This window comes from Zeugodacus cucurbitae, chromosome 4 (assembly GCF_028554725.1).
Source record: "Zeugodacus cucurbitae isolate PBARC_wt_2022May chromosome 4, idZeuCucr1.2, whole genome shotgun sequence".
Taxonomy (NCBI): domain Eukaryota; kingdom Metazoa; phylum Arthropoda; class Insecta; order Diptera; family Tephritidae; genus Zeugodacus; species Zeugodacus cucurbitae.
Window position 1 is genome coordinate 49,754,082 of NC_071669.1, and position 240,787 is coordinate 49,994,868.

At 35.3% G+C, this 240,787-nt stretch overlaps 17 protein-coding genes and 1 long non-coding RNA gene across 30 annotated transcripts; 10 read left to right on the plus strand and 8 right to left on the minus strand.

Annotated features, from left to right (window-relative positions):
- The first annotated feature begins 9,427 nt into the window (after nt 1-9,427).
- Nucleotides 9,428-10,771, plus strand: LOC105210505 (uncharacterized). The gene is made up of 4 exons (XM_011181515.3): nt 9,428-9,617; nt 9,683-10,090; nt 10,150-10,319; nt 10,382-10,771. The coding sequence occupies exons 1-4, from the start codon at nt 9,594-9,596 to the stop codon at nt 10,554-10,556; spliced, it is 777 nt and encodes a 258-aa protein (XP_011179817.1). The 5' UTR covers nt 9,428-9,593; the 3' UTR covers nt 10,557-10,771.
- A 65-nt stretch (nt 10,772-10,836) lies between these two features.
- Nucleotides 10,837-13,025, minus strand: LOC105210504 (uncharacterized). Its single transcript, XM_011181514.3, has 4 exons — nt 12,648-13,025; nt 11,679-11,790; nt 11,149-11,608; nt 10,837-11,093 (listed from the first exon to the last, which is right to left on the minus strand). The coding sequence occupies exons 1-4, from the start codon at nt 12,690-12,692 to the stop codon at nt 10,982-10,984; spliced, it is 729 nt and encodes a 242-aa protein (XP_011179816.1). The 5' UTR covers nt 12,693-13,025; the 3' UTR covers nt 10,837-10,981.
- Nucleotides 13,026-14,306: 1,281 nt separating this feature from the next.
- LOC105210503 (mucin-2) lies at nt 14,307-15,620 on the minus strand. Its single transcript, XM_011181513.2, has 4 exons — nt 15,506-15,620; nt 15,321-15,438; nt 14,606-15,254; nt 14,307-14,536 (listed from the first exon to the last, which is right to left on the minus strand). The coding sequence occupies exons 1-4, from the start codon at nt 15,518-15,520 to the stop codon at nt 14,407-14,409; spliced, it is 912 nt and encodes a 303-aa protein (XP_011179815.1). The 5' UTR covers nt 15,521-15,620; the 3' UTR covers nt 14,307-14,406.
- Nucleotides 15,621-19,698: 4,078 nt separating this feature from the next.
- LOC105210502 (salivary glue protein Sgs-3) lies at nt 19,699-21,243 on the minus strand. Its single transcript, XM_011181512.3, has 4 exons — nt 21,084-21,243; nt 20,877-21,000; nt 20,038-20,812; nt 19,699-19,957 (listed from the first exon to the last, which is right to left on the minus strand). The coding sequence occupies exons 1-4, from the start codon at nt 21,096-21,098 to the stop codon at nt 19,825-19,827; spliced, it is 1,047 nt and encodes a 348-aa protein (XP_011179814.1). The 5' UTR covers nt 21,099-21,243; the 3' UTR covers nt 19,699-19,824.
- A 1,035-nt stretch (nt 21,244-22,278) lies between these two features.
- LOC105210501 (uncharacterized) lies at nt 22,279-23,049 on the plus strand. Its single transcript, XM_011181510.3, has 2 exons — nt 22,279-22,439; nt 22,531-23,049. The coding sequence occupies exons 1-2, from the start codon at nt 22,410-22,412 to the stop codon at nt 22,960-22,962; spliced, it is 462 nt and encodes a 153-aa protein (XP_011179812.1). The 5' UTR covers nt 22,279-22,409; the 3' UTR covers nt 22,963-23,049.
- Nucleotides 23,050-26,669: 3,620 nt separating this feature from the next.
- LOC105210500 (uncharacterized) lies at nt 26,670-27,401 on the plus strand. Its single transcript, XM_011181509.3, has 2 exons — nt 26,670-26,831; nt 26,909-27,401. The coding sequence occupies exons 1-2, from the start codon at nt 26,754-26,756 to the stop codon at nt 27,317-27,319; spliced, it is 489 nt and encodes a 162-aa protein (XP_011179811.1). The 5' UTR covers nt 26,670-26,753; the 3' UTR covers nt 27,320-27,401.
- LOC128921597 (uncharacterized) lies at nt 27,335-28,905 on the minus strand. The gene is made up of 2 exons (XR_008471029.1): nt 28,617-28,905; nt 27,335-28,550 (listed from the first exon to the last, which is right to left on the minus strand). It is a non-coding gene; the product is annotated as an uncharacterized LOC128921597 (long non-coding RNA).
- A 2,488-nt stretch (nt 28,906-31,393) lies between these two features.
- On the plus strand, nt 31,394-34,689 carry LOC105210499 (uncharacterized). Its single transcript, XM_011181508.3, has 7 exons — nt 31,394-32,107; nt 33,239-33,391; nt 33,475-33,610; nt 33,687-33,814; nt 33,876-34,163; nt 34,222-34,449; nt 34,511-34,689. The coding sequence occupies exons 1-7, from the start codon at nt 31,930-31,932 to the stop codon at nt 34,627-34,629; spliced, it is 1,230 nt and encodes a 409-aa protein (XP_011179810.1). The 5' UTR covers nt 31,394-31,929; the 3' UTR covers nt 34,630-34,689.
- A 2,408-nt stretch (nt 34,690-37,097) lies between these two features.
- On the minus strand, nt 37,098-160,173 carry LOC105210497 (FH1/FH2 domain-containing protein 3). 8 transcript variants are annotated; one of them, XM_011181502.3, is made up of 23 exons: nt 159,717-160,116; nt 145,069-145,122; nt 140,024-144,261; nt 139,817-139,883; nt 67,089-67,198; nt 58,567-58,625; nt 56,635-56,819; nt 56,171-56,394; nt 53,834-54,055; nt 53,516-53,772; nt 53,320-53,457; nt 51,643-52,878; nt 51,110-51,314; nt 44,282-44,687; nt 43,869-44,015; nt 41,635-41,850; nt 41,216-41,338; nt 40,982-41,137; nt 40,554-40,873; nt 40,250-40,489; nt 39,952-40,184; nt 39,110-39,203; nt 37,098-37,519 (listed from the first exon to the last, which is right to left on the minus strand). In XM_011181502.3, the coding sequence occupies exons 1-22, from the start codon at nt 159,738-159,740 to the stop codon at nt 39,148-39,150; spliced, it is 8,916 nt and encodes a 2,971-aa protein (XP_011179804.2). In that variant the 5' UTR covers nt 159,741-160,116; the 3' UTR covers nt 37,098-37,519; nt 39,110-39,147. The 8 variants fall into 8 exon arrangements, with proteins under 8 accessions (XP_011179804.2, XP_011179803.2, XP_011179806.2 ...); XM_011181501.3 differs by lacking the exon at nt 39,110-39,203 and having other exon boundaries at nt 159,717-160,120; XM_011181503.3 differs by lacking the exon at nt 37,098-37,519 and having other exon boundaries at nt 39,151-39,828; nt 41,635-41,852; nt 43,868-44,015; nt 159,717-160,173.
- LOC105210494 (acyl-CoA-binding protein-like) lies at nt 45,679-46,233 on the plus strand. Its single transcript, XM_011181496.3, has 2 exons — nt 45,679-45,839; nt 45,902-46,233. The coding sequence occupies exons 1-2, from the start codon at nt 45,834-45,836 to the stop codon at nt 46,145-46,147; spliced, it is 252 nt and encodes an 83-aa protein (XP_011179798.1). The 5' UTR covers nt 45,679-45,833; the 3' UTR covers nt 46,148-46,233.
- LOC105210495 (acyl-CoA-binding protein-like) lies at nt 48,588-49,648 on the plus strand. 2 transcript variants are annotated; one of them, XR_008471121.1, is made up of 3 exons: nt 48,588-48,724; nt 48,847-49,148; nt 49,215-49,648. XR_008471121.1 is itself a non-coding variant. In XM_011181497.3 (2 exons), exons 1-2 carry the CDS (start codon nt 48,719-48,721, stop codon nt 49,090-49,092), a joined length of 252 nt encoding a protein of 83 aa, XP_011179799.1. In that variant the 5' UTR covers nt 48,588-48,718; the 3' UTR covers nt 49,093-49,181. The 2 variants fall into 2 exon arrangements, 1 of the variants encoding a protein (XP_011179799.1); XM_011181497.3 differs by lacking the exon at nt 49,215-49,648 and having other exon boundaries at nt 48,847-49,181.
- LOC105210496 (acyl-CoA-binding protein homolog) lies at nt 50,015-50,666 on the plus strand. Its single transcript, XM_029039166.2, has 3 exons — nt 50,015-50,152; nt 50,256-50,274; nt 50,351-50,666. Exons 2-3 carry the CDS (start codon nt 50,269-50,271, stop codon nt 50,594-50,596), a joined length of 252 nt encoding a protein of 83 aa, XP_028894999.1. The 5' UTR covers nt 50,015-50,152; nt 50,256-50,268; the 3' UTR covers nt 50,597-50,666.
- On the plus strand, nt 95,431-96,695 carry LOC114803743 (enoyl-[acyl-carrier-protein] reductase, mitochondrial). Its single transcript, XM_029039165.2, has one exon. The coding sequence runs from the start codon at nt 95,547-95,549 to the stop codon at nt 96,645-96,647; it is 1,101 nt and encodes a 366-aa protein (XP_028894998.1). The 5' UTR covers nt 95,431-95,546; the 3' UTR covers nt 96,648-96,695.
- Nucleotides 160,174-164,684: 4,511 nt separating the features above from the next.
- Nucleotides 164,685-174,842, plus strand: LOC114803742 (uncharacterized). 2 transcript variants are annotated; one of them, XM_054229226.1, is made up of 3 exons: nt 164,685-164,796; nt 167,622-167,694; nt 174,382-174,842. In XM_054229226.1, the coding sequence occupies exon 3, from the start codon at nt 174,437-174,439 to the stop codon at nt 174,692-174,694; it is 258 nt and encodes an 85-aa protein (XP_054085201.1). In that variant the 5' UTR covers nt 164,685-164,796; nt 167,622-167,694; nt 174,382-174,436; the 3' UTR covers nt 174,695-174,842. The 2 variants fall into 2 exon arrangements, with proteins under 2 accessions (XP_054085201.1, XP_028894996.1); XM_029039163.2 differs by lacking the exons at nt 164,685-164,796; nt 167,622-167,694 and adding an exon at nt 173,576-173,737 and having other exon boundaries at nt 174,382-174,841.
- Nucleotides 174,843-197,667: 22,825 nt separating this feature from the next.
- On the plus strand, nt 197,668-222,285 carry Prm_3 (paramyosin, long form). 3 transcript variants are annotated; one of them, XM_011181490.3, is made up of 11 exons: nt 197,668-198,157; nt 199,171-199,227; nt 207,242-207,328; nt 207,424-207,590; nt 210,573-211,444; nt 211,521-211,648; nt 211,717-211,829; nt 220,147-220,666; nt 220,740-220,835; nt 220,901-221,182; nt 221,811-222,285. In XM_011181490.3, exons 1-11 carry the CDS (start codon nt 198,035-198,037, stop codon nt 222,003-222,005), a joined length of 2,640 nt encoding a protein of 879 aa, XP_011179792.2. In that variant the 5' UTR covers nt 197,668-198,034; the 3' UTR covers nt 222,006-222,285. The 3 variants fall into 3 exon arrangements, with proteins under 3 accessions (XP_011179792.2, XP_054084613.1, XP_011179793.1); XM_054228638.1 differs by lacking the exons at nt 197,668-198,157; nt 199,171-199,227 and adding an exon at nt 206,902-206,943; XM_011181491.3 differs by lacking the exons at nt 197,668-198,157; nt 199,171-199,227; nt 207,242-207,328; ... (2 more) ...; nt 211,521-211,648; nt 211,717-211,829 and adding exons at nt 213,124-213,277; nt 213,341-213,465; nt 213,747-215,282.
- A 4,300-nt stretch (nt 222,286-226,585) lies between these two features.
- On the minus strand, nt 226,586-227,352 carry LOC105210487 (chorion protein S16). Its single transcript, XM_011181487.3, has 2 exons — nt 226,892-227,352; nt 226,586-226,753 (listed from the first exon to the last, which is right to left on the minus strand). Exons 1-2 carry the CDS (start codon nt 227,247-227,249, stop codon nt 226,683-226,685), a joined length of 429 nt encoding a protein of 142 aa, XP_011179789.1. The 5' UTR covers nt 227,250-227,352; the 3' UTR covers nt 226,586-226,682.
- A 1,941-nt stretch (nt 227,353-229,293) lies between these two features.
- Nucleotides 229,294-238,063, minus strand: LOC105210515 (cuticle protein 16.5). 2 transcript variants are annotated; one of them, XM_029039176.2, is made up of 3 exons: nt 237,698-238,063; nt 236,927-237,611; nt 229,294-229,894 (listed from the first exon to the last, which is right to left on the minus strand). In XM_029039176.2, exons 1-3 carry the CDS (start codon nt 237,710-237,712, stop codon nt 229,476-229,478), a joined length of 1,119 nt encoding a protein of 372 aa, XP_028895009.2. In that variant the 5' UTR covers nt 237,713-238,063; the 3' UTR covers nt 229,294-229,475. The 2 variants fall into 2 exon arrangements, with proteins under 2 accessions (XP_028895009.2, XP_028895008.2); XM_029039175.2 differs by lacking the exons at nt 236,927-237,611; nt 237,698-238,063 and adding an exon at nt 230,401-230,560 and having other exon boundaries at nt 229,294-230,279.
- On the minus strand, nt 233,535-234,304 carry LOC105210488 (uncharacterized). The gene is made up of 2 exons (XM_011181488.3): nt 234,144-234,304; nt 233,535-234,065 (listed from the first exon to the last, which is right to left on the minus strand). Exons 1-2 carry the CDS (start codon nt 234,156-234,158, stop codon nt 233,613-233,615), a joined length of 468 nt encoding a protein of 155 aa, XP_011179790.2. The 5' UTR covers nt 234,159-234,304; the 3' UTR covers nt 233,535-233,612.
- Nucleotides 238,064-240,787: the final 2,724 nt, after the last annotated feature.

A 240,787-nucleotide genomic window follows, 5' to 3' on the forward strand; every position in this document is an offset into this window, starting at 1 on the left:
ATACTATAGAATTAAGTATGACTCATGAAGATGAAAAATAAGCTAATTTACCAGTTACTTTTCTAAATAGACATTTATGTTAAATTTTTTGAAGAAGGTTCGACTTTGTGACTCTCACGCACTAACTTAACAACCTAGTTTCTTTAACATTACATTGCAGTCTCAAAAATGTCAGTTATTGTCAGGAATGTAGAATTCACTACTGTCCGAGTCACTGACTTACCAAACTCTCTTCACACATCATGGCGGACCCACAATGAAATGACGCAAAGCTCAGAGTGTCACACATTTTGATTACTTTAATTAAAATTTGTCCTACATTATAAATGAATTAAATACAATATCACAAGTATTGAGCTCGAGTCGTAAAATTAAATGTTCACTTTCTGGTAATTAGAGCAGCTCCTTGCCAACTGCAGACCATTTTGTGCTCAAATTTATTTGAAGTGTAACTGACAATGGTAATAAAAGCAACAACAACATGCAACAAACATATACAGGGGCAATATTGTAGGGGAAGAAAGAGGGGATTGCATATAGTTTTCTTGTTATTGTTTTTTCCTTCGTAACTATGATGCTGTTTCAACTAACTGTGCAAACAACTGTTGTTGTTGCAGGACAAAGATTGTTTGTTTGGGTTGCTGATGTTTGCTGTAGCAACTCATATATACAGTCGGGAGAGGTAGAAGTCGCAAATAGTCTGCCATCAATGGCCTAAAAATGCACTTGCAACATTGCCTTATACGGTGCTTGCCCAGTTGGTAGCATATGAAGGAGGCCGCGCTGTTGTTGTTATTATTGTGGTTTCGATTTGACCCACAGGCAATTGTAATACAACAACAACAAGCAGAACGAAAAACTGTCAACGACCGTTATATAACAAAGCTGGAAGTAAATGCGGCAAGCGGAAAACGGCACATGTGCCCACATATTGCGACAGATTTCTCGGCTGTCGTTTATAGTTCTTTTGGTCAACTCAAACACACATACGCATGTATTTGAAAGTTGTAGTTCCAGTGTATAAGTGTGTTTGGCCATTGTTGCAAAGTAAACAAACGTCGGGCAGGCGTCACTTTAATGGGGTTGCAATAACAAAGGCAATACGAAAGTCGACAGAGAACATGCAACCATGTGTCCAACAGTTGCCACACTCACACATACACATACACAAATTCGCATTCATAGCGTAGCTGTGACAATAACTGCCGGCCGCTCACTGAAATATCGCTTTGTGTTGTTCGTGCCAAAAGTCTGCAGAAAGCGGTGAGCTCATTTAAATATGAGCATTCCCGAAAGCCTGCTCCTTGCAGCTTCCACATATATATGTGCGTATGTGTGCTCTTCTTATTGCACCCATTTCGGCGGCACATGTGGAAATAAATGCGAAGCATGCGATTTTAAGCCTCAAGTGCCGCAAAAAAGCAAAACAGAGCAACATGAAAATAACAACAATAACAATAACATTGCAACTGCATTTCGTATTTTCATATTAATCACTACGCAACAGCATTTCGGTCGGCATTAAGTGTCAGCGCAAGTCAGTAATGCCACACAGATTATTTAAATGAATAAATATTCATGCCACACGAACTTCAACTTGCCACTGACTGACACTAGCGGAATATTGAAAATTCTCATACAGATACGTATTTGTATATATGTGTGCGTGCACCGACTTGCTCTGTGTAAAGTGGCAGTAAGTGGCTGTGGCAAGTGGCAACTGAGTTCAAGTAAACATAATTGACACTTTGTCACTGCCATACTTCCGGAATTATCTCTTTCAGACGCTCCTCTTTTCGCAAAACTATGTATGTATGTGCTATGTTGTACTATGCGCGTCAGCTGTTCTTGATGATATTAAGCATAATTAATGAATCCATCAACATTATTACCATTTAATTTTGCACTTTACAAATAAAATGACAAAAATGCAAAGTTTAAATTTTATGCTTATTTATGTGTATCCCTGAATGTGTGTGGACTTTAACTGCGCTCTGGCTACCGCACATTGGCCTCATTACATGCTGATGCGCTCAATGTGAATAGGCTCTACATGTATGTGTCGTTCGTGATCTGTGGTCGTTCGATCTGTGGTTGTGGTGGCACGAGCCTATGTGTAACACTGTGAGATTTTCTTTGAGCTTGTGAATGAATTGAAAGGATATTAGGTTTCTAAAAGATGACTTGACAAATAAAAATCGGTTAGGTTAGACAAGAATCGATCTCTCTTCATACCGCCTCAAAGGTAGTATATTTGAAATGGAAATCTTACCCCAAAAAACTTTAACCTATTTTTCTATGGAGAGGATAAGAAAATAGGGGACTTTCTAACCTTTTATTCGGTAGGAGACTTCAAATAAAAATATCTCATCTCCGGACTCTCTATTTTCATCAGATGTTCAAGGAGAGACTCCTCAATTACATTTTAACTCCAGACTTTCCTTATCAAGGAGTTTTAAAGACAGGGAAACACTATTTCTGGATTATTTAATATTTCCCCCCGATTTCAACGTTTAAAATAAAGGGAATTTTATGCAAGCTAGTAACTAGATAAGCTCCGTTTTTCAGCTACTAAAATACTCAACTGATAAATAAAAGTGTATAAAAATGAGACTTACCAGAAATCGACTCACATTTCTATCAGTGTAACATCTGTGGGTTAATGGAATTGTGCCAAATAGCTGCCTTTCAAAATGCTTGACTAACTAACTGCCTGACAGACGAGCACATTTCTCTGCGAGCTGGCAACGGCAAGCAGCAACCCCTCGGTCAGTGCAGTACGAATATAAGTTGTAAGTTGCATATAGTATGAGCAAGCAAACCAAGAGTGAAGAGAATGCAGTGGCACTCGAGAGCAATATGTAACTGAGGACTTCATGAAGTGTACGGAACGTGCAGAAATATATGAATAAAATATATGTTGAAATGTTAAGCATAATGAAAGACAAACAGCAAAGCAAAGCTGCTGAGAGGAAGAGGAGAAGAAAACTAGGCTTAAGGTGGGGATTGAGAGATTATTAATATATGTAAACATGTATGTGTGCTTGTACAATTACAGTTTATGCTTTGTGCTACTGACACAATTCGAGCTTGTTGCAACTCAAAAGCTGCATTATCCGCCCCCAAGTTACAATATGCATATTTAAATAAATATTTTCCACACTTTCATCCATCAACAGCGACACCACAGTTAAAATAACGAATTACATATGTATATGTAGTATACACGAATAACAAAAACAACAACAATTTTCATTTGAGCGCTTAAAAATACAAAAATTAAGAAAAATATGTTGGAATGTGCAGATATGTGTATGCATGTGTACAAGTATTAAGGAATGGGCATCGAAATTAAAGCAATAAGTTAATATGTAGTATATGTACGTGTTGTGGTGGTGCCAAATGCGTGGGGGAGGAAAATGAAAGGTAAAGTTGTAAAATATGCGCACATGATGAATGGAAAATAATGCATAATTTCACTCAGTCGGTGCAGATATTTCAAGATTAAATAAGGCATCACAACACTGTAGATAAATACATAAGTATTCAAATACATACTTATACAAATATACGTATAGTGATGTGCTTGTTTTGAAGCCAGTGCGTGACTATGATTAATATCCAACATATCAACGAAAAGTCACAGCGACAGCGGCAGCCAAAGCAACATGTTTGCAGGGAATCCCTGTTAAGCGCTCAAACTCACACACTCACCTACTTGAATGCATATGTACATGCACACAGGCTGGCTTAAGCCGCGTATTATTACAAGCAGCAGCTACTCATGTATGATTATGCCAGCGCTTAAGTGCAAAGAATCAAGTGCTAACATTCGTTAGTTATGTATTTGGATGGAACGATCACTTTGAGGCACACTCAAAACCGTATACATACTCTTTCACTGTATATATTGACTATATGTACGTATATATGACCGCACAAATGGAGTGAAGTGGTTGGCTTGTAAGCAGAAGCATAAGCAGGAAATGCGCGCTTACACAGACTGGCTGTTACACTGCGAGTTGTTGTTGTTGTTGTTCTTGTTGTATGCATATATATATACAATATTCATTGAAAACATTTCGCTATGCAATCTAATGGCAACAGAAGAATATTGTAAAAACAACTCAGTCGTTACACGAGGAAGAGGAAGAAAGCATACCTAAGGGTTTGTTATAAAATGAGAAGTTAAGAAATGGAGCATGAATATAAGGTGCATATTTATTAGCACATTAATAATATCACTTTAATGGAGAGTCCTTTCATTTTCAACAATTGATTTGTTTTAATTAATATAAACCGATACCGGGATACCGATTTTCAGGTTTACAACTTCAGGATCCAGACTCATTTTTAAATATAATTAAATTTCTACTTCACTTAAAGATCAATTTGATTAGGTTTTAACTAGTGAATTACTATATCTGGTATAACACGTATACATTTTTGTATGGAAATCTAAATGAGAATTCACTTCAAGGATCTCCGAAACCCCAGGGTATTCACTAAGTTGATATTATTGCCTTCTAGTAACACATTGCAATCTTTAACTCACATTCGACTAAAAATTAACTGACTGCGAAAGCTTTTGCATATCATATACTTAAAATCATCTATACGTATATACTGACAGTAAACTTACACTTCTGACCAGGTGCCAGGTGCAAATATCTCATAATGACACGAATGACACCAAAGTGCAGGTCATAGCACATCAAGGAGCAAAATAGCACCAGAATACGCTTACTCATACTAAAAGGCAAGCGACAACTAAGAGTTGCAGAGGGGTTCTTTAAACGGCGGCGTATGCAGGGGAGAAGAATGACTACTAGACAGTTTACAAACTAAATATGTGTGCATCTATGTGCATATGTATTTATGTTTGTGTGTATGCGTTTGACTAATCAGTAAGTCAGTGGGTGAAATTCTCTCGCCATTTGAGTAAACCACGGCGGAAGCTCTAATAAATGTTGAATGGTGACGCAGGAATTGTGTGTGCGGGTGCTTGTGAGTATACATGCAAATAACTTAGCGTCTGTGTTTGTTGTCGGATTTTTGCATAAGAGCAGCCACTTGCAGTTTGTGCCATGAATGGATTTGTTTGCCACATAATTCTCCTTTGACACACAATTTCGCATATGTTTCGCTGTGGCTGGGAGTATTCGCTATATCATTGCATATTTGCAATGCAGGTTAGTTAAACAGTGTATAAACCTTATAAAATGTGAAGACAACTAAACACAGTGCTTGAGAGCGTGTTGCCAATGAGCCTGAAAGCCATATGAGAAGGCCAAAGTCAAGTGGCACAACGCTAGAGCAGAGATATATATGTGCTCAGATGTGGTAGTATTCCGTAAAAAGGAAATAAAAATAAATTAAGAACAGATAAAATACAAACAGTAGCGGTAGGTGCAACAAGAAAAGGTGACAAGTCAAATGCGAAAGTCGCAACATAAGACACTTCTAAAGACTTTTAATGCAAAAGTAAAATCACGAAGAATCAAGCAGATAACTCATACGACATGTTGGCCCTCTTTGCTCTCTTTAACTTTTTAAAATTTTGGCGAGTGTATGTATCTGTATATAATATATGTATATGAAATAAACCATAAACCACAGTCATCATAAAGCGGATTAAAATCCTCAAAGTTTTTAAGCACTTCTGCTTTTGCTTCTCGCTTTTAGTCACTGCTGGGCAAATGATTACATTGAGAGAGAGCAAGTGTGTTAGCTCGTGTGTGTGAGTTTTAAAGTTTTTGGCAAATTGATCATAATAAAATCAATGGCATTTGCGCGCAGACTGACTGACCGCAGATGGCAGATTAAAATTCATGGCTAACTAACTTTATGAGCAAAGTGTACTTTTGCCAACAACCACATTTAAGGCAAATTACGTAAACTTCAAATGAGTATGCAAAATGCCCTAAATAGTTGAAATTTTTACACCAAAATGCAACTCTGATTTTTGACCGCATGAGTTCTGGTGCTAAAAAATTCCATAATTTTGCTCCGCTAAAATTGCGCTCAGTGGCTTTTGTGTGCTTTCCTCAGGCTTTGGCTGACCTGTGTTAATCTTAAAAGTCTCCAACAATGTCTAGTCTCCCGCTTTTGATGGCCCATCAAGATTGCAGCCACAGCCTAAGCTAAGCGACAATTTTACGATGCAAAAATACTTAATCATATGACTATATACATAATATGTATATGTGCATGGGTTTGTGTGTATATTTTGGTATGTGGCATGGCACGTTTTTTTATGACGAAATGCCAAATGTTTATTCATTAATGCTGACACAGTTGTGGATTCATACAAAAATTGTGTTACTACAACAATAAAAAATAACAAAAACAACAAGAGTAATTTAATAGGAATTAACAACACTATTAAATAGCAGTAAATTTGCGAAAATTAATAAAAATGTGAGCGACAACAAAGTAACAGTAAAATAGAAATAGAGATAAAATGAGATAAAGTGCTTAAATGGCAACACACATACAAATATATATGTGTATATATGTATAGTTGCAATGGCATAACTTAAATAATTGCGACTTTTCAGATACATTTATATGTATGTGTGCGCGTGTGTTGGTTATGTTTAGTGCCATCCCAGTAAAAAATCTTTGGATTAATACCAAAATCGAGTAAAGAAGGAGTACTGATTTGTTCATCCATTTCGAGCATTCTATGAGCAATAAAAGCATTTTCGTTAGTTTTTACAAAAATCGTTTGTTTCCTCGCTTTTTGATACATTTTGGAGAAATAAATGAGCTTTATAAGAATAGAGGATAAAGCGTAAAGGCTGATCATAACTGTTAATTATTGTGAAATTCTTTTTTTGTTCTATAAAAGCGTATTTTGTCAATTTAAATTAGTTTGAATTTTGCAATCGACGCGTCAACGTGAATAAAGTGTCGCGAATATTTGTATAAAATTGTTATACGGGTGAAAAGTGATAAATTATAGTATAAATATAAGTAATTATTTATAAAAAATTTGTTTATATTTATTCTCAAGACGATTAGTTCAAAAATAAATTCAAAAATAGTCTACTATATTGGTCCATTAAAGCCTCCAGACATGAAAGCTAATAAAAAACAAAAACTATTGTTTTTCGGTAAGATCTGATTTTTTTTTATTTCGTTTAAGTAACTAATATATGTTATTTATATTTTTTCATACTTTCCAGAATCCGTTAAAGAAAACTTTACATCATGTGGGGACTTTACAATCGAAACCGAAAGACCTATTCAGTAAATTCTACTCCAACTTTCAATTCAACGTAAATATTAAAATTACCTCTACCATTTACCAACTATTAACATTATTTTGAATTATTATAACTAATTTTGTTAAGTGATATATATATCTTATATCTTAAAAATAAAAAAAATTAATAAAAAATTTTCAATAATTTACAACACTGTTTATATTTTTGTGTGTCGGATTTCTGCACTTTTTGGAGACAAAAAAGATTACTCCCTCTGCTCTCGTTTCAGAGGTCAAAAAGAGCTTAGAGAATGCTCTGTTTGGCCTCCATTAGGAGTTCAAAAGGAGTGATCCCTCGTAAGGACATACTATGTTAAAAAGGAGTAATAAATGCATGGACCTCGGAACATTGTGGAGTAATCCATTACTCACAAAGGAGCGTTCTAAGATTATTTGATAATCTTTGTTTTAACCAAACATAATGAAATATGGAAATTGAATCCGTGGAAGCTTTTTTAAAGCGCTAAGGTTAATTTTTTCTGTAACGAATAATTTAATTGAGCTTCCGTAGTGCCCTTTTGGCTGTCCGAACACAATCAACTTTGTAAATACTGTTAATCTGGCAATCTAACGATGCACAGCGACTTGTCAATTGACCAATCTTGCAAGCAACGATCAAAGAAGTGCACGCACACACTCACACTCAATGAAAATGAAAAGGTGGAAGTGACACCTTTAAAGAAGTCCAATAGCAACTAGTCGACAATTCTGTCAGCGCGCGAACAAAGCAACTCTGTTGCTTCCACATACGTTGTTGCGTCGAAATACTAATTGCTCCACGTTCTGTAAAAAAGATGTGTCAGCAACAATCAGGTCATGCTTCAAAGAGCGCCTCGGCAAGAGCAAAAACAACAAAACTCAACTGAAATTCAACTTTCCCTACGCTGTGTTTAGCGTCTGCCACGAGTTTACCACGCTAAAGACTAAAAACTTTTAATTGTCCTTAATTTATTTAAATATTTAGCTAATTTGAAGGTTTCACAGCTACAACCCCAATAGCACCAACAATAAACACTACTTCAAAACGTACTATGAGCAGTTGATTAAGTGCGACAGTGGGTAAATTAGTGAGTTGCGGCTGGAGCCGCCGTTGCAGAGAAGAAGGAAGAAGCCAAAAAGGATGAGTCGGAGTCGGAAGAAGACGACGATATGGGTTTCGGTCTCTTTGACTAAACAGCTCAACCTAGCAATGAATACGTTGATGAAGGGCAATAAATATACTTTTTTTAGTTTTGGTATTAAGAGATTGTGGAAGAGAACCTCAAACCTTGTTGAGCGGCGAATCGAACGAGCAACTAGAATAGGCTGGTATAATGGTGGAGAATCTAATAAACATCTCTAAATCATCCTGTAATCTTTGTAGCTTTTTGTTTTTGGAGATTTGTTGACTAGAAAGCAATGCTTAAACATAGCGAGTTGATAAGTGGCGACGAGTTTGTAACTGTTACGTTACTATTACTGCTTCCTGCAAGGCATTTATCACTCTTATAATAGGAAGATAATTCAGAATAATGAATAAACTGTATTGGTGCTTTCATATATCAACCAGCTACTCTGAGGGTGTTGAAGAATAAAAAAAAATGACAAATGGGGTCAGTATTTCCTCTAGCCCCCATATACCTTATACACGGATTTTGAAACTTCCGGTGGACTTTGTACCACATATATCGGTTAATATGTGAGATAACTTGGATATACTGAGGGTTGGTGTTGAAAATTGTTGAAATCGGTTCAGGTTACCCCAGCCCCCATTTACTATATATAATGAGTTTCGTTATTCGATTGAATTTATTTCTTACTCATCCACATAATTTATTCTCATCATTATTTATTCATCATCGTGAATGCACAAATATTTTCCGTATAGTCACATTTCTTTATAAACAACAATATTAATTTTACTTTGAATCTAAAGAAGATATTAAAGCACATGTTTACAGACGCTATGGCCTTGTTGAGACAACACATGCCTGATTGTACAATTAAATGAAACATACAGATATATAAATATTTACCCAGAATAATATAACAATATGGAGACAAATTAACTAACACTTTATAGATTATGAACTCGGACACACTAAGTAGCATCTCTAATTGTCCTGATAAGATAGCACAGAACTGATGGCAAACGATTTAAAATGAGGCACCGGGAACTGAATTCCAGTTGCATTGCGTTTGTCAGCGGATTAGCATAACGGAAGTTCTTTACAGAAAGATATAGATTTAAAATAAATAAAATAAAGTTAATGAATAAAAAAATAGTAATAAATTGTTAAAAAAGTCGTTTTGAAATTTGAAACTGTTGAAACAGTATTTCAATATGTTCAAATTCATTTCGCAAAGTGTAAGCAAGTCTTCATTGTTTTCGAGGTCTTTCGTATACTCCCAACTTCACTTATTTGCATTCAGTGTCACCCCACCATAATTCTCCTGCTTCTACTATCCAAATCGTCAAATTACGCCTCTGCTGTCTGCAATGCTTGTTCGGAAACTACAAATTTAGCCTGCGTATCGGAGACGCAGTTCCAAGTGTGCGTTGATAGCATACCAACTGGAACGGCGACTACTTGTCCAAGCGGATACATTTGTTCGACCAATTCTACCAGTATTTGTGAGCCGGATAATGATTCGAATATAATGGCCGATTGCACCGAATGCAATACCTGTGATGAGAGCAAAACCTTCGCCTGCACTGGAGTACGCACATACGCACTATGTCTGGGCACAACAACCGTTAGCGATTTGGGTGGCACCTGTGCGCCTTATCACGTGTGTAGCATCGACTATGAATATATATGCGGCAATGCAACCTTGGGCGTGAGTATAGGAGAAGTTGGTGTCATAATAATTATTAAACTTGCAATTTATCTCAAAAGATTGAACCCACATGTCCCACAGCTGATGAGATAGCCACCACAACGGTTGCAACTACCTCTACGACTAGTTCAAATTCGGAAATTGTAACGGATCCAGTTGCTTATTGTCAAAACATACAAATAAATGGTCGCTTTCCAGTCGGCAATGATCTTACAACAACATGTAAACAGTGAGTGGATTTTAATACATTTATTTTTGAGTACTTATAGGGTAATCTTCCCTCCACTTTAGGTATGTCTACTGTTTCATAAATGCAAACGTTTGGAGTGGCGCGCTCTACTACTGCCCTGGTGCTACTTATTTTGACAGTTCTTCACGCTATTGCACACCAAATGTACCGGCACGTTGCGTAACTTCTACGCAATCATTGTATTTGAAGTCTTTCGAACTCAGTTTCGACGACTAACTAAGCTACAAGAGGAGTGAGTGATCTATTTTCAATTTTGAGAGGCTATAAAGTTGAGCAGTTGGAGAGAGTTTTTGAAGTTGAGAGAGACAACAAACTCTGTACTCTCACAGAATGAGATCATACACATTTGTTAGTTTAGAATTTTTTATCTTAAGTACCAGGTTATGCATTTAAATAAATAAGAACAAGGCAAAATAGCGCCTTGGAGGATATGTGAACATTTTTTTACATATATTTGGTTCGATTGCTGTCAAAGAAGTTTGGTTGTTGGATAAGCAACATCGCATATTTCATATACGGTATACCTTCTCTTCTGGAAGACATTTAGAGAGAGAAAGGAATAATGGAAGTTTACGTATATTTCAGAACATAAAATATAAATTCCACCAAAATTGTTCAGTTGTTTATAATTAAAAATTTATTCAAATACAGTAGGCTGGCTTATTAATAGTGCAAGCTTTATTTTCCATACTAAAGTATGTGTTCGGAGCGCACGAATACTCAGTACCACGTTTATTGCGACAGTGTATATACCTGAAAGAAAACAACAAATTAATTTCCGATATCATTTAATTATAACGAAACTAACCTCTTGCAATACGGATCATGTGGCATGGTCGGGTATAGACCAGTTCGCGTTTGCTGAGCACAAACCTCATTAGGTGTCAATGGATATGTTGGAGTTGTAGGCAGTGAAGTGGGTGGACTTGCTGTTGTCGGCTCAGTAGAAGGATCGATCACATCACAGGTTACAGTATGCGGTCCAGCAGCACTAACACAAATCGCATCACTTGTGGCGTCACAAACAAATCCACTGGGACAAATACCCACTTGACCGGTGGGATGTAAGGCGCCATAACACATTTGGAATGTGGTGCGACTCAGACAAGCGAAGAGTGCATTACGTTGAGCCGTACATTGTCGACAAAGCGATGTGGAGCCACAACTGGGAGCACGCGTTGCACTCGCTTGTAGACAGATGGCGTTGAATTCTGTGCACTCGAAGCCCTCCTTGCAATGATACAGTACATCCATATTGGGATTATTGTCTGTTGAAGTGAGAAATTTGGTTTTTTTTACCATTGGTGATAACATTTGGTTGCAAAAGATTAGAATTACCACCAAAGCAAAGATAGAACGATGTTGAATTGATGCAGGCAACTTGATTATCCTGGCAGACATTGCACACTGCAGTTGTTGAGTCAATGGATAAGTAAATGCAGATCGCTACCTGTAAATAAACGGGAGTTAAAAAATGGTAAATGAAGACGTTAGACCAATGTATATTTATAAAAATAAAACGACCTTCTAACAAAATATGAAACTACAAACATCGGGGAATTACTTGAAAAGGTACTCCGTCGATTAGAGAGGGCTACATGTACAAAACTACAAGTAGGACATTAGTACACATAAAGATCGGAAAGCAACATCAAACTAAAGGTTTTCTAACTTGTTAGGCTGATGATTGAAGTCTGTTTAATGAAACCAACTAACAATAAAGGCAAACCCCCCCAAGGAGCACCTGAAATACAAAGTAGACTTCGACTATGTAACTCATTAGAGGATTTCGGTTTAAATTAAATTAGACTCTCGATTGACTCGAATTTTAAATATTCGAATAAATAGTTTCGAAAAATTCTATTGAGCTGAATATCCATTGGCCGATATATGTAGGTAATAGAGAGTCTGTTACCATTATCCTAGATCTCAACCAGACCAAGATTCGTACAACCACAGAGAAAAAACAATTTATCAAGCCACTATAGATTCTATATAAATCGAAAATCTTCAAGCTTGAAGGTTTGAATCAATTAATTCGACAGATTAGTTACGAAGTAATAAAAAAATTTTAATTTTTCGTAAATGCTGTCCATGTGCCTCTCATATGGATTTCATTCATTCATTTGTTTTCACATATAGGATATGAAATGTCATCAAATCACCATAGAGATGTCATTAAAAACACGATCTTTAAAGCACTGTTTCAATGTTTGTAGATATATTTCGGGAATATTTATATATATATATGTATATTATATTTTTTAATGATAAAGTCCATCGCATAATTAATTATATTCTACATACTTGCAAACTAAAAAAGAGCAATTTCTTTAAGCCGCACAACGCCATTTTGCTTCACTCTCAATATAATACACTATTTTGAATACCACTCAAAAAGCTCCACGAGTTTCACAAATACACTTTTGGCACTTTGGACAGTCTCAAAAGAAATTAGTCCTTAGATTTCATCTAGTTTTCTTTTTTGTCGATCTTTGTACACCTTTTCTCCGCCAACACAGCACAACAACTATTGGCGCAATGAACTTTGGATTTGCTTTTAAGTGGCCCTCTAAATTCTATGTATTAATTTGAAGATAATTTCTCTCCGGTTCGTACATAATATTTTTGTCCATTTCCTCTTGTCGGCGATTGTGACTTCATAACTATTTTTCGTGCTAATTGGCTTGTTGATGTTTCTAATTTAACTTCTGAATGCATAAAGTTTACGAGTAAATAGAATTTAGATTAAGAGACTTACCATAAATATTTATAAATTACGTGCCGGTAGTTGAGTGAGTTGGTGCGTGGCTATTAAACGGTTGGGAGTGGGTTCGAGAGTCATTGCGATTAGTTTTTTGTTTTTATGACCGATCTCCTCCCATTTTAATCATAAAATAAGAGAGTTACAAAAGAACGTGCAGTCCTCATAATATTTCTATGATGATATTGCATGACATCTCTGATTAAGACGTGCATGCTTCGAAGATCTAATATATTTATTATGATATTGGGGTTGCTAGTAAAACTATGAGCTCTTAGATAATTTATATAAATAAATACGGGTACTTCTAACGCCGCTCTCGCTTAAAACATAGCATACTCAGCCCATGTGTAATATTATGCCTAAAATCATAGTCTACAAATAAAAAAAAAGTGTTTACATACTTATGTAGGTGTTAACTGTACATATGTTTACCTTAACATGTTTATCTAACGTTTTAAATTTTTAAGCGTGTGAAATTAAAGAGAAGATAACTCTCCGCTACTGTTGTTGAAATTAAGATAAAATTCAAGTATTATCTGTTTGTTTGGGAAGATAATTTGGAAATAGCTTACTTACTAAACATTATGAAGTAATCTTAGCTTATTCAGCTTGTGCAAATAAGAAGTGAATTCGTAGAATTGTGAGCGGCACTTAAGCCTTATAGGTTTGTTTGTTTGATCGAGCGACATCAGATCATCAATATCGCTGATTTTATCTTCTACTTTATTAATGATTCACAATTCAGTTCTATGCTTGTTTCTGATTTCAATGGTACATATATAAAAATTTAAAAAAGGGACTATAATAGTTTCTCTCTAATTACCACTGCTATAATATATGAGCTTTAAGGATTTCAATCTCTGGTCGCTGGGTACAAGTATCATATGATTTCACAAATATGTTTTAGATGGGCTTGGAAACATGGAAAATCGAATATAATTCTTTTAATTATTGGGTGCTTCAGATGATGAGGATCTAGAATGAGAGTTTTTAATTGGTATTTATTGGTTATAGGAATGAGCTAAACGTTACAGTTCAAGATCGTTTGACTTAACTGGCCCTAATATTTAAAATAGTTTATGAGTAATTATGGTAAATTTAGACTCGGGTGCGTATCAAAATATCTACTCAAAATCACTATATATTCTCCCGTAGACCAGCTGCAGATCTGGATCGAGAAGTAATACTTTTGAATCAAATGATCATGAAATGAATTCAATCTTTACTTCTACTTTTTACCACTTGAAAAGTACAGTTAACAATTTATTTCAAAAATTCCATATTTCAAAAGTTTTTATTTCAAACACAGCCATTTGGTTTAGGAACTTGACAAATTCTTGATTGTGGATTGAAAAATAGTTTACCAGGACACCGCATTAAGCGCCCAACGAGACCCAAACCACCACCGGAACCTGTACAATACAAGTATCTGAAATGAAAAGGTGATAAATAACTATATGTATAGAATATGCACCGTTATGAGTGTAATTGTGCTCACCTAGTACAACTGCTGTCAGCTGGGTTGGGATAACGGCCAACATATCTTTGACTCGAGCAATAATCCACTGGTGATGGCCTTGTCGTGGGTGCTACACTTGTGGGTGAATTTGTAGAAACTTGCGCTGTCGACGGAGAAGTAGACGTGGTTGTTGTGGACGGGGGTGTGGGTTGTATAATTACAGTTGTGCTGACTGCAGGTAATAGCGGAGTGGGTTGTATAATTACAGTTGTGGTGACTGCAGGTAATGGCGGAGTGGGTTGTATAATTACAGTTGTTATGGCTGACTCACTTTTTGGTGGCACATCTACAGCCACATTTACATCACACATATCATCTGTATCTATTAGACATTCACTCACACATGGCACTCTACCGGCATGCGCCACCGATGTGCGACATATTTGACCAGCGCGACAGGTCCCGCGTACATTGGTCAGCACATTTCCCATGCACATAGTGAATGAGGTTCGGCTGGTGCAGGTGAAGCCACCATTCATGACATCAGCACACTGACCGCATTGCTTGGTGTTGCCACAGGCAGCCTGTATGCTGGGATTACTGTCGGGATCCATACAAACTTGCCCCAGTGTGGTGCAGACCTCATCCTCATTCGGGCAGCTGAATTCCTCGTTAATGTTTGGCAGCCCTGTCGGTTGTGATTGATCATAAAAGCGAAATATTTTTTATTAAGCTTTTATAATTTGGTACTTACCACCGAAACACAGGTGAAATGTGTTGTTGCTGGCGCAGGCAACGCCATTGCTATTGCAAATGTGACAAATCGCGCCGCTTTGGTGCAGTGTCAGTAAGAAAATATATACACCGAAAAGCTGGTTGTAAGTAAATTGTATTTGTAAATTAATTTATATAATAAAAACTCGAAAAATAATATTTTACCGCTATTTTACACATGTTACTCTCGTATATATTTATCACAACTAATGCTTTCGTTAAACTTGTGAGGGCTGACTAACTGTTTTCTGCTAGATGTTACTTGTTTTATGAATACAATGTGCATTTAACCCTTGCACTACCACTGTAGCATATCGCCATTTCAGTCTTCCTTTGGCTAGCGACTTTCTCCGTACATCACGGGATTTAGCCGGAAACTGATAAGTTGTAGATATCGTATATTTTGAAATTAAAATGGTTAACTTCGACCGTGAAGTACTATAACAAATTTTATATAAAAAATGTGTAGATTTGTATGTTTATGAAGGAAATAACTTTTATTGTGGTCGTTATAGGGTTAGGTTAAGCTATGAAATATATTTGTGCGATCAAGTGAAATGAAGATAAGTTGTCGTAGTTCAATGTCAGCTAAGATAAAGTGTAGGAGTCCAAGATTTCGGACTGTTATCATATGTTTTGTGGAGATTATATTATTTTTTGGACAATTCAACATGTTATTAATACAATATTCCTCGACGAATTTAATTTCAAATATGCATTAATTATACAATAATAAATGTGGAAAACGTGGAAAATCTTTAAAACCAGTTTGTCTGGTTCTTTACAATATGAAAATAGAAATCTCTTTTGTAGTAGTGAACAAAACAGGAAACTAAATTTGAAAGAGAACTTTTTAGAAAAAGCTCTCAGTTAAGCTCTGGTCCACTCCTCTGTTTAATAATAACTCTTTTTTCAACAAAATTTAAAGTTTTAAGTCAAGTAACTATGATGTACTTTTCCGTTTTTTTTTCAGAATACTAAACCATATAACTGTCTTTGACCTTGGAGAGTGGCAAATAGCATATTTATATAGACTAGCATATTTAAATAATGATGAATGATAATATATAAGGTTGTCCAATATCTCCCTTCCGTCTTTTTATACTCTCGCAACCTGTTGCACAGAGTATCATAGTTTTGTTCACATAACGGTTGTTTGTGTCACCAAGAAATATAAGAGTTAGATATGGGGTTATATATACATAAATGATCAGGATGACGAGTAGATTTGAAATCCGGATGTCTGTCCGTCCGTCTGTCCGTCTGTCCGTCTGTCCGTGCAAGCGATAACTTGAGTAAAAATTAAGATATCTTAAGGAAACTTGGAACACATGTTCCTTGGCACCCTGAGGAGGTTGCTTTCGAAAATGGGCAAAATCGGTCCACTGCCACGCCCACAAAATGGAGGAAACCGAAAACCTATACAGTGTCATAACTAAGCCATAAATAAAGTTATGAAAATGAAATTTGGAACATAGGATCCCATTAGGGAGGGGCACATTTGGATGTAATTTTTTTGGAAAAGTGGGCGTGACCCCGCCCCCAAATAGGTTTTTTGTATATAACTCGCAAACCAATAAAGCTATATAAGCCCAACTTTCTGCAGTCGTTTCTTTTAGCCATTTCCTTATACAGTCCAAAAATGAAAGAAATCGGATAATAACCACGCCCACCTCCCATACAAAGGTTAGGTTGAAAATTACTAAAAGTGGGTTAACTCCCTAACGAAAAACGTCAGAAACACCAAATTTTACATAAGAAAAGGCAGAAGAAAGCTGCACTGAGATTTTTTTACAAAATGGAAAATGGGTGTGGCGTCGCCCACTTATGGGTCAAAAACCATATCTCAAGAACTATTCGACCGATTTCAATGAAATTCGGTACATAACTCTTTCTTGACACCCTGATGACACGGGTGGAATATGGGCGAAATCGGTTCACAACTACGTCTACTTCCCATATAACCCAATTTTGAATTCCATCTGATTCGTTCACTTTATAATGTATTCATAAGGAACCAATGAAGCTAGCGGAATAAAACTTTACACAAATACTGTATTTGAGCTGTGACATCACTTGTGGAAAAATTGTCAAAATCGAACCATGACTTTTCAAGGCCCCTGATATCAAACATGAAGAACTCAGTGCCTAAGGTTAATTTTTCACCGAAAATATAGGTAAATCCCTCAGATATTTTAATGTAATTCATTCCCTCTGAATTTTTTTCTTATAACAGTTTCTCTCTGTACCTGAAATGGTAAAAATTGGGTCATAACTTCCCCCAGATCCCATATACCTAATTATAAGTAATATTAAATTAAGTGAGCGTATAGTCTTCGATACGTTGTATCTTGGTGGTGAAAACGAGTGAAATTGGTTTAGGAATTACCTCAGTCCCCATATACTATTTATGATGATTTTCGTTATTCTATTGAACTTTATGCCGAATATATGGGTCGAATTGTGTTGTCTTTATAAAATTACATCAATAAATTGCGAGAGTATAAAATGTTCGGTTACACCCGAACTTAGCCCTTCCTTACTTGTTGTCTTTTGAATTTCGCGGCTATGTATAAAGCGCTACAGAGCTCGTATCTGGCATTACTACGAGTATACACTTTGAAAGGTCTTGACATAACCTACAAAACGACGCTATGCATGATTAGTTGGATATTGGGTTCAACAATTATAGACGTGTTAACATGGAGTTCACTAATGCCGAAATTCGCGCTATTTTAAAGTTTTCCTTCGTTAAAGACAAATCGCTTGAGATTAGTGGTGTTTTGGGGGATAGTACTCTATCACTTCGAACTGCGGAGGAATTTTTTTCGACGATTCAGAGCTGGTGAAAACAACACCATGGATAAGCCAGCCGGCGAAAGACCTGTGACGACGAATACCGATCAAATCGAGGTCGACCGGTATGTGGCATCTCGTGACATCGCCCAGGAGATGGGAGTTAGTCACCAAACCATTTTAACCATCTGACGAAAAATAACCTTCTGGACCGAATCAACACCTGCGATATGCTACTGAAATTGAACGAACTCGTCCAATTTTTAAAACGGATGGTGACTGGTGACGAAAAATGGATCACATACGACAATATCAAACGAAAACGGTCGTGGTCGAAGGCCGGTGAAACGTTCCAAACAGTGGACATGCCGGGATTGACAGCCAGGAAGGTTTTGCTGTGTGATTGGTGGGATTAGAAAGGAATCTAGGAATCTACTATGAGCTGCTCCCATATGGCCAGATGCCTAATTCTACCATCTATTGCGAACAACTGGACCGTTTGGGGCAGGCGATCGACCATAAGCGTCCAAAATTGGCCAACAGGAAGGGTGTAGTGTTCCACCAGGACAACGCACTTCCACACACTTCGTTAATGATTCGTCAGAAGCTACGGAAGCTCGGATGGGAGGTTTTATCGCATCCACCATATAGCCCGGACATAGCGCCAAGTGACTACAACCTGCTCCTGTCCATGGCGAACGCTCTTTGTGGAGTAAGAGTTGAAGAGGCTTGTGAAAAGTGGCTGTCCGAGTTCTTCACAAATAAGGAGGGGGCTTCTACAAGGGTGTATTATGAAGTTGCCGTCTAGATGGAAACAAATTATCGAACGAAACAGCGCATATTGAAACTAAATCCGATCATTGTAACACTTTTTATAAAGCATTGAATAAGGAGCAACAACCTAATATATTCCTTGAAGTATTCACATCATCTGTTGTATTCAATACACCTGTATAACTTAGTTGCCGCTTTCACTTTTAAATTTTTAGGCATATTACTAGTAGAGCTCAAACATCGCGGTAGTGGGTAGCCGTAGTCAATTAATTATGCTAATTCTAATGATATAGGACTCTTTTAGAATGCTAGTATGAAGATGGAGTCCATATCACGTCTAGATTATACTTCCATCCAACTTATAAACCTCTGGTGTGTGATTTTGTATTTGTAAGCTAGAGAAAGACCACTCTTGTGTTAGCATATATACTAATGAAGATTATATAGTAAAGAGACGACATTTTCGTTATTGTGAGTTTTAACTGTGTATGAACCAGTTTAGACCTTATGGAAGCCAATGTAAGCATACTTTTCCAACGTAAATAGTCTTAAAAAAAGGCACTCCAGATAGTGTTATACTACGAAAGAAAATGTCTAATTAATTTTAGGTTTACAAAAAGCTTTCCCTCACTGAACCACGAAAAGTAATAAATAATGTCTCATTAAGAAACTTCCTCAAGGTACTTATCCATCCAGTAGCAAACACCAAGAAGCCACTTCTGCTTAAAGGCTTATCTGGTTGTTAGAAACTAAAATTTATATAATTTTCCTACAATGAAACCATAAAATTCCAGTTATTAACAGCAATTAAACCAAATTTCAATAATTTGTCTTTATTTTCAATCGATACACTGTTTTATTCAATAATCTCTAATTTAACTATTTCTACATCCAGACCCAGCAATCTGAGAAGGTTATTGTGTGCAACCAGCCGGCAGAGCATCTTGACAATTATTTATACTTTGATTGAAGAATCTTGTACCAGGACAAGTCATCGGACGTCCAACTAATTTACGAGTTGTACGGTCCATACGACAGTAGACATAACTGAAAGTATATTCAAATACACAAAATATTATCATAATTTGCATATGCAAATGGTTAAATAAATCAGTTAATACACTTACGTTCGACAAGTGGCGTCATTTGGATTACGGTAACGACCTACTAAAGTTTGTCCGGCACACACAGTATCTTCCACACTTAAAGTCGTTCCTGTACTTGAAGAGGAACTACTCTCGGTTGTTGGGCTTTCAGTTGTGGGAGACTCAGTTGTTGGTGACTCTGTTGTGGGTGACTCAGTTGTGGGTGACTCTGTTGTGGGAGACTCTGTTGTTGATGACTCTGTTGTGGGTGACTCAGTTGTGGGTGACTCTGTTGTGGGAGACTCTGTTGTGGGTGACTCAGTTGTGGATGACTCTGTTGTGGGAGACTCTGTTGTGGGCGACTCAGTTGTTGGCGACTCAGTTGTGGGTGACTCAGTTGTGGGTGACTCTGTTGTGGGTGACTCTGTTGTGGGTGACTCTGTTGTGGGTGACTCCGTTATAGGCGTGACAGTAGGAGTATTCGGAGATTCAATATCACATATATCTTGAATATTACTCAAACATTGGTTGGCGCAGGGATTTACACCAATATTTGCACGGGAAGTTAAGCACACTTCATTGCTGGGACAGGTGCCACTTACACTTGATGGCTGTTCACCTTGGCACATGACAAACGTAGTATGGCTGGTGCAAGCGTAACCGCCATTGGGAACACCAACGCATTGTCCACATTGTTCCGTATTGCCACAATCGGCTTGAACGGTTGAACTGGCCGCAGGATCGGCACAAATCAGACCCAATCTGGTGCAAACATCACCGATAGTCGGGCAGGAATATATGGTTCCCTGTGGAATGCCTGCGGAAAGTTAAGTTATTTGCGTTTTCAAACCATATTTTTTTCTAAAATGTCGTTCAATTACCACCAAAGCATAACTGGAAAGTGATATTTGAAACGCATGCTGCGCCGTTATTTTCGTTGCAGACATTGCAATCGCCGTTGCAAAGTCGCGCAGTCAGCAAAATAGCGAGTATTACGGTGGTGAACTGTGTGGGCAAATAGTAAAATGGGTAAAAATTATTATTTTTTCTTCAAAATTTTCCTTATAAAATTAGTATCGTCTTCTTACACTTATTTTCCACATTTTGCTATTTCTTGCTCTAGCAAATTTCTCTAGCAAATCTTGTATCTCGTGTGGCGTTATGTTTTACAACTAAACTCTTTATAACGGTTGCTGTAGATTTTATATTTTTCCGGTTGTTGTGATCTCAGAAGTCACAGATAATTTATATTCTGTCACTTTGCGAATTAGATTACACTTAAATACATATGGATGCATATTTGCGCAGATTAAATCATACGAAAATGTGGGGCTTATTAGACAACTTCAAGGAAACTGTACATATGTATGTATAAACAAACGAGGCGCGTTTAACGGTAGAAGGTTAATTGTAGTAATGCAACAATGTTAAAAATATGAATTTTTAAGAAAAATCTTCAAAATTTATGACAAGACGATAATTAGTTTCCCTTTCCATACTTCTGTTGTAAACCAAAATCGGAAAGACCTCCCGAAAATGTGATTATCAAATCTCTCTTTCCAGGCACAGGTTGATAAATGCTTGAAGTATCAAGACGGTGGAGAAAATTGAGAGCTTTGTTGTACATTATTACGTTTTATTAGAAGAAAATTCTTTGGGATTTAGGTTAGGTTAGGTTAGGTTTGTAGGCAGATCTCTGCAAGAAACAGAAGATCTCACTTAGACAGCTTAGTCTGTCCATTGTGATACCATTAAAACTCCCTGTGGATCAAAGACCCTTAAGATTCAGCAAAACCGTTTGGAATCTGTTACAAATTTCTTAAGGCCGCTAATGCCGATTCAGCCAATTCGCTAAGATCGCCAAAAAGGACCTTCCGAGGTGTTTCAACCTCAGTTTGGCAAAATGGCAATGGCAATGGAGAAAGAAATGCTTAGATGATTCCACCTCGCCTTCCTCCATACAGCTTTTGGGATTTACTATGACAAAATTAAATGTATATGACCTGAAAGTAGACATCTTCGATAATCAAAGCATATCGCCTGAGTTATATCAAGATTAAGAAGTAGCCAGTAAAGAGAGAATTGTAACAATTTTTAAAGAAACCCAAAGAAATCAGTAGAGTTAATAAAAGTAAATGATAAGTTAATTTTTTTCTAACTTGGTACAGGTTGAGATTCAGATCAAAACGGTATCTTACGACGCAGGCGCTTACTGCATCACAGCTATCTCAGACATATAAAATTTATATAATTGTGTGCGTATTATCTAATTTATATGATATTATTTACACTGTCTACCGTTATCAATCGTCAACTGCGCTTGACTACCGAAGAGCGATATAAAAAGCTGGCTGTGCTATTAAAACAAATTTAGTCTCTATTGGGCGATAAAAACAAACGGTATTATAGTTAAAATGAAGTACAACACACAAATTGCTATTTCGGTAAGCAAATTGACGACTACTTTTTACAACTGAAAAATAAATAATTCAATATTTATATAATATAAACATATTGTAATTCTTTTGGATACAGTTGCTACTCATAGCAACAGTCGGCTTGTGGGTACAACCGACGACAGCGACGTGTGGCGTCTGCGGTACAAATGGCATTGCCTGCATCAGCGAGTCGGAATTCTATATTTGTTTCAACAATCAACCCGATAAAAGCACCAAACACGCATGTCCCGACGGTGGCACATGCACCAGCCTGATGATGAAATGTTCGGATGCCGCTAATGCTCCAGCCGATTGTCCGGCTCTCACTTGTGGATGTACTGTGGACAGCGGCATGTTCGCCTGCACCAGTCGCACCACTTTTGCTCAATGCAATGACGACGAGGTCGTCACAAGGGGCACGTGTCCCACGGGCTTAGTGTGCGCAGCACAGCGAGGAGGTGAAATTTGTGTCGATGAATGCTTATTGGATGGTAAAATAGACTGTGATAGCGAAGCTATTGTAGGTTAAATGCTTAATTTTGGGTGTTGAGATTTGCTTATAATTGTCTAGGTTTAAATTGTTTGTTTTATCAATAAAGAGAAAAAGTAAAATATACACACATATGTATATAATATAATTTTAATATGGACTAAACTACTACAAATGGTGGCCGCTCATAAATTGTCTCATCTTAGAGAGAGAAAGATAAAAAACTCTGTTTACACAATGCAAATTGAAATTAAATTAGAAATTGATTGTGTTAACCTGAAGTTGTCGATCGGTAACTTTAGTCTTGTCGGCCTGCTCGCACAAAAATATTGGTTGTCAAATGGGAAATATTTGCTTTTTTGCTCTTTATTCAATGCTTTATAAAAAGTGTTACAGTGGTAGGATTTAGTTCAAATATGCGCCGTTTCGTTCGATAATATGTTTCCATCAAGACGGCAACTTCATAATACTCCCCTCGTAGAAGCCCCATCCTTATTTGTGAAGGACTCGGACTGCCACTTTTCACAAGCCTCTTTTGAATTCAACGTTCCTCGCTGCTTCAAGCGCTCCAGTTGTTCCCAGTAGATGGTAGTATTAAGCGTCTGGCCATATGGGAGCAGCTCATATCCCCTTCCAATCCCACCACACAACAAAACCTTCCGGCCGTCAATCCCGGCTTGGCCGCTGTTTGGGACGATTCACCGTCCTTCGACCACGACCGTTTTCGCTTGATATTGTAGTATGTGATCCATTTTTCGACGTTGATTCGGTCCAGAAGTTTTTTTGCGTCTTATTATGCGGCACCCAAACATCAAGCTTTTTCGTGTATCCAGCCTTCTGCAAATGGCTTAAAATTGTTTGGTGACTAACTCCCATCACCTGGACGATGTCACGAGATGCCACATGCCGGTCTAACTCGAACTCTAGTAGTAATAAAACATCCGGTCATAAAACAATCACTTGTGGTACACGAGTCTTCCATGCTCTCGCGTCAATCTTATGCTCTTTTACTCAAATCTGATTAACTTTAATATACATTAAAGGAACAAATCCATAAATTATCTGCTAGCATTAACTTATCTGACCTTCTGAAAAATTCCTTGAAATCATGAACAAATTATTATCCTACTTACCTTCACGAGAGTTTATTAAACCAGCTCGCTAGTTTATGTACTACTGTGGCTTTTTGGTAATGAAAGATGGGACTGATAACCTTGGTAGTGATACATATGGAAAGCGTGTCTGAAAACATATTTGTATATCTGTCCACATATACTTATACCAACATTCAAAAACAATTCTTTGAAACCTTCAACTACGCATCTCTCGCTTTCGCGTCTAACATGGTTGTATTTGATATGATTTAGAAAGATAAATATTTTGTGTTTACTTTTTATTTAGTTTTGATTTAAGAAGCTTATGAGAACCTTGAAAACTTTTGCAAATGAGATAGGATAACTCATTTTCGCAAACCAAATATTTATGCTAAAAAATACACGAAAACATATCTGTTGAAAAAAGTCAGACTTAGAAAAATCTATTTGAATTTATATAAAAACTGCTGAATAATTACATTGAGGTTAAAGGCGAAGGATATGTTTTAAATGTATATAGATATTTATATTTTAATTTAATTAGTGCAATCAATTTGTCATTTTGTATGCCCCCTACAATCCATAAAATCCATGGTACCATAAAACTTAAAGCATTTCAAGAACAAAAAAAATTAAGTTTGATTATTAAGTTTGTATTTATAACTGGTGACTACTTGAGAGATATTTTTTATAGATCGATAAAAGGTATTTAGATAGTCTGACTTGTCTTGACTTGAAGATTGTAGACAGCTATATCGGATTGTAAGCAAAACCCGAAGCTGAGTAGTGGAACAAAGAACGCTCTCAAGAACAAGAGTTCTGATTTTAAGAACACTTTGACATTTCAGTTATTGCTTTTCATGTAGATTTAGATCTAGATCCATAATATAAATTTTGAATATTACCGAATATTACCAAGATCCAACTAACGGTCAACTAACCCGAACACGATTTGAATTTAACTAAAAGATCAAGATTTATTAGCCCTCTCAGTTAATTCCAGGAAAATACACTGCAGTAAGGTAGTTAAATGGAACGTGTTCCGGTAGTCCTCCTGTTAATATATGTATATTTGAAATAGGATTGCCACCTATCGACCTAACTAAAAGTAAAAACCTAACTGAAAGTATTTGAAAGCTTGTTTAAATATCCAAGTGCAGAAATTACAAATATATGATGTTAAAAAACCTTACACAAGTTTTGCGGTAACTAAAACAGATATTTTAATTTAAAGTTGCTATAGGTGGCAACTTTAAAAAAGTAAAACAATTTCAAAGTATGAGTCCAATTTGAGTTGTTTGATAAAGTCTTTCAGAATGTTCCATACTCCGCAACAAAGTTGCTAAGTGAGTATTTTAGTTTTTTCACATAACGGTTGTTAGTATGTCATAAATGTAAACGACTTAGATACATATATCAAAATGCTGAGGATGACGATACGAGTTGAAATCCAGATGACTCTCTGTCCGTCCGTCTTTCCGTGCAAAGGATAACTTGAGTTAAAATTAAGATATCTTGACGAAATTTAGTACACACGTTCCTTGGGACCGTGGGAGGATATAGCTATTAAAATGGGCGAAGTCATTGCTACGCCCACAAAATGGCGAAAAGCCAAAAAATATAAAGTATCTTAACTAAGCCATAAAAAAGTTATAACAGTTAAATTTGGTATAAAGGACCGCACTAAAAAGGAGCATATTATAATTATCGAAATCAGACTTTCAAGGCCCCGGATATCGAACATGAAGAACTCAATGCCTAAGGGTAAGTTTTCATGGAAAATATCGGTAAATCTCTCAGATATTTTAGTTTAATTCAGAGGGAATCTTTTTCTTCTAATAGTGTGTCTCTGTACCAAAAGTAGTTAAAATCGGGTCATAACTTCCCCTAGCTCCCATATACCTATAATAATTATAGGTTTTTCAAAAATAAGATGAGCTAAATATCTTATAAATCGGTTAATATGTGAAATATCTTTAGTCTTGGATATAGTGTACCTTGGTGGTGCAAATGAGTGAAATCGGTTCAGGAATTACCTCAGTCCCCACACTCACATATATGATGATTTTCGTTAATCTTGTGGACTTTATGCCGAACATATGAGTTAAATTGTATATTATATTATTAAAACTATATCAATAAATTGCGAGAGTATAAATTTTTCGGTTGTACCCGGACTTAGGCTTTCATTACTTGTTTAATATATGTGTTTAGTAAATAAGCTCAAAAGTCTTGAAAGTATTGCAAAAAAAAATTTTAATAGAGCTTATACTCCACTTTCAACTTTCTGCTTGAATTGAATATAAATTATAGTTTATCTATTGACTTAACACGCAATTATTTTTGTAAACACAATAAACTTACTTTGTTGAGTCACATTTCGGTTGAAATCTATTAACGCTAAGGCAGAAACATGCTCCATACATGAAATGAATCTTATTTGAACTAAAAAACTTAGTTAATCCAATTAGCATAGTCAACTTATCTTATGGAGTTGACATTCGGTAGCTGTTTGGCATAAATCTTTTTAATCCCTATAATAAAATGATAAGCATGCACACGGATTCACTTGATACAAAATTCGCTTGATACAAAATATTTACAAAGTGTGTTTTCTTTTCTCATCAGTTAAAACAAATTATATCCAACAAGTGTAGTCTTATCATTAGCAACCTTCGCGTGGAATATATAGATATATCAAGAATGAGGCTGCTATAAAGCTAACGGCGAGGAAACATGGTTCAGTTGAATTTAGTTATTCCAAATAAGTACAACGGACACACAAAAATGCATTACACACAAGTTGTTCTAATGGTTAGTGGAATATATTTACTTTTTATTAATAAACTTTTTTAAATAATTTTTATTTTTTATATTTTTCTCCAACACAGAGTTGCCTGCTCGCAACAACCCTCCTATACACTCCCGTGTCGGCTAAGTGCAATACATGCAGCATCAATGGCATCGCATGTGTCAGTGAGAGCTCTTTCCTCATCTGCACCAAGGGTGTACCAGATGCATCACAGGTCTACCAATGTCCCGCAGGACATGTGTGCATCGCCAATAGCGTTGATAAGTGTGTGGCGGGCTCAAGATCGTCAGCAGATTGCGCAGCCGAACAAAATGCCTGTGGTGTCTGCAATGGCAACAAGCTCTTCACCTGTCTCACACCCACCACGTTTGCACAGTGTAACAGCACTTCATTGTTGCGAAGTGTCAGCGGCAATTGTCCTAGTGGCCTGACTTGTGATTCGTCGCGTCCGGAAATCTGTGTTGTTGGTGGCGCTGAGTGTTCGACATAAGTGATTTTGTTTAAATGTTTTATACGGTATATTGATTTAGACGTGTTAAATGTGGTAAATAAATTATGAAAATTTAACTGTGGCCGGAGTATCATATGTATTTTTAATAAAAAAAATCAAAAGTATGTGGTACTCAAGCACAAAAATTGCGATTAATTTTTAATTGAACCTCCAACGGCAGCACAGTCAAATGGCCCTCTTATACATATTTATATTATATACACACACCATTTAGATAATGTAAAAGGATGCCTCACAGACCTTTAGAACCTCTGATTCCATTAACTCTTTTCAATCCTTACATGAGATCTGGTAAATTATAGCTGTTTAGATATTAAACTTAAACAAGATTTTACGTAAAAACTTTTTGTCTGCTTATTTACGGATATAGTTTGATAGTATAATATAATTAAATTTACTTATTATGTACAAGTATATTTACTTGGTGTAGTCTAGGATTAATTTCAAATCATGTTGCTCATACGCCATAGTGCCTCTAAGCTAAATTCCAAGAATTGCTAAGGTCAATAGAACAGCTTTTAATGCGGCGGTCTGTCAGACTGTCGTCCATTATATTATATATTATCCTAGAGCATACTGAAATTATATAACATACGGGGAATGAACCATACATTTAAAGTAGATTTTTAAATAGAAAAAATGAAGCTCGTTGAAGCATATAATCGCCTACTTATTCATTCGAGGTCATTTGGATTAATAACAAGTAAGGGAAGGCTAAGTTCGGGTGCGACCGAACAATTTATACTCTCGCAATTTTATTAAGATTACATACAATTTGACCCATATATTCGGCATAAAGTCCAATAGAAAAACGAAAATCATAACATACATTCAGTCAACTAAGTATCCGGAAATTCTCATTTTAAATTTTCCCTCCGAATATTTCAAAATGTTTTTCCCCAGGTTGGCACAACGGTCAGCCACTATTCCGTCAATTTTTATAGCTATGTGTCGGCGTCATTACGTACAAGTCAACCTTTTGTGTGCGTTGCGATTTTTCAATGCCCTTCTTTGAACGATTTATACCAATCGTAGACTTGAGTTTTGACATGGTTGAATCACCAAATGTTTTTTTCAATATTTCCAACGTTTTGGCACAAGAAATTTCGTTTGAAACACAACAAATTTCACTTTCCATTTAGATAAATTTTTTCAATATATGAGATCAGATAATCGCTTGAAAATCATGACAGTGCTTTGCACTACGCAACTGTAATATATTTATTAATATAGTGCAAAGAGTTAATGCAAATTTGCTTCCAATTTGTGGACTTACCTACTGTTATCACCTTTTTTTTTGCTAATATGCGCTCGCATTATACAATTTTTCGAGTGACATTGACCCACATTTCAAATTGAGCAAAAAGTATTATTTTACGACAGACATTTTGTAATGTAAAGAAAAAAGTTGCATGAAAACGCACGTTTTATAACAAATTTAAATTAATTAACTGTCAGCAGTAGAGCTTAACTGCCATTCGGCCTGCTCGATTAAAATATAATATCGCAATAACGAAATTCACTCAATTATTATGGCCTGGTGCATAAATATCAAATGAGTATTTCAGCAAATATCGCGCTCATAACATTTATGGGAATTTAATCTACTGTCGTAATTCCCAGTTATGGGCGCAAAAAGCGCTTCGCCGAGCATTGAAATTGTGGGAATTGTTAAAGTGTTGTTGTCAAGCATCACATCGATTATTGCCACCAGGAAATGTTGTTGTGGCGGGTGTTGACAAAATGCCTGGCTTTAATCTGTGTAGATGACTGTTTTTGTTTTTCTCTTTGTGTGTACTGTTGTATAATGTGTTTGTATGCATGTTGGTGACACTGGCATTTCCACCGGAATTAAAGCGAAATGACATTGACAAATCTCGTACAAAGCGTAACGCGTGGTTATTTCATATCTACGTTAATCTAAGTACAACTGTTTTTTCAATGGTTCAACTGCTGAATTGAAAAAAAGAAACTATGGTTGCCAACTATTATATGTAAATAACTAAATACCGCTTAAATAACATGGCTTAAGAAAGATCTCGGTAAAAATACTTTTGGCGAACCAAGCGAACTGGCCTGAATGGAGAATACTCTCAAAGCGCTTTGGCGATATATAAAGGTATTCTTTTCCATCCATACTCAGCCTTTAGCTGTCCTAGTGGTACAATTATCGACAGGGTCAACATTAGATCCTAGCCTAACCTAAAAATTGGAGTATTAAAGTTAAGACTGTTAAAAACGGAACTTTTAGGAATTCTATAAAGATTGGTGGAGTTTGAATTAATTTGCTATAGAACGTAATCTGATTATAGACCAGCTTCCAAATTATTTTTATTCACAGTGGATAAGGAAGCGAAGCGTATGAGTCTGGTGGAGGACAAGACGTAATATCTCCTATCATCAAAAAAACAGTCAGCGCATTCGCGTCTTGGCTCCCACGTTGACAGTCATAACTTTGAAGTTGTAGATCATAACAGTGTCAGCCTGGAAATCCAACGCATAATCACTTTTGAGCCACTTTGGTGTGAGTAGGCAATTGAGAGAAAGGTTTTGAATAAGATTTGCAGTCCCTTAAGCATTGGCAACGGCGAATATCGCAGACGGTCGAATGATGAGCTGTATGTGTTATTCGACGACATAGACATAGTTCACCAAATAAAAAGACAGCGGCTATACTGACTAGGCAAGTTGTTCGAATGGAGGAAAGTGCTCCAGATCTGAAAGTGTTCGATGCAGTACCCGCCAGAGGAAGCCGAGGAAGAGAAAGACGTCCACTCCGTTGGAAGAACCAAGTTGAGGAGGTATTACCAATTAGCGCTAAACTGCCAAAAGGAGAAATGAGTGGCGCGCTGTTGTGGCCTCGCCTATAACCGTGTAAAAGGAGTGCGTCTAGAGTGATATGTTTATTGTTCGTTTTCATGGTCTGATTTTCTTTACTTTCTCGATTTAATTATTATATGTCCACTCCGATATCAGTTAATGGCTTATCGTCAATATCATAGTATATTAGCCGAGACATACATGTAGTAACAATACTATTGTTCATACTTCGTATGATGTGTGTCATCAAATACCAGCACTTTATACCTGAGACAGACATGTAGTATATATTGTAGTATGCTGCAGAAACCATGTGCATATCACCGGTGTTCCGAATTTTGTTCCATATACCACCAACGTGTATCTTACTCTTTTCTTATTGTTCATTACAATCACTACGATTCTATTATCAATAACGAAATTTGAATTACTATTAATTAATTAATACAAGAATATTAAGACTACATCGAATTTTGAATTTGTCTTTAGAATTTTGGACTGCTATATAGTTACAGACATCTATACTTCCAGTTGTTCCACCATACCGGTCAAAAGAGTGAGTTCGATGCATATTTGGCTGATTTGTAAATTTTTGTTTGTCAGAATTGTCAGCAACATTTCAAAGACATTTTTTTTTTGGGAATGTTTATTGGGAATTTTGTCGAAGTTAACCTCAAAAAGCTGAAAGGGTCACTGCCTCCCTAAATAAAAGCGTCAGCGGCAAATGACTATCAAAAAATTCTCATGCCCATACAATTTGTATGGCGCACACCGAAATAACGCAGCGGCACCGCTGAGCGGTTGAAAAACTCTATTTTAACAGAGCGTTCCGAAGTAAAGTTGGCTACGAAAAACAAAGTTTCTCTGTACAAAAAAATTTCACAACAACAATTCAAGTAAACATTTTGATATTTGACGGAATAATTTGTAGGTTATAATTTTATTCAACTAGTTGTAATTGGCTGGTTGGAAGATTTACTGTAAAATAGCGAATCTAAGACCGAATTTTCCTTGAATGAACGTTTTTATTAAAATAATTTTATAATAGTTTTTAGAACAAAAATGTGGAGTAAATATATGAGTATTGACTTGAAGCCCTTAACTTGTGAGGACTTTAGGACTCCATGCAAAAAATATCGGGAAATTATGTGCTGTGCTGCTAAAAGTGGGCAACCCTGCAAATAAAATATTCAACATATTAAAATATGCAACTGCGATAATAACAGTATATATGTATATGAACACATCAAATGTACAAGCATTCATACAAATGTACTAGTTTAAATACCGCTAGAGGTGTATGCCAATGCGACCGACTAATTGTAGCGCAACTAATTGTTTTACAACATCAACAACAAATTAGTTGGTAATTGTACAAGTTTACCAAGTGCTAAACTCTCTTTATGACACGCGCACACTGTACCAACAATTCTACATACGAGTATATGAAACTGCAGTCAACAACCGAGTGCCATCGCCGCATTCATCTGCGCATTGTCACCAAGTGTTGCGGCTAACACCCACCATCCACCATAATGAGATTGTTGCATAGATGGTGTCTATGCATGTAATTCATATAATCAGCAGCGTTGACGGTCATTAAACCATTTGTCTCACACGCTGTGACTGTGTTGACGCTGTCTGCCTCACGTTCATAAATTAAGGTAGTTGTGGCGCAGGCGCGTCAGTGCGATTTCATTTGCCTTGCCGAGTGGATTATTGCCAAAAATTAAAAGATTTCAAATATAATAAAAACAATTTCCAATAAAATGTGCGAACAACGACACAAACAGCCGCGGGGGTTTAATATAAGATGCGTCTTCAAATTCGCCTTGCTCACGTTTACTTTGACGCAAAATTGGTGTAAAGTCCAAGAAGGCAGTTCGTGGAAGGATATCATATTCGGTAGCAAGTGGAAGCCGTCGGTGGGCGTTCGTGACCCAAGATGTATGTTTATGTTATATATTTCAAAGATTTATTGAATTTTTAATAATGTTTATTGTAAACGAAGAACAAATTTATTTTTACCAAAAGTATTAGTGCTAGTGTCCATGCAAAATCACAAAAAACAAAAATAAATAAATAAAAACTATCGAGAGAAAAGCGCATTATTTTGTGAAGAACGACCTCTATGTGTAATACTCTTAAGCTAGTGCTGAAAATGTCTAATAATAAATGACTGCTTTGAAAATAGTATCTCTACAGATATATAAGTGTCATGCTTTGGAATCACCGAATATACTTCTATCAAAAATGGGTAAAGTGGTGAATATGTTTGGTATGCAATCAAACCCAGAGACCCAAGGCCTTACAAGACTACTATAGAAACTCACAAATTACTCGATCGATTTTAACTCAAGTTTATTCATGATGTTCTCTGTACTTCCTTTTGAATATGAGGACTTTAGGGCTCCATGCAAAAAATATCGGGAAATTGTCGTGAATTGTTAAGAAATTATGTGCTGTGCTGCCAAAAGTGGGTCCCAAATAAAATTTATTTTCTTATACGAGAGAATGTTATGCGAAATATATCTGTCTATATACATATAATATAATCTATCAACTGTTCTGTTCTTCTGTTCACATAAAGGTATGATATGGCTCAAATACAAACTCTATAATTGGACTATAACTTTTCAAGATCCTAGGGGTCATAAGTTATAAATTGTTAGCTTTATATAACTAAATAAATAAATTGCGAGAATATGAAATGAAATGAAAAGTACGAAATATTTGGATACACCCGAGTTTGGTCATACGGATCGGAATCGAATAATAATCGTACTAACCTCTTATACAGTTTAAGTCGAAATCGGACTTTATTTTTTTACCATAGAAACCTATATGAGGACCTTTGGTATTTGACCGAGTTTATACCGAAAATGTCGGTCAATTTGTGAGAAATATAAAACGCAAAATGAAATGAGCCCCTATATAGCCAATTTCTTGACTTCAAAATTTAGTCTAGATAATAGAACATGAGTTTACATTTTCTAATTAGTATTTGTCCGTGATTAATGTGGTTTCATTTATATATATTCAATTTATTTATGTTTACATTTTACTTCTATATTCTAGTTTTACCGATCTTTAGTGTGGTTCCCGTTGGCACTGGCACATGTACAGCATCATCTGGAGAGCAGGGCAACTGTATACCGAGTAAAGAGTGTCTCCTACGCGCTGGCATACCAGCTGGACCCTGTGCGGGCGGTTATGGATTGTGTTGTGTTTGTAAATAAAAATTATAGTACTATACTATATTTTCTATATTTAAAAAGCACTTTTTAAAATTATCCACATCACAAAATTTCCAGTTCTACAAACTTGTGGCGGTATTATACGCGAGAACTCCACATATTTTGTCAATCCCAACCATCCAGATGTCTACGATGGCACTGGCAGCTGTCAAGTCACGGTGCAGAAGTTACATCCCGACGTGTGTCAGTTGAGGTTAGGAATCTACAGCAGCAACAATCCGAAACACAAATCAAAAATCTTTCTTCTGTCTTCTACCTCCTCCTTACAGACTCGACTTGGATATGTTCTCCATTGCACCACCAGAAGCGCTGAACCATGTCTGCAATCAGGATCAGCTACTCGTATCCGGCGGCAGTCCGATACCAACAATATGTGGCAACTCCGCAGGCGATCACAGTAAGAAAACAAAAAGCGCTCTTGTTGGCATCAGGTGATAGTTCGTTCTCCCTTTACACAGTGTACATTGACGCCGGCTTGGGGCAAAGTAACGCCATCGTGCTCTCCGTCATAACGAGCGGCACTTTTTCACGTATCTGGCGCATACGAGTTACGCAAATACACTGCGGCAGTTTGAGTCGCGCCGATCATGGTTGTCTGCAGTATTTCACCGGCATCAGTGGGCGTGTACGCAGTTTCAATTACAACCCAGTTACAGGACGACAGCTCTCCAATCAGGACTACAGTGTTTGTATACGTACCGAGCGTAATTTCTGTAGCATACAGTATAATGCCTGTCCGGATACAGGTGAGTTCAGACTCTGAAACTGTTACCGTACTACTCTTCTATATAATATATTCTTTAGAAAACAACCGCTCGCGCTCTTTCACCATCTCCGGCAACTCCAACAATCCCACCGGTTCTATGGTGGGTGGCGGTACACAAGTGACACAGAATACGTGTATCAACGATTGGCTGCTCATCGGCTGCATGCGTTCGGTGGATCGCATTCCACCATTGGCCGCCTGTGAGGATCGCGTTTGTGGTGGCACATTCAGCGCGGAAGTGGGCACCATTCAACGCACCGTACAATGTAGGTCTTGAGTACACTTACTGTGTTTGAAATATTAATATAATATTGCATGAAATTATAGCGAGTGTGCGACCTTTTCGCCTGTACTTCCATACCGATGGAGTCGAAGCGCCTACCGATATTGATAATCGTGGCTTCTGTTTGGATTTCGTGCAGCAGCCGTGTACAAATGGTTTTTAAATAGTTTAAGTTGCAGTTATTTGTTAATTATGTCGTTTTTGTATTTTGAATAAATTAAAAACAAATTTGACTGTTTCTATATTAGTAAGATCAAAATTATTGCATATGATTTAGGTTATATCTTGTTAAAGAAGCCTATTCTGTTCTCTAACTTAATGTGAAGGTTCATTCAGAGAGTATGATTAGAATTGTAAGATGTGTAAGGTAAGAATTTTAGTATTCTATATTTTGGGATTTTCATATTTTTTGCTAGCTGAACCCCTGTTCCTTCATAATCTATCCATTAATCGAAAATTTCTATAAACAATTGAAGTCCAAGAAAAAGGACTAATAACGTAATTTAGTCGAAAGGAATTGTGCCTCAGAAACGCTCGACAAAAAAAAAAAAACAGAAATTCGACTTATTCGTCTGAAAAAGTAGTGTCTGCGGTCATGTGTTTCAAATTTAATTATTGACCATGTTCCCGTATTTAGATCAATCAAAACTTCATTAATAAATGATAATATTGTTGAGTTGTTTAGTCAAAGAGACCGAAACCCATGCATACGTATAGATGGTTTGGTTCATTCGGCCGAATAACATTAAAGAGATGATCAGATCTCTGAAACAAGCTTAAGAACGGTTTCTAACGGTTAGTTTCAAAGTGTTACCAACGGACCAACGTGTTACAATTGAGCCAGATTAATCAAGAGTTTTTCCAATAAATGCTTGTATATTGAAATATCTCACTTCCGTTTTTTTTTTTCTCTTTATTCAATGCTTTATAAAAAGTGTTACAGTTATCGGATTTAGTTCAAATAAGCGCCATTTCGTTCGATAATCTGTTTCCATCTAGACGGCAACTTCATAACACCGCACTCATTATTTGCGAAGAACTCAGACAGCCATTTTGCACAAGCCTCTTTTGAGTTCAACTTTACACCACCAAGGGCATTCGCCATGGACAAGTACAGGTGGTAATCACTTGGCGCTATGTCTGGGCTGTATGGTGGATGCGATAAAACCACCCATCGTGTAGCCATATAGGAACAGCTCATAGTGGATGATTCCCTTCCAGTCCCACCAAACACACAGCAAAGCCTTCCTGTCCGTCAATCCCGACTTAGCCACAGTTTGGGACGATTCACCGGCCTTCGACCATTTAGCATCAGCAGCGTTTTTTGCGTCAAATCATGCAGCACCCAAACATCAAGCTTTTTTGTGTATCCAGCCTTCTGCAGATGGTTTAAAATGGTTTGATGACTAACTCACATCTCCTGGGCGATGTCACGAGATGCCACATGCCGCTCTAACTCGATGTGTTCTATGATTTGATCGGTACTCGTCGTCCAGGTCTTCCGCCGGCTGGCTTATCCATTCCAAAACACGGAACGTTTCTCTAGCGAATTTGCCTTTAACGAAGGAAAACTTAAAAAAAGCGCGAATTTCGGCGTTAGTGAACTCCATGTTTACATGTCTATAACTGTTGAACACAACATCCAAACTAATCATGCACAGCGTCATTTTGTAGATTATGTCAAGACCTTTCAAAGATGTATAGTATTGTCAGATACGAGCTCTGTAGCGCCGCTTTATACATAGCCGTGAAATTCAAAAAAACAAAAATGCGCAACAATTTGACAACCTGTTATATATACATATAATATTTCCAAATAATGACTCCAAACTTTTTTATTTCAACAATTTCTTTGCGATATTTATTAGGATTTTTCACTTTTAAACTAAGTTATCGTTTACAGTTGCAGTATACTAAATATAAAATAATAAATTAAAAGCACATATTTTTTAAAATATTGTTTTTGAAACGTTTTCAATTCACATTGTTCAATAATAATTATATTAATAATAATAAATTTCTTGCTTTTATGCATTACTTATTTTAATATAATTTTTTACAATTTGTTTTTTAAATTTTTTCAGCAATTGTTTAATAATAATAATAATTTTTGTTAGACGTGACCAATAATGTATAATATAGTTTAATTGTATATAATTGTAGCGCTATAACAAGATTTTGAATACTTTATTTAACAATAAACAAAATAAAAAAAAGTTATAAAAATTTTTACAATGCAAAATATTAAAAATAACACTTCAAAAAAAGTAAATTTTGAAAAATTAAATTTAAGTTATCATAAAAGTGAAATAATAATTTTACAAAAACAAGAAGGAAATCATAATAGTTTTTTTTTGTTTACCATAAAAGTTATATAAACAAAAAATAATAATAATAAAATAACACTCTTCGCTTATTCGTTAGCATAATTATTTATTCTTCGCTTCTCATACCATTCAACTGAATTCGCTTGTCTGTTTTCTGCACTCTACACCGTGAGGGGTATATAATTTACACACAAGCGCTGCAGATCAACTCTTATTTACCAATCAATTAGCAATCCCATTGTAAGGGTCAATGCACTGTCTCCATTATCAAAGTGCAATGCGCTCACTTTCTACAGCACTCCACTCCAATATTTATATATTTGTACATATATGTAGTATATAGTGGAGCTTTCGGCTCTCACATTCGTTTCAACACTCTGTCGTCATTCTACACACTATCCAAGGCACTAGTTTCCCCTTTTCGAATTCAGCGGCGTCTTTGCTTTGCTCATAACTCAATGGTAACGCTTGAGATCGTCCAAAAATAAAATCAATAAGAAAATCATTTTCTGTTGTTTCTTTATCTGATTTATCATCTGCTTTTCACACGCTCTTCAGTCTGTTGCATAGTTTTACTTTTTTTCTCTATGACTCTCTACAACTAAGAAGTCTGTGGACGTTGACTACTACATATTGACTACTACTTAAAACGCTAATAGGTTTTGATTAAGGCCGCAACATGTTGTTTCTCCTCCTCTGTTAGGCCGTTCTTAAGCGTTCGACGCACTGCAAAGAGAGTAAACAAATAAGTATAAGCTTATCGGTGGATGATGCGATATGTATGAGCAGATGGGTAGGTTAATCCAGCAACACTTATATGAAACTTGTTAAATACTTTTAGCAAAATAATAGACGAACGCTTTTTATTTAATTTTAATCACACTTAAAAAAAGGGTTAGGTTAATATATGAGATCTACAATGTATAAGTAACTAGAAATATTATTAGTCATATTCAATTCGACACGTCTAAGGTCTTCTTATAAAAAATGATAATAATAATACAACGATGAGGTTGTCACGATGGATTTATTACTAGAAGGTATATGAATACATTTGTAAAGGAATATAATCGCCCGATATTCTAAATCTTATATAATTTATGCCAGTTTAAAACTGGCTAAATTTACAGGATGTACCCAATTGCCATGGTATTCAATATAAAATCTCTCGCCGAGTTGAATCATCTGAGGAACCTGATGACTGATCCATTAGATATCTAACGACGACATTTCGTTGATTTTAATACGTACATTCTTCTCAGACAGTTAAGCGAACGAAATTATCTAGATAAGAACCGAAGCATTATTCGTCAATCTTGGCAAACAACTTGGAAATTATATTGATTACTTGGTTATCCAAAAAAATATATTTTTGGTTTTACGTAATGGGTCTAAATGTTGCAATGAGTAGAAAAAGACGATATTCTTATTTTTGTTACCCAGGTGCATTTACAAGAACGGATGGATCTGGACAATTTTATGTATTATTTCAAGTGAACTTGTTTTACATGGTTGTTTACTTAGTACTCCGGCGTACTTCAAAATCGCCTGTACAAATTATGAAATGGAAATTATGAAATTATGTTTTCAAAAAATTGTTGACTAAACCAAAATCCACATATGAAACTTTTCAGGATATAACGCCACAAAGTGATATTGATAAATTAAAACCCCGTTTATGATGATGCTCGAGATCTTGGCGGTGGAACAACAGATTAGTTAATTTAATAAAGATGATATTCTAAAAGTGGTAACATAGATATTAACTTTAGATGCAAAAGGTCCTCGAACTCGTGGTTTGCGAAACATTTTACAGATTAGGGGTTCTACAAGTTTGCAGAAGGCTATGGGAGTATTCGAGAAAGTTTTTTAAGTCAGAAGTACACTAGAACTAAACCTTAAACAAGTCTAGAGCTTAAGACTATGTGATGTATTCATTTTTTGTATTCATGTTTTTCAGAAATTGTACGATATTTCATTTCTTTTTCGTTTTAAGTAAATCAAGCTTTAGTGTAACAATTAGTAATGTGTTGTTGTTTTATTCTCTCAAAAAATATATGAAAAATATATATATGCTAATGAATGTAGTTTTCTAAATCAGGTTTGGTTCTTTCAACAACAAAAAATGGAGTTAGTCACAAACAATTACTTTGTTTTTTTTTTCCTTTTATCTTTGTTTTTCATGCATTTTTTATGATTTTTAGTTGGTAACATTCAAAAACTTTCAAAATGCATTCCAAAAAACGTTCAAAAATCAAAATTCGCATTCAAAGTAGGCCCAACAGTATTGGCCAACAACAAAATAATAACACTAACCAATTAGGCCGTTATAACGGTGCTAACCCAGAGTCTTTCTATGGCGATGGTGCGCGTTCAACTGTGAATCCTTCACGCGTACGCGACCGCTTCACTGCAGCCAAACAAAGCGCGAAACGAACGTGTTTAGCGAGTTGGGTTTTGACGATTTTGGTCATTTTCAATTATTTTATGATTTATTTATTATATTTAAATATATTTTTTGTTTTTATTTTTTATGAGAAGTTAAGATGAGTTACAGTTTCATAACGATTTCCAATGGTAACCCAATTGTGAGTGTGTGAAGATATGTATTTTTTTTTATTTTTGTTGGACATATGAAATTAATAAAATAAAATAATACACATTTGCTTTAGATATAATTTGAGGAAGTGGGTTAAATTAATTTCTATTATATACTAAAAATATTTGTAGTTAATTAATAATAGTTTTGTATATTTACAAGAGAGTATAACTGTAGTTGTGTATGATGAATGTAATTACAAAAATTTTGAGTACTTTTTTACACCAGAAACCAAAGCCAAAAAACCGTTAGCGTAAAGTTAAAACAAAATTTTGAATTATATGGTGTGTTTAATATTATTTTTTGTAATTTTTTTTTTTAATATTTTTAATACATATACGGTGTCTGTTTGTATGTAAATGCGCTGGTGTGTTCGTTTGTGTGTTTGTAACTCGCTTATCGTGGTGTTTGCGCGTTTACATAGTCGATAGGTACGCTGGTGAAAAACGAATTGTGTGTTAAATTAATGAAACTACGTAAATTTCCAAATTCACCACACCTACTTTCACCACATTAACTACTAGATATATCTGAATAAAAAATCAAATCCTTAACTTACATGATTTGCGATCAGCATGGCGTGTGCGCTTCCGTTCGCGCGGCGTGGTACGTGTACCCGGCGCTTTGGTCGCTGTCTTTACCAACGATTCCAGTATCTCGTCATCGCCATCGGTGAAATTCTCCTCGCTCTGTCGTGTGATGGGCGAACGCAACTGTTCGGCGCGTCGACGACGCCATGTCAGCGTGCCATTGGCATCAGGCGTATCCGCGCTGGCTGTGCCGAGCAGTTCCCTATTTGGAAGAATAACATAATGTAGTTAAAATCTATAATATTTTACTCAAACTAATTTCAGTACTTCAACTCGGCATCAGCGCGATCTTCTTTGGTTTTGAATTTGGCCATATCTATAATGAGCTTGCCGCGCGTCTTATTGCGTTCACGATGATTCGCCTTCTTCTCCAGCTGTTGTTGTACGCGTTCGCGAGTCGTACGATATTCCAGCGCGAATTCCGACAAAATGCGACAGAATTCATTGGGCTTCGATTCGGAGACGGTGTGTTGTGGCGCGCCAAGCCACAGCAGGAATTTGCGGTATCTGCAATATAAAGTAATTAGTTCTCATTTCCTTCCATAGTTACACCTAATAAAACTCAACCCACCTGTTAATTACCCGTCGATGCACGATTTGCAGTATGATAATGCGCTCGGCGCAATCCGCTAGGAAATCCACCAACTTCTGCTTTAGCTGTGGTGGACAATCATGCTTGGCAATCAGCTTGAGCCGATCCCATGACGCCTTGCATTCAGTCTCCAATTGACTTAGATTGTGTGCCAAATCGGAAAAGTCCGCCTTGGAGGCGCGCGTTATTGGTCCGATTTCCGAGTATAGATCTGTCGTATCTGGCGACGACTCCATTACCATGTGGCACAAGTGATGTAGCAGCGAATGTTTGTGTACGGTATCTTTGACCTCAGGTACCTATGTAATGAAGATTTTGGAAATAATCAATGAAAATATACCATATATGTATATTCTAATCTTATAAACTATATTTAAATTATTTATGAAAATGGTCTGAGAACATACCTTTGACAAATACTCGATCTGGAAACCCTTGACTGGTGCACCGTTCAAAAATATTCCGACAGATAGGAGTGTCGACAGAATGCATTTGAAGGTGCGATTATTACGTAGGATTTCGATACCCTGTTTCAGATCCATCAATGGCTCCGCAATTTCTTTCTATAAGGAGAGAGTGCGAATAAATTATTATTAATATTTATTGGTATACTTTTCGCTGATCTTGGTTTATTTACTCACTTCGCTATTATCGAAATCCAAGCGGAATGCCCACAATTTTAAACGTGCTCCCAACTCGGAAATGGACGCCAATGTGAGTAGAAATTGTTCGGCGCTGCCTAAAGGCAGTTCGGGATTGGCCATCTAAAGGAAAATAAATAGAAATAAATAGAAATAAATATTAAGTGAATTTTGAGTTCAAAATATTTTTGGAACATTTATTATCTAACAGTGATATACAGGGTGCCATTTTTTAATATGTCAATTATGTAAAAAAAAAAAATTAAAAGAAAAATATTTTAATAAAAAAAGTTTAAAAAATCAGATTATCAGAGAAGTGTTAGCTGAACCAAAATACTTTAAACGAAGCACCCTGTATTTTTCATAATTTTTCAAAGATTTCTTTCACACATTTCTTCATGTGTATTAGCTTCCATTACCTGCGCCTCTTGTATTTTGCCGCGTTCCTCATCTGTTGGCAACATATTCAACAGCTTATCGATGCCCTCGCGCGTCACCACCGTCGCGTCCATTTTCAATATCGCCGCTTTGATAGCGCGCGGTGGTGGTAATTTGGTCATAGCAATATTGATTGCATTCGAACGTTTATGATCCAATACGATAATCTCTTTGCTTTTATTCAGTTCTTGTTGTTTCTGGAATATGTTATGCAATAAACGTTAGAAATGTTATTAAACCAAAATAAAATCAAAAATGACCGTGAATAGTGTAAACGTAAAATGAGATAATGAATGAGAATTGGGTGAACACAAGTTTTTTTTTAATTTATTTATTCATAATCATAAGTTAAAGACATTTGTGTTTTGAAAAACGAAAACGCTGTATACCAAACCATAATGTGTTGTTTTTGTGTTTGCAGCAAATGTTTTGAAAACAATGAGAATTATGTTGAAGCATTTGTGAAGAAAAATTAATGTGAAAAAATAGTATTTTTTATGTAAATCCCTCCACATAGAGGTATATGATTACCTACGGGTCTCTGATTTTGACTGACTCTGTGTACTTTTAAGGCAGATTTGAATTGATTACTTGATATTTGAAGAGGCTTTAAATTTTTATTTTTTCAAATACGTATAAGATCTCAGAATTTTGGAATACAACTGAATCTAGTGAGAGACCGACTTCTTGTTCGAAAACACTACATAAAAATTGCCTATTTTTTAAGGAAACAAGCCAAGAAATTTACAACCCGCAGAAAAATTCAGAGTTCAAAAGGTGGAATACCTTAAGCGTTCCTGAATCATTTCAGTTTTTTCAATAACAGTTTGAACATTCTAAATCTTGGATTTACTGTACTAGTTTTCGCACCAGAAATTTCAAAATTGATTTTGGAAAAACTGACTTAGTCACGAATAATAATATTTGATTTCAGAACGATTTAGAACCTTCTAAGCCTATATATAGATGAAATAATTCATATTGCCTATATTTTTATACCCGATACCCTATTCTGGAAACGAAGAATATACATCATTTCGATTCATTTCAACTTCCATATGAATTACCGTATCTAATCTCAGTTTACTAAACTAAATCACACAATCACACAATCACTTTGTAACAGGTATTTTAGACGAGTGTGAATGTGAGATTATATATTGCCTATATTTCTTTGAATATGTGTGTATATACTATATATTGAAGAACCATTTCCTCAATGTCTGATTAGTAACACTTGTAAAAGGGTGATAATCAGCAGTTTCCTGGGCAGAGAGCCTCAAGCAAAGGCTATAAATCACAGTTTTAATCGGTGATGTTTAATCAAGCATTGATAAATCGGTGCTGTATATATTATATGGATATCATAGATGATCTGAACATAAAACTGCAACATAAATATACTTATGATTAAGAAACCAAAATAACACCAGCAAGAAAAATAGAGAAATAAATAATATGTATTAGCCACATTTTGGTAGTTTAGTGACTGACATTGTGCGTTCGTTCAGCAAAGTGTATTTTGTGAAAATCAAACAAATATTTTTTGGCGCAACAAAAACTATTACATACAAACATATATAAGGCAGACAAGAAGTTGTGTAGTGTCTTGTGGAGAGTGAGGAGATATAGGCAATGCAGTCAATAATAAAAAGCCAACACCAAAACTAGCAGAAACAAGGACCAAAAGTTAGAAAAAAATCCTTTGCACTCACCTCCTATGATTTTTTGTTTAATTTTTTTTTTCATTATAATTTATTATTTTATGTAATTTTTTCATAATTTAATTTAGTTGCATTCATTTCAACACATTTTTTTCAACATATCAGTTACATATAGTTTGATCCATTAACAAATCCGTTGACATGTAGTAGAGTAGACACAAGTAGTTGTTGGGTAGCATGTAACATTGTATTGGTTTCAACATTTTTGTTTTTGTTCGTTCAAATTTGCAATTTCATTTCATTTCATTGCAAACAATTAAAACATAGAAAAGTAAACAGAAACAGAAAATTTGATTGTATTTGTTTATTCACACATAAAAGTTTTAAAAAAGATTTCAATACTTAAGAAAATATTTGTATAACCAATCACCAAATTCACCACAAAAAATATATTGAAATTGTTGCAAGAACAACTTCTACAATTTCCACCCAAAACAAGCTGTTAATCAATAGTCAAAAATCCCATTTTTTAATTGAAAACACACACTCACCTTAGTCATAAGATCTTTGGCTCTGGACTCGAAGAGATGCTCCAGCTTTTGTGTGTCCACATTCGAGGCTGGTAGCTCATCCCAAATGGTTTTGCCAATCACAACGGGTATCATATCCTCGCGCACTTCCTTCCAGAACAGTTTGACCTGGGTATAAAATATTTTTTTTTATTAAAGAATTTATATTTTTGAAACGATTTTAATAGCATTAAATATTATTAAATTATTTATTAAAATGAAATATTTAAAAAAATGCGCTCCTAAATGTAGGCAACATTTTCCTTTTTATAATTTATTCAATTGTCTACATTTAGGCTTTATTTATAGCATAGACACATACCATGCCGAAATTCTTTTAGCATAATCAGCTTTTAATACAGTCCTTTAAAATTACAATATTTGATCTCACTCACCGTTTTCTTATTCTTCCTAATGGTGTTCGTATTGCTCATATCGCCATTCATCGAACCATTCATGGAACTGTTGGCACTGTTCGTCATGCTGCCGTAGCCACTGTAGCTGAACAATGGTGGTGGCGCTATGCTACTCAGACTATTGGGCGGTGGACATACGATGTGTGCTGGTGGCATCATTGGTGGCGGTATGACACCACCGAATGGTGGTGGTGGCGGCGGTATCCCCACACCCAAGCCACGTGGTGCCAACATATCTTTCTCATCTTCCGAATTCAAATCGGTAAAGTCTAGATCACATAGATTCAGTGGGCGTACCATATTGCGTACGAGCTCCTCCCAGTGCAGCTCATTTTCGGATTTTTTCGGTTCCACCTTTTTGACGTCCTGATCCAAGCTGGATGAACTGGAAATCAAGTGAAAATACAATAAATATAAAAGTTGAGGTCTATATCCAGGAGGCTTAACAAAAATTTCAAAAACTAAACAGAATATTTGACGATCCCCTCCATATTTATGAGAAGTTTGTCAGCTAAAACCATTATCGGCTCTTATTTTTATAAAGAATGATGGTTTTTCAGTTATGATCTCAAAAATGTAGTTATCTATCATCGCTTGATAAATGATTAAACCTCCACCCTATATCTTCTATGAATAGGGCATGATATTTTCCATAAGTATCATACAAGAAGCTTAGAGAGACAAGTCCATGGTCTCAAGTATAGGTATTAGAAGCTGACATCATATTTTTTACTTATCTCTCTAAGTCTTTCTTCCCATTTTTCTTGCGCATCGAGGGCATTCAAAATAACAGTTATGATCTTTATAGTTCCACCTATATGTATAAAGTGCTCAAGCGTTTAATCCAAAATTATGATGAATAATATAGTTTTTGATCAAATCTTGGTTAGAGTATGTGCATGTGAGTTTGCAGGGAGTCGAAATTTGCCCCGAAGTTTATTTGTTTCTTATATTGTCGGCATTTCTTTGAAAATTAGTAAGTATAATACGATAATAAGCGTTTAATAACCAATTCAATATATCAGTTATCTTATAAGATTACAGAACGGCCAAGCAACCGTAAGATTTTCGAAGCCTTATCAACCCTAAATGTGACCAATTACGAAAACATATGTACAAATACACGCCAAAAGGGCAAATAGATTGAAACATTGTGTGCAGATTATCAGATCTATATATTCTCCATATATTGTTCTAGCAAATATATATATATATATACACCGGTCTATATACATACGAATATATGATAATAAACCGCATTATAGCAGCTAAGTATATACCAGTAGTAAAATATCATAAAACTTTCTAAGTAAACGAGCGATTATAGGTCACAAATTTTGCAACAGCACCTGAGCTACTCTGATAAAAGAATACTAAATTATTGCAAACCGATAAAATTTGCAAAAAAGAACAACTAAAGGTACCATGCACCAGGACTGGTATATAAATGCTTGCAATTAGCGAGTAGATGCAACAGTTTGTTTAACGTTCACCAACGTAGCGACACAAGAAGAACCTTTACTCTAGCAACATGGATGTGAGTAGCATTTAATACAACAAATTTCTTTTTATAAAATCTTATGTTCTCACATTTTACAGTTCAACACCGCCTGCGAAAAAGCCAAAGCTTTCACCAAGAAGCCAACCGATGCTGAATTCTTGGAATTCTACGGTCTCTTCAAGCAAGCCACCGTTGGTGATGTTAACATTCCAGCTCCCAGCGCCATTGACTTGAAGGCCAAGGCTAAATTCGACGCATGGAACAAGCACAAGGGTCTGTCCCAGGATGCCGCCAAGGCCGCCTACGTTGCCACTTATGAGAAATACGCACCCAAATACGCTTAAATTATATACGGTTTAGGCAAATCAAATTAGTTATTCTCTCTTTTTAATGGAATATGTTAAATAAATGAACTGCTAATTGAAACAAATTTGCACTGAATAGTTTTTGTTAAATTAAATGGTTAAATGATTATATAACACATAAAAAAGTTTCAAAAATAACTTATGGATTTAAGAATATGACTAATGAAGCTTTATGGATATTCTAAAGTAGGATAAAAATGCAGAGAAGGCAAAGGCAAATGTTTTTCTTCTTTAGGAGAGGGGGCAACGAAGGAAATACGATGGAATTTCCTAATAGCGAAAATCTCGATATTATCTCGATTATAATATTAGAAACCCAAAATTTACTTAGTTAAGGGCTTCACAATTCTACAATGATGAGCAGAATTTGATCGGAACAAAGTTCTTTTAAACATCAACTTTGAATATAAATATATATGTACTCGCCCACCAATTGGAATCGTTGATACAATGTAAATAGGCTAACTGATATGATGCACATTTTGACAGATCAACCAGCACAACCGTCTCACAAGATTGAAAAACCTTTTTTAGAGATGAATGCCTCGGTTGTAATTATAATATCCGTACAAATTTCGTAAATGAAGAAATTATTACTTATTTAAGGCTAGAAACACAGAATTTCTCTGGTTATTGCTTATCGCTCATTAATACAATATATGCATACATATACAGTGGAACTTCTCTAACTCGAATCACCATTATCCACAAAAAAACTTTAAATTAGAGAGACTTCGAGTTATAGAAATTTTCATTCAAACATAAAATTTTTTAAAATGATTTTTAAGATAGATTAACATGTATTCTATATACAATTTTGTTTGTAGCAGTTTGCTATTGTTTGGCTCTTGAGTTCTGTATCCCATGCCTCTGTTACATGATTTATGCAATCCATAAGTGTAATATCATATATTTTCGCCTCCATATTATATAGAGGGACCTTTTTTTATATTCTGCCTCGACGGTTAAAATTTAAATTTTGTATTATGCACTGTTCGAAAACTCCTATTTATGGAAGTAAATTTGTGTGAAATTAGACTTCTATTGCCAATCCATTATGTATTTTATGTATTTATGAAAGCAACGGTTTCATCTGATCTAGTTTAATAAGCTAAAAACATCTGCGAAATGACCACAACAAATTTGTTGGAATGTTATTTCGATAAGATGCCAGAGCTCTCAACGCTATGGATAAAACATGAAAAATATTTCTTTCGGATTTACATGCTTTACTACTTTTGCTGTCGACTGTAATATCAGCTACCCCTGTATTATATGATATCAACACGATTATATATGTCAAAGACGTTTACATAAATACATGTTGAATTTAGTAAAAACAATAATAAATATACAACAATATGTCTTTCAGTGAATATTACGGCGACTATAATTATCTTCAAACATGAAAATAATAAAAAAGACTTTATATATATATGTAGAATACTATTTACAATAATTTTGAATTCAGTATATAAAGGCCAATGAGAAATATTTAAAGCTCGCCATATTTCTGGCACATCATTAATAACAAGAAATTTCAAGAAACAAGAAAGAAATATAGTAAATGTTTCAATAAGTCCAAGTTGTTTTAGAGATGAAAAGTGTCAAAGAGATAATCTCATTCGACTCTAGACTATGATTTATGGTGATAGATAGTGTCGTTTAAATAGCAATAACTCATTATTTTCTGTTTAAGGCTTATTTGTAGGTGGGTAGGTGGATATAGTGGATGTTGGACAATGCACTTCGGCTTTTATGCAACCACTGGGATTGGAATCCCTTCACACTACCATGTCCTCTCTGAACCACTCTGTGACGTGTAGTGAATTAATATTTAAATGAGATATTTTGCCAGATTTTTTGCAGAGCCTTCAAAGGATCCCGATATTACGTAATATGTTTAACAATACTCAATGTAAATGATTTGTATATTGTTTATAACCAACCAGTAGGGCAGAAGTATGAAGTGATCTCGAATACAACTTCTATTAGACTTATCAGAAATATGTAGAAATTATTATACCCGATCATCTTTAATATCCATACAACTCAGGAAGAGAGCACTATTTCCAGCAACTAATTGCCAATGCAACAAAAAAATCTTGTCAATCCATTGTACTAACCAATAGATTTCTATGGATCATAAATACAATGAACAAATAAATCGGTTGTTTAATGTTTAGCAAATCAAATATGTTTTACTCAATCAAAAGTTTCCTATCAGGCTAGTAATTTATAAATACACCATATAAGTATTAATAGCGCGATAAGCCATATAAGACATAAATGCATAGGAAATTCCCTACAAATATCAGATTTTAAAAGCTAATCCGTTATACTGCACTAAAGAGCATAAATCAAAACCGATATAATATACGACACTAAACTCATTGCAATAATAAATAAATATGTCAATTTGATAAGATTTAGTTATATTCAAATAATAACGGTATAAACTATTAACAGTTAGCTAAGCTATCGATTATAAAAGGCCGGAGTCAAAAAATTGGGTCGTCAGTTAAACCTTAGCCGTCTACAAAGTCAATAATGGATGTAAGTCGAACAATTTTACGGAGTCTAATAGAGATAGCGCGATAAGGAGAACTGGATTTTTATTTAAAAACATTCATTTTATTATAACTAATGTATTAATTATTTAATTTCTTCATTAACAGTTCCACACTGCCTGCGAAAAAGCCAAAGCTTTCACCAAGAAGCCCTCGAACGCTGAATTCTTGGAATTCTACGGTCTCTTCAAGCAAGCCACCGTTGGTGATGTCAACATTCCAGCTCCCAGCGCCATTGACTTGACGGCCAAGGCTAAATTCGACGCATGGAACAAGCACAAGGGTTTGTCCCAGGATGCCGCCAAGGCCGCCTACATTGCCACCTATGAGAAATACGCACCCATCTATGCTTAAATTAAAAATTATGGAAATGTCATTTAGACAAGTACTGTTAACGTAAAAAGAATTAGGTAAAAATAAAATTATTTCAAGTTAAATTCAAATTTGTGAAGTGTCTTTAATTTTTGTTTGAGAAGTGCTCGAGAGCATTCACAAATATCTACCCTGTCGGCAACTTCATCTTGGGATGGGACAAAATATAAAATTCCACCTTTGGTAGAGATTGCTTTTGAGTGCCTAAAACCACTACTTGGCGGATATCAAACTAACCGGTCTGGAAATGAAGCTCTCTAACCGAAACCATAGATAATAGGTAAAACATATCCAAACAGAACAAGGAGTATTTAATTAGATTTGATTGCCCTTTGGTTGTTCTGGATTGAAGTTCTCTTATAGAAGTGAGTAGAAAGTGGGAAAATTATTGAAGTGATATTAAGATCTTAGCATGAACTTGTGCTTTTAAATATAGATCATAAGAGGCATGTCAACTAAGAACCAAAATTATGTATAAATGTCTCCGAAGGTTATAGGAATATTATAAAATAATAAAATAATTCTTATTAACATTCAAGAGGGGTTTTTATTTGAAGATACAATTAATATAAGTTAGTTAGCTAGTACCGCTAGTTTTGTACCTTTAACCCAACATATGAAAATTATATACTTATACGCCTTCTTTTACATTTGATTACTAATAATAGAATGCATTTAACAAACCGGCCGGTATTGCATAGGCGATAAGAAATATATAGAGCTACATGTTGAAGGACTTTGTATCACGGTTATAAAGCAATTAAATATGGTAAAATAAAATTAAAAAACAAAAACATGAAGTATATAGTTAACATTGGACTCTCTTGTTCGAAATAAGAAAAAACGAAAGTCAGGCAAGCAAAAAACAAATACGAAAGCAAGAACAAAAAAGTAAAGAGAGAGAGCCAGTGAACTTATCAATAAGTTCGAACATAGTAATCTTTATAACACTGATTATTCATAATTCATGAACATCGACTATAAAAGTGATTGGGATTCACGCAACCAATACTTATTAGTCGTATATATGCACTATTAAGAGGTGAGTGTTTTAACTGCTTGTCCACTTATTATCAAATATTTAATATAATATTAAATTTATTTTTTCTTTCTTTCATAATCTCACTTATTTCGTAAACGTACAGAGTTCCTTGCGCCATGGATGTGAGTATAATCATATTTAATTATTCCTTTATATAAATTGAAGTAAAATCTAAAAAAATATATATCTATCTTCCAGTTCAACACTGCCTGCGAAAAAGCTAAAGCCTTCACCAAGCGCCCCAGCGATCAAGAGTTCTTGGAATTCTACGGTCTCTTCAAGCAGTCCACTGTTGGTGATGTGAACGTTGAACGCCCTGGCGCATTGGACTTGAAGGGTAAGGCCAAATGGGATTCATGGAACCAACACAAGGGTCTGTCCAAGGAAGAGGCACAGAAGGCTTACATTGCCACCTATGAGAAATACGCACCTAAATATGCCTAAATCGAACAATTCAAGTGTAAATTATAAATTTTGAATAGAAAATGATATTGATGTGTGGAAAAGCTTAAAATATGTTTGTGGTATAATTTTGCATTAGGAAATGTGTATATGTAATTTGCTTCTAAATTTGCTGAGAACTTAAACACCCGTTTGGGTTTTACAAGCCCTACAAATTATATGGTGATCGACTTATGAATTAGTTCTAGGTTTGAACACTCATTAGAGATCATTCCTAGTCCTAGTTCATGGAACCTGACTAAATTTCTGGCTACGCGCCAAATTTTTAACTAATATCTTATATATGTCGTCTTCGATTCGCCGCTTTTCTGCTTTGAATTCGAATCTCCAAATAGTTTTCAAAGTTGCTCTCGAGAGGCAAGTTATTGATCAGATCGAAGTCCGGGTATATTCAGTTTGGCAGATCTGGCTATCGTGGGAAGAGGCTTAAAGCCACAGACTAATATTAATTATTGAAGGGCTAATCTTAATTGATGTAATGCAAATAAAACTTACCGCGACATTTCGCCTTTACTTTTACTCTTGGCAAGTCCCTCTTTGGCTTTAGATATGAGACCGGACATATCGCCAACAATGCGATTCTGCAATTTCTCCTCATGCGTCGGACTCATTGGCATATTGCTCAATTTCTGTGTGAGATCTTTCACAGTGTGATCACGTTTCAGCTGCTGCAAGAGCTTTCGGTCCTCATTATCGGATTCTAGGAGAAGGATTCCATACAAGATTTAGAAAATTTGTAGAAATAAATGAAAAAAGTTCCGAAGGGTAGAATCAAAATTAAAATGCATGATTCAGGATATTCAAAAACCATAATTCATAAAAAAAATTTTGAAATATTTCAGACTGACACAAAGCGGTTAGGTGAAGTGGAAGAAGACATCAAAAACCAAAACAGACAAAAAATTTTTATGAAAAAGTTCGTGGATAAAACGCATAAAGCTGCACTTCAGCACGTGAGAAACAATGAAATAACAGTAAACGTTTTCGGGTTGATGGGAGAGAAAGAGTCGGAGGGAGACGGCACTCACCTGTTATTGCTAATACATCACCCGAATTGAGAGAGTCCATATCGACGGGACGCATATCTAGAGTAGCGTCTGCTGGAGACTGCAGTCCGTATTGCGGTGGCGGCGGTGGTGGCGTCGGCATCATAAAGTAGTGACCCAATAAATCTGGTGGCGGCGGAGGTGGAGGAGGTGGAGGAGGTGCTGCACGCGTATTGAAGTTCGTGTGAGGCGCAATTAACGGTGATAACGGAGTTACGGGCGTGAAGTCTCTGGATAAAGGTGTTTGTGGTGTTGTTGGTGTTGTTGGTGTTGATAGGGACGAGAGTGTCTTGGTGGGTGTTGAAGGTGTATTTGTAGGTGTATGACTACTGTACTCCACGGTCATTGGTTCTTCGGGTAAGGTGTGAATTGGACTTGTCAGGGGTGTCGTATTATGTCTGAGATTGTATTCGTAGGTGTTTGGTGGCGTTTTTGGTGTGGATTGGGTGAAGTCGAAGCCATTTAGGGATTTCTTGGGGCTCAAGACAGCAGCCAGCACATTGTGTGCAGTTTGTATAGATGGACTTTGTATGGAGTTTTGATGTTGCAAAGTGGGCGTGACTGCTTGTTGTTGTTGTTGACATAGTTGTTGTTGTTGTTGCAATTGATTTTGATTCTTTGGTGTGCTCAGCTGATTGTAATAGCTATTCAACCGATTCGCATCATTTTCGAATTTCTTATACGCTATATTGTTGTTGTGATTGTTATCCAACTGATCGCCACCAACACGTTGTATATTCTTCATGATGCCGTTAATCACAGTCGCATTACGTTCCATTAGTAAATTCTTTTTGGTTAAAAATTCGGGGGCACCATGTAGTTTATTGTTGTTGTTGCTGTGCAACGGATTTGCGGTGATGTTGTTGTTGATGATCGAAATGGTGTTGCTGCCCAACAAATGTCTGGTGGGACTCAATAAACTGTTGCTATTGTTCGTGTTGTTGTTGATGTTGCACAAATTGTTGTTGTTATTATTGTTGTTGGTTGACGTAATAACACCCGGATTTGTATTGGAATTTGTATTGATGAGATTGATGTTGTTGTTAGTGGCATTGGCGGTGATGTTGCTGCTAGCAATGCTTGTGGTATGAATGTTGCTATTGTTGTTGTGATTTTTATTTTGATTCTGATTTATGCTAGCTTCATTGGTTAAGGTTAATGATTCTGGTGGACTATCGCCCATTTTTACCGTTGCTGGTATGGCGGTGACAATTTGCCCTACTCATTGGCACACAAATGACACGAGGCAGTGGTGACAATGAGCGGAATAATGAAAATGATGGAAGCGCATTTATGTATGGTTGTTGTTTTTTGTTTTTGTTGTGTATATATTTTTTTTTTTTGTTTTGCAATTTAAATTTTACATATCCAATATGGGCAGGCAGCGCATTTTTATTTTTATTATATAAGTCAGTAAGTATGGAGCAACACATTTGTTTGTTGTTGTTGTTAATCGAGACAGGTGTACAATTGGAAAGTTAGAAAAAAAATCAAATGTATAGTAAACCATTTAAATTATGTTAGTATACGGTAAAAATATACTAATAAAACCGCAAAAAAGCTTCGGTTTTCAAAAAATTGCATAAAAAACACTGACAAGAGCGTTAAAAAGCTCTCTTCAACATTTATCGCTCAACTCCAAACTAACGCTGTACTCACCGATTTCCTCGCGACGCTCTAAAGCGGCGAAAATACCATTCGCCACAGCCTCCTGCTGCTCCTTGAGAAAACTCTTGTGGCGCTCGGCGCGTTCACGTCGTCTACGCAAGCCGGGCGTTACGCCTACGCCGTCGCGCGCTGTAAGTTCATAATATTAATATCATTACATAACACTATTACTCCCATACAATCGTACCTTTATCACCATTGAAAACACCATTCACCGTAAACTCAGCGGAATTCGTCGAACCCGAGCTATCCTCGTCCAGCACACCGTGCGTCGGTGTCATTCTCTTTGGTGACGCTATCACTTTGCTGACATGCGGACTCGTGCCGGTGCTGTGGCGACGCGATTTGCGTCGCTCCGCTGTGTCGGTGCTTTGGCGATGTCGTTGCGTCTTGCGCAGCGAGTTCTCTGGCAAGCGTATGCCCTCCGCTTCGCCGTCCTCGAATCTGAAACATTAAAAATGTTAAAAAATTATGCAAAAGCACTAAGAACTTGTGGCATACTCACTTCAATACTGCCTCGTAAAGCTGCAATTGATCCAGCAGATCCAGATCAGTGCCTGGTTTTGACATATAGCGCTGTATCACCGATTCCATGCCTTGTTGTTCGAGCAAATCGCTTTCATCGTAAAAACTATCTTGATCATTTAGACCAGCTAAGGTTTTGTTGATCAACGATGTGGCATAGATGACTAGTTCGGCATCAGCGTTGTCATAGTCTTTTAGTAGTCTGTGGGAAAATAAATAAACAGTATTTTAATGTCAGAAAAATTATGTAAAAAAAAAAATTTACAACAAAAGTGCAATTCAAAGTTTAATTGCCTTTTCGAACTGGAGCTAATTGATCAATTAAATTTCCTTTACTCGATTAAAGCTCTTTTTTAGATCGATTTAGCATACAAAATAAAAATATAATTTTTTCCACATTATTTTTTTATAGAATTTTAATCGACTTGATCATCAAATGCAACGCTGCGACAAAGACGTTCTTTGTCTGCGATTGCCTGAATTTTTTTATAAAAAAAAGCTACAGTAGATGTCGCTGCTAAAAAATATTAATCAACTAATTAAACTTAACAAACTTCTTATGAAAAGCAAAAACAAAAATTTATAACAGCTGATTGATCAATTAATTTAGCTGTGCGAAAAAGCTATAAGGCGTTTAAGAATTGGGATTTTTGAAGTTATAAAACACAAAATAATTAAAAATCATTCAAATTAATAAATAAATAAATTTTACATATGCTTTAACTTAGAATATAGAATAAATATAATAATAAATAAAATAAAAATAATATAATAAATACCAAAATAATTAAAAATAAAAACAAATTATAAGAATATTATAAAATAATAAAAATTATTAATTACTAATCATGAAATCAATTTTAATTAACTAATGAGATTTAAATTATTTTCAAATGTTTAAAATTTATTTTATCGAACTAAATAATTATAATTTAAAAATAATATATACTTAATATTATTATGGAATTTTCAAAAAATATATATTTTTATTTAGTCACTACTTTGGAAAGTGATTATTTTGTCGTAAATATTGTCTTTAAAATATCGTGATCATTTTTTTTGTTAAATAGTTTGTGATATAATTCAAATCAAAATCATTTTTCATCCTATTTTCACCTAAAAAAATAATTTTGAGAATTTGATAAATCAGTTTCATACTAGCTTAAAATAGCCCAAAAATTTACTAGTTTGTATGAGAGCAAAATCTCTCGTTTAATTAAAAATAAATAAATAGGAAATAATAATATATTCAATATAAATTAAAGTAGTTAAATCTTTAAATTGGGAATTTTAGATTTTCTAATTTTTGTAGTGTTTGTTGAAGTCGTTTATAAAGAGTTAAGCAACAAACTTGATTAATTTTCCATATCTCTTTGGGATCAGCCTATAAGTATGCAACACCACAAGCTAGTGTAGTAAATGTTGCTAGACAGTGGTATTGTGGTGGGTTTCCAGCAACATGCGCATATTCATGCACACCAATGTATAAATGGCATTCGAAGGGGAAATGTTGCTAAGTGGTGAGTTTAAGTAGCACTTATCAATATGCAGATGTATATGAGTGTATAAACACCACGTTCATTGTTGTTTTATGAAGTAAAGCTAGGTACAAAAACAAATACTAGGCTACTATTAAAACGCGCACCGAAATCGCCAATAAAATTGTTAATCAGTATAACTTATTAAAATATCAATTTTGGTTTGAATGACTTTGCTGTTCACTTTATCTCGAATATATTGACTTTAATATTATACATATGCGTGTACATAATATGCGCTCTATTGATAATAAAAGCGTTCAAGAAAGTTATGTTTTATAAGAACTTATGCTCAGTGAGGCAAAGACGACGATTAGCCGTATATCCAGACGGGTGGCATTAAAATTTCGAGTAACAAAGTACTTAAATGATGCTTTTCTTTTGAATATTCGATGATAAATTACGGAATGTATTCCCAGATGGTTTCTTCGTATAGTTAAAAAATTTGTCATAGCACAAAAAAAATTGATTTCTTATAAAAACCTGCGGCTTGAAGTTTTAAACTTGGATTGGAACTTCTTTTCTCTGGAAACGATTTAATTTCAGTTGAAAGTCAAAACCTGTTTTTTATAATATTTTTGGTTAGAAACAGTTTCCGAGAAAAAAATTTCAAATTAAAAAAATTTAATTTACCAAAATTATCCGCAGATTATAAGTATTACCTTCCAAATACTTTTATAAATACATAGTATTCCCATTCAGCAAATAAGTTATATCCATACAAAAACATACTATGTACAATATGTATGTAAGTACAACTCTGTAAATATATACTTTACCTCATTAGATTCGACCATGGCAGTGTGCCTTGCGTCTTGTCCACCGCATGTATGGCATTCACCAGGACATAACAATTCGTTTCGGCGTATTCCACAAATACCAACAACAATTTGAGTGCCGTTTTCACCACAGAACGATAATTTGATGCGATCAACGAGTAGAGCCATTGCATTGTGGGCTCATGTTTCATCACGCCATTCATGCCGTCCACATAGAGCATCACCTGTTGTTGGCGAAAAACAAAGCCACAAGCAAACACAAGTATGTAAGTAAGTGTCTGTACACAATATGATAAGGTGTATGGCGAAAAAACCAGCAAATAAATGCGGTTAATTGGCAGCGTTGAGCAAATAAAATGTTGCATTTAGCCACAGCGCAAGCAACTTAAATGCCACAAAGTAAGCGAAATATGCGAAAATGAAAAGCCAAGTTTGTTTGTATGTGTGTGTGTGTCTTTACATACCTGACCCAAGGCACGCAAAATGTAATTTTGATAATTCTGATCGGCTCCATTACCAACACGCACGAGGCAGTTGAGTCCACCCAATGCCACGAAGGCATGCACCAGGTCTTTGTCCTCTTGAAAGACTTGCTTCAGTGAAAATAGTGCACGCCGCAATTCGCTGCCTTCGGAGGAGAGTAGTTTTTCTGTAAGGGAGAAGAGGAAATACAAGGAAAATTATAATAAAACTGTGTTAAAGGCAGTAAATAAGGAAAGTTATATAAGCAATTGGTTTACTGAAGAATGGGATTTCCACTATTTATTGAAAATAAATTTTGCATTAATTTCAATAAAGTTAATTTATTATTTTCATATTTATTTAAAGTGAAGTGAAGTTTCAATTTATTGAGGTTAGTTCAATTAAATAATATAACTGAATCCATTCAATTGAATTTTAATTTCATTTAATGCAGTTTAATCTAATTTATTTTATTTTATTGACTAAATTTATTTCAATTGAATTTATTTATATTAATTGAATCCATCTATTTTAATTTAATATAATTAAATTCATTTATTTATTTACACTAAATTATTTATTTATTTAATTTAGCTTTAATCTTAACTAAATTTCCAATATTAATTTTAATTTCATTAAAATTTAATTAAATACACTTTAATGTAACTAATTAAATCATTATTTTTTATTTTATTTTATTTTTATTTTATTTTATTTTATTTTATTTTATTTTATTTTATTTTATTTTATTTTATTTTATTTTATTTTATTTTATTTTATTTTATTTTATTTTATTTTATTTTATTTTATTTTATTTTATTTTATTTTATTTTATTTTATTTTATTTTATTTTATTTTATTTTATTTTATTTTATTTTATTTTATTTTATTTTATTTTATTTTATTTTATTTTATTTTATTTTATTTTATTTTATTTTATTTTATTTTATTTTATTTTATTTTATTTTATTTTATTTTATTTTATTTTATTTAATTTTATTTTATTTTATTTTATTTAATTTTATTTTATTTTATTTTATTTTATTTTATTTTATTTATTTTTATTTGATTTTATTTTATTTTATTTTATTTTATTTTATTTTATTTTATTTTATTTTATTTTATTTTATTTTAACTGTTAACTGTTGAGCAATTGTATATAGTTATATAATGAATAACAGCACTTTTTGTTCGCAATAAATAATTTAAATATTTTTATCCATTCATTGAATTTAATTTTTTTTGCTTTTCGCCGGAAATTTACTTACTTAACTCATTACCATGCGCAGCACGCTATTATTTTATTATCGAGATTACTGTATATTTTGTACGAGACAACTCTCCGTTGTGATTGTTATTGTTTTTGCTTATGGCCACCGCAACAAATCAAGGCCAAAAACAAGTGCGCTGTTGACAGATTTGTATTGTTTATATGGCAAGAAGGTGTCACACAGCGATCACAACACGACCATTAATCGACCAAAAAACAATACAAATAATAGACCACTTGCAGGCCTACACATATATATACATATATATGTAATTATAACGGTTTATATGCATATGCGCATACGTATATTGTCAATTAGTATGACTAAACTTTCGGTGGGCATGAATTGATTTGGTGAATGTGTGCGGCGATCCATGACTGACACGCTGTGTGTGGTGAGCGCTCACAGTTGAGGGACATGAACGTCCGCCAGCGCTGTTAATTGTTTTGCATTGATAGCAAATGAAACAAGCGCGAGTAAAAGCAATTGAAAGTGTTCACTTCGAAATGAGTGTGGGAATTTCAGCGTTCGGCGCAGTGAGTGACTGATGTTGTACTTTAGTGTTGTTGTTTGTTATAGTTACAATGAGCCCATATATACGTACATACATATATCGACATACAAAAATGCAAAAAGAATGCGAAATGTGTGTGTTTTACTTACCAATAATGGCGTGGACCCGCACGCTCAGCTGTGTTCGCACTACCAATGAGTTTTTGCGACTGCAAAGGAACGGGAGACAGGAGAATAGAGAGAGAAAAAAACGAAATTATTAATTAAAGTTGTAAGCAAATTAATAAAAATAAAAAAATGAAAATAAATTTTACTTAAACAACATAATTTTTTCTGTAAAAACAACAACAACAATACTTGTTGCCGCGAATTCGCAACAAATTTATAATTACAACAAATTACAACAACACTGCAATTATTACAAATTTACAGGTGTGTCTGCCCCAGCGACAAAAAAAATCCACAACTAATAATAGAAAATACAAAGTAACGCGCCTCTAACCAGCTTTACGGTAACAAATCAGCCAGCATAATAGTTAATTGGCAAACGCTATGCTCCTCTAACTTCCACCTCTTCTTCCCCGATTGTATGTGGTTCATTGACCATTTAAGAACATCGATTGCTGAATTATAATTCTATGCGGCTCTTACTCAGCGTTACGCTATGGCAAGGTGTTATGGGTGAATTGTTGTAAGAATTTATTAAAAATACGCGAATGGAAGAATGAAATCACTTGAATAAACATACGAATGTACTGGTGCTGAGTGCTAGGAGCCTTTGTTGTTTTTGCTGGCGCTCATACTTTTTATAGTATGTATGATAGCAGGCACTCGAGAAATGCAATAAAAAGTATGAGAGGTGGCTTACACAGTGTCGAGACGAGTGAAAATACTGTGAAAATGGTAAAAAGTTGATACTGGAACTTTTATTATACTATAGATCTGCGTATGAATATAGAGAAGAAGGGATGATATACGACAATACATTGTGATAGAAGTCATCCTTATTTGTGTAACACTAAACAGTTATCATATTCATGTCGATTGCAAAACCTAATCATGTCGGAAAAGCTCTCTCTTCCAAAAATAATTAAAAATTCTCTCCAAGAAATGTTATAATTATTTGTATACAATTTTGAAGATTTTGATCAAAAATATATTTTTAATTTCTATGAAAAAAAGCTCTCAAGTTTGGTCTGGCCAAATCATATAATCAGTCCTAGAAGGTAAGTCCTGTTATTTATCGGGAATAACTGTGCCAAAAAAATAAATTTATTTGTGTATTTGAGATCTTAGATATTTATAGTCGGTCTGATAACCGATCCAATAATTGTTACTATATTCCAACTACTAAATACTTCAGACCTAACAATTAGATATTTAGAGACTATTTAGATTTTTCCGACTATTAAGTTAAAGCTTCAAATAGTCGTTGAGCTATAATTCTTTTTAATGAAAATTACTTGAGTCTATAAAAAGTTTGATCACCCAAAGAGGGAAGTTATTTATTTGTAAATTAATTGTTTCTTTATTTCATTATTCCTTACATCACTAGTAATCTTAACTGATTATCCGCAAAATTTATTAGCTTTATTATCACTACAACGTCGTATTAATAAAACCTTATCGGTATAATGGTTAAATGAGAAGATGAGATCCTGACTCATTGCGTTCTTCTATCGTAGTAACCAATGTATGACACACATAGGCTTAAAAGAACATTTTTCCGAATTTTAATTTCAAAGAAAGAAAAAATATATGTAGGAAACCACTAATAAAAGTAGAATTTTTTAGAAGCTACCTTATACCCCTTCACTTTATTATAGTGGTCATGGAACCCTACCACTTACCAACGAGTAAAAAATTCGCTATAAAAGTAAGCTCTCAACTCTATGATTTTACTCTTCTACCAACCAATTCACCAATGTGATCAACATGCAACTCACTTTATATTCAACAATTTACTTAATGCCTTGGTTGCTGTGGCACGCCACCGTGTGTTGAATGCATTTCATTTCTTGTTGCAATTTGCATGGCGGCGACATCTAAATGCTGTCATTGTGGAATGCAGTAATTGCTTTGTAAGTATGTATATGTGTGTTGGTGTGTTTATAACAAGTTCAATGTTGAATGCTGTTGATCGCGAATCGCAAATCGCATTCCTCGACAAATGAGCAAATGGGCCTACCTTACCACCAACAGGTATTCTGCACTCGGCAAAGCTGTGGTATGATTGTTGCAAGTCAATACGTGGTTGCCTGCCTTAGCCCTTTTAAACTAATTTCCCACACTTTGGATGCCACTAGCATGTCATTATGTTGGCGATTTCTGTTTTAATTATTCAAGAAATTCTAATGGAGTTCTTGTAGCATATTTGTTTGTTAGATTATACTTCAGAGTACTTAGTTGAAGATCAGCGAAAGTAAAGTTGAAGAACTAATATTGATGTTTAAAAAAAATGTCTTTACTCCATATTCGGAGTTCTTTAATCTGGATTCACTAGCAGTCAGTATCACTTTATCATACTATATAGAAGTATCTTAATTTAGGAACACTGAGTCGGAACATTTGTTCCCACTCTTAGATCATAGAATTTATACTATGTGATGGATGATCTTAGTACCGAGTATAATATCACGGAGTAGTATCGATAGGACGCCAATTTAAGATATATTTAGAATAAGTTTTAAGAACTAGATCTAGACGTCTTCATATTATAGTTTACCAATCCAACTTTTCCGAGCTTATCCCTAGTATTAGTTTATTGAAAAAAAAAATATATATAAGAAGAAGAAAGGTCTAAAAACATTGTCTTCTGTAAACCGACTATCCAAGGTATAAACTTGACCTCCGCTGTACAATTAAGGTGTAGACTCTACAGTAAAGCTGAGTCGAGCTGAGACGAGGGTTACGCATAACTACATAAAGCCAATACTCTTCAAAAAGGAAGAGAAATCCGTGCCAACAGGTAATTTATTCCACTTGCGGACATTTTTACCAACTAATTATTAATATTTCCTCTCATTTTTTTGTTTTTTTTTTCGAATTGGTCATCCACTCAGCGGTTATTAAAAACCGATCGCTTTTCATGGCACTTTTAAGCGAACGCTTCCACCGCTGCGCATTTAACTGCAATAAATTAACAAGTGAAAGGCCAATAAGACACAACGGCATCGCGTCGCCTTACCGAAGTGGCGAATTTCGAATGGCCACATGCAACATACAGTCGCCACAGTTGACCACGACACAAAAAACACCCACATCACATATCAGTGTATGCAAGCATATATAAATGTGTGCAGCTTTCGCGGAGAGGCGAGCACGAGCGGTTTTGTGATTATTTTTGTCTGCTGTGCCGCTTGGATGTGCCCCAGAAACCCAGTGAAACCCAACAATGCGCCGTTGTGTTCAACGTCAATTGTCAACTGGCAACCGCAGCAATTCCCATTCAGTGATATCGAGTGGCAGGAACACACACACCACGCAGACACCGTTACATGTGTGTGCATGTCCAGGTAGACAGTTAGCCCAGTTGGACAGAGACTCTCCAACCAAGCAGCGCCTACACAGCGAGACCGTTACAACTTGTTTTTGTTGTAGACTGCGCAGTTATTGTGCTTTGTTGTTGTTATTGTTGTTGTATTTTATGTTTTTGCATTTTTTCGACTTGCAACATTGCGAAACCCGAAATGCGCGCTTCCTGCTGCAGCCCACCACATACACACATCGCGATGATATATGAGCACATGAAGCTCTGTCTCTTCAAACGCCCGCTGCAACCCGCGATCTCATGGAGTCTATGGACGTCCAAGTGCAGCAGCATAATGGGTTCAAGGTAAATTACATCCGTACGTCGTCCGTCCGCAGCCGTCTGGTCAGCGGTTGTGGCAAGTCGTCGTCGCTCGTCTGTGCGTCCATTCTTTTGTGTGGGCCTCTTTGTCCGGTTTTCGAAAGCAAAGAGAACGGAAAGTGAAATTTAGACATTCAAACGGTGCATCGCTATGCTACGGTCATTCAGCGCTTCCAAATGTGTGTGTATCCACGAATGTGTGCGTTCATATCTTTTATCGCCAACTTTCGTCGATTCTTCGCCATGCCTTAAAAGCCATCGAAACAAAGTAAACATTTTAAAGCATAAAATCGCGTGTAAGGTGGGGGAAAGTTCGATCTTTTACTATTATCTTTAGGATTGAGTACAGAAAAAAGAAGGAAGAAATTCAGGAAATTGTAATCCCAATTCCTGTATTTTGCTATCGCTTTACATGAAATTTAAGGGTCAGAACTAACGAACCCTTTTTTTAGAAATGAACTTTTCGTTCTATAAAACCGGGTGATGGGGTCATATGTAGAAGTTCACGTAAGTGAGGAAATTTTCTGATTGCAATTCACTTGGGAGTGGCCAGGACCGATTCTTTTGCATATGACTCAAGCAGCTCACTACTTCCAGTTTTAGACCAAGTATCCCCTGGATAGCCAACAGACATCCGTTTGGCGGCGAGCTAAAGTAAGAAGGCGAAGCCCTTTTATGCGGTTGTGCGTAGGGTTTGGGACCCGCCACATAAAAAAACCTCCCCGATGAAAGACCAAACAACACCAGCCTCGAATTCCAGCGCAGAATCACTCTTGCCAACCGGTGCTACTTTGGACTGAGTAGACAAATGAAAAGTAAAGTCCACTCTCGACGAACAAAAATCAAACTCAACAAGTCGACATGATTTATGGTCCTCTAAACATTGGCAACGGCGAATACCGCAGACGATGGAACGATGAGCTGTTGTACGAATGGATGAAAACACTCCAGCTCCGTAAGTGTTCGATGCAGTACCCGCTGGAGGAAGCAGCGGAAGAGGTCGACCTCCACTTCGTTGGAAAGACCAAGTGAAAAGTGACCAAGCGTCACATGGTGTTTCCAGTTGGCGCCAAAAAGCAAAAAGGAGGAATGAGTGGCGCGCTCTGGTGGATTGTGCTATAATCGCTTAAAGCGGTTCCAACGCCAAATATATATACATATGAATATATAACACCGAGAACTAGAGAAAAATCTAATTAAAATCATTTATTATTCTCAAATTTTTTTAAAATATGACTACATAACTCCATACATACATATGTATTTGGATTTTATGTTATAAGCATTATTGTCAAGACAAAACTATTTTACACTGTGTCACATATAATATGGGTATAAAAAAGTACTTACAATACCAGCAAGCTCATCAATAGCAGCGTTGAAATGTGCCAAAAAGCAACAAAAATTCAACAACAACTGCTACATGTAGATCTACTCTACGAAAGTATTGTAAGTACGAGCAATGACTTTCTTCAAATTAACCAAAGTAAAAAAACAAAGAAAATTAAATAACGCACACACACTCAAATAAACATTTGTCAGCTGAATAACTGCGCACATTCAGCGAAATACCTGCGAGCTATGGACAATAAATCTTATTTTATTTATTTTAATTTTATTTTTTATTTTCTATTTCTTACATTTCTTTGTTTTTGTTGCACACTTTCTAACAACTCGACTAGACGCATTGACGGTTTGTTTCATAGAAATCAACGCGTTAATCATAAAAATAATCAAACGCTGATAGTAAAAATGAGCAATGAGGAAGCGAGTGAAGTTTCGCACACGTTCTCTGTGTCCGATGTGTGTGTGTATGTGTGTGTAGCACAAAGTGGGCCAGGTCCATGGCATAATGCTCCACATATATACATACAGACATATGTACTCGAAAATGAAGTGCATTGAATCATTGCTATTTCGGTTTACAGCCGCCACGCCATGAAGTGCTGCTCTCCTCCCTCCCGAACCTAACTAACATTGTGCACATTGCTTGGCTTTCACGTCACTAAATAAATTTAGATTAGTGAAATATGAGTTGAATATGTATGTGTGTGTTTGTATGTATGTAAATATGATTAGATGGAGCTTTTTGCGCAGTTTGGCAAACAAAATTCTTATCAAGAGATAAACAAGCTACCGCGCACACACTTACATACATCTTCGCATTAGTTTACCTTAGCCACCGCAACAGTATTCAGTTCAGCTGCTGATTGATTGCGGTATGACTGTGCTGCTGACAATCAATGTGGCCTAACTGTCTAATGCCATTCATTCGATACTTAAATGTCAAGTGGCTTGCAGTTTCTAAGTAATTCGTGCAAACATTCATAAAATCATTTACACATACACACGTATATATTTATTGTTGCAGTTATTGGCCACACGCATGTGTATTTTTTTTTAGGAAAACAGTGAAATTCTGTTTCCAGGAAAGTGACTATGGTATTTTGCTGTCAGTTTGCGGTTTGTCATATGTATAATGTATGTATTCACTTCTAATTTGATTAGGCAGAAATAAAAGCATTTCCATTGTTTTCTTACTGATTACGGTATCACATCGTGAAGGTCAAATAATATGAATAATGGCAGCTCAGTACCCAAAGCACTCGTAAACCACCTACTATTAGTATCTGAAAGAAAATATTTAATATAAAGATATAATTTTATCTTACGGATTGATATTACCTACAGAATTGCTGACCTTATTCGAGTAGCTTGAACTTTACGTGGAACCCGGAGGATCAGGTTGGATTGAAATACTGAGGAATTAAACCCTCCGAGCACCTTTTCCATCTTTAAATCCATCTTATGAATTCTGCCCGCTAGGAACGATCAAAAGAGAGCTCAACATTCAATTGGAACAATTAGCAGAGAACAGATGGAAGAATACAACAAAATATAAAATAGCTAAACAGATATGGCCAAAATATGATAAGACTAGATCTGCGGTATTATTAAATAGGTCAAGGAAAAAAATTTTCAGACTTACAGCTACTCTAACAGGTCATTGGCGATTTGGAGAACATGCAATGAAAATGGGCATACCCTATAATAACATTTGTCGAGGCTGTGAACTGGAGGGAAATAAGGAAACAATTTTCAATTTTCTCTGTGAATGTCCAGCCCTATCGCAGATCCGATACAGGACACTTGGAAGCCATCAGGCATCAAGCCTTGAATGGCATATCGGATATAAGTAGCTTGATCGAAAACACAAAGTAATTTAAACGGAAAGATGAAACGGGATAACAGTAAATTACAAGGTCAGCGAATAGTGTATCAAAATGGCACATCTAGTGCTAATTGGGCCATAAAATGATATGGCAGCACTCCTACCTACCTACCAGCCATTCACAGGCGACTCAAAACTTGTAGGATGAGATGAAGACTCATACTACCCAGACAATTATATTTCTACTCTTTTGTCTAACTAAACATGCATTTCAAAATATATGCTTTCCCCTCAATTAGAACATGTTCCAGCGACGAATTATTTAAAAATTTCTTGAGAACAACTATATAGAATCATGATATAACTAGGGAACAATTTCAGAAAAAATTAATTGATCAATTAAATTAAAAATAATCAAAACTGTAAAAGGTTTAAATATTTTCTTCAAATAATTTAGTAAAATGTGCAGTATATATCTTTAGTAATTGATTCTATAATTTAAAGAGTTTCCTATAAGAGAGACAAATTCTCCGTGGTCTAGAAATCTTAAAGAATTATCTTAATTAAACGGAATTGCGATTTACCAAAAATTAATTCAACTTAACTGACTGACCAGTCGGATGCAACGACAGCAAAAATAATTTATATTTTTTTATGAAATCTGTAACAAAAATCCTAAATTAATGCCAAAAGGACATGGGAAGCCAGGGCGTATACGTCACATTTGCTCACTCGGTGCTAACGAGTTCGAATCATTTGTTTAACATGTAGGATTCAGAACTTCAAATATCTAGTAGGGATTGTATAATTAATTATTTGCTGTATACGTGTATGTGGTCCAAAACTGAAATCCTAATACTTCCACGGCTATATATGGACTCCCAACACACTACAACACTACGGAAATTTTAACTCCTTGTATATTTTTTGCCGCATTGGCCCTTAAGGAGTTAAGCAAAATCTAAAAATTCAAATAAAAACTTAATTGAATACCTACGGTATGCATTTATATGCCCCTATGCATAACTTCAAATATATTAGAATGCAACACTGCTTAGTTTGTTGGCGCATAATAATATTAAGCATTCATGCGGCATTGTTTACCAAGAACACAACAACAACAAATATAATACAGTATAATACACTCCTCCGCACACACAATCAAACCGGCTAATGAGTAATACGAGCGCATATTCTTAATTAAGCAATTCCAATTGAGAATATTATTCATAACTTCAGTGAACAGAGTTGTTGTTATTGCAACGCTAGAAATTCACAAATGACTTAACTTCGCAGAAATGGTGTAGGTGTGAAATCTGCAAAGCTCAGATTACATAACAACGCCTACATTTAGTCTACATGAACGCCAGCAAGAATGCTCATTTGCAACATGCTGAGTTGAATATAATATTTACAACAATTTACAATAACAATAAAAACGAATAAAATTTTGTATACTGAAATGAAAATTCTTAAGTTTCTACTTTGCCACTTAAGTGCTGGTAAATGCACGCTGTTGTGAGCTTTGCTACGATTATTATTGTTATTATTCTTGTTGTTGTTGTTTTTTTTATGTTCTTGCTGTTTTTATTGTTGTTTATTACTTATTTTATTACACATTAAGTTGTTATGCCATGCCAGCGCACTCACCTAGAATTAAGACCTTCAATTTCTTCCGCTTGCTCAGCCAATGAGGACTCCAAGTCCAGATAGGCGCCATAATCACCATCTTTGTACACCTGTATGGCAGCATCGTCAATCTGTAAGCAAAGAGTGTGTAAGATATTGAACGATTAGTGTCAGGAATGCACATTTGTGGAGCAAATAAAATAACGAAAGCTACTAAAGTGCGAGTAGAAGCAAGAAAATCGAGTCTAAATGTATATATTCGTATATAAGTTACAGCGGTGGAACGCTAATTAGTGACGTCTTAAATTAAAATTTGATAGAGGGATATAGATGTAAAACTTGGAAGGTATAAAGGTGTTCCTGTAAACAGCTGAGTCGAGTTCATGAGATGTGGCATAAGACGCTTACACTGCTTCTTTATTCTTGGATATTCAAAATCGATATCATAATTGTTTAATAGCTTATCATAGCCGTCTTCGATTCGTCACTTTTCTGTTGGTTATATTAAACAGGAAACAAGGTACTCGTATTCAATTGAATTCACAACAAGAAACACACTAAATTGTAGAACTGTTTTCCGTTTTAGAGATATATTGAATTATACCAGTATGTTAATTTTATACCAGTTCGATTCGACATTTTCTCAATTTTAGAGAAATTACGATATTTGAGTATTATTTCTTGTTCTAGATCTGCAAAATGCCTTAAAAAACTATTACATTTCTGAAATATTAGATTGACAAATATCTCTCTATCGCCTTTTTGACTTTTGAATTTCGAGCCTATGTATAAATCGCTACAGAGCTCGTATCTGACAATACTATACATCTTTGAAAGGTCCTGAATCTACAAAACGACGCTATGCATGATTAGTTTGGATATTGCGTTCAACAGTTATAGACGTGTAAACATAGAATTCACTAACGCCGAAATTCGCGCTATTTTAAAGTTTTCCTTCGTTAAAGGCAAATTCGCTAGAGAAACGTTCCGTGAGATTAATGGTGTTTTTGGGGATGGTACTCTACCACTTCGAACAGCGGAGGAATGATTTCGACGATTCAGAGCAGGTGAAAACGACACCATAGATAAGCCAGCCTGCGGAAGACCTGAGACAACGAATACCGATCAAATCATGGAAAACATCGAGTTAGACCGGCATGTGGCATCTCTCATCATCGCCTAGGAGATGCGAGTTAGTCATCAAACCCTTTTAAACCATCTGAATCGACCAGAAGCATCCAAAAAGTGTTCCACCAGGTCAACGCCAGACCACACACTTCGTTGATGACTCGTCGGAAGCTCGGATGGGAGGTTTTATCGCATCCACCATATAGCCCAGACATAGCACCTAGTGACTACCACCTGTTCCTGTCCATGGCGAACGCCCTTGGTGGTGTAAAGTTGAACTCAAAAGAGGCTTGTGAAAAGTGGCTGTCCGAGTTCTTCTCAAATAAGAAGGGGGCTTCTAAGCGGGGGATATTATGAAGTTGCCGTCTAAATGGAAACGGCGCATATTTGAACTAAATCCGATCCGACTTTTTATAAAGCGTTGAATAAAGAGCAAAAAAGCGGAAGGGATATATTTGCCAACCTAATATTTCTGAAACCTAAATTATGACAATGAAATAGATCCAACTAGGTCATATAGAAGAGATTTATGAACTGGCCTAAAATCAAATCGGGTTTATTACGCCAAAATATAGTAGCCCAAAGCTGTCATAAACACTGAAATTTTGAGTTTTTTTTATAACGGCACCACTCGAAACTTAATAAGTAAGTATAAAAGTTGTTAGATTTCAAATAAAGCCTTAGTTCCATAAACATCAAAGAGTGGAAACATTTTCACTAACAGGATTTATTAACAAATGCAAGCGCTTCCAATAAGCTGTCCACGTCTGTAACTTCAAGCACTTTTCCCCTTCTCAATGGCGTTGTTGTGCTAATTACATCGATTCATATGAAAGTAAGTGAGTTATAGACTGACTGGTTTTATGCTTATGATTTCAGTTTAATGCAGCGCTGCACACAAACGAACACACATACGGGCAAACATCAATATGAGCGTGTCCTTTATATCACGATTATTGGTCAATGCTGTTGCTGCTGCCGGCAATGCCATTCACATGCTCATTAAGTAAAAGTGGCGCAAGTGCCAATGCCCGCAACTAGCGTAAGTTGGTAGCGACAATAACAACAACAACAAGCAGTAATTTTAGCTGGCACAGCTGGCAGCAGCAAAAGCATTTCATTGCATCGTTGCTTTGCGTTTAGTCCATTGTGTTTTATGGAATGTCTGCAGCGTCATGCTGAGATGGATGCCGGCGCGCTGAATGCGTTCCGACCGACGAGGTGGCTACTGCGATGAGTTGAATTGGTTGGCTGTGCACGCATTTTGTAAATCATGTCTGCGGCTGCATGCACCACTCGTCAGGCACTTTTCTATGGCGGAGCTTTGTGCAAGCGGCAGCTGTTTGGTGCTGTCGATCAGGTTTGGCGCAGCGTTTTGTTGGTGCAATGTGCAGTGCAACCACTTGTTTTGTTGTTGATGATGCTTAATGATGATGGGTCACCTACTTTTCTCCTCAAACACTGCTGAGATGTGGACATTGCCGGCATACTTAGCTATGTATGTATGTATGTTTGTATGTGTTTGCTGCGTTCCATCGTGCATTGCATTTTTAATTGAAGACATCAATTAATTGTTGGAGAAATGAAAATCGCTGACACGATTCTTCTCCTTTTCATCAGCGCCTGCCAAACTCCCCTTTGGCAGTCTAAAGACTCTACGTAAGTCGAGCTTGGCATTTTAGCTGTATGTTTGTATGTATATATATATGCAACTTTGCTCTTGCAACAAAATATTCTTGCTGCACCTTTCCATTTTATGCGCTTATAGTGATGTATGTATGTAACAACTTTTTTGTATTTAGAATTGACTTTACTTTATTGATGCGATTGCATTCAAGTGTTGCCAGCTGTTAAAACTAATGCTAATTGCCGCATTTTTGTCTGTTTGCCATGCCACACAGTCACCTGCACACACACACACGTACATTCACATGTAGGCGTTGTGTGCCACAACATTTGGCGCTTCGTTGCAAGCATTCACAACGTCTCTTCGACAACACTAATGTGAGAAAATTCTAACCATTAAGTGTTTTCACGCTGCATACTTCTTAGTGCATACATTATTAGATATATTTTATGATATATACACATATGTACATATATATGAGTATATAGACACATATGAGTATCCGCAACGAAACGATTTTGTACTACAAAAGTAGCATGTGAAAAATCCTTAATGATTTGTTTAAGTTGGCGTTGCAATGAGTGTAAAAATCTATATCTAAATGTTGCACAGTGTTGGTCAGCACCTAGTTGAAAGGTGTTAATGTGCTTTAATGAGGCGATAACATATGTATATAGTACCAAAAAAAACACAACAACAATATTAAATAAATTAACAAAAAGTAGCTTGAAGGTCACAAACTTTATGATTTTACTCAAAGAAAACATAATTGGTAGTATTTTAGGGATTTGATAATTAAATACATAATTATTATAATTTTTTTTTTAATTGTTATTAATTAAAAAAATATTTTTAAATTTTTTTATATCTTTTTCATTTAAAAATAAAATATATTTTTTAGTTTCACATATTATTTTAATTTTTCATCATCATTTATATATGTATTTATATATGTATTTTCTTCTTGTATTTAGTAGATTCATATTCTTTTTAAACCAATTAAATCAATTTATTATAAATTAAAAATTACTGAATCAACACAAAATGAATCTATGTTAAATGAGTGCATAAATTGTAAAATACATGACCCTTAACCCTTTCAATACTGGCCGAACTCATATGTCCCACAGAGTGTTTTCATTTAACTAATTTTAACATGTATAAATCATAACTAAATATAAAAGATTCAACAAAAATTCCAAATATTTTTAGTTTGATTTCTTATCTTTATGCTATTGGTCTACAACTTTGCTTCCGCCGTTTTTTTGTAAATTTAATTTTTTTATACTCTCGCAACAAAGTTACTAGCAACAAAGTTGCTAAGAGAGTATTACAGTTTTGTTCACATAACGGTTGTCCGTCCGTCCGTCCGTCTGTGCAAGCTGTAACTTGAGTAAAAATTAAGATATCTTGATGAAACTTGGCGCACTTATTTCTTGGCACCATAGGAAGGTTGCTTTCGAAAATGAGCAAAATCGGACCACTGCCACGCCCACAAAATGGCGAAAACCGAAAACACATAAAGTGCCATAACTAAGCCATAAATAAAGCAATGGAAATAAAATTTGGTATGAAGGATCGCACTATGAAGAGGCATATTTGGATGTATATTTTATGGGGATGTGGGCGTGGCCCCGCCTCCTACTAAGTTTTTTGTGCATATCTCGCAAACCAATAGAGCTATATAAACCAAACTTTCTGCAGTCGTTTTTTTAGCCACTTCCTAATACAGTCAAAAAATGAAATAAATCGGATCATAACCACGCCCACCTCCCATACAAAAGTTAGGTTGAAAATTACTAAAAGTGGGTTAACTCACTAATGAAAAACGTCAGAAACACTAAATTTCTCATAAGAAATGGCAGATGAAAGCTTCACTCAGATTTTTTTTACAAAATGGAAAATGGGCGTGGCGTCGCCCACTTATGGGTCAAAAACCATATCTCAAGAACTATTGGACCGATTTCAATGAAACTTGGTTTGTAATAGTTTCCTTACATCCCAATGATATGTTGTGAAAATTGGCCAAATCGCTTCACAACCACGCCTACTTCCCATATACCAGAACTTTGAAGACGATCTGAATAGTTTACTTTACAATATATAAAGTAAGCACTAGTGAAGATATCGGTGCAGAACTTTGCACAAATACTATGTTTATAGTGTGGCAGCCCCATTCTAAAAATCGCCGAAATCGGACCATAGGTTTTTAAGGCCCCATATATCGAACACTCGGTGCTTCTAACCTAATATTATGGTTTCCAACTTTCAATGGACTTTATACAATATATATAACGAATATTAATTATATACTCCTAATATAAATAAAGTTAAATAAATAAATTGCGAGAGTATAAAATGTTCGGTTACACCCGAACTTAGCCCTTCCTTACTTGTTTTTGTATAAAAACGGTTACAAATGTCGATGAGCCTCAGCCGCACTTTTCCTGGAATTAAAAAAGAAAAGCAAAATTTTTCGCAAATGTCGAGAATTCGGCTCAAAAAGTGACTTTTTCAGTTGAGAATAAGTTTGGTATGCAAACAGATCTCTACAAATATTTTGTTGGGTTAATGTTGACACAAATTTCCAAGATCGATATAAAAAAAAATCGATTTAATCGACCAGTGCTTGACCCTAGAGACATCTGATGGAAAATGGCGGACGCAATACCAGTTCATGATGGGATATCCTTGTCCCAGGCCACTTCTACTGTCCTGGTTATCCTTTTCAGAAACCCACCCTATGGTACATAACTTGGGCCATAATGACCCATTCTATATGAAGAAAAAGATTTTTGGCTTTAAGAAAATCCGTTTTGAAAGGGGTTAAATGATTACTAACCTAACTAATTACTGTATTCCAGAACAAGTGCATAATTAGGCTGATTGAGAAGCTTGAACCATAACCTCAATAATTATCTACACCCTAAATCCACTGTTTGAAAGACTATAGTTACTATATTTCATGCCAGATTGTTCTAAAAGATTTGAAGATCACTAAGTGACTAATATACTGTGTGCAGCTTTGATGATATTAACATATGTACCAATATATGATCAGGATTGCATTGTATCGATTTTTACCATTTCAGAAATAATTCTGGAATAAATCTTCGACCATCCAGTGTTATTAAAACTTATAAACGTTTATAGAGTCTGTAGTTGTTGGTGATGTAGTGCCAGAAATGGTTTCCCAAACCATTTTGTGAAGTGCTGTCGCGTTGACTGTTCTTGGACGGATGATCACACATCTTGGAAATCTTAAAAAATTCCTAAATTAATCGATTTTCCACCAACAAAAGTGCACTGTAAAGCATGTTTTTCGACATATGTCATGATAAGAATTCACATTTCAGTGCATTTGAGATGAAATAAAACAACCTTGATTTATAAAACATATTATAAATAAGGACTGTTGAAACTATTTTTAAATTTTAATACTTAAAAACTCTCTGGTCGAGCACAGGGTTAAATATTGATTAATTAAAATTAATAAAATTATGTACGCGTATATATATCCAAACATGCCATGTCATTTATACATACATATATATATATACATATAGCATATATGTCTATACATGTAAATAAACAATGCTCAAATCAAACCCTTTGATCAGCTTTCATCATTTATATTTGCAATTTACTTAAGGCCATAAATTTAATGAAAAACTTGGCGCTTATTATCGCATGTGCCTTTAAGCCAATTCATTTCAGCATTTACCTTATACGAGTACTATACATATACTTCTGTATAAATATGCACATATAGGAATATAGGTGCGCCCACAGCAAGGACTTTTTGCTCTTGTGGCGAGTTTAATATATTTTCATTTCATTCATATTGTATTTATGCCGCACCCATTCTGCGGTCTGACCACAGACAACTGATATTTCGCCAGGACAGTTTACGGCTAACTTGCCTTTTCTGCTAATTGCGGGTAAGTATTCTTAAGCAGACACACCTTGACCATCCCACCGAGGAAGAAAGAACAATACAATGACGAAAGCAACAACGAGGTATTGAAGTCATTTTGTATAGATGGGAATTTCAAAGTTATTTATATAGATTAGGCGTATCATTAAAAATAGTTTAATAAAAGGCTTAGTCACTGTAAATTACATTCTGATGAGCTCTTCACTTATGATATTGAATGAATGAATTTAATTTTTGAAACAATCCTTATTTCAAAACTCAAATATTGCTTAACTTAGGCATAAAGTCTTATATAAGATCTTCCACAGTATGTCAGCTTTTATTCTGAATTCTCCAGAGGTTGGACTTCTATACATAATTTGAGGTGAGTTTGGGTGAGCATACTTACTAATTATGTATCAACAGATCTACAGTTCATTACAAAGGAAGAAAGGAATTAAGAGACGGAAATTTTTCAACTCAGCGGATATTAGGCTCTCGAACTATCAGACTTCCAAACATACTGTCCAAATATTTAGGGTTATCCAAACACTTTAGATTATTAATATACTGCAAAAGAATGCCATGTATTTGGTGATAAATGGCGAAATGGCGAGTGAAAAAATGGAGAAATTCATCTCCCATAATTGTTATTTTTGACTACCGCATGAAGAGTGTTGAGTTCAAATTCCATTTGAATATACAATTTTTAATTTTAAAATAAAATTTCTTATTAACATGAAAGCTCAAATATTCACATATGAAAGCTCTGAAGCTTTTTAACACTAATAGGTTTTCTAACTTTTTAAATTGTTAAAATAAAAGCTTCTTACTAACGGTGTGAAAGCTTAATTTTGTATGAAAGCTCCGAGGCTTCTATAAACTAGTTCTACCAAGTGTATATTATTAAGAGGAGCATTTTACATAGGAAAACCTCTAGCAAAACTAAAAACGCCCATATGTACGATAATGTAAGCACTTTAGGATTATTATAGATTTTAAACTAAATTTTATTTGATTTTTCTCGAAAGCGTTTGACATTTTCACCTTCTCCTATAGTTACCATAGAAATGTTTGGTCAAAGCTATATTTAACAATTCTTAAAGACACTTCTAAGTATATATTACTTTTATTTATATTTTTCCGCTTCATATAAATTTAAGTATGCCGACGCTATGCAAAGCAAATTACAGAACGTTACAGGTATTGTGGGCATCCTTTCTCGGAAGAAGTAGAATACAACAACACAAATGAGCAACAAAAGTTGCAAATAAATCCGATAATGACAACTAAGAAATACAACATTTGTTAGTTTGTTGTCATTTCCTGGTGGCTGGTGGCTGGTGTTTGTAGCAATGGTAAAAAACAACAACAACAAAAACAAATCAGCGAAATAACCAATTTGTAGTTGAGTTGACGCTCATAACTCTTCAATGCAAATGTGCTTGCTTGCTATTGAACGACTGTCTCCAGCTGACTGTTAGAATTTATGACCCAACTCGGAAGATTTACGTATCCTTCTGCGCGGCAATATGCAATTGCTGAAGGATCGGTGTGCAATATATAGCCAACGCGAATGCATTACTCTTGCCAACTATTAGAATATTTATATTTGTAAATATGTATATTTGACTGTATACATGTATGTGTGTATGTACGAGTTTGTTTGCATGCGCGCAGACACCGCGCGCGAAAACCTGCTGCGCCATTAGTGAAAGACGGGTGTGTTCGCCAATTTTCCCGTATTGCGGCTGGAGGTTGGCAGATGTCAGTTAATGGCACCCCAATGGCAGTTGGCACCGGGAACAGTGCGAATTAGTTAACAATGCAGTAAAAGTTGGCACAAATGGTAATTGCTGCCCTCAGGCTAAGAGCAATAACAGCGCGCGTACAAGTGGGCAGACATACCGATACATGCATATATATTCAACTTGATGTACAAATACACATCCTCAAGTGAATGGTGAAAAGAAAAGTTTAGTAATTCAGTGCTATAAGTTTATTAGGGATGGTCTTATTTAAAGGATCCTTATTTTTTTAATTTTTGAAGAGATTATCTAACCCTCAACCACTTTCTCCCTCTCTCTCTCGCTACAGAATCTCTCAAACAAATAATATAAAAACTAGGCTATCGACTTCTGAATCACTTAGAGAATCATAGGGATCAATTTTAACATTTACAGGTTCAGTCTAACTTCTGAAACAATCTAATTAGGACATAGAGACCCTTAGATTCAGACTTGAAGTACAATATCGGTACAAATAGTGCGCAGCCCAAAACGGAATAACCGAATATTTATCCATAGAGAGCAAGAGAGAGATAGAGCTTTAAAGTTTGAAAAAGGTGGGACAAGTTTTCTTTCAGATTGGACATATTTTCTTGGTAACACAAGTTCAGTCATTATTCATTGCAAGCTACATACTTCCTGATAAGACTTGATTCTGCTGGAATTTGCAGAGTTTGCAATAATTACAAAGAAAGTCTTGCCTTAATCTATTTTGCCTGGGAACCGGTCCGCTGATTTCGAATGGTAATAAGATGATTCCGTAGCAAAGTAAATCGCCAGAGGAGCAGTGAGTTCCTTTATGTCGGCGAAGTTCGACTTCGCTAGTTTAAGATCTTCAAAAATTCTTAACGGATGGCAATATAAAAATAGACACAGAGGTAGAATCATGTAATCAAAGATAAATCAAATCAAGGCGAAAGCAGAATGGATCTTATGCGGTTATTCATATACCTGTAATCAAAATGAATTATCTTATCAGATTTCGTTAGAAGAGAATTTGGATAGATTTTTAAGAGCTTACAATACCACAAAGCACGTTTATTACATTGTGAAGGTACGAGCAGAGTCTCGAGGATCTACCATAACACCTAACCTAACCTCTGAGGAGCAATATATAACTCTTAAATAAAAAAAATCACTCAACACTCGTACTCTTCTTTGGAGAATAACAATTTTATTTAGAATGTGAATAATAATGGTTCACCCTAAATGAATTGATTGTTACCCAAAATGTTTAAACACCATCGAACCTGCTACATTGCTGATGGTTCCACGCACATTTGGACAGAGAAAACTCAATGTCGCTGAACATTCGCCAAAAGATGTTTGCCAACGATATGAAAGCACAAAAGAGTCCTCAAGTGCATAAGTGACCATCATAGAACGCACTCGCAATGCGTTGCTCGCTCCTTCGCTCTTCTTCTTCCTTTCTTGCAAGTCTTATGTTAAGTTCAAAGTTTGCTGTACTATTGTGTAATACATCACTTATGCAAATAGCACGAAATGTTAACAATAAAAGTGAAAAATATAATAAATTTCAAACTATCTACACATACCGCCCTTAAATGGTGGCGCGTCGGCCTTTGGTGGGCCCCATTGTTGAGCTGTTAAGAGACACCGTAGGCACACCTTTTAACTCTCAGTTTCTTTGTGACGCTTGTCTATAACAAACACACATCCGTACGACCATTCAGACAGCCGAGCTGAGCAGCTGCCTGAGGCTGCGGCACCGACTTTTGTGTGCCCTTATGGCTCCAGCTCCGGCAGTACCGTGAACACTATCTGCTGCGATTCATCGCTTTTGCATCGATGCATCGGAAATGCTTTTCTATATTCATATAAAGCGTACAATTATTTGCTGCTGTTGTTGTTTTGAAACGTTCTTTTTTTTCGTTTCTTGCCTTTGTTTTAGGGCGTCTTCGTGTTAACGTTTTCGTTTACAAATGTACTGTATTGTCTTGTCCACCAATGAACTTATTTGCCAATGCGACTATTGTCCGCCACAACTAGTAAAAAGTAAGAGCCCACATCCGCACCTCCTTTCGTCGGTTCTAGGCTGCGTTGTCACCGTCGTGCCCATCGTCGCCAGCGCGCTTTGTTTGCACTACACTTGAGTCAAGCTTTTGTAAAACTACTCAGCCATCGCTGCTTTGCTCTGCTCAAATCACCAGTGTTTGTCCGTCAGTCTGTCCGTCTGTCTATTTCAAGCCCAACTGCCAATTTTCATTGTTGCCGCACTGGTTGTATGCCAACGCCCGTCTTCCACCGGCGTTTTGTTAGCGTTTTGCTCGACACAATGGGAGTTTTCACATTTTGTTTTCATTTTCTTTGCAACTCGCTTCGACATGGGCGTACAACTGCAATTATGCAGCGTGGAAAATAAATAAACACACGAGCAAATAGCCAAATGATCTCATCCATATAAATCCGAGATATGTGTTTCGAGTTGTGTGAGCGTGGTGTTGAAGGCTTCAACTTCACGCCAAGTCCACGTTGTGCTTTACCGGCTACGAGATTAATTTTTATCACTCTGCCATATAATTGTGGCACTCATGCGGGTAGCTTAGTAAATATAAGAATATAGAGATCTTGATTTTTCTATAGAAAGAAAAAGAGTTCTGAACTTTTATAAATGGACGATTTCAAATGTTTGATATTCTTTATTTATAGAATAACATCCGGATTTTCAACTAAGAAATAAAAGTAACCTCGAAATAACAATCCAGATCAGAAATTGTGAGGAAAGCTAAACAAAGCTAGCTTCGACATTTCGGCTGTTGGAATAAATATCCTTAAAAAATAACACTGATCTGGAGCTGGTTTCGAGAACGAACCGAACGCATAGATGTCGATTTAATGGGCCAATATATGCTATCTAAATTAGTTGGTGTCCAAATATTTGGTTTTGACCACATACCGATTACTTCCGCCTTTGTGGACCGATTAAGAAAGCTTAAACACATAATGATTACTTTCATGAGAAGGGATTGAATTAACATTGTCTTTAATGGCCTATAAACATGACGAGTTTCGTCATTCTATTCGTTCTATTGTATTATAGCATCCATCAACTCTGTCTCTGTTGGTTAGACAGGGTTTTCAAAGTGGAAGGAGGATATAGGGGTACTCTACAACTACTAAAGTAACGGAGTAGGGATTTTAGGTTCTAATCTTTAACATCTCAGGAAAATTTCACCATTTGCATATTGACTGACGGAACTTAAATGTGGAATATTACACATTTATTCTCTCTCTCCAATTAATATTGAAAACTAGAATATATTGAAAGAAAGCTACTTTACAAACTGATTGACGCTTTTTAACTATTTTATACTCATATATTCTGAGATTATATTGCTGTACTTTCTTTAAGAAGAACTATACTTAAATACTTATCCACGCACAATAATATTATATTCCAAAGGTATTATGATAGATCGTCTTCAAATTTCTAACCGATCGTTTAATGACATTGATACCTGTTTTAGACTTGAGGAACACAAAGGTTTTTCCTACGGAGAAAAAAAGTGAGCAATTAAGCCTCAATAATGTTTTACTGAAGCTCTCCTGTAGTATATGTATATACCACTTAATAGAGAATGGAATCATCTATGGCCTTATAAACCAACTTTAATCAGAATCCTTCAAAACGTCAGCTGGATTTTGTAAGATTGGAAAGGTGGAAACTCATCACTTCTCACCTATATGAAACCAAATGAGTATTACTCTCTGATTTATACTATTACTCTCTGATTTACTCTCTGATTTATACTGTAATAGATGGTGATATATCATGTAATAGACTCAGGAAGATCATCAGCCCAAAACCTATTATAATCTAACCTAATCTGGTAGTCACGTCTTTAAATCACTCAACCACTCAATTCGTTAGAGGATGAGAACAAAAATCCAACAAACGATCAAAATCTCGTCCCAACTTCGAGTCTTGTTTGAGCCAATGTGATATGGAAAGTTAAATGCTTCAAATCAATACATTCAAAATAGGCTTATATGCAAAGATACACTATAAAAAATTGGGTCATCTTCCATTCGCACCACCAGAACCCCCACTGAAATCATAAATAATAAAGAAAGGAATTTGAAAAATCGCAAGTCATAACAAAAATCACTTTAATTGTTTAATCGAACAAAAGTTTAAAACGCATAACAGTACTTTTTCTTTATAAATAAAGCAGAGCACAAATAATGCATTTGACACATTATCAGGGAAAGGTAATATAGCCGAACGAGGAAAAATAAAAATAAACAAAGAAAATATATATTAAATAAAAAATATAAGTGTAAAATAAAATAAGAAGAACAACAAGCTTTCTAGCTTTACTCTACTTATTATCTCACATAATCACAGCAACACGAAAGCCAGATAACGAGGAATTTATTGCCAAAAGCCAGAGCAAATTTGCGCTACTTTGCTTTACGCCATGGTACATAAAGCAAATGTGAAGGAGAGTGGGAAAAAAAGGTAAGAGAAAAAATGTTTAATCATATTTGGGATAAATAAACAACTTTATAAGCTTTATTGTGGTTGTGTGGATGTATGTGTATATTTAAGTAGTAAACGTGTCATAGCAAATAGAGACAGGGAATCTTTTGGCTTAAAAGCTGCGAGGGCCGTTTTTAGCATAAGCATAAAAAATAATAATAAAAAAATATATTTAAGCTGGCGCTACAACTATCTTCAAGGTTATGGCGATTACGTGGAAGTGCTGTAAAATTTATTCATTTTTTTTTTGCTTGAGTGAGCAGTTTGAAAAAAGAAATCTGTATAAAGATTATGAAATAAGCGGCAATAAGAATATGGGTAGCTTAGAATATAAAAAATAATTACAACAACAATTTTTGTTTGTGCTGAAGTCAGCCTATAATTGGCCGATTATAAACGAAAAACGCAATAAAGTCTAGAAATAATAGGATTACGGCCTGCTGGCGGATGTGAAACCGTTAATATATGTGTTACAGATATATAACTGATCAGCTGACTGACTCACTAACTGATGCAGCAGTTAAGTAAATTTATATTTTTATATGTATAGACACAACGCTTCAAAGCTGCTAAGAAATATTTTTTTTTTTTATAGATTTATGTTGCTTATGAAAGACAGGAAATCTCTATTTAAGTTGTTCTATGCGCTCTCACCGTTTTTTAAATGCTCATAACGGCGCAGCAGGCACGGCTGTGCTGCTTTTCGCGCTTAGAGCTAACTCTAACAGAATCAATAACTATAAAAATACAAATATATTATATGTGTATGTACAACAAACGATAAAGCAGTGGGGGCAGACGTTGCGCTGGCGTTTGGCATCATAAAATCAATTTCGGTCAGATCGCGGCAAGCATGCGCGGCCTGCTGCTGAGCTTTTTATGAATAAATACAAGAAATGTACATACACAGATGAATACTATATACGTATGAAAACGTGTATTTGCACTCATTTCAATTTTCAATATTTTTAATAGAAAATGTAAATAAATACACGGTGGTTCTTGGTTATTATTAAAAAAAAAATTATAATAATACCTAATAACCTTTTTTCCGCCAATCTACAATTATTTGTCTAGTTAGTCATACGAGTTTATTTTTTATATATTTATATATTTTTTCTCTTCACTCCACATGGCGCTCAAGTCGCTAAGTAGTCAAATTTCCTGCGCAAGCAAAATTCAAACACAAAAAGCTCGGTGAGACTTGACAAGCGGGGTGGGGTTTCTAAATCGCCAGCACGCGTTTTTTAGAATATTTAATATTTTTTTTTAGTTTTTTCGCCTTTCATATCTAATATCTTTTGTATGCCTTTCAACGCGTCGTCAACATATGACAATTCATATTTGGTGGCATTTGTTCGTGCTTCCTAATGTACTGTATTCGTATATATGTATGAACAAAACTTCGTATGTTTTTGTAAAATATATTATATATTTGTTCTTTTTGTTGTTAATCGTATCAAATTCATGCGTTCATTCACACCAGCGTGAAGCTGAACGCTGGATTTGAGTGGACGTGCGACTAGATCCATGGCGCGCTACAGCTTTTGACAGCACTGTGACTGCGACACATGGCAACAAGACATCTGTTATGCATATCTCTAAATATTTAATGCAGATAATGAGGGCTTTTTATCATTTGCCAAAAGAAATATAAGAAACATTTGAATAAAGAAACTAGTTCGCTTTTATTCTAGTAGTTTCGGTGGCAGAGTCAGATCCAGTTGTCTAAAAATAGATCCATATTTAAAACTAAAAGCTTTTATTTAATAGGAACTTGGGGTGGAAACTTTTTGCCGATCTATAATTCTAACGGAAATGATGGCATATGCTTTTTAAAGAACTATTTGATATTATAACGGCAGTTTTTATAGAGCTGTTTTCCTTTCATGAAGAGTTAATCGATAAGTAAGGTGCGAATTAGTTTCAAAATTGTGGAAATGTAGACTTATTATTCTTGTAAGATTGCTCTGATCCTTTGAAAGCTCTAAAGAGTCTACAAATCAAAGTCAAACAAATATAGAAATATATAAAAATCAGATTTCTGGGATATCCGAATATGGGAAAGCTAGAACCATTCCACGAAGATCGCAGTAGTAACAAACGATTCGGTTCCATCAACTCGTCTTAGACCACCAATGTACGATCTCAGTCAGAATTTTGTGTGAATCGTATCTTTAGAAAATCCCTTACCCATAATAGGAAGCAAAAACTGATAGATTTAGACATAATGGCATTTCGTGCATATTCTCGCGATTTCAAGGTAAGAAATGTTAACATTAGTTCACAATAAAAATCAGGTTGACTGGGATAGTTGATGACTGTTTAAAATTCTGAAGCCTATATAGAAGGAGATTAATGATTACAAAACTATATTTGAAACCCGCTTTGGGATACCTAAACATATGATCACATCTCAAAAAGTGAATGACAAAAGGAAGCAGGAAGTGTTAAGTCAACATTGGTTACAAAATGTGAACTTTCTCACAAGATTTTCCTAGCCAAAATTCTAACAAAATAATTGAAAATATAAAGCAAAAGCGTTCTCATCAATAAAACAACGCTAAACGAACTACTGACGTACAAAATACCTCAAAAATAATTACATATGTTTTTTTGTTGTTTTTCCCCAAAAAATTTAACAATTCAACACCCATTTACGCGCAGCGGGTTTATGTACGAAGCAATCATATTTAAAAATTTTCAAAAAACACATTCGTATATATATACACACATGAACAACACTAATTTCACCTTCGCAGACTTAATATATTAATCATACCGCGCCGAAAAATACTATGAAAATAAGCAAACAAGATTTTTTATTTTTTTTAATTTTTCCAATTGTTGGAAATCTCTAGGTGTTTTATTGAGCCCAACTGCTGCTGGAATTTTCTTGCCAACGCAAAACAAAACCAAAATGTGTAACAAAACCCAGCGAGGCGTTTAATTTGTGGCGGAAAGCAATTGAAAAATTATATGAAAACATCGCAGAAATGATTAAAGCGTTGTTTGTTTGGTTAACCGATGAACGTCAATCGGTAATCGGTTTATGTGCCTATTAACACCAACAATTTTTGTACAAGTATGTATGTACATAAAACAATTATATATTTGTATCATACATTTTGTGTTGTGTTGATTTTTGGCAATCATTCAGTGATTTAACGGTAAGAAAGCGTAAGAGCCATAATACACAATTAATTATTGGCGAATAAATTGTGCTGTATGATCGTCAGAAGTGATCGCCAACACACACAGCCAAACACACGAGCAGTCGTACAAACAACGCTTGTAGGGAGCGCGATCAGTTGATATCTACGAGTGGCCGACACGACGTCTCGATCAATGTCCAATAGAGGCTGATGTCATAATTCACCAATACTAAACTTTTTTCAGTGTTTTGTATTTCCTTTACTTACTTACTTTTCGTTTGTTTGTTATGACTCGGCTATTTCTCAATTTATGCTTTACGAGACGATCATGCTATATATTATATATGTATATATAAATATATATGAGTATTAGTTTAGTATATTTTTGCTGTTTAATTGTGACAAATATGAATTTTCGGAGTCAGAGAGACTTCTAATTCAACGTATAGTCAAAGAATTGGTGTAGAGGGAGGATATATAGAGTCTTAAAGAGATAGAAGAGAACAAAATAGTTAGTAGCTTTCAGGTAAATGAGGTTTTGAATTTTTAACGTATGAAATCTTTTTATTGTTGCTTGCTAATATTAATTTATTTTACTTTTCTAATTCCATATTTGTATAAACTAATAGTTATGCTCTATTAAGTCAATAGAAAGTTGGCGAAAAATATGCAAATATCACTAGCATAATAATTAAAATAGTTTTCTTCCAATTAAAGATAGTCTAATTTAGTCGTAAGAAATTTAATTGCTACGAGCACTTCCTTAAATCGTCACAAATTGCGGACAAAGCATACAAAAATGTTTAAAAATGTTGACAAAGTACAATGGTAAACAAAAGTATGACTCAAAACTTCATAAAAATATAGAACGATATGTCTTTTGCTTGACTCAAAAAAAGGGGTTTGGATATGGCAGTATATTATCGTTATAGGTATACGCCTATTTGTAGACATTAGCATTAAATAGTTGCCTACATTTAGGATCGCAAGCAATTATATATATTAGAGGTTAAGGGGTAGATCTCCACACCCACACAAGTCGGATTTTAAAGAAGCTCGAAACTACTGATAACGATATTAGGCACTCCCTTACTGCCTTCCCTAAATAAAAGCGTTGGCGGAACGTTTTTTTCCGCTCAGCTTTAACGTCGATGCGCCATCCCTAAATGAAAGCGGCAACTTTACGTCAAATATCAAAATGTTTACTTGAATTGTTGTTGTGAAATTTTATTGAATAGAGAAACTTCGTTTTTCGCAGCCAACTTTACTTCTGAACGCTCTGTCAAAATAGTCAAAATATTTAGGTATGCGCCAAACAAATCGTATGGGCATGAGAATTTTTTTACAGTCATTTGCCGCTGACGCTTTTATTTAGGGAAGGCAGTTACTAGCTTAGAACGTACTGTCATCGGAGTGAATACACACCTCTCTGAAGGATGCTGCACCTTGAAGTAATATATCTACTGCTACTTTGATGGCAGCTACCTCTCCCTGACAGACGCTGCAATGGTCTGGCAGCCGAAAACTGGAGTTAATTGAGAACTTCCGACAGGAAACTGCTTCCTGTCTAGGATAAGCCCCAGGTATTTCAACTTATCCACGAGTCGTAGACTGGAGCCTCCCAATGAGAGGGGAGTGGCGTAAGGAAGGTATGAAATATATATATATATATATATATATATATATATATATTTGCCGTAGGAACCGCTTTAAGCGATTATAGCCGAAGTTTTCATTGGGGAGATTTTTTTTTATGTGGTGAGTCCCAAGCCCTACGCACAACCGCAGAAGCGGGCTTCGCCTTCTCACTTTAGCTCGCCTCCAAACGGATGTCTGTTAGCTACCCAGGGGATACTTGGTCGAAAACCGGAAGTCGTGAGCTGCTTGAGTCATATGCAAAAGAATCGTTCCTGGCCCCTCCCAAGTGAATGGCAATCAGAAACTTTCCTCACTTGCGTGAACTTCTACATATGACCCCATGAAATATACCTCCTTGAAAATAATACCAGTTCAGTCTTACTGGGACTAATGGCTAAGCTACTTCTTTGCGCCCAGCAGGTTAAAATGATAAATAAACCTTGAGTGATCTCATACACAGTGTTTAGGAATTTTCCTTCTACCAGCAGAGCTACGTCATCCGCATAAGCTATCACTCCACAGCCATGATGTACGAGCTCTTCCAGTAATGCATTCACCACCAAGATCTAGAGTAAAGGAGAGCACCTCACCTTGAGGAGTACCCCTATTTCAAGTGCACTCGCACTTCCCCATTCGGCAACCGCAGTTCTGTCGCAAAGAAGACTGTAGATGATATACTTGACGTTCGTTTCAGCCCCAAATTCATCGAGTGCATCAATGACTCGCTACTGATGGTATAGTTAGGATATAAAAATAAAATATTGAGTATGAGCCATATTACAACGGTTTCAAGTACTTTTGGTTACATTAAAATAATAATAATGAAATTTCAAAAAGTAATTAATGTAATTTCAAGCAACTCATTTTCTGATATCTATCGCAAGCTCTTTTGTCTCCACACCGTCATCATTAAATGTCTAACAATAATTGAATAATTCTAAATAATTGCTACTGAGTTGCTCTGTTTATTTCCCACTTCAACTTGCAAACACATTTATTCACACCCTCCTTGCTTCCACATAATATGATCTCAATCTATATTTCCATTTAAAGAGGCATTTGATTTTAGATTACATATAGTACTAACTGATTTACATATGTGCACGTGAAGTTATTCCAATAAATATGCCGACTAATTTCCAAATGCAATGTGTCAATTGTTGTGGCAGTTAGACTAGAAATGTTTATGACTAACGCTTTGTAAATAAATAAATAAATACCTTTAACTATACAAATACACTTGCAAGTGTGTATTTGTATATTTATAAGTGTAAGTAAACAACATTTTAGTGGCATTTAAGTGTATGCGCGCAGGTGTTTTGCTTATAGCCAGAATTTTAATTATCAGCGATGATAAAGAATTTGTATGTATGTATGATATACACAAGTTGAGGGCTTTAAAAAACATTTGAAGTCAACAAAAAAAGAGAAGACTAACGACCGATCATCAAACAGTAGATGCGAGGAATTATTAAATCAGGCAGAGATAAGAGACCAAATGTATTTCGGCTTTAGCGCTGAATAAATTACATACACTGCTTTTTAGATAGGCAAGTGGTAATACTTTGATGTTCAACCTGTTATGTAACACATACATATGTATATGCATTAGGGGTGTTCTATTTGTGAATAAGTTATTTTTTGTCACTTCTTATATGTATTTTATTACAGTAAAATCTATTAGAATTAATATATTTGTATTGATTTCATATATAAATGATTACAATAATCTTAAGAAAGCAATATTGTTTAAAACTATTTGAGGTTATGTTTAAAATATATAATATTAAATTATGTTTTGGAGTAATTATAACAGAATAACCCATTGCTCTCAGTGAATTGATACATTTTGTAAAAACAAATTATAAATATATTTTGCTGTCCAACTTATTAGTACGAATTATGTTTTTCCAGGTCAAAGTCACAAAATTAACCAAATCAAAAATCTTAACCTGTATAGCATAAAAAGTAAGAACTACAATATATTTTAAGTAGTATTAAAAATGAGTCCGAAAAACGTATCCAAATAACGGCTCTTCACAAGAACTTACGTTAAGACCCATATGCTTTCCAAAATTATGTTTTACAAAATGTCGAAAATAGGTGATAAATATTCCCTAAGCTAATTCAATGATTTCAAGCCCTTCTAATATTACAAATTCTCTGAACTTCACTCTAAATAAAACCTTTGTTCATAGCAAGTGTCTTAATTTATAGGAATCATATAAGCGAACAGAAATTAGTATCGATCTAAGCTTGATTGTGAAATTTTTCTAAATTTTTAATGCTTTGTTCTACGTTTACAATATTTGATATGAAAAAGAGTTCTCTGTACTCTTTAAAGTGTTCGTCCCAACCTAAAAATTCGCACTGATATCGTTCATATTTTTATACTCTCGCAACAAAAGTTGCTAAAGAGAGTATTATAGTTTTGTTCACCTAACGGTTGTTTGTAAGTCATAAAACTAAACGAGTTAGATATAGGGTTATATATATCAAAATGATCAGGGTGACGAGACGAGTCAAAATCTGAATGTCTGTCTGTCCGTCTGTCCGTGCAACGGATAACTTGAGTAAAAATTGAGATATCTTAACGAAACTTGGAACACGTATTCCTTGGCACCCTGAGGAGGTTGCTTCCGAAATTGGGCAAGATCGGACCACTGCAATGCCCACAAAATGGCGATAACCAAAAAAAAAAAATTAGCTATAGCTAAGCCATAAATAAAGTTATGAAAATAAAATTTGGAACATAGGATCGCATTAGAGAGGGGCACATTTGGATGTAATTTTTTTGGAAAAGTGGGCGTGACCCCGCCCTCAAATAGCTTTTTTGTATATAACTCGCAAACCAATAAAGCTATATAAACCAAACTTTCTGCAGTCGTGACTTTCAGTCGTTTCCTTATACAGTCTAAAAATGAAAGAAATCGGATAATAACCACGCCCACCTCCCATACAAAGGTTACGTTGAAAATGACTAAAAGTGGGTTAACTCACTAACGAGAAATGTCAGAAACACTAAATTTCACATAAGAAATGGCAGATGGAAGCTGCACTCAGACTTTTTTATAAAATGAAAAATGGGCGTGGCATTTCCCACTTATGGGTAAAAAACCATATCTCAGGAACTACTCGACCGATTTCAATGAAATTCGGTATATAATACTTTCTTGACACCCTGATGACACATGTGAAAAATGGATGAAATCGGTTCATAACCACGACAACTTTCCATATAACTCAATTTTGAACTCCATCTGATTCCTTCACTTTATAATGTATACATAAGGAACCAATGAAGATGGCGGAATAAAACTTTACACAAATAGTACATATCATCTCTGGCTTCACTTGAGAAAAAATTGTCGAAAACGGACTATAACTTTTCACGACCCAAGATATCGGACATGTTGAACTCAGCGCCTAAGGGTAAATTTTAACCGAAAATATTGGTAAATCTCTTAGATAATTTAATGTAATTCAGAGGAAATTGTTTTCTTCTAGTAGTATGTTTCTGTTCCAAAAATTATTAAAATCGGATAATAACATCTCCTAGGTCCCATATGCCTAATTATAGTTTTTGCAAAAATACGGTGGGCTTTAATCTACATAACGGGTGATTTTTTTGAGGTTAGGATTTTCATGCATTAGTATTTGACAGATCACGTGGGATTTCAGACATGGTGTCAAAGAGAAAGATGCTCAGTATGCTTTGACATTTCATCATGAATAGACTTACTAACGAGCAACGCTTGCAAATCATTGAATTTTATTACCAAAATCAGTGTTCGGTTCGAAATGTGTTTCGCGCTTTACGTCCGATTTATGGTCTACATAATCGACCAAGTGAGCAAACAATTAATGCGATTGTGACCAAGTTTCGCACTCAGTTTACTTTATTGGACATTAAACCAACCACACGAATGCGTACAGTGCGTACAGAAGAGAATATTGCGTCTGTTTCTGAGAGTGTGGCTGAAGACCGTGAAATGTCGATTCGTCGCCGTTCGCAGCAATTGGGTTTGTGTTATTCGACCACATGGAAGATTTTACGCAAAGATCTTGGTGTAAAACCGTATAAAATACAGCTCGTGCAAGAACTGAAGCCGAACGATCTGCCACAACGTCGAATTTTCAGTGAATGGGCCCTAGAAAAGTTGGCAGAAAATCCGCTTTTTTATCGACAAATTTTGTTCAGCGATGAGGCTCATTTCTGGTTGAATGGCTACGTAAATAAGCAAAATTGCCGCATTTGGGGTGAAGAGCAACCAGAAGCCGTTCAAGAACTGCCCATGCATCCCGAAAAATGCACTGTTTGGTGTGGTTTGTACGCTGGTGGAATCATTGGACCGTATTTTTTCAAAGATGCTGTTGGACGCAACGTTACGGTGAATGGCGATCGCTATCGTTCGATGCTAACAAACTTTTTGTTGCCAAAAATGGAAGAACTGAACTTGGTTGACATGTGGTTTCAACAAGATGGCGCTACATGCCACACAGCTCGCGATTCTATGGCCATTTTGAGGGAAAACTTCGGAGAACAATTCATCTCAAGAAATGGACCCGTAAGTTGGCCACCAAGATCATGCGATTTAACGCCTTTAGACTATTTTTTGTGGGGCTACGTCAAGTCTAAAGTCTACAGAAATAAGCCAGCAACTATTCCAGCTTTGGAAGACAACATTTCCGAAGAAATTCGGGCTATTCCGGCCGAAATGCTCGAAAAAGTTGCCCAAAATTGGACTTTCCGAATGGACCACCTAAGACGCAGCCGCGGTCAACATTTAAATGAAATTATCTTCAAAAAGTAAATGTCATGAACCAATCTAACGTTTCAAATAAAGAACCGATGAGATTTTGCAAATTTTATGCGTTTTTTTTTTGGTTAATTTGTGAGATACTATATCTTTGCGAAATTAAGTGCGTGTATAGTTTTGGATATAGTGTACCTAGCTGGTGAAAAGGAATGAAATCGGTTCGGGAATTACGTCAGCCCTCGTACACTATATAGGACGATTTTCCGTTATTCTATTAAACTTTGTGCCGAATTTATAGGTAAATTTGGGTGTAAAATTTCTTCAATAATTTGCGAGAGTATAAAATGTTCGGTTGCACCCGAATTTAGCCTTTCCTTACTTGTTTTAATTTTGTTTCTCTATAAAAATATGCACCAATTACCAATTAGATTAATTTTCAACTGAAAGCTCAGAAACCCTTGATAGTTAATAATAATTTGTGTGAATAAGTTGAAGTTCCTCTTAGGCTTTCAAAACTAAATTTTCGGAATAATAGAATTTCGGAAAAAAACGTATATATATTATACATATATATAAACTAGTTAATAAATTATTTAATTTAAGAGCCTTATACTTTTTCTTCAACTTAAATCAATCAAACTCACATAATATAAAATAAAACAAAATATAAAACAAAAAACCTAAAATAAACACCGAATAAATATGGCTCACCCTAATACACACCCATACATATATATAAATAATAGCTTATTAGATAACAATGACATTAAGTGCTGTTTGCTCATTAAAGTTTATTAAGTTTATGGCAATTTAGTTAGTAAGTCGTTTGATTAGTTGGTTGGTTGGTTGATTATCTCACCCGATGTGGTGCGCCCAGCAGACGTAGTATGGTGCTCAATTGTGTGGCCAACGGCATGGTGGCGGCAAAGCCGTACGTTGGCGCACGCGTCGGTATCGGATACATGGAGGTGCAATTGAGCGGCTCCGTATCAACCAGATACTGCACGCGCAATGTGATCAATTCGTCCGGATCCATTTTCACTATCATTTTGTGGCACCTGCTGTTGTCGTTGTTTTTTGGGGCGAAAGGCGCGTTTACACGCAAAAACTCCCACCAAACGGCTATTTGCGGAAAGCACTTTTCTTTTTATTTGTTTTTGTTTTGCTTTATATATTCGTTATTTCGTTGCTTTTGTTGTTGTGTTACACTGTTATCTCATGCACTACCAACACAGACACATACATACAAACACGCGCACACTAGTCGCGACACTAGTGAGTTGTGCCGTATTTGAACAATTGTGTATGAGAGTTTTCGCTTTCCGCCACTTGTGTACCGTTAGAAAACATGTTAAGCGCTTGATAATTTTCGCTAATTTTGTTTTGGATTTGGTTTAACTCATATTTTCGAGGGCTTTTTCGTCGCGCAAAGTTTTTGTTGCGCTTTTTGTTTGATAGCTTTTTGTGTACACGTTGTGTTTTTGCAATTAGCTATTTTGTAATCTCAGTTAATTTAGTAAATCACTTTCATTGCGGCACTCTTTTGTATATTCGTTTTTTTTATTTATAACAGCGGCATTTTCTGTTTCTTGTTTGGCGCTCTAAAAATGGTAAGTAAATTAAACATCAGCAATTTGTGAAAAAATATTCCGCATTGCAAAGATTTTTTCACAAAATTACTTTTATTCCTTTTTTTTAAATTTCACATTTATAAATTTTTTTTTTTTAATTTATCACAATTTGTGGGAAAAATATTTAACAATACTCTTTCTGTGTGTCAGATGTGAAATCATTATATATATTTTTCGCTGTTGCTGCACGGTTGTTGAATGTAGTCCTTCGTCGAATATTGCACTGATATTTTGGTATTAATATTTAAAACGATTTTTAACAATCAATATTATAAATATGTTTTTGACACCAAAAAGTTAAAAAAATAATAAATTTGTAAACAGACATTACCAGTACATTTTGGTAAGGAGCTCAATATTAATAATAATAGTCTGCGCTACGTAAGTGAAACGACTCCTGATATACATATATCCGACTAAAGTTTGTCAAATCAGAAACTCAAGATTAATTAAATTTTTTTTCTGCCGTTATATCAACAATGCTTGCCGTTAGTGCTATTTCTTTGAGGCCAGGTTGACCATAAGAGCCTTCAGCGCTATAATGCTAATGGTTTATTTAACATCCTGCCATGTCTAAAAGCTAAACATACTGTTAATCGAAGCATGTTTCTCAAAGCAACGAAGATGGAGCTAAAATGTTTCCTATTTCAATAAATTCTAATACAAAATTCGAGCGAAGAATAATGCCCAAAAATAATTATAAAATTTATTTTTGTTATTAATAAATATTTTTGGCCATTGGTCCCAATATGCCAATTTAAAGCTGGATATTCATATAAAGCTCACGAATTTTTACACAGGTTTGGAAAATACTGTAACTTTATTATCCCGTAAATTCGTGTCTATAGGCCTCCAAAACAATAGATCAATTCTTAACACAATCCTTCACACATTTTTTTAAGAACAATACATAGGATTAATATTCATTGGACCAAATAATCGGTTAGCCCAACATCACTAGCTGTCCACCAATATGATAGGTCTTTTCTTACTTTGATTTTATTTGATTTAAATTACGTGGCAAAGAGCTCCAACATCGTCTCGGAAACTTATTCTATTTGGAGAGTTACGTAATAGAAAATAATTCATGCTGGAACCAATGGTATAGAATAATTCTATTAAATACACATCGCTGTGTGGAGATGTTTTCGAAATTTCAATAATATGAGACTAAAAATTGTGGAACAGCTTTCCAAAACTCTTGAACCTCACGTGAAAGCTATGTTCTGATACTGATTACAACATTTTTAATGTGTTTAAAAAGGAGCGATAGGATATACTCGTTTGAAGATTTCCATGAAAGGAAATGAAGCTCTCTTTCGCAACGAAATCTTATCTACTCTCCACGAATCCATCGGAAGGATATCAAGATAGGAACGATGTCGTTGAATGACATTGAAACACTAGGTATTTGACGATTTTGTTCGGTTTTGCGACGGATAACGGAGAGTTTAAAATTAATAACTCTGCGATAGATTGATTGGTTCGAAGCTTTCATGAAGCGCTTTCTCGTTTCAACCTACAATGTTCTAACGACGCTGTTCAGAAACTCGATTGTTATTCGATAGCCGCGGATAAGCAAGAAGAGGAAGGAAGGTCAATAAATTTGACAAACTGAACACTTGCTAGGACAATATAACTATTTTTAAGAAGAAAGCAACTGATGAAGTGTTTAGTCGACATAATGAAACGGGTTTAGAGTTATAAAGAAGAGAACAATGTTTAGCTTTAAGAAAAAAATTATAACTCTAAGTTTGTATATTTAAACTATGCATAAATCGTTACTTCACTTCTGCTATAATATAATTTCTTTATTTATGTCATTTGGTTGCTAACGGATTTGTCCACTGCACCCGTTGCGTCGTCAGCGCCATAATTACCAATAATCACTGCTACTCCGCTACACTTACGTAATCCATGCAATTAATTGAAATGTTTTGTAAGTGGCAAACCACTTGTTTTTAATTAAAACAGCGGTTCTCAAATGGCTTTGTACACTTATACGCGTCTAAAACAGTAAATGAAATGTACCTGTACAGGCATGCGTACAAAAATAAACATTGAAAAGCTTTGCTTGTCGCAATGCGTAATGGCATTTCAATGTAGCCAAAAGTATGTGCTTGCAAAAGGGGTGTGCTCCACAATATAGTTGTATGTCGTCCATTGCTGACACCCGCCCATTATGCTAAAGACAAAGCATACATACATAACAATGCAAGCAAATTGCTCAACACGCCCAATAAACGATGTACTTAATTACAATTCAGCGCAACATGCTAATCAACGGCAAAAATATACAAACACAAAAAAGAATTGATAGGCGAAACGGTGTTGTCACCGCGTCGGTAAGCACCCACATTTTCCCAAAAGCAATAAAAACAAAAAAAAAAACATAAAACTCAAAGTAAAGCTGTGACGCAGTTAAACCCGACTTGGTGAATTGAATTTTCGCCGCTTGAAGTCAACGCCGGACTTTGGCTTCACTTTCGCAGATTGTGTAATTTTATATACGATGGTGTATGTTTGTGTGAGTGTACTTTGTACTTGCGAATATCGCTCGCGCTTAAATGTTGGAATATGAGATTATAAAGTGAAACGTAATGAGGCAGCACTAACTGCGTGAATTCCCCATAAATATATATAGATTAGTGTAAATATGTATAAAAAACAGCCGTTTTCCCCAAAATATTTCGCCAAATTTGCGGAAGCAGCTCAGCACACACGTAATTTCCGACCTTACAGAAGCAAGTTGACTAATAGTAGACCTTAGCGCTTCTTTGAAAGAAAGTTGACCCGTTTGGTCACTTAGCATTAAAATGCTGAAGAAAAGTTGGACCTTGAGCCGACTTAAGCGTACGACGAGTCAAGCTGTTAAACTCTCTAGGTTTTGGAGTTGAATTTGAAACCAACAGTTTTTATTTGACCTTACGGAGGTCAGCAGCAAAGGTCAAATGTTTGAATTTCACTTTCACTCTTGCTGCTGTAATCAAATTTGCAAATATTTCATTATTTTAAGAGATGAAAGCGTATTATACAATATGTTACAACTTTGTTGTGGAGTTTGCATTTCTTGCAGACAACTTACTTAAATTTTTACTCGCCTTCAATGATCTATACCAAAAATTTAACAAGGATTGTTTTTTTTCTGATATTCAACTCTTTAACATCTTCTATATGAATTGTTTTTAAAATTTTTTCGAAAATTTTTCTAAAATTCTGCTATGGTTGAAATATCAGTTCTTGAAATCATTATTTTAAGAACTTTTCAGAAAATTTTGAAAAATGTTGACGAAAATAAGCATTCTTGAATTTATAAACAAAATTGTGAGGTTTATTATGCTAATTTGGTGACAAAGGTATCTAATGGCCCTCCCATTGCATATATGTAACCAGAGGAAAGCAACAGAGCCTATTGTCAGGCAGTCTGTATCTTGTTCAAATTTCCTCAGGAGCCCAGTATAATGTTAATAATAAATTTGATTTGGTTTAACGACTTTAACAACTCATCTTAATACAGCAGATAGCCATTACAGCAACAACAACTGGAATCTGATTTTTTATACGCTCTACAGCTTGATCAAGTCATACGAGGCTCTTGTGATTCTATTTCATTATCATTTCTGTCCCCAATTAATATTTTGTTGACCTGGCAGTTTAATTAGTCCGAATCGAGATCAACAACACTCACCATCTTGGTACTATGCACATAGTTTGAAATAATGAGAACTTGAATTTAAGAAATAAAAAAAAGCATCAAATAATATTCAAAACTGAAATCCTTTATTTGTCGAATCCATTATAGTCCACCTTCATGGAAATGGTTGATCGGGCTAATTTTAAGAAGTCATTGAGTAACTAACAGGCTGAAGCTTTTTAAACATTTTCAACTAATTTTGAATCTAACTCTCAAAAGAGGATCGTTATATAAAAGTTTCCGACTTTCCAATGTATGAATTCGCGTTAAAAGATGTTTTTGGAACGAGAAAAAAAGAAAAAAAATGGTCATGATTCTTTAGTTTTTTTTTTTTTTGTACAAATATTCAGAACAAAATTTATTTCCAAATTCTTCGAAACAAAAAAAAACCGGAACCCTGAGTTAATTGAACTCAGCAATCGATATTAGATTCTTATTTCACATAAATATATTTTCTACATTAATATTTGTATATGTTCCACTTCAATTTTACTACCAGTATAAACCTTGCCCAGCCCTGTTTTTCAACACTTAATTCTCCAAATAAAATTGCGTTGACAGCAATCAAAATAAATAGTTTTCCAGTCACTGCGCGCAAGAAAAAAAAAACAAATAAAATTATAATTTTCTTCAACAAATATGTTCTCGCAATTACTTCGCCGACATATAACGCCCACGCTACAGCGACGAGCGACTTCAATCGAACAACGTAGAACGACATGTATCTGCGCACAATCGTTACAATATTGCGAAAACGGAGAACCCGCTGACGTACTGCAGCTGGTCGAATTGGACATATCCGAGCCGAAAATGAACGAAGTGCTAGTGCGATTGTTGGCCGCACCAATTAATCCCGCCGACATCAACACCATACAAGGCAAGTATCCGGTGAAGCCGCCGTTGCCCGCAATCGCCGGCAATGAAGGTGTCGGCGAGGTGCTGCGGACCGGTGGCAGTGTGCAAAAGTTTAAACGTGGTCAACGTGTTGTTGTAGTCGAAAATGGGCTGGGTACTTGGCGGACGCATGCGAATTTTACCGAGCAACAGCTCCTGTGCATACCGCATGAAATGGACTTGGCAAGTGCCGCCACATTGGTGGTCAATCCACCGACGGCCTACCGCATGCTGAAAGACTTCGTGCCACTCGCACAGGGCGATTGTATCATACAAAATGGCGCCAATAGTGCTGTTGGTCAAATAGTCCATCAATTGTGCAAAGCTTGGGGTCTCAAATCAATTGGCATCGTGCGAAATCGTCCGAATTTGGAAGAGTTGAAAACATATCTGAAACTACTTGGCGCAAGTGAAGTAATCACGGAGGAGGAATTAGCGCAAAAGGATGTGGCCACTAAACTCTGTAAACTGCCATCGCCTCGTCTGGCGCTCAACTGTGTTGGCGGTAAGAATGCCTCAGACATGGCGAAGTTGCTAGCAGCCAAGGGTGTCATGGTCACCTATGGCGGCATGTCACGTAAACCAGTGATGATACCAACGCCGGCACTTATTTTCAAAAGTATTTCCTTTTGTGGATTTTGGGTCACACATTGGATGAGGGAGCACAAGGGTAAGCCGGAGCGTGACAAAATGTTTGCCGAACTCATTGAGTTTTTCAATAAAGGCAAGTTGAAAGGTGCTAAGCACGAGATGGTGCCGCTCAAGGAGTATAAAACGGCAGTTGCAGCCACATTAAATGTAAAGGGAATGGTCGGGAAGAAATACATTTTGGAGATGAAGTGTTGAATTTTAAATAAAGAGTTTGTGTTGATAAAGGATTTGGTATTTTGAACAAATTGGTTATGTCTGACGTAAGCATCGGTAGTATTTTTGATAGAATAAAGAGAACGGATGTCAAAAGGGTAGAGGCAGAGCTATTCGTTAGCGTAAGAAACTTACGTACTCGCTTTTGTTTAATAGCTTTCGTCTCACTATGACTTTAGGAGACCTTCAAGCTTTAATTTAAGCGAAAGCTCTTGACATACTAAGCTTTTATTACGAGATCTCTGGTGTGAAGTTTTCAAATATTGTGGAAGTTTTAGCAATTTGATGAAAGAATATTGAATAGTGGGCCGTTCGATGGATAAAAGATTGACCTTTAACTAAGAGAGAAGCAGAAACATAAAAACTGAGCTTTGTTCGACAATTTGATTATTCACACCAGATGAACTCATCACCTCTCGAAACTAATGAACTATAAAATGAGTATCATAATTTATGAGCTGTGTTTGATTAAGAATAATGCTTTTATGTCATCGGAGACCTTGAAGTTTAAAGGAATCCGGTAAAGCATTCAGGTACGCATAGTATTCATTCATAAGCAGCCGAGCTTAAGACCAGACCGTAATAAATATTGTTAACCACAAACCCTTAGGAGCTCGGAAGCAGCCGCCTATCAGAAATGCAAAGCAAAAACCAAACGAATAACACTCTTTCACAGCTTTCCTTTGACTGCCGTTTTGTGCCTTGAAGTGTTTCTTCTTTTTTACTTTTTTCTACTCTTGCGTTCATCCTCTTCGCATGCGATTTTTTCGTTTGCGTGGGAACGTAGCAATAAAATGGAAATACCGTTGCATGTCTGATGTCAGCTGGTAACTACCAACTCACAGCTAACGGCTGACGGCTATGCGAGTACCGCCAATTTGGCGAAGCTCGAAGTGCAGCAGCGCCTTGGCAGGTAGTCGGACAGGCAGGAAGTGGCAGGTAAGTCAAAACGACTGCTTTCGTGTGCTAATGCAACATAGCGGCAACAACAATAACAACGGTATAGCCAAACAACGATCCAATAATCCTCCGGGTCATCAATGGGAAGCCAAGAGCAGTGAAACAGAGCGAAAGCAAGGAAATTAAGCCGGAAAGACAACTGAGATGGCTTTAAAATGTTGAAAGCTGATGGCGGAGTAGAACTTTAGTTTTATATAGAAATATGAATACTTGTATATATATTAGGGTGAGACTAAGATGTGGAAAATCATTTTTATTTTTTTGAAAGCTTAAGCCGTAAATTAGGGTAACCCTGAGTTTTGAGGAACCTTTTTTGTGAATTCTCAAAATATGTCAATTTAGTAATGATTGAACTTCGTACTCTAATGGGTTAGAATTTTAGATGAAGAGTTAAATTTTATGGTTCTTACAGTAATTTGACCCCTGTGTGAAACACCCCAACTGTTTTCAGTCGATCCCTAAAGTGAATATTAAAAGATTAAGTAGAGATTAAACTCAAAAATATTGGTCATTAAAAATACAGAATCCCAGGACCATTATATTATCAACTGATTAGTTGAATATCAAAATATCAAGCGCCGGAAGTTTAATGATCCTCCTGAAATGTGCTGATATGTATAAATATATATATTTTGTCCAAGAACGTTCTATTAGAACCCTGATACTACGGACGGAACAATTGAGGTTGAGCAATACAGATCTTCGGAAGCTTAAGTACCACCGTAGTATTCATATATAAAGTAGTAAAGTATGCTTGTAAAGGGTGATTTTTTAAGAGCTTGATAACTTTTAAAAAAAAAAAAACGCATAAAATTTGCAAAATCTCATCGGTTCTTTATTTGAAACGTTAGATTGGTTCATGACATTTACTTTTTGAAGATAATTTCATTTAAATGTTGACCGTGGCTGCGTCTTAGGTGGTCCATTCGGAAAGTCCAATTTTGGGCAACTTTTTCGAGCATTTCGGCCGGAATAGCCCGAATGTCTTCGGAAATGTTGTCTTCCAAAGCTGGAATAGTTGCTGGCTTATTTCTGTAGATTTTAGACTTGACGTAGCCCCACAAAAAATAGTCTAAAGGCGTTAAATCGCATGATCTTGGTGGCCAACTTACGGGTCCATTTCTTGAGATGAATTGTTCTCCGAAGTTTTCCCTCAAAATGGCCATAGAATCGCGAGCTGTGTGGCATGTAGCGCCATCTTGTTGAAACCACATGTCAACCAAGTTCAGTTCTTCCATTTTTGGCAACAAAAAGTTTGTTAGCATCGAACGATAGCGATCGCCATTCACCGTAACGTTGCGTCCAACAGCATCTTTGAAAAAATACGGTCCAATGATTCCACCAGCGTACAAACCACACCAAACAGTGCATTTTTCGGGATGCATGGGCAGTTCTTGAACGGCTTCTGGTTGCTCTTCACCCCAAATGCGGCAATTTTGCTTATTTACGTAGCCATTCAACCAGAAATGAGCCTCATCGCTGAACAAAATTTGTCGATAAACACATTTCGAACCGAACACTGATTTTGGTAATAAAATTCAATGATTTGCAAGCGTTGCTCGTTAGTAACTCTATTCATGATGAAATGTCAAAGCATACTGAGCATCTTTCTCTTTGACACCATGTCTGAAATCCCACGTGATCTGTCAAATACTAATGCATGAAAATCCTAACCTCAAAAAAATCACCCGTTATTAAAGGGCAGCTGAAACTGAAGTTCGAGTTGAAAGAGCAGTTAAAACAGGCCAACAAAGACAAGCAGGTGCGATTCGCGAATATAAAGCAATAAATAATTGAAAAAGAATACAGAATACAATGAAAGAAATTAATGGCAGTCAAAAGCACTGTATATACTGTGTAGTATAGACTTATTGCGATCACATGAGTAAAGCACAACAGTCAAATTGTGTAAGAACATTGTTGAATGGGAACTACTCGTACTAAGTTCGCACTCAGTCTCTTTGTTGCTGTTGGATTTTTTTATTGACTACTGTGTTTGCATGCATTCATTTCATTCCGTTTTGTGTTCGCAACTTTTTTCCTTGTTTTCACATTGCCAAAAGCAGCGCAACTGCAATGGAGTTACATACTTATGAACGTATATATATATAGTACTCGTGTGCGACCTGCGAAGCAAGCCGTGAAAAGGGAATAACCTGTTGGGGCCAACAAAATAACAAAGATTAGTCATACCGTTTTTGCGCAACTCTGTTATTGTGTTGCTTCACAGCGATAAATTAAGTTTATTATTAACTGACAGTTATCCAATCTGCATAATACACGTTTATTGAAAATTAAACGCTCAGAGTTTATTATGCGTCGAGATTTTCTTACGGTATTTAGTGTATATATTTGCAATAATGGATTACTGATTAACGATTTTATATACTGTGTGAAATAGAATGTGAAAAAATTGGCAGTCAATTGTGATTTGCGGTACTTAAAAAGATGACATAGCGTCCGCGAGTATAGTTTAAGGCTTACACTATCACATTTATTTCATTATTAGACGCTTTAAATATTGCTTCAATTATTAAAATTATATATATATACTAACTTTTTCGAATGCAAACCTAAAATCTATCGTAGAGTTCTTGAAATATATATGTTGATTATTATTAAATACTATTTTTCAAATAGTATTAAGCAATTTCATTTAATATTATTCTTACATAGAAAAATTGATCTTAAATTCATCACAACAACAAATTTAACTATCACCTTGATCGTTCCCACTTTTAGAGGCAGGCGGATATGATTCTTAGATGGTCGTCTGAAATGCATATTGTTCCAAATTAATGGGAGAGTATATTTTTGGCCGAAAAATTAGTGATCAAATAACCCAAAATGCTTTTTGTTTGATTTTTACGTTTTTTCAACACCTTGTTGAGATGCTGTTGAGAATTTTATTTATAATTATTTATTTATTATTTTATTTATAAGCATATCGAGATTTTAATATGAAAAGAAATTCCATCTTAGATCATTACTAGGTTTTCAAGTGTTTTAGAAGTAGATTTTTGAAATTTTCAATAGCATGTTGAAATGTTGTTGAGAATCTGAAATAGTTTTGACAGTTTGAAGTTTCGCTGTAAATAATACTCTAGAACTCTAGTATTAAATGTATAATTAACCAATTTTTAAAAATATAATTTAGTTTGTGAATACCAAAAAATCCGCTTTTGTGCTTTCCAAATTTTCGTATGTTTATAAACGTATAATTCTCAACATTAAAGATAACTGTACTACAACAAACACTCACGGTTGTATTTATAAAAAATTATCACTTAATTAAATAATTATTGTTTCTATCATAGTCTTACAATACATTAGTCCGTAGTCCATTTTATAAACTGTCCGTTAAAGAGTTGGTTACCAAACGGACAGTTAAACTATTACGTTTCGATTATTAGCTTACAATAAATAATAAATTTTATGAAATTGTCTCTTCACTTATGGTTCACAACTCCCAAATAATAGGGATTACAATTAACTAGAAATATCTCGATTACAATTACTTTGAGTATTTATCGTTTACGAAAAAGTGGTATACTAACCCAAATATAAATGACCTCTAAAAGCATTTAAACTTGAATTTAGAAAAAATTAAAAAGTATACATATTAAATAACCGAAAATTGACTGCCAATCGATTTATATGTAAGCTAATTGCCAGCATATCGAACGATTACTAACTATTACAATTTGTAACGAATCATTACCTTGGCATAAATTGCACGCCTGTGTATCAGAGTGCGGTAAGTGAATGTCTGCCTTACAAAAAATTTGCGTACAATATTGAACCCGGAAGATTTCGTACAGCACTTTTATATGCGTAAACCGCTAACAGTGAACTTAAACTCCACTCACATACGAAAGTGGGCAGCAAACAACAAGGTCTCATTAGTTGCCTTTCAACGCCTGCAAGAGTTGGCAATTCGCAAATTTTATTTTTCCGCCGATTAGGTAAAACAAAAATGCCGTTATATTAAACACATATAAACAAAACTGTTTGAGGAAAAGTGCGAATGGGTCACGAAAACTGAACCCTTATTTGCTGGATATAAAATTTTTGATTTTTTTTTGTTGAAATTGCAAAAAAAATTTCTGAGAGAATTGTGGAGGATTTCACAATTTTTTGGAGGGGGTTCATAAGTATGTGTGTATGTAAATACGTAACAATTTTTTCACTTTTATTCACGCAATTGCAATATTTTTTGCAGTCCAACAGTTTGGCGCATGCGCACCCGCCACTCGCCTAATTCCACAAACTCTTCGCTAAGCGTCAGACAAAATCACGTTTTGCACGCGAATTCATGTGTACTTTATGAATGCATTTATGAAAAATTTTACTTTTCATTAATTATGAAATATTTTCATATTTTTGGTTGTTCACGTGTGGGCAGCAATGGCACTGGCGGGGTAGACAGTCAATGGCGACTTTTGATGGTAATGTGGCGGCAAAAACTTGCGTGACGCAGTCAGTGAACAACAATAATGATAATAACAACAGCAACAATGAAAATAATAATAACAACAACAACTTCCAAAAAGTGGCAAATAGCACCCACACGCGTGGAATGTGCTTTACCAAACATATATATGTATATAATTTTACATATGTACAGCTGAAAAAGGCCTCTACACCGCCAGCGAGTTTGTGTCTTAAGTCTTTTGTTTTTTTTTCGCTGCCAATAAATGAACTTTCACTTTTTTGGCACTCATTGGCCGACTGACTAGCGATCGTTTGCATGGATGTTTTTCTTTTGTTTTTGTGGCTAACGGCTATTGCGGCAATGTTACGTTATGACTGCATGCCGCGCTGACAATAATGGAGGCAAACACATACACAAACAAATAAGTGTCTTTGTTGCTTTTGCAATAGCGACGGCTTCTTCAACTCGTCGCTTTATATGCACACACTCATACATACATACATACATACATACATACATACATACATATATGGTTGCAATTGCATACACACAACTATACTTAAAGAGTCCCCTCCAGTCTCTATTGTTTTTGGTATTAATTGCTTGTGCGCTTCCTTCGTTGCATTTTTATTGTATCGCCGCTATCATCAATTATGCAAATTCGCTAATAATTTCAAATTAACGTTTACTGCATAGCCATTTGGCTAACGGTAATTGGCAGTTTTTGCAAAAAAAAATACAAATTTAATTGCTAATAACAGTCAGCAAAGAGTCAAATGCAAGAGAAAAAATGTACATTTAGGCACACATAGCTTTTATTATTGTATATCAATTGATGAAAGCAATAAAGCATTGTGAACGGTTTTTGTCTATTAAAAGTGTATTAAAACAGACAAATGCATAAAGATTCAGTAATAGTATTTTCTTTATTATAAAGTGACTATTGTGGCCAGACACACCTTAGATTTCGTATAAAACGTTAAATGGTCTCAAAGCATGGTAAGCTGTGCTTTATGCGCTTTAAACACCGTTAAAGTACTGTTAGGCGTTAGACGTTAGGCGAGTTGAGTATAGCTTCATCTCAAAGTCAGAACATCTCACATAAAAGCTTTGCTTAAATAGTTGTCTGCCATTATGTTTTGGCAGAGCTTTTTAAGCTTTTTAAAAATTTGATGATTTAGGACTCTAGTGAAGCAAACTTATTGCAGTTTGTCAGTTAAAATTTAGTTTTGTTGAGACATCTAATGAATTCACTGAATTTCGGTTAACCACACGCACTGGAAATTTCGTTAAGCTGCTTATTTTGAAAAGCTCATCGGACCTTCATAATACTTTTTATTTAAAAATCACAAAAATTTTTCATAGAAACCATGGTTTTGAAAATTTAACGAACTTTCTTACAAAGATTAAAAGCATTTAATAGGACTTTTGATATTTAAAAGCTCAACGAACATTTATATAACTTAACGTTTCGAAACATCATCGAGCTATTATAGAACTTCTTGCTTCGAAGGCTTAATAATTTTTCATAGAAACCATGGTTTTGAAAGTTTAACGAACTTTCATAGAAAGCTTAAAAGCTTTTAATAGGACTTGTGATATTTAAAAGCTCAATAAACTTGTTTAAGTTTCGAAATATCATCGAGCTTTATAGAACTTCTTGCTACGAAGACTTAATAATATTTCATAAAAAACAGCTTTACAAACTTTCTTAGACGTTCTTGTTTAAAAAGCTAAACGAGCTTTAAAAAAATGTTGACTTAAAAGCCCAAGCTATTAGCTAATTTACAACTTTTAAGCTACAAAATTTCAAGGAGTTTGCATAACAAGAAACTTTCATAGAACTTTATGTTTTAAAAGCTTCATAGAACAATTTTGAATTAAAAGCTCAGAAAATGTCCATAGAACTTTTTGTTTCGAAAGCTTCACGAGCTTTCATAGAACTTTTTTTTTGGTTTCAAAAGCTCTTTGTGGTAACAAAGTTTAAGTTTTATGTAATTATTCGAGCGACTACTTGAAAAATTACAATTTCAAATATGTAAGAGAACTATATATACTCCACAGAGCTTTCAATTTAACTGTGAACCGGAGATACAACACACGAAATATATATGTAAGTACTTAAACCAAGTCATATCTTCAGATTGAGCTAATTTTGAAATAATCTTAAAATTTTTTGCATATTTCGTCGGAAAAGAAATTCCATAATTACATTGCGCATGCGTAAAAAGTACAAAGTGAGTTTGAGAAAACAATTTCGCAACTGCATGAATTGAAGAAAAACTGCTTTTTGCACAAAATGCAGATGCGAAATTAGTTCAAGTGACTGTTCTTTGGCGTCATAAATGTTAGCGGGCCTTCCTGTACGCAAGAATACATGAATGTGTGCGTGCGTTTACGTGTGTAGGCTTAAAATGCATCTCATTTCCGTTAGCACAATAACAATAAACATTTTTTATGCTATTGTAATTTGCTCGTAATTCTGCGAGATCTTACATGCGACGGAACCAAGATGTCTGCGCAAATACGCGAAGACGCTTTGGCAGACTGCGACTTACATATGTACATATATAATGAGTTGGCATTCTGCTGAAGTTGGTCAAAGCATTTGTTGCGTGTCATAAATGCAGCTAAAGTTGAGGCTAACGGCACACAAGCGTATTAACATGGAGACAACACTTCGGGGTTTCATGCATGTGTGTGTGTGTGTGGGTTTATGTTCGTGCTTATGCGACAATTGTGTCGCTGGCGTCCGTAGAATTTGTCGAAGAACAAATTATTATATTGCCTTGTATTCTAAAATCCTCTTCAACCACAGCTCCCCCCTCCATCCACAAGCGGATGGTGGGGCAACATTTATGACACGACAGTTATCAGCGCATAAATGTTGGAAAAAACATAACAATAACAATAACAATAGCAATAAAATAAGTAAGTGAAATAAAAATAAGCGGTAACAATTGTTGTAGAATGAGTGTAAAGTATAAAGTCGTGAGATAAATGTGCGGCACAGTTCCCTCGCCACCAGAAACACACACACACATACACAGAACATAATCGCTTATGCGTGCGCTTGTGCGTCCGTTTCTAGTTACCTCAACGCACGAGCATAAATTGACACACTAAAGCGGATATACATACATACATATACCTACAACAATAACAATAAGAACAATAATAAGCAGTGCATTCTAGTGGACATTAAGCCTTTAACTGCACTTTATTTGGCCCCGCCAAACGTTCGACGCACTTCCCTTCCCTCGTATTACTTTAAGAGTTCACGCTTGCAGATATACATACATATATATCCATTTTAGTATAAGGAAGTACAGCTTGCCACATACAAAAGAGTATGCGATTCTTCTGCATTTATGGCGCATTAAATGCGTACTTAGCACAACGGCAAGCGCGTTGCGGCTACTGTGCAATACAGTTTTATTTACCTAGTATGTTGCATGCAACAGCTAGAAAAAAATTGTATGCAGACATACAAGTTACCAGGTGTGAATAATCAACATCAGCATGCGTGTTGGTGTGCGAGCAAATGCAGTTAGTAGAGTGTGTGTGTGTATGCGTTTGACACAATTTCCATGCTGCGTCTTGGACGTCTGCGTGCAGCGGTGTCAACTGTTATTGTTCTAGCAGTTATTCATTGTGGAGCAGTGGTGCGTGCGCACAGTGGGTTAGAAATTTGAAATAATGCTTGTAAAATAAAAAAAAAAATTATTTAAGTAATTGGCGTAATTCTTGACTTGTGAAACAGTGCTTGAAATTAATACCTGTTACCTAAAAAGAATTTTAAAAAGTCCAAATTTTTTATAAAAATACCCTTATACTTCTTATCAACTTTAGATTCAGCCATCCCGACTATTTACAGGTTTATTTTGGGTGAAAGTAGCTGCTATTAAGGCAGTGGTGGATATATTGCTCCAACAACTTTCAGGGAAATGATAATTCACTTTGAAAGTAAGAGCGGCGATACTAGCCTTGAGAACGTTGACTATTCGCTTAAGGCTGGTGAAGAAATGCTTACCTTCACTATCAGTGGCATAATAATACTTTACAATTACTCTGGTCTCGGTACCTGGTCACAGCGGAATTGAGGGGAATTGTAAGGCTGGTGAGCTTGCGTCCGTCTGTCTCACCCACAGTAGCGTGGAAACATGTAGGAGCACCGTTATCCGATTATGGTTTACTACTGGACAGGTAGACCTAGGCCAAGGTGGGCAAGCGCTTGTCAGGCACAAGCACGGTCGCCTGATTCTCCTGGACTAATGCAAGAGGTCTACTGAGCTCTTCCAATGAGCTTTAGCAATGGTAATCTCTCATTAGTCGTAGGAATTCTAACTGGCATTAGTCCCTTAGGGATCCACGCTATTAGGTTAATAATCTCAGGGGATGCTATATTTAGAAGTTGTGTGGAAGAGGATGAGGCGGAATCATCGCATTACTTTCGTATGAAATGTCTCGCTTTTGTTAGATCAAGGCAAAGATTTCCCGGATCTCACTTTTCTGAACAACCGCGCGAACTAGTGAATAAGTGAAAAATCTCTGCAGATTTGTTGTAGGTTCAGGTCGCTTTGTAGAATCTTAATACGAAATCAAGGAGGGTTTCCTTACAGGGAACCTAATCTAACCCTTATCAATTAAAGATATACAAAATATATGAATATATATCACATTTAGTAGTGGCACACATCAGTAAGTGATGATTAAGAAATAATTGCAAAAATTATATAAGAGTATATATAAGAATTTCAATTCCTAAATCATATCAAGTGCCGACGGTCCCTGGGATATCTCATCAATTACTCATTAGCATTGTTTTTAGGTTATAAATTTCGGAAAACCAGTGTTTATGGATTCATTATATCTAATCTAAGTGTTTGAATCCATTTTTGCCGATTGGGATGTCGTTACCCTAAGTAGTAGAGTAACTCAAAATATTAAAATTTTAGCCTTAGTGTAGTCTGAACACAATATATTGGGATTACATCTAACAAACACGACTCAAAACAGTGATTTTCATATCACTTTTAGTTATCAGCAATGGTTAAGTTTAGTTTTTAGAGTTCGATAGAGGTGGTTATGTAAATATTTAATAAGGGTTCTTAACCCTAGACGGTCATCCTTCGTCAAAATGACTACGAACTATTTTATTTTCACTGTTAATATGTTTTTAGAAGACTGTGAATTATTAATTTTAAGTTAAAAGAATAAAATTTTCCTTTTTATTTTTGACTTGTATTTATTAATAATGAAATAAATAAATAAAAAAAATAAAACGAGTTCATTATTTCGACTCACACCCTGCTGAAAATGTACTTGAAATAAGTCGTCGTCATATTGACGAAGGATGACATTAATGTACAAAAAAAAAGGATGACCGTCCAGGGTTAATAACCTTAGCTTGGATTTGAGATCAGATGTATGTTTTCGAAATATTTGAATCAAAAGTTAAAGCTTTAATAAGGATCTGCATAAATTCACGACATAATTTTTTACTCTTTATAAAAATATATTTTATAGCGATATAATTGATCTTGAAAAACACTTTACTTTTAAATATACTTTCATTTCTCAGTCTGTCTTCATTTTCTATTATTTCCAATCTTCCACAGCTGTTTATACTTAGAGACTGACTTTAAGGAAACGGTTGCCATATTGTTCGCACATTTAAGCATTTATGCTGAGTTCCATCGATTCAAAAATTTATTTAACCCATATATAATTAAATAAATTTAATTTCACTTTAATATCAAATTTACGTAAAAATATTTCCACACACATTTACTAACCGCGCAAACAAAATAGTTGCACTGTCCCAACAATGCTGTCCGTCTGCAGTCAGTTTTCATTTAAGCTGACGCATTCTTGCTGTCTAAAACATTCTACAACTAATCGCTCTAAAGTAAACACTCAAGAGGTCAAACAACTTTTGGTAACAGACACACATACACACATGCGCATGCACGCAGTGACGTTTGTGCCGCATTGTTGACGGCGGTTGGTAATGGTGTCTCATAAAGGAAAATAATAATGAAAACTCAACAAAAAAAAATTAAAACAATTTGAAAGACATAGAAGCATTCCAACTGTCCACCCGCTTCGAGAAGAAAAGACAAACAAACAGTTAAGTTGTTCGCATTGTTGTTGTTGGTAAGAAAACTAGCTCGACGCAGCTGGTTGACTGACGCGTTTTTTTGTTTTTGAAATTTTTTTTACTTTTTTTGGCAGCAACATTTTTTGGTTACATTTACTCATTTATCTTTTTTTGCTGTCTGCATTTTTGAATTTTTTCAAAAAAAATTGAAATTTTTAGATTTTTTTTATGAAAAAATAAAATTAATTTTTCATTGCAGTCACAATGGCTTTAAGACACAAATGACCAAGCCAAAGACCCTTTCCACATTGTAAGTGTGTATGTGTATGTGTTGTGGCGCGCTCCATACTCCACTGCGTGACGAATTGTAATGGAATGTGTGACGTTTAAACGCTGTTTGCTTTTGTTGTCGTTGCGGCTGCTCTTTCGTTTTCTTTTAAATCGTTTTGAACGATCGGTGGCTCTATGAAATTCTTGCTAACTAATTTCTTGTCATTCAATGCACTCTTTCCTCTTTATTCTACTTCTATTTGACCACTATTTGGTATGTACGTATGTATATATGCTCAGCTGTAAGCCGCTGGTAATCAAGTAATTTGTGCAGGGGCGTCAAGTAGCCGCGTGTTGCATACTCATAACTTAAATGCGTGCCTTGTGTCGAGCATAAAATCACGCTGATTAAAATGCATTTAGCCATTTGAATATTATACAACTCTGTGGCGTTGCAATGAGCTAACCATTTGTTAACGCATATAACAAATATAAACATTGACACCTACTGATCGGCAACGGAGTGGCACTTGTCTCTACAGTTGACAATGCGACAAGACAAGGCAATAGGTTTTAAGGTTTTTTAGAAGGTTTTGTTTTTTTTTAAGAAAAAGTACTTTTTGCTTTTAAGTGCTATTCTAGCTATTCTAAGCTTCTGCTGTGTGCTTTCAGGCTTCTTAATATTTTCTAATTGGTTGATTTAAACTGATATAGCTGACATTTGTAACTACTTTCTGTTAAATAAATTTTCGAAAATCAAATTTTTGCTGAAGAAAATTTTATATTAGCAGTTTTGGGCTTTTTTTAGATTTTCCGGACGTTGCAAAGTATTTTACAAATATAACACAAATGACTTATAGAGCAGTCAAGAAATCTCAGACTGTAGTAATAATTTGTTTTTTTTTTTTCAAAATTGAGCGAAAAAAATTTAGTTAGAAATTATCTCAACAGATTTTTTAATTTCCAGTAAAAATATTATTTTTTCAAGTAAGAACCAGAAAAGGTGATTAAAAGAACATATTTTTAAGCATATATTGATTCTTTATATACAGCTCAGCAGATAGTTTTAACTTCAGTACCAACTTTTTGAAGACATGACAACAACAATTAGGCTCCTATAACTAAATCTTGAAAGAAGAAATACAATTGTCTTTTATTGTTTCCTTACTACAGGCGCTTTTAATTGAAGTATTAATTTTTATCTAAATTCAACGACAGTTGAACCTCCCTTACTCGGATCACCATAATCGGCAAAAAAAATTTGAGTTAGAAGGACTTCGAGTTATAGAGGGTAATTCGTATGAAATTTTACTTCTATTGCCAATTCAAGAGTTCGTGTTATGGATAACTTCAAGTTATTGAATTTCGACTTATAGAAGTTCGAGTTAATGAAGTTCAACTGTATATTCATTTGAAAGCAAGACAAGCATGGATATTGAATATTGATGTTTGATAAAAATGATAGAACACAAGATTTTGACACGTAACTTCAATAACGAAACGAACTGTCAAACTGACAGTTTAAGTTAGTTAGTTCTTGAACAAGACACACCCCTAATTTCGTTCATGACGTCAAAAATAATATTTCTTTCTGTCAAATGAAGATGGGGTTTCTTGAAATATTTTTACAGAGAAAAACGCTTTCGAAGGTGCGGTAATGCCTGCCGACTGCAATTTTAGACCGTCTTTTGAGGTTATCGATAGATCTTTTACGGAAATTCGAAACATAAAGAGACCATAAAAAGCATTTTTTTGATATCTTTCTTTTCTCACTCCTTTTTAAAAGCGCTCTGAAAAACCCATTTCGAAAGAAAAAACCCATTTATTCGAAATAGTAAAAAAATACTGTGCTGCTCCCATATGAGTCAGCGCCCAAATATTAGTATTGACTTTTAGTATTACTATACCAGTTGTTAACTGAAAATGTCAATATATCTACAATATATTTCTGTGAAGATCCGCGACACTGATGCATAGCGAGATAATATTTCACAATAGAAATCTTGCAACGAAATTCAATATATTTTTTTCCTCCGAACTGCAATAGACACTGCCTAATTTGTGGGTTAAGCTTGTAAGCTGTTGCATTTCTGCATTTTCACGATGGCGGCGCGGTCAATGTGTGGCCCATGATTAATTGCACAAATTTCCAGCTTTCCACACGCCACTTAATCACATGCAAATGAATGCCGCAGGGTGAGGCAGCAAACGCGTTTGACGCGCGCACGTGCATTTAGCAATATTTACGCACAATCGGCTATATACATATATATATAACATATAGGAATATGTATTGATAATGTGTGTCTGTATGCATTGATTGGTTTTATGCTTAGTTTGTATTAAATACTTTGCCATAAATCAATGCATTCATATTGCATACGAAATTAAACAATATGAAATACCAAATAAAAACTCACTAACAGGATGGACAAACATACTTATGTATATTTGTATGTATATATGTGTTTAAACGCTTTTAGACGCTTTGGCATGCGGTGGCAGCGCAGCGTTGCAGTTGGTCAGCGGCGCGTTCAAGCGTCGAGCCACTTGAGGTGTATGGCTTGAATGGTCGTGTGGTCGAGTGGTCGATGCGTTAAATGCTTAACGAGTGCCATAAAAAACACACACACAGCACATAAGTTTGGCTTCTTCGTTTTCTATTCATTATTTCATTTCATTTTATTCCATTTTTTTGTGGCTTCGCTGCTCGATTTGTTGTTGAATTTATGCAAAATTATGCATTACAAAAACAAAAGCAAAAAATAAATTTAAAAAATATGTAAACAATTTGGCTCACGTTTTAGCTCTTTAAGTTGATTGTTTAGTTTTGGCCAGCGCCATTAACGAGCGTTTTTTGTTTAAAGCGTATGCTTCTTTAAGATGAATTGTTTATGCAACATGTATATACTCGTAAACACATGTGTGTATATGTCTTTGTGCGTGCGTGCCGAAATTGGGTAATTATTGCCATTGGTTTGTTTTTAGACATTTTAACACACATTCAAATTAGTGGAAAGCGCAGCAGCTAGCGCGACAAGACAAGGTCAAGTTGAATGTCGAGTGGGTAGTGGAGCAAATTTTTGACTCAGATAACTCAATTTGGTTGGTTAAGGACAAAGCCATTAAGTTGGATATATACATATGTATGTATGTTGGTATGCTTATAAATTGTGGCATTTCATATTTTTGCATGAATCAATATGCAAATTTTCGTTTGGCGCTGCAATGTCTAGTGACTAAATTCGAGTTTAGTTGGTTGAGTTGAGTGTTAAACAGAGTTGCCAAAAGTTTTGATAGAAAAGTGTTAATGTGGCTTTGTTGAGCGCTCAAAATTATATATTCAGTTTTAAAATGAAAAAAAAAAATTAAAAATTATATAAAAAGTTAAAAGTTAAAAAAGTGGTTACAATAACAACACCAACAACTTTATTATGATTTATATTTTTAAACGAATTATTAGCTATTTCTGTAATCTCTAACCTTATAAATCCATCATAGACTGTTAAACCTAACTGTTTCTATCTATGCAGTGTTGTATTTTGACCATTTAGAAGTTTTTAGGTTATGATATAAACAGTCATAATACGATATTCGACTCTACAATGACCACGTCTTGCATTGTTAAGCCAAAAATGATCGCAAGGGTATAAATAGGGTTTTGATACGCGATCTTTGGTCAATAATAGGCTAATAGCCTTTTTACACAGGAGCTAATTGATCAATTAACCGACCTCTGCTTATTAATATCGATTTACAATACAAAATAAAAATCTACATTTATTTTTAAATTGAATTTTAATCGACTTGAAAATGAAATGCAACTCTGCGACACAGATTTTGTAATTAGCGTTCTTTCGTTCTGCGATTGGCTGTATTTTTTGATAAAAAAAGCTACGGTAGATGTCGCTGCTAAAAATATCAACCAGCTGATGAAACTTTCCAACTTCTTATGAAAAGCAAAAACAAAAATGTATAACAGCTGATCGGTTATCGAGTAGCTGGCAGTGTAAAAGGCAAAAAAGGGTTTCTCAACAAAAATTTTGATTGATTAATTAATTTGGCTGTCTAAAAACGATAAAAGTCTTATCATATTGAGACGTTTGGAGGTTAATGTGATGAAAATCTTGGGAACATCGAATTTTTTGGAGGTTTCAACCTCAATAAACATTTTAATATTCTTTTGAGGGCCCATATTGAAGAAGAAAATGCTGCATTTTGATAAGAGAGTATTGAATATTTTTGTTAAACTGAGTGAGAGTGTTTAAGTATAGTCATTTTGTATAGTCATTTATGTTTCAAAAAATCGTATATATATATATTTATATATAAGAATAATATTTGCTTGCCAACAAAGGCCTTCACCAACTTAAGCAATAGCATTACGAGACCAACAAATGACATACATACGTGCATATAAATATTGTTGTATATATCTATGAGCTAACAAAAAATATATTAAAATACAAAAATGTTAAGACGAAAACGATGTCACCAAAAGCAATAAGACTTCGACATTAATGAATTTCATGTCAACATTCTTGTTACAATTGAAGGTTGCTTATCGATTACAACAAAAGCACATGCAAAACAAATACAACAAATTACCAAAGCTTAAAAATGCAAAACACAAAAAATGCGCAGAAAAGAAATGCTCAAGGGAAGAACACGTGCAGACCTTAAAAGAAGACCCAGTTCATTAGACCGTTGAATTGTTAAAAAACCATAAACTCACTTACAACTACATATACATATATGTATGTACTTAGGCACATGTACACCTTCGCTTGCATAAAACACCTGTGTGTTTTCCCGTCTCAGGGCTGCTAGAAAATCAATATTTACCAAGCACTTTTTTCCAATACAAACAAATGCAGACATATACATATTGTTTTTTACATATTTACATACAAATTTGCAGGCTTAAAATAGTTGAGGCTTAAAGTTGGAAAAAAATGTAAAGAACAGTAGACTTGATTGTTCGCGCCTGAATGACCTGAGTGGTAACAAATGTGTGGTATTCACCGAATGTGCTCATATACATATATATGTATATGTACTTAGGCATATGTGGTTGAACAGTTAGAGTGCTTTAGGGAATGAGAAAATGAGTAACGAGTCCTTAGCACGTAATTGCTGGCGATTATTTATTTAGAATGAGCGATAGCGACTGACCTCAATAGGCTGCTTAGGTGCTGAGCAAGGCTGTGTGTGACTCTGTGAAAGGGTGCGTGCCGACAAGTGAAAGTGTTGTTAAAATGCAAATAATTTATAATTAAAGTTTTGTTGTTCTGCTGATTTTTTGGCCTTCTGAGTTTTGTTTAAATTAAAAAAATTATATTATTTATAAAAATAGTAATATAATAGTAGTAAGAAAAAAACTATATAATAATCAAGAACTCTATATTGTAACTCTTCAAAACCTGAGTTCCCATATAGTTTAAAATAATTACAATTTGTAAAGCGGAATATCCTTCGACGAATTAATCGTCGGATTCGTTGCAGTTTCGTCTATTTCAATAATTCAATTTTCAGTATAGAAAATCTCAATTGATAATGATCGTATATTCGATTGTTTGCAAGACGAACCTACATAGAAGGCCCCAGTAGATACAAAAAATATATTCTAAAGCTGAATACCGAAGTAGATATTCCTGATAGAGACCGAGAATACCATTTGTAAAATTAGAAACAAACTGAAAACATATAAGAGTCTCAAATATTTTCTGATCTACGACCATAAACCGAATAGATTTAATAATGGACGATGTTGAAAGTTTTGAGCATATATTTTATGTGAAAAATTTATTCATCTCTGACCAAAAAATTTTAAATTAATTCACATAACGAATATAGCACAATACTCAAAACTCAAATTAGGGCTTATTCTAACCTCACTTTCGTAAAGATTAAATTTTTTTATTATAACCTGAGTCGTATTCGTTTTATTATTTCCGATTTTAGACTCGATCGTAACAAAATATAGTATACGAAAATATATACAAGCGATGAGATATTTTCAATAAAACTAATATTCGAAATACCGCTCTCATCTCTTTATTGGTGACTAGAAATATTTAAGGGATAATAGCAAGATGTAGATCAACGTTAAAACTTAGAAAGTTATTTCCAATCTTACTTTCGTAAGAAGTCTGTAAGATAATATTTATTTAAGCTTTATACTATATATGTACCACAGTTATTGACCTTGAAGCTCGATAAAATATTATTATATTTGGAACCCACTGAAAACTAATTCTATATCTTTCTATTACAATCAGGGTTGTATTTAAATTTTATATTTTGATTTTGCACACGATATATTTTCAAGAAAAACTCTAAAGTATATTATATAATATTTTTTTTTTCAGTGTAGATAATTCTGTACATTTTCACACCTTCACAAATGTTTGCTGAAACAATATGATTTTGTTGTGCACAAAAATAATATATTTATATACTATTCTATTTCTACTTTCACCAGCCGTTCTTTGTCTTTACACTATTATTTTTATTGCTAAACAACATTTATTGCAAATTATATGATTCATAGTCGCGAAGAAATTCGCAACAGCTTCTAGCCATGATAGCAAACACACATTAAGCTAAAAATTTATAGCTTTTACACTCAACCGCCAAAGGTACGCAGCACTTTGAAATACAAATTTCTACGAAAAAAAAAATAAAATCAAAAAATATTTTTCGCAGCCATACAATTTATTAACGTGACGAAAATATACTGTGGTTAATCATAGGCTGCCACCAGGTAAACATGCCCCACATATTTGCCACAACACACGCGTAGATATATATACCAAAATGAATACACAACTACTACAAAATAATTATGCCGCCTCGCGAGGCGTGAGAAATTTTGGTATCGGCTGGTTTTGATGTGCTGACCACAGCGTTAACAAAAATGCCTCACACACATACATACATATTCATATTTATATGCAGTACGAAACTAATAGTTTGCGTTGTGTGTAAAATAAAAGCAAGAAACAAAAAATTTCGGGAAGAAAGTAGTACAGTACATCTATTAATAATTTCATGTGTTTAGCGGCAGTTTGTAACGCCCCCTCGGGGCCTGCCACATGCCGCACTTCCGTGAGAATGTCACGAATTCACAATGCAAATGTAAACACTGCACATATTTACTGAAGTGTGTGTGTATGTAAAAGTAAATATTGGCTTACAGAAAATTTTTCTATTTTATTAGCGTTAATTTTCATGAAAATTCGCCGATCCACGCCGCAGCTGTAGAGCAAAGGCAATATTTGTTTAGTGAATTGTGAGGTGAGAAAAATGTCTACAAATACATATGTACATATAAGTGTTTGTGCTTACACAATAGAATATCTACTTTTAATTGCTTTTAACATTGCACTTCGCTTTTGTTACCCATTAGTGGATGCGAGCGTGTGTGTATTTTTTCAAAAATTTTATTACAATTTGCTGCGGATTTATGAGAAATAAGTGCGAAATAAATTCGATGAACGTCATACTCCGGTTGAGTGACTCTCAGCTGATATTTACTTGCATTTATTTATGCAGATCCGTAAATTTATTTTGAGTTATATAAATCTGTTTATTTTTTGCAATAAATTGTATGATTTTTTCAAGATAATGATTTCAAACAATATTTTGCTTTTAAATTTTTAGATTACTTAAGGCACTAACAGCTGCATAATAAGCATTATTGAACTAAATATAATCGTTTACTGAACTTGTGAAATGGAAGTATAATTTGTTATTGCACTGAACAAGTGAAACAGTATACCGCAACAGTAACGGGTAAACTCTACTCGTTTGAAATAAAAACTTAGAACAAAAAACTTCTTAAGGAATCGTGAAGGACAGAAACAATGGAGGGCAAGACACTTCGCCTTTGGTACCTTACTGAAAAACAAAAATTCAATGTATAAATAATTCCCTTCATTCCTAATTCGAAGAAATGCAGTTCAGGCCTACAACCGATTTTAAACTTTTGATTTCCCTCATTAAGACATTTTATCTACGAAGATCTGCCTAAGGGTCAAAATGATACAGAAAAAAAATGACTTTTCAGTCAGAGAGTTATACGAAAGAAGCTCAAACCCGATTCACAAATCTCCAATTCGAATCCACAGAGTATAATGTTATTATTTTCTAAAGGGTTCTAAAAATGGTTTCAACTCAGTATCCTAACTTAGCGTCATCTAATCCTTTAAAAGAGACACAGAAGATCTAAATAGTAGTGACTTTCGAGATTTTCTCACTTTCGTAAATATTTTTGTTTCCACTTTTCAGTGAAAGAACCTACGATTTCTGAAACTTGTTTAACTTTTGTCATCATTCTATGTCTTCGCCTAGAGTTGACAACTGAAGAGGTGACAATGATGTACAGAAAGTAAAGTGTTGCAGTTAGAACAGATTTTGTATTGGTCGGAAGGCCAAATAAGTTACATAGTTTCTTATTGGACCCATTTAAACCTAACAATTTTATATCGACTTGCTTTAGTGACTATTTAAGCTCTTTTTATCAATATGATGTTCAAAATCCCAAAACCTTGAATTAGGCTTTCTAGTCCCTTAAGTGGATTCCAGAACATTGAGGATGTCTAGAACACTGTTTTCGTATGAGACTCATCTTCGATGCTTTCAGAATAAATAAATACTTTTGAGTCTAGAGGACGGTGAGTTTCTGAGTTCTTTCTATTCAGAATAGAGCTCACAAATATTGTGGAACTGGTCAAGATAAGGTCATTGAAATTATCTCTGATTTTGTTTTCCAAATTTCTACCTCTCATTTTCTTGAAATTTTCGTAATATGTTTTCTTGTCGAGTCTTTGTTCAAATATGGTAAATATATACTCTGAGATGATTGAGTTTCTTCAAATAAATTTTATTTGCTTCTGTGTTCTTTCTTAGCATAGAAGCCAATATATGACTAAGAGAAGGGTCTCAAATAGTATACCCCTTGATACATTAAAAAATGGTTTAACCCCAACCTATAAATATTGCGCTTAATTAAAATGGTTATCGAAAGTCTAATAAATAAATTAAGAAAATACGAAAAATCGCTTGTTTCAACATTCCAATTTCAAGTGAAAAGATAACTTAATTATCATTTAATTCAAGGTAAACTGAATTTAAGAAACAAATGCACAATTTCTGTTCATTCACCTTGACTTTGGGCAAAGTAACAAACTCTGTACGCTTAGATAAGCAGATACAAAAGTCAATAAGTGAAACCAAAATTCATGCGAGAGGGGCGCACAAACGGAAGGGAAGAAGAAGAAGCAGCGGAAAGATCAACGATAACACAAATAAAAGTGAAAAATTTAAGGAAACCCGCAACGCTTGGCTCACATTGGAAATCCGCTGTCGACTGTGCCTGTGCCTTAGACCTTAGGGGCTATACGCAAATTTTAATTGAAGTTGTTGAAGTGTGGACTAGAATTCGTTACGGAATTAACGTCAATCTTATCGCAGTGTAAATACTTGTTTATATTTACGGTGTTGACTGCGGTCCAACAAATCTACACGCTATATATGTATGTAAACCCCAACGCTGACGACTAAGCCAAATTCATTGTCGGCTGAAATGTGTATTTGCTTCCCCCCCGCTTGTCTCCGCTTGAAGGTTGGCAAGTGATAGCAATGAGCAGTCAAACTCGCAGTACTTAGACACTCACATATGTTTTTGTTTGAGTATATGTGTTTGAGAGCTGTTCGTGGTGTGCGTGTTCGAATCGCAAAAGCTACAATTTAGATAGCACCAAACAAACAAGCAACCAACCGTGCCATCAACAAGTCAGCCAGACATAACCCGCTTAGTCGCCAGTCAGTCATTCGCACTAACTTCTAGACAAATAAATGCTAAGAAACATATAACTTGGATACGACTACCGAACGCCAAACCAATTCCGTGATAGGTAAGCAGTTGAAGGGTCTAAGCATAATATCACGCACAAAATACGACAGTCAGATAAAAATGTTAGATTGCATTATGGATATTGCCATGGTTGTAAATATTAGGTCTTAGACTCACATATTAAAAATATTGGAAGTAATAGTATCCAAACTATGTCTCAACAATTAAGTCCTGAGGAGGAATATTCTATATCGCAAGCAATTCCGAAGTAAGCAATCTTCAGTTTCTCAATTTATATACTGTTAGCATATCCACAGAATATGTTGATACTACCGGAAAGCATGACGGATATTGACTGTCGAAATACGTCAAAACCCCATGAATAAGAAAATATAACCTATATATGAGAGTTGATAAATGTTGTCTAAATTTATTATTTTTTGACACTTTATCAAGCCTAATACCTTGGAATTGTGAACAAAAGCGTTTATCAGCCATAAATACAATCATATGCCTGATATTCTAAGAAGAAAACAAAAATAAATTTTTCATTTTCAGAGCTGAAATTCCTGATCAAATAATATTAACAAGACTTTCTTGGATATAACTAGCCCGAATCTATTCTGTTTATGAACAAATCCTCTATTACATTAAATCCTCTATTACAATTGACATTTGATGCTTGGTTTTCCAGGCAGGGTTTCTAACTATTGCATCATGTACTGGTAACAATCTCAATCAACAATCTCTAGATCTCTTAAACACAATTTTAATTTCAAATTCGTTTTGACAATCTTCAGCGTTGATCTAGAGTTCTACATTTTTTTGAAATCTAGACACAATGGGGTCGAAAATGATGAAATAAATTTGCAGTAAAGACAATCCAACTATTTTTGAAAGGTCACAACCTTTTGGAAGAGTTAGATGGTATTACTAGAATTGTCGCTAAGGCGAGGGAACATTATATTGGACAGTCTGTGAACTAGATTAGAAAGGAGTCAACGCTTCTTCACAGGATTTTGGATTTAGGATTATGGAACATTCTTGCCATCACGGATATACAAAATTACTTAGGTGACAATAATAATTTTAAAAATTTTAAACACAAAAATAAAAAAATTATAATTAACACTTAAGCATGTCCCGATTTATAAACTCTTATCTTCCACTTTTTTGGTTTATTCTCATAGGTTTATTTTCTTTTTTTTAGTTTTTTATTATTTCATTTTTGTTTTTAATTTTTTTATTTTTCCTTGTTTTTGTTATTAAATTTGTTTTCTTTCTGCAATCACTCACGATTCATAAAACACACTTTATCGTTAAAATGCCACATTTGATACAGTCCATTGTACAATACGTATATAATCACGGCATTATTATTATTGTTATTGTTATTGTACAGCTGATTAAGTATTGAATGAACAAATTGTCATAACCATTGCATTTTGGTTGCTAACAAACAAACTAATGGCAATAGCAACGGCAAAACAACAACAAAAACACTACTCATTCAAATGCGGCCAAATGTAAAAATAACTGTAAAATTTTGGGCTTTTTCGCGCTGACACTGACACACATTTGTTTATTGCCCAGATAATATATAAAAGTGCACAGATATCTACAATTATTTAAGTTTATGCTTTTTCGTGTTTATAATTTTATTTGCATTTTGCAAAAGTTGTAAAACAAAGCGCTAATGCGAATTGCAGTTTTTATTGTTGTGTTGTGTGTATTTCACAATAATAAGCGTCAAACAGAAATTTTATTGGATTCACTAAAAATTGTAACAGTTTTTTGTTTAAAATTTTTTCGTAAATATTTTTGTTTTAATTTAAAAATTGTATTGTATTGACAAAAAAAATATTTTTTTCTGTACGTAGAAATTATTTTAAAATTATGATAAATTAAAAAAAAATAATAATTAAAAATTTATTATTATTAAAAATTTTTTAAAGAAAAGTTAAAAAAAAATAATTAAAATTAATTTTAAAAAAAATATATGTTATTTTTAAATTAAAATTAATTTTTTTTTATTATTTTTATTATAATATTATTATTTTTAATTTGTTGATAAAACATTTTTCAATTCGAAAAATAAAAATAACATTTACATAATTTTTTTTTTGTTATAACTATTTTAATTTATTTCACACAATTTTTTTTAATTAAAAAAATATATGTTATTTTAACTATTATTTTTATCTTTTTTTTAATTACCAAAAAAATTTATTCGAAAACAATTTTTTTGTTAATATTGTTTTTATTTATTACATATAATTTTATAAATATTTTTGTAATTATTTTTATTGTATAAAATTTTTTGAATTAGAAAATTTAAAATACTCATAATTATTTTTTTTTTAATTTTAAGAAAACAATTCATCACTAATAATATTGAAAAAATACTTTTTTAAATTTATTATTTTAAAAATTATTAGTTTAAATTTTTTAAATTTTTTATTTTCTTTAATATAATACAATATTATATATATATTTTTTTTTTGTTTACTTTATTTTTTTTTAATTCGGCAACTAGAAAATATTGTCATTATTTTTTTATTATATTGACATATCACACATTTTTTATAGGAAAATGGAGAATATTTTAAAATTATAATATTACTTTTAAACTTATTATATTAAACTATTTATTATATTAAACTTTCTCCAATTCGAGAAATAGAATTATTATTATTATTATTTTCTGAATACTTTTTGTAATAGAAAACATTATTTAAATTAGAAATGTTTTGAACATTTTTTATTATTTTTATTACAATTAATAATTGATTTTTTTATCATAAATTTTACTTAACAAATTTTTTTCATAATTTGGTAACTTTTTTAATATTTTTTTAAATCTCGAGTTTTTATAAAAATTCTCAGAACCAGAGTGTAATTAAGAAATTATACATTAAACTAGTATTTTATTATTTTTTAGAATTTGTACTAATTTCTCAGCCAATACTAGCGCAAAAAGCGGTGTCATATTTTATGTCACGATTGTCTAGCTCTAGCATAATGCAAATAAATGTGGTCATAAAGCAATTAAGCAAATCGGCGCTGCCGACGTGCTGCTTCATTAAGAACACAACAAACAAAAGTCAGTTAAATATAAATATTTTATAATTTTTTTCATAAAATCAGTTAGCAGACTGAGACGAATGCCAGCCGCAGAACATCTGCTAAACTACTACAAGCAACAACGCGACGCAACAGCAGCGAATTTCCGTATTAAATACATATATATATATTATGTTAAACACATATATATTGTATATGTATTTATTGTCTAAACTCGTTCGTTTATTTCAATATTTCATTAAGTTTGCTTAATTAACATTTATAATTAGTTAATTACAATTTCACGCACAATCAGCGAGAGAGGGCGCGCGGCCCGCGACGATATCTCAAGTAGTTTGTCAAATGCAAATGCAAATGTTACCGTTGTCACAAATTACTACACAAATATTCACACGTAACAAACAAATGTATATGTAAGTATGTAGATGATAAACAACTTTAACCGACACGCCAACTAGAAAAACCGTTTAAACGCAATGACGAACGTTCACAGAACCACACGCTCGCACTGCCAACAAACAACTGAATCGGCGAAGAGCCGCGAAAGAGCCAAGAGTCAACGAGATCCACTGCGCCAACGAACCGACCGTCGCTCTGCCGATGGAGCAACTTTTGTAGCGCTCACGCGCTCAGCGGCAATCACAGGTGTGTGTGTGTGTGAGTGCACGCTTAAAGTCGACAGCGAAGAAAAGGCGAATGCGAAATGACAATAAGCCAAGAAGTGGAGAATGGCAAAAGCCAAAGAGCCAAGAACAATTGTAAGCACATATCGGGGCTCCACGACAACAGCAACAGCAAAAACAATAACACCAACTGTAAGTTAAATAGTAAACGGCGAAGAGTCACAAGCGTTATACACAAAAACCACAACAACAATAAAACAACAAAACGAAGTGTACGGAAAGCCAAAACATTGACTTATTCAAAGGTGCAAAAGACCGGTTCCTCAGCCGCTAACAGAACACGCAGCCACCGCTCCACCGCTGTGGAGTTCACCGTCAGTTCGCCAGCTAGTCAGCTTTACAGTTGTTGTTCACCTGCTCTCAACCATTCACCCCTCCAAACGCTTGCAGCCTCCTCACTCGCGCGAATCGTGCGCTTACAAAGTAAAACGTGTCGCATAATGAACGCGAATGTGGTGAGCAGAGAAAATGGAACAATTTAAAGGAAGTTTTTAGCGATTATGGATAAGAAGCTGGTGTAGAGACGAGGGTGCTTGTGAAAAAGGAAAGCAGTTGAAAACCGAGATCTGTAATGTGACATCTTTTTTTTTTGGTTAATGTATAATCATATAATTTATGCTTGGAAGAGGCTGAATAACGGTAGATGACATTAAATATACTTATTTATTTTTAAATATCCGCCTACCAATCTCGAACTCGAGCTTTAGAAATTTATTGAGTCAGAACTTTCGCTATTTTCATAGCATTTCTCATAGACCTCCAACCTCCCATTCTGTTACAGTATCATTGAACCCCTTTGATCAAGAGAGAACATGTCCTAAGCATAGCAATCGCCAAAAATTAACTCACTAACCACAGCGATTCAATTACATTCCGTTACCTCTCTCTCCGCTCGTAGTTCTATCCTAGGTATAAAAACTGCTGTATTCGCAGTATATAGGAGCTTATAAATCCCTAAACATAAGTAGCAATTCCTTAATTTACCATTTAATAAATTCCTTTCTAAGCTTCATATTGTCTGCTGCAGGATTCCCAGGTTTTCATAATTTTAGATTCTACCACCAGAGGCGAAACTCAGATTTCACTCCGCATACTTTAAACTCCAGTATGGAAATCGATAGTCCAATTTTCTTGTTAAAAAAGATCAAAACATCGAGAGGGCCAAAAACCTATATTGTGATCGAGCCCACATTTTATCAATTTATTCTGTATAAATGTTTTAATGCCATTTGCTTTCGAAACTATATTGCCAGCTTAAAAATAGTATGGTTCCTCATTTACTAGCAGCAATCAACTCTGTCATTGTCTCTCTCGACTATTGGACTAGTAATAACGTCGCTAGAGAACTTAAGAAACAGAAAATATTTGACTTCTTCAATATATTACTTTAGTTCTCAGAGATCATCGGGAGTTGATTACTTTCTTCGAAGTCATGTGACTTAACTGTGTTATAACGGGTCTCGGTAAAATGATATGCGAGTAGTTAATTAAGATTTTTGATATCAAACTATGTAAAATACAAATGAAGGCAATAAAAAATTATATCTGAAAATATTATACTAAACTACAGAGATTTTATAGAGCCAATGCCTGATCCATTCCTTATAATGCTAGCATAATATATGATACAAACTAATTCTAACTTTGACTATATCATATCGTAAGAGCTTAATTTGCTTAAAAACTCCTCCGGATACAAATCTGCAAACCTTTTTAAAGTTACTTAATTTTTTAAATAATTTCTTCTATTACTCTTTACATAAAAGACATTAAAGAGTTGAATAACTTTTTCACGAACTAATTTTGGCAATAAAAAAGCAACAAAATTTGAGTGCGAAAGTTCATGCTTAATTCAACTAACAATTTACCGTAATTGACTAAATTTAATGGCAAAATGGCAGCAGTTGGCAGAATTTTATTTTATACCATAATTGCAGTGCCCCAGAAAGCCATTGCACGATTTTGTGTTGAATTATTTTGTAGAATTAAAATATGTTACATATATACCACACAAAGCTTAGTAACTGTATACATATTTATATAAAAGATTACTCAAGTATTTAGAGCAAATTTAATGGATTAAATATTAGTAGTTACCTGAAAGTTCTAAGTGGGTTTTAAATGGTACTGAGTGCCCATTGAAATGAATATAACTTCGAGGAAATTAAGGTAGAATAAAACATGAAATGCATCTGAAAATGAAACTATTTGAGAACTATTTGAGGGAGATATCAGAGTTATAACTGAAATGAAGAAAAAAACTGAAACTGAAAATATCAAAAATTAATAATAATCGATATATTGATTCAGTTTATTTTTAATTTTGGGAAACTGAGGGTACTAAGTACAACGAAGAAGATTTTAAAAATGAAAAAAGTCGGAGATAAAATAATTAATTCACTGTAAAACACCTTTTAAAGGTTTCTTTTCGAATTATCTATTAATATCGATACTATTTAGTAACATCGAAGCCATCAATAGTATCGACAATCGATATTTATTTCAATATACACATATAGAAGATGACTCTAAGATCTAAGTAACCGGAAGGGACCGTATTTTTATCATTCCTATTTAGAATTCCATTCATTACTCCAGTAGAATTCCATTGATCATTAGATTTGATTAGGAATATATAATTATTGGATTTGGAATCCATTATGTTTGGAAGTTGGAACCGTTGTATTTACAAAATGGAGAAGAATAGAACCAACTTTAATTTTGTTGAAGAAATGTATGAAATAATAGCCAAGGGAAGTAGGAGTATTAAAATTTTAATTTTAACTTGAACTGTAATTAAGCTACTACGGAATCTTAAGTTCCAAATTTGATTTCACACGGTTACTGAAAGGAATAATAGTTCGCAATATGTCTGAATTCTAAAATGGTTGGTCTGAAACATACATGAGTTTATCATTCGTACAAAATTGGGTTTTCTGCAATGATTCTCTACTTTATTAGTCTGAAAGAGTGCAGTTATATGGTATCCTTTTTCGGATCATTGGTATCACGATTTTCCATAGATTCCCCGATAGATTTTATATATTCAATCATATTACTTATTGATTTGGAGTTTTAGAAACAACTGCTATGTAAGGAAATTAAGAAAATTATATTATTTACAAAGCAATTTCAACAAACAAATATCGGTTGAATTTAATGACTAAAGGACTTCCTTTTTATAACTGTAACAACAAAATAAACAAACTAGCAAACTCTACATAGGGGTGGTGTTAGTCGGCTTCCATGTCAACATTTACATATGATTTTTGCGCTACCATTGTGGAACGCAACGCAAACCAAAGAGCGTGATGTGGACTGTATTCGCCAATATGCTCTCTTGTTTAACGCAAACACATTTGAAAGAGCGCAACACGTATTTTCTTTTCACTTTGCTTGTTTACTTGCTTCCACAGCTAGACTTTGGTGTTTTTGTTTTGCTTTCTTCTTTGCGTACGTTTCGTCAGTGTCTGCGCTGGCAACTTGTACTTTTATCCGCTTCTAGAATGGTTGTTGTTGTTGCTATCAGTTGATGTTTGTTGTTGTTTAATTGGCATACATTGATCTAAAAATAGTTTGACGTGTGCCACAGGTAGTTTTTTGATTGAACGTCTTCGAGCCGCTGGCAGGCAGAGCAACAACAAATGGTATAATAATAACAACAAAAGCAACAACGGCGCACTCACTACACTTTATCTCACCTTGCCACAACTTACATGCTACATGCTGCATGCTACATATGCGCATAAAGTCAGCCACCTCCACTGCACTCCGCTCCTCTCTTTGGCAATGCGGCGCGCGGTGCCGTGTCGTGGCCCAGGCACGCATGCTCACACGCCCGCCACTGCTTTCCTGACGGCATTAGTGCGCGCAAAATCGTATTATTATTAAATAGTAAAGTGTTTTAAAAATAGCCAAGACCGGCAGCCGCGGCGACGATGAGCAAGCGCAATTCAATGATTGCAACCACATGTTGTTATTGTTGTTGGATTTGCTGGTGTTCACGTTGTTGCTGCCAAAGCTCTTGCAGATGTGTAGTTTGGCGGCTTGGCAGCATGCAGCGGCGATAAAGACAATGTAGACACTTATATTCGTACATACAAACACACACATGTAAGTGTTTATGATGTATGTATGTATATAAACATAGACTCTCAACATGTTGCATGGCTGTGTTGTTGCATGCTGTGCTGTGCTGCGCTTGAGAATTGCACTCAACTCGGTTGATTACTTGCTGTGTTGTTGCTGTTGTAAATGCGGTCGGGTGCTGGGTATTGGCAATATATTTGTTGTTGCTGTTGCCTGTTAAGTCGCAGGAGTAGCCAAATTACAGCCAAATGTGTCGTAAGGTAGAATTTTATGCGAAACGGATTCGACACGAAGTCAGTTGGATCAAAAACAAAACACAACAACAACAAATTAAATACTTGCATCTTTGTAAGAATGTGTATGTATGAGTGTGTATGTACATGTACCTATTTGCATATGGATTCGCGCCGATATAATAAAGTAACAAACTAGTTAGCCAGCACAGCGACTCGCTCTATTTTTAGCTGAAGCTGTCTGTGTGCTTTGCTCCATTTTGGTTCTTCGAAAAGAAAATTGACTCTTTAAAACTTTGACTTTGTCTATTTGCTCCTGGCGGGTTGGCGAGCAGCCTTGGTAGATCGTTGTGTGTATGCAATATGTGCTTGGACAAGGACTGTAGAGGTTTATATGTATGTATTTATAGCAATTATATTAAGAGCGACTAGGCAGAATGGGAGGTGCACTAATAAAATAATTGTAATGATTTGTCCAGCCTTCTTTAAATGCTTGAGAATCATGAAAAATTATGCTCCTACAAGATGCTTTGAGTATACAGATTTATATTTCGTCTGAGTTAAACTTTTTTTATTTAATAAATACAACAACAATAAAACTAAAAGGAAAAATGTTTGTCCGACCAATTTGGAGACATCGTTGACTTGTTTGAATTATATAAAATATTACTAATAAGAAGTGGGGTAGTAGTTAAGTCCACATTGGTCACATAGGTTAGAGGCATTAATTATTTAGATCTGCAGAAAGACAGTAAGTGGAAAATTTAAGCTTGAATATTCTTTTGGCCAAAACAAATTCAAAATTGATCGTTTATTTGAAAAGTTCATACCAAAAATTAATATTACCTTAAGAACCCACAGTCACATTTAAAAAAACCGTCTTCGCATACTTATTTATAGGGTTATATTTTAATTTTAGTAACAATTAATTTACTAATCTAAACTGAATATTTAAATTATCATAATTTCGTTCCTGGAATGACAGTATACTTCGACTTGTTTTCTAGGTATTGGACTGAACTATTTTTTACCGGAAGATTGACTCATAAGTAAACTCAAATCGCACAAATTGATCTGAGGTGTGATGAAATTTACTCGATTTTGTTCTGGTTCAAGCTTAAATTCGAAACAACTGACATTCAATAACAATTTTGTGTGAAATATTTTTGTGAATATGATTGTTTAATATACTGAAATGATTAGAAAAATAATGAGAAAGTTGTCCTACGTATTTAAAGAGGTCGCTCAAATCCTTTAGATATTCCAGAGTCAGTGTAAATACAATTATGTATGTATTTACGTATAAGAAGCATTTGAAATTATTATAAACTATTAATGAAGCCAACGACCATAGCTGTTGAGCTAAAATTAGCAGCAAATTTCTTGCGGAAAGATCAGATTCAGATTCAGAGATGCAGCGGTTGATAAAACATGTGTGCTGTGCTTTCCACAACAAACATACACACGTCGACTTCATATTTCTGATTATGCCATGGAAGAACTTGATGGAAACAAGTAAGGAAAGGCTAAGTTCGGGTGCAACCGAACATTTTATACTCTCGAAATTTATTGCTATATTTTTATTAAGAAAACACACAAGTTGACCCATATATTCGGCATAAATATATATCACATATTAACCGATTTGTAAGCTATTGAGCTCATCTTATTTTTGAAAATCCTATAATTAGTTATTCTCATATATTCATATATAAGGGAAGTTATGACCCGATTTTAACTTTTTCTGGTACAGAGACAATCTATCAGAAGAAAAATATTTCCTCTGAATTAAATGAAGGTACCTTCGGTGAAAAGTTACCATGGGGCACTGAGTTCTTCATATTCGATATCCCGGGGCATTGAAAAGTTATAGTCCAATTTCGACGAATTTTTCACAAGTGATGCCACAGATCATATACACTATTTGTGTAAAGTTTTACTTCGCTATCTTCATTGGTTCCTTATGTATATATTATAAAGTGAAGGAATAAGATGGAATTCAAAAATAAGTTATATGGGAAGTTGTCATGGTTGTAAACCGATTTCGTCCATTTTCCACACATGTCATCAGGGTGTCAAGAAAATATTATATACCGAATTACATTGAAATCTGTCCAATACTTCCTGAGATATGGTTTTTGACCCATAAGTGGGCGATGTCACACCCATTTTCCATTTTGTAAAAACATTTCAGTGCAGCTTTCTTCTGCTATTATTTCTGCGAAATTTAGTGTTTCTGACGTTTTTCGTTAGAGAGTTAAGCCACTTTTAGTAATTTTCAACCTAACCTTTGTATGGGAGGTGGGCGTGGTTATTATCCGATTTCAACTATTCTCATGGTGTGTGGTGGGGTACGTAGGTGAACCGACTGCAGAAAGTTTGGTTTTTATAGATGGTTTTTATAGTTGGTTTTTATAGCTTGGTTTGCGAGATACATACAAATAACCGATTTGGGGGCGGGGCTACGCCCACTTTCCCAAAAAAATTACATCAAAATATGCCCTTTCCTAGAGCGATCCTTTGTTCCAAATTTTACTTTTATAACTTTATTCATGGCTTAGTTATGACACTTTATAGGTTTTTGGTTTTCGCCATTTTGTGGGAGTGGCAATGGTCCGATGTTGCCCATTTTCGAAAGCAACCTCCTCAGGGTGCCAAGGAATACGTGTACCAAGTTAAGGTATCTCAATTTTTACTCAATTTATCCGTTGCACGGACAGACGGACTCACGGACGGGCAGACGGACAGACAGACATTCTAATTTTGACTTGTCTCGTCACCCTGATCATTTTGATATATATAACCCTATATCTAACTCCTTTAATTTTATGACTTACAAACAACCGTTATGTGAACAAAACTATAATACTCTCTTAGCAACTTTTGTTGCGAGAGTATAAAAATATTCAAGATGAACCAGCCTTTTATCTGTCGTTGTCGTTGATGTTCAAAAACGAAAATGGAACATTGAAATACAGCATATGACATCTAGTTTTATTGCTGCTTAAAATTTGCTCAAATATCTTTAATTTGATATCAATATTATGAGACTGAAATTCTATTATTAATCAATGAAAAGTACAATTTTTAACAGTTGGCAACACTTTTCAAAAATAGCATTCATAAAAAATATTTTTTGTTACTTTAATATTATAGTATTTATTGCCCAAGAGCCTTCAAATCAAATTATATACATTTTTTGAATAAGTATCGACCTTCAAATGCTGTTACGCTAACTCATACCAGTAATAAACAGAACACTTAATACATTACTGAAAAAATGCTCAAATCTGCTCAACAATACACGGCGAACGTGACGGAATTCCGTTTCGTTATACAATTTCGTTGCAGTCGAAAAAACTTTCACTCCAAAAATGATCAAATGTTAAAGAAAGGCATTAAATTTCTTATAAAAAATTCTGGAAAATATATTTTTACTTACTAATCTCTATATTATATATTCTAAAGATTGTTTGATAAAAGAAAATTACAAATAAATATCTTCCAGAGTCAACTATAGTACTTAATGTCAAATTGAAAAGTGTTACCAACAATATTTTAACTTCCATAACAAAAATAAGCAGGTGAAGATTCCTCATCACATTACAATACTTGCCCCAACATGTCGCCGACACACCCAAATCATTTTATGACCCAAAAATAAATATAATCTTATCAATGCAAATCTTATATAATCTTACGAAGGAGACTTTTGTTGACTTTACAAGCGTAACGAGTAATCAATTATATCAAATTAATTTGCATGTCTTTAAGTTTGTAATAAAAAAATGCCTGACACCGATTTATCAGCCAACCAAAGGCAACAGTTAAACCGACAACACCAAAATCTTACATATATATGTTTATGGGCGCTTCAATTTAACCGCGAACCGCAAATATGCAGCCGCCAGAAATAATAACAACTGCGGTAACAATCTCAGCACGTCAATCAGAAGCTGTGACCAAATCAAGCATTGGCGTAACCACCTCCGTAACTAAAATGTCTTCATATGTGTGTATGCATACACAGATGCGACTCGCCCTCAAAATGCACGCGCTGACAACAACAACAAGAGCAACACTTGAGTCTTACAAATGCACTCAAGAATGAAAGAATTGTTCAAATTGAAAGGCGAGTAATCGCAACACCTACACCTTTTAATTCGCAATGGTAGATTTGCAGATTTAAGTAGACACTGTTTGCAGTTAGCCAAACTCACATGCGAGCTCATACCAACAAATAGCACATACACACACGCAAAAAAAAACACCAAAAATATGCATTGTTGCACACCTCTGGGTATAGTTGTTGTTGTTGTTGTTGCTGTTGTTTTTGCATCAGTCTCTCATTGCTGCTGTCTTTTGATTGCTGTTGGCTGATGGCTGGCTGTTGGCGGCGACTGATGGCCATTTTCGCTGATTCAATTCAGTGTCTGACTATGCGTCTAACTGCCTGCTTCGCGTTGGCTAGCAGTTTGGCTGGCTGCCTAACTGGCTGGGGAGGTGTGGAGTCGAGTGAGTCACCAGAAAAAATTAGTCACAGACAAAACGACGAATGTTATCTGCATTTTTTTTCTCAAATTTCGCTTTTGTTTTTCTTGCAGTTTTTTATAGTTTTTTTTCTGCAGCACCTTCACCAGCTTCAAAAACAAGTCAGCAGCTGAAATGGCACAGTCAAATGCAGCAAAATAACAAAAAAAACAACAAATATCGCAATTTTATACAATCGAATAGTTGTTCATATAATTATGTGCGAATGAGGGCTTCATAATGTACCCAGTAGTAAAACTAAAGCAACCAGTTCCTTCAACACTTTGTTAAACACAATCAACTTTGTTAAGCTTTATAAAGCTCTCTATCTTCACAATGAGCCAGTGAGAAGCTTTCGTTTCGATATTCGGTCACAAGTAATCTCTCAAATTTTACACTCTCTCTTTCTTTCTCTCTGTACAACCCTTTAGATGTATTAAAATTCTCAGATCAGCAGATCTTGATTTTGCTTCAATCAAATGTCTATAATTTTTAATAAAATTAAGAGCCATTTTTCGAAATATGTAAGGACATTAATCTCTTAAATATTCTAAGTTCTTCCAGGTTTTGTGATTTTAAAAATGACCAGCAAGCGAGTTAAAAGCATTTATTCATGGTGAAAATAGAAAAGAGGATTTTGAGAGCAAGAATGTAAACAGAATAGATTTAAAAATCGTAAAGAAAATAACATCCACACCCTCATATGAATCTTTTGTATCTATTTGGAGTCTCAAAACTGTTGTTAAACATCGGAAACCCAATAAAAATATTGAGATAAATCTGTAGTGTGTATGTTTCATTCTCGCTCAATCTTTATAGAACACTGTAGATATGTTTTGGAGTTTAGTATGAGTTCAATTCTATGCGTAGTACCTCTGAGTATAGGAGAATTCAAGGAAATTCTATTAAGTTCTCTGAAATTTTGGCTTAATTTCAAAATGTTGATTGGAAATGCTATTAAAAAGTCTATAACAATAATAAAACTGTACAAATATGTCAGGTTTCTTTGGAGAAGAACATTCATCCGTCAAAGAAAAACTATACCATACAGAGGAGAAATATAAAATTCGACGTGAGATCACTGAGCTTCTAAAATTTGAAGTGTGCTTCGTATTCCACCCAAGAAAAAAGATCTCTGAACATCAAATACATACTGTGGTAATGGAAAGCAAGTACTGCCACTTGAATATGAACTGAGCCCAGTACATAGCCAAATCGGACTAGCTTCAAGTCAGCGCATAAACCATAACTTTCTCTACACTGTTTTTACAGTGCACCTTATATGTATGTATGTATGTTTATCTGCACAAATGTGAGTAACAACAACGATAACAATGCCAGTATAAATGCCGCCAACAAATGTAAATAATTTTATATATTTATTTGTTGTTGTTGTGTGCATGAACCACTGACTCGCTTGATTCAATAATATTTTATCTACAAAAACATGTGGTTGTTGTAGATGCTGCACAATCGGCAACATGTGTATATATATATTTAATGAAAAATCATATGGAATATTGTATCTATTTAGCGCGAGATGATGTAATGAATATTTGTAATTATTTGATAATATCACCACAGAATGACCTTGTTTGCTTTATTTACACGAATGATGTACGCACAACCAGTTAAAAGGTGGAAAATATGTTTAAATTCTGACTAAAAATAATATTTACTTAAAAAATAAGACATACAAGAGTACACCCAACCTAGTCGTAGAGTCTTGAAGACTCCTTGTGAATTCGTAATTTTGTTGCTGGAATCGCATATTTAAATTTTATTTATTTATTTATTAAATATATGTTTTTTTCATTCATTTTTCAACAATCAACTGCTTTTTCACGAGAATCGTTCCTTGCATGAGTTGGATTCTCGGGAATATCGGGAAATGACGGTGCGTTAAACTGACTTAAATGACCGAATGCGCACGCTACGTGCGAGAGCGAGGCGTGATGTATGAATGGGTTTTTAATTTATGCAGCAAGTGCTGACTTTGTCTGCATATTTATCATACGTTTGGTGCTTTTATGTTCCTTTTCCAGTTTTTATAGTTAATATTTTATTTCATATTTATTTATGAATGTTAATGAAGGTTTTTATGATGTTTGTAAATATATGCGTGTGTGTGTACTGTACAATATTTAAGAATTTGTTAAGTATATTTACATGTTCACGCATTTCTTCAAGATTTCTTGGTTACTTATTTATTTAAATCTTTTTTGAGATTGTGATTATAAAGCGCCTACTTGCATTCGTGGAATTTATTGCAATTATGCACTTGCTTGTTGACGCAATGTAGACGCATATGAAGAAGTCTGCTGATAATAGGAATATACCCAGAAAAAATTTTAATGCTCTTTTTCTAAAGGGTGATTTTTTAAGAGCTTGATAACTTTTTTAAAAAAAAAAACGCATAAAATTTGCAAAATCTCATCGGTTCTTTATTTGAAACGTTAGATTGGTTCATGACATTTACTTTTTGAAGATAATTTCATTTAAATGTTGACCGCGGCTGCGTCTTAGGTGGTCCATTCGGAAAGTCCAATTTTGGGCAACTTTTTCGAGCATTTCGGCCGGAATAGCCCGAATTTCTTCGGAAATGTTGTCTTCCAAAGCTGGAATAGTTGCTGGCTTATTTCTGTAGACTTTAGACTTGACGTAGCCCCACAAAAAATAGTCTAAAGGCGTTAAATCGCATGATCTTGGTGGCCAACTTACGGGTCCATTTCTTGAGATGAATTGTTCTCCGAAGTTTTCCCTCAAAATGGCCATAGAATCGCGAGCTGTGTGGCATGTAGCGCCATCTTGTTGAAACCACATGTCAACCAAGTTCAGTTCTTCCATTTTTGGCAACAAAAAGTTTGTTAGCATCGAACGATAGCGATCGCCATTCACCGTAACGTTGCGTCCAACAGCATCTTTGAAAAAATACGGTCCAATGATTCCACCAGCGTACAAACCACACCAAACAGTGCATTTTTCGGGATGCATGGGCAGTTCTTGAACGGCTTCTGGTTGCTCTTCACCCCAAATGCGGCAATTTTGCTTATTTACGTAGCCATTCAACCAGAAATGAGCCTCATCGCTGAACAAAATTTGTCGATTTGTCGATTTTTCGATTTGTCGAACCGAACACTGATTTTGGTAATAAAATTCAATGATTTGCAAGCGTTGCTCGTTAGTAATGATGAAATGTCAAATCATACTGAGCATCTTTCTCTTTGACACCATGTCTGAAATCCCACGTGATCTGTCAAATACTAATGCATGAAAATCCTAACCTCAAAAAAATCACCCGTTATATGAAGCCACGACAATCGGATATACATAATCGAAACAGTCCCGTGGCTTTAAATGGTCAAGGAGTGTGGATTCGATAGAATAAAAATTTTTAAGAAATGTTTACTATGCAACGAGTAAACATATTATACATATATTTAAAGACCAAAAACAACAGTCCAATCGGCGAAAGTTTGGCTCTTTGCGTACTAAAAGTACCCATGAAAGAGCAGGACAAGATCGCATTGCAGGAAATACAACTTGAAAATAACGACAGTTACAACTAAAATATACGATCCAAAACATAAATTAATGAATTTCATTGAAGACTGGGTCACATCTGTCCCATTAGGTTTACTCTATAATAAATTGTAAAAACTATCCCTCCATGGATGGTACAAGAATAGTAACCCTTTGGGGATAGGTATCGAAAGGTAGGAAACTCCTTCTTTCCCTTTTTACCAATCAATCACCAAAAATAGTTGTAATTTCTTTTAAGGATCCACCGGGACTCCCTAAAAATCTCAGCTTCTCAGTTCAATTTATACTTATATTCTTCAAGCATTATACATAAATCATAAAACCTATTTTCTAGGAGTTCCACAGGTGTCATTCTGATTTCTACGGATCTTATGGAAGGAACATAAAAAAAGTTCATTTATTTTATTTTATTATTATATAATATATTTACACATAACCGCAACTACACGCAACACCTTAAATATACATATATACGGATGGCTCCAAAATGAATGAGGGAGTAGATGCAGGGATATACTGTCCGGAATTAGGCATAAAATAATCGTTCAATCTTCCGAACCACTGCAGTATATTTCAAGCAGAGGTATTTGCTATTGGGAAGGCAGCAGAGCTAGCCTCCAACGCACAAGTCCAATACTCTAAAATTAACGTCTACGTAGACAGCCAAGCAGCAATCGTTTCGAATATGGGCCAAAAGAGTCTTGGCCAGTGGCCAGGAATATGAGGCTATACTTTAACTAAGTGACAGACCATAAAGGCATCGCGGACAACGAAATCGTAGGTGGAATTGCCAAGAGTAGTGTACAGCTGTCACCCCGAGACATCGTTTCAGGTATTTAGTTGCCCCACAATACGATAAGTTAGAGAAGATATCGTTAGTGAAGCCTCATAAACTATTAAAATTCACGTCAGGCGCTGGCATCCTAAACGATGACTACTATTCAGGGAAGGCACTCCATTCTGGTATCGCAAAGGACCATAACTGCTCTATGCGTGGCCTGCAGGCCTGCCAGACCAACCTAACCTAATCTAACCTATTTACACATTATCGACGAATTTAGCTCAATGTCGGGGTTTATTCGCTCCCGAACTTTAGAATCATTGATAATTGATTAATAACACTAACTGGTGACCACGAGGTCGAAAATGGTCCGCAAAAGACTTTTTATTATAGGATATCTCCTAACAGACACCCCACCTCATCCCGAAGTTAAGTAGCGGAAGTGCTGAATACCTTTCTTATGCGGAATGCATGTTATTTGACTCTGGGCTCATGCTGTAACATTTTAGCCGTTTCTTTGAGTTTGTTAGATTCGCTACTCTCTAAAGTTTGGCGCTAACCAAAGAGAAATATAGGCTTCACTGTTTAGCGCTGATGACAAATGCTTCAGCCTTGAAAATTTCCGTTGCCGTTGCTGGAGGAAATAAAGAAATAAGGCGTTGAAAAGATTGAAGACAATCAAATCGTTTTCAACTCCAGGAAGAAATAAAACAGGAAACCGGATGTTTTTCATACCTTTAGAACATCTTAATTAGAAAGAAATTGCAAAATATTCTTTAAAAATTTTAAGAAAACGGAATGTTGCGATATAACTTATTTTTTAACTTCCCATGAATTTGCGTGTAAGTTATAAATTTCCATTTGTAAATTTTCTTTGTTTTTGGTAACATTAAAGGCGAAATGCCGACAGTTTACTGCGTCAAAATATTGACCATTGAAGGTATTTGTGGTACTCACACACATACATATACATATGTATATGTAAATATATATTGAAGTTAATTATTTACTTTGTTTATTTTTTTGTTACAGATTAAACATACATACATACTTATATATTAATGTATTGTTTTTTTACTAAATTTAATCAAAACTCATAAAAGCTCGCAGTACATTCAACTTTTTAATTATATTTATTTGCCGTTCTTTCTTTAATTTTATTGTAAACATCTGCACATTTAATTTTCAATGCTCATATAAATATATGTACATACACAAGAGAACCAGAGACAAAATGACTAACTAAACATATGTGATAATATGGTCATAAAATAGAAAAGTTAAGTGTCAAACTTGATTGTTGAAAAACAACAAAAAACCCAAAAAAGAAAAAGACGAAAATTTCGCAGTAAACAATTCAAGGAAATCAAGAAACTCACGTCTACGAAAATATTTCACTTTAATTCACAACAATTCGCACTGTAATTGAATCACTCGATGGCAAAGAGTTTGCGAAAGAATACGCGCTGTTGAAGTCAGGCCGAGCAGCGGCGCAGAAAACCCCATCACTCTATACTGTGTGTGAATCATATTCACAGATCTACATGGAACACTACAGACACATACATATATATGCACGCACACACTCAGTAAGCATTTACGGTACAGCCTGCAGTGCAAGCGCAGCACTTTGACCTTTGCCGTTTGCTTGTGGCACATTTCTTCTAAATTTATATAAATACAATAACAAAGTTCTTTGATTTTTATTGTTGTTGTTGTTTCGTTTTGTTGTGCGACAAATCTCGCGATTTTTTTGCTCTGGTCAATTAATTTATTTCATTTAAGTGATTTTCTGCTTACTGCTTGCAAATGTTGCTACACATTTACACACATACAGTTGTACATTCAAATGTGAGTATGTATTTGTATGTGTTTGTTCTTGTGTGTTCATTGCTAATAATCATTTGAATTTCTGTCCTTTGTTTTGCTGTTAATTGTGTTGTCATATTTTGGCAGATTTATTTATGCTTTTAATATTTGGCGACAACTTGGCTCACAGCCAGAGTATTTGTATTTGCTTGTGGTTGTTGTTTTTTTATAATTATAGATACATGAATTTGTTTTTGTACAATTATAAATAAATGTAAGAGTGTTGCAAAGCCACCTGTTTCGCTTCGATGAGGTTAAGTAGAATAAAAATAAATATGTAGGTGGTTATATCTATATGCTTAAATATCTATTTATGCAAACTCATAGTATATAGTACCACATTTAAATTCGCTTTAATTTTTATCTATTCTATATAGAAAATATCATACCAAATTTAGTTCCAATAAAAATTTTAAAACACTTATATTATATAGAAATACACAGTACTACGAATATTGCATCAATATTTAAAAGCATTACTCAATTACTTATTTCATTATCACCTAATTTGCCATAGTAATCATTGTTTGAGGAAATTACGACTTCTAAAAGCCTACCAAATACTCAGTCTCGCCTCTGACACTGTCATCAATATCACTCAAATCTTTTCAGAAATTATTTATTAATTAAGTAATGATTACTAGAGATGGGGAAGAGGTTCGAAAATATTCTTAAGAGTTGAAGAAAAATATTTGATTAATATATAACATTTAAATTATCTGAATTGTTCTCAAAGTATAAGATGGTTCAGAACATTCTATGATATATGTATTTTTTTCCGACAAAATTCCGCCTCTTCTTATACATCATCTATTACTCATAAAGCCACTCTCCTCCATTATACTCTCGCCACAAATTTGCTAAGAGAGTACAATAACGGTTGTTTGTAACACCCAAAACTAAACGAGTTAGCTACATCACATATACATATACCAAAGTGATCAGGGTAAAAAGTGAAGTTCAAATCCGGATGTCGGTCTGTCCGTCCGTCTGTTCAAGCTGTAACTTGAGTAAAAATGAAGATATCTTGATGAAACTCGGTTTTTGGTTTCTTGGCACCATAGGAAGATTACTTTCGAAGATGGGCGAAATCGGAGCACTGCCACGCCCACAAAATGGCGAAAACCGAAAACACATAAAGTGCCATAACTAAGCCATAAATAAAGCTATGGAAATAAAATTTTGTACAAAGGATCGCACTATGAAGGGGCATATATATCGTAACAGAAATTTGCATTAATACTGCACTTATAGTGTGGCTTCGCTCTTCTAAAAATCGTCGAAATCGGACCATAAGTTTTCAAGGCCCCATATATCGAACACGAGGACCTCAGTGCTTCCAATTTTTTTCGCCGAAAATATAGGTAAGCCTCTCAGCTATTTCAAAGAAATTCAGAGAGAATATCTTTCTTTTAATAATATGTCTCCGTGCCTAAAATACGTGAAATCGGGTCATAACTTCACCTAACTCCCATATACCTAATATTAGGGTTTCCAAATTTCAATGGTCTTTATACCATATATATGACGAATATGAGGGTCAAATTTTGTGTTATTAATATAAATAAAGTTAAATAAATAATTTGCGAAAGTATAAAATGTTCGGTTACACCCGAACTTAGCCCTTCCTTACTTGTTTTCCAATATTATTAGTCACGTTCCTCTCACGCATCCTATACTGCAACCTTTACTAAATTTGCTCTGGTCTATTACCAAAACAAATCGCTAGAGGTCAAGGCGCTCAGCAGGGTCAATCTTTCCCTAGTCATAGGAGTTCTAACTGGCCATTGTTCATCGGGATTCACGCGATCAAACTAAAAATGTTACCGAATGCTAGAAGCTGCTTGGAAGAGGATGAGGTAGAATCTTACCATCATTTGGAATGCCCCGCCTTTGCGAAATTTAGACAAATGTTCCTTGGATCTCACTTTTTGTGGGAATCCTCGTTAATTAGCGGATATAGAAGTAAAAAAATTCTGCACATTTGTGGTAAGTATGTTCTAGGCGCTAGGTTGAATTTTATGGCATCACAAAGGACTCATTTTAATAGTCTAAGTTTAAGGAAACAGCCTTCCTACCTAACCTCACCAACCAAAAAATTTACATTTGAAAGCAACAATAAAGTTATACATACAGTTGAAATGAATACAGTATGGATAATTCATAAATATTTTATGTCCGCTGTAACCTCTATTTTATTATATCAATCTATTGACCAATATATACCAAGATTGTTCGATTCATTACTTTTCGAGGTATGTCGTATTGTAGAGCAGCTAGTTTCGTGGGATGAAGAGGTAGGCATTCTGATCAAAATTGAATTGAAGTAAATTACTTATTGTCTCTAATTTTTCTTTTCAGAATTTTTACTCTTTTGGACTGTTTGACAATAGTTTTGGAAATTTATTAACATTCAATATAAGTGGAATTCGAACTAATAATATTTCATATAAATCATTAGCAAAATAAATTGGGTAGATCTATAAATCATTTTAAATAATATTAAACTTATACGATTATTCGAACGTTTCATTCACGTAACTTACTTTTATTTCCATTAAAGAATTCAAATTGGTATCTTTAATGAAGGAGTAAGTCTTGTGTAAACTCGATTAATCGAACAATTTATCGGTTAATTATTACTGAATTGTACTGATCAAATATCGAAAGTTTTAAAATAATTAAAAAAACATAATACAATTCTTCACTCACCACATTTCGTTCATAAACAGCCGGTGGTTGTGTCGCGCTTCCATTTCCATAATTATCCCATTCATCCCTAATTACAGAAATGAAAATGTATAAATAAATATGGAAACCAAAATAAAACGAAAAAAATAATAAACTCGCATTCATACACATACAAAGAAGCTTCTCACCACACACACACTTAGTCTTCAATGCTCGATCGCTACTCACCTCTCCATGCGTTGAATGACCGGCATTTGTGCGGTGCTATCATGTATGCGCACTTGATCGGGTGTGATCTCCTCTATGAAGAGATTACGATTCGCCGGCACTGTAGCAAAGCTATTGCTGCCATCCAAGAAGATCGGACTTAATGGACGACACGAACCACCTAAAAGCTCGTCAATGTTCTGGTGACGTGAAATGAAGAGCTTTTCACCATACATACTCCTACCATATGGGGTGTAGTAATCAGCTGCTTGTTGCGTTTGCTGTTGTTGTAATTGTTGTTGTTGCGGTGGCTGTTGATAGTAAGGTGGTTGTGTTGGGTTTTGTGATGCTGCCGCCGCCGCTGCCGCTGTTGTGTTCGACGGCTGCTGCGCGTATTGGGGCTGATAGTAGTGATTCACTTGAACTTTCGACATTGGAATGTTATCGTAAGGGGATTTGCACTGATTTAGATTGCGCGTTGGTGTTTGTTTGAGTGGCAGCTGTTGTGGCATTTCTTGCTCAAGGTCGACGGGGCTGGCACATTGTCCCAGCGGTGGTGGTCGCTCTGAATATTCGAAATTGAATGAATTACTTAGTTCGGTGCCAAAAGATTGTTGTTGCGCCCCAGTTATCTGTCCGTTATTGATACGTTGCACTTCTGTATCGGCGCGATCTACTCTATCTTCACCGAGCGCCGCTTCATCCCCATTTTGTACCTTACCATTTGGCGTGTGTGTCACTTGCTCTTCGTCGTCTTGCAGCCACCAGGCTTTTTCCGTGGAATCACTACGGTAGGGACGTGCTCGCACCGGTGCATATGCTTCCTCCGCCTGCTCGTCGTTATTTTGCCACCACAGCGTTTCGTTGGACTTATCGCGCACTAAATTTGCATTTGTCTGTTGTCTTTGTGTTTCTTTGTTATTTGCCTCATCCTCATCATTTTGTTGCCACCAGGCTTTCTCGCCCGACTCCACACGTCGCACAGTGAACTGTTTCTTCATGGGTCCAGACATCCACCAGCGTTTGTCGTCACCTGCATTAGCGCTGCCGCTGCTAGTTGAACGCTCTACGGTCTGCGATTTACGCGCCGGTAGCTTTATGGTGGCCTCAACGATCGGTTCTTCCTCAACATGCTTTTGTTCCTTATCGACTTCACTCAGCCACCAAGGTCGCTCGCCGGACTCTACGCGGCAAATCTTCAATTGTATTGTGCCATTCTGTTTCGTCGCACTATTCGATTTCTCCAGCCGTCCGTTACTATTGCTATCGGCTTTACTATTTTCATTCGAGTCACCCCACCAGGGCTTTTCGGGCGTGCAGTGACTTCTTGCGATTTGTTTACTTTCACCATTCACTTTATAATACGGCGCACTTGTGCGATCGTCACTATAATTCGTCTCATTTTGATCATTTTCATTATGCGCTTCCGCCGCACAACTCTCCTCCTGTTCATCGTTATTGTCACTCGTCCACCAGCTGTACTTTGCCTGCGATGATGAATTGTGCGGCTCATTATAGCTTTGCGTATCCGAATTGTTGGTCAACGATTGTGTGGGCGCTGTAGTGGCTTCACTGTGGTCTTCCTCTTCCTGATTCAATGTTTTCAAATCAACATCGGCCAAAGTGTCATCATCGTCGTTGCGTAACCACCAGGCAGTCTCGCCCGAATCGATGTGTCTCAACTTGAAGCGCATATCGTCTTTCTGGTGATAACCCAAAGCAGATGCTGTATCTATTTGTCGACTCGTATCTTGCCACCAACTCGATTCGTCTTGCTCCTCCGCAGACGTAGTGGCCGTAGTTGTGTAGGAATCTGTTACCGGTTCACTGGTGATCGCCGCCGTTTCGGTGACTGTTGTTTCGTGTGGGAAGTGTGTACTACTTGATTTCGTTGTTGTAGACTTGCTACAATCTTGGGTTGCGTTGCTATATTTCGTTAGACTCTGCGGACTTCTCGCCGTTGTCTTATCCTCTAGGCTATCGAGGCTCGTATCGTCGCAATTTCGCTTGGACTTCGTAGAGTTTGGTTCTAAATCAGCTACTTTTATTGCTCTTGCTGATACTGCTTCCGTACGTGCAGGATCAGTCGTTGTCGTTGTCGTTGTGGTCGCGTTATTCGTTGGCGATGTATTCGATTTGGTTGTTGCCGTAAGACTGCTACCAATTAGCTGACCCGTCTCTGAATCGCCCCCCGAATTCTCGGAGCTTTCAATGAAAATCGGTTCGCTATTTGCATCGCTCTGACGAGCAGCAAAAAAATTCGACACAGACGACAATTTCTGCAATCGGTTAGTGGTCTTCTCTTGCGAGCTGGCGAGTGGCGATCTCGAATTTGTGCGCGATGATTCAGCCGCCGCTACCGCCGACGTATCATTTGTACTTGGCAGCGCTGGTGGTTGCTGTGCTGCCTTGCTATTTTCATTTGTTTTTCGCTTCGACGACGAATCATTAGAATCACCTGTGCTGGTTGTCGCACACTTTGTCACAGTCGAATTATTGGCTGTGTGATCTTTATTGTGGGTGTTGAGATTCTTCTTCTTGCCTTGCTTCTTGTTTGTTTTTCTTTGTTCGCTAGAGCTCTCCGCGCCGCTCGATGACGAGGCAGTGGTTGTTGAGCTTGTCGAGCTGCTCGAAGTAGTAGAGGACGTTGAAGGTGTGCACGATTTGTGTGAACTATTTTTCAAATTATTATTGCTGTTGTGACGACTCAATGATGACGAGGATGTTTTTTTGGCATGACAACGTGGTCGTGTCTTGCTCTCACCTGTCGTACTGCTACGTCTACTCGAGGCGGCCGACACATTGCTCACCTCTGAACCAGCACTCGGCGAACGTTCTTTGCGCTGTGCCAAACCATTTGCCAAATCGTTGTGTGCTTGTTGTACTGGATCTGAATCCGTCCCACTACTGGGTGTACGTGACTTACGTGGACGGTCAGTGGGTCCGACATTCAAAGCGGACTTTCGAAAGTCTTTATTCGGTAGCTTTGTTGGTGCGTGCGTACTACCAGAGCTACTTTTAGTAGGCGACTCAGCCTTCGGTGCCGCAGGTGGTTTATTTGCATTTGTAGTGGCAGTGAGATTTTCGACGGAAGACTGTCTGGAGCTGATGCGCACGACTTTTGGCGGTGATAATTTGGATTTGCTGCTCGTGTTCGAGCGTGTACCTTTACTAGTAGTCGCTGCTGTTGTATCTTTCTTCTCTGCGCTGGTTGTACTGGCAGTGTTTGAAGCAGATGACTTCGAGACGGTCGACAGCGGGCTGGTACTGTAACGTAAATTCGTCGATGAATAACGACTTTCCGTATGCGGACTGTAAGATGGCACTCGACTACTCAAACCGAAACGTGAATAACGTGTGGAATCATCGAGTCGGTCAGATTGTATTTCCTTCTCTAAAGTCTTACGCTTACGTGTCGAACGTTGTATAGTCTTTTCAATTGTTTTTGCAATGTCAATGCGTCGTGTTCTTTGTACTGTTGTTGCGCTGCCGGGTGGCGTCGGCGATGTGGCTCGGGTAACCACTGAAACAGCCACAAACTTTTCCTCTTCCTCCTCTTCTTCGCTACTACTCTCACTTTCACTCTTTTCCACCACTGTGGGCGGCTGCGCCGGTTGCTCTTCTTCTTCGATCTCCTTTTCGTTGGACTTTCTCGCTGCGGTTTCCCGCGCACGACTTACCGAACGTGCATGAAAGTCACTGGCAGTTAAATACGAAATAGATTTATCTGGCGGCATTGTAGGCGTCACAGTGGATGCCCGTCCACCAGTACCGCTACCATACCGCGAATTATAACTACTACTACTAGTGGATTTTGGTGTGGACATGCGATACGAATTGAGACCACCATAACCAATCTTACAACTAGTGTCGACTACAGGACTAGGATCTCTGGATTTGCCACGTAGCGTCCGCGAAACTGGACTTGGCTCCCGACTGCGCATACGGTTTGTAATTTCGAGTGCAGCCGGACTTGGTTCGCGTGATGAGCCATATTTATTGAGGCTGCCAGTGGTTGATGTTGTATAGCGCTTAAGTTGACTAGATTTTGTGCCATTGAGATCGGCAGTAGAGTCCACCACCGGTGTAGTGCGACTCGATATACTTGGTGTGTAGCGGCTGGTGTATGAAGGTGTCTGCAGGCTTGAAGGTGGGTCGCGTTTTACACGGTATGTGCCGCCAGAAAACGATGGACGATATGTGCTGGGCGAAGTGAGTGATGTGTAGCGTGAACTACCAATATCATCTCGGGAGGAGTACTGAAAGTGTAATTATATGAAGGATTAGTAGTTATTTTGGGTAAGAAATGAGATATATTGATTTGTTAAGATACTAAATCAAATAAATTAGGAAGCATGCCTCTTCTTAAGATTGCAAACTTGCTACTGAAAAGCGTTTACTGGCAAGTTTGGTGCGTTACATCAAATGAATCTACTTCCCTCGAAGAATATGAAGGGATGCGTCCCTAAAGAGTGAAATGATTGATTCTATTCCATTTATAACAAGGCGCATATCATAGGGGTATCATAATGCAAAAGCCAAACCGATCAGAAAAAATATGTTGAGCATTCGATTTGAATATCAATTAGCTTAGGAACAGAAAACTAGGAGGTTGCCACCTGCGTAAAAACTATAAATTAAAAATGTTGATGAAAAAATATTTAAACTGAATAGATTTAGAAAAGCTTAAAGCAGTTATTCAATTATATATAGAAATAAATTTTAAAACAAAAAGTTATAAGGTTGCCACCTGTTTGAAATTTTTGAGGTAAAATGTTGTCAAAATTTAAAAAATATGTATATAGAAACGAATACGGTTAAGAAACTCTAAAATGTAAAATATTTTTTAGGAGAGTTGCCACCTGTCTACATTGTTTTATTAACATGTATTTATGTATGTATTTATATAACAAGTGAAATAACTAATTACGAGTAAAAAAGAATTTGAAATAAAAAAAATTGAGGGTGTTGCCACATGTTTGAAAATATGCATTGCAAAACAAACAGATTTACGAACGAATTGTGATGAGATATCTTATAAAAGGTATATAATTAATACTACTTACCGCACTGGATCCGCTCGGCTTATATGATGACCCCAAACTGGTTTTCCAAGGCGTCTGTAAAACGAAAGAAAACATATTAAATATATGCACAGATGAAATGAAATGAAATTAATAAATTCTATGTTGCGGCTTCCAAGAATGCACACAGTCAACGCGTACGCATGCCAATGTCTAAATTAATGAGAAAAATCTGTTAAAATGCCGACCTGCCACACAAAGAAATCACGCATGCCGCTCCACAATTGCGCCATAAATAATAATTAATGGTATGTTCACTATGACATGAAATCAATTAAACACTTGACGAACAAACATGCCACAAAAGGCGCCCTATATACATACATAAGTGCATATTAGTTTGTATGCATGTGTGTCTGTGCATAAACATGGCAATACCACAACATGCAACATATTGCGCTGCAGCAAGTTGCAGGGAAGTTTTTACTGCCAACAAAGGCAGAATCAAGTACATAAGAGCCATTCGAAGATTTCTACAAAGGCCCTTAAGCATAGATAAACATATACATACATATACCACCATTGCATTGTTGTATTCGCCAAAAATATTTAAATTACTCCGTGCGAGCTAACGGTAAAAGGCAAAAAAGGTAAAATGGCTTTCCACATTCTTGGGCACTCTCGTCATTTATTTGTTTGTGGGTATTTTCCAAATTTAGTACATACATATCTACACAAAACCATAGCAAGGAGGATCTATATAGTTCATTTATGCTCGTATATATGTGTGTGATTGTATGTCTGTTAATGCTTTACGAACGCTTTCTTTGTCGACTCCACGCCATTAAATGTACTCGTTGTCGGTACGGTGTTTTACCTCAGTGCGGTTTTCAATTAATTTCGGATGTGTAAACAGATTCATTTCGATTATTTCAACATCTGCGAGATTATAATTGGCACTGACTTCACTTCGAGTGTGCGGACAGATCAGCATAAAGATTCAGCGGAACGAAAATAGAGATGTACATTAGGGTGGGACAATTTTTTGTAATACGGATTTTACTGAATTTTTTAGAATGAATTATAAGGAGTAAAAGGGTTTGAAATAATTCTAATTCAATCTCGATTGATTGTTTTTTACAAGAAATAATGCAACATTTGGACTCTTCAAACCCGTGCTATTTGAAATTTTACTATTATCTTTTTTTTTTGAATAGACCACATATAAGAAGTTTGAATATGGTGGTACATTGAATAAAAGTCAAATATTACCCAGAGAACGATGTAAAAATTAAAAATTATTAAAAATTCTTATTTTCTTCCTATATAACCCATTTTTGTACAAGGTAATACGTACACAAACAATTGTAATACTGAGAAAAAATGTTTTAAGATCTGTTTCCAGAGTTTCTGCTGGCACGGCTAATTTTTTTAATCTCAGCATACAAACTTATATGTACATACACAATACATTATATAAAACAAACTATAAATGTCTGTCTCTCATCGTCTAGAAGTTAGGTGATTTTCAAAGCTATAAAAGGTTGTAAGTTCAATACCTGCCTTAAGGAGATTCAGTCCTAATTTAAAGATAAAAGGGTAGTATCTTTCTTCAATTTCTGCTTAGAAACTGCCATCAAATAGAAACTGGTCCGTATATTACTATCCAGGTTTAGAAATGAACCTTTTTTGTTTGAACGAGTAAATGATTTTTGGAGAATATCCTTGTTCTCTCTTTGGTTTGCTGCATATCCGCAGACATATGGAGATAAAACGGGGCAATTTAACATCCATTTATAACTTTCAATCCCTAAAGATGGGATCATCCATTCTTAACAATCTCGTAAGTCCTTCAGATGATCTTAAATGATCTAAAAAAATCTTTAGGAACGCCTAAGAAGTTGTATTATAGTAATGGTATCACAAGTACCTAATCACTAATCACCTCAGAGGAATACGGATAAGATTCACAAAATTATTTGACCTCCAACTTGATGTTTAAATTTGACTAAGACTTAGCAATATAAACTCATTGCTACGACACTAAAAATCGCTTCCCACAATTTCTTCAGTCGAGTTATTGAAAAATAAGAAACGCCCCACACTAATGCCCAAACACAGTGTACAGATATTTAAAGTATATTTAGATTCTATGCTCACAGCATTGTTACTAGTAAATATATACATGTATGGGTGTCTATTTTGTGCTTGTTGTCAAATGTGCAACATATCTTTACAATCGAAATCGAATTCGAAATAGCAGCATCCACTTGAAAATCTTCGAGCACAAGATAACTCGTAAGCACGACAACTTGTTCCGTCTATTCGTAGAAAAGAACTTTCCACTTTCAAATAAAATGTATTGCATAGTATTTTACATACAGAACAATAAATTCCATAGCAAATTTACAAAAATAGTCCAGCTGAGTCTATTTTTATGTCGGCATGCCATTGAGACGTTGACATTTACCACAACTTACCGATACACAAGCGCACCATAGATTTGCGTTTATTTGTTGGTATTTAATTTATTTATTTTTCACATTGCTTGAGTCAGTCATTGCTTTATGTTTTTGTTGCTGGTAGCGCGATTGCAACCAATCCATGGCCTGTCCTCCAGCCCTGTCACTACTGCCGGCGCCCATTTGTGGCATATGGAAGAAATCACTTCCATAACACTTTGGAATTCGCGATTTTTAATTGCTTTAGTGCGGTCGGCTGATTGAAGTGTGTCTGCTGTGTCTTTGTGTTACATATTGTGCAAATTGCATTTTATTATTCTTGTCACATTTTGTTGTTGATGCATGCGATATAAAATAATAAAAGAAATATTTAAGTATGTAAGAAGGGAATGCAAAGAACTGCGTTGCAAATATTTAATTTGAAGATTTAAAGTGTATATGTTTAATGCCATCGACATCTAATATTGATACCAAAATGTTTCTACTCGTGTGGTCCTCTTTGTGAATTCTCGAATTACAGTATATTTGCTCTTCATATTCATAGTCAATCATCATACCCGTCCTGATGTATGGCGCGGAAGCATGGACGATGACCAATAAAGATGAGCACTCCTTAGGAGCGTTCGAGAGAAAAGTCCTCCGAGGCATTCATGACCCGCTATGCGTGAGCGTAGGTGAATACCGGATTCGTTGGAATGACGAGCTATATGAGCTCTTCGGCGATATAAACATAGTGTGGCGCATAAAAATACAGCGGTTACGCTGGCTTGGACATATCGCATCCGAATGAACGGTACCCACTGGTGGCTAACGAAGAAAAAGACGATCGAAACTCAGGTGGAAGGATCAATTGGATATGGACCTGACGAAACGTGAAATCCCCAACTGGCGCCGTCGTGCGCTATGCAGAGACGACTGGCGAAGGCTTTGAACGCAGCCAAAACCGACATCCGGTAGTAGTGCCAATTGATAATGACTCATGATCAATAGTTAGCCGAATTCGCTAAGCATTCATATAAAACTTTGCCAATACCTTTTGATAACTCAACTCTTTTATATTTAAATATTCTATTAATCTAGAATATATGTTCCTCTTCCCTGTGATCTAAATCCTCTTTAAGATTTAATCATTTATAAAAAAGCTTCAATTCCTTCTATGAAAGCTTAAATGAAAGCTTTACTATTACTTGACTTTGCGAAAATATATTTATTTTTAATGAAAATGATTTATTAAACCTAATGTGTTCAAACGGTCCTCAGAACATTGGCAACGGCGAATACCTGGACGAAGCCAAGGAAGGAAGGTTGAGAGCGACCTGGTTACATTTGGGATCTCCAACTGGCGCCGAACAGCGAGGGAAAGTGAGGAGTGGCGCGCTATCATTCATTCGGCTATAACCGGCTAAACGGTTTTCACGCCAATCACATACATACAATGCGTTCAAATTTCAGTAAAGAAAAGAGACTCCACAAATCGTAATTAGGAAGGTGGGCTGATGTGATTAAACCTAACCATTTGAATCCAACTTAGCTCCTAATTTTAGATACATCCGAAGGACATTCTGCACACATTTTCTAAGATAATAGCAAGATCTAGAAGCTGAACACCCAATTGTAGTTTTTGTTTGCCTCGGTTTGGAAGAGGTAATCCTATCGAAGTGATGATCAGGTTTATCAGTTCTGAAAATATTTCTAAATTAAAGATCAAAATAAGTCATGCTCAGTTTGAGTACTATGTATGACGTGAAAAGTGTGGATAGTTTAGAACAACTAAACTTAAACTAAACATGTTTCTTATTATCAAACAGAAATTAAGTAAAATTGCAAAAACTCAAAACAATGGCATATTTAGGTCACAGAACTGAAAGAGCAAGAAATCTAATAGACAGCTTTTCATCTTTATTTGGCCTCTACTAAAAAGTTCGTTGTCTAATGTTGAAATAATACAACGGACGCTTACTAAAATACATTAATAATTAGTACAAGGAGTTTTCGTTGAATTTCTCAATTGAAAATTATATGTAGACATATGTGTTTAAATATATAAATATACATGTATCTCAACTATTACTTCACTGCGCGTATTTATTCAGCTTGTGCTCAATGAATTTAATATTCCACACAACATTTATTTTGCGGCAACTTTTTCGTTTAAATTTTATTTTCATTTTTCTGAAACTTTCAGCTGAGCGTTGAAAGATTTTCGTTTCTTTTTTCTAAAATATTTCTTACGTATTGCAGAATGTAGATTAAGTAATTTTTGGCACATGCCCTCAGACGTATTCGTCTATTTAGTGTAAACATTCGCGCGCCAACTCGTCGAATGCCGTAATTGAAGTCAAAAAATAGAAAAAATCAAGAATAAATGAAGCAATATGTCGGGCATGCAATGCTTGTCTAAGTGCTAACTAATGTTCGAATGTTAGTTTGTATTAAATAAAAATAATATTGTACAATAACAGAAAACAATTTCACACCATGTGAGCTTAAAACGGTTACCCTTAGTACATATGAATGTATATATCAGGATATAAAATTGCATAAACCTATTTATGTGTCGAGTTTTGTTCTAAATGTAAACATCAACGATTTTCGCCTCATTATTACGCTAATCTATGACATAATGAAAAACTTGTGTACGCCGAAAAAAATAATCAATCACTTTGCGGTATAAAATTTTGGTAGTTCATTGAAGAACATGTTTCTTCTTCTTCTGGGTTGAGGCGCCAGCTATTACGAAAGAAATAAATGCAGCATTTGGTTTAATTTAAATGATATTATAGGGTGCCAAAGATAGTTTTTTCTAAGGGACTTATACATGTGATCCGAAATCTAAAAGTATCACTAGTAAAATTTACATGGGTAGATAACTACCACATTATAGATTATTATTGAAATAATACAGCTTCCAAATTATTGTCTTAGTGATCTAATGATCTAAAAATTGGTCTCCCATTATATGAAGTTATGTGAAAAGTTTACTCAATCCACTATTAATTATATTATTACACTATTGGATGTATGTATGTATGTATGTGATTGGCGTGGAAACCGTTTAGCCGGTTATAGCCGAATCGATGATAGCGCGCTACTCCACTTTTTCCCTCGCAGTTCGGCGCCAGTTGGAGAACCTAAGTGTAACCAGGTCGCTCTCCACCTGGTCCCTCCAACGGAGTGGAGGCCTTCCCCTTCATCGGCTTCCTCATGCGGGTACTGCATCGAACACTTTCAGAGCTGGATTGTTTTCGTCCATTCGGACAACATGACGTAGCCGCTGTCTTTTTATTCGCTGAACTATGTCAATGTCGTCGTATAACTCGTACAGCTCATCGTTTCATCGCCTGCGGTATTCGCCGTTGCCAATGTTCTGAGGACCATAAATCGTGCGCAAAAAATTTCTCTCGAAAACTCCTAGTGTCGTCTCATCTGATTTGACATCGTACACGCTTCTCACCATAAGGCAGGACGGGAATGATAAGCGACTTGTAGAATTTGATTTTGGTTCGTCGAGAGAGGACTTTACTTTTCAATTGCCTACTCAATCCAAAGCACCTGTTGGCAAGAATGATTGTGCGTTGGATTTCTAGACTGATATTGTTGGTGTTGTTGATGCTGGTTCACAGGTATATGAAATTATCTACGACTGGGAGCCAAGACTCGAATGCGTTGACTGTTTGCTTGATGACAGGAGATATTTCGTCTTGTCCTCGTTCACCACCAGTCCCATTCGCTTCGCTTCCTTATCCAGCCGGGAAAAAGCAGGACTAACGGCTTTACACTATTACTATATATTATTGACAACGCAAACGTTTGTTCCGAAACTATCGGCATACCATGAGGCCACTTCACAGCAGTCTTTGAAGGATTTTCGACATCAAATCAGTGACTCAACGAATCTGTCCGAGGTGAAAAAGGGGAAGACTATCCTATCGGCCGGAAAGGTGATGCCCATTATATTTTTGGATTCATAAGCTAAAAGCTGCAAAGACTTCTACACAGAATTATTGTGCCGATTCAACGACGAATTGAAGAATCAACCCCAACATGACATTTCAGATAAGTCGTCTATGGTCTTCGCTTCAAATTTTAATTTGAACATTTCTTTTTCTAAAGAAAAGCAAACTGATTTCATATTTAATACACGATCGGATGAAGAAAGTGGAGCCCATACAATATAGAATTTAAATCGTTCAATTTCGTACATTTCCTCGTTTAATTATTTGCGAATGTAGTCGAGTAGATATGCGTATCCCTGTTTTTAATGCGTGATCTAACTGAGACACGACGAACTTTCAATTATAAAATAAAGAGAAGTGAAACTTGTGAAACGTTTTCAGCCAAAAATTTATAGAAGAACATTGTTTTTTTTTTTTAATAATCCACTCCTTTTAATTGATCTCAGCTGTCTGCTTGTAGTAAGAAATGCAGTCTATATTATGCGTTGATTTTATAACTTCCACATAAATAAAATAAAAACCCATATTTCCCATTCTCAGCAAACTTATTCGAAAAATCAGCTCATATTTCCACACACATGCAACTCCCGGCGATTTATAATTATTTACTAGTCACAAAATAAATGTCAGAAGTACTTAACTAAATAGAAATGATCGCCTTGCTTTCGTACTGCCCGCGGCAGTTGCAGCTTTCAACACGCTCTAACAATAGCATTACTGCGCTCGTTGCATCTGCTGCACACTTTATGCGCGTCGCCAACTCAATCAATAAAAGTTGCTCGGAAATTTATTTGGCTTTGCACTATTTTCAGCCTTTCAGCCAACTGCTGCACTTATTTTTAGTGTAATAATTAATTGGAGATTTCCTTAAACTTGAATGCGAGCGGCAAATGTACACGAATTGAGCGTTATAACGCTGCACACATGCTCGTGTAGTCATGAGTATAAATAGGCGCACATGTATTCGAGTAGATGTGTGTGCATGCGTGTGAACTCAGTCACAATGGAGGTCTATTTTCGTTTCGTTTGGAACGACTACCGGTCCAATTCGTACGAACTTTGTTATTACAAGCCTCTTCATCTATTGTTGTTGTAATGTTTGTGTTGTCTATAATTTATGTCTTAGGAGAGCAATTGCAACTAACTTGCAGAAATAATTTTTATATTTTATAAGATGAAGCATTGGTTTTCTGAAAGTCTATACTGTATATAGATAATTTATAAATACTATTTTTATCTTCCTAATTTCGCTACATTTTACTTGGATTCTATTTATTTTGTTCACGTTTTGTTGAGATCTAAAACTGATCGAGTTCTCTCAGCAACAACTGAAATTTAACGAATATTGGTACATAATATTCGCTTGATATTCTTGTATTATGGAATAATTAAATCTGGCGTTGTCCTGGTGGAACACTAACTTTTCCTGCTGGCCAATTCTGGACGCTTCTGGTCGATCGCCTGCTTCAAGCGGTCCAGTTGTTCGCAGTAGATAGTAGAATTAAGCGTCTGGCCATATGAGAGCAGCTCATAATAGATGATCCCCTTCCAATCCCGCCAAAGACACAGCAAAAGCTTTTTCACCGTCAATCCCGGCTTGGCCACTGTTTGGGACGATTCGCCGGCTTACGACCACGACCGTTTTCGCTGGATGTGATCCATTTTTCGTCGCCAGTCACCATCCGCTTCAAAAATGGGTCGAGTTCGTTCCGTTTCAGCAGCATATCGCAGGCGTTGAATCGGTCCAGAAGGTTCTTTTGCGTCAAATCATGCGGCACCCATACATCAAGCTTTTTTGTGTATCCCGCCTTCTGCAGATGGTTTAAAATGGTTTGGTAAGTAACGCCCGTCTCCTGGGCGTTCCACGATGTTTTCCATGATTTGATCGGTATTCGTTGTCACGGGTCTTTCGCCGGTTGGCTTATCCATGGTGTCGTTTTCACCCGCTCTGAATCGGTGAAACCATTCCTCCGCAGTTCGAAGTGATAGAGTACCCTCCCCGAAAAACCATTAATCTCACGGAACGTTTCCCTAGCGGATTTGCCTTTAACGAAGGAAAACTTAAAAAAGCGCGTATTTCGGCGTTAGGGAACTCCATGCTTACACATCTATAACTGTTGAACGCAATATCCAAACTAATCATGCATAACGTCGTTTTGTAGGTTATGTCAAAACCTTTCAAAGATGAATAGTATTGCGATAGACAGATACGAGATCTTTAGCGCTTTATACATAGCCGCGAAATTCAAAAGACAAGGCGGGAGGGAGATGTTTGCCAACCTAATATTATCATCGTGAGGAATGATTGGTTGAGGCAAATATGAATCAAACTGTGTATTATAAGGATATATATATTATATATTATAAGAAGACTGTATATTTTAGGCTTTTAAGAAATCAAGAAAGTAAAAAAAGAATTATGTAAGTGTAATTCAAAAGAAGTAGGCAGAATCGGCTAAGAATCGGGCAAATATGGCCGCTGTCGAAGCCGATGCCGATGCTAAATTTTGTGGCTGATACCGTCCGATGCCGATGCCAAGGCCGATTAATCGGTCGAACTTTAATTGTAATACATATAATTTTTTTTTTACAAAAATTAAGTCTATGAAATATTTTCTCTTTATAATTAGTTTGATTTAACCACTTGAGAAATAATCACTAGACATTACTTCAGCGATTCTATAAAAATGAATCCCTGTTCCATTTTTCGATTCAAATAAATACTGAAATATTTTATTAAGTTAAATTCTGTAATACACTATAAGTAATAAAGTTGAGTTGAGGGGAAACACATATATAATACATCTCAAGTACCCACTCTACACAATATCCGCTAATAAAACTGCATTAAGACTGCATGTTATTGCCCCCATAAAAAAAAATTTCTTTGTTAGAAATGTCTTTATTGTAAAATTATTGCACGCCTTTGTTATTATTATTGTTGTTTTAGTTGCTATTTTTCAATTATTATGGCAACAATTAATGTTTATTTTATTAGCGCTGAAATGTGAAAAATTTGCGCAAATGTTGCACTTGTAATGAGTTCAATTGAATAATGCATGGATAGGGTGTGGTGAGATGGTGAGGACTTTAGCTAGTGCGCCATAAACGAGTGGTTTTCACGACGCCAGCAACAATGTATCTGCTTTGGACTTAGCTCTCCTAAATTGCTATTGCACTCATAAGCTGATGTATTGATGACTCGAGGAAGCAAAACTGCTAATTTGCTAATTATATTGTGCAATAAAGTGCCATTGTAAGAATAAATATTGCTTTGTTTTGATTACTTTAGGTGAATATTATTTTCAATTTGAATTTGAATTGATTCAAAAAACGACTTTCTCGTATTATTTTCCATTTGACAGCTCTAGTAAATTCCGAAGATGCGATGTTACTCATACGACATGTACACCATGTTACTGACATTGATAAAAGGTGTGGAAAGACACGAGTTAAAATCATTTTACTGATATTTTGATATTTTTAATTTTGATATTATTTAATTTTTATATAACATGTATGTTATATGAAAAAATATATTTAACATTTTTCTCTTTGGAATTATTTTTACTTTAAACCCAGAGATTTTCTCATATTAGAAAAATATTTTACGCAGGTTTTTAGGCATTAAAAGCAAAGAGTACTATTTTTCTAGAACATCTGGCTTCTTTATGTCGATTTAACGACGAATTTCGTAGCCTTCAAAAACCAAAAAAAAAGTGTGTCGACACGATCTGTCAGTTTAACTGAAGCAATCACTCTACCACCAAATTGACAGAACCTTGATTTTATCAATTAAAACGAAAACAAAATGTAAATAATCCGCCAAAAAATAAACAAATGAAATACACAACGTTTGCCATACTTAAAGCAAGCAAATGATAGGCACAATGCAAATATTTAAAAGAAAATCAACGTAAAGTAGAAGTGAGGAAAATGGAGCAAGTACATTGTTTTGTTGAAAATTGCGGCGAGCGGTGGCCAAAAATTAAAGAAAAAATACAAAAAACTGAAAAAAAGTCGAAAATTGAGTGGGAGATCTCTAGATATATGTATGCGTGAGATAAGATATACAAAGCAGCTAAACATATATGTATGTACGAGTATGTATGCATGCTAGTATTATAACAAAATGTGTTTACGCAAAAAAAATTTTTTTTTTTAAACAAAAACGAAGAATCAGCGGCACAACAATATCTTTTTAGAAATTTTCAGCCAGCAAATTGTGCCATTAACAAACGTTTGGCGTTGCTCGGTGGCGAGAATACCTGCCGTGATAGGAATACCGGACCAAACGTAGATTATTGCGTATTTATAGATGTATTTCTAAAGCAAACAATAGCCGCCGCTTTGGGGCTGCATGTCGAGCTATTTGTGAAGATCTTCTAACTAAACTATTTGGATAAGAAAATACCAAAGTGAACAGGAAGCAAATTGCAGACCAAAAGCCAAACAGTCAATGGGGAAGGTGGAAATGTGCGTGAATTGCGTGGGGAGAGCGCTTCTATAGCGAATATATGAGAAATTAAAATACTTAGATATGTATGCGTGTGAATTTAAGTTCATAATTTTTGTATTAACTTTATAAATGATGTGCCTTTATATTTTTTATGTGCGAAATATTTACATTTTCTTTTGAAGATTTTTACGTTCAATGTATACTGGGCTTAATTAATCACACGAAGCATAAAATAAATGTTCGGCAAAAATATTTATGTGTGTGGTTTATGTTTTTGCATTAAATTGTTATGTTTTATTGTTTGAGATTTTTTTAACTGATTAAACTATCACAAATGAAATTGTGAGTGAGCAGTGATCAAAGCTCAATAAATATTTACCAACATTGAGACTTAGAGATGAATTGATTTAGAATAGTTTTTATAAATTATTTTACTAACATGTTTCTTAATAATTTTATTGAAAATATTGTAACTATAGTAGTCAAACATTTTTTACATACACCACCAAATCATTATACAGCTGAACGTCCATAACTCAAACTTCCTTAACTCGAAGTTCTCCATAACTCGAACTCTTGAATTGGCAATAGAAGTCAAATTCCATTCCATAAATCGAACTTTTCGACCAGGGCATAATACAAAATTTAAAATTTCGCTATCAAGGAACAATTTTAAAGGAGTCCTTATGTTCGTATAGAGGCGAACAAAAAATATGATTTTATAATTATAGATTTCCTAAATCGTGTAACAAAGGCATGAGATATAGACGTCAAGAGCCAAACAATAACAAACTGCAACAAACAAAATTATAGAATACATGTTTTAACGTATTCAAATAAAACTTTATGCGAAGTAAATAACTAAAACTGTGGGTAAATCTATATTTTACAGCTTTTTGAAAAATTATGGTTTTGTGAAATCTCGAAGTCTCTCTAATTAGAAGTTTTTTTTGTGGATTATGGTTGGTGATTCAAATTAGGGAAGTTCAACTGTATATAAGGCTGTGAACAGAGTCGAAATGAAATTTTGTTCTATTATTAACCATTTAGGCATGGCCACTCAACTGAAAATAATTCGTAGAAAAATGGGTACTAAATAAAAGAAAATTAAAGCAATCCCTTTTTCGAACTTAAGAGAGACTTTGAAGTGAGACAAAATCACTGCAGAATTGGTTATTGATTAAGAAAATAAAGTGGAGTAAGATATGCTATTGTCTTAAAAAAGTATGCAATTTTCTTAATTATTGTTCAAGTGATTTAAAACAACACTTTAAATGATTTCAACTTATATAAAGGGTATTTTTTGTTAGACATGTAAGAGGAAATATAACGCATATAATGCCATGGTCAAGAATGTAGCCTCATTATAAAGATAAGGGTTTACCACTATGTTTTGGCTCCAATAAATTCCAGACAAAAAACATGATTTTGGACCCCTTTTTGCAGCAATTGTGGCCGTATGTCAACAATAAACGTTGTTGTTGAGTATGTCTTTTTCATTTTTAAATGGCAATCCAAATTGAGTTGTTACTTGATTTAAGTAACCACTGTCAAAGATACAACTCCGAACAACCTATTGTGCATTAGTGACGATTATGCTGTTTTTAAATCACTGTGATTTTATATTGCTATTGCGATCACAACAAAAAAAACGACTTTATGAGAATTTGTACTCTACATAATTTTTTTAATTTTTTACATTTTCATATTAATTAATTTTAACAATATCCAAATTTATCTGCAGCTGTAATCACAATTAACCAATTAATAAATTTTTGGTAGATTTAACTGTTTTCGAAATCAAATTATTGAACTGCCATTGCGATTGTAATACACTGCTATTTACAAAAATTGATCGCAGTTGCTATTTGCGATTTTTCAATCACAGTGAAAAAAATCAGCGGTAGTGAAATATCGCTCATCACTATTTTCCATTGAAAACGACATGTCTAAAAACACCCGTTTTAATAATATTTATGACTTCCGAACAAATTTTTATAATAAAAAAAATTGCCAGTAGTTAGGATATTTAAAAATTCAATTAATTAGTACCAGTAAACAGGTTTCATGCAGAAGAGCAAACCCGTTGAAAAAATCAGAACGATAACAAAATGTACATATCAGATATCATTTTGTAATTGAAAGTTATTTTGTTTGAAAATTAAGTTTATTCTGTATGAAACAAATTAGTCGAAAAACTGTTAAAGGTAAAGAGTTTAAAATTTTGAAAAGATCCACTCATCGGTTGATAAAAGTTTGTTTAAATCATTTTATTTCTATTGAAAATTATATATTTATACCGAAGCCAGACAAATTGGAAACTGAAAAGTTTTTTGTATATAAATTAAATTTTGTAGGCAAATAAGCTTTGATAAAATTTTGTTACTTGCACAACTTTGACAATGGTGACAGTGTAAAGATTATATTATATGAGATAGAATACTCGTAGTGTGTATGAGAAATGAAATAATAAATTTTCTTGGTACATAAAAGGACTTGTGGACTTTATGTAAATTTGAAATCAGTTAATTTCATATTTGATTAGTTCATATTAAAAAACCTTTTTTAGTAACACTGCCTATCGAAAATGCATACAAATGGGTCGCAATGTAGTAAATATCAAGGGACGAATATAACATTTTTCTAAATATAATAATTTTGAAGGAGTTTTTCTAAAGCAAAAGAAAAAAATATCCAAAAACGTATTGACTTATAAAGAGTATTTGGCATATGAGATGAGGGAAAACTGTATTGCCATTTACATAAGGGAGTCATTATGCGATGGGCTCAAACAAACTTAAACAACATGTAATAAAGTGATTTTCAGAAATTCGAAGTCGTTTTAAAGATATAGCAGTTAGAATACGAAGCTGTCCGAAGCGCTTAGTTGGCAGCTAGAAACTTTAAGTGCGTTTTTCTCAAACTTTCCACCATCGTATCTCAAAAACGGCTTGACCGAATAACTTGAAATTTGTAGGGTATATTCAGCACATGTAAACGCATGAACGCTCTATTATTATTTAAAAATTTCAAAACATTGTTATTAAAAAAAATTGTCAAATTCACAATATTAGTCCACTTTTTGGTATATTCACTTGATTGTAGTGCGTTCCATTCATTTAATCTTACAGATTATAACGCCGCTAAGGTTTTTTCGTTTTCGAAAAGCCGAAATCGTGGAGGAAGTGCGAGCTCATTTTTCGAGGCGGGGGTATTCAGAACGCTGTAACTCATGTTCAACACAATATTTTTAGCTAAAAATTTATATTTATGCTGTCGAAATATATGTTAATAAAGGATAATGAACTTAAGGATCTATATATTTACTGGCCGTGGAAAAAAAATTCTAAAAAATCACTAAAAACAGGCTGTCACATGGGATGACCACCTTAAAGAATAACTTTTCTCAAAGGCACAATAAATTTCTTTTAGTAAACTAAAATTACCATATTTCTACATTTATATATTATAGCGGTAGTATCATTAAAGATCTTTTTTTTTTGGCCTTTTTTGAAAAAGTTGTCTAAAAAGAAATATTTTGGCTTAAATGACCATCTTTAACACCAACAATGACGTATAGAAAAATTTGTATTAAGTGGCGCATGCCATAGAAATATGTTTGAACTAGATAAATGAAGACGTCAGCAAAAGTGCGAATATTCAAAATCTGACAACTCATAAACCCCACAAACAGCAAAATATCCGGCATAAATTAACACAAAGTACACACAATTGATGTAGAACAGAGCACTCACGCTAAGTATGTGTATAATTTACACACATATTTTCTTTCAAACCGCACACTTTACTTACATAACTGCTGCGGTAGGAAGACATGATTGCGTATTTGGCACAAAGGCCAGCCGTGAACTCGCTGCAAAAACCTTTTCACACCCGCTGCGACTATTTCCGTTTCATAGGCGATGATTTGAATTCTTTTATTTTTGTTTTTGTTGCTGTTTTATGGCACTTTTACACTTTTCACTTGCGTATTTTTGCTTTCTTGCGCGATTTACACTGCACCGTTTCGCCGTTTATTGCACAGCAGCGTTGTATTGTGGGTTGCAGGCGCGCTTGTATGATTTCATTGGTATTAATTTAAAGTTTACTTTTTTCAATAAAAATTACAATTTTATTACGCTTGTTGTTGTAAATTAGTTTGGCAGCCTTTGTTAGTCAATTTGCAGCAGTTTTCGCTTTACACATTTGAATATATACAATATTTTTATTGTCGTGTGAAAGTGGGCAGTTGAGCGGTTGGCAATTACTTGGGTGAGCACTTTTAATAACAATTAATTTGTTTAAATTAAATCAACACATTTCAAACACGCTGCAAAATTTTGAAGATTTTTTAATTTTATTATAATTTGTTGTTTACGCGTTTTCTGTTATTTTTTTTCTGTTATTTTTTTTTTGTTATTTTTAAGTTGCAACTTTTGCAGAATAAATTTATTGCACGAAGCGCGCTGGCTGCCACACTTCAATCAATTATCATTGACACTTGTAATTGCGCAGCGCTGTGCATTGGCGCTGTCTGGTTCACGTTGGCGCTGGGGCACTACCGTTCAATCACTTTTAAGCGCACCAATCGATGGCTGCGGCGTATCTGATGGCGCGCTGTTGTCGCTAAAAACCGAGCGCTATCGCAGAAATACCTTTCTTCTTCTTCAGATATACACTGATATAATATATAAGCGCTTGCTTTACTACTACTGCAGCGTTTAATTTAAATGCACTTAAGGACCTCTAATGTATTTTTTCAATTGCCAATTAATACTTTAAGCGGAAAAAATCGGCGCGCGCTCACTAGCGGACAAACAGTTAATGCACCGCACTTGCAGAAATCCAGCGCGCGCGTGTATTATCGAGCGACGTGCAAAATAATTAGCGAAAATTCGCTACGCGCACACACGCGTATGAACGCGTTACTACGCGCACATATAAATAAACACTACTTACGGTATGTAAGTGTATATTTCTTGTTGTTTTTGTAACGCGCGCTCACTTTTTCACGCATCGACTATATGCGCGTTGCACTTATTGTACGCGCCACACCGGTTGATCCCTAAGCAATCCTGGCGCATTGGCTTAACAAATTAAGCACATATGCATGTAGCGGTGCACGCATAACGCGGCAGCAATGCAGAACAACAACTATAAATATACTACTTATAAGCACACGCACATAGGTGTATGCGCGCGTTGCAAAAGTGGAGCGCCGCGTCGTTGAGTACACGGATGCGAGCGCGCACTAGCTTGTCACGTCATTTATATTTGTGCAGCTGCAGTATTTATTTAGAAGACACATTGAATTCACTTTGCTTATTTTGTGTTGTTTTTCCTTTCTTCTTCGTTTTTTCTCACTTAATTTGTCTTATTTTTGTTGCAGTCACCACTTCTTGTCGCCGCGCGCTACACGGTCTGCTATTTTTAAAATTCAGCGAGCGAAAAAATACAAAAAAAAAAACAAAATCAACGAATTTCTATTTGAAGTTTTTGCTCCCCACTTTTCTTCTACATTTACTTTGCGCTCCCCGTGAAATGTGGGGAAGAATGTGTAAAACTGTTGGCACGCGTCGGCCGCTATGCGTTTTCGTTTTGGCCGCTGTGTTGGTTGCTGCGCGTACGTTACGCTTGCACGGCGCGTTGTCGAACGACTAAAAACGAAATCAGCTTCCGACTACTGACTCGCCACAAGTTGTGCGCCTGACGCTCCACGCGCAGCGCTCAACGCGTTGCAGCGCAGAATTTAAACTCAAGCGCTGCGTTGCGCCAGCTGCGCTGCATATCGTCTTAATACGATTAGAATCGATGTGATACGATATGATTTTCACAAGTTGAATAAAATATCATAAAATGTATAATGAAATCATAGAGAACAGCGGCATCCCCTTGCGTCAGTGGTATTCAAATTTGTGTGCAGTGAGCTTGACGATCTCCGGCATGCGGAGCACTAGCACTCGGCTCTCAGTTAGGTGCCGGTGGGTGAGTGCGAATGATGCGCTGCTCATTTCTTAGTGAAAATTTTATTTTTTTAAATTCATTATAACGGTAGTATGGTTTATATGTATTCTCTGTTTTACAGGGGCTTATATACGATTTTTTTTGTGAGGGTGACGTTGATCATAAGGGAAATTAAGTTTAAATACTTAATAAATACCGTTACAAATATATTCTTGATGTTCTGGAGTAGAACAGTGGCAAAACGAACAGTGCGCGGATTGGGTAGCGTGTAATCAATGTAATACAATTTTTTATGCAGAAGTTTAAATAATTTCGGTAGCTCCATCAGCCTTAGTCACCATTATTAGTTTAATGTCCGAAAGATGAGTGCCATTAAGCATGATAAAAATGCCAAAGGAGTTTGGTAGAATTAACACTAACTAACTCAAGTATACCAACGGCATCTTAAAATCCTCCTCAAAACCATCAACATATTTAATAATCTTACCTCAAATTTCAATTAAATTAATTTGGAAAATATATAAATTATATATAGTAAGTTTTTTATAACATATAATATAGTAGTTAATTTATTAAAATGTATACATATGTTTTAAATATTATTAAATTGAATATATAAAATAAATACAAAAAAAATTGTGTGAAAATATACAAATATGTATTTTCCTAAAAATATTTCAATAATTTATAAATGTTAATAAATTATAACAATAATTATTTGAAAAAAAAAAACAAAAACAAGTTGAAAATATAAGTATATTTTTACATTAATACTTTTTTTATTATAAAAATGATTTCAGAAAAGTGTTTCGGTGATCGGATTTAGTTGAAATATGCGCCGTTTTGTTCGATAATCTGTTTCCATCTAGACGGCAACTTCATAATAAGCCCCCCTAGGGGCTATATGGTGGATGCGATAAAACTTCCCATCCGAGCTCCCGTAACTTCTGACGAATCATCAACGAAGTGTGTGGTCTGTCCTTGTGCTGGTGGAACAATAAACCCTCCCTGTTGGTCAATTCTGGACGCTTCTGGTCGATCACCTGTTTCAAGCGGTCCAGTTGTTCGCAATAGATGGTAGAATTAAGCGTCTGGCCATATGTGAGCAGCTCATAGTGGATGATTCCCTTCTACACAACAAAACCTTCCTGGCCATCAATTACGGCTTGGCCACTGTATGGGACGATTCACCGGCCTTCGACCAAGACCGTTTTCGCTCGATATTGTCGTATGTGATTAATTTTTCGTCGCCAGTCACCATCCGCTTCAAAAATGGGTCGAGTTCGTTCCGTTTCAGCAGCATATCGCGACGTTGATTTGGTCCATAAGGTTATTTTGCGTCAAATAATGCGGCACCCAAACATCAAGCTGTTTTGTGTATACAACTTTCTGCAGATGGTTTAAAATGGTTTGGTGACTAACTCACATCTCCAGGGCGATGTCACGAGATGCCACATGCCGGTCTAACTCGATGTTTTCCATGATTTTATCGGTACTTGTCGTCACAAGTCTTCCGCCGGCTGGTTTATCCATGGTGTCGTTTTCACCCCTCTGAATCATCGAAACCATTCCTCCACAGTTCGATGTGATAGAGTGTCATCCCCCAAAACACCATTATTCTTACGGAACGTTTCTCTAGGGGATTTGCCTTTAACGAAGGAAACCTTTAAAATATTGCGAATTTCGGCGTTAGTAAACTCCATGTTTACACGTCTATAACTGTTGAACCCCATATCCAAACTAATCATGCATAGCATCGTTTTATAGGTTATGTCAAGACCTTTCTATTATAAGATATATAGTATTGCGAAATACGAGCTCTGTAGAGCTTTATACATAGTCGCGAAATTCAAGAGACAAAAAGGAAGAAAGGGAGATATTTCCCAACCTAATATTAAAAAATATATTACAATATTTAATTAAGCTTTTTCTTTGAAACAAACTGATACAACCCCTTTACCCCCACTTAAATTAACCCCAACGAAAATATTTCCACTTTCTTACAATTATCTATGCTTCTTGTAGCGAAATTTATTTATTTCCATTATTTCGATTCTCAAAATAAAACCAAATAATTTGTTAAAACACATTAAAGAGAGAGAAATAGATATTCATAAAAATGCTTGTGTGTGTATGATTGTGTGTGTTTGCATGCAACAGCGAGCGCCCACATGAGCTCATCAACTCAGCCGGGCAACAGGTGTGCGTGTGTTTGTATATGTGTGCTCACTGCATACACACAAACATAGCTGCACAAGTAGACTGACATGAAAATATTTGAGAATTTATGCCACTACTTGGCAGAGTTGCGAAGCAAATTGCATACCTTGTTGTATTCATTTAATAGCATTTACATTGTTTTATTGCAACAATGAGGTGCATGCCGCTTGTTTTTGTTTTTGTAACGAATGTAGGCATACCTTAGAGGTGTGTCTGTGTATACTCTATTGGAAAATTTATTTTTTATTGGCGCTCGTGTGGCTTCCATTTGAATTGCAGCAATTGCTTGTTCAACTTTTTTGCGGAAAAATATTTTGCAACCGTTTTTTCGCAAGTTGCACCCATGCAACGCCGACGTGTGTCACACACTCACCACTGCACCCACTCAACTCGCTGACCGGTTCACCCTCTCGGTCACATGCTCCAAACGAGCAACTAACGCGGTTCTCTCTGCTTTACTGCTCGTGTGTTTTGGCGCTCTCTAACGTTGGTGTCGGCAAACTTGTCGGCTTTTCTGTTTTCTCTCCGTTCTGATTTCTCGATTTATGACACTTTTCTGTTATTATATTTTGTAGTTTTTATTGAAAGTGCAACGCGCTGAATGCGGTGATGACGACGTCGAATCAGACGACAGACGGTGACGTTGCGGATTTAAATAGATTTGTGCCACTTTCGATCGAATAAAAACTGAGAAAAAACCGGATATTGTGTAAGAAGGACGACTGAAATGCATTTATTAACAACACATGCGGTTGAAAAAACAAACATACTTAAATTTAGCTATGGAAATATGTATGTTTGACTGCATAATTAAATTAATTAGAATTTAAGAATGTGGTGTTAGTTTTGGCAGAATGCAGGAAAGCACTGTGGTAGATAGGAATATGTATGAAAATGAAAATGTTTATGTTATATATTTTTATTATAGCGTTGCAATTTAAATTCTATCATTATTAACGAGCAAGTGCCTAAAAATATTACTGTTAACTAGTTTTTTCATACTAACAATTGAATCAAGTTGTGGTTACGTATACGCAATGTAGTACTTTTTGTAATTTTAACTGACTTTCAAGCGATTAGTTGATTGGTAATAATTGTTCAAATCAAGACTTTAGTAGAAAAAATATTTAGTTTTAAAAGTGCCACGATGTTAAAGCATTTCGTGCGACCCAGGCTTTGGTATTTTAAGGGATTAGGTCGGTTTAAAAATTTTATAATTATTTTTTTTTTGTTTTACTAGATAGTCCGAGCAAAATTCTAAGATGGATTCAGGCCACGTCAGTTTGAAGGTAAAACTTTAAACGCGTTTTTCTCAAAACTCAATTTTTAAGTCGTTTAAAATATAACCAAAAAAGTGAGTTCTTTGTTAGAATTCTGTCAAAAATTTAAATTTTAATTCTTTCTTTTGTTCATTAACTAGATTTATCTATGTTTTATCGGAATATATTATTAAAAAAATATTTTTTAATTAAAAGTACCCTTATTTTAAACCTCTGAAGCCCACCCAAACCCCTTAAAGAAGGAATTTCGTTTGGGCTTTTGCGGATAAAAATCTATTGATACCAAAAACTTACACGATGAATGTTATCACCGCTCTACCCCAGTTTATACAACTATTCACCACCATAAGAGTACCGAAGAAGACCCACCAAATAAGTACCAAAAGAGAGTGCTGCGGATAAAAACAACCCATAAAATAGAGTTTATAGGCATTACTTACACTTTACAGATATCATAGAAACATATTGGACACTATTAGTCCAAGTTACAAAAGTTTTATATCTGTAGGCCTCCATTAGATTAGATTAGATTATATTGTGAGGATTGCACCGCGACCTAAGGTCTATTGTGCCCTCTCCAGTTATCACAGCACCCCCTCCAACCCCGTCACGTTAAGAAATCTTAACAGTGTTGCAGGGCTGATGCATGCGATACTTCCTCTTTGGGGATAAAAAGCCCCAATTGTCTTTCCCCTTTCCTTCGCGATCGCCGGGCAGTCAAGGAGTAGTTGCTCTGGTGTCTCCGCCTCTGAATCACAAAATCGGCAAAGATCCGACGTGTGGATTCCCATTTTGTGCAGATGACACCGTAGTCTGCAGTGGCCGGTATATATTGCCACTAATTGTCTCAGTTTGTTCCTGGGGAGCGCCATTAACTGTTTGAATCTTTGCAGTTTGGAGTGACAAAGTCCCTGCATGTGCAACCAACAGCGATTCCTGCTTGCTGCCTCCTCCTCTTTCAGGCGGGTTGTAAGAACATGCCGACCAACCGCGATAAAGGGCTCTGGCCCGATTGGCCTGGTGGCCGCGGCCTTCCTAGTTGTAGGCCTCCATACAAAAAAGGTTAAAAATCAATGAAGCGACTATAAAATTTCTTTAGTGGGCTTCGAATCGCTTTCGTATACATCTTATTTTCCTGATCTGTGACATAACGACATTTTTGCTGCCTAAGATCTCAAGAGAATAGGCGCAATAAATAAACAGCAGAAATTAAGACATATTTTGATGCAAAAGCCAAAAATGGGAAATCACTGTAATCGATAAATATGGGAAAATTTAAATTTGTCAAAAAAACTTGATTTTCTTTAAAATAACACAAACTTTTAATCCTTGATTGTGGAACCCACGTACTCGTTCAATTTCAACGAAATTCGATTTATAACATTATATCCTTATGCTACTTACGGCTTACAACCACTCCTACTTTCCTTATTCCACAATTTTAAAGTCCGTACGGCTTTTCAAACTTCCTGTAGGTTGCATACCGTATATATCGGTTACTATGTGAGATATCAAAACTAAATGAACATATAATTTTGGATATGCTGTAGCTTTGTGAGGAATAGGAGTGAAAAAGTGTCAGTAGTATAAAATGCACCCGAACTTAGCCCTTCCTTACTTTTTTATTCAATTCTTTTGATAGACCTTATAACCCTACATATCCAGGATAATACTGGGAATGGTAACGAAAACTTTATAGTGATGTCTGATATGGAAATAGCCTTTGACAGTCAACTACATAATTTCTATAAAATGTGATCGAATCGATGATTTATTAGAGTATGTAGATATATATAGAGGTGTCAACGCCAGTCAAGAAGAAGAAGATATATATATATATTTTTTTTTAATCAACCAATCAATACTTATCAAATGGAAAGATGTTCCTAAGAGTCTTCTTAAAGACATTGTGGTCTGTAAATACCCTCAATAATCTCAGAATCACAAAAAATTCCTACTAAGTTGCAAAATTTTCAGATTTTCTTTCTTAATGTAATTTAAATAAAAAGTTAGAGGCAAATTTTAGTACTTACTTAAATGCATTCTTCAATTGAATTATCTTTCAAGTATTCTACAATTTTTTTATGAAATAAATATTTCAAAAATTAAAAAAAGCATATTAGTATTTGAAGGTTGAAGAAGCTATTTATCTCTCTGCTTAAAAAATTAAAAACAAAAATCACAAACAAACCAAGCCAAAGTACGTCAAACAATTAAAAAAAATATTTTCTCTCCATTTTTTCATGCCGAAAAGTCGTGTGCCAATTCGAAAGCAATGCAGAGCGCTAATGTCACATACTAACATACATTCGGCTAAAAATTCTAAGGTATGTATATGCATATAAATATATGTATTTATACTTATTTATAAATACAAAAGTAAATTCTTTATAAAAACTCATACATATAATTTAAGAATACCTAAAATACTGTATATAAATATAGCAAACTTCACATTTGCATACGAAGAAAATAAATCACTTAACTAGTTACGCCCTTGGGCATACCGAAAACACACCTTTGCAAATTTAAATAATTACTTATTAAGCCCAACAAGTCAAACGGACAAGATTTACGCATTCGATCATGGCCAAAAGTGCGGAAGCAGCAACACTTTCACGCTAAACGCTGACAAACGCGCAGCCAAGGCGACGACAATAAATCTTGTGTTGCTGCTAAAAGCTAAATTCCAATGTAACTGACACATATCCACAACCGAAATATACAGTAAAATTACAAAAAACAATGCACAGCAAATACACAATTGTTTGTGCAATAGTCAGCAGCAGCCGCGGCAACAACAAATGCGAAAGCATGTCAGCGTTATGCTTTCAATTAGGAAGACATCAAAAATAAGCGTAACATCTATTAAAAGAACAACAAACACACACACACTAGGCGGCTATAAATGAAATGAAAAGCAAGAAAATTAATGTTAATCCCACAATGCGCAGCGAAATGCCACGCTGACGTGGTCACTCATACGCCCCGTATGGCCCCAAAGCGCACAAATATACACACTCTATGCTTGCTTGCATTCGTATGCTTTTTAAAGTGTCAGTCGCTGTGTTGTTGTTGTTGCGGTTGCGACCGCTGTTAATGCCTGCCGCCCAAACAACAACAAACAGCAGCACTCACCCACCCACCCACACACATTGTGGCGTTGTCGCCTCCAGCGGCCCAGCGGCTCAGCGACTAAGCAAGCGGCGTCGCGCATAATTTATGCGCCGTCAAACATAAGCGACAGATTATGCAATAAAAATAGCAAACGGCGAGTTAATAAAATTAATTGCTGCAACATGCAACCAAGCACAAGACGAGAGCTACATAAACGAACGAATGCTAATGTAAACGGAGATATGCGGTAATATATTTATCTGTGAATGTGTATGAGTCTATATATGTAGGTATCTGCGTGTGTGTGTTCATAAATATTGATGGTGTATTGTTGAAATCGATGAAAGCCCCAAAAAAATCACGCATTTCTGATTGGATTTCTGCATGGCTTTGTTTACGGCTAACGCTTACAATAACAAAAAAACAACAATAATAATAGCAACAACAACAAGTTAGCCAGCCATGTGCAGCAGAAAAAATGCGCTGTGACTCATATATACAGGCGCATCGAGTGGGGCGCATGCAAATGTTGAAGCAAATAAGCATACAAACAGACATATCGGCAGATACACACATACATACCACATATACTCACGAACTACCAGCAGCAAAACCCCCACACAGCATATATATGTATGTACATATGAAATTATTAACTCGGTCAAGCAAGTACTCAGCTGTTTGTATACACATCCATCTACATATAGATATGCTTGTCGGCTTCTAGAGATATTTACATGATGTATTTATTGCAGTTTTTGTTGTCGCTCTAATTTTCGTGATTTTTTCCGCTTATTTGTTGTTAATGTACTTGTAATGGTAAATTTCTCGTGTTTTTGGTTAAATTGTGAATTTCTTTTAATAATTAAATATTCATTGTTGTTGTTGTTGCTGCTTATATTGTTTTTGTTGTTGTTGTCATAATATATTTAGGCTATAAATTGACATAGCAAATATATTTCTTATTTCCCCTACTATCTGCTAGCCCATCTGCTATTCGAAAAGAAATTATATTATAAGGTATTTACCTACGCTACTATAATAGCGAAATTTTTGTATAACAAACACCCTACAGTTGGTGACATTTTTATGAAATCAATAAATTTGATATTTTTTTGTTATTTGGGTGAGAAGCGATAGATGATCTGCAGCAAAAAATATTTATTTGATGCTGCAATATGAAAACACGAAAAATTGGAACTACCGAAAACCATACTTTCCCTCCTCCTTCCATATACCCACATATTTTTAATTTAATTAATTCACTTATAACCATACCAAATACTTATAAAATGGATCTTGGATATATACCCAATACCTAAGTTAGTTAAGTGACTATACAAAATGGCTGTGGTACTTAGAATTCCTTAATTATATTATGTTACTACATATTAATTTGTCAAATATCTCCATTCCGCTTTTTTGCTCTTTATTCAATGCTTTATAAAAAGTGTTACAGTGATCAGATTTAGTTCAAATATGCGCCGTTTCGTTCGACAATCTGTTTCATCTAGAGGGCAACTTCATAATACCCCCTCGTAGAAAGCCCCCTCCATATTTGCAAAGAACTCGGACAGCCACTTTTCACAAGCTTCTTTTGAGTTCAACTTTAAAACACCAAGGGCGTTCGCCATGGACAGGAACAGGTGGTAATCACTTGGCGTTATGTCCGGACTATATGGTGGATGCGATAAAAGCTCCCATCCGAGCTCCCGTAGCTTCTGACGAGTCATCAACGAAGTGTGTGGTCTCGCGTTGTCCAGGTGGAACACTACGCCCTTTTTGTTGGCCAATTCTGGACGCTTCTCGTGAATCGCCTGCTTCAAACGATCCAGCTCATAGTAGATGACTCCCTTCAAATCTCACCAAACACACAGCAAAACCTTCCTGGCCGTAAATCCCGGCTTGGTCACTGTTTGGGACGATTCACCGGCCTTCGGCCACGACCGTTTTCGCTTGATATTGTCGTATGTGATCCATTTTTCGTCGCCAGTCACCATCCGCTTCAAAAATGGGTCAAGTTCGTTCCGTTTCAGCAGCATATCGCAGGCGTTGTTTGCGGCAAATCATGAGGTACCCAAACGTTAGGCTTTTTGTGTATCCAGCCTTCTGCAGATGGTTTAAAATGGTTTGGTGACCAACTCGCATCTCATGAGCGATGTCACGAGATGCCACCTGTCGGACTAACTCAATGTTTTCCATGATTTCAACGGTATTCGTCGTCACAGCTCTTCCGCCGGCAGGCTTATCAATGGTATCATTTTCACCCGCTCTGAATCAGCAGTAAATTACACTGGTCAGTCACAACCGCCCTTTAAATACAAATAGACGGGTTGTCCGGATATCACTATCCGCCTGACTGGCAGAGTATAAGATTATACGTTCACTACATTTTTCCAAGGTATCCATATTAACTTATATATGCTGTATAAAGCCCACCAGAAATTTAAAAATCCGCACATAATATACATATATAGCCCACATATATAGGAAATTTCTACTGGATTTTATCAACTGTTGACGCAGTTGAATAGTATTATCATAAAAACACGCCCACTAAATTTCATTAGGTTATCTCAGAGATTTATCGATATTTTCGGTAAAAAGTTAGTATTAACCCGGAGTTTGACATTTTATGGTGTTGATAGGGAGGCTTCTGTAGTTACAAATCATTACTTCTGTGAAAAAGAAGTTAAAACTGGAGATGTTTTAGAAGGCATGGTAACGCAATTAATCAGTACTATCTTCGATTGAAGAGCATTGGAGCTTCCAGCAAGATATTGATCCAGCACACAGGGCAAAAACTAACCACGAGTGGCTTGAAAGCAATATTCCTGATTTCATAGCGACAACTATTTGTGGTCAGATTTAGAGAACATGGCCTGTCGAGTACCCCACAGAAATTTGGAGAGTGTCAAAACAAATTTTGGTTCGAGCAGCGTCATCAATACCAATGGAAACTGTCTGTTGCTGCTGATCAATGTCCGAATCGTTTGGAGCTTTCGAACCATTTTCGAACAAAATTTAAAAATATGCATTATTAAGCCAAATAACTTGAAATATATTATATATTCCGTTTTTTAATGGCCTGAACTTGTAACAAAACTTATGACAACCCTAAGTAAACACTAACACGAGCATCTTGTCATAAAATATGGAGAGAGAGGCCAATTTCGACTAAGCAAAATCTATATTTTCTTTATATATAAATATGGAATTTGTTAGTTAAATGTTTTACATATCCTATTTGTCGAGTAAATTGTTAATACGATGGCGCTGATAAAGTAATAAACTTAACATACTTAATGGTCACATAAAAAACATCGTCTTGTGAATCATCAAAATTACAAAATTAATTTTTAATTTGGCTTTTTTTGTATCAATATAGAATAGTTTTTATACCCATGTAACATGCTGTATAGCATAAAATAGTTTTGTTCAACTAATGGTTGTTCGTTACACTTTAAAAGAACATAACACTTTTAATATGCAACTGTCAAATTTGACACATTATACAACACAAAACAATGAAATATATTAAACTATATATTTAAGAAGAATGATATATAAAGGGACGATGTCAATAAGACTTTGCGATATCAATGAAATTACTATTTATTCCTGTGAAAGCACATTCGATGCCATTTTCTATTTAACTCGATTTCTTTTTGTATGGCCACCAAGAGCACGTTAGAAGAAGTCCAAACGCTGAACTCAATTTTCGACGGTTTTCAAGCATAAATTGGACGTTACTGCTGCAATTTCACATTCGATATTTGTACGAAGTTCATCAATCGTCACTAAGACACAGTAAATAGTTTAACGGAGTCAAATCTCATGACCGATACGGCCAATTCACTGGGCCATTACGTGAGATAATACGTTCACCAAACTTGGTGGTCAATAAATCAATTCGGTGTGTGGCTTGTGGCGCCGTTCTGTTGTTACCACATATTGTCCAAGTCCATATCATCCAATTTGGGCCAAAAATATTCGGTTATCATTGATCGGTAGCTATTCCCATTCACAGTAACGTGCCGGTCTTAATCATTACGGAAAAGTACGGTCCAATGCCCGGCCCATAAAACCGCACCAAACCGTAATTTTTCCGGGATGCAATATTGACTCACGAAGTATGTGTGGATTGCTGCCTGACCAATAACGCATATTTTGCTTATTGACGAAGCCATTCAGTCTGAAATGAGCCTCATCGCTTTGTAGGACGTAGCGCTCTTAAAGTTGAGGCCACTGACTCAGAATTTCGGTAATAAATTTTAATAATTTCGACTCATTGTTGGATTGTATAACTTTCCATGATGAAATGGCAAACCTTACTGCAGGGAAATGTCAAAAGGGCGGTAACAATTATGACGTCGTTTCTGTCCCTATCAGTTTACTTTTGTAGCGAGACTATTGAAAACCCCTTATCAGTTTAAATATTCTACTATGGGCGTGACATTCCATACTATATAATAAAGATAAGAAATTGGAAGGCAGCAAATATATTTCACCACTGACGCCATTTTGAATTTCAAAATAAAGTTAAAGCTGAAAGAATAAAAATTAACAACAACTCAGTGAACAAGTCACCCTCTTTAGTTCCTAATTTAAATGGGATTCGTCTTAAAGTTGATATGAAATCCTTATTATAACGGTATTTTACCGACATCACTTAAAAAGCGTAACATTGACCATAAGAATGAATTTGTTTAGTGAAAATGGCAGGTGAGCTACTCTTGAAGTAGATAGTTACTGAAAATTAAAAAATTCACGAAATTAAAAAAAAAATATTCGGTCCCATTATAACCTGACCGCACCTTATCAGTTTATTGTTTATTCCTATAAACTATAGAACATTACTTTAAATTCACTTCGCTGCTTATTTGCTTTGAAAATAGCATAAAAGCAACAACATTTTTATCGCGCCCAAGTGAAGGCACATACGCACATACATACCTAAAGAAACCGGTGAATGCCTTTTGGGCTGCTGATGCCTTAATCCCTCCCCACCTTTCACCACTAACGGCGCAGTATACCGGTCAACAGCGCGAGCCGAGCTGCCCAAAACGAAAGTGTTGCCAAATTAGATTTACGATCGTCAGCGCGCCAGTGTATCTTGAATTGCGGCTAACGGCGGCAGCAAGCAATTTAGAGCAACAACGAAGCAACGAAAGTGTTCTGAAAAATTCTCCTCTTCTTCTTATTCGTTTTTTTTTTTTTGGTGCGTTACGTTTTGCGCTTGGCTATTTCACAGTGAGTACAAATTTATTGTACAAACATAAAAACAGACAACAATTGCAATGTACAACAACAACAACAACAGCAATAACATAGCGCGTAGATATTGTGAAATTGTGGCAGCGGCAAAACAGACGATTTGACACGATCGAAAAAATATGTCTGCCATAAAAAAGTTGTAAAGAATCTCTCGCACAGCGCCGCCAGCTACAAAGGCGAACCGTCCGGCGACCAGCCAGCCAGCTAGCTAGCCAGCATGGCGAACGGAAGCTAAGCGATATATTATGTTCTGGCTTTTTAGCTTTCCGCTCTTTGTTTTATGTGCGCTTTATGTGCGCCTCATGTATGCTCCAATGTGTGTGCTATGTGTGCTGTGCTATGCGGTGTTATGTGCGCGTAAATTGTTTACTCATTGCAAAATTTCCAATTAGCAGTCGAAATTTTTCCGAAAAGATATTATGTGACAAAAATATGTAGCGAAGAAAATCATTCGAAATACACACACATACAGACATACATATGTATTTTTGTAAAACAACAAAAATTTCATCTTCTGCTTTGTCGTTGCTGTTGTCTCTCCGTGCGCCATTCATCTTTCATTCTCTTCTGTCTACTGTTTCTTTTGAGTTTATTTAATTGTGTTTTGTTTATATTTTTAGCTGAAATCTTCTTCGCTTCGTTCCCAGTGTCTGTGTGTGTGTGTGTGTAGTGCAGATGGCAATTTTGCTGGTCCATCTTCGGCGCCTCATTCTGCTGATGAGCATCGTCTATCTGAGCGGCACAGTGATGCGTCGCCTGCTGAGCGAATCGCGGCACAATTACCTGCAGCACATCAATGGCAAGACGTTCGCCGCCCGGCATCTGCACTTCCAGGCCTGGGCCTATATTTACACCGCCTATGCCTATGTGGTCTTGGTTAACTATGTGAGCGTGAGGCGTCTCACCAATTTGTTGGAATTCTTTCTCACCTGATGAAAACTATGCGGCCGTTGTGAATTTGAAAGAGATTTCAAAAAGTGAGGTGTTATTTTTATTGAATTAGTTTTTGTTATGATTTTTTATGGTAGTTTAATATAAAATATTGGTGCCCTAATTGGTTAATAAAAATAATCTGCATAACTTATACAAAATAGTAATAAAAATGTGAAATTCAATTTGGAAAATTAATTCTTATAAAATAGTCATATGGCGTGGAAATATGTTCTACCGCACATAAAATAGGACGAGAGCATTTCGATATATCCGAGACTTTTTGATATAGCTTTGAATGCAATAATAATGGTGATCTATATCGATATCCATATATTCAGAATTTCATCATTGAAATCATATTCGATTAAATTTTCACCTTCTCTACTTTAAACGCTGTTTGTTTGGACTGCGTAGACTTAGCAGCACTGTCGCTGTATTAAGAGTTCCTTAAGGATAGTCCACTGGAGTTCAGTGTTACACAAAACTGGCTCATATTGTCTAAGGAAGGCCTAATCCCCATTTATGAAGATATGTTGTTCATTCGATAATTCAAGGTATCTTTTCCACTACTTCTAAGATTAGTAGAAGTTAGTTATCCTCTCTTGGAAAGTTTCGATATTGCTGCAGGATAGATAGGCCTAGATATTTTGCTTCATATATGTAACGGGTGTCTTTCTATGAGGAATATCTTTTTTCGAAGTTGGTATTTTTGAAAGCTGTTACTTGATTTCAGTTTGTTTTGCCATCTCATAATAAACAGACTTACTCCGGAACACGGTTTATGGCTTAAATGTGCTTCAGTTACTGCAAAAAGTTGTCTACTTAATCCCTCTACAATCTATAAACGGTTCAAGTCTTTGGTATACATGTGCCTTGGGACTGTGGAAGGTATTATTATTGAAAATGGTCGAAATGGGAGAAACCAAAAACTTATGAAGTATCATAACTAAGCCATAAATAAAGTAATGAAAGTAGTATTTGCTACAGAGGATTTGGATGTAACTTTTTTTTAGTGGGCGTTTCTCCGCCCTAAATAGGTTTTGGTATATATCTCGCAAACCATTAGCGTTACATAAATTAAACTTTCTGCAGTCACTTCTCTTACGTACTCCATTACACACCATAAAAATAGGTGAAATTGGATGACAACTACACCCAATTACATCCAATACACCAAATTTTACAGAATAAATGGCAGAAGGAAGCTGCACTCAGACTTAAAAAAAAGGAAAATGGGCGTGGCGTCTCCCACTTATGGGACAAAGCTATATTTCAGGAACTCTTCGACAGATTTCAGTGAAATTCGGTATATATTATTTTCTTGACACCGTCATATTACAGATGAAAAATGGGCGAAATCGCTTCACCACCACGCTTACTTCCCATATAACTCAATTTTGAATTACATCCGATTCCTTCCCTTTATAATTCATACATTAGGGACCAATGAAGATAGCAGAAAAAAACTTTACACAAATACTGTATTTGAGCTGTGGCATCACTTGTGGAAAAATTGTCGAAATCGGACTATAACTTTTTAAGGCGATAATGAAGAACCTATTGCCTAAGGGTAATTTTCAACGAAAATATCGGTAAATCTCTCAGATATTTTAACGTAATTCAGAGGGAATCTTTTTTTTCTATTATTGTGTCTCTGTACCAAAAATGATTAAAATCGGGTAATAATTCCCTTAATTATAGGTTTTTCAAAAATACGACGAGCTTAATACCTTATAAATCGGTTAATATGTAAAATATCTTAACCAATTTAAGTGAGCATATAGATATAGAAATCGGTCCAGGAATGTCCTCAGCCCTCATCTACTATACTTGATTCTAGTGGACTATATGCCGAATATATGCGTCAAATTGTGTGTTATCTGAATAAAATTAAACGTTCGGTTGCACCCGAACTTAGCCTTTCCTTACTTGTTCATTTATACATATATCTAGATTTTCTACAACCGAATATCAGTATTATAAAGCATATGCAGATCTACGCAACAGCAAAATACGATGTACTACATTCTTTCCCGCTACTGTAAGCAACTGCGCCATCTGTGTATAAGATATATCGATTTTGGGTTTGTGACTTTGCTAAAATTTTAACGTATTTTTCGCTAATGATTTTAAATTAGATATATAAACATAGATATTTATACATAACAAAGAACTCGTTAATAAAAATGATAGATCCAAATGGAAACATCCTTCTGTCTTTATTATCCTTATCTAATCTACGATAGAAGCTTCCTAATGGAATTTCCTCCCAAAAGAGAAGTCCGAGTCTTACGACATCATTAACAATATAGAAGAAATATAATCGTCGTAGTGCAGATCTTTATAAAGTCAAGGGATATCTATTTCTTTTACAGAACTCAATAACTTATCATGGAATGAGAAATCGGAATTGTCTAAAAAAGCTATCTCTAGACGAACCGAGAGTCAAATTCTGGAGCTGGTCTCCGAGATAAGACTCTGGAGATAATACACCAAATACAGAATAAGTCGGAACCCAGAGCGTTTTCCGTGCTGAAATAATTTAGACTACATGTTTTAGGTCTTAGTTCGAATAGCAGCTGACCAAAATAGTTAGTCTCTAGATTTGGGAGTATCCACAGACAGTGCATCAAAATGACCTAACAGGGTCTTAAGTATATTTTTGTCCACCGAGCACCTTCCATCGACCTTCTTTACATCACATCAGCTAAGGATTTTAATTAAATTAAATCAAAAATGTGTGTGCCCATTCTTAATGGAAGCCTTATAATGGCAATTGACAATTATCAAATACTGACAAATTATTTACACACTCCATTTGCTTGGCAAGCTATTTTGCGCGCAAATTTCAAATTTCAAATTTATTAATTAATTATTTGCAATAACATGAACAAGATCGACGGTGGGTGCAAAAATCGACTCGTTTGCCGAAATGAACGCGCGACCGTCATAAGCCAAATATATTGTGATGATTAATAATCGAAAAAAAGTGGGCAAACCACACAAAGGCAACTCATTTATAACAAAGACATGCATATATTCCCTATATTGTAGAGATTTATATTATACTCATATATATGTACATAAGGGAATATACATACGAAGTCATACATACATAGGTATATGTAAAATGGTAAGGGAGACTGTATGTGTGCGCTGTTTTATATAGAATAAATTTTGAAAATATTTTTGTCTACCAAGTCAGTATGACTTAATTTTTGAAAACATTTTATAATATAATATGGTATAAGAAAATAAAATATGTGGGATTCGGCTAGAGGCCACAAGTGAATTCCGATGTGCCATGTCACTTTGTATGAAAGATATGACGAATTGTTGTACAAGGAAGTTAACATATGTATGTATGTACTTGCAGATATATAAACATTATACTAACATGATATATAGTAAACAAATCGAAAAAATTGCAAGCATCATTTATTTTAAATATATTTTTAATATTTAATATTTTTTTTTAAAATATTTTTTTAACTTAAAAACACAACAATAAACCCTTAACATAGTTTCTACAGTGATTACCTAACCAAATTTTATATTGAAAATTAGTTTCATTTTATTTGCAGAATAAATTTGTAGTATATAGATATATACATATATATATGTATGTGTATCTTTGCCAACAGTCACACTTGCATATGAATATGCAAATACTCAGTGGCGGCAAAATATTTATTTTCCAATTCGGTTTCCAACGTTCTTAGCATCGACTTTTATTAAGGTGCAAAAAGATATATGAAAGAAAAAAATAAATAGAAACACGCACATTCATATTGCTTATGTAAATAAACATTTATATCTAGCAAATATTTAGAAATTAGTGTTGCCAGCTGGTTGTAAAAAAGTTGAAATTTCAAAATATTTAAATTTAAATAATTTTTGAAATTTAATTGATTGTAGAATTTTTTCGAAACATAAAAATAATTAAAAGTAATGATTATGACTAAATCTTCAAACCTGATAATTACTTCCAAAACTCTTAAACAACAAATTTCAAAACTTTTTTGAGGAAATTTTTTTTATAACACACTTTGACTAAATGTCAATGTTTGGCAATACTACTGAAAAACAAGTAACGAAAGGATAAGTACAGTTGCAACCGATTTTATACTCTAGCAATTTATTGAATAACGAAAATCGTATATATAGATATCTGAGCTGATGCTAAGATATCTCACATACTAACCAATACATATATGCGGAATAAATATTTTTGAAAAACCTATAATTAGGTTTTAATATATTTTTGGAACAGAGACACACTTTTAGAAGAAAACATTTTCCTCTGAATTACATTAAATTATCTGAGAGATTTACCCATATTTTCGGTTAAAATTTACCCTTAGGCGCTGAGCTCAACATTATCGAACATTCTGGAGCCTTGAAAATTTATAGTCCGTTTTTGACAATTTGTTCACAAGTGAAGCCAGAGATGATATGTACTATTTGTGTAAAGTTTTATTTCGCTATCTTCATTGGTTCCTTATGTATACATTATAAAGTGAAGGAATCAGGTGGAATTCAAAATTGAGTTATAAGGAAAGTAGTCGTGGTTGTGAACCGATTTCGCCCAATTTTTATCTGTGTTATCAGGGTGTCAAGAAAATATTATATACCGAATTTCATTGAAATCTGTCGAGTAGTTCCTGAGATATAGTTTTTGACCCATAAGTGGCCGATGCCACGCCCATTTTTCATTATGTAAAAAATCTGAGTGCAGCCTCCTTCTGCAATTTCTTCTGTAAAATTTAGTATTTCTGACGTTTTTCCTTAGTGAGATAACCCACTTTTAGTAATTTTCAACCTAACCTTTGTAAGGGAGGTGGGCGAGGTTATTATCCGAGAAGAGAACCGACTGCAGAAAGTTTGGTTTATATAGCTTCTTTGGTTTGCGAGATATATACAAATAACCGATTTGGTATTATTTCAATATATTCAAAATTGTTTTACACTTCGTTACCACGAAGTTACCTATAACACTCAAACTACTGAACAAAAGTAAGACTGATTTCATAAATGTGTGGATCGGAAACAATGCCCTCAAACCGTCTTTATTCAAAATCAAATTTGATATGAGGCCTTGCATTAGTAGTCGTATTCGATTCGTAACTTTACTGCTCGCTATGATTCTGCTCTACTCTCTTGTGAACAAATTCAATATAAGAGAGTATAAAGTGATATTTTTTTTTTAAATAAGGAAATGGAATAATTATGAAAACGGATAGTAGACCACGAACTGTTAACCGAATAGTCGGAAATGAACGGTTAATCGAATAGTCGACAACTTACGACTATCCGGATACTGTAACCCGAATATTATTATTCCAATAATGCCCTATCCGGTCAATTCGGTTAGTCGATTAGTCGAATAACAAGAGCTTTAGTATATAGAGATGTACTTCACAATCTCCGTGCGGTATTTTAGAAAATAATATTTCCGAAATAGTTTAGATATCATCCAATTATCTCTTTATGATTTAAAGGAACGATAAGAAATACAAAACAATTCATGAGACTGTCCTTTTATAAACGTTTCCTTCGAAGATGTTCAACACATAATTGAGAAAAAATATTTCGGAATCTTCAGTAATTTAAATTAAGCAAAAACTAATCAAAATATTACAAAAGTGATTGTGAAGTGAAATCAAATTGTTTTACCTTTAGTGAAAATTTTCCAAGAACTCAAATTTCTATGATTTGTTAGTAATATCTAAGTAAATTAAATTTCACTTAAAAGCTTTCGCTAAAGTTTTGCAGAACAATCCCACTCGCATCAGTCTGGCAACCTTCTTTTATCCAAATATATAAATATATAGAAGTATTTAAATATATATATATATATATATAACATTACCGCAACAGTGAAATTCGTAAAATCGGTGGATCCGACAACCGAAAACATCTTTGCCGCGAATCGCTGCCATGGTTGTCTTGCTTGTTAACGCACTCAATGTGGGATGTAGGTGTATCACTTAGGTTAATTTCCAACATATTTTTAGAAATGGAATTTTCGAAATGTTATTTTTCTCGCTTCATATGTTGAGCGCTTTCAAATGACAACAACAACGAATACCAGAAATAAAAATTATATCTCAAAGCAAACAAATATCTGTGGTCCATATAAATACATACAAACATAAGAGCCAACATTTGTACGTATTTATTTAAATAGTTAGAAGTATTCTTAAGTATAATTAAACTTTTGTGAGCTAAAAATCATAATTGCAATAAAAAGTTACTAAAATATTATAAATTGTAAATATATATATATAATGTATATGTTAGAAACTTCACGCCTAGAAATGTTTTTCGGTTTCCAGACCGTCCAAAATTTTTATTGGGGATCGACTCTTCTTCGACTTCATGATATAGAAGACCACTAGATTGTGAGAGGCTACTAAAGTTTATCTAAAAAACCACTGAAGTAGTCGATAGGAAGTTATTGGCCTTGGCGATTGAAAATCTTAATCAAACAAAACTACAAAACACAGAATTAGAAGAGGACCATGAAAACTACCATTATGTAGAGATAAAAGATAAGTCTGAATCCTGATACGGCTATCATCTTAAGCTTGCTTCTCATCAGTAACTGGTCCCACAACATACAGTTTTCCCACAAGTTCAGTCGGAAAGTGGGAATTCAGAGTTCGGGTTGAGCTGACAACCAGAAAAGCAGGGAAAAAGGAGATGAAGCGCTTTCACGGTAACTGATGATATTAAAGTAAGTTTTGCACTTATTTATTAGATTTTCTATTAGACCATTAACCAAACAATTTAAAAATTTAGAAGATAAAAATTCAAAATAATGAACAGCTGTGTAATTAAAAATTTATTTGTACTGTTATGTGCTGTTATTTATTTTGTTGCTTTTTAAATTAAGGTTTTGCAACTGTTTTTGGATCTATGATGTTTGTATGAAGCGAGTGAAATAAAGTTATCAGTGAATAAGTTTATACTGCCGTTGCTAGATATCTAATATTCCTTTCATATAGCCTTGGGATCCTCACATTATTTCTTGTACGTGGAATACCAACAAAACGTGGTCGCCTAAGGCCATCACGAGCTCTCCAATCTCTCCTTCGGACAACAATAAAATCGCTGTCGTCACCATCATTTGGCACATCACCCTTGACTGGTTCGTTGACGTCATCAGCAACAACAACTTGTTGTTCCTCAGTTCCACCGAGTTTCAAATTCGCAAGTCCCTCTTTGGAAAGTAGAGATAGTTTCAAACCATCTCCTGGTAGTCGAAGCTTTGACAAAACAGGCAGTTTGGACACATCAGCTACCTTCGTTAGAACTCCCAAATTCGACAGAAGTGGCTTCGTTAAATCTCCCACAATTGGCAGTTTCGACACAACTGGAAGTTTCGACACATCAGTCAATTGGCCAACAAGTGGTGATTGGGCTGAGCTGAGTGCCACCACGGCAAAGAACGAAGAAATGGTCAGGAAACGCATGATTTATAAGTAAGATACTTCTTTGCTCACTGATTTATACGAGCTACGGAACCGTGCTTTTATACTGTCGTATTATGAAATTTTGCTTGCATTTGACAAAGTCTTTATATATTATAATTACGTCGGATTTAATTTTGCAGCTACATAAATGGAAAGTACCGTATTTGTTTTGTTATTGACATAACAATTGCAACACTACAATAGAATAATTGTATATATTTTTTTTTTAATTTTAGTCTTTGTTTCAGCTTTTCAAATAATAATATTTTTTATATACTTTTCTTAAGCGAATCTACTATTATATCTGAGTAAATATTTTATCAATGGTGTAGACTGAAAATGAAAAAATACAGACTATAGACTCTACTAGACCACTGTTAGAAAAAAACCACCAAATACGAGTACGAGTTCAATTCCAACGACAGCCGGTTTTGCGTTACTGGTATCGGACAAGGGTTGTCCGGTGCAATGCGTCTACTTTTTCGCATATGCCTTGGTCTACGATGTCAACCAATGAGTCCATATTTTGACAACGCTCACGAAACAACACCGATACTGCTTCAGATTGCGCTCAACCAGCATCAAACATTACTCTGAAGTCGTCTTACGGCTGTATTTGTTCTCCTGAGTCAGTCTCAGAATATTTATTAGCTTTCCAACATTCAAAATTTTATTTCATCAATTCTTTCTGCTGTATGCCATATTTTAAACTACAAAAACCTATTATTTTTGAAAGGGTCAGCTCTTTTCATCTTCTTCAACGTCCGGAGGCCTGGATGATACAAAAAAGTTAATAGATAAAAGGAAGTATCTCCTGTATCATCAGTATTTATGAGACAGTTACCAGGACTATGTTGCAAAACATTGGACTTCTCTGAGATATTGTACGATAGCTATCGCTTTCCTTATTTTGACTATTATTTAGTTTAGCTCCTGAGAGACGTGTCAAAAAAATACTTTTTTTAGTAAGTTTGTATGTATTCGATTTATTTCAAGTTCAAGAGCATTGACTGTTTAAATTCTGACATGCCTACCCAAGGGTCCCAAGAGTCTCTTATTACCCAAACGTGGAATACCAACGAAACGGGGTAATCTTACTAAACGATGACGTCTCGATGGTTTCTTTTGGGCCCCATCATCAGCATTATCATCACCACCAACATTATTGTCATCAGATTCTTTGGGGGCATCCTGTTGCTCTTCTTCTTCTGGAGCAGGCTCATCGGCGTTGTTGGCCTCTTCTGCAGCATCATCTTCGCCAGCTACAACTTGTAAATCATCGGCTATGTCTCCCACAATTGGCACCTGTCTCACAAGATTACCTGGTAAACGAATTGGTAGCTTTTGTGCTACGGCCTCTTCAGCAGCATCATCTTCGCCAGCTACAACTTGTAAATCATCGGCTATGTCTCCCACAATTGGCACCTGTCTCACAAGATCACCTGGTAAACGAATTGGTAGCTTTTGTGCCACTGGCAATCCAAGGTTGGGCAAGAGCGCTGAGCTCACTGCCACAAAGGCAAAGAAGAAGACGATAGTGAGGAAACGCATGTTGAATTATTTTAGTACTTTTTGTGTAACTGATGATTTGAAGCGTAACGCGTGTCTTTTATGCTGCAGAAATAACCGTTTATTATTTACCGTATATGTATTTGTCCTATATATATATAAAATAATTTTATTACGAAACAGTAGTTGGAAGTTAAGAACATTTCCTCTCTTGGTTTATATATTTAACTAGTGCGTTTATTTCTAAAATTGTTATGAAATAATAATTATACCCTCAAAACATCTTTCACAGGCTATAATAGTTTTCTCATCTAACGGATGGTTGTTTGTACTACCTAAAATTAAATGAATTGAATATGGAGTTAAAGAGTCGATGCTACCAGTAAACCAACTTTCCATAGAACACCATTTTGAGGCAGCATCAATCCATAAATAGTCGCAATCGGTCCCTAGCATACCTAACTCATATCTCGAATGTGATGATCTCCGTTCGTTCAATTGATTTTATGCCTCATATATTGAACCAAATGAGATAGGAAGAGGTAATTAGAGGATTCCATCTCCTAACGAGACTCAACGCATCAAAAAAATCGTGATAACCATCCATCCATCTCCGACATTGATTTCAGTTAATTAAGTTCACTTAAAAGTTATAATTCGTTCTAATACAAAGGGAAACTCACTTAGTCTGTACCCGAATCTAGCCCTTTCTTACTTGTGTTTATATTTGATTATTTACTTAATACCTCTTAACTGAGTTCTTCAAACAATTACGTGGTTTTAAATTTTGGCACATAAATTGCTAACAGCTGTGTAAATGGAAAGCACTGTTAGGTGCTTTGTTATATAATTTAATATTCAGTACTGTTCCAACTAAAACTGTCTTATACTATTGTTTTCAGAAATCTGATCATAAATGTTATATCTGTTATTCACAAACATAGGACCCATCGATATATCACAGAATCTTATCTACAGCAATGTTGTGGAAGGATTCGATTAGTTCTGATTTCATACAAGCCTTGTCGACTTTAATAATCTTTTATCGGTACTTAACTTAGCTTACCAGATCCGATTAGGCGGCTGTTTGCTTTTCGTTAAAGAAATGGAATCTGCTATAATCCCATGACCACTCCTCAACGCGTCTTATGATATTTACTAACTATACAGACAATCATCAACCATATTAATGCAACACTAAATTCACAAAATTAAAAGCCCAAGTACTTCCAGTTTCAAATTACATGAATAATTTTATTTACTGTATATTACTGTTTACAGTTTAAATTCTAATGAATCTCTCAGGGACCCTTGGGATCCTTACATTGTTTCTTAAAAGTCGGAAATCATCCAAACGTGGACGCCTAAGGCCACGAATTCTCCAATCGCGTCTTCTGACAATAATAGCATCGTTGTCGTCATCTGACTCATCACCATTGACGGGTGCGCTGACTTCATCAGCAGCAACTGGGGCTTGTGGCTTTTCCGCAGCGCCACCAAGTTTCAAATTAGCAAGTCCGTCCTTGGAAAGGAGTGAAAGTTTCAAACCTTCTCCTGGCAGTAAATTCTTCGTTAGATCTCCCAAATTCGACAGAAGTGGCTTGGTTAAACCTCCCACAACTGGCAGTTTCGACACATCAGCTACCTTAGTTAGATCTCCCAAATTCGACAGAAGTGGCTTGGTTAAATCTCCCACAACTGGCAGTTTCGACACATCAGCTACCTTAGTTAGTCCTCCCAAATTCGACAGAAGTGGCTTGGTTAAATCTCCAACAACTGGCAGTTTCGACACAACTGGAAGGTTTGACAAATCTAGATTTGACACGAGCGGTAATCCCAGATTGGATAAAAGTGCTGAGCTGAGTGCCAAAACGGCAAAGAACGATGAAACGGCCAAGAAACGCATGATGTCTAAGTAAGATACTTTAATTTTCACTGTCTTAATTGAGCTACGACTCGAGCTTTTATAGTGTCGAAGAAGGAAATTTTGGTGACTGACATTTGTTTATTTTGGTTGCATTTGATAAAGTCTTCAAACAATTACGTAAGATTTAATTTTGCAGCTGCATAAATGGAAAGCACTTTATTTATACTGTTATTTATATAACAACTGCAACTCGTGCAGCTTTTCAAATAATTGTTCTTAGTTGTCGTCTACAAATATAATATTCTAACTACTTGTATATACATACTTCCTGGTATATGAAACATGAAAATGAATGACTTTTATGTTTGCTGCGCTGTACATGGGTTCTACCACGTATGTGTTAATGGTTTTTAAGAACATTTTCATGACAGAATACATTCTTCTTGTTGACTGGCGTAGACAAGGCTTACGCGGTTATAGCCAAGTCCACCACACCGCCCCATTTATTCCTCGTTTTGTCAGTTTGGCGCCAATTGGTAATACCAAGTGAAGCCAGGTCCTTCTCCACCTGATCCTTCCAACGGATGGAGGTCTCCCAATGATTAAGGGACCGTAGATCTTCCGCAAAACCTTTCTCTCAAAAACTCCTAGTGCCAACTCATCGGATGTTGATATCGTCCACGCTTCTACACCATAAAGTAGGACGGGAATGATAAGGGACTTGTAGAGTTTGGTTTTGTTCGTCAAGAGAAAACTTTACTTTTGAATTGCCTACTTAGTTCATAATAGCCTGTTGGCAAAAGTGATTCTGCGTTGGATTACGAAATTATCTACAACTTCAAGGTTATAACTGTCAACAGTGACGTGGGAGCCAAGACGAGAATGCCACCGCCATCTTAGTACTTTCACTGCCATTCAGCAGGCTGGAGAAGTGTTCCCTCCACAAACTCTAGATCACTTCTGAGGGTCCTACAGGAGTGGGCTCCGGTCTTGCAACCTTCTGTTAGTCGCCGGATCTTTCGTAGAATTTTCGAGCCTTACCCCTGTCGGCAAGCTTGTCAAGCTCTTCATACTCTACAGAGTGGTTGCAGCTTCTCAATGTCGATCCTTCCCTGTGTTTGTTGACGTGTGCGCTTTGCAGCAGAAGCGGTGCGTATCTTAGCTGCTACAAGATAGTGGTCCGAGTTGGTGTTAGGACGACGAAGCATACGCACCGCAAAAACACTTTAAACAGAGTATATTCGGTTGAAATAAACGAATCGAATTGGAGTTCTGTAGATTATAAGATCACCTTTCTGACCATTTGACATTCTTCTGAAAATGCAGACATTGGGCAGAGTATAGAAATAAGAATTAAACAACTATCTGAAGGATATCTATTCTTGAACAAGAGGTGACTCGTTATAACCATCTAATACTATGGTATGCTCGAACTGCTCGTAAAGAATATCAATTTCAATAGGCTCTTATTTATATTTGTTTCAAATGTAATATATTATATATGTATATACACAAAGGCAGTTGTATTTTGATTATAATCGATTAGGATTACCCTAATATTCATAATGATATGAGACATTTTTCGTACGAATTTTGCCTCTCTATGCAAAATTAAACTCTCAATCGTGTTTCTGTCATAAAATAGAATTAATATCGTTGTGAATCGGCACTAAACGTATAGCCACGTACACTTACGCTCTATTGTTTAGTCGTTGTCGAGACAGTAACGAAAATACATCGCATATGGCATTGTCGTTAGGGCAAATATATTTGAACAGTAAAAAGAAATCCACGATTTTGACATTAAATGGAAGGTAATATTTAGCATCATTATATTGAATCGATTTAAGTCAAATATGCACCGATTCGTACGATCCTTTTGTCAATTTGAATTTCATAATGCCATTCTCATAGGCATCCAGGCTAATTTTTTTCCAGTAAAATCATTCGTCATAGTCAGGTAGTAATAAATGTTTGCCTTATATGGACTAAAAGGCGAAAACATAGGAACTTTGAAACATTCTCCCGAAGATTTTTACGAGTCACTATCACCAATTCTTCTCCTATTGGCCGAAGGATCGCTTCTGAGCGGTTGCTTTCTTCAAGCGTTCCAATAGTTGATAGTACAGGTACGAATTAAGAGTTTGGCCGTAGCTTAGTAACTCATAGTATATGACTCTAATTCTATCAAATACACATCAAAACCTTCCTTCCTGAGGATGAAGCCGGGATCAGTCCCCGTGGAAGTTGGCTAACTGTGTTGCACCATTATTTTATATCCAGCCTTATTTAAATGGTTCTATACAGCTCGGCAATAATGGCGAACTCGACAATTTCCCTTACTTTGACGGCATGTTCAACAATTGTCCTTTCAGACCGTGGTATATCTTCGACATAACTGGAATTACTGGAACGAATCGGTCGAAAGTATGCATGATTGGCTCTTACAGTATCAGGAACATATATTCCCTGTACCGTAACCTGATAACACAAGACGCGAAACAGGTTATTCAACTATTGGAAAAATAATGAATCCCTTTATACAAAATAAGGCTCCATCTCATTAAATAAATCTTGTTTTAAGAACTCCCTATTATGTAAATGGTCTAGATGAACCTATGTTATATCCTAATTTTACATAGGCCGTATTAAATTTCGATAAACTCGTGAGAGGCACTTTCACATACATACATATGTATATTTATATTTAGACAATCACCCTTTCAGTGCAACCTAAATTTTTGTGATTTAATATTGTTTTAACATTCTTCAGAACTTCCGGTTGATATAGAATAAAATTACAATATCGTATCTATAAAGTTTGAAAATCATATAACAAGTCTTCAAACACCATGGGACCAGGCTCAGTTGATTATAACAAATTTCGGATTAAAGCTTTGACAAGAAAAAGCTTTCTGCCGTCACTCGTATGTGCTAAACATGTTCTAGACGTTTTCATATTAGATCAAGGATGGTAAAACATAACTATTGTAATTGTCAAAAAACTCTTGTTTATTATAAATTTCAAAAATACATTTATGTTCCATTTTATGAAGTAGAACCATTGATTTTTAAAAGTTTAATTGCTTAAACAGTTTAAATTCTTTCAAATCTGTTCCACAGGTGTGGAATTCTGACATTATTTCCAGAGCGTGGAAGTGGTTCGGTAACTGGCTCTCCCACCTCAACACCTTCATCATCAAGTTGATTTGACGCTTCATCGTCGTCTTCGCCACGATGAATATCGATATCGTTGATGGGTTCTTGCTCTTCTTCAACGTTATCATCTTCTAGAGGAATGAATTTATCCTCTGGAATGCCTAGTCTAGCAACATCTTCTGGTTGATCAAGTGGAATGAATCGCTCCTCTGGGATACCAAGTCTTGCAGTCTCTACTGGCAGTGGAATGAATCGCTCCTCTGGGATACCAAGTCTTGCAGTCTCTACTGGCAGTGGAATGAATCGCTCCTCTGGGATACCAAGTCTTGCAGTCTCTACTGGCAGTGGAATGAATTGCTCCTCTGGGATTCCGAGTCTAGCTTGAGCCGAGCACGCAGCCACAAAGGCGAAGACGAAAGCAATAGTCAAGAAACGCATTGTGTATCAGGTTTAAAACTTCGTAGATAACTGAATATCTCAGGCGTTATGTCGAGCTTTTATATACAACTCAAAACATTAAAATGATTGCGAACTAAATGTTGATATCATAGAATTTTCCACTTGCTTGTTATTTGTTTGATTAGCGAACACATGTCTGCATGACATATCTTGGACTTCAAATGTATTTGTCAGCCGATTCAGACCAGCTGTTGCTATGAAAAGCAACTCGTGTTTTTTTTGGTATTGTCTTTGAAAACTAAATAATAAGACACGTTTTTAGTGAACCCCCTGCGAAATTTTACTCACTTAAGACGCACTGCCTTATCGACCCACAAGGCAGCGCTTTCTTCATTACTGAATGTATGTCGAACGGGCTAGGGTATACTGAAGACTAGTACTAACAAAGGAACTGCGAATACTGAGGCCATGACAATATTTGAATGGTCATCAAGTCTCTTTCAAACACTCCTTATATATGAGCTTGAAAGGTTGCACTCATAGCTTGTATGAGGCAACCTCTATAGTAGCGAAGTCCCACATCTACCATTATATGAAGGCTTAAAATCCAAAAACTTGATATGCCTACAGAAAGTACAAATAATTTTTTAATTCCAGACGGTAAATCTGGAAAGACCCAGTAATAGGAAACAAAAGTTTGAGGCTTGTTATGAAAAAGCAACGGATTTTTTTGTTAACTGTTACTAAGGCAGCATTATCACGTACAGTTGTTTACTAAAAAAAGCCATAATATTTATTTTGAACAGTCATACCTTTGCAAAAGTAAGAATATTTTCTAGAACTGTCTCGTTCGTCAAAAAAATTGAAACGGCCTTCTTGCCGTATTCTACCCAAGATTTCTAGTTCAGCTGGGAATAACAAGCATTGTCTTTAGTGTGTTGGAGGTACATGATATTCTGACTCTGTTACAGAGGGATTTTCATTTTCTTTACAGTAAAGTCTTCTGATTTGATTTATATCCATCCAAAGGATCGCTCCGGGTCTTATACATTATGTCTTTCTTTTCCATACAGTTCAGTATCGTTATAAAAAGTAATTTAACGGAATGCAAAATGAGCCTATGAGAAACCTATTCTTTATATGATTTGGTCACGAAACTTTTGTCCAAATTAAGTAATCTTTTCATCCATTTTACCGGAAGCATTAAAAATTTAGAATATTAATATTAAACCAAAAGTCGCAATCACCATTAACAGAAGTGATAGCACCATCTTCAATTTAAAAAATTATGGATGAATACTGCCTTCACGATATAAATCAGTATATTTAAATTCACGGAAACCTGGTGCTCTCTTTTTTCTAGAGGTACTTCATGGATCGATGAATCAGTATCTCCCAACCCCTTCGGACTTGGGACCTTGTACTTGGTCTGAGGTGGTCCTTAAGTAGACTACTATTTTTTCTCGTATGAAAAATGTTTCCGTATTTCGATACATATGAGATACAGATGCGTGCAATTGGATGACTACCACATTTATGTTACCTATATTTAGGATATGAACCTGAAGTACCATATAAAGTAGTGATTCTAAATTGGCAGAGAAGGCCTTCGGCACAACAGTTTAAAATATCTCAACTGTACCTATTTCTCAAAAACCTTTCTCTTTTGCACACTTATCACTAATCATAACAAAAGTGGTTGTTTATTTCGTAAACATCTGTACGTGATAATGCTGCCTTAGCAACAGTTAGAAAAGAAAATCTGTTGTTTTTCATAACAAACCTTGCAACCTTATGTTTCCGCTTACCAGGGTTTTCCAAATTTAAGAGTTGCCAAATGGAAGCAACGGTAGTTTATATAAAACGAGTGTTCGAGACCGACCTGATGACCATCTAACTAACAACTTGAACTCAGCTTTCTTAGTTATTTTGGTGGTACTAGTCTACAGTACACTCCGAGCCTATTTGACAAATGTATGTCTACATTCAGCAATGAAGAAAGCGGTGTCGATAAGGCTGTGTGTTTTAAATAAGCAAAAATTTGCACGTCACTTAAAGTGGGATTTAATAAATAATTTTCAATGTCAAATAATAAATTATTAAAAAATATATGAGGTGTTTTTCATAGAAAAAGCTGGTATGAATTGGTTGACATTTAAATATCATGCAAACATGTTTTTGCAAATCAAACAAACAACAGGCAAATGGAAAATTTTCTGATATCAAAATTGTTTTCTCAATAACACCCTTTGATCATTTTACTGTTTTGAATTGCATATAAAAACTCGCCATGTCGCCTTAGACATTCAGTTATCTACGAAGTTGTAGACCTGATACACAATGCGTTTCCTGACTATTGCTTTCGTCTTTGCCTTTGTGGCTGCGTGCTCGGCTCAAGCGAGACTTGGAATCCCAGAGCAGAGATTCATTCCAATTGATCGCTCAGAAAATACTGCCAGACTCGGTATCCCAGAGCAGAGATTCATTCCAATTGATCGCTCAGAAAATACTGCAAGACTCGGTATCCCAGAGGACAGATTCATTCCACTTGAAGATGTGAACGTTGATGAAGAGCAGGGACCAGCTAACGATATCCACATTCATCGTGGTGAAGGTGTTGAGGGTATTAGAGTGCCAGTTATCGAACCAGTTCCACGCTCTGGAAATAATGTCAGAATCCCACACCTGTGGAACAGATTTGAAAGAATTTAAACTGCTACTAAAATTTTGAAAATCAGTGAATTTACTTTATAAAGAATAATACTAATGTATTTTCCAAATTTAGAATAAAAAAGATTTTGCAAATAATAGCCTTGTACCCTAACTTTATTTTTGGTGAGTTTTGTGGAAAACGTTTTTTTGTTAAATACATATCGAAATTTCCGATATTAAACTGAGTCTCTATTTTAAATTATTTGGAAGTTTAATAATCTGTATATCAGATATCAGATGTATATGACGGGTAGAGAAAGTATTGACACGATTTTACGATTTTTTTTTCGATACAGAGGCACTTTATTATAAGGAAAATATCTCCTCTGAATTTCTACTCTATATTTTCGGTAAACATTTATACACCAATCCTAAGGTTCTTATGTTCGGTATCTCGGCTCTTGAAAAGTTATAGTTCGATTTCGGCGGGCCCATCTAAAGGCCCCCCTATAAATACTCTATTTGTGCAAAATTTTCTTTCAAAATATTTATTATATTAGGTCCGATTTTTTTGCTCTTTATTCAATGCTGTATAAAAAGTGTTATAGTGATCGGATTTATTTCAAATATGCGCCGTTTCGTTCGATAATCAGTTTCCATCTAGACGACAACTTCATAATACCCGCTCATAGAAGCCCCCTCCTTATTTGCGAAGTACTTGGACAGTTACTTTTCACAAGCCTCTTTGGAGTTCAACTTTACACCACCAAGAGCGTTCGCCATGGGCAGGAACAGGTGGTAATCACTAGGGGCTATGTCTGGGCTTTATGGTGGTTGTGAGAGGTTTTATTCCATCCGAGCTCTCGTATCTTCAGACGAGTCATCAACGAAGTGTGTGGTCTGGTGTTGTCCTGATGGAACTGTTGGCCAATTCTGGACGCTCCTGTTCGATTGCCTGCTTCAAGCGGTCCAGCTACTGGCCACTGTTTGGGACGATTCATCGGTTTTCGACCACTCCGTTTTCGCTTGATATTGTCGTATGTGATCCATTTTTCATTTATATGTCACCATCCGCTTCAAAAATGGATCGAGTTCATTCCGTTTCATCAGCATAACAGCAGATGTTGATTCGGTTAAATCATGCGGCACTCAAACATCAAGCTTTTTTGTGTATCCAGCCTTCTGCAGATGATTTAAAATGGTTTGGTGACTAACTCCCATCTCCTGGGCGATATCACAAGATGCCACATGCCGGTTTAACTCGATGTTTTCCATGATTTGATCGGTATTCGTCGTCACAGATCTTCAGACTGGCTTATACATGGTGTCCTTTTCATCCTCTCTGAATCGTCGAAACCATTCCTCCGCAGTTCGAAGTGATAGAGTACCATCCTCCAAAACACCATTAATCTCAAGGAACGTTTTTCCAGCGAGCCCTGTAGCGCTTTATATATAGCCACGAAATTCAAAAAAACAAAAAAGCGGAAGGGAAATATTTGCCAACCTGGTATATTGTAAAGTGAAGAAATCAGATGGAATTTAGAACTTTATTATATGGGAACTAGGCGTGGTTGTGAATCGACTTCTAGTTTGAACATCACGAAATGTTATGCACCAATTTTGGACAAAATTTATCGAGTTTCTGAGGTACGAAATTTGACAATATAAATTGAACCACCCTAATAATATTATCAAAATATCAGTATACATGTAGTATACATATATAAATGCTTAGCATGTCAATAAAATTATGACAAAAGCTATGAATAGCTCATATATTGATCGCAATGAGTGAAATATTTAAATGATTTTCTACCGGAAATCATTTGTATGAAATCAGATTTATTGTCTATGCTTCTGAAAGTCTGCGAAATTAGTATATAGTATGTATTAAAATTTATAAATTATTAAAATGTATATTATTAAAGAAATTGTTTGGTGTTTTTCAAACCGAATGTTCTGGCATTTGCAAGGCTATCACTTTGAAAATATTTCTCAATTCTCCAAAACATTCTGTTAAATAGTCTGCGAAAACAATAGATGGTTTCAGCTTGTTTTTGCTTCATAAAGCTCTGTATTTACATACATTCAATAATGTATATTAGCTATGCATACTCGCTCTTATATATATTTAGTTTAAGTTTATTTTTAGTTTATTTTTTATTTTTTCTTACTTAATAAGAGGTTTTCGGTTATTTTTAAACACAAGAAAAATATCATCAGCGTCACCTTCGTCATCATCAGCCTCCCAATTCCACTCACTTAACGGCCAGCCCGAAAGTCATAATTATCAACATCATCGCCAGTAATAATCAAGTAAAAACTAAATAAAACGAACGATTTCGAGTCCCGTAAACTTTCGTAAATTTCATGAGTAAGCGCCTGAGGTACAACGAAAGAAAGAAAAAATTTTCAATTTGAAAATAACAAAAAAAAAATGAATTTATGTTTACGAGCATATACTAGAGAGTCGCCACGAAATTTACGCCACTTAGTATGCGCTGCAAGATTGTATGTATCCATAATACAACGAATAATATATATAATATAATATAAATATATGTACTCTTGCATATCATATATACGGTATAACGGTACATACATATAGTTGCGCCTCGCACTCAGGTGAAATGTGTGGAAAATGATTATGAAAAAATCCAAATTTTTCGTGGCTAAAAATAACGGGCATCTGCCGTTGTATGTGTGTTGGCCGCGCAGCTGAATGACCAGTGGCAATTTCACACGCACACACACAGCACAGTGCTGCCAATGTGTGCGCAGGTGTGGATACACACACAAACACAATCGGACATTGAGCGCTTTTGCCGTCTCACTCACCGCCGAAAAGCTCAAAAGCAATTTAAATTCCTCACGTTTGTGTGGAAATTTGAGTGAGTGCTGCTTGCCAAATTTTTCGAAAATAATATTTTTTTTTTCAAAAATATATTTACATATCTGTATCTGCATATGTATATATATTTAAGTGCCTGCGTTTGCATTTGTTGTGGTAGCAAAATTTTTCGATTAATTAAAATTTTCTCTGTTTATTTGCAATTATTTAGCAAATTTCTAATGTTGCCATAAATAAATATGAATGAGGCTAATAAAGAATATTTATGATAGAATTGCAAGACTCTGCGAAAATTACGCTTGTGAATTTTCACCAGCAGCAAATATTTTTCAAATAGCGGCCGACGTTTGATAGGTAATGGGCAAGGGTATTTTTTGGCAGTCAAAAGCGTTCCATAAAGTCGACGAGAGCTTCAGAGTCAGCTTAAAACTAGCCCGAGACTAAAAATTCATCTATTTGTCGGTTACGAACGGACAAGCATCTCGAATAACCATTTGATATGCTGCTTCTATCTTAACAAATTGTGGAAATCTCTTTCCTCTATACATCTTTGAAAGGTCGACGATATGCAAGATTAGTTTGGATATTTCAACAGTTATAGACGTGTCTGAGCTTTCAAAACATGGTGTTCACTAACGCCGAAATTCGCGTTATTTTAAAGTTTTCCTTCATAAAAGGCAAATCCGCTAGAGAAACGTTCCGTGAGATTAATGGTGTTTTGGGGCATGGTACTCTATCGCTTCGAACTGCGGAGGAATGTTTTCGACGATTCAGAGCGGATGAAAACGACACCATGGTTAAGCCAGCCGGCGGAAGACCTGTGACGACGAATCCGATTAAATCATGGAAAACATCGAGTTAGACCGGCATGTGACATCTCGTGACATCGGCCCAGGAGATGCGGGTTAGTCACCAAACCATTTTAAACCATCTGCAGAAGGTTGTATACACAAAAAAGCTTGATGTTTGGGTGCCGCATTATTTGACGCAAAATAACCTTATGGACCGAATCAACATCTGCGATATGCTGCTGAAACGCAACGAACTCGACCCATTTTGAAGCGGATGGTGACTGGCGACGAAAAATGAATCACATACGACAATATCAAGCGAAAACGGTCGTGGTCGAAGGCCGTTGAATCGTCCCAAACAGTGGTGAAGCCTGGAATGACGGCCAGGAAGGTTTTGCTGTGAGTTTGGTGGAATTCTACCTTCTACTGCGAACAACTGGACCGCTTGAAGCAGGCGAACGACCAAAAGCGTCCAGAATTGACCAACAGGCAGTGTGTAGTGTTCCACCAGAAAAACGCCAGACCACACACTTCGTTGATGATTCGTCAGAAGCTACGGCAGCTCGGATGGAAGGTTTTATCACATCCATCATATATCCCGGACATAGCGCTAAGTGATTACCACCTGTTCCTGTCCATGGCGAACAACCTTGGTGGTGTAAAGTTGAAATCAGAAAAGGCGTGTGAAAAGAGGCCGCCTGAGTTCTTTGCAAAGGGGGGATTCTACGAGGGGGGGGGGGTATAATGAAGTTGCCGTCTAGATGGAAACAGATTATCGAACGAAACGGCGCATATTTGAACTAAATCCGATCACTGTAATACTTTTTATAAAGCATTGAATAAAGTGCAAAAAAGCGGAAGGGACCTAATATTTAATATTTAATCATAAATAAAGGCTAATGGCAAGTTAATATTATGAAGATATCTTATCATCATCATCAAATAATAAGAATATTAAAATATGGTGGCGTACTTACAGAGGCCTTAGTAATCAGTTTCATGGCTGGCAGATATCAAGGCAACCTAAATTTATGTTTATAAACATTTCAGATGAATATTTTATGAAAAGGAGAACTATACAAAAATACTTCAAATAACAATTTATTAATTTCCGAATATTGAATTAGAATTTATTACTTAATAAATCTTATTTTTCATATCACCTCGGTTTAACACGAATTATCCCGCTGCTCTGTGGAGTAGTCAATATATCTATTTTTTAATATTTACGACGATGGATTTACTCAATTTAAGCACTATAATAAAGATTCATCTACTTTAGCAAACGATTTCATAAATATTTATATTACAGGCATAATTCCGGTAAAGTGGTCACTTGCCAGCGCAGCGAACATCATAACCTTACGGTGGATTTATGAATTTTTCAGAGCATTAGCTAAAAATATAAATCAAGAAATGTTCGAAAACAAAATAAAAACGAAAACGACAGCAACAACAACAACAGCACAGAAATCAAACATAAAACGGATGCATACTTGCAAGCACACTTCCATTCGACAATTTCCTAGCTAATCTACATGCTGCATGAACACATACACGAACCAACGCCTGCCAACATAAAAATCCACATATGCTTCGGCTAATTACAGGTAAGAATCTCAATTGCTCAATATAGCCCATATCGAGATGACCGACTTGACCCGAGCGCATTAGCCAACAAAACACTCAATTACGGTACTTAGCATACTTATAACGGTATTTGTGTGTCTCTCTTTAAATGTGTGTGTGGCGAATGGGGTAAAAACGTACAACTCTACACGCAGTCGGAAAAGCTAAAAACAATAACAAATTTCCACACTCGACTTTTTACTCACTGCAATTAACACTTATAGAGGACAGCTGGTGTGAGCGGAGCGTGAAAAATTCAATAAAAGCACACACGCACACAGAGATAGTAGTGTGTGCGAATGTAGCTGCTAATACCTCCATAAAGTGTCTTATGTGCGCCTAGGTCTAAATTCGTATATATATTTGTAGGCTAATATGTGTGCTTGTGTGTTTTGAAATGCAACAACAACAACAGTAAATATATATGCTTTTCCGCAAGCTATGAGCAGAAAATTGTCTACGCAAGTGCTAGTTCTAACGGCTACGTACACCAAGTCCACTCAATATGTACACTAAATGAACACCAAAAACAACAACAACAACAACAATTGGCACATACACACACAGCTGAAAAATTCCCACTCGAAAATAATTGCCACGTCTCGTTTGGGTAGAAATAGACGAAAAGATCGTCAGCCAGCGCCAAATTCACGAAATACTCTTTATTCGAACGACACCGGGATCTCTTGTTCAGTAGATCACCAGCCTTTCTCCGACGTTTATTACGAATTATTCGGTGACTCGGTGACAACTACAACTTTTTGTGTGTGGAGTGCGAAAAGATTTCAATTTAGTCTCACACCTACAATACGACTTTTTTTTGTTACTGGAGGATAACAACTGCATTGCAGGGAATATTGAAATTTTTCCACCACAAATCGCCAGTTAAATTTGACATAAAACGCGGGCGCGAACGAAGTGTTCACCTGAGTGAAAAACAAATAAATATTAATAATAATAAATTATTTTAATTTTATAAATTAAATATACAACAACAATAAGAAAATGTCCTCGTCGCAAGCAGTACGCTCATCGAAATACTCCTACAGGGCCACCTCAACTGGACCCGGTGGAGCTGACATCTCTATCGAATACAGCGCCGATTTGGCCGCCCTCTCTCGTTTGGAGGTAAGCAGCGTGGCCGAAAATCGCAAAAATTAAATGATTGAATAAAAATTGATTAATTAAATAAAAATTTATTAATTGAATAAAAAAGATTAATTAAATAAAAATTTATTAATCGAATAAAAATTGATTAATTGAATAAAAATAATTAATTAAATAAAAAAATATTAAATAAATGAAATGATTAATCAATTAAATCAAAATTTATTAATTCAAGAAAAATTATTAAATTAATAAAAATTGATAAATTGAATAAAAATGATTAATTAAATAAAAATTGATGAATTAAATAAAATTAATTAATTAAATTAAAAATAAAAGTTCAAAAAAACTGTTTTTTTTAATAAAAATATTTGAAAAACTCTGAACTAAAAATGTGTAAAAATATGACAATAAAAGTGCCCAGCGGATCCTCGAACATATTCAAGTACCCTTCTCGTGCGTACGCCACTTTTCGGCGCAGTGATATGTGAAATTTGTGGACGAAGTAAAAAGATTGAGGATTCAGCTGCAAAGCAGAGTGAAAAATGTGCTCGTGCGGATTTGTAGAATGAAAAGCTGGCAAATACACATGCATACTATGACTTAATTTACAAATACATACAAATGTATGTATGTATGCATGCTAGACGAATTATGTAATAAAACGAAAAACGTCAAGCAGCAGAGAATTTGTGAAATATGTAGATGCGTGTGTATTTTTGGTACGAGAACGAGTTTAAAAAAAGACACTATAAACCGAACCGTGTGCATACATACCTTTGTGTGTGTGTACGTATTTAGATGAGAATGTACTGAAAAATATATGCATATTTGCGTAAAATGATTTGTGACTGAACTGAAATGAATTTATGAGAACTTGTAAATATATATTTTGAAAAAAATATATAAATTTTTTAATAAAGTGATATAATGAAAATACACAATTTAATAACGCTTAAACGCGCGTAAAATAATTAAATAAATTTTATAAAATGTAAATGTTGTGAAAATGATGAATTTCGCTTTACTTGCAGGATAAAATCCGTTTGCTCCAAGATGATCTTGAAGTCGAACGTGAATTGCGCCAAAGGGTAAGTAACGGGTGTGGGGGTTATAATGATATATAAATATTTTTTTTTTTTTTTAAATAAGAGAAATTCAAACAAATGAGTTAAAATTAGAATATAACAATATAAAAAAACAGTAAAAAAAAAATTAAAATTAAAAAAGAAATGATTATTATTATTTTAGACTATTATTTAACTAAACTTTTCAATATTAAAAATAAAATATTTAAAAACTTATTTTCTAAATTATGTTTTTAGAAAATTGAGAAAACAAGTAAAAGCTTAAAAAGCTTTCCTTTGTTTATCATATTTTTATTCAGCGCTTTTTCCATCATTCTTCATAAAGCGCTATAAAGTTAGGTTATGTTAATCTTCAACAAACAGCTAGTTCTAGAACAAAGCGCATATATGATGTAGATAAGTAACAACAAAACAATAGCATTTAAGCTTTTTAACGCACAACGCGGCACCACCTGGTTTAAGTTGATCCTAAACCCTGAAATATTTTTTAATTCCAAATTTTATTCAATATTTTACTTAATTACAAACCTTTGAAATTTAGAATTCTAGCAGTTCCAACCAACCTCTTCGGATATCTTTTGTTAATATTTTGTTAAATAAAGGTTTGGTAAGCATATATTATAATAGCTATAACAACGAAATTAATATTACAAAAACTGTAGATCTTGATGTTTTTCTTCTGTATATACTGTAAAGTTGAGCGAGAAATTCACAGGGTACAGGTCTCGGCGATACAATCAATCCAACGGATAGTGTCCATGTTTTAACAAATACTCAAAATATAGTAATGAAGAGGATTTAGAGCAGCTTATTTTAAGTAATAAAAATGTCTCAGAGATGTCATTGTAGACACATCTTCGAAACGAAGATCATCTTGCTTCCACTTTTTTATAAGATCGTGTGGAGCGGCGATAACTTTTACGTTTTTATTTAAGTAAATATAGTCTCCATTCCTTCCTTGGTAGATTAGAAACTTTCTAAGCTTCAAATACTACAAACGCCTTACAAAAAAAATATAAACACTTTCTTCAAACCAAAATTGTTCAACGGTTCACAGCCAACTACCTGCTAAAGTCTACTCTACGTAGCCTCAAATTCCAAATTCTTGCGAAATTACTTTTAAACGCCACTAAAACATTTCGATTGTTTCCAATTGCAAACGAAGAATAGAGAAACGAGCGAAAGTGGATTGCAAACAAGAAAAAATGTCGAAGAAAAAGTATAACTAAGTGAGTGCAGCGGCAAAAACAATGTGAAGCTACAAACAGTTTGCTAATTATAAATTACCCTTGCGTGCAGCAGCGAGCGATATTGTTGTGCATTGAACTTCAATCGCATTTCACTTGCACTGAGCTTGCCGAGGCGCTGATGACGACGGCTGAGATAAGCGCAGATTTTAATTGAAAGCTACAGCACCAGCGCCAAGCGGCAAACAGACAAAATGGAGATACAAATAAAAATAAAAAAAGAAAAGCAAAAACAAAATTTACAACGAAAGTAAATGCAAATGGCAGAGGCGGCAATAAATGCATGTAAACTATGCAATGGTTAAAGAAAGTAGCGTTGCTCATACGCCGTGTAGCACTCAAAGTGGTGGGGCGAAGGCAGCTTAGTGAGCATAGCAAAGAATTAATAGCAAAAGATAGCACAAAATGTATAAAGTATGGGAACTGGGAAGTGTTGCGTGGCATTGCGACAAATTTAGACAGCACTCCTGGTCCGGGTGAACACAAAATGTGGCAGAGAAAGCGTAAAATTTTATGAGCACCCAATAAAAATTTTACTGCAATTTTATAAAATAATAGAAGAGTAGCAGTAGTCTCGAAAGTGCTGAAATTTTTATTAAGTAAAAAAACATTTAAACTCTCCACCGCCAACAGCTGTTGCCTGGCAGCGCCGCAAAGCAACAAGCAAAGCACAACCAAGAGGAAATCGAACGATCCTAACACAAGCAAATAGCACACAAATACCACAGCGAAATGCCTAGCGCACGGCAAGCGAGCGGTGAGCGGCGAATAATGCTAAATTTAGCAGCGACATTCAATACAAATGATTAAAAATTTCACATTAAGCGAATATTAAAAAGCCAACGAAAAAATCTTTTCCAACACACACAGGCATGAGAATTCATATGCATATATCTTTATGAGTTTCCATATACATATAAATCTTCTCATACATATGTAAGCTTGTATGCTGTCGTTATGCGCCTGTGTGTGTGTGTGTTTTAGTCAAATATTAAATATTTTTTTACAAAAAAAAAGTTATTTTTTGTGGGTCATAAAAAGTGGCCATGACTAAAGGCAAAGCAGAGAAATTGAAAATTAAAAAACGAAAATAAAAATAAAAATGCTAAGTAATCCAATGCCGAATTAGCCAGCAAGCTAGAATTTATAAAAGATTTTTTTTTTTATTAAGTACTATATATATGCATATAGTATTATTTACGATATACAAATTGTATATATTTCTATGCTTTATATTCCCTGCTGTGTTTCTTGGACCTCACAAATGCTTTTCTGTGTCACATTGCCGCTTATTTGCCGCGCTGTCTTGCTCACTTTAGTCATACAGTTGTAGGCAGTTGTCAAAATATATGAAAAACAGCATGTTGCTTCTCATCTAATGAGCTTTTTTGGGCTAAAAATTGTTGGCGTTTGATGCATGCGTCGCTTGAAAACAAAACAAGCTACAATTCACTTGAAAAATAATCAAAAACTCGTAATAAATGTTTTTGAAATATGCACTGAATGTTTTCAACTTTATTCAGCGCTCTCTCAATTAATTATTATCAGTTAATAATATTAGAAAAAAAATTTCAAAAAACAAAAATCTCTAAAACCATCAAATAAATAATGTTGGAGCAAATACACCTAATTTCTGATTCAAAAATAAAGTCAAAGTTTGTCAAATTTCAAAACTTCTGTGTCAAAATAAAGTCAAAGTTTGTCAAATTTCAAAACTTCTGTGTCAAAACAAAGTCAAAGTTTGTCAAATTTCAAAACTTCTATGTCAAAATAAAGTCAGAGTTTGTCAATTTTCAAAACTTCTGTGTCAAAATTAGATCAAAGTTTGACAAATTTCAAAACTTCTGTCAAAATAATGTTAAAATTTTACAAAAATTTCCAATTTGTATGTCAAAATTTGTCAAATTTCAAATCAAAATAGCTGAAAAAAAATACTCTCTGAAATATTCCTCACATTCTCTGGGGTCCAACAAAGAAATTGTATTTTTGCATTAAAATATGTCAATTTTTTATTCTAAAAATTTTTTAGAACAAATGTACAATTTTGACACCGGGTACAATATTAACTGTATAATAAAAAATTTCCAAAATATTGTATTACTTTCTCTACTTTATAAAAGCTCCATGGAAAATTTTTTGATGAAATGTCCATAATTTCTATTTTATAAAAATCTAATTCTATGTTTTTGTCAAAATTTGACACTTGTCAAAAAAACGAGCTGTTAAACAAATACCTGTTCAAAATCTAGAACTTTTTAGGTTTTTGTTATGATATTAATGATTTTTTATTTTAAGAAATTCTTACGGCAAATGTCAAAAAACATGTCAGTTTTGTTAAAGTTGATTGAAGAGATATTGACCATATATAATGAATAGTTTGATTCAGAAAACGTTTCAAAAGGGTTGTTATGCTATAGAAAGCTTTCCTATTATTCCACTGACTCTCCACAAATGTTATATATACGAGCCTTGAAATTAATTTTGTAGCAATTAAAACCAAGAAATTGAGTTCTTATTGATCTACTGGAACAGTAACTTGGACTCTATATAAAAGTATTCAGTCGCGGAGAAAAGATGAATTATTTAAAAACCATAATATTCATTAAAGGCTTATTTCCATATCAAAATCATAAAATCGTTTTGGAGACTTATTATTATAAATACTCATACATAATTTCACTTCAAACATATGTTTGTCCTACCATAATTCCTTACGAGGTCAGCTGACGATCACTTAGATTGCTGTGGCCGCATATTCGCTGTCAGCTTTGTAGATGATGCTCGTCAACACACAGTGTTCTAGCGGCCAGTCTATCTATCTATGATTAAGTGTACCATATATGCATTGATGTATTGTATCTAATAATATGTGCGTAGGTATGAGTGTGTATATTTAAATGAGTCACTGCAAAGTGTGTGTCCATGTGTCACTAGTTTATTTTGGTAAAACAAATTTTCCGTTTCTACAGTTCCGAAAAACAATAAAACTTTTGTTCAACTTTTAATTTCACCGGTAATTTTGCCTATACTATATTGTATGTGTGAGATATATTCGAGATTATTTTATGCTTCCCAGAAGCTGTTGCTTATTTGGTGCATGTATTAATGAATTTCGCGCTGGAATAAAATTTCTGGTTGTTATAGTTTTCGAAATTTAAAGATTGCACCTAATTTATTGCGGCATTAATCGGTTGGTTCTGTATAGCACTGATATTTTGCAGCTGTAATTTTCAAGGAATTATAAATTATACATACCAACTTATGTAGATTTGTATTCTATGTAGTTATACATTAAAAAAAAAAGAAAAAGAAATATTCAACGGATGCTCAGAGTAGATATCAATGAACCCTAAAGCCATTATTTTAGTAAAAAAAAATTGATTTTTAGAAATCAATAATGGAATTAAAAATATATATAAGTGTTTAATATACATATATACATACACATATAAAGTTATTTTTGCATTTAATTCAATTTATATTAAAAATATAAATTATTTATGATGAATTAAATTTAAAACAATAGAAAAACTATGAAAAATATGTTTTAAAAAAATTTAATTTTTTTTTTAATTTGTAAAAAATTATTCCAGTATTTTTTATTAAAAATGTAAATTTTTTCCACTTAAAATTAAAAACAAAATTTAAAAAATTGAAATATAAAATATATATTAATTTTTTTACGAAATGTTTCTCTAAATCCCCAGAAAAAAGATGCAGAAAATCCATAAATTAAAAGTTTAAATTAAATTAAATTAATTTAATTTAATTATAATAAAAAATTTGGAATCCTAGAAAAATTTTCGAAAAAATTTGAAAATTTTCTCTAAATCCTCAGAAAAAGATGCTGAAAATCCATAAATTAAATGTTTGCCATCTACATATATACCTTCAAATTTAAAATAGAATATTTTTTATTTTATTTCTCAATATTTTACACACAAAAGCAACGCTGAGTTCGCCGCATTGCGAGAACATTCCATTTCTTTAGCCTCTATCCAAACACATATATGCATGTATAAATATACACACAAAAGCACCGTTATACACCTCAGAGTTTCGCCTAGTATATGCGTTTGCAAATCGTGCTGCGCCGCCATCTAACACTCCTCATAATAGCCGCCACAAATGACTTCCAAATGTATACGCACATACTACAACACAATGTTGCTTTATTTTATACGCTTGTGAAATTTGGAATGATTTTTAATGATATGAAGTAGGTCATTTTAAACAGAAAATTCTAACGGAAAAAAAATCTAAATGAAAAACCTACACACATTGTATTTGATATATTTCTCGGCGCTTTAATTAAAATCATTAAAATATTTTCCATGCAATGTAGCGTCAATACAAACACACACACACGTATCTATACATATAAGAACCGCTTGTAATTATAAGCAAAATAATTTTTATAATCTTGCACTTGTGTTTATGTGATACGTGAGTTCTTGAAGTTGCTTCGAAAATATACAAAATGTGTATATACATACATAAATTGATATATGTATATAAAGGCATTTCCACATGTTTAACAGTTTATAACACCTACAAAATGCTGTAAGTTCAGGCTGCATGTTGCAATTCTGCGTGCTTACACTCAACAAATTTTACATTTTTACGATTGCTGGCCTTTTGCCATTACAACATTTACACGAAAATTAAAAATAATTATTACTAAATGTCCGAATTGTGGTTATATTTTCATTAGTGCGAAATATTTGCTTTGCCTGTTGTAGGTGTTGATGGATGCTTTGTCATGTTTAGCTCATAACTGTAGGCGTCATTTTGATATAAAAGACATAAGGCATAACTGCAAATTACACACGAATTTTAATTAAATTTTGGACGTTGCAATTCTGAAGACGTCGTTGTCTGTCTCATAGGTCAGTTTGGAGTTTGTAGCAAGGAAGAATTTTATAAAATGTTTTAAATTTCTCTAGTACCGACTGTCTAAGTGTCAAAATGAAGCTCGAACATCTTCAGCGTTTTATTTTTTTTAATATGCGATTTGAAGCTTGTAAAAAAACATGAAAATTTACCAACCTGTAGTTTTGGGTCTCATATTTTAAGGCAAAAATGTATATCCCGACCAGCTATGCAAAATTTTGTAAAGTAAATCGTAAACACTATGCCTCGAGCCCCAAAAAATTGGTTTCCTAGCCTCAAATACACTTTCCAGGTCCATATTCCATTGTCATCTAGAAAACTTCAATTCATATCTTTTTAACCAAACCCTTGACTAACTCTATTTTCAGTTAGTAGAGATAAATCTACATATCAGTGGAATTCTCCATCTGACTTGAAACTTTTCTATACTCATTTTGAATTTTCGAATTTCTAAATCCACTTCACAACTAGATATTAACCGATCTCACCGATTACAGGTGATTGTTTAGTTTATAAAGGTACATCAAAATACAAAGAATTTCTATGGCTATTTCCCAAAATGTTTCATATTTTGTGGTTAGGTAAATTTCATGAATTTTTGGATTTCAAAATTTAATACATAACTGAATTTTTATAAAATAAATATTAATTTATATATTAGAAAATTTAAACTCAATAAAAAAAGATGGCTGAAAAGACCGATCACATCATGTCAGGGTAGGTGTCTTAGCTAAATTTTGTGTAGTATTCACGGTGGTAGCATAATTCATATTCAAGAACTGCTGGAGTACACTAGAGGTTACGAAAATATTTATTAGAAAATTTCGCTCTGCAAAATCAACAATATTACTATGATTGTCATATGATGGTGCCTACAACTTTCAAATCAAGGCTTTATATGGAGACTTCTGATAAGTATGAGAGGAGAAAAAGAGATATTATAAAATATATCGAATTTCATAAGCTTAAATCCTATAAGTTAGGAGTGGAAAGACAAAATCAAACAGAGTGTGCTGTTTTTGGTCTATAGATCTTTACATTCTTATACCATAAGGTTTGATATACCTGGTTGAAACCGAATAAAGTGTAATACATGTATATTCAAATGGATCTAATAATCTTAAGTTGTAGATATTGTTTATCTTCAGTAAGAAATCAGCTTTTTCCCATTCCTTAGACACTAAAATCATATTGAATCTGAAATGTGTTTAAACGAGTTCCTTCGTCTTACTAAATAGTAATGAATAAAGTACGGTTATTAATTATGGTTAGAAAAACTAAAATATTTTATTAAAAATTTTGGAATATGGAAATTTCGAATAATGAGTTATGAGATTATTAATATTATATTTTAGTTTAAGGGTTAATAAATATTTAAGATCGATAAATTCTCATACCAAAAAAATATTTCCAATATACATATGTTATTTCAAAAAGTCATTAATGCAAAACAAAAGAAGTAAATAAATAAAAAATAACTGTTCAAAACAAAATTCTTAGTGCTTATTTCAAAAATATAGATATTCTAACAGCTTTTATATGATTGTACTAAATGCTAATAACAATCGAAATAGGCAATGTGAGTAAATAAAAACAAAAAATATTGTTTTGAAATTAAACAAGAATTTTTCCAAAGCAAATAAATCCATATAAATATTTGTAGTTGAATGAAGTATACATAGAAAATAATAATAAAAAAGACAAATATGTAAGGCTAAATTGTAATAAATAATTGAAAAAACTGTCAATATTTATAAACAAATATTTTTATTAAATTTTTTGTTGTAAGAATTTCTGTTATTTTCAAAACTGTTGGGAGCATATATATTTTTCATTTTATATGAATATTTATTAAATGAATTTCTACAACTTTACAGATCGAGCGCGAGAAGGCCGATCTCAGCGTGCAGGTCATTCAGATGTCCGAACGTCTTGAGGAAGCTGAAGGCGGCGCTGAACATCAGGTGAGTTCACTCAAAAAACAAGAATTCTATAGTTTTACAATAACAATAAAAACAAATAATTATTCTTAATATTTTTTCTGCAATTCCTTGCTTAGTTCGAGGCAAATCGCAAGCGTGATGCCGAATTATTGAAGCTCCGCAAATTGCTTGAGGATGTCCACCTCGAATCCGAAGAAACTGCCATTCTTCTGAAGAAGAAGCACAACGAAATTATTGCGGATTTCCAAGAACAAGTCGAAATCCTAACGAAAGCGAAGTCCAGGTGAGTGTGTCGTTTGCAGGAAGCCAATAAAGCAATGCAATAAAGAAAGCTTTAGCTTGCTTTTTAGTAGTGCATCAGAAAAGTAGCTTAAAGCGCGCTTGTATAAAATAAAAGTTGTTTCTTTGAGTTTTAAACACATATACATACTTACATATATACAAATGTATATATACATAGCAAGATATGCAATACATATATATAAGTATATATACGCCTTTAATACTCAACCCGTTACACATTTTAACCGTTATAACACATGCATACATACATAAGTTTCTTGACAATTCATTGAACTTAACACTAGTAACCCCACTGAAATCGTGGGTCAACATGACCTCGTCTGTCCACGCTCGTAATTGTGTCAATATGTCAGTGAGTTAGTCAGCAAAAATTCCATTTCGTTTAATGTTTATGCAGAAACGTTGCATTTTATATGCGGAAAATATTTCGCGCAAAATAAATAATTGTGTGCAATGCGCTTGACATACAGTGTACAACAAAAAAAAACATACAAAATACATATAAATTGCAGTAAAGCGTTGAAAACCGTTGTTTATCTAAGTGAAAAAATTCTGTGTGGATCTAGAAATGCCTCAGATACATAAAATGATGTTGAAATATACAAAATGTTTATACACATGTGTCTGTAATTACTTGTATATAAATAGTATATAGCACATATGGGTATGTGTATGTATGTATCGGTGTATAAAAGCAAGCGATTGCGAAAAGTGTTCGTTGAAATCTCATATTTCCAAAATCCAAAAATAAAATAAATTGTGTCGAAATATTTTTCAAGGCTACAGATACACACAGTCGTTGGTAGAGCGGGAGTAGCGCACCGCAGTTGCGCACTCTTCGTAAGTTGTTAGACGATCTAGCATATTTACTTTGAACATTAAAAGCTTGTTCTCAATTAACTGTTAAACTTAAATAATTAAAATCATTGAAAAAATAATATTTTCAACGAGTTTGAAAAACAGTTTAAAAATTATTTAAAAAAAAATATTTATATTCCCTGCTTTTATGCTCACACTCCCACACTACACTTTGTAACTGTGTGTGGGCCGTATAGCTTTCACCTGTGGTCCTGCGCACTTCCATGCATGAATATCGACTTGATGAGCTTGCGACACAAGCTATTCGACCCACTCCCACTACTACAACACAGCTATAACAGCTCACTTGTTCGTTTTCTGCACAAGCAAGATCTTCACTACCTAGCGAAAGCTTTTGCCACAAAAGCTCTCAACTTAATGACCAATGAGCCACGCTGAAAATCTCAACAAATTTTCTTATTTTTTTCTTCTATTTTCTTGCACATTTTATTTATTGTTTTGTTCTTGTACTCAAATGTTCAGCACTTACACAGAACAAAAAAAGAAAATAAAAGCAAAAGCAAAAACATAAATATGTGTATATATACATAAATTGAGTCGAATAATGTGCGCATTTATTTTTAGAAAAATTTTTGAATTTTTCCTACACATTTTTCTACCTTTTTGCCGCACGGCCCACACAATGTTGCGCCGGTGGTTGTTAGCCGTTTGGCTGGTTCCGCTCAGCTTCTCCGCACTGTCGATCCAAATAAGTCTTTGATTTAGTAAATATTCAACGTGTTATTGTTGTTGTCTCTTTTTGACAAATTCACCTTTATGGAAATTTGATACTTTTTTTGCTGTGCGAATATGCAGAGCAAATGTAGAATTTATGAAGTATGCTATGAACTGCATAAGATGAGAAATATCGCTGGCTAAGTGACGGTCAGTGTTTTTGAATTAAAAAATATTATTATTTTTTAACAATATTCCTACCGAAATTTTTAAATGTTTTATGACTTTCTTATTATTTTTTTTAATAACCCATTATTTATCATAAATTATATTTTTCTTTAATTTTGATTTTTAATATGCGAGCTGGTGGCGCATAGAAACACCCTTAGTCGATCTTTCAGTTCTATCCGCAGCCAAAGAGTCTGCACTGAGAAAGCTCTTTCATGCATGTTTTCACTGATAGTTCATGCGCCCCTATAGAATATATATATAGTTAACTCCTTACTATCAGTCAAAATATGCATAAAATAGCTTTTCAAGTTCGCAAGGAAAGAAAAAAAGAATTTAATTCAGAATAACTTCGGTAGAATCGAAGATTAGATACCCTACAGAGAGAATTTGATATTCAAACGATTTGCAACTGTCCACTCTCTGCTTTTAGAACCTTATTGTGACGAGTATTCGAAGCTTTAAAGCTAAGTATTTGAGCTTTTACCAAAAGAAACCGTTATTTTAATAGTGGTAGTGATTAAAGGTACCCTTCTGATCACGTCTATTCTTTTAATAAGATTATCAAGATGAATTTAGGCTTCAAAGCATATTAGTATTTCGTAAAGAAAAGTTTCTTGAGATTGTGTAAAAGTCAAAAGACGGCCACCTTTATCTTAACAATATCAAACGTGTGGGTAAATGCAAAGAGATTCTGAAAGAATCCAATTAAAATTCTTGACAGTTTTTCATAAACTCAAAACCATCTAACTCGAGTTTATATCGCAAAATTAATGTCTTAAATGTCCAGATAAATAACGTCAACGTTCGACAAAACAACAAAGAATCCGTCGCTGATCATGTCTATGAAATTATCAGTATTCCTTACCACACTTCCATGTTCATAATATAGACTATCTTCAGCATCTTCTCTGAAAGTAGGGTATATAAACACAGTATAAGAAAAGAATGCAGTCGGTTAACTGAAAGATTTTGTATCTAAGGGTCAATGCAAAACTAAGCTCAGTTATATAAATTATACACAGCTTAACACCGCTTCGCATATAGCCGACTCTCGAGATACCGCTGCCATGCATTCTGCTGCCGCCTAAGTATTCTATGTTTATAAATAAAATACCGATTTTCACCACTTTCAATTGACTAATTCTTTCTCTTTTATATATACATTTCATTCCCTTCATTGATCTGTAAACTTATACAGGGCTGAGAAGGAGAAATCCAAATTCCAGGCCGAAATCTACGAATATCTCTCCCAAATCGAATCGTTCAACAAGGAGCGTATTGTAACCAGCAAACATGTCGAACGTCTGGAAATTAACATCTCCGAATTGAATGTTAAAATTGAGGAATTGAATCGCACTGTCATCGATATTACATCGCACAAGACCCGCCTCTCGCAAGAGAACATTGAATTGATCAAGGACGTCCAAGATCTCAAATCCCAACTGGACACTGTCTCATATTCCAAGAGCCAAGTTATCTCACAATTGGAAGATGCTCGCCGCCGTTTGGAAGATGAAGACCGTCGTCGTTCGATTTTGGAATCTTCCCTTCATCAAGTTGAAAGCGAATTGGAATCGATTCGCATCCAACTCGAAGAAGAATCGGAAGCACGTATTGACTTGGAACGTCAGCTGGTCAAGGTCAATGCCGATGCTATTTCCTGGCAAAACAAATACCAGACTGAAGTAGCCGCACGCGCTGAGGAGGTCGAAGAGCTCCGTCGTAAATATCAAGTGCGCATCACCGAACTCGAGGAACATGTTGAGACATTGATTGTGAAGATCAATAATTTGGAGAAACAAAAGACTCGCTTGGCCAGCGAAGTGGAAGTTTTGATTATCGATTTGGAGAAATCGAATAACACTTGCCGCGAATTGACCAAGTCGGTTAATACCTTGGAGAAGCACAATGTTGAATTGAAGAGCCGTCTCGATGAAAGCATTGTATTGTATGAGAATAGCCAACGTGATCTGAAGAACAAGCAAATTGAATTGCAACGCACCGTGCATGAATTGGACAAAGTCAAGGATGCTAACAACACATTGGCTCGTGAGAACAAGAAATTAGGAGGTGAGTACAAGACCAAGGCGACTGCCTTACATTACTTTACTCTTCCATAACTAATTATTTTCACTCTTCGCCACAGATGATCTCCATGACGCCAAGGGCACACTCAATGAATTGAACCGTCGTTTGCATGAATTGGAATTGGAGCTCCGTCGTTTGGAGAACGAACGTGATGAATTGACTGCTGCTTACAAGGAAGCCGAGGCTGTAAGCATAATCAACTAATCGTTATGAAGGCAAATACTTCATGCTATTCTTTGTTTTCTCTCAAACAGGGTCGCAAGGCTGAGGAGCAACGCGCTCAACGCTTGTCTGCTGACTTCAATCAATACCGCCATGATGCCGAACGCCGCTTGGCTGAGAAGGATGAGGAAATCGAGGCTATTCGGTAAGTCAAAAGTTTATATTTTTAATTTACTGATTAATTGTGATTTGGAGATTTCGTTATTATATACTACTATTCCACATCCTTTTAAAATGTGATTTTTGAACATTCCACTGAGTGAGAATAGAAGAATTTCGAGATGAATAGAAGAATTTCGAATGGTTCTCTTTCGTCTACAAACAATTTTTCGTTCTTGAAAGAAGGAGTTTTCCAAAAATATTCTGTCTGATGTTATAAATAAGATTGATCCATTATATACAGTCAGTGTCACAAATTCCTATCCTAATCCTTATATCAGGTATTGAACCAATAAAATTATATCTATATTGAAACGCGTTGAGTTCTTCGGAACGTCGTGTTTACCCAGACTCAGTCTTGTAACCTGTTCTGACCTACCCATCATTATTAATAAGACATGCGGGTCGTGTGCACAGGATAAGTCAGGAGTCAAAAGGGAAGGGTTATATAAATTACTTCATTTTAAAATTACTTCACAAGGAACTTTGAAATCGTTTCTGAATGATTGACAAAATTTTTTAATAATTTTGGTCTCGCTACTGTTGAGATCGGAGTTCTATGTTCGCTCAAAGTTTGTTAATGTTCCTCAGTGATTTATACCTTTTTCTCCCTGAATACCTAAAATACTTTTGAAAACAATTCCAAGTGGTTGGAATAATAGATATATTATATATATATTTTTCGCGGAGATCGGACGAGGACACATCACTACCGAACTCGGCATGCTTTCGTCCACGCTCCGTACATATGCTTCGAATAGTCAGTCTCTCATATAACCGTCACTGATATAAGATCAAGACAGACATACAGTGGCTTCCTTATGACCTCTTGGAAAAAGTTATTGAAATCATTCTTGACTCTTCGTATACAAAGGGTCCATCAGCCATTTTTGATTTGAAAATATCACTTTTTAGAGTACCTTCTAACTTAAATAGATTTATATTAAACTTTCGCATACTCTACGAATATATGGTATACACGCTGGCATTTTAATCCGGCAAAACTACAAACTTCCGCTTGACAAAACGTGAATGTGACGTGAAAGGTCATTGCATCATGAAAAACGGCTAAATAAAAGAAGCCGATATTATCACAACGGCTAATGACTTATTTTTGGCACCGAACCTAGCGACACTATCAATGCTAAATAGATTGCTTCCTATAAATTCATCGGAAGAAAGCAATGAAATGCATAAGAAATAGCAAAATAGACTACACTTCGTACTAAATCGATACGAATTGATCGATCGATTGCGGAAAGCAACGCTGTGTATTAACTGACCCATTTGCATCAGTACGATTTACAGAATTGGGGGCAAAGCATCGAATTAAGGCATTTTCGAAACAATAAACTCCCAACAACTTTTTTAAAGAACGGGAATAAATCAATTGAGATATCTGAGTTCCAACAGTGATTGAGAGTAAAGGAAAAAGTGAGTGTAATAATGGAAGCCTGGAAAGTTAAAAAAATAATGAACTTCTTATGAAACTTATAGAACCACAAAGCGTATTCCTGCAACGTTACACAATCAATTTTGCTTGCCAAATTATTTTGAGCTAACGGTTTTAAGGATTAACGACACAGCTCATTGCGCCTATCGTGAGAACATTTAGCTAGAAGGTAAATATGTGGAAGTTGTGGAAGTGGACTTGAGCTTTGAGTGTCATAACGCTGAAGCCGGAAGTTAGAGTCTAGTGTCATATGCTACAGAATCTCTCGGACTCAACTTCTGATATTGCATGCATGGTTCTATGCATTATGACAGCTCAAGAGAGGGAATACGGTGCAAATCAAATCTTATAAGATTCTACCACCGACTTCCTGTTCAAGTCAAAGCCAAAAGGCAGACAATCTCTCTCGAGTGCACGGCGATTACTTAAATTCATTAAATCTTTTTATAGATCACACCAAGTGTTCAGCGAATTTTGTGTGGCCAGCGAAAATAAAACCCAGCAACAAGCTCTACAGCCAACTGTGGCGAATGCATAAATCAGCGAAACTCGAAAATCGCGTGAATGTGAATGACGCTCGGAAGTGCTGAGGCAGCAAACGTTCGCTAAAGACAAAATTAAAGCGCAAGCAAACAAAAAAAATCAACGACGCCAAACAGAGACAGCGAATCGAACACCAAACAGTCGTCTGCATTGCAATCCACTGTGTACTGTGACTGCAGATTGCTCAACGAATACTTTTTTATACTGAAATCATTTAAACTAATTGTATTTCAAGTACAAGACATTTCTAATAGACAGTTGTACACACACAAACACCTACTTTCTCAAATACAAAAACAAAACAAACGAGACAAACACGCACTGCCTTAAGTAATACAGATCGCAGCGCACCCAACAACTGATCCTCCAACAACAAACATAAGCGAATAGCGCTCACCAAAGAGAAACTGAAACACTTGAAAACGCTGCGTCCCATTTGACCAATAACGCCGCAGCTGCAGACCCTTACTGCAGGCGCTACAAATCGACAAGTACGCTCTAGTACGTTTCCCTTGCTACAACACTATCTACCTTACCCGCACCCATTACCCCTTACTCGCCGACCTATCCAACTGTGGTTATCTGACCGAGCGCAGCAGCCGAGTCACACAAGAGAACCATGGCGCTCACATATAGATTGCGCCCCTCGCGCACCCGCCATTTGGCAACACACGCCTATGAGGACAACTATGGCTACACAATGAACTACTATCAGCCGATGCTCGATTATTTGGATGCGAAAACAAAGAAACTAAATGTCGATCCGCCGCACTTGCCGTGGTCAAGTGAGCGCGGTCTGCGACAATATCGCTCCTCGAACCCGGTACGTCGCTACGATGCGGACGAAGTGTTGCGTCTGTCGCGTGCCTGCGCCCATCGTGCAGATGAAATTTTACTTGATTTTCGCGTTAGGAAGCGTACACCATTCAGTGTGATAAAACTCGCCGACGCAGCGCGTGTTGACAGGCATATTGAACCGGATACGGTAGTTGAACGCTCGCGTGAACGTCGTCGTCGTCGCCAACAGGATTTAGAGGATCTAATACGTCAAGACACCATACGTCTATTACAGCGCCTACGTAGAATGGAGTTGGATAATGATTGTGCCCGCATGACGGACGAATTTAAACGTTCGATTCGTGGCAAATCCGCTACTCAAATAGCACAGGCGCTCATCTCGGAATCGGAACGTAATATCAAGACATCGAAACGTGAGGAGGAGGACTTTCTCGCACAGACATTGGTGCGTGCAAGTCGTGCTGCGAGTCGTGCACGCTCCGGTTCACCGGAGGGTCGCTTCTCCTCGCATGCCTATCATATGGAATTGATGGACGAACGTATGGTCGATAAACTCGATCATCGCGTCTCCTCCTCATTGTATAATGTTAAGCGTCAATTGTCGACGCTCAATCAGAAGACAGTCGAATTTTATGCGGACTCCAGGTGTGGTATAGATGATAAGTGTTGGATTTGTCGCAAAGTAATGCGTACACATCCCAAATTGAAGGACTATACCTATATATATTGGCAGCATTATTAAATTGATTGATTGGATGGGTATAGGAAAAACGAGGGTAGGGCCTAGAGCACGCGAAACACTCGAGACTTTAGAAGTTTGAGAGTTAGTTTGTAGCAACAATTAGTTTTTAATCAACGAGTCTAGTAAGTAGATATACTAGAGGCTGTGTTTGAGCGATTTGATTTGAGTTTAGCGAGCTCTGCGTAAGTACTATAAGTACTAAGGTCTAAGTGCTAGCGTCTGTGGTTAAGGGCTGCCATTATGCACTAATTCAAACTCAATTTAAATACTATTTACACCGTGACTCATACACTAAAAAGTCGCAATCAGCAGACACTTAAGAAAAATTACATTTCGAATTAACATAATATTTTACAAATCACCTCTTCCACCATGCTCGCCACCTCTCTAGCGGGTATAGCCGCATAACTGCAAGTTATTTAACATTCAAATGCATGAAATGCCTTTTGGGACGCAGCCTTATACAAATCTACACATACACATCAAAATCAAAATATTTATAAAAGCCACATTAAAGTGCAAATATCTACAGACATAAGTACACATTTGCGAACACAATTTCTTGCTGTTTTTCAATTAAAATGATTAAATTTTCAATTCAAAGCATTTGTTTCTTTATTTTCGTAATATTTACTCGCTCATCGCTTTTCAAATATTTTTGTTTTTCGCAACATAAAATTAACGCAAAAACAACAAACAGCGTTCAGCAGTGGCCAAAATTCACTTATGCCTCAACATTTTTGGCTTTGGGAACTGAAAACAAAAAAATAAGAAAAATATTTTTTTGCTGAATTTGCATTTGCAGTATTTTTGGCAGCAAGCGCATTAAATTTTTCAACGCAAAAATTCTGAGAAAAAAAATTCGAAAAAAACTAGCAAACAGTTTTTTTGAAAATGCTGTTGTTGTTCTATAAAAGCTAGAAAATTTGTTTTGAGAAACTTGCGTTAAAACACCTAATTTATTTCATTTATTTGTGCATGAGGAAATGGGTTGCAGTGCCTTCATATTTACTATACTTTTGTATATACAGTTATATGGTAAGAAATTGCAGATTTGGTCGATCGATCAGTTAGTGAAATTGCTAAGTAAATGTAGATACAGATACAGAACGCTGACAGCACCATCGATCACAGTCGTACTTAAATGAAATGTGTAATCACTGCAATCACAGAACTTTTATGATTTATGGGATGCAGATGTTTTACATTCATTTAATAAAAATAACGAAATTTAAAATTGTTTGAGTAATCAACCGAGTCTAAAGATTGAAGAGTCTAAGGAATCGTATAAGATCACAATAAATATATATTTTTTTAGACAATTAATATCTAAATTAGCACAGAAATATATTTCATCTATTCCTCAAAAGAGAGGAAAAAGCAAAGACTGAACGTCATCTTAAAGCCTACGTCTAGATCTTTATTATTATATAAGATAACATTATCTTAATTCGATAAAAATTTATTAAAAATCTAAAAAACATTAAATCAAATACTTTTTATTGAGAAATCAAAAAAGTAATTGAATCCAATATATTTTGAATAATCTTGCCTAAGATAAAGAATCCAAAAACTGGCAAATACTTGTGGAAGTGTTTCAAACGATCTCACAATGAAACAACTCTTTACTAAATTCAAAATTTTGTCAGCATCTAGCGGACTATTATATGATTCTACAAATTAGTACCACAAAATATTTTTATTTAAAGACCTAGGAATATATTTTAATCATTTTACGAAGTAATATATATGTTTCTTATTACCATAGTTATTATTATAAAGGTTATATTCCTTTCAAAGTGTTCCAAGCGATCTCCCAATGAAACAGCTAACTCACTCTACTCACTTTGAGAACCTTTTCTATAGTCTAATGGATTGTTCTTTGGTTTTACAGCATTTTTTTGCCAAAAATTTTAGTGAAGTTAATTTTTTAAAGTTTTTAATTTATATAAGAAGTCCAAAAAATTATACTCAAATCTTTTCCAAAAAAAAAAATAAATTAGTATTTTCAAAACTATTTTTTAGCTTCTCAAAAAAAGGAAAAAGTATTTATAATGAGACTTAGAAATAATCTGCAGTAATGAAATATTTAATAATATACATTTTAAGAAATAGCTTAAATGAAACCATCAGAAAATACTAGTTCAAAAATTCGACAAATTTAAATTGCTTTTGAATCAAAAATAATTTGTATAACTTAAAAAAAACTTCAAAATTTATTTGATAAAACAAAAAAATTAAAAAAGCAATATTAGGCAAAAATTTCTAAAATATGATAACCGTATTGAAATAATTTCAAAAACGTTCAAATTAATTTTTTAATCAATTAAAAATTGAAATCACTTACAGCATTGTGGTCTCAATGAAATCTAGTTAATATATGATCTACCTTAAACAATTACATATACGCAAGTGTTTATATAATATTTCAAAACAAAATACAAACTTTGCAGAATTTCAATACTAAATGACAAAAAAAAACATTGCAAAAATACTCGTGCGACCTTCAGTGGCAAATTTCAAAATTTTTTAATTTTCTTTATTTTAATTGTTTTTTTTTTCAAATCTTTCACTTTGGTCAATTGTATTTTGCTGTCCTTCAAAACAACAAATTCTTAAAAAAAATAAAAATTAAATTCTAAAAGTTTGTTTTGCAAGCAAAGTGATGCCTCATGACAGTTTCGTACGCAAACATAATGAAATTTGCGCAAATACAGGCGTTGCGAAAAGCAAACGTACACTACTAAATAAAATCTTAGAGGGGAAAAAGTACAAGCAAATTAAATAAATCTAAGCAAATGTTTAAGGGAATTTAAAGTAATCGCATATTTAGAGAAACATAGAGGTCGTCTGTAAACAGTTTTTGTGGATTAAATTAAATTTTAGTATGCAAAAAAAAAAAAATTAAATGAAAACATAAAATTAAAAATAATCACTATAAAATGAAAATTTGCGGAACGGAATGCTAATTTTGGGTATATGCATATAAATAAAGAATTACTACAATGAAAGGACTTAGAATATTCAAATTAAGTTTAGTTAATTTTGCAAAATATCCTCATTGAGATTTTCCCTTTACTCAACATTTGAATCCCTCTCTTTACTCTCGAACAAATATCCCATGCAACCCTATCCATTTAAGGCACACCACAACACCATTACTGCATTGCATTCCGCCTCCCACAGCATATCCCAAATCTGCATCGACTAGTCATCATTGCCACCACGAAGGCGACCCAAATATCCACATACCATTGCGGCAATCACCTGTGCCACGTTGCCAAGTAAAAATAACAAACCTGACAGCATCAACCATTCCTAAAATGCTGAGTCATAGCAAACCCGTTTGAGATAATCTCGATGTGGCATCACAACCTAAATAAAGAATGATTACAATAGAATTACATAATATTTATTTTGTGCGATTTAATAGCAACATCAATTGCATTAAAGACACTGCGAATTGCAAGCTAAATTTAGTTGGATGATGCATCGGAGTAAACGTCTGCATTGGCATTCGGGCAGCAGCCTAACAAACAGAAGATTGGAATGCGAGTAATTGTGACAAGTTCGCTGATTGACTGCATTGGAAACATGTGTATGCACTTTGAGATACTACATTTTGTACACACAGGAATTTCGAAATTGCACCTTTGTTCTGACATTTCTTTGTACATACATTTATTTGTATGTATGTATATATGTGCCTATGTCTATACATCATTAATTTCACTTTTTCATTAAATTTTTGGTATTTTGCACTTTCGAATTTTACTAAATTCAATGTATCTGAATGATTGATGGCAACAAGAATATCAAAGTTTTTTTTTTATCACCTGATAATTCAAATATCTACTTAATGTCGTTTCGGCTTTTTTCGAAATTAGATCTTCGAAAATTCGAACTTCCGAAAACTTGTCGGAAATCGAACACATTGAGAAGTTAAGTTTTAAATAGTCAATAAATTTTTATTTTGAATAATATTTTTTAATTTCGAAAATTCGAACTTCCGAAATTTTGTTGGAAATCAGACACCTTAAGAAGTTCGGTTTTAAATAGTCAATAGATTTCGATTTTGAATAATATTTTTTAGTTTCGAAAATTCGAACTTCCGAAAATTATTTGAAAAGTTATATATATATATGACTTAGAATCTGATTTTATAAAATATATAAAAAAGAAACAAGCCAATAATAACTTTGATTCTTTTCGACCAAATTGACATAAAAACTATATAAGTTGAAATTTTATTTATACTGAAATTGAAAAATCACTAACTTAATAGAAACTAAAATGATCTAGTAATGAAGTTCGCACTTGATGGGATCCTCACTATTAGCGCAAGAAGTCCCATTAATAAATTTATTTATATCATTATAAATTGAGTGTAAAACAGCTCCACCACTGCCTTAAAGAACTGTTCCCAATTAACTATTCCCTTAGAAGACAGAAACTAGTATATAAGGCAGAGGGCCAAAAATGGCAGATATTTGTTTAAATTATAGTCTATTGCCAATTATGTAGCTATTTTACTAGATATTTTACACTTATGTATAAACTAAGCAGATGGTCTCAAAAGTATGGTCAAGAACAAATTCGAAAACGGCATTCGTTGTATTCGGTAACAATAAAATTTAGCTAAAAATGAGGTAATTTATGGGTTACAATCAAAATCTCCAAATCACAAGAGTATTATATTTCAGCCTAATTCAAATATTTATCCAAATGCATCTTTACTCATAATTTAATTTTTTTCAACTCCCGCAGCAAGCAAACTGCCATCGAAATCGAACAATTGAATGCTCGCGTGGTTGAAGCTGAAACTCGCTTGAAGACCGAAGTACAACGCATCAAGAAGAAGTTGCAGGTGCAAATCACCGAACTGGAGATGTCCTTGGATGTGGCCAACAAGACCAACATCGATTTGCAAAAGGTTATCAAGAAGCAGTCATTGCAATTGACCGAATTGCAGGCACACTACGAGGATATTCAACGCCAGTTGCAGGCCACTTTGGATCAGTACAATGTGGCTCAGCGCCGCTTGGCTGCACTCAACGGTGAACTGGAAGAAGTCCGCTCGAATTTGGACAGCGCTGTGCGTGCTAAGCGCACTGTTGAATTGCAGTACGAGGAGGCAGTGACCCGCATCAATGAACTGAGCACCGTCAACGTCAACTTGGTGTCGTTGAAGTCGAAGTTGGAGCAAGAATTGTCGGTTGTCGCCGCTGACTACGAGGAAGTCACCAAAGAATTGAGAATCAGTGATGAACGCTACCAGAAGGTTCAGGTTGGTAGACAAATACTTAATCATTATAAAAATTACGGCTTGAAAACTGTAAACAACTGTATCACTACTTTAGATCGAACTCAAGCGCTCCATTGAAATTGTTCACGAGGAACAAGAACGTGTCGTCAAATTGGAGACCATCAAGAAGTCTCTGGAAGTCGAAGTCAAGGTATGACAAATTGAAATTATTTATAAGACTTTTATTTAATCACATAACACGAACCAATCGTCTAGAACTTGTCCATCCGTTTGGAAGAGGTTGAGCTGAACGCTGTGGCCGGCAGCAAGCGCATCATTAGCAAGTTGGAGGCTCGCGTACGCGATTTGGAATTGGAATTGGAGGAAGAGAAGAGGAGACACGCCGAAACCATCAAGATCTTGAGAAAGAAGGAACGCACCGTCAAGGAAGTCATGGTACAATGCGAAGAGGACCAGAAGAACATCATTTTGTTGCAGGAAGCTTTGGACAAATCGGTTTCCAAGGTTAACTTGTTCAAGCGTCAACTGGCCGAACAGGTAACATACTCTTATTCAGTTGTAGTCAAATAAAGTTGCTTTGAAATAAATGTAGGGAATTTTTTGGTAAGCTAAGTAGTTGGCGAGTTTATGAGAGAAAAGTTAAATAAAATAAATGTTTATGCTTGCATTTTTCTACACTTGCTTTATTATGCATATTTTCGCCGAGGTGTTGAGGGCTTTCTTTCGTTGGATGAATTTTCCTTCTTTCTAAATTTGCCGAAGTGTGTAAAACTTCAGCGGAGCTTTTCCATTATCGATAATATTGGTTTAAAGGACAACTCTGACAAACTGAGCATGTTTATCCAGTAAGGAAGTCCTCAAAGCTTAACGTATACTAAAGCTCAATGGCTCCCAAGTCTTTCAAGCAGTATTCTTCTAACTACCGTTAGCACATAAATGTTACATTTCTGAAATTTACAAGCAGATATCGAATTCAGTCAAATCTACGAATTCAGATTATTTAGAAACCGAACTTCCACTAAGTCTCACCCCTTTGTCGCTTTATTAAGATATTCTAGTAGTTTCTGTCGCAACATTTTGTTATCTTCCCTAAATCCTTTAAATCTTAAGCACTATCACTAACCTGTACTTTTTTTCTTCCTCTTCCCGCTTTAACCATCTCCAGGAGGGCATGTCTCAACAGTCCGTGACCCGCGTCCGCCGTTTCCAACGTGAACTCGAAGCTGCCGAAGATCGTGCCGAAAGCGCCGAAACCAATTTGAATTTGATCCGCGCCAAGCATCGCACATTCGTCACCACCTCCACTATTCCCGGCTCCCAGGTTTACATTCAGGAGACAACAAGAACGATCACCGAATAAATTATTCGCACACAACTTAAAATAAAATTAAACAAAAACAACTGAAAATTTTTATTATAATTTTAAAGTAACGGAATACATAACAACACCAACAACAAACAAGTAGAAGAAGAAGAAGAGGACCAACAACAACAACGACAACAACGACAACACCTTCGGTCTTCAAGCCGCTTATTAGCCTAGTAGTATGCTACCAAGACGGTCCCGTAACCACCGCAACGTAGCAGTTCATGTATTTTTAATTAATTAAATGAACAACAAATAAATTATCTAAACTAAACTATGTCCTATTTAATTTACAATTAATTTTTGTTACCACGCAAATTTTTTGTTAAAAGAGAATTAAAAAAAATCACAAAAAAAACATTAAAAATATTTATAGAATATAATTGAAATTTTTCTAAAAATAAATGTAAGCTATCCCTATTAATACGAGCGAAAGCGCGAGAGAGAGAGTGCGCACGCACAACAACAACAAAAGCGGAAACAGAATTCAAAGCGTTTCTTTTCGAAAATTCTCAAACACACCAACACATATATACTCGTATATGTAGTAGTTGTTGCTTTAGCGATTTTTAGGTTATAATTATTATGGCACACAAATTAAAAAAAAGAAAATTTATTAATTAATTAATGCTAAAACCAAAAACTCAACTAACGAATACTGCGTTTATTTTTCTAGTACGAAAAACATTTTGTAAAATGTATAGAAAAATAAAATACGAACGAAATTTAAGTGCACAAAAAAAACAAACGAAAAATACAACAAATTTCGGCGTAAATTCGTTTTCTATTTTGATATGGCAACACTACAAAGTCAAACTGGCACACATACACACACATGATGTATGTGTGTGTAGTACAAAGCCAAAGCGGTCAAACGTAAGTCGCTTAAAGCTTCTAATTTGCAAAAACAACAAAAACAAGTTCGACTTTGCAACTCGTTATTTGTTCCGTAATGAATTAGAATTTATTCACGCGCTTTGCTTACATACATACATACAACAATAATATCGATTTTCATCGCCTAAATGCACTAATGTACTATTTTGTTTAATAAAAATCGATTGTTATTAAATTAAAAGCAATTATATATTTATATTTACATAATTGCATTAATTAATTGCATACATACATACATACATATATACGTATATAGTTAGCGCAGTACTACAAAGAATAACGTCATTTTGTTCATGATTTTATTATATACTAATAATGATTATTGTATTTATATCGAAATGCTTTAGTAATACAGTACCATTACATACATACTACATACACACACAAACACATATATAAACCATTACTTATATAATTAAATGAAATGATGAAATAAATACATAAATTAAATTAATAAACTAAAAAAAAACAATTACTAAATGTGTCACGGCCTTTTTCATGCTCATCGAAAAAAATTGCTTGGTATCATGCTTAAAATTGTTTGGCAAGCGAAAATTTTGGTTGCTCGAATTTCATATGGTATATGAATAAGACTAAATAATTAATAATGTCATTGAGCGTGAAATCGTTATACTTTCGTTCCATATATTAAGTTAATTGGAGTTCCTTTAAGTGATTTCGAAAATACAGGGTTATATTTTGGTAACTTTCGAATTTAACAATCATAGTCTGGTATTGGAAAAATGAGCCTTAACTCTTACAAGTTTTATATATGTAGCTAAAATCCAAGCATTATGGATTTCCATTCAAGAATATAGATCCTGAATGATTATCTAAGGAAGTAATAATTTTGTACAACAGTTACATTGTTGCATTTTGTCACATTTTCCAGCTACTCATTTGACTTCCGTCACTCGTCGCCCGCGCTTAGGTGTATGTGTATGTGTAAAAGAGTATCTTCGAAATTGAGGAAATCATTTGTGGTCGGATTTCTAAAAGTCTCTCTTTCATTATGTGCCATTAAACTTTTGTGGTCAATTCTGCTAATAATTTCAAACTGATATTATCGCTGTTGACACCGAATGCCTCGACTGAAAGTGGAAAGCCTATACGCTAAATTAATTTTGATAACGAACCAAATCTCTTAAAAATAATCAAAACATTTTCATGCCTCAATATGATTTTGTAGGAATTATCTAATAGACAATAATTTTGATTTACAAGTAACTTCCATGAATAAAGCGTTCAAAAAAGGCTACTAGAACAATATTACGATAATCTATACAGGTCCATTAGCGACCTATGAGTTCGATTAACGAAATATTGATGACTCTTTCTGGTAAACTATCTATTTTATTAGAACACATATATTGCCCTATTGATTGAACCAAATTTACGGGCAACAATGTTTCCAATTAGAGATGCGTTACCATAACAACATTCCCATAACCATAACCAGAATTATAAATTGAATTTGGATTTTCCCTGTAACCATAAACATTTTTGGATATGAAACCAATAATCGACTATTGTTACGGTTTTGACTATAGTTATGAATATAATAGCACCTTTAATTCAACCTTAAATATTTTGATTTATCTTTCAGTTTGATGTATCAAAATTCTAATAGAGAGAGGCATAGATTTAAAAAGATCGTTTTATATTTTCGACTTTTTTAAAATATAAAATATTTGAATATAATCAACTTGCGCACAGTCTTACAGAAGAAATCTATTAATAGAACTCCAAGTCCCCAAACACATTGCAAACTATTTCTGTACTAGTTTGATGGTTTTATATTCCAAAAACATTAATATCTTCTCATCTATAATGATACTTATATATACTTTATCTAAGTCTACTTTATCTTAGTCCCCGCAAAACTAATACGGCTGTGTAAGTTGACGTTGAGCAACACCAAAAGCTCCGTCAGGATCGGGAAGGACCTCTCCGAGCCGTTCGATACCAAACGAGGTTTCAGACAAGGTGACTCACTATCGTGCGACTTCTTTAACTTGATGCTGGAGAAAATTATAAGAGCTGCAGAGCTAAATAGAGAAGGTACAATCTTCTACAAGAGTGTACAGCTACTGGCGTACGCCGATGATATCGATATCATTGGAAACAACACCCGCGCCGTTAGCTCTGCTTTTTCCCGCCTGGATAAGGAAGCGAAGCGAATGGGTCTGGTGGTGAACGAGGACAAGACGAAATATCTCCTGTCATCAAACAAACAGTCAGCGCATTCGCGTCTTGGCTCCCACGTCACTGTTGACAGTCATAACTTTGAAGTTGTAGATAATTTCGTATACCTAGGAACCAACATTAACACCGATAATAATGTCAGCCTTGAAATCCAACGCAGAATCACTCTTGCCAACAGGTGCTACTATGGACTGAGTAGGCAATTGAAAAGTAAAGTCCTCTCTCGACGAACAAAAACTAAACTCTACAAGTCCCTCATCATTCCCGTCCTACTTTATGGTGCAGAAGCGTGGACGGTGTCAACATCCGATGAGACGGCACTAGAAGTTTTCGAGAGAAAGGTTTTGCGGAAGATTTACGGTCCCTTAAACATTGGCAACGGCGAATACCGCAGAAGATGGAATGATGAGCTGTATGTGTTGTTCGACGACATAGACATAGTCCAGCGAATAAAAAGACAGCGGCTACGCTGGCTGGGTCATGTTGTTCGAATGGATGAAAGTGCCCCAGCTCTGAAAGTTTTCGATGCAGTACCCGCTGGTGGAAGCCGAGGAAGAGGGAGACCTCCACTCCGGTGGAAGGACCAGGTGGAGAAGGACCTGTCTTCACTTGGTATTACCAATTGGCGCCAAACCGCCAAAAGGAGAGATGCGTGGCGCACTGTTGTGGACTCGGCTATAACCGCGTAAGCGGTTTCTACGCCAGTTAAGAAGAAGAAGAAGTCTACTAAACGCTCTTCCCACTTTGGTCACCAGCGAAAGACATATGGTTGTTCGACCAACAAATATAGATTCACACTATCATCTGTTTATCTAAAATAGTTCCATAATAGTACCATGTAGTTTTTGTTTAACCCTCTCCTTATTATTTTTATTCTTCATGCCGATATCGACATAAAGAGTACTACAGTAAAGTAAGATAACCAGAACTAAAAAAGAGCAAGATAGCCATTGTTGGCAAACGATTCTTTATTCGTTCTAAATTTCTAATTTGGTTTAAAAGATCCTTCTCAACTTCTCTATTTGACTTTCTGGAACCATATTGATAATTTTTAATATTTCGTCATATTCAATAATTCGCATTGGCTTTGGCTTAAAAGCTCCCAAATATGGGCTTCGAATAGATCTAAATGTTTTAGTTTCTTCTTAATAGAGTAATTTAATATTTTCAGACCTTTGCCATAACCAGCCAATATAACTATCAAACGAAGTTTCTCGGATTGATCTCCACGGTCTCTTACATATAACCTATCAAACGATGTTTATGGAAAATATATCCACGATAAGAGACCCACGATAAAAGATCCACCTACAAAAAATATAAAACCCAAAGTTGAACATGGTAAAAGAAAGAGACGTAAAAACTCCCCACCAACCCATATAGACACTGGAGGAACTGCGAACTCAATCTAAATTTTTAAGAACTGCGTACTGAATTAATTGCAAAAAATTTTAAAAATAAAAGTCAATAAGTTTTTCACTTAAAAAATAATAGCTTTATTGCCAAGCTGGGTTTAGTATTAAGGCTTCAGTCACAAAAAGTTAAGCTCTCGCTTTATACGTGGCCATCTTAGATTGCCGCAACACCAATCGAACTTTCACCGACATATTTGATTTTGCCATAAGAGTCTTTCAAGAAAGCTGTAAGAAAAGTGAAAGTAATTTGTTAGTGAAAATTACAAAATGAGAGTAATTTATAAAGTATCGAGTTTCTGTATGAGAATGGAGTTAAATCGACCCCTAACGCAACTCGCACAAAATTCACATATTTTAACTTACCGGGATCGATTTTTCCAACAAAACTGCGTGGTGGCAGCGCAGCGGAGTACAGCGAGGTCAATGGTCCGTATTTCTTCACCAACAATGGATAACCGATTTCATAACCGTACAAGTTGAGCAGATCCCATTTGAGTGCGTTGATTTTGGCAGCGGTCGCCTTGGCGCCGGCGGCATTCGTCAGAGCGGCCGCTTGAGCTTCAACATTGGCGGGTAATGTAATAACCTGGGCCGCCGATGAACCGCCGCCGCCACCATATGATGAGGATGGTGCTGGAGCAGCACCACCATAGTGCGAGGCCCACGCGGACGTGCACAAGCACACAGCCATGGCCACGAAGCAAACCGTGAAGCGGAACATTTTTGTACTATTTATTTTCGAGTGATTTCGCGTTGTTCGGAACAATGTCTTCTAACGCGTGGTTTTTGCGCTGCAAATGGTAAACTAATGCGGCGTCATTGACACTGTTTTGCTTTTATAGCGAGTACTTGAAAATTCAGCGAGATGCGTGCCACCTTACGTGACTAAATCTAGAAATTCGAGCGTCAGCCACACCAGCTGGCTTGGCCAGTTAAAGGCCCCATAGATTATAGTCCGAATAGTTCAGCGCTAACAAATTTGCGAATAGTGCTGCGCAGTATTGTCTTCAGCAGCGCTCTGCAAGCCGTGTTAGCTGAACGCCGATAATTTTCAACTTCGACTAACTGTGTCGCGTTGATATTGATTACTCACAAAAAAATTGCAGAATAACTTACTTATGTTTATGTTCTTTGGCTTTTCGATTTGTAATGAGGGTGTTCTAGTAAGATGATACTCCCTGTGTGTTACCGCGCATAATAGTCTAGTTCTCGTAATTCATGAAGAAAGAACACAGAACGGTTTAAGCTTATGTCGTTAATATAGTTATGGATATTATTTATAATGGAATTTACATATGTTTCATAACCTTTAGAAGTTCAATATTATTCCCTAACCAAAGAATTTTTAATAATTAGCCTCACTCAGGCTGGTATTAAGATGAAAGTATATCGATAAAATTTTAATAAATACAAATTTATTATCTTATGTCTATTGTTTCTGTCCAGAGCTCTTAAATAAGCTCCACGACCTGTTTTAAACTAATTTCCGACAGAACTTAAGTTTACAATATACAGTCGTAAAATACTCAGACCACTAGCTCCAACACAACTTGAAAAGAATCGCCAATGCATTTTGGTACTTATCAATTTTTTAAGCGACAGTTCTTTGAATGGAATTAATAAACTCTAAGAATGAGTGTAAAGGTGGAAAAGGCCTTAACAGGAAACCTCTTAAAGACCCACTACAGTGGAACCAACATTAACACCAATTTTCAATTCACAAACATTTGGCGCTTCTGGGACAGATACCATTTTTTTAATATGTTGGAACCATAATTAAGGGTTAATAATAACACTCCATTAAAGTGAGGCCTATTAATAGGTTTCAAAACCCCATGAGACCTTTAGCCTCGGTATGTTAAATGCATGTATTCAAAACGTTAACGCACTAACTTAAGTAGTAAAACTAACTTCTAGCAAAAAAGCTGTTTCAAACAATTCTCATACCGAAAGCAGTATTCTTCCTATCAATCGTGAAACAAAAGTGATCAATATTTACGGGTTTATAGAGTACAACTTAAATTCAACTTCTTTAACTAAGATATGTTCAACTTTTAAGTACTTTTATGCAAATTTGGTAATACTTTCTCATAAGCTTTCTACAAGCTTAGTATGAAGTTCAAAACTTGAAGAGAAATCAAACTTCTGTTGACTTCCAAGTAAAGTCGACTAAGTGTCGCGTAGAGATTAGCTCTTATCATTTATATTAAAACTTCCCATAAGTAAACTTCCTGTAATGTTTCTAGTTCGCACATAAAGAAAATAACCCAGAATTACGAAGAAAACTGCGGTTTAGATAATATATAATATGTATTTTACTTCAGGCCTTTGTTATTATTTACTTATAATGAGAATCGGACGGCTGTCTGATTTTTGTCGCCGGCTAGACTCCAATAGGACGCCAACATATGAAGTCTATATCTTCTTCTATCAAAAAACATGCTTAAATATACATTCTACAAGATCTAGAAACGTATTAAGATATTTTGAAATCCAACTTATATGAATCATTTGAGAGTTTCAAAATGTATTCTTACAAGACTATCATCTAATAGCTAGAGACTAGCCACTATTCAAAAAGTCAAATATAAAACATTTCATATAGAGTATGTGCTGAAGATGATATGTCCAAGTCTTTGGATCATGAACCGTTCATATGTTCTATTTGGAAAGTTCGGTGAAATAAGAAATATTAAAAAAACTGAAAACCAAATCTGACTCTTCATCATCGACCCCACACTATTACACCAATAAAACCATTTAGATTCAACTTATAAACAAATTATTTATTCACCAAAAACAAGCATATCAAAACATTTACCAAACAATTATTTACACAAAACGCTCTCAAATAAAAATTTTGAATTTGGAATTTGGAATTTTTTAACTGGTCACATGCACACTTATTAGCACTACTAACTAAATTTATCGCCCTTATGAGTTAAGTTTAATAGCTGGAACCACCATAGGAGCTGCCAGAGCTACCATAGCCAGATGAACCATAACCGGCATTCTCAGGCACGTACAAATTGGCAACGGGGCCAGAGGCAGCAACTGGCAGGGTTACGGTGCTGTATTGGATGGGAGTTTGGTAAGTTTTGTAGCTGGTCTTGCCAGGATTCAGCTGGGTAACTGTAGCTGGGAGGACGGTATAACGGGGAGCACTAGAAGCGCTGCCACCATATCCAGAAGACGAACCACCATAACCAGCAGCTGGCGCGGGGGCGGCATAACTAGCTGGAGCAGCATAGCTGGCCACTGGAGCTGGAGCGGAGTAACTAGCAACTGGAGCGGGTGCGGCATAACTAGCCACTGGAGCTGGAGCAGCATAACTAGCAACTGGAGCTGGAGCGGCATAACTGACAGCTGGCGCTTCATTCACATAAAGAGCGGGACCAGCAGAGCCACCATAAGCACCTGAAGATGCAGCAGGAGCTGGAGCAGCACTGTAGCTCGATGAAATGACTGGACCGGCAGTGGGTGCTGAGGCGGAGACAACATATTTAGCATGGGAATACGAAGCGGAACCGCTACCATGGGCGGAAGGTCCTGGCGCATTCAAATATCTCTCAATCGCATCGATGTTCACCAAATTGGAGAGACCAGCCAAGCTGACTTGCTGCACCGAACCAGCACCGGCGCCGCCACCACCATAACCACCACTGGGCGCTGGAGCAGCACCATAGGATGGTGCCGATTGTGCATACGGATGTGCGACAGCAACGGAGGCGAAAAGCGCCAATGAAAGACACTACAAAAAACAAAGCGCTCATTAGTTTTGAATACGGAAATGTCTAGCAAGTGTAACGGAAGTACTTAGGGTGTTATGCCCCGGTGGCCGCGTACAGCCAGAGTACCACTAAAAAACTTACCATGAACTGTTTCATATTGGTGTGCATTGTGGATTGATGGTTCGCTCTTGGTGCCAGTTCTTTTGCTTCTTCCACAATTGGTACTAATAACTAAAACAAACGCGGCACACTTCTTTTTATAAGCAAACAAAAATCGAAAAGCGCAAAACGTGATTTCAAATCGTAAATACCCATAAACAAATATTTTGCGGGGCAACCAGTGAGCATTCGAAGCGTACGCTTACCGTTATAAATAACAAAAACAAAACAATATTGAGACTACAACGATTGTCTAAAAAAAATTTCACAGCCCACAGTGCTATTCTTGAGCTCAGCTTAAGTTTTCTCCAGCTGCACAATCACGAAATGACCTAATTCTTGGTGGTAGTGCAGCATCTCCATTATAGTAACGGGGGACGTGAGGGCTTAGGTTGATCATACAGCTTGTCTGAGTTTCGAGTAGTGCTTGGTACCACAAACTACGCCAATTTGAAACTCTGTGATGGCATGAAGCCAAGATAAACCCACCATTCGTTTGCGGCGACTATCGAAGAGTACAAAGTTTAATAAACCCATACCACTTACGGTTTTTGTAAATATGTATGTACCAAAGAGATTAAGAGCATCATGACTTAAAAGTGGTACACTTGCTTTAAATTCACGCTTTCTTATCACCTGATAAATGGTTGCACTTTGAACTCTGCAATTCTTGGTTGGAACGAAACGGTAATTATAACGATGACTACTTGCGTGATTACAAACGGGTCTTCAATTAAACAGATCTTTATATGTAAATACTATTAATATGTATGTCTGTGGATCAATGCTGTTACTCATTTGCGACGAGTCAATTCAAGACTTTTGAAGCTCGTTGAAATTGTTATTGTGCGAAATAAGAGAAATTTAGTGTTTCAAATTACGAATTCGTTGTAACGATACATCGCAAATTTTCTAATTAACTTTCTCTACTTTCACGATATACTTTATAATAATTTATTTGCAAATTTATTTCTTAAAATACACTGAAGACACCATGTAAGAAGGTTATGCTAAAGCTTCAATATTAGACAAAGATAAGATATATTATAGTCAAATCGAGATCAACATTAGGTAGTTTTTAAATCTACGCACATTCTATAGATTCTAAATTTCAGATATTTTAGAACTTCATCATCAAGTATCCAGATGACTTTCTGAAATGTTCCCTAAATAATGATTCACACGTATAGCACCGAACTTTTCCCTAAACCATTGTAGAGGAGATCGAACTCTCATCTATTAATGTTAAAGAAAGTATACATAAATTTTACCGATTATTTGGGATCAGTAGAAATTACCGACTTGAACTTGGACTTCCATTATGTTAATGAATTAGTAAAATCAGTCTTTCTTCCAAAAATGACCTGGAAATTAAAATCAATTAATGAAAACGTTTGTTAAATCTCACAACTGTCTTATCGTGAACATCTTTGAAAATGTAGATTTTTCTTGGAATGTAAGATTAAATAATTCGTACACATTAAAATTTCAACTTCAAACTATGTGACTTACTATTGGTTTCCTCTTGGAAAACCCAAGTGAAAATGAAAGGTGAAATTGTTTCCAAAGACTATACGATTACAAGTATTCGAAGGTGATATAAAGCTGCGAAATGAACACGATAAACATCCAAGTGTACTTCTGATATGAAATATGATTCTCATAAAAATATATCATCCAATCAGAAGCGACTTACAACATATATTTATGTTCTAGATAAAACATATTATAACAATTTAATAATAAAAGAAATTGTTAATATTTATCAAACTAAGCATGCCCGGAGATATGAATACGGGTTAGTTTCTCTCATAGATCCCATTAATTCCTAACTGAAAGAAACTTGAAAAAATCGCTCATTATTATGTAATATATATATTTATCTGAGAAAGCGTACTCGATTGGTATTAATTATTTAAATATTGAATGGTAAGATATGAGGGTATGATAATCGCTGTATATTAGAACCAAAAGGTCTGAGTTTAATTTAATGGAGAGGGATCAACAATAATGTAGATATAAAATCTGTTCGTAGTAAATAGATAGTTTTTTGGAAACAGAATTTTATATTCGAAACTTTTATTATTTATGGTTTCAAATTATAAGAACACAATTTCTCTATTGTTTTTCTCTAAATGAACTGCTTTCTATTGGTGGCCTACTATCAAGTAAGCTTTAACCAAAATACTTCCCTTGAAAGTTCTGATATTTATCGCATATATTTCGACCAAAAAGAAATAACTATTGCGATTCTGCACTAACAATATAAAGGGTAAATAGAATTCTCGAGCTCGAAATAATTTCACTTTAACTGAAGTCTATACCATTTTCAAAAAATCCATTTTTTTATTTTTTGCTTATTCGATAGATTATACTTTCAAGAATATCCTGAAAGCGGTAAGGTCGTAACTTGAATAGTTTTTGAATGGCAATGTTCTAAAGAGCGACCGCTCGCTGGTATAAGCAGCTATAGTCGAAACTTAAAACGCGTTTTTCTCGAAACGACATTTTCTCAAAATGTCTGACATCATAACTCAACGATATATTGACCGATCTACTTCAAATTTAAACTGAGTATTCTTGAATATGTTTACTATACAATATCCTACGAAAAAAAAAAAACATTTTTTACTTAAAAAAACGAAATTTTTTTCCGAACAACGCCATTTTGTCAATTTTTAATATTTTCCAAAAATCGTAGGTCGTTGTATAGGAAATATATTTAACTTTAATATCTTATCAGCAGTATTTTTCAATATTTTTGTAAAAAAAATGTGGTTGATGCACCGGGATAAAATAAATGTGGGACTGAACCATCAATCATCATGAACGACCAGTGAGCGCCCAGATTTCTCAAAAATTACGAAAAGTTTGTGTTAAAGGAGTAAATGTATTGTCGTAACTATTATATTTACGATTTACATGAACCTTCATCCTATCGTAGAATCGATAATTTGTTGAGAAATGTCGAAGTTCAAAAGAATTTTTTACCCTTAATATTAAGTAATTACTATGGTTCAATCCAGACATAGTAAATCAATTGCACATTGCTATATAAGTACTACTATAACTTATGTTCATACATAAAGGTTTCAAAATAAAACAAAATTCTTGAATTAAGGAATTTGCACTTGGAGCGTGTATTTAACGGTAATTTTTCTTCCTTGCATTTAACATTACTGTAGCCAATTGAATTAATAACTGGCCGCTTGGCTACCGTAACCGCCATGGCTGTGGCCACCATAGCCACCAGCAGCGGGCACTGCTGGTTCGGGTCCCACAATATTGGGCACTTCATAGGAGGGCACAATCAAGAGTTTGTAGGAACCAGCATTCAGTGGCACATTGGCAGAAGCCGCAGCAGCAATGGCACTCGGCTGCGATGAGATGCCAACCAACGACGATGGCGTACCAGATCCTGAGATGGAGTGCGCATCGACGGGGGTTAGCACGGGACCTGCTGGACGGGCTGGCGATATATTCCAAACCGATGGTGGGGGAATGTTATACAACACTGAGGGTGCTTGCGAGACAATTACATCGCCGCTGTAAGATGGAACGGGCGCTGGAGCTGATGCGCCATAACCGCCATGGCTGCTGCTATAAGGAAGCGCATGCGCAAGTGCGAGCACCGAGACGAAAGCACACTGGAGAAAGTAAAGTAAGAGTAAAGAAATACATTAGCTTTATTGCTGGAAAATTCGAAATCTCACAAGAGTACTTACGATGAAACGTTGCATTTTGGCAGTTGTTGTGTCTGGTTTTTTACCACCGCAATAACATAGACTACTAGTGGGCAATAGTATTTCAAATGCTTTTTATATGCCGCAGCCGAAAAGTCGCTGCCAAGCGTCCGGCCATTGGCTCTGCTGTTACGTGACACATTCAATGAAAATTCTAGCAACGCCGCCTAGGGGCCATGAAGATTACCGCCACGGCAGTATTGTAGACAGCAAGAAGTTATTAGCCGTCAGTCGGTTAGCAGGTTTCAATGAGAGTTTAAGCAAATAAATTTATGCCGTGTTGCGCAGCGAATTGCTTACACGTCTTGCAGACTGATAAATTTCGCTTACGCTGGTAGCTCGAACGTTTTCGTAACTAAAAACCTAACTGTTTCTGTCAACCAAGAGAAAAGTTTTTCTGCGAATTTAATTGACAATTTCTTGTTGACCGATGCACAGTTAAATGAGAATTCTTAATTGTGTTTATTTAAGTGGGAGAGTGTTTCAAATTAATTGATTTGGGAGTTTTTGCGACTTCCTACAACTATGACAGGGTTCTATTAGGATTCAAGCTTGTAGAAAAGTGTTCATTTAATAATTTGAAAATGTATAATAGCTCTTGACCAATAGAGATGTTGGGCTCGTTTTCAAAATAGCTGTAAATACAAAGTTGATATTTCTAATGGTTTATTTCGACTCTTACTTTATAATTTAAGGAACATTTGGTATCTCTTTTCCACTTTGACGCTGATAATCTAATTTCGAAGTACTTAGCTTAGCTAGTATATGTATACTGCTTGTTAGAGCAAACAAATTCTCTCTCAATATCCAGATTCTACAATATAGTTTCTTGTAGACGATCTATGGCTTTTAGGTCCATCCGTTTATTATTTAACTACTATTCCAACGCTTTACCTACATATTCCCCACAATGATCTTTATATATATTGTCTTTATATAGTAAGATATATTCTAATGATAAAACTCTACTAAAACTGTAACTGTTTTCCTTTTCTTCCATCCACCAAACAGTAAGAGGAGGTATCTTTACCTGAATCGGAATAGCACAACTCTGATAGCTATGTTCCTATATCTAATTTAACATTCAATTCAATATAATCTTAGTAATTCTGCCGATAACACTGGTCGACACAAAGAATGATTCAAAGATCAGACAATGATTTTCTTATAGGATTTTCATCGCTGAACACGAATATGACCTCCAAAAGTGTCCATCACGAGATTTTGAGCAAAATGGACTCAAAGTCTCAAAAAACCATGTTTCTGGCCTTTTTTGATCACGTGTAGAGAATTATGCTGACGTGCTGGAAGTCTCTAATTAGGCTTAAATTAAAGCTTAAACTGTCAACTATAAGAATCAAATCGAAAAAGTTCTGAATCAGTCAACAATTTTCGTATAGCACAGAATATCATTGTCTGATCTTTGAATCAGAGAAAAAGTTACTTTTTCTCGACCAGTGTAATCTGTGTCTAATACTTCCAAAAACTGTGGGAACTTGCGATGCTTACTTGCTTTAGATCTGCCTACAAAATTAAAATATTTAAATACTTTCGATCTTTACTATCTTGACCTAAGCGCTTAGTATATTTTTCTGCGGTCAGCTTTGAGTCTTCTATAAGTTAGAGCTCTGTTTATAACTTCAAATACTCAGCGAATAAAAAGACAGCGGCTACGCTGGCTAGGTCATGTTGTACTAATGGATGGAAACACTCCAGATCTGAAAGTGTTCGATGCAGTACCCGCTGGTGGAAGCCACGGAAGAGGACGACCTCCACTCCGGTGGAAAGACCAAGTGCAAAGTGACCTGGCTTCACCTGGTGTTTCCAGTTGGCGCCAAAAATCAAAATAGGAGGAATGAGTGGCACGCTCTGGTGGATTCAGCTATAAACGCTTAAAGCGGTTCCTACGCCAAATATATATATATATATTTCAACTTATAACGGATTTTTCGGAAATGAATAATAACAGATTCTGGGTTTTTTCGCTCTTCTTGGAATAAAAATTTAAAATTCAAAGAAAACTCTGATCTTAATCCAATAAGAAATAAAGTTCGAAGTAAAAACGAATAGCGGATACTTCTTGGCAGTTAATGACAAGTACCGCAGTTCTTTGGAAGCTTCTTAAAAATAGAAGAGCACTACACTAAATAGAGAATCTCAATCAAACATATACGATTTGTATATATTAGTATTCTCCGACATTTATGAAACACTTCACTTAAAAGATTTTTTTGAAATAATAAAGATGAAAATCCCAAATCACAAATATATAAAAAAATTTTGATAAAGTCTTTCATAGAAACATCAACTACTCGTACAACGAAATTACATCACCATTTGGTTTAAAGTGTATGAGCTCCCTATTTGTGTATGTTTATATGTTCTTAATAACTTCGGTTAAATAATAGAGAGTTCCCTATTATATATTCATGTATAGAATACCAATATAATTTAAAAAACAAACTCAATTAGGAGCTTTTATCCCCTCACTAACCCCACACTAAAGTCACTCCGAAAAAAGCGCTGCTGTTAACGCTAACTTCCACATTTTCCCACGTACGAGTATATAAGCAGTTGGTGAATCACAAATCTTTTGTTCTTTGTTCGAAATATCACATTTTATTTTTGGATCATTGATCGAACGCGCAGTTTTTAAAAAATATTATATAACACAGAAATTTAATATGCAGCTGCTGCAGCGGGTGCGGAGGCAGCATTGCTGCTGCCCGAGATATAACTAGCGGCAGCGGCAGCTGATGGACGACGAGCTACGCCAGGTGCTGATGCGCTATAACCAGCTGCTGCAGGAGCTTTGTAAGCAGCTGGAGCTGGTGCTGGAGCATGATATGCGGCGGGAGCTGGAGCTGGAGCTGAATACGCGACTGGGGCAGGAGCAGGAGCATGATAAGCTGGAGCCGGAGCAGCGTATGCAGCTGGAGCTGGAGCTGGAGCAGAGTATGAGCCACCGCTAGGAGCAATAACATAAGCTAAATGACCACCAGTAGCATAAGCACCATGACTGCCGATAGGAGAGAGTCCTGTGATATCAATAAGTGGACCGCCGGCTGATGGCAAGGAGAGGGCGAGTTGAGCGGCTTGTTGTGCACTTAGGTCGCCACCAACGGCTGCTAGCAAACTTCTGATATCAACTGCTGATCCGCCCGAGGAACCACCATAACCACCGGAGGAGCCACCATAGCTTCCAGCGGAGCCACCATAACCACCAGCGGAGCCACCATAACCACCGGCGGAACCACCGTAGCCTCCTGCTGAGCCACCATAACCACCAGCATTACCTCCAGCCGCAGCTATAGTTTGTACCGAAACGGCTGGCAGCAGTTGATAGGCATTTCCAGCGCCCGAGGAGCCACCACCGCCGCCAGAGCCATAACTTCCACCACCGCCCACGGCATAACCATTGGCAACGGCGACAATCGCTGCGAAGGTGCACTGCAAGGTGAGAAGGAAGAACATTTTATCATATATTTAGAATTAGGAGTCACAGCTCAAGTGTCGTCCACTGTTTGAGTACTTACAAGGAATCTATTCATTGTGCGTTATTTAGTTGTTTGATGTTTAGGTTAGTAGATTGAATGAATGTGTTTCAAGTAAATTTCCTAAAGTTTTTATAGCTAAATTAAGGCACTCGACACATCTGGACATTACGTGACCAAACGATTTCGCATTATGAGTCAGGGGTATGCGCGGTTATACGCCTAACCGTTTCCACATTGAAACCGTGAATTATTCTATTTTTTTTTTTGACTACATAATATGTGTAAGCATGTATTTAAGTATTTTTGAACGAGGCTTTTCGTATGTAACGCACCCTATTCCATGTTTTAACTATAGCCAGTGAATAATATTAGTAAAAAATGTGTCACATTAATTTGTTGTTGCTGCACGTTAAACCATTTGAAGTGCGTTATGAAACTGAATAACTATATAATGCTTCACAAGTTGAGCTTTTGCTACTATTATTGTATATATGTATGTATATATTACTATTATTCTAGGAAATTTATAAATGTGTGTTTATTTAGATATGAATTTATATATATATATATTTTTTAAGAGTTGAAAAATAGCACTTTTTAAACTAAGATATGAATGTAGACACCCGTAGTATAGTAGAAATTCTTCGAATTTGAATGCCTAATATACTGGTAGACTGTAGTATGCGGCTTACTTCTCATTTTGTAATCCAACAAGCAATGAATCTGTAATTTTTATTACCATTACAATAAAAATCTACATCTTTCATAAATTATTATAAATTTATTAAGTTGGAAATATGTTTCCCTGAAACTAATCTCAGCAAGCAGTGGTAAATGAAGCATACAGCAAATGAAACAAGAGAGACATACAGTACGTAGTAAGAATCTGTTCTCTTTTAGACTGGCGTAGACACCGTTTACGCAATTATAGCCGAGTCCACAACAGCGCGCCACGCATCTCTCCTTTTGGCAGTTTGGCGCTAATTAGTAATATCAAGTGAAGACAGGTGAAGACAGCTCATCGTTCCATCGTCTGCGGTATTCGCCATTGCCAATGTTCTGAGGACCATAAATCTTGCGCAAAACTTTCCTCTCGAAAACTCCTAGTGTCGTCTCATCTGATGTTGACATCAGAGCTTCTGCAAAGCCGGACGGGAATGATAACCGACTTGTAGAGTTTGATTTTGGTTCGTCGAGAGAGGACTTTACTTTTCATTTGCCTACTCTGTCCTAAGTAGCATCTGCTGGCAAAAGTGATTCTGCGTTGGATTTCGAGGCTGACATTGTTGGTGTTGTTGATACTGGTTCCCAGGTATACGAAATTATCTACAACTTCAAAGTTATGACTGTCAACAGTGACGTGGGAGCCAAGACGCGAATGCGCCGACTGTTTGCTTGATGACAGGAGATATTTCGTCTTGTCCTCATTCACCTCCAGACCCATTCGCTTCGCCTCCTTATCCATGCGGGAAAAAGCAGAACAAACGGCGCGGTTGTTGCTTCCATCGGCGTCCGCCAGCAGCTGTACACTCTTATAGAAGATTGTACCTTCTCTATTTAGCTCTGCAGCTCGTATTATTTTTTCCAGCATCAAGTTAAAGAAGTCGCACGATAGTGAGTCACCTTCTCTGAAACCTCGTTTGGTATCGAACGGCTTGGAGAGGTCCTTCCCAATCATGACGGAGCTTTTGGTGTTGCTCAGCGTCAACTTGCACAGCCATATTAGTTTTGCGGGGATACCAAATTCAGACATCGCGGCGTAAAGGTAGCTCCTTTTCGTGTTGTCGAAAGCAGCTTTAAAATCGACAAAAAGGTGGGGTCTTCACGGGTCTTCTCCAAGATTTGACGCATGATGAATATCTGGTCAATTGTCGGTTTTCCAGGTCTAAAGCCACACTGATAAGTTCCAATCAGTTTGTTGACGGTGGGCTTTAGTCTTTCACACAATACGCTCGACAAAACCTTATACGCGATGTTGAGGAGGCTTATCCCACGGCAATTGGCGCAGATTGTGGGATCTCCCTTCTTATGGATTGGGCAGAGCACACTAAAATTCCAATCGTCAGGCAAGCTTTCTTCCGACCATATTCTACAAAGAAGCTGATGCATGCACCTTATCAGTTCTTCGCCGCCGTATTTGAATAGCTCTGCCGGTAATCTATCGGCTCCCGCCGTTTTGTTGTTCTTTAAGCGGGTAATTGCTATTATTTTGTTATTATATATCTTAGCAAAATCAAGTGAATGAATGTGTTATCTTGGAAAACATATAGCCTAGTGGTGAAAATTAGTATAATTGCTCCAGAAATTTCTTCAGCCCTCATATACTATATTATTACTGGTTACAAGTAAAGTAAATCGAATTTCATGAATAACAGAAAGACTTTGTAAATACATTTTGGACATTTGTAATGGAGAACCTTCCTTTTTTGATCGGACACTCACCGGCGAGCGATTTTTGACCGCCAAAGAGAGGTTTCCGCTTAAGCGAAAGTCATTTGTTCTAAAACTTTAATTTGGTGCATGAAAAAGTGTCCGCTCAAGGAAGTTGCCCGTCTAATGGAGGTGCCCATTAGGGGAGGTTTCTCTGTAATTATATAAGATTTAAGAAATTTTACTGAAAATTACATCGAAAACCAAATGACTTTAAACTCTTGATTATGAGCATTTGCTCCACTGTACACTCCAATTTGTCACTCAAAAACTTGTCGCTGGACAACAACAAAATGTGCGGCACGTGCCTCTTCATACGTAAATAAAATATTTACCGGTGATGTGAAGAATTGTGAATTCGAACGCCTACATTTACGTCTGTTGCGTTGGTATATTTTATATACAAAAAACAAAAAATATGATAAAAAACTTTACGGCAAAACAAAAACGTAAATTTGATGCATACAAAATGTATGTAATAAATAAATAAACAAATAAATAAAAAAAAATATAATAAATAAAATTTGAATTGTGGAAGCGTGTAATAGGTACATAGAGCGCCGAGGTGTTGTAAGCAAAAATATGATTTTTTTTTTTCAAATTTTCATTAGCTCAGCGTTGCTTTATACACAACTACGGACCCATTTATTCACGGAAGTACCGTTGCAAATGCAAAGTTTGCAATTAAACCCAAAATTT

Excerpts from the sequence above, each read along its gene's own strand:
- LOC114803743 (XM_029039165.2), top strand. The coding sequence starts at position 95,547 with ATGTTCTCGCAATTACTTCGCCGACATATAACGCCCACGCTACAGCGA.
- LOC105210505 (XM_011181515.3), top strand. The coding sequence starts at position 9,594 with ATGTTCAAATTCATTTCGCAAAGT. Across the intron at positions 10,091-10,149 it reads GCGGCAATGCAACCTTGGGC|ATTGAACCCACATGTCCCAC; the intron begins GTGAGTATAGGA and ends TTATCTCAAAAG. Across the intron at positions 10,320-10,381 it reads CTTACAACAACATGTAAACA|GTATGTCTACTGTTTCATAA; the intron begins GTGAGTGGATTT and ends CCTCCACTTTAG.
- LOC105210487 (XM_011181487.3), bottom strand. The coding sequence starts at position 227,249 with ATGTTCCGCTTCACGGTTTGCTTCGTGGCCATGGCTGTGTGCTTGTGC. Across the intron at positions 226,754-226,891 it reads TGTTGGAAAAATCGATCCCG|CTTTCTTGAAAGACTCTTAT; the intron begins GTAAGTTAAAAT and ends CTTTTCTTACAG.
- LOC105210497 (XM_011181501.3), bottom strand. The coding sequence starts at position 159,740 with ATGTCTTCCTACCGCAGCAGTTAT. Across the intron at positions 144,262-145,068 it reads AGCCGAGCGGATCCAGTGCG|TACTCCTCCCGAGATGATAT; the intron begins GTAAGTAGTATT and ends TTACACTTTCAG. Across the intron at positions 67,199-139,816 it reads CTGTTTATGAACGAAATGTG|ATTGACGATGCTGCCATACA; the intron begins GTGAGTGAAGAA and ends CTTTGCTTACAG.
- LOC105210499 (XM_011181508.3), top strand. The coding sequence starts at position 31,930 with ATGTGCGAACAACGACACAAACAGCCGCGGGGGTTTAATATAAGATGC. Across the intron at positions 33,392-33,474 it reads TTATGGATTGTGTTGTGTTT|TTCTACAAACTTGTGGCGGT; the intron begins GTAAATAAAAAT and ends CAAAATTTCCAG. Across the intron at positions 33,815-33,875 it reads CAACTCCGCAGGCGATCACA|TGTACATTGACGCCGGCTTG; the intron begins GTAAGAAAACAA and ends CCCTTTACACAG.
- LOC105210504 (XM_011181514.3), bottom strand. The coding sequence starts at position 12,692 with ATGGCGTTGTGCGGCTTAAAGAAATTGCTCTTTTTTAGTTTGCAA. Across the intron at positions 11,791-12,647 it reads TGCTCTTTTTTAGTTTGCAA|GTAGCGATCTGCATTTACTT; the intron begins GTATGTAGAATA and ends GTTTATTTACAG. Across the intron at positions 11,609-11,678 it reads GTTCTATCTTTGCTTTGGTG|ACAATAATCCCAATATGGAT; the intron begins GTAATTCTAATC and ends TCACTTCAACAG.
- LOC105210500 (XM_011181509.3), top strand. The coding sequence starts at position 26,754 with ATGGTTCAGTTGAATTTAGTTATTCCAAATAAGTACAACGGACACACA. Across the intron at positions 26,832-26,908 it reads ACACACAAGTTGTTCTAATG|AGTTGCCTGCTCGCAACAAC; the intron begins GTTAGTGGAATA and ends TCTCCAACACAG.
- LOC105210503 (XM_011181513.2), bottom strand. Across the intron at positions 15,255-15,320 it reads ATTTCACCTGTGTTTCGGTG|GGCTGCCAAACATTAACGAG; the intron begins GTAAGTACCAAA and ends CACAACCGACAG. Across the intron at positions 14,537-14,605 it reads GCTGACAGCAGTTGTACTAG|ATACTTGTATTGTACAGGTT; the intron begins GTGAGCACAATT and ends TTTTCATTTCAG.
- LOC105210501 (XM_011181510.3), top strand. The coding sequence starts at position 22,410 with ATGAAGTACAACACACAAATTGCTATTTCG. Across the intron at positions 22,440-22,530 it reads ACACACAAATTGCTATTTCG|TTGCTACTCATAGCAACAGT; the intron begins GTAAGCAAATTG and ends TTTTGGATACAG.
- LOC105210502 (XM_011181512.3), bottom strand. Across the intron at positions 20,813-20,876 it reads TTTCCAGTTATGCTTTGGTG|GCATTCCACAGGGAACCATA; the intron begins GTAATTGAACGA and ends AACTTTCCGCAG. Across the intron at positions 19,958-20,037 it reads AATGACGCCACTTGTCGAAC|TTATGTCTACTGTCGTATGG; the intron begins GTAAGTGTATTA and ends ATATACTTTCAG.
- LOC114803742 (XM_054229226.1), top strand. The coding sequence starts at position 174,437 with ATGGCAATTTTGCTGGTCCATCTTCGGCGCCTCATTCTGCTGATGAGC.
- LOC105210515 (XM_029039176.2), bottom strand. Across the intron at positions 229,895-236,926 it reads ATCAGCACCTGGCGTAGCTC|CTGTCAGTTATGCCGCTCCA; the intron begins GTCGTCCATCAG and ends ATGAAGCGCCAG.
- Prm_3 (XM_011181490.3), top strand. The coding sequence starts at position 198,035 with ATGTCCTCGTCGCAAGCAGTACGCTCATCGAAATACTCCTACAGGGCC. Across the intron at positions 207,591-210,572 it reads CTAACGAAAGCGAAGTCCAG|GGCTGAGAAGGAGAAATCCA; the intron begins GTGAGTGTGTCG and ends AAACTTATACAG. Across the intron at positions 211,830-220,146 it reads GAGGAAATCGAGGCTATTCG|CAAGCAAACTGCCATCGAAA; the intron begins GTAAGTCAAAAG and ends CAACTCCCGCAG.